General features: G+C 46.3%; 30 protein-coding genes, 3 non-coding genes and 1 pseudogene across 47 annotated transcripts; 17 read left to right on the top strand and 17 right to left on the bottom strand.

The window, feature by feature from the left end:
- Window positions 1-1,355: 1,355 nt before the first annotated feature.
- On the bottom strand, window positions 1,356-4,686 carry LOC100836866 (probable magnesium transporter NIPA6). Of its 2 annotated transcripts, none has more exons than XM_014898171.2 (9): window positions 4,220-4,686; window positions 4,058-4,114; window positions 3,855-3,945; window positions 3,587-3,747; window positions 3,349-3,476; window positions 3,100-3,237; window positions 2,488-2,580; window positions 1,964-2,084; window positions 1,356-1,871 (listed from the first exon to the last, which is right to left on the bottom strand). In XM_014898171.2, the coding sequence occupies exons 1-9, from the start codon at window positions 4,371-4,373 to the stop codon at window positions 1,741-1,743; spliced, it is 1,074 nt and encodes a 357-aa protein (XP_014753657.1). In that variant the 5' UTR covers window positions 4,374-4,686; the 3' UTR covers window positions 1,356-1,740. The 2 variants fall into 2 exon arrangements, with proteins under 2 accessions (XP_014753657.1, XP_003568120.1); XM_003568072.4 differs by having other exon boundaries at window positions 1,356-1,868; window positions 4,220-4,683.
- Window positions 4,687-4,961: 275 nt separating this feature from the next.
- LOC100837175 (cleavage stimulating factor 64) lies at window positions 4,962-9,225 on the bottom strand. The gene is made up of 7 exons (XM_003568073.4): window positions 9,022-9,225; window positions 8,816-8,893; window positions 8,044-8,082; window positions 7,427-7,942; window positions 7,246-7,344; window positions 5,545-5,730; window positions 4,962-5,442 (listed from the first exon to the last, which is right to left on the bottom strand). The coding sequence occupies exons 1-7, from the start codon at window positions 9,115-9,117 to the stop codon at window positions 5,317-5,319; spliced, it is 1,140 nt and encodes a 379-aa protein (XP_003568121.1). The 5' UTR covers window positions 9,118-9,225; the 3' UTR covers window positions 4,962-5,316.
- Window positions 9,226-11,444: 2,219 nt separating this feature from the next.
- LOC100835942 (aspartic proteinase-like protein 2) lies at window positions 11,445-16,921 on the top strand. Of its 2 annotated transcripts, XM_003568069.4 has the most exons (10): window positions 11,455-11,937; window positions 12,037-12,166; window positions 12,314-12,567; window positions 13,255-13,479; window positions 14,425-14,587; window positions 14,674-14,744; window positions 15,046-15,136; window positions 15,811-15,886; window positions 15,984-16,055; window positions 16,520-16,921. In XM_003568069.4, exons 1-10 carry the CDS (start codon window positions 11,684-11,686, stop codon window positions 16,675-16,677), a joined length of 1,494 nt encoding a protein of 497 aa, XP_003568117.1. In that variant the 5' UTR covers window positions 11,455-11,683; the 3' UTR covers window positions 16,678-16,921. The 2 variants fall into 2 exon arrangements, 1 of the variants encoding a protein (XP_003568117.1); XR_002964081.1 differs by lacking the exon at window positions 16,520-16,921 and having other exon boundaries at window positions 11,445-11,937; window positions 15,046-15,173; window positions 15,275-15,886.
- An 872-nt stretch (window positions 16,922-17,793) lies between these two features.
- Window positions 17,794-22,606, bottom strand: LOC100836249 (mitochondrial import inner membrane translocase subunit TIM50). Its single transcript, XM_003568070.4, has 10 exons — window positions 22,132-22,606; window positions 21,912-22,006; window positions 21,616-21,652; window positions 20,892-20,953; window positions 20,694-20,807; window positions 19,895-19,999; window positions 19,718-19,816; window positions 19,163-19,319; window positions 18,936-19,038; window positions 17,794-18,275 (listed from the first exon to the last, which is right to left on the bottom strand). The coding sequence occupies exons 1-10, from the start codon at window positions 22,433-22,435 to the stop codon at window positions 18,230-18,232; spliced, it is 1,122 nt and encodes a 373-aa protein (XP_003568118.2). The 5' UTR covers window positions 22,436-22,606; the 3' UTR covers window positions 17,794-18,229.
- A 4,109-nt stretch (window positions 22,607-26,715) lies between these two features.
- On the bottom strand, window positions 26,716-29,352 carry LOC100833785 (transcription factor PCF6). 2 transcript variants are annotated; one of them, XM_003566003.4, is made up of 2 exons: window positions 28,865-29,352; window positions 26,716-28,029 (listed from the first exon to the last, which is right to left on the bottom strand). In XM_003566003.4, exon 2 carries the CDS (start codon window positions 27,963-27,965, stop codon window positions 27,069-27,071), a length of 897 nt encoding a protein of 298 aa, XP_003566051.1. In that variant the 5' UTR covers window positions 27,966-28,029; window positions 28,865-29,352; the 3' UTR covers window positions 26,716-27,068. The 2 variants fall into 2 exon arrangements, with proteins under 2 accessions (XP_003566051.1, XP_010231175.1); XM_010232873.3 differs by having other exon boundaries at window positions 26,716-28,032.
- A 19,100-nt stretch (window positions 29,353-48,452) lies between these two features.
- On the bottom strand, window positions 48,453-50,601 carry LOC100837785 (PLASMODESMATA CALLOSE-BINDING PROTEIN 4). The gene is made up of 3 exons (XM_003568075.4): window positions 50,405-50,601; window positions 49,906-50,176; window positions 48,453-49,143 (listed from the first exon to the last, which is right to left on the bottom strand). The coding sequence occupies exons 1-3, from the start codon at window positions 50,460-50,462 to the stop codon at window positions 48,819-48,821; spliced, it is 654 nt and encodes a 217-aa protein (XP_003568123.1). The 5' UTR covers window positions 50,463-50,601; the 3' UTR covers window positions 48,453-48,818.
- Window positions 50,602-52,787: 2,186 nt separating this feature from the next.
- LOC100838091 lies at window positions 52,788-55,991 on the top strand. 2 transcript variants are annotated; one of them, XM_010232875.3, is made up of 5 exons: window positions 52,788-52,961; window positions 53,078-53,138; window positions 55,333-55,384; window positions 55,474-55,543; window positions 55,734-55,988. In XM_010232875.3, the coding sequence occupies exons 1-5, from the start codon at window positions 52,884-52,886 to the stop codon at window positions 55,821-55,823; spliced, it is 351 nt and encodes a 116-aa protein (XP_010231177.1). In that variant the 5' UTR covers window positions 52,788-52,883; the 3' UTR covers window positions 55,824-55,988. The 2 variants fall into 2 exon arrangements, with proteins under 2 accessions (XP_010231177.1, XP_003568124.1); XM_003568076.4 differs by having other exon boundaries at window positions 52,798-52,961; window positions 53,066-53,138; window positions 55,734-55,991.
- A 181-nt stretch (window positions 55,992-56,172) lies between these two features.
- LOC104582617 (BAG family molecular chaperone regulator 8, chloroplastic) lies at window positions 56,173-57,800 on the top strand. The gene is made up of 2 exons (XM_010232876.3): window positions 56,173-57,092; window positions 57,184-57,800. Exons 1-2 carry the CDS (start codon window positions 56,319-56,321, stop codon window positions 57,514-57,516), a joined length of 1,107 nt encoding a protein of 368 aa, XP_010231178.1. The 5' UTR covers window positions 56,173-56,318; the 3' UTR covers window positions 57,517-57,800.
- Window positions 57,801-60,109: 2,309 nt separating this feature from the next.
- On the top strand, window positions 60,110-61,110 carry LOC104582618. The gene has a single exon (XM_010232877.3). It carries the CDS (start codon window positions 60,335-60,337, stop codon window positions 60,692-60,694), a length of 360 nt encoding a protein of 119 aa, XP_010231179.1. The 5' UTR covers window positions 60,110-60,334; the 3' UTR covers window positions 60,695-61,110.
- A 900-nt stretch (window positions 61,111-62,010) lies between these two features.
- On the bottom strand, window positions 62,011-64,962 carry LOC100838386. The gene is made up of 6 exons (XM_003568077.4): window positions 64,717-64,962; window positions 64,470-64,619; window positions 64,112-64,370; window positions 63,811-64,029; window positions 62,697-62,839; window positions 62,011-62,611 (listed from the first exon to the last, which is right to left on the bottom strand). Exons 1-6 carry the CDS (start codon window positions 64,960-64,962, stop codon window positions 62,312-62,314), a joined length of 1,317 nt encoding a protein of 438 aa, XP_003568125.1. The 3' UTR covers window positions 62,011-62,311.
- Window positions 64,963-71,934: 6,972 nt separating this feature from the next.
- Window positions 71,935-73,111, bottom strand: LOC100834095. Its single transcript, XM_003566004.4, has one exon. It carries the CDS (start codon window positions 72,765-72,767, stop codon window positions 72,201-72,203), a length of 567 nt encoding a protein of 188 aa, XP_003566052.1. The 5' UTR covers window positions 72,768-73,111; the 3' UTR covers window positions 71,935-72,200.
- A 7,515-nt stretch (window positions 73,112-80,626) lies between these two features.
- Window positions 80,627-83,920, top strand: LOC100839301. Its single transcript, XM_003568080.4, has 3 exons — window positions 80,627-81,310; window positions 82,330-82,517; window positions 83,026-83,920. The coding sequence occupies exons 1-3, from the start codon at window positions 80,698-80,700 to the stop codon at window positions 83,530-83,532; spliced, it is 1,308 nt and encodes a 435-aa protein (XP_003568128.2). The 5' UTR covers window positions 80,627-80,697; the 3' UTR covers window positions 83,533-83,920.
- A 5,647-nt stretch (window positions 83,921-89,567) lies between these two features.
- LOC100838993 (probable xyloglucan glycosyltransferase 7) lies at window positions 89,568-93,574 on the bottom strand. Its single transcript, XM_003568079.4, has 5 exons — window positions 92,476-93,574; window positions 91,605-91,913; window positions 91,207-91,497; window positions 91,000-91,113; window positions 89,568-90,590 (listed from the first exon to the last, which is right to left on the bottom strand). The coding sequence occupies exons 1-5, from the start codon at window positions 93,196-93,198 to the stop codon at window positions 89,964-89,966; spliced, it is 2,064 nt and encodes a 687-aa protein (XP_003568127.1). The 5' UTR covers window positions 93,199-93,574; the 3' UTR covers window positions 89,568-89,963.
- Window positions 93,575-98,768: 5,194 nt separating this feature from the next.
- LOC100839605 (transmembrane protein 56) lies at window positions 98,769-102,747 on the top strand. 3 transcript variants are annotated; one of them, XM_003568081.4, is made up of 9 exons: window positions 98,769-98,998; window positions 99,779-99,894; window positions 100,700-100,788; window positions 100,867-101,002; window positions 101,121-101,195; window positions 101,329-101,450; window positions 101,550-101,625; window positions 102,271-102,330; window positions 102,413-102,747. In XM_003568081.4, exons 2-9 carry the CDS (start codon window positions 99,781-99,783, stop codon window positions 102,539-102,541), a joined length of 801 nt encoding a protein of 266 aa, XP_003568129.1. In that variant the 5' UTR covers window positions 98,769-98,998; window positions 99,779-99,780; the 3' UTR covers window positions 102,542-102,747. The 3 variants fall into 3 exon arrangements, with proteins under 3 accessions (XP_003568129.1, XP_014755325.1, XP_014755324.1); XM_014899839.2 differs by having other exon boundaries at window positions 98,955-99,086; XM_014899838.2 differs by lacking the exon at window positions 98,769-98,998 and adding an exon at window positions 99,177-99,204.
- Window positions 102,748-102,899: 152 nt separating this feature from the next.
- Window positions 102,900-105,439, top strand: LOC100834702 (probable aspartyl protease At4g16563). The gene has a single exon (XM_003566005.4). It carries the CDS (start codon window positions 103,844-103,846, stop codon window positions 105,167-105,169), a length of 1,326 nt encoding a protein of 441 aa, XP_003566053.1. The 5' UTR covers window positions 102,900-103,843; the 3' UTR covers window positions 105,170-105,439.
- Window positions 105,440-105,609: 170 nt separating this feature from the next.
- Window positions 105,610-105,681, top strand: TRNAD-GUC. The gene has a single exon. It is a non-coding gene; the product is annotated as a tRNA-Asp (tRNA).
- A 5,405-nt stretch (window positions 105,682-111,086) lies between these two features.
- Window positions 111,087-113,841, bottom strand: LOC104583126 (annotated as a pseudogene).
- A 1,848-nt stretch (window positions 113,842-115,689) lies between these two features.
- Window positions 115,690-123,033, bottom strand: LOC100835625 (ABC transporter B family member 11). 4 transcript variants are annotated; one of them, XM_024459489.1, is made up of 12 exons: window positions 122,651-123,031; window positions 122,009-122,063; window positions 121,657-121,832; window positions 121,065-121,286; window positions 120,469-120,707; window positions 119,354-119,879; window positions 119,000-119,273; window positions 117,948-118,605; window positions 117,362-117,590; window positions 117,025-117,291; window positions 116,687-116,950; window positions 115,690-116,558 (listed from the first exon to the last, which is right to left on the bottom strand). In XM_024459489.1, exons 1-12 carry the CDS (start codon window positions 122,915-122,917, stop codon window positions 115,914-115,916), a joined length of 3,822 nt encoding a protein of 1,273 aa, XP_024315257.1. In that variant the 5' UTR covers window positions 122,918-123,031; the 3' UTR covers window positions 115,690-115,913. The 4 variants fall into 4 exon arrangements, with proteins under 4 accessions (XP_024315257.1, XP_010231181.1, XP_010231182.1 ...); XM_010232879.3 differs by lacking the exon at window positions 122,651-123,031 and adding an exon at window positions 122,370-122,514; XM_024459490.1 differs by having other exon boundaries at window positions 116,416-116,558; window positions 116,687-116,895; window positions 122,651-123,033.
- A 936-nt stretch (window positions 123,034-123,969) lies between these two features.
- Window positions 123,970-131,443, bottom strand: LOC100835932 (ABC transporter B family member 4). Of its 2 annotated transcripts, none has more exons than XM_003566008.4 (12): window positions 131,083-131,443; window positions 130,463-130,517; window positions 130,090-130,265; window positions 129,484-129,705; window positions 128,892-129,130; window positions 127,796-128,321; window positions 127,431-127,704; window positions 126,292-126,946; window positions 125,783-126,011; window positions 125,428-125,694; window positions 125,090-125,353; window positions 123,970-124,966 (listed from the first exon to the last, which is right to left on the bottom strand). In XM_003566008.4, the coding sequence occupies exons 1-12, from the start codon at window positions 131,350-131,352 to the stop codon at window positions 124,322-124,324; spliced, it is 3,822 nt and encodes a 1,273-aa protein (XP_003566056.1). In that variant the 5' UTR covers window positions 131,353-131,443; the 3' UTR covers window positions 123,970-124,321. The 2 variants fall into 2 exon arrangements, with proteins under 2 accessions (XP_003566056.1, XP_010231184.1); XM_010232882.2 differs by lacking the exon at window positions 131,083-131,443 and adding an exon at window positions 130,794-130,949.
- Window positions 131,444-132,454: 1,011 nt separating this feature from the next.
- TRNAD-GUC lies at window positions 132,455-132,526 on the top strand. The gene has a single exon. It is a non-coding gene; the product is annotated as a tRNA-Asp (tRNA).
- Window positions 132,527-134,176: 1,650 nt separating this feature from the next.
- LOC100840420 (carnosine N-methyltransferase) lies at window positions 134,177-143,747 on the bottom strand. 2 transcript variants are annotated; one of them, XM_010232884.3, is made up of 18 exons: window positions 143,536-143,746; window positions 142,178-142,250; window positions 142,028-142,071; window positions 140,757-140,799; window positions 140,452-140,679; window positions 140,130-140,285; window positions 139,453-139,518; window positions 139,095-139,139; window positions 138,918-138,991; window positions 138,098-138,162; window positions 137,953-138,019; window positions 137,725-137,838; window positions 137,058-137,131; window positions 135,558-135,655; window positions 135,363-135,422; window positions 135,223-135,291; window positions 135,086-135,139; window positions 134,177-134,625 (listed from the first exon to the last, which is right to left on the bottom strand). In XM_010232884.3, exons 1-18 carry the CDS (start codon window positions 143,613-143,615, stop codon window positions 134,554-134,556), a joined length of 1,482 nt encoding a protein of 493 aa, XP_010231186.1. In that variant the 5' UTR covers window positions 143,616-143,746; the 3' UTR covers window positions 134,177-134,553. The 2 variants fall into 2 exon arrangements, with proteins under 2 accessions (XP_010231186.1, XP_010231187.1); XM_010232885.3 differs by lacking the exon at window positions 140,130-140,285 and having other exon boundaries at window positions 143,536-143,747.
- A 1,814-nt stretch (window positions 143,748-145,561) lies between these two features.
- On the bottom strand, window positions 145,562-153,202 carry LOC100840725 (serine/threonine-protein kinase tricorner). Of its 2 annotated transcripts, XM_010232886.3 has the most exons (14): window positions 153,036-153,199; window positions 152,030-152,426; window positions 151,311-151,485; window positions 150,653-150,736; window positions 150,313-150,554; window positions 149,993-150,230; window positions 148,944-149,023; window positions 148,734-148,818; window positions 148,210-148,341; window positions 148,005-148,118; window positions 146,599-146,646; window positions 146,258-146,342; window positions 146,110-146,166; window positions 145,562-146,022 (listed from the first exon to the last, which is right to left on the bottom strand). In XM_010232886.3, the coding sequence occupies exons 2-14, from the start codon at window positions 152,239-152,241 to the stop codon at window positions 145,901-145,903; spliced, it is 1,674 nt and encodes a 557-aa protein (XP_010231188.1). In that variant the 5' UTR covers window positions 152,242-152,426; window positions 153,036-153,199; the 3' UTR covers window positions 145,562-145,900. The 2 variants fall into 2 exon arrangements, 1 of the variants encoding a protein (XP_010231188.1); XR_002963496.1 differs by lacking the exons at window positions 145,562-146,022; window positions 146,110-146,166 and adding an exon at window positions 146,899-147,061 and having other exon boundaries at window positions 146,252-146,342; window positions 153,036-153,202.
- A 3,047-nt stretch (window positions 153,203-156,249) lies between these two features.
- On the top strand, window positions 156,250-163,842 carry LOC100841028 (protein PAT1 homolog 1). Its single transcript, XM_003568086.4, has 6 exons — window positions 156,250-156,266; window positions 157,622-157,849; window positions 158,081-158,244; window positions 160,302-160,358; window positions 160,955-161,024; window positions 161,274-163,842. Exons 1-6 carry the CDS (start codon window positions 156,257-156,259, stop codon window positions 163,334-163,336), a joined length of 2,592 nt encoding a protein of 863 aa, XP_003568134.2. The 5' UTR covers window positions 156,250-156,256; the 3' UTR covers window positions 163,337-163,842.
- A 3,957-nt stretch (window positions 163,843-167,799) lies between these two features.
- On the top strand, window positions 167,800-175,376 carry LOC100841327 (protein PAT1 homolog 1). The gene is made up of 5 exons (XM_003568087.4): window positions 167,800-168,008; window positions 168,244-168,407; window positions 170,255-170,311; window positions 172,519-172,588; window positions 172,832-175,376. Exons 1-5 carry the CDS (start codon window positions 167,945-167,947, stop codon window positions 174,895-174,897), a joined length of 2,421 nt encoding a protein of 806 aa, XP_003568135.1. The 5' UTR covers window positions 167,800-167,944; the 3' UTR covers window positions 174,898-175,376.
- A 1,863-nt stretch (window positions 175,377-177,239) lies between these two features.
- Window positions 177,240-179,725, top strand: LOC100841632 (lipoyl synthase 2, chloroplastic). Its single transcript, XM_003568088.4, has 7 exons — window positions 177,240-177,656; window positions 177,738-177,919; window positions 177,992-178,082; window positions 178,157-178,314; window positions 178,667-178,838; window positions 178,948-179,058; window positions 179,344-179,725. The coding sequence occupies exons 1-7, from the start codon at window positions 177,348-177,350 to the stop codon at window positions 179,425-179,427; spliced, it is 1,107 nt and encodes a 368-aa protein (XP_003568136.1). The 5' UTR covers window positions 177,240-177,347; the 3' UTR covers window positions 179,428-179,725.
- A 1,155-nt stretch (window positions 179,726-180,880) lies between these two features.
- Window positions 180,881-184,714, top strand: LOC100842233 (thioredoxin-like protein YLS8). Its single transcript, XM_003568090.4, has 2 exons — window positions 180,881-181,272; window positions 184,148-184,714. The coding sequence occupies exons 1-2, from the start codon at window positions 181,153-181,155 to the stop codon at window positions 184,454-184,456; spliced, it is 429 nt and encodes a 142-aa protein (XP_003568138.1). The 5' UTR covers window positions 180,881-181,152; the 3' UTR covers window positions 184,457-184,714.
- A 368-nt stretch (window positions 184,715-185,082) lies between these two features.
- TRNAM-CAU lies at window positions 185,083-185,172 on the top strand. Its single transcript is given in 2 exon segments — window positions 185,083-185,120; window positions 185,137-185,172. It is a non-coding gene; the product is annotated as a tRNA-Met (tRNA).
- On the top strand, window positions 185,146-187,484 carry LOC100841937 (putative rRNA methylase YtqB). Its single transcript, XM_003568089.4, has 6 exons — window positions 185,146-185,527; window positions 185,611-185,674; window positions 185,921-186,113; window positions 186,424-186,497; window positions 186,649-186,804; window positions 187,085-187,484. The coding sequence occupies exons 1-6, from the start codon at window positions 185,353-185,355 to the stop codon at window positions 187,206-187,208; spliced, it is 786 nt and encodes a 261-aa protein (XP_003568137.1). The 5' UTR covers window positions 185,146-185,352; the 3' UTR covers window positions 187,209-187,484.
- Window positions 187,485-188,834: 1,350 nt separating this feature from the next.
- LOC100842545 (protein BREAST CANCER SUSCEPTIBILITY 1 homolog) lies at window positions 188,835-194,100 on the bottom strand. Its single transcript, XM_010232887.3, has 14 exons — window positions 193,895-194,100; window positions 193,649-193,702; window positions 193,456-193,526; window positions 193,042-193,155; window positions 192,340-192,806; window positions 192,143-192,241; window positions 190,892-191,980; window positions 190,709-190,809; window positions 190,440-190,626; window positions 190,242-190,342; window positions 190,043-190,148; window positions 189,784-189,949; window positions 189,538-189,656; window positions 188,835-189,327 (listed from the first exon to the last, which is right to left on the bottom strand). Exons 1-14 carry the CDS (start codon window positions 193,948-193,950, stop codon window positions 188,977-188,979), a joined length of 3,081 nt encoding a protein of 1,026 aa, XP_010231189.1. The 5' UTR covers window positions 193,951-194,100; the 3' UTR covers window positions 188,835-188,976.
- A 1,643-nt stretch (window positions 194,101-195,743) lies between these two features.
- LOC100842849 (F-box protein At5g46170) lies at window positions 195,744-199,535 on the bottom strand. Of its 2 annotated transcripts, XR_002963813.1 has the most exons (3): window positions 197,997-199,535; window positions 197,071-197,183; window positions 195,744-196,266 (listed from the first exon to the last, which is right to left on the bottom strand). XR_002963813.1 is itself a non-coding variant. In XM_003568092.4 (2 exons), the coding sequence occupies exon 1, from the start codon at window positions 199,299-199,301 to the stop codon at window positions 198,039-198,041; it is 1,263 nt and encodes a 420-aa protein (XP_003568140.1). In that variant the 5' UTR covers window positions 199,302-199,498; the 3' UTR covers window positions 195,744-196,266; window positions 197,997-198,038. The 2 variants fall into 2 exon arrangements, 1 of the variants encoding a protein (XP_003568140.1); XM_003568092.4 differs by lacking the exon at window positions 197,071-197,183 and having other exon boundaries at window positions 197,997-199,498.
- Window positions 199,536-201,353: 1,818 nt separating this feature from the next.
- LOC100843351 (ubiquitin carboxyl-terminal hydrolase 25) lies at window positions 201,354-209,402 on the bottom strand. Its single transcript, XM_003568094.4, has 9 exons — window positions 208,889-209,402; window positions 208,311-208,803; window positions 207,614-207,689; window positions 207,402-207,494; window positions 204,638-204,724; window positions 203,749-204,512; window positions 202,640-202,768; window positions 201,850-201,996; window positions 201,354-201,681 (listed from the first exon to the last, which is right to left on the bottom strand). Exons 1-8 carry the CDS (start codon window positions 209,061-209,063, stop codon window positions 201,888-201,890), a joined length of 1,926 nt encoding a protein of 641 aa, XP_003568142.1. The 5' UTR covers window positions 209,064-209,402; the 3' UTR covers window positions 201,354-201,681; window positions 201,850-201,887.
- Window positions 209,403-213,104: 3,702 nt separating this feature from the next.
- On the top strand, window positions 213,105-218,387 carry LOC100843654 (outer envelope protein 80, chloroplastic). Of its 2 annotated transcripts, XM_014898181.2 has the most exons (12): window positions 213,105-213,395; window positions 213,516-213,582; window positions 213,678-213,713; window positions 213,991-214,135; window positions 215,551-215,709; window positions 215,791-215,861; window positions 215,990-216,068; window positions 216,152-216,267; window positions 216,339-216,486; window positions 216,954-217,023; window positions 217,661-217,738; window positions 217,919-218,387. In XM_014898181.2, the coding sequence occupies exons 1-12, from the start codon at window positions 213,362-213,364 to the stop codon at window positions 217,924-217,926; spliced, it is 1,011 nt and encodes a 336-aa protein (XP_014753667.1). In that variant the 5' UTR covers window positions 213,105-213,361; the 3' UTR covers window positions 217,927-218,387. The 2 variants fall into 2 exon arrangements, with proteins under 2 accessions (XP_014753667.1, XP_003568143.1); XM_003568095.4 differs by having other exon boundaries at window positions 213,107-213,395; window positions 217,661-218,385.
- A 502-nt stretch (window positions 218,388-218,889) lies between these two features.
- Window positions 218,890-220,376, bottom strand: LOC100836240 (protein LURP-one-related 5). The gene has a single exon (XM_010232890.3). The coding sequence runs from the start codon at window positions 219,868-219,870 to the stop codon at window positions 219,181-219,183; it is 690 nt and encodes a 229-aa protein (XP_010231192.1). The 5' UTR covers window positions 219,871-220,376; the 3' UTR covers window positions 218,890-219,180.
- Window positions 220,377-221,282: 906 nt separating this feature from the next.
- On the top strand, window positions 221,283-224,559 carry LOC100843964 (general transcription factor IIF subunit 2). Its single transcript, XM_003568096.4, has 6 exons — window positions 221,283-221,637; window positions 222,289-222,403; window positions 223,357-223,487; window positions 223,567-223,644; window positions 223,913-224,062; window positions 224,206-224,559. The coding sequence occupies exons 1-6, from the start codon at window positions 221,446-221,448 to the stop codon at window positions 224,323-224,325; spliced, it is 786 nt and encodes a 261-aa protein (XP_003568144.1). The 5' UTR covers window positions 221,283-221,445; the 3' UTR covers window positions 224,326-224,559.
- The last annotated feature ends 39,919 nt before the right edge of the window (window positions 224,560-264,478 follow it).

Below are 264,478 nucleotides of genomic sequence, written 5' to 3' on the forward strand. Positions count from 1 at the left end.
CCCAGTAGTATAAATAAATCAACGAAACCTTAGTGCAAACTGTCTAACCATTATTTCAGCATGACAACAATCAGATATTTGAGATTCAGGGTTTCATGGCCTAGCGCAGGACAAGTTAAGCGAGCTTGACACACCTGAATATGGTTTATGTAATCAAACGAATTATTATCACTACAACCACAAGCTGTAAAGAAGATAATAAGAAAACCATTTAATCCATAATAACAACCCATTTCCCACTATTTCTCTTGCTCCGATTCATGGGTATAAAGGATTTCATCCGTCGAGGCAGCCGGTGACTCGGTGGTGACTGCCACAGGCGGACGCATCGCTCCACACCTCAAGAGAAACAAAGAGAGGGAACACATGTTCTTAGTTTGAATTGGACCCCGCCTCGCAACGAAAGCAGACATGTAGGCTTCTCCGGAGCCGGAGAACAGTGGAGCAGCTGGTGTTAGGGTTCCAAGTGACGATGGAGAGACCGGGAGGCCTGTGAGGGGGAAGATCAGGAGAGGCGGCGGCAGAGGGGAGGGGTGAGCCCTAAGAGCTAAGGCTCAACCAGTCTACAGAATCCTCGAAGAAATATCGAGCAGCCAGCAGATCTAATCAGGATGCATATACAGCCTACCAAGAAACTTACGGTCGAAAGCCGCCGCCGCCGTGGTTGAAGTTCAGCCGCCGACGAACTCTCGAGCGTAGGGGACGGGACGGGACGGGCAGTGGGCACGAAGGGACGAGGATTAGAGGAAGCTTGTGCGGCTGGAAAGTGGGACCCGAGAAGAGAGTAGGGCTTCTCATTTTTTTTGATCCGTTGCCCCCACATGTCATTATCAGCTGCGCCTGGGAGAATTACCATGCCACTGCGATTGCCTCGAGATTCGTGAAACTGGATGCTCGAGAAACGAACGAATTCCAGGGAAGTGGCAACTAGAAAGCATGTTACATGCCCTAATTCCAAGTTTAATTAGGTTTTCACGTAATCAAGTCAATTTCACAATTCCCCACAAGAACAATAATACGGAGTACTATGGTTGCGTTTTTTTCGGCTTTCAGGACTGACTTCTCCTAAAAGTTGTCCTCACCTAGCTTGCTGGAGAAGCCGCATCACAAGTTTAGCTAAACTTTCAAAATAGTTTAGACCAAATTAATTTGATAGCCTAATCAAATTTAGGTGGCGGCTTCTCTAAGAAACCGAGGGAGTGCAGCTTCTTAGAGAAGCCGATCCAGGAAGCCGAAAAGAACTGGCCCTATATCCTTTCATCGTTTTCTGTCAACAGTTTAGTTTCATCAGAATTTCACAAATAAACAGCTCAGTTCGCACAGTAACCAGGAAACAAAATACCATGCCCCAAAGCTTAAAAACAACTGGGACTTTCTGGAATAAATATCCTCAACTTCATACAGGTTGAGAGTGAAACAAAATCAGATAACCACGATTGTACAAGAACGGCATTAACGCAACCGTGTCAGCAGTAATGTACAGCGTTCGCAGTTTTGCATACAATCTCCGGGGATCATTCCAAACAAATTCAAACTCTACGTGTAGAAATGCTGCGGCAAAACTGGAAGAAGAGAAGTGATACAGAAAAAGAGAAGAAAACTTGACAAGAATCTGTGCATAAATTCTATCGGCTGTTTGGTCAAGATGTAGCTGTTGCTACTATATACAAAAACCCTGAAAGGAGATGTAGCGTGAGTTCTTCAGCGCTACTTCGTCGTCGTCGCTGAGATTTCTCATGTCTAGTACATCTCCTGCCGCCTCAAGGCTTTTTCTTCGTCCTCAGGAGACCTTGCATCATCCTCAATGCGCCGAAGCAATTCTCCGTTCAGTCTTGGTGTCGAGGAGGGAGACAATGGTGCGTAAATGCCTGCTTCGGGACGAAACAATGGGGGTGTTATAGGTACATCCTACATCGATTCAAGAGTATCTGATGTAGGTTATGAGTCAGTTAGGGTTCCGTACTTCTCGATTGAGGGATTCTCTCATAATCCTTTGTCACATGGAGCAGAATGGTACCGGACAGTACGATGATGAGGCCACATATTTCAGAGGTGATGCTTCCAAGGCTTTGACCTGACCAATCCTGTAACATCATTGATGTGTAATGAGAAGTACTTGGGTTAGCTCATGTGTCCTTTTATTTCTGTTTGAAACGAAATTTCATATATCGAATATGGATGATTGCTTAGGCTTCGCCGAAGCATGGCCTTCTGCCCAAGGTTGCTCTTGGCATTACTAAGTTGTTGTAGGATACGTATACAGCTAGGAAATAAGTTAACAAATTATTGCAAGTTGTAGTAGCAGTTGGTTACTAGAGTTGGGGCTTGGATGTGATATATATAAAGGCAAAAACAAAAAGTTTCTCAGAGGGGTCCCAACAATATATGACAAACAAATACCGAATGAGCAACGCACAGTTTGTCATAGTAATGGCAGAACAGAAAAAAGAAATGGATAAATGATATGAACAAAAAAAAAACATTTACCTTGAACATTATGATGCTTGCAAGTATTGTCAGTGTTGTAAACATTACATAATAAATTGGTGATACAATTGCAGTGTTAAATGAATCAAGTGCCTGCCAAGAGAAGAGGCAATTACTCTGTTAAACATCTGTCGAGGCTACCAGCACAGTAAAACTGGCAATCATTTTAGAAGCTAATGCATTGAAGTGCATTGTTGATTTTTGTGGTTTACTGAGAACAAAAATACAAAATACAGCTTATATAACATACAGAAAAAAAATGATCTGAGTAGAATTCTATGTTCCTTACTCCTTATCGTATTAAACAACAAAAAAATCAGCATAGTTTGAGGTAAAGATCATATTATAAGAATGTAAAATAGTACTCCCTCCGTTCCTAAATACTTGTCGTGGTTTTAGTGCAAGTACCATTCTTCTATTCTTAGAGTGCTCAAACACTAGCTAGTACTAGGGCTAAAAATGGTGTTCCTAGTTCTTACTAGTCAGTCAGACTTCGTATGTACAGCTCTTACTTTGATAGGATTTAGCCTTTTTAGATGATGGCAAACTTGGTAGTGTCAGTACCCAAGGATACAATTGATTACTGAATATATGTAGAGAGCCCATACAAACCTTGTTCAGGTAATTCATCTGTGTTAGCACACAAATAGCTACGACAAGCATGAAGAACCATGTCTCTGGATATACCAACTGATTTTTCCCCTCAAAGGTCAACTTTAAGGATGTACCAAGAGCTTTAACACTCATAACCTGAATAAGGACACAAGATTAGACCTTTGTTTGTGAAGGCTAAATCTCAGTGATTGCATTTTTTTTGAAAATGTTCAATAAAACAGCAGCTAGTGGCAGAAATGACAATACCGAAAGAGAGCCCATTAAAGAGCAAATGGCAGTATAGACGAGCACGTTCGACTGCCCGCAGAGAGGGGAGAAGTGGAACACTAGCACAGAGACCACCAGTACAACTGAAGCAACATATAGCAAGAAAGCTGCAAAGAAACATGCCAAAATGCATTAAATCACATTTCACTTCCGAACATAAAGAGTGAACAATTGTACATAACAGAATGGTAGCAATGATAAAATTGACAATTCTCACATGGTTGTGTCGCCATGATCCATATCTCCTTAACCGACGTGATCTCTTGCTCCTGCGGCGCGTGGATGACGATCACCATCGATCCGGCTATGCACATGACGCAGCCTAGAATTCCGAGCGCGTGCAACCTCTCATTCAGGATGAAATGGGCCAGCACTGCACTGGATAAGGAGGGCAACATCCAATCCAATGCACACATTTAACACCACATGATTCACATCACAGTTTCACAATTGTTGCAGATTAAAAATCACAGTCAGGTGCATACCTAACAATTATGCTCAGTGCTCCAAGAGGAGTAACCAGCACCGCGGGAGCGAAGGCGTACGCCACGAAATTCGCGACTTCTCCCACGATCACTGAAAAGAGAGGGAAAAAATGTGCTGCTAATTACCCACTGCAAGCTAGGAGTAATTGAGGGTTGGTTTTGGTTTTGCTCTGCTGAGAGAGAATCTCAGAAAGGAACCTTACTGGTGATCATGCCAACCCACCATAGGGGCTCCAGGAGGTAGGAGTACCCACCCACCCCTGAAAACGAGGCAAAATTAAAAAAATAATGCAGGATTAAACTGGAAAGAGGAAGAGATTGCGTGGAGGAAGGAACTGAGGGAGGATTAAGCTGATTCGACGGACCTGCGCGGATGCCGGAGGCGACGGCGGCGCGGCGGAGGCCCTTCTTCTTGATGATGAAGCTGCCGCCGATGAAGCCGCTGGAGAGGAGCGCGAGCACTATCCCCTTCACGTTGTCCGCGGACAACTCCTGCTCCGCTCCTCCTCCCCCTACCATCCCCTCCCTCAACAACACTCCACAACTACAATTCGAGCTTCTCAAATTCCTGCACGACTGGCTGCTGCCTTCTCCCCCTCTCTTCTTGGGTGTGTGTTCCGATGATAATTCACCTAATTCTCGACGGGGATGCGGGTTCTTCGATGGTTCGTTCCGCGTAGGATTTTGTTTTCTTGCAAAGGGGAAATAGCTGATTGGCCAAAGCACAGGTGGACGAAGCAAAAGGGAAGGCTAGGAAGATGATTCAAGCGTCGTTTTCCGAGATCGCAAAGCTGGACAGCTGATTGGGAAGCTGATGCCAGGTGAGAGCGCACGTGACGACTTGTCATTCTTTATTTTCAGACCCAAGCTAAAGCCAAACGTGAAGGCTGTGCAAGTAGCCGTGTTGATATTTCTAGTCAAACTTTTTGTTTTTGGAAAGATACTTTTGAAAGCTCTCTTGTTCTTTTGTACTACTACTAGGAAATAGGAGAGCTACGAAGTGACCCCAAACTTGCAACAGTATTGAGAAACGCTTTGCAAGGTTCGTGGTACATAGAACAGAGAAGAAAATAATGGTAAACGAAAGGCCAGGACAAAAGAAGGGCAGGAAACAAGAAAGTTCAGATAATCGCCATTCGAACGTTTATATCAATCAGTCATCTCAATGGCTCCCCATCATCAGATACAAATCACAACAAAGGCATGAAATTGTCGTAGCAAAAGAGTACTGAAACCTGCCGTTTCATTTGTTAATCGAAATACATGTCCAAACAACTGCCTATAGGTAACAAAATGGACTGGCATTCTACAATCACATTCCCAGGTAAGCTGCAGACTACAGCAGGGATGTCAAATGGCTGCTTAAACATGGAGGTATCTTGCGGCACCTGCTGGGTATGGACCACCGGACTAATCTGAGTGGCTCTATGCTGGTTCTTCTACTCAGGCAGCTGCCCGTCTATCATGACCGTAGCATATCTCGTAGCTGAAGCACTTGCTGCCGTTGTTCTGCAGGCAGCATATTGATCTGCTCTGGCGACATGCTCAGGACTTGCTGTACTAGCATCTTTTCCATGTCAGGCGTCAACTGCTCCAACAACAATCAGGCGAATGGTTCATGTTAAGAAAAAGGAGAAAGCCATGGCACATACGACTATATTGTTCTAGAATGCAATCAACAAACACTTACGGGTGCCTCAGAGCGACCTGTCTGGATACCGCCAATCCCTTGGGTCATCTGTCCGGGTAGGCCAGGGAATTGTCCAGGGAAATGGGAGCCAGCTGATGATGTTTCTTGGTTAACACGTCCCCATGGGGCTGATCTATCGACTTGCATGCTTTGAGAATTGTAGTGTGAGCTAACATGTGAATTAGCCTGTTAAACAGATAAGTTACAGGAGTTATATGCTCTGCCTGTCGGCTGTTTGAGTCCACGGTCAACAAACCACACAGAAGATGGTACTATTAGAATCTAGCATACAACAATAAACTATTCAAGAAGTGGCATGTGACTTGATTAGACAATGTTTTAGCCTGTACAGAATATTGGAAAAGTCAGCAAGAAGCTGGTAACTCATAGTTCTGTCCTGATTTATTATGAGATAAAATGACACTACTTCAAGCCATTGTTGTCAATTTAACTAAATCCTTTTCCTCAAAAACCTAACAAAAAGTTACTACAAAGTTTAGCAAAACTCAAGAGGCCAAGACAATTATTTAGTGATGAACTAAACTAGAAACAGATTAGATACGGCTAATTTCCAACAAAATATGCTCCTCAATCTTCGGAAGAACACATCAAATGAAAAGCTTTTGAAGGAATTCGTCTGCAAAATACTAATGTTGAAGACATGCTTGAAACTGTGCACAGCTCAGATATTATACGAGATACCGGTTCTTGCTAAGAAAATAACAGGTCGTAAACATATTTTATCTGGTGTTTTTGTTCTCTGACTTCTCAACGCAAGAACCGTACAAGAAGTATCAAATATTGAAAAGGAGACCAGTAAGATATACTCCCTCCCGTTCCTAAATATGTAATAGCTTTACAACTCTAAATTAGTTTTACTAAATCCAACACGGTATATATCTTCAAAGCATACTTATTTGATATTATAGATGTTACTACATTTTTCTATAAATTTGGTCAAACTCTAGGAAGTTTGACTTAGGACAAAGGCTAGAACATCTTACATTTAGGAACGGAGGTAGTATTTCCCTAGCATTTCAGATGCCAGGCATTCTTAAAGCAACACTAAGTAAAAAAATCAAAACATGACATCGAATTTTATAGTGGTATTAATTTGCATCAAGAGTTTATTTATTGGTCCCTTAACAGTTAGGAATTCTCAATAAGAATAAACGATAGCCTAACATGCTAAGAAACATTAGAAAATTTTGAACTGCGTGTGGCATAATTTTTCAGAAAAAATGCCAAGTGCTAATAAGAATAGGGGGGAAAGTACAACTTAGCCGAGAAGAACATGTGGATGACAATGCATAGGCCATTTATCATATATGTGGGAACAGTAATAGTTTATTGGATTAAAGGCAATTAAAGATAATAAGAGTCATTCACATGTTACTTCATTCAACTGAAAAGAAATGCTTATAATATGTCAATGGATACATATGTTTCAACAGCAGTCAGCACTACAAGACTAATATAGCAAGAGATTAGTTATCAATTACTCATTCATATAAGGTTCTTCAAGGTCTAAAACTCGTGAGATCATAGCAAATCAAGAATAATTCATCGATGCCATTCCTATATCTGATTTTCAGAGCAAAAGCTGAGCAATACATGCATTTTTGTTATGCAAGGGAAATAAGTCAAATTTAACACAGCATAATCAATTAATCATATATTCTAAAAGAAAAGAAATTACACCTGGTATAGCTGTGGTGGTGGCTGGTTAGGTAACGATGGTGGTTGGCTCGGCAATTGTTGTTGACCTGTAAAGAAAGAATTTTGTTGATTCCCGCCTGGCTGAAAAATTCCAAATACCACTGTCAGTTTGTAGAGCAGTATTTAGTTATCAGGATCATGCAGATTTAGCGTAGAAACTTACATGAAACATTGGTTGTTGCAACATTTGCTGACCAAACGAACTGGGTACTTGCTGATGCATCTGATGTGTAAAGGGCTGCATGGAAGGTGGCCTAGGTAACTGGGGCAATGGTGGTTGTAACTGCTGGTTAAACATTCCAGGATTTTGCAAAGATTGCTGTGGCTGACTATGAACTGTTGGCATATGTGATGGAACATTTGAATAATGTGGAGGGGCATGAGGAGGCATGGTAACACTTGGGTGCTGAGATGACTGGGGTGCTGATGCAGGAAGCATCTGATGCATAGGGTATCCTTTTGCTTGTGCTGATTGTGGTGGGTTGGCTGGCATAGTAGGAAGGTCCAAAGATGATGGCAGATTAGGAACGCCCGATTGGAATGGGCCAGAAGGTTGCAAATTATGTTGCCTGGCAGGTGGCTGAGTTTGGGACAAGTTAACATGGTCTTGCACCGGTGCATTAACTGATGTAGGAGTAATCTGAGCAACTGACGGTTGGGCCAAGTCTGAAGAATGTGCCTGTGGAACAACAAGCAGATGTTGACAACAGATTTCAATTTCATTATTAACAGTCTAGATATTAAATGTGAAGAAAAAGTCAAAGAACTTAAGTTACATACAGGTTTGGGTGTTTTCACCATTCCAAGAACTATTTGAGCCTGCATGAGAAAAAAGAAGATAGTCAGAAATCCACCCCGTGCAAACACATAACAAAATCATTCATCCTGCGCAATTCTCATATGTAGTAAATTCTCAAATGTAGGCAATAGTAAATTCTCAAATGTAGGCAACAAATAATCCTATATCGACTGGAAGACATCAGGCAATTTTGCCAGGGAACAGGTACACAAACATGTGTATTGCAATGCTTCTAGAACAAACAGTTAGGGAATAGGTGTACTAGAAAAAATAGCGGGCTCAATTTAACAGAAGTATGCTATAAATAACACAACGGCAGGACACTTCTTCTTCTTCATACAGTTTTTCGTATGGAAACAACATGTCAACATGTAGAGGCGAACGCTCCATGGTGATACTAATAAGACATTCGCGACAACCAACATTTATACACTAATCAAAATAGCATTATCTAGTATAACTGGGTTTTCCATCTTAACCTCCATGAAAGACAGTCTTTGCTACATAAATGTAGACCAATTCCACTATGTATGCTAACATGAACCAGGCTTAACTGGAAGAGCTAGCAACACAAGAGTTCCTTCCTAACCTGTTTCGCCAGTACCAGCTACATTCACTTGCAATAGTCATGAAGTCTAATCCAAATATCTCGCTGAACAACACTATTTTCAGTTTTGCAGAGCCCTTGTGGCCATGGTAGGACCGTTTCCCTTTCTCCTACAGGCATAGATAGCAGGCTGCGAGAAGACTCACCCGGAAGAGCGCGCGGGTGACGTCAGGGTTTTCAACGAGCATTCGCCGCACCCTCTCCTGGTCGTGGCCGATCATGACCTACGCGTGCGGCGGCGCCACGCCACCATAGCAAGGTAAAAAGGTGAGAAAATTGTGGGGGGGGGGGGGGGCGGGGGGCACAGGAGAGGAATCGACATCGTAGGGTTTGGGGATTAGGGGTGGCTCACCTTCATCTGCGCCATCAAGTCGTGCATCTCCGGGCGGGACATGCTGGAGATGTGGGCCGCGAGGGCTTCGCCCGCCGGCTGATTCGCCGTCGCCATGAGATGGGAGCGGATTCGAGGCCGGTGCGACGGCGAGGGGGGCGTTCGGCTGCGAGCCAAGCAACCGGCTCTGCTGCGTGTGTGTGCGTGTGGCCGGTCGATTCCTTGTTAGTAATTTTTTTTGGAGTAAACCGCTATAAAACTGAGACTTTAATACGGAGTACCAGAAAATCACAATTGTACCTTTTATATTACACATAAACATAGCTCTAGTGTTAATCGTACGAGAAATCCAAATTTTAGCACTGATAATAGCATATCGGACACGTGGGATCCACATGCCAGCTTCTAGGAGGCGGTCCCATATAAATTTAGGCTGAACCCGTTGTAAGGGTCGATAATATCCGGTCGCACAGAAGTAGATCGAGCTCGATCAAGCTTGATCTTCGATAAAGTAATGTTCGCCATATAAAAATATATTTGGTTCAACAAAGCTCGAATATATGCCCGGCAAAATTTTGAGAAAAAAATCGGTTCATAAATAAAAATTAAGCAAAAAGCATTTTTCAAAATCAAGCAAAATAGCCTAAAACCCTAGTCTTGTGATTCTCCTGAAAAAAAAATATGAACCACCACTCTCCGCCGGCAAGGCTATGGACCCCCTCCTCCTCAACTATTGGGGAACGTAGTACAAAAACAAAATTTTCGTCCTAGAACAAAGCCCAATACGCTATGAAGGTGCAAGTGGGTTTTATCAAATCTTATCAACAATCGCAACGGAGAGAAAATGTTGGCGAAAATCGTTGATGTTGAATCACGCAGTTAGGATTTTACCTCCCAATTGCGAGAATTGTCTGGATCGAAAACACAATCCCTCTATCGGTATCCATGCATACGGAGTCATCAATTCAGTAGTGTTTCACCATTCAGAACGAAGAAGTACCGGAGACTAATAGTGGAACAATGAGAATGGGTGGAGGGAAGAGGCAGCCATGAGTACACACGTGTGGGATCTGTACATCCATATTAATCCACACACATACACGAATATTTCGAGCGTACTGTTTGTTCCGTAAACAATTCCTTTTGCCTTACAATACTTAACAAAACCCGAGGCGAGATATTTTGATATCCTTGTGAAGCAACGACTTGATCACAATACCAAGTCATCCTCGTTACCGATTTGTTCTCTTTTCTCATTTCCGTATTTTGATATCCTGGCCAGACGATAATGGATACCGTAATACCAAGAGGGCCCATAGCTTATCTCTCCATCGTCAAGAGGAGTAAATCCCAATCTTGAACTATCGAGTCGTTAGACATACATTTCCGAAGTACCTGAAGATTATCGTTATAGCCACCCAGTTATGGGTAACGTTCGATAACCATCAAAGTAAATCTTACAATATGAAGGGACTCAATATTCTCATGGTCTAAGGACGTTAGTATACAATTACAATCTTATAATACTAACAACAAGTGACGAAACGATCTCGTAGTATATCATGGAATTGGATTGGTTCGGCACTCTTGTTCTTTTAACAATCTGCTCCCATTGCCATCGGCATCCTTGTTACTCTAACTATGTCATGATCAGAAAAACGTGATCATCATACGACACATGAGCTAGTCCTAGAGGCAAAACTAGAAACAACTTGGTGTTTATCTCTTTACACGTGCTTATGAGTTTTTCTTTGAACCTCATGTCAAGAATCATAGCAGTTATAGCATAAAGAAATAAACATTCATAATGAACATGAAAATAAATAATAATTTTATTATTGCCTCTAGGGCAAATTGCCTTCATCAACCACCTGCCGCTCCAACAACGATAGGGGCGGGGGCCCTCGGTCCTTGTTGCCGCGCGATATTTAGGTTTGGTTCCTGAGCAACAATGTTATGGTAGATATAGCGAATCGTGGGGTAGAAAAATAAAAAAAGTTCTGACTCCCGATCCACCTTGTCAATGATGAATTGATGATCTCGTCAGTGTCATAAATGAGGGTGGAGGATAGACACATTGTTGCTCTTCTAAAGTAGCCAATTTGGTTTTGTCTTCGTATATCGTTGTTTTTTCTCCGATCGGCGGGGTTCGGTCAACTTCGCGGAGTTAGTGAGGTTAGTTTCTTCTTGGTCTAGAGTCGTTTTTGTTACTTCCCACGTGCTACGTCGAAAATATTTTCAGGTTCAGAGACAGGCCTCCGTCACGGCGTGCCACCACCGAGTGCGGAGGAAGACGGCGTTGTTTTCTCGCGTCAGGTCAACAGAAGGGAAAGCGGCGGGCGAACGAGCCTGGGAATTCAAGGTCCACATGGCATATTCAAGAGCCATTCGACCCGCCACGAATGTCAGCTAGCGCGCGATCGGAGATTAGGCCGCAGAAAAACCCGCTAGTTCGCACCTTTGGCCGCAGAAACAGCTTTTATATCCTGCCGCCCAAAATTCCTTGTCCGTTCCCTCCCACCATTGCCTTGGCCCTTGCCCGCCCCTCCCCAAATCACAGCCCCCGCCGCGGCCTCGGGGAGGAGGAGGAGGAGGAGCAGGAGGGAGGAGGACACGAAGAATAAAAACCGTGCTGCACGGAACACCGGGAATTTTGCGCGGAGCATCGATCGGGGCACCAATAATGGCTCCGCCACCCAGCAGCAGCAGCACTCGGCACATCGTCCTCCTCCTCACCGCGCTTCTCGCGTTGGCCTCCGCCCTCGGCGGCGTCTCGGCCGCCGGCGTCTTCAAGGTGCGCCGCAGGTTCGCTCGGCCAGGCGGCGAAGGCGGGGGCAACCTGACCGCCCACCTCGCCCACGACGGCGACCGCCACGGCCGCCTCCTCGCCGCCGCCGACGTGCCCCTCGGCGGCCTCGGCCTCCCCACCGGCACCGGGTACGCGTGTCGTTGATTTCGTCTCGGCGAGCTAGCTAGGCTTCCTGCTGGTTGGTTTGCTTAGGTTTTGACAGGGGCGGTGGCGCGCCGTGCCCGCAGGCTGTACTACACGAAGATCGAGATCGGGACGCCGCCCAAGCCGTTCCACGTGCAGGTGGACACCGGCAGCGACATTCTCTGGGTGAACTGCGTCTCCTGCGACAAATGCCCCACCAAGAGCGGCCTCGGGGTATGTATGCCGCCCGAGGATTCACTCATGTTCATGTTCATGTTCATTTAAAGTGAATTGCAGAGTTATATGTGTTGTTCACTTGTTTGTGTTGATGCGATCTTCTCTGAATTGTAATGATATGTGGTGGGAAAATTTCGGGCGCAGATAGACCTGGCGTTGTACGACCCCAAGGGATCATCGAGTGGGAGCGCGGTGTCATGCGACAACAAGTTCTGCGCGGCGACATACGGGAGCGGGGAAAAGCTCCCCGGTTGCACCGCAGGCAAGCCTTGCGAGTACCGCGCCGAGTATGGTGACGGAAGCTCCACGGCGGGGTCCTTCGTCAGCGACTCCCTGCAGTATAACCAACTCTCTGGGAATGCGCAAACACGGCATGCCAAGGCCAATGTCATATTCGGGTGAGTTGTTTCGAATTGTGCAATTGTACACCTTCTGCGTGCTTGGTCTACCGTTGGATGGCATATAGTGGATCGATGAGCCATCATTGGTCCACATGCTATGGCAAGTTTTTCATTTTTACAAATGGCGTTGTTAATGAGAATTTGAGTGTCAAATATAGCTCTTGTCAGTTGCTTAATGTTTATGTTTGAAAATGTTATGGAGTCACACCATATGGCAATATCTCTCGGTAACATTTTTACTTTTCCTGAAATGTTCTAGTCACTCCAGCTGGAATTATTTGTCACTAATTTAGTACTGCTTTGTACTAAAACTGAGACAAGTAATATGGGTCGGAGAGAGTACATTACTGTTGCCCATGTGCCAAGCTTTTTGTACTGCTATGTATCTGAATATGTTTTATTCTTCATGGGGTGTTAAATCCGGATACTTTACCCTCTCTCTTGGTTGTGCATCTGTGACATTAGCATATTGAATATAGGTAGGTGTTAAGGAAATTATCAAATTATATTTTTTTTGCAATACCATCATATTTTCATCTCAGAAATGTTTCAACAATGTAAGCAACAAGGATCAAGTTATTTAACATGGTAGTAACAGACTAACACAATTATTGTGAGATTTGGTTGTAAATACTTTGAGTCAAAGACTTTAATGGGGATAAATGCCTCCTTTGTCCTTTGTAGGTGCGGTGCACAGCAAGGTGGGGATTTAGAAAGTACAAACCAGGCCCTTGATGGAATTATTGGGTTTGGCCAATCAAATACATCAACACTATCACAACTAGCTAGTGCAGGGGAAGTGAAGAAGATATTTTCTCATTGCTTGGATACCATAAAAGGAGGTGGAATCTTTGCAATTGGAGAAGTAGTACAACCAAAAGTAAAATCAACGCCGTTACTACCGAATATGTATGTTCATTATAGCATACTAATACATTATTATTGTTATTATTATTATTATTGTTATTGTTATTATTATTTTATTATGTCTGCTTCGTACTCATAGGGAATTTTTGTACACTTGTCTATCACAGAGATAGTTAGTTATTGCAAATAAATATAAACATGCTTTAAGAGATCATCACAATTTAGTATTAAGGCATACTGAAACGATAGGCCTTAGGATCCATCACATTTATATATTGAATGACATAAAATTTGATGAATTCACTTTTCTATGCATTCCATGTTGTCTTTTTATCTATTAGGTAACTTAATTCAATCTTACAAATGACAAGAAACAAAATGGAGAACCGTTGTGATTGATCCTAATTAAATTTGACCCAGCAAGTGTCATGTTTTATGTAATTAAAATTATGATGAACCATTTTTGGAAATAATTCAATAATGTGATATGTGAATGATGACATGGATGACTTAAATGCCACTCACGTTTCTCATTGATGCTTTTGTTTGTAGTATGGAAAATTTTAAGAATCATCATCCAATACCTTGACGTTGATCATATAGTTCATTTAGTTGAGGAAATTTTCTCACCAGGTAACTCATATATTTTGGTTGATCCTATTACTAGAAAACCAGCAAGACATTTCAAATTTTGATGTCAGTATAAATAAAACTAGAATGACAAGTGAGAACTTGGGAACTTGTGATGAAGACTCACTTGTGAGTTTTTCTCCTTAATGTTCATATTTGATTTCAAACAAAATCAAATAGAATCTTCTCAAATTCCTGTTGCCGGTAATCTCAGTTTGTGCATGTGTGGTTCTTTTTCTATGTCTTTTTTGTTCTTTTTCTTCTTTTGTTTTGCCGAAACTATTTTCTATTGCGATGAATCTGGATTTCTATTCTACCTTGACCGTACTAACACCTTATCATGATTGTACCACTCAGGTCGCACTACAATGTTAATCTTCAGTCAATCGATGTTGCTGGTAATGCACTACAGCTTCCACCACATATTTTTGAAACGAGTGAAAAGAGAGGTACCATCATTGATAGTGGTACAACCTTAACATATCTTCCAGAGCTGGTTTACAAGGATATTCTTGCTGCGGTATGTCAAAGGCCTTCTCTAGTTTCTCTGTTGTAAAGGAGCTTTGCATGCATTCACATTACATTGTATTTCTCAACCAATTGTAGGTTTTTCAGAAGCATCAGGATATAACTTTCCGTACTATTCAAGGTTTTCTATGTTTCGAATATTCTGAAAGGTACATACTCTGTAGTATTTAACACAAATCTAGCTAGCACCAACTGTCACTTGTGGCTACCCTAATATGTAGGGGAGGATCTCATGGAGGCTACCCTGATATATACCCTGATAAGACAATACAACTAATCAGGCTTCAATATAAGTGTATATTTATAATACCCTTGCACACTTATGAATGAACCACCTCCTTACAGCGTGTATGGTCTGATTTCAATTAAACTGGAATGAGGACAAAGAATGAACTCAAGAATAACTCTCTCTCATTAAGATTCTAACTAATATGTTCATTTTTGTTGCAGTGTGGATGATGGGTTTCCAAAAATCACCTTTCATTTTGAGGATGATCTTGGACTGAACGTGTATCCACATGATTATTTTTTTCAAAATGGGGTAATATAAAATTTTACTATTGTTGTTCTAGAAAAAGGTAGAGCTAACATTTATTCACCCATTGGCATTGCTTTGTCATGTTGCGTCTTGCAATAAGCATATAATCTATCCTTTGTTTTGCCATGTTTCTTTTGTCAGAAATTGTGTGCTCCAAAAGTTGCCGAAGCACAAAATAACTCCCAACCAAACCCTAAATGCTCAAATTTAATCGGAGTAACAGTGTGGGTCCCTGCAGCTAGTAAGGGACCCATGGCACAATCATGCAACATTGGATCTGCTTGTGTGTTAGCACGTGTATCATCCACTCGCTGTCTTTGGGCGCGCTAAGTCATTAGGAATCAGATTTACTGGTTTTCCTTTGGAGTTAAGATCAAGTTATTAGGGCAACACCTTTGTAAATTGGGGAGCATTTTATTCTTTGTGTATGGGAAGAAGCGATAAACAAAAGAAACTAGTATTCAGAAGCTCGTATCAACATCAATGGAGAAGGCCCCTGGTTGACCAGCCAAGGCGCAAGGAGTCAAGGACCCTGTTACTCAACCTGTCCAAATATACACATCGCTAGTATTGAGAAACTGGAGATCGATGCAGGGTGGCTAAAATCTACATGACATGGGTCTTCAAAATCCTGGTCATGCATGACATGTTCATCTTTTGTTCTCTATGGTTGACAGGATAACCTGTATTGTCTTGGATTCCAAAATGGTGGATTCCAACCAAAGGATGCAAAAGATATGGTGCTTTTGGGAGGTCAGTATTCCTCTGCACATGGAAATATATATACATATATATATATATATATATTTTTTTTTTAAATTATTCTTCCCATGTCCCTGTTTTGTTTCAGATCTGGTCCTTTCAAATAAGGTGGTTGTCTATGACTTGGAAAAACAAGTCATTGGATGGACCGATTACAACTGTAAGTGCTAGCTCGTTAAAATCACTATGAATTCATGATGTCATGTTTCAACATGTGTGAGTTTGCACATGATATAGATTGAGGTACTTTAAAGTTTTCGAAAGTTGTGGAAAAAAATCTCGGGATGTACTTCAGTCAAAAATATGACCAACCAAGACCTACACCAAAAAAGAAAAGTAATACTGCTTCAACCCTTTTTTTTTGTGCCAACAGTAAATTTTCTTTTATCTAAAAAATTATGACCTCGTTTCTGAAGATTTGACTAACTCTGGAATAATTCGCACAATTTTGGAATGTGTTCACATTGCATCAGGCAGTTAAGACTTTCTGGAGTAAACTAAGGTTGTTCAGTGGACAATCGCTTACATGTTGTACAGCGTACACGTTGCATGTTCTAAATTCTGTAAACTAAGCCGTACTATTTCCCTAGCTTATCTATTAATCAACATGTTCTTCTTTTCCAGGCTCCTCTAGCATTAAAATTAAGGATGACAAGACAGGGGCAACATACACCGTTGATGCGCACGATATCCACTCCTCTTCCTCTGGATGGAGATCTCAGTGGCAAGAGTCCTGGATCCAGTTGTTGGTAACAATGGTGTGCGGTTACTTAATCTTCTAACCCTGATGTACAACACAAGCTAAAATTCATTTTGTATATGCTCTTTTCACAAAGAGAAAGTGTAGGGCTTTAGATTGTGTTTCTGACCAGGGAAAAGAACGAAAAAGAAAAATTAACATTGTACACAATGCACTGGGACTATAGGTGAGTATAGTTCAATGTTGTGAGAAATATATGGCTGCAAGCAATATGGGGATTATTCCCCTGAGAGAACTGGATCCCTATCTTGGGTTGCCTTTCTACATTCTTATTCCACATTCCAGTTAGTTCTTTCAGACAAAAGACTCTTGGCTCCAAGTTTTTACAGAAAGCTTTTTGAACCAGGTAGAGGATTCTGCTGGGATCACCAGCTTACAGATAATGCTCCACAACCACCAGACCGAAACTAATTAGGTGCTCCGTACATGAGCACAAAATAAAAGGCTAGTTTTCATATCGCCGAATCTCAGAACCTCCTAAATAGTATTCAGACTTAGTAGCGCCTCAAGATCGACAAGCCTAAACTTTGGATTATGTATCACTGTTGTACTTAAAAGTGAGTAGTAGTATTTTTAGGATTGAAGGATTTTGCGCGAACGAGCAGTGGAGCGGCCGTTCAGAGCCCAAAGGGAGTTTGTAGGACATATTATCCGAATGATCTCATACATATGCTCAAGCTGAACACTCCCAAAAAGATTGAGTTCATCAATATGGTAAAAAATAAATCTGAGAAACGATCGTCACATCCTGGAGCCGGAGGTATCGTCGTCTGCAAGAGGCGTCGATGGCAGCGTCTGCAGGAGCATCGGGCTCCTTGCACAGCCTCGTGTGCATAGCAGCGAGATAGGGATAGGGCAGCGTTGGTGGTGCGTAGGAGGAGAGTGGGAAGGGCATATTCGCCGCCGCGGACCACCCTTCAATTGTTCGCATCACTTCGAACCGCAAGAGTCATGCTTCTCAAATCTCAATCCAGGGCATGAAGAGATCGAGAAGTGAAAGATGAGAGGCATCTCTGACCCGCCACCAAACTGAATCGGTTGTGACAGACACGGTATCCAATGGCAAGACGGCGCGATGGATTGCCATTGGAAATTATTACCTTCTCCATACCTCACAAAATGCAATAACCACGAAAGATACAAGAAAATGCCTCGTTTCAACCCATGTTTTGACAAGACCAATTAGAATCAAGGCAAACTTAGTGGCAAGGTCTCAACTCTTATCAGTGACCCTATTCAATTGTTGTCCTTGACATGCAGTCAGTCAAGATACCCAAGAAATGGAGATCGTGAACCGGAATCATGATGCTACAGAAAAATAGGAGGCACACTTAAATCAGCTGCAAAGCTTTCGAACCTAAACCGTCAAACCTACAAGATATCCGTCCATAGCAGCTGACAAGTTGACTAGAGATGCAATGCACTGGAGGCTCAATATGCTCTCCTTCCAACAAAACACCCACAGCTAGGATTAAGAAAAGTTGGAGACTTGTCCTTCCAGCAGATTAGATCCATCATGGCCGCCATACGCGAAGTCAGGTTTGGAGGCTTGTCCTTCCAGCAGATTAGATCCATCATCGCCGCCATATGCTCTTATGTTGCTGTCGCTCTTGCTTGAGCCTGCAAGACAGTTAAGTATGATAGTTCAATTTAGAATAAAACAAGTTTTGTTTAGCAAATAACTGATACTAGGTATTACACTGACAACGAGCGAACTTGCATGCACCATGCAGTTTGTTGAAGTTCCAGATAGGCAATTCTAAGCTTGCAATCTCATACTTTCAAGGTCAATGGTTGATGTACTTCTCAAAAAACATGATGCCTCTTTCATAAGGGAGTTAAAAGTTTTTATTTCATCTAGGTATTACCATTGACAAACAATTTTATGTTTTAATGAAAGAGAGTATCCTTGTAAATTGTCAACAACCATGGTACAGTACAGGTTTATTATAATTATGTTTAGACCTGTGGCATGGTCCAGCTTGGCTAGTTGTGACTGATCCACCACTAACAGTGGAAGTACTTTGAATATTCAGCCAAGGATGAGCAACATAATAATTTCCCAAAATAATCTGTACTTCGAGTTCAGATCAAATTTTAAGCATAACACCAATATAGAGTGAACAGCATACACCATGCCAGTTCACAACAAATGCCACATACCACAAAAAAGAGAGATTCACTCATAAAATTACAATGATACCGGCATTACCAATATGTTGTGTTCATATTCAAAATGACGGGCATCCAGCAGTAGAATGAATGTGACCATGTGCTTACCTTTCGATTTCTTTTGAGCGCTTGGCAAACTCTTTAGCAACATCACGACCTTGATAGGAAGCAAGCACTGCCCTGACGTCAGGGGGGCTTGCCATGGCAAGGTCTGTAGTTTAAGTTAGCTTCGGCAAGATTTAAGCACTTTAAATGTCACAGGCTCAGAAGATAATATCGAAGATACCTAGAACGAGATGGTATTACAAATACAGGAGATGGATTGGAGCACCTACACTCAAGAAATGGAATCAGGTCCAGCAATTGGGTGTCATCATTTTCAAGTTTCCAGGGTTTGATTGTGACGCAATTTTCAAGTTGCAGGCAAGATTCAAGGGCATGCGCGCTGACATAAAGAACTTGTGCAGGATTTCTGTTCAACTTTGACAAATCCTGGTAAAACATGACAAGAAGATTAAAACAAGACTTATCACTGAGAGTATGAAAATGTAAGGCTAGGTCATGTGCCATGGTACAGTACTATTGTCCATGCGCTGACATAAACAAGACTTATCAGATGATTAACCAATTTTTTTTTGAAAGAAATAAAACATTTGTACTGATACACTACTATTGTCCATGTTCATTTGCATGCTTGCTTGGGTACATGTTCCATACTTTTTTAGAACCACATACATTGAAAAAGAAGATTGAAGGGAAGCAACTGCCTAAGTGTCTAATATATAAAAACACAAAATAAATTATATTCACTGTTCCTGACAATGTTTGCTCTTTGTGGAGTGCTCATATAGTCATATTGCTCAAATAGTAAAGCCATCCAATCTCCATACCCGATAATGTTTACCATCTTGGTACTTAGTTGCAGGTCTTGATAATCTGGCTGAAATGCAACCCTTTGTGTCCAACCTATCAATTATAGGTTCCAGAGACTACACATCAAAAAACATCTGCAGAAATTAGGGTACTACATAACAGTCTGCATTGAGGAAAAGGTTAAAACAACTTACTGTGGGGATTTGATCAGAATACACAACAACTTCATAAAAATTGGCCATATGTTCCAAGAAGGCATCAACTCCTGGTCTCTTAAATGTCCTCCAACCTCTGCCACGCTTTAGAGAGAGAGAAAACGTTACTTTGACATTCCTGGATTGCACATATAGCAAAGCACAAAGAGGGAAATTACAAAGCAATTTATGTATTATCGCCCAGAACCAATAACCATATAGGAAAGACGAGTTGAGTTAAACACTCATCCTGCTATGTTATCTAAGGCAATGGAATATCCCCTGAGCATGTCAGTTACATGCCTATACACAACCAAGCAGACTAGACATGAATGTGATACAATAAAACATCTTGCAGCACGAAAATTGACGTGTTCAAATAGTTCATATATACCATAACTCATGAGTTCTAGAGAGTAGAGTGGTAGATGGTCCACAAAATACTATGTTTTTTGCGCTCTGTAAGTGTGGTATTAGAGTACAACTGAGTACTATGATACAAATGCTACTTGTAGCAGAACATGTTTCGGTAAACTACCATACTTGACACATAGTACCCTACCAGGGTATATTTAAGTCTAAACATTATGCTGCATGTCTTAGTGATGCTATCTGATTACAAGGAAATCAGGCTGTACTTTGCCTCCATATGGACTCGAAGTCTTCAATTGATAATATAAATCTTGGTCCATAAATTATAATACCACATTTGCATCAAATATTCAAATCTGAAGATTGGTTTATATTGCTGGAAAAATTAACAAATAATTAACAGGACTGACTATCTCCCTGACTGTACCTGCCAATCAGAGTGTATAAGGGTTTCATTCAGATCAAGAACTAGGGTAAAGACATGCTGCTGTTGCGGGTGTAAATCTGGTAACAGTTTGTCTGATGTGGGTTCAGTAAAGCCCTGCCAAACAAATATTTACTGTGATTATGAACAAATATTGTAACACGCTTGCAAGATTATTTTTTTGGAAAGATTGTAACTAACCATAACATGACCTTCAATTGTGCTCCTAATATCCAAGTAGAGCTCTATTGCTGCAACAGGAGCTGCAGTGACAAAATGTAAGACATAGGTACCAACTGAACAGAAAGGTATACGGCCAACAAGGTAAGCTGGAATCAAGAAATAATATCCAATATGCATTCAAGAATTACTCCCTCTGTTGCACAGTATGCCATTCTATGATTTCACTCCTATCAAGGCTGTGAGGCATATATCCATAAGACTGCATTACCCTCTTTAGCTATCTCACATTGTCATTTATTGCTACTGGACGGTGTGTGCTATTCTAGTCATAGTAGCAAATGACCTTGTGAATAATGAGCTTTAAGGATATGCAAAGGAAAAACGGTGAAACATTAACTCGAACTTCTAGAAGGATACCTATTTAGGAACAAAATTTGAAAGCTAGAATAGCACTTATTGTGGAATGGGGGGAGAAACTAATAGCGTAACTCAATTCTTTCATTCCATTCATTGAGGATAATTCTTGATTCTTTTTACTAACTATAATTATCCTCACATCATTGTTCATACAATGTTGGCATGTTTAAAAACATTAGGGGAAGAAATAAGTGAACGGCGGCAGAAACAAATAACAAGGGAGTAAGAACTGTAAAATGGAAATGATGATGTTCAATAGGAAAAGTACTTGAAGGTAATATACAGAAAGGGCAAGAATAATATAAAAGGAAGATGCCATAACTACCTTTCTTAGCTGTCGAGTAGGCCATAGCCCGAAATTTCTGCATAAACATAAAAAACAAATGATCTAATATTAGACATAGTTTTACACACAACAATAGAGTCTATGCTCCTGATCTCCACTTGTAGCTGTACAAAACAATCAATGGAGTAGACAATTTCCTGCATATTTCTGCTGTGTCACACCAAACAGAGCTGCCAATCGGATGATCAGGTTTACATGTGTTACACTATTGACCCCTCACGAAATTTCTCCATCAAGCAACCACAATGGTCGGAAGATGGTGCGACATTATTTACCTCGAATTCCGAGGCACCCTCGGCAACGACTGGCGGCGCCACCATGTTCATCCTGAACTCGGTGGTCTTCTGGTCCACCTCGGCCAGCGTATAAGCTGCACGCAAGCGAAAGAGGAACATACAGCCGCAAGTCAGAACGCGGCGCAAGCCCAGAACACCCAAACCGAACAGCCACACCCCGCAATCAAACGCACGAGAGCGCAGCTTCGCGGAATCGCACCGTAGCTGACGTAGCCGGCGCCGCCGAGGGTTCCGGCGAGCGCCGCGAAGGTGCCGAACTTGAGCAGGCCCCACCGCTTGCGCGCAGCTGGTGCCACCGCCGCCTCCCCGCCAGCGCCGGGTGCCGCGGAGGACGCGGCGGCGGCGGCGTGGGAGGAAGAGGGGGCGGCAGCCACCCGCCGTACGGCCGCGGCTCGGGAGGAGGAAGAAAAGGGGGCGGCGGTGGAGAAGGATGGGGAGGAGAGGGCGGCCGCCCGGGGTAGAAGGGCGCGCGATCTCGCGAGGGCGACGCGAGCCATGGCCATCCCCGGCGGTGTCTGGCTTCAGGCTTGGCTGGCTTGGGAGAGAAGAAATAATAGATTCTGGGGTATTGGTTTGGTTTTTAGCGGAAGGGTTTAAGCGAGGAAATGCCAAAGACGAACTCAACTCAACTCAGCGAAGGAAAGGGAAAGGGGAGAAAGCTGGACTGCTTCCACGCTCGAGGGGAAGAAGCCGGAGAAAGCTGTGCCGCCGCAGCGGCGCTGTCGGCTCCTCCGGTCCTCCGTGGGCTATGGGCTCTGGAGTTTATATGGACCTGGACACTGACGGCCTTTCTGGCCTTGCCCAATATCACCATCGGTCCGTCTGCCTCACTGCAGCCTCCAGAATGGTTGGGTGTGGTTCGTAGAGTGGAACGGGCTGCGCGAGACCTCAGCCCAGGAAGTACAGTCCAGAGCCCGCTCAAAACAAAAAAGGAAGTACAGTCCAGTAGGCTGACAAAGAGGCCGAGGTCCAGCAGAGAAAATAAAAGAAAAGGAGAAAATTTTGGAAACATGAGGGAGGCAAAATCCTAAACCTGGCAGAGATGGATCGGCAGATAGATCTCAGACCGGCCGGTCAGTAACTAAGCCAGAGAGAACTGAACTATCAATAGCCTAGCCGAAAATTCCTTTGATGATATAGCTAAACTAGCAGTTGCTCGGGGTAGAAGTAATCCATTACTACCTCGTCCATCCTCTTTTACAAGACATGCATGTGTTACAATATCATTAATTTAACCAGCAAAGTATTAGCAATATGAATAAAAAACTATTCCCTCCGTTCCTGAATACTTGTCGTTGTTTTAGTACAAACTTGAACTAAAACAGCGACAAGTATTTAGAAACGGAGGGTGTACGAATCTAATGATATACATGTACAATACAATACATATTTCGTTAGTTAAGTTGTTAATCTTTGAACGCACGCATCTTATGAAAACGACCGAATGGTTGGACATGTGACATGTGGGGGGCCGGACGAAGAATCGATCGTGTATATCTCCGACGACGAATTAAAGCACATAGTGAAATCGATATACTGTATGTACATTCTCCTGAATCATCTACTCTTAATCATTGATGGATTTATTTGCAGGGTTTCAGCTGCTTCGATCGAGAACTAGTATCAGCGTCCTTCGGGGACCATTGGATATTTCTGGGCATCTTCAACGGCTGTCATTACTAATTTTTATCTCTCTCATCTTTTTTTTTCTTTTTTTAATGGACCCACATGTCATTTTTTTTCATTCTTGGTACCCGTGCACAAGTTGTTACTTCTGCAAGTAACTAGTACTAACTTTTTCTCTCCATATCTCCGTCACCTGAGACTAGTACCTATGGCCTCATGTGCGACTGTATATATGTTTGAACGTATAGGTCCAATCAAAAAGACACAAGAGTGCAGCTCCTGCCCTCCTGCATCGAACTGTCGCATGCATGCATGCAACCCTAGCTCGCTCGCTACAGGCCTATGCAGACGCGTGGGCACGCCGGCCAGGTATCAGCTATAGCTTTGGATAGGATCCAAGGTCGGCACTCGATCTCATTCAGGCTTCAGCCCGGCCGGTGCGCACAGAGACAGCATTGCAGCACGCAGCGCGCCAGGCCGGCGGCCGGCCATGCCCATATGTACATGCTCTGAGCGGCTTCGTCTCATGCCCTCATCATATCAACGTAGCTTTGCGTTCGGTCCACTGCTACAAAATATGTGACGTCGCTCCGGTGCCCCCGTGCTACATTGCCATGGCCGGCAGTTCATGGGAAAAGCCACACAGCCGCATTTGCCTTTTGTTTTTTTCGCCTCACAGTTCGGACATGGGTTTCTGTAAAAAGACTCTGCACGTGTTATGTGGAATATATTACTGCACATTTAGATATGGTGGATACACATGAGAGAGAGAGAATTTTACAGTGTTTTGGTAGCACTTGTAACACTACGGCAGGAATCTTATGTGCCCGCGGCACTAAGCCTCCGGCAAACGCAAAAAGCTCCTCGGCAAACTTGGCGGCGGTTATTCGTCAGGGCCGTCGGCAAAGGCGTCCGGTACGGAACCTAACCGGAAAATACAACTTGCCGGCGGCTTTTCGTCAGGACGACGGCAAATCATTTGCCGGCGGCCGAAATGGCAGCCTCCGGCAAAGAAAGGCCGCTTGACGGACCCAAGGTTAACGGTGACGACATGCACACGCAGGTAGGTCCCAAGTGTCTGCTCTTTGCCGGCGGCCGCTAGTGGAAAGCCGCCGGCAAACAGAGGACACACGGCGCGAGCCCGACTTGCCGTGCGTCGACCCGTGGGTCCACCTGTAGGTATATTGCCGACGGCCGCTGGTGGAATGCCGCCGGCAAACAGATGACACGCGGCGTGAGCACGACGTTCCGTGCGTCGCTCGGGGGGTCTACATGTCGGTCCTTTTGCCGGTGGCCGCTGTTGGAATGCCCCCGGTAAAAAGAGGACACGCGGCGAGAGCTTGATGTGCCGCGCGCCAACCACAAGGATCCACCTGTCGGTGTATTGCCGCCGGCCGCCGGTGGGAAACCGCCGGCAAACAAGACATGCGGCGCGAGCATGACGTTCCGCGCGTGGCCCGTGGGGTCCAGATGTCTTTACCGTGGGCTTTTTCTTATTTTTGTCGTGGGCTGCCCGTTGCCGGCGTTCTTTTGGGTATTTGCCGGCGGCCGGTCCTTTGCCGTGCGCTTTTGGCTCGGCCCACGGTATAGTGAATCCTTTGCCGGAGGCCCGATGAAAAGCCGCCGGCAAAGAAGCATGCCACCGGCAACGAGCTGTTTTCCCGTAGTGTACGGTATGTACAGTAGCTCTTTATCATTGGAAAACTAGCTTGTCATAGGTAGTGACGTCTCGTTTGCTCAATCATCGATCCAAAATACTCTCTCCGTCCCATATTAAGTGACTTTTTATTACATGTATATAGACACTTTTTAGGCACAGATACATTCATATTTGGGCAAATTTGAGTCACTTAATACGGGACGGAGTGGGTATATCACAACCTTTTTACATTCTAGAAGTGGATGGTTCTTTTCATTGCATTGATAGAACTGAGACTATAAAAACAGGTACTTATCAATTAATGATCGTCAAATATAAATTTGGCTGCCTACTTTTAAAAGGACGGTTACTCTAAAATGAAGAAGTAACTTTTAAATCATGCTAAGTTCATTGCACTATATCGGTGATGCATGCATGGCAATGAAATGTGTACATGGAAAATAAATCTGAGTAATGCAATAGAGTTAAACAGACTCATTTCTTGATGAAACTAATAAATAGTTAAACACACAAAATGAGAAAAAAAATCAAAATCACAGATAAATTCTTTTTTTTTTGGTAATTTCACTATGTAACAAAATATTTAATAGATCCATTTTTTGTCTAAATTCAAAAAAAAATTAAATTTAACACGGCCGGCACAAGTTGTATGTAACAAAGAAAGTATTTTTATATGCGAACAATGCCTACTATCATGTACGTATATATAACCCTAGCAAAAAAGTGAAAGTAAAAGCAAGAAAATTGAAGTGTTATTACAAATTAAAGAAAATGAATTGCTGTCATGTTCAAGAGTTGCAAAAGCACGTAAATTGGATAGCAGCACTACCATTTCAAAATATATGTTGGTGATCCTTTAATCCGATAATGCTGCAGTTGTTGAGGCAATCATGAGGAAGAACCAAGCCATGTCCCGCCTATGGCGGCTTTATGAGGCAATCCTGTAAACTCAAGATAATTATCTTCGTTTACAGGTTGTGAAAATCGGAAGAGAGAGCAATAAAACAGCTCATGAACTTGCTGTTGCAAGATCCAATGGTCGAAACAATTTCTGGTTGGGGCTTGTCCCACCGACAATTACCAATATTATAAGTACTGACAATGTAAATCGCATCTTGCTTGATGAATGAAATGCTCTCGTTTTCAAAATATATGTCCCGCGTGACACCTTAGTTGCATAAAATTGAAGTATTCGAAGGGATCATATCCTATTTGTTCTTACTAGACACTCCCTCCGTCCCGCGCCCATATTAAGTGATTTTCTGTTACATGTATCTAGACACTTTTTAAGCACAGATACATTTATATTTGGATAAATTTGAGTCAATTAATATGAGACGAAGAGAGTAGATTAGCAGTGTGTCAATCTAGTGACAGCAATAAGGACAAAACTCCACCTAACATTACTTAACATTTTATCTCCTAGTTACGTATGTGAGACAGATATATGTGATGAAACCGATAAAACAATACTCGCACAAATTAACCCAAAACATATTTAGCAGGAACCGATCAGAAATAAAATCGATCTAAATTAATCGTTATTACACAAGCCCATAAATACATTAACAATTACTTCTTGTATAAAAAAGAAGCAACAAACTGCATACATAGCACACGAGCAAAACCCGGCCTGCTTATTAACTTCGTCATGCCCGAGTCAAAATGAAGATTCCCCGGATTAAATGTCGACCAAAAAACCAAAGCATAACATAATTACCTGAACCCAAAAAAAGGGGACAAAAAAGCAGTAAACACTACTCCAGTCTCCAGGAGCCGGCCTTATTATTGATCGATCGATCTTTTATACGTACCTTGTTGGAATGTCAAGATATATCGATCATATGCAATCAACCGGAGTGAAGGAAGCTTCTGTCGGAGCTGAGCGATAGCTGCCCTTGTGAAGCGTCGAGGTTATCTACGGGGAACTGATCATCGTCGTCACCGTCGCCGGCCTCTTTCATGGCTGATCCGAAGCCGCCCTCTGCGGCCGAGTAGAACACGAACTGTGACATCGCCGGCGCCAAGGACAGCAGCGAGGGAAAATACGGCGAGTGGCCGTGCCCGTGAGCCGTCGCCACCTGTTGAATCGAATCCGTGCCATTATGGCCGCGGCCACCGCCGCTCAGGTAATCGTGCGCATCATTGCTCCAAGCCTCAGCGCCGGCGCCGTACTGGTGGTGATACGGGCTGGCATGGGCCGCCAACGCGGACGGCGTCATGGCGCCGCTGACAAGGCCGAGCGAGCTCCTCAGGCCCATGAACCCCTTGAGCTCGTCACCGTCGTCACAGCGGCCCAGCTGGCCCGCCGCCTTGTCGCCGTCGACCAGCATGGGCGCCGCCGTCGTGGCGGAGAATGGCGGCGGCGCCATGGCCATGAGGTGCGCGTGGGGATCGGGTGGTGGGAAGTTGAGGGGCGGGAGCTTGTCGATCTCGCGGCGGGCGGCGTCGAGGAGCCAGTCGACGACCTTGCTGGGCTGGGAGAGGCCGAGGCGGTCCTGGAGGTCGTAGAGCTGGATGGCCGTGGGCACGGACAGCCGGACACGCCGGTCCCGGAGCCCCTTCACGGTCCGCACCTTGCTGTGCCGGTCCTTGCCCCCGAACACCCGCGACACGCGCACGATCCGCGACTCCGCCGACCACTGCCGCGACGACGACGACGAGGCTGCAGAGCTCGCCGCCTGATGCAGCTGCAGCAGCGCCTTATTGGCGGCGCCGTCCGGGCCCGGCTCCTCGTTTGTGTGCATGGTGCTTGCGGGCGGCTTATCATGATCTGAAGGTGCTCATCATCGTAGTAGTATCGATCACATTCTGCTGCAAAAAACAATTAACCGATTGATTGATTAGTCGCCGTCATCATCATTCGTCAATCATCATCGGAGAGGCGCCGGCGCGACACCTATAACTAATCGAAGCTGCTAGCTAGCATGACATGAAATGAGATGATGTGGATGCATCGGTCACAGTATATGGTGTGTGCTGGATCGGCTCATGATTTCGGCGCACTGGTGTCCCGGCCCACTGGGGAAAACGGGGCAGCTTTATTCGCACATGACAAACCGATATGGAACAAGAGAACTTTGGTGGGGGGAGGAAGGATACTGCTACTACTATCTAGCGTCTATAGGCTGTGTGTAGCGTCACTGTGTAATACCACTGCACTACAGTAGACAGCAGTACAGTCCCGTACCGTAGCACTGAAATGCACGCATTTGCTCATTCAACAGACGAAAACTGCAGGTAACCGCAGTAATTAAATTCAGTGCTCATTAAAAACCTCTTCTAGGTTCATCGATATCTATGTCCCCCCTGGTCTTGTGCAAATCTGGTATCCAGCAAATTAGGATAGACAATATGATCCAGATTTAGCAAAAAAGAAAGGACAGAGACAGTTGGAAACTCTCAGAAGTGAATGAGGGGGGAAAACTGGAACATCTCATCAGTTCTTCCAAAAAGAGAGCGAGCATCGTCAGATCGACTATGTTGTTATGATGGGGATCTCGCAGGTGCGCATGCCATTCTAATTAATTAACTCCAAGAAAACTACACAAAAACTAGCTCAAATTAAGCACTCGACATATAATAAATCAATTCGCAGAATCTAGACAGATCTACGACGAAATTGAGAAAAAAAAATGGCACTTACAGGCTCGAGCAATTGGTGTTGGGCTATAGCTTCCTCTCGGCCGGCCGCACTATAGATCGCCTGAAATTACAGCCTTAATTAGAGCACCCCAGCTGTGTCTACGTACTGCGAGATCGATCGATGAGCCGATTTAGAAGCTGGCCGGCCGGCTGATCTGCAGGATCGGGAGCGCGAGGAGGCCGGGTTGTTCGCGTCGGCGCACGTACGTACGCCGGAATTCGAAAGGGAGGCCGGGTGTGGGAAGCTAAGCTGGCCGGTGGCCGGCGGAGTCCGGCCGGTCCCGGTGATAGATCAGTGCGCACGTACGTATAAACCCTAGCTAGCTCTTGAGCTTGGGAGAGGAAGGAAAGGGAGAGAGCTAGCTGCTGCTGCGGTTGCTTGCTAGCTAGCGGCAGCTGGTACTAAGTAGTGTTGTCTGCGTTACTACACTGGGAGCTCGCTAGCTCTCGCTGGTAATGTGAGAACTTAATTGTGCTGTGTGTGTGGTTCTTGTTTCTACACCAGTTTACCAAATAAATGAACAATCGACCGGCCTCGCCTTCGCGATGTCGTTTTCCTTTTTTTTACCATGGATAATTCGTACGTGCTACAGTTTTATAGTACCGTCGGATATTCGCATCGATCCAGTGGCCTGAAAACAAAGCTTAATTTATTGAGCGTGTCTATATTTCAGTCGCCTGATTCTGAAGTAAAACGTCTTAAATCTCGGTCAACTCATCACAACTGTTGGATTAATATCTAAATGTCATCCTCACTCTCATTCCGCATATACTGTCGTTGGATTAAGATCTAGATGTCATCCCCACTCTCGATCCCATTTAATTTGCCCCCTCTTGAGCCTATACATTTGCCCCATTCCTCTAATTTTTGGTTTATATTTTATGCTTACCATTCTCAGTTAATATTTTGGGTCCGCCTTTGCGGCCAAGCCCTTCAACTAATCTCTAACTAAAAAACAGACGACTTCTCAAGCAAAACCGTATGTTATTAGCTCCGTTCTAGCTGGCCTGTAGCTAGTTATAGGATGATGTGCTACATTATATACAAATAGAACTTGAAGTGATATATAGTGCTACTAGTTTCACGAGAGGCCAAATATATACAATTTCAAGTTCACTGACTATGTACCCTAGCTAGAATTTGCTGCCAATTGAGAGACCAAAAACATGCTTTGGCAACGATCTAAACATACCCCATAGTAATACCTTGTACTCGTCAGCCGTCACCTTCCTATATATTGGGAGTTTATGAATTTAAGAAAATATATAGAATTTCCCCATGTTCAAATAGGCTGGGGAATAGATAGAATTGTTTTTATCTCCAATCCACATACGTATTGAGAAAGTTAGAGAATTGTTGGCCCATCCCATGTGCAACGTTTCTTTCCCAATAGCACCAGCATACATAGAACCTTTACAAATCCTTCAGCACCAGAACCTAAGAGTCTACTCAATATAGCTCCGGGACCATGCTTCTTTTGAGCATCGGATGGACCACTGTGCCTTTTTATCCTACATTTTTACTACAGGCCGGTTTGGAGGAGAATGTAATAAAGACGTACCACAATCTGCAACCTAGCATCTTCTCAAATTCATAGATACCCTTTCGTTTATTTTATTTGTACATGTAACTCTTGTAGTACAAATAAAAATAAAATACTTGTACATTCAAATTTTCAAACCTTAGTTAATCATTATACTTTTATTTTTCCCAAGCAAATATATTTCATGCTACCATCCTATTGGATGAGGGAAGGTGGAGCTGAGTAGAGGTTGGGGAAAAGATTGAATGAGAGCGATGCAGTTAACTGCATGAGAATTTAAAAAGGAAAACCAAGTAAAAAAGAAACGAAGAGAGTTTTTTTGTTGCAATGTGCCAAGTGCCATATATAGACGAACATATGTCTTGTCAGCAAATTCACAAGTTTCTTACTCTTGGCCTCATACAACACACAAACATTTATTGCGGTGTTTCAGATTTTTTTATTGTGGAGTAGAAACAACAGTCACGATTTTAAACAAAACTCAAACATTACTTACATTATAAATCATGTGTTCGACACCACCCATATCATGGCACATATACACCAGCTCTTTATCTCACGATAAGTCGATAACCATTGCAAAGAAAAGCTATCTCGCAATCCGCTGATACAACACTACAATACTTGCATAAGGATATATATTTTCCTTTTAAAAAAACTCACTCCGATCCATCATAAATGTTTGATATTTAGTACAATTGTATTAACTTTGTAGTAAACCTCGATACTCATTATTTAGCGTAGGGAGTATCATTTTTGTATTAACGCAATGAGAAGGTGTTGGGGCGTACGGCATGTCAAAAACTAGACCAAGATGCGTGCACGGAGTGCAACAACACATGAAATGCTGCATTCTGACGAAGAAGAAAAGGTCAAACTGTACTTTTGCTCACAACAAAAGCTATATCGATTTGGTGCACACAGGGTTTAGTTATATACAACTATGTACATATATCAACATCTAAAAGATTTTCATCGTCATAGCTAGTGGCGTGTCCAGTAGTTTGGCCGGGCTAGGAGTTTTACTGCTAGTAAATGAATAAGTAAAGTTAACCTAACAAGCCATGCATGCATGCATGCATGCATGCCTGCCCACCTCTTCAGTACTGGCGCGTTGATTATTCCGCGGCCGGCCATATCGATCGTCTCTCCCCGGCCGTTGGGGCAGGCGCGCGGCTGCATGCCTGCAACATAACACCCAGAGAGCCGAGCCAGCGCGCGCTGCCGGGCTTTGCAGAAGCGCTTACTCCAGCGATGATGACACGATCAGCCTGCACCGTGCAGGCAGCAGCAGGAGCAGCATGTCGACATGCAAGCAGGCGACGCATGACGCACGCAAACCCAGCCGAGGCGAGAAGTTCCGACACTTGGTTCTCCGTCCAACAAAAAAAGTCTCAAGTTTATTAAAATTTGGATGTATTTAGACATCATTGAGTGTATAGTTGCATTCAAATTTAGTCAAAGTCGAGACATCCGTTGTTGGACGGACGAAGTACATAATTTTGCGAGGGAGACGGACAGACCACCTTATTTGTGGGTCTAGGAGAGACTGACATACATACGTGTCCTGAATTTTTTGCGACAATGGCCTCCCGGCTCACGCTTTTGTCAAAAATGGTCTTCCTTCAAAAACTACTAACAAAATTAGCCTGGCGGAAAGCACAAAAAGCGACACGTGGCTTTTCCTCCAATTAATGATATTGGCGGAACGCACTATAGCACCTTCTGCCCCCCTTCTGCCAATCCCAAAGCCAAAAAAATCTTTCCGCCAATGTCATTGGAGAAAAGGCCACGTGTCTCTTTATGTGCTTTCCACCCAGCTTTTTTGTCATTTTGTTCGGACAGGGACCACGGGCCAGTTTAGCAAAATATTCATGCGTCGAACAGGCCGGACAATCAATCCAGCAGTACTACCGTGCATATATATATATGCAAATACGTACATCGTTGATTAGTTAAAAAGGATGTATGTACAAATATATATCCTTGGACCGATCTATTTGGGAGCGACGGACTGCGAGACCCTGCAACACTACTGAGTGAGCTACTGATCGAGCTCACGTCAGCTCTAGCTAGCGTGCATATATACAACAAAAAAAGGACGCGCGTGGAGGGCAGGAACGCAGGATCAGGGCTAGCTGTGGTTTCAGTGCACCTGCTGCCCGCCACCCGTCCCTACGAGACTTTTCCACCGGCCGGCGAGGCGACGGGGTACGTGGTCCTGTGACTCTCAGAGAGATCGAGCTACTATCGAGGATGCATGCAGATTGCAGAGTGGTGAACGGTGGCCGGATCGGACAGCGAATTAAAGGGGGCCTTTAAGGTGATCCAGTGTCCACCGTCTCACACCGAGGCCTTGAGCAGATTGATCGATCGGTTCAGCGACCGTTCCAACGATTTTGGGTGAAGTTCCTAGGATCACACGCGCGCGCGCGCATACATCGATTTTACGGTGCAATCTTCTAATATCTAATTAAAGCAGCAGAAATTATAAGTGTAGATTGTTTCAAAGTTATCGTACCGTTGAGAATAAATCTAGATTTATCACACAATAGAATATGGAATCTGTGTTGTATTGAAACAACAAATTGTTTCAATACAATTTGATGATCCGCCCGGTTTTAGTACTCCAATTCATATTAATTGTTTCAATTTTGTTCAAATATGGATGTATCTATATCTAAAAAGCGTCTAGATACATGTAACATTTTGACAATTAATATGGATTGGAGGGAGCAGTATTTTTTTTAGTAGTGTACACCACACTAGCCATTGATCACACCTTTGTTAGATTTGAGGTGAAGTAGCAGCCAAATCCGTTGCAGCGTGACGTGTGGTTGCCCTATCGTAGAGATTTTTATACGGACCTGCTCTAAGAATGACATAAATACACGGTCGCGCTAGCAATTACACTTACATATTCAAACGGAATCAGGAGATTTTTTCCCTCTAGAATACGCAAGCGACAAAAGAAAAGAAAGCATCGAATGTTAGTGTAAAGATAATACTATAATTATATTTTTATAGTTAGCATCTGTCACATATTATTTGGGGGATCAACATAAGTACCATCTGGCCAATTGGGGGTCAATCTGTAAAATGAAGGAATTTGGTGGTCTTGGCATTCATGATTTAAGAGATTTTAATCTCTGTCTTCTGGCTTCCTGGATCAAATGTTATCAGCTATCTGATAACAAAATCTGGAAACAAATAGTTGATCATAAGTACAATGTTTGTAACCCTAATATTCTGTGGTGCTCTGGAGTGCAAGTTTCTTCCTTCTGGAAGGGTGTGGCTTGGGCTGCAAGTGCTGCAAAAATGGGGTATAGGTGGCAGGTTGGTAATGGACGTTTAGTGAAGTTCTGGGAGGATATCTGGCTGGGACATTGCTGTCTAGCTACACAATTCTGGGATCTGTACATTATTGCTAATGAACAGAATTGTACAGTTGCAGAGTTGTGGGATGGGACTGATCTTAAAATCTCCTTTAGGAGAACTGTGGACCAAGCTCTTATGGACCGTTGGTATGAGCTTGAATCTCTTATTTCCAATAAGCTATTAAATTCATATTATATTCTTTGGGTTTTAAATAATTACACCACCTGTTCTTTTATGTGTTTAATAATATTGTTTATTCTCAATAAACTTTTGAACCATAAATTCAAATGTTATATACCCTAATTTCTATGATCAAGTGTCATTATGTGAGCCTTTTGTGCTATAAAAATTCTATGAAATTCAATTTTTTTTTAAAATTGTCAAATTTGGTATGGACACTTCCCTATTGCTATAAAACACCCATAAAAAAATTCAAGTTCAAACAGAAAAAACATGTCACATTTTGTTCATGGGGTTAGATGGTTTGTGAGAGATCTACCTAGATGGTTTCAAAATGAAGAACCAATGTGAAAAAAATGAAGAACCAAGGTGCATCCTTTTGAATTTTTGGACCAAAATTTATATGTAAAATTGTTTATTGATAGAAACATTTCATGCAAAATTTCAGATCATTTTGAGCAAAATTCAATTTTATAGCAATTAATAACTTGAATATGAACAACATAATCATATAAATGGTTGATGATATTTCTGTATTTAGGTTTCAAACTTTGCATGGGACATGATATTAGTAGTTTACACTCAAAAGGACAGGTGTTTTAATTTTCCAATGTACACAGAATTTAATATGAATTTAAAACTTGATTCCGAAATTAGTATCAGTGGCGGTTTTGCGGTCAAACCGTCACTAGTGCTAGGTGCAGGAGCACTGGTGCAGCACTAGTGGCTGGTTTTGCAAATAGACCGCCACCCGTGCTCGCTCCAGTGCTATAGGCACTGAAGAGCACTAGTGGCAGTTGGTGGCACAAACCGGCCACTCATGCTAGATCCAGGAGCATTGGTGCAGCACCAGTGGCCGGTTTGTGCTTCGGACCGCCACTAGTGTGGGCGCAAAATTCCCCTTGGCCAGCACTACTGGCCGGTTTGTGTTTCGGACCGCCACGAGTGCTGCCGGGGTATAAATAGATAGCGACGGGACTTGGCAAAATTTCGAACACTCGCCCGCGCGTCTCACAGACCAGCAGCGGCACAGCGAAACCTAACGCGGGCGAAGCCCTGCCCCGCCGCCGACTCGCCGCCGCCGTTCCCCTCCCCCACCCGCTTCGCCGCCGCCGTTCCTCTCCTCCTCCCCCACCCAGCGTTCTCCTCCGGCCCTCCTCTTCCCCTTCTCCTCCCCGACCCGCCACCGTCGTCGCCACCGCCATTATGCGCACTCGCAGAACCGGCCGTCGCCGCGGAGCCACGGCGTCGGCCAGGGCGGACCTTTTGCCCCGCCACATGGCGGATTCAGGCCCGCCGAATTTCGTGGACGAGGTCCGAAATCCGGCGGCCAAGCCCCCCCCCCCCCCCCCCCCCCACGACGACACACCGCTGGGGTCCCCGGCCGCCGGCGACGAGGTAAGTTCTAGGGTTAGGATTTTTTTTAAATTTACTGTTTACTGTTCTAGGATTTACTGTTTGCTGTTCTAGGGTTTACTGTTCTAGGATTTACTGTTTACTGTTCTAGGGTTTGCTGTTCTAGGGTTAGGAATTTTGTGGCATATTAGAATTCGATTGAATATATGTCATATAATGAATTCTAGGGTTTGCTGTTCTAGGGTTATATATTAATAGAGTAATTTGTGGTCAAAGGAAAGCTAATACGCCCCATATTGTTGGTCATATTAATAGAGTAATTTGTGGTCAAAGCATTGGTCAAAAGAAAGCTAATACAACTGAATATGAATTTTGTGGCATATGCATGATGTGGGCCCGGCCATCGTGCCGAGGCCGTTGAAATTTAAGGGGCCGGCCATCGCGCCGAGGGGGTACAGGTGGGTGGGTAATTTTTATGCAGGTGTCATTGTCGGGTAGACCAATTCATTGAAAGATACAAGGGCACATCAACACCACGGTGAGAGCATGTTGGAATATAGGCTCGTAACCCAAACAAGCAGAACGTACATCTTACTCGTCGTCGGAGCTTCCTGCATCATTAAACGATGCAGCCACTAGGGTCAATACATTCAATGTATTGGCAAGATTCACTAGGAATTATATCAGAACCTACCAAGTATATGCATAATGTGGCAAAGTGGGGTTCAAGGCTATTTGCATAAAAGCTTAGTTATTTAATCCTATCTTTTGATCAAAATAGAATTTCATCACTATTGGACATGGGGTAGACACACCCATGGTCCTACTAAACTAAGAACATTGAGTAGCCACATCAATGCTCCTAAACCCAAGTTCAAACCATTCATTTTATTAAGAAATTAGAATGAGTGAGACTTTCCTTACAGCTCCACATCTAGTTGCTCAAATTGTCCATTGCCGGGGACACGGCTAAGTACTTAGTTTTGACGCTCTCGAGAGTTTGTACACATTCCCCACAAGAAACCGATGTGTTAATCCCTTGTTGTCCTCAGGGTAGAGTAGCAACGACATCGATTACGAGATTTTCATAGGTAATTCCCTAAACCACGAGAGAATCACGCTCCCCCTACACAGCTACCTCAGTACAATTCCTCGGGTCTAGGTTCATATAACTTACTCTTGTCTCGCCAGGGCCCATATAGCATTGTGGTTGTACTGAAACCTGCTAAATAGGAAACTAGTACAGTCTCGGTTACCCCAGGTGACATTCCACAGTTGCAACGTAGGCGCTCCCCGAATCCACGGGAGAGACGTCCATGGACGATCCATTCCCGAATCCACGGGAACTCGACTCAGAGGGACCCATAGAAATGGACCTGACGTCGCTAATCCTCAAAATCCTCAAAGCAGCCCACCCAGGACGGTTCATTGAGTTAATTGTTTTGCCTTAATCTAACAAAACATTTCATATCGTTAAAGGCATAGCAATATCATAATGTAGTTATTTCCCCCACGATAGTACCATAGCCTAGCATTCAACAACAATCGATGGCAATTTTTTTGGTAGCAAGGAAATGGCGAGGGTAAACTATACTACCTGGGGTTTATAGCTAGCATATAGGTACGAGTAATATTACTAATGCATCTAATAAAACAACTAGTGCATAGTAAAAATATTTAGGAGAATGAACAAAGTGAACTTGCCTTGTCCAGAGTTGTAGTGGTTATCACACTCTTTGCAACAACAGGGATTACACTCCAAACAATCTAAAATAAAGGAAAGCATACACACAATAAACACAACATTCAATACAAAATCATACTACGATGCACACTTGGTTACTTCTAATGTAACAAATTTTGTTTCTGTTTTGAAAAGTTTTTCAAATGATTTGGACAGATTATACAACATCAAAGGGGTAATTAATATGCATGAAACAAGGATAGGATTTAAATTAAAAGATTCTATTGTTTTTGTAATATAGAGCAAGATTTAAACTTGTATGCCATTATCATTAAAAAATAATTTCTCTTCTGGTCCTAATGGACAGAGAACATGTTCAATTAATTTTCTAACAAGCTAACATGCTCAAAACCATTTTGAAATAATTCATTTGAAATTTAAACCATATTCAACCAATCTGTAATTTGCTTCTGGCAAAGTTGTAATTGAAATTGGACTATGCCAAAATATTCTACAAGTTGTGACGATTTCAGAAAGATGTGGATCATAATTTTTGGACAAGCGGTTTAAAAGTTACGATGCTTTGAAGTTACATGAACTTTTCTGCAAAAGTGCTATTTTAAACGGCCGAAATTAGGAAATAAACTTGCTGTGCCACGTGTCACCATGTGGTTCGTCCGAACAGTTTAGGGTTTACCCAGGGGCCTTACCGGGGCGGGCTGCCGGCGTTGAGGGAGACGGGCGGCGTCTGGAGCAGGGGAAGGCGGACGGCAGGGCGGCTCGGCGGTCGGCGGCTCAGGCTCGGGCGGGAGGCGGGAGGCGGTGTGGTGCGGACGCGCGGGCGGCGCGGTCTGGTGGAGACGGGCGGACGGCGGTGGCTCGAGGCTCGGGGATAGGCGACGGGCGGCTGCCGGCGGACGGGCACGGGTCGGTCTCGGGCGGCTCGGGGCGGATGGCTCGTGGGCGGAGCTGCGCGGGCGACGGTGACGGACGGCGGCCGGGCACGGCGGCGAGGCTGCGTTCAAGCAAACACAAATCCGATCGAGTCAAAGCGTGCGCACGGGAGAGGAGAGAAAGGACTAGGCAGCCGACGGGTGAAATACTCACCAGGGTGGCAGCGGTTTCGCGAGGACGGCGGCGGTCGGGATCTTCCTCCGGCTAGAAATTAACGTGAGGAAAAGGCGAAATCGGGCGAGGCGGTTTGCGGAAAAGATAGAGGAGGCCAAGAGCTTCAAAGTGACGCGCGGGGTTTCGGATAAGGAGTCGTGTGCGCGGAGGAATCGGAGTGGAGGCGTGCGCGTGCACTCGGAGTTGTGCGCGTGAAATCCGGACGGAGGTTGAAGAAAGCGTGGGGCCCGCCTGGCAGTGACCGCGGGCGGCTCGGGCACGGGCTGGGCCGGTTCGGTCCGGTTCGGCCGGTCCAGTCCGAATCGGCTTCGCTTTTCTTTTCTTTTTTTCTATTTTCTGTTTTTGAACCTCAAAATGGATTTAAAGCTCCAAATCACTCCAAATAAATTGCAAAAAAAAATTAAAATCATATTTTCATATGATCTAACTTCTGGAACAAGAATTTCCTCAAAATTAAATATTTAAAAATACATTTGCCTATAAAATGGCTTTTAGGGCCATTAGGCTATCAAAATAAATTATTTTTCAAAACAATTTCAAAAGCAAACTTATGGGATAGCTTTATATGTGCATTAAACCCCTTTTTATACCAAAACCTTCATGGGGTAAAATATAAAATGCTCAAAAGCAAGATCGAAGCCCAGATTCAAATCAAGGCACTATTTGCAAAAGAGTTTCTGGGTAAATTTTAGGGTTTTCAAATGTGATTAAATGCAAGGGTGACATGATGCTCATGATATGCAATGCATATGAAGGGTTTTGAAAATTGGGATGTTACAAAGTAGAAGGCGCCGCCTGGGTCTAACAATCCGACGAAGGAGAAATTCATCGTCACCAGGACTGACGACGTGGGGAAACTCAAATCACCAAAGAGGGCCGCGTCGTGTTTCGCCAACACTTGCAATGCAATCGTTCACGAGTTCACGAACATCAACCAAAGATGGACCAAGGTGCCAGAGAGCGTAAAGCAAGATTGTTACGCCAAGGCATGGGAGAGGTTCGAGGTGTCTGATCCGTACTCCGTGAAGAAGTATTCGGAGCGATGAAGACCACAATGCGTAGGGGTCGGAGCAATTGGCGTACCAAGGCCAGAGCTTTTTTGAACGAAGATTGGGAGACGGTGATTCATAAGAAATGTCCGAGGATCACAGAGGAGGAATGGGAGGAGTTCAAGGAGAAGGAAAAGGATCCAAATTTCAAAGCAACCCAAGAGTGGTACGCGGCGCTACGTGCCAAGAGAAAATTTAACCACCGTCTTGGCAGTCGTGGTATCGAGGGAAAGAAGCCGGTGTGGGAGAAGGAGGACGCCGAGCTTGCGGCAAGAGGGATAGTCCCTCCTGTCCCAACAATGCTCCGTCATGACCGGTCCACCACCTTTATGCGGAGTACCATGACAAAAGAACAGTGGGCGGGCCTGAAGCCTATCCACGATGACCAGAAAGTTTTAATCGTAAGGCCTCAACCGCCACTTCTTTTTCAGTTTAGCTTCTAACACACTCACTTATAAATTGGCACCGACTTTGTCTTATTTCAGGACAAGGTCTCCGAGTTCGAGTCGGAAGGCCCCCACGACGAGCTCCGTGCACAGCGGGATTCACCACTAAGCTATGCTCTAGGAAAAAATGAGCACGGGGGCCATATTCGAGCCTTAGGAATCGGGGCCCTTCGCCGCAAAGTCTTTCCACAAGAGAAAGAAACCCGGAGCCGTAAAAGAAAGGCCGAGAAGCACGAAGAAATAATAGAGGTGGCGAAAAGGGCGGCGAGGGAGGAGTTTTTCGCTTGCTTGAAAAAAGCAAGGGACTCCGGCCAGACTATGGAGGAGTTCGTTGCTACATATGATGGCAACCGGGGCGCGACACCGAGGCATATGACTCCGCATGATCATCAGTCGACTCCGAATCCTTCGCTGCCACCGTATAAGAGCAGTGCTAGCTCCGACACCAAACTCCCGAGTGAACCTGATGGCCCATCTGATGACATCCCGGTAAGCTCCTTACTGGTACCATAGTATATATATACTCAATTATGTCATTCTTCACACCATAACACTAACGTACGTATGTTAATTTGTTTGTCGTGAACAGAAGAGTATTAGGTGACGGATATTGATGCCATCCACTAGGAATCTGTTAGGCGCGTGTGGTCTGCTGATGCCAAGAATGTCGGTCGTGCACAACACGCCCATGGCCCCGGATCATGTCAGGGTGCAGGTGGACTACGTGCTCCCGGAATTTGACAAGACGTCGGTCCCTTATCCTCCAGAGGAGGAATCAGTGACTCTAGGGCAATGCCGGGGCACGTAAATCCAGTGGCCCAGGAGGTTGGTTGCCCTCGCTACCCAACCTTCTCCCTCTCCGTCATGTCCCGGAGTGTCTCCACCGGATTTCGCTCGACGACTTCCCTCTCCATCGCCCCTTGGCCCATCCCCCAATAAGCCGGCACGTCCGGATTCACCAACGTCGGGGCAAGGAGGCTTCGATTTCGAACCAGCTCAAGACTACAATGATGATGACGCTGCACCAGCTCATGTGCCGCCGCCTAATCCGTCGCCGCCCCACCGTAAGGACAGCCAACCCTCGCAACCACCACGACCTGCACCCGTGCCACGGAAATCTGTGGCGAGCGCGTTGGAGTACGCGTCTGGCAAGCAGGTCTCCCAAACCTTCAAGGATCAAGAGGAGGCCGAGTTTTTGAAACGCCGGCGCACCAACAAGAGGGGGTCCAAAATCAGCAAGAGATCCAGTGACTCGAAGAGTAAAGAGTTGGACTCAACGGGCAAGCAACCCAGCAATCCGCCAATAATCGAAGGGAATTGGGAAAACCGGCCAGATATTTTGAATATGAAGCCCCCCTTTAGCTGGTGATTTAGTCAGCGGAGCCTACTTCGTGGCCAGGGAATTCGATAAAGTGCTGATGTTCTACCCAGGACCTAAGGAGCCTGCCGTGAGAGATGCAAGAGCTACATGGCTACTACATGGCATCATCAGCTAATTCTGCACAACATGATCAAGAGATGAATGTGAAGGTGCCAGAGTATTATGGCTTCTACGATGCCAAAACGGGGGACCTGCAGACAAAGGAATTTACCTTCCGCGTGGACTTCCTTGACTTGTTTCACGTCTTCAACCAGAAGTGCTTAGACAACAACATGTTAAGACTTTGGTGTGTATACTTCACAAGGGAGTCCTTCCGCCTGAAAGAACCACACGTTGCCATCGCCGATCCTCTCCTGTTCAGGAAAGCAACCATCGGTCTAGAAGAATGGAAACGGGGTTCGAGAGAGAAGGCAATTTCATACCTAGCTAAGTTCTTCGCAATGCGCAAGCAACGCCGTTATGTTCTTAAACTCTACCATTTAGAGTAAGTTGTTCTCACGACCATTGCTTTCTTTCTCGTTCCACTAAGTTGTTCTCTTTTCGGTTATAAATGTGTGTTCTTTTTGTAAACAGCGAACATTGGGTGGTGGTGGCCTTCTCTTTCGAAGAAGCATCGGTGACGTATCTTGATCCACTCTGACGGAAGAAAGGCTATGAGCCGCGCGACTTCAAAGCCGTCGGAACACTCTTCGAAGAGGCGTGGAAAAAGGCGGTGATTGACTATGAATTGCCAAGCTTTGCATGGCAAGAAGAAAATAACCTATCACAGAAACTTCGCATGCATACAACAACCGCAAGGTACGGTCTTCTGTGGATACTACTGGGCGTACATCATCCGCAATTGGGTCACCAATTTCAAGTCCAAGACGAAGACGACCTACCAGCAGATGGTGGATTACTTCAAGACGGAATCAGAATATGGACACAACCCAGCTATTCTTGTGTTCGATATTCAAAAGGAGATAGCCACCATTCTCAACAAAGAGGTCCTGAAGGAAAACGGTGATTTTTATGAAGGCGGGGTTGTGCCGATGTATTGAAACTTTGATGTACAATGTTAAATATTGAATATCTGTGTTTTTGTAATAAGTTTTGTGAACGGATGCTGTTACCTATCATGGATGCGTGATTTTCTCATATATATTGATGTTATCTATTATGCTGTTATCTATTGATGTGCTGTGATATATTGCTGTTACAGGAATGTTCTAATATAAAAAAATATTTTTTAAAAACCGGAAAAGAACAGTGGCGGCTCCTGCTCACCGCCACCGGTAGAGTCCAGTGGCGGTTGCGTCCCACCGCCACCGGTAGAGTCCAGTGACAGAGAACCGCCACTGGTGCTACGAAAGCATACCAGTGGCGGTGAGGCATCACGGCCACTGGTATACCACCAGTGGCGGTGTGTAAGCACCGTCACTGTAATGTACCAGTGGCGAGGCGTACTCACCGTCACTGGTACACTACCAGTGGCGGTGAGTACGCACCGCCACTGGTATGTAACAGTGGCTGTCCTTTCCACGGCCACCGGTGCACTTTCTGAAGCTCCCTACGGCTTACCAGCGGCGGTTGTGCAAATCGCCCCTGGTGCAGGCTAGCACCGGTGGCGGGTGTCATCACCGCCATCGGTGCTCGTTAGCACCAGTGGCGCAGGCTTAGTGGCGGTCTGGGTTACCGCCACCGGTGTGTAATCCGGACCCCCGCTGCTAACCTTTTCCGGAGCAGTGAAAACAATCAGTCCCTGTGTGATGATTTTGCAAAAGTTAACATCAGTTCCAAATTTGTCATAACTTAATAGGAACAATCCAAACCAAGTGTAAATGAAAACAAATCAATATGATATGTTGGGTATATCCGGCCCTTCGGGCTGTATCCAGGAAACCAAGTGCAGAGTAAACAAATCCATATTTTGAATCGAAGAACCAATTAAAAAATGGTACATGTCAACTACGAAGAAAAGTAGGGGGAAATTGCAAATGAGTCAAACACATCAAATGTTTGAGACCTTAATAAGACTCGAGCAAAAAGGCAAGCCACAACCAGCTACTCCAATGCGGGTCGTTTTGCCAAGGCACAACTACAACTCATATGAAATGTTCAGTAAATGACTTGATGCTGAAAGGGAATAGATTTTGAAAATGGGTAGCAAGCACATTCGGCTTCCATACATCCGCAAATGCACGGTCGCTGAATCCTTGCCTACGTCAACATCTGTCGCCCGGTAGCGGTACACTCGCAACGAAAACATTAACCAAAAACCGATGTATCATGGGCACAGCCAAATCCACGATCACGACCACAAACCAGACATCTAAAGTCGAACATCTCTAGCTACCGGCCACCGGAAGCAGCAATAACAAAATAAGGCAGATTTCGTGTTAAATGTCACAAATGTCGGAAAGTCATATAGGCTGATGGATGATGGTCCTCGTATATACAAATTTGGCTAAAAAATCTAAACATTTATAATCAATGTCTAAAATAAGACTATTCAAAGACATAAATAAAAGGTTCCACACAAATTGAAATGCAGCAAAAAACACATATGTTACCTCTAGATCAAGCTCCACACTTTTACTTTTATATTGCACGCGATGTTAATAAAATAAATCTCTTTTTGCTAAAACATGTGATGACCACGTAATCTATAATATATTGCGTTTTGATTTAAACCCATCTAAGCATTTAGAAATATATATATTTTGGTACTTAAAAAATAAAACAAATCAAAAATTTCAATTGCATACAAAATGAATCTATTACGGAATAGAAAAAAAAAATCCAGCCGCACAACCTGGGCGGGTCACCCGCTAGTTCGTAGATATGTACGTACGTGCTTAATTTCTGTTCTCGCATTCCGGGCGCCGTCTCCCTGCTGCACAATAACGACACCAAATTAAGCTGCCCCCGTGCATGCATGCATCATTGCGTACGTACAGCATCAGGCCGCACGGCAAACGTACGTGCGTATTCTACCTCTCAGTACATCATCAGGCCACACGGCAAACGTACGTGCGTATTCTACCTCTCAAGTAAGTGGCAACAGTTAACAAGCCAACAATGCTATGCTATACTCCCCTTTCGTCACAGATCACTGTCGTAGTACAGTAAATCGTATGGACGATTCAACGTACTCCACGCACGGGAAACAAGCAAACGGCCCGTCCCGTCTTTCCACTAATGGCACTACACCAGATTCACTGTTCCACGACGTACGGTAGGTACCGCCCGTACGTCGTGTGCCCTCGCCCACACAAAAAGGCTGGATCCTGTAGTATACTGGTACGTACTCAGTGCTGGACTGACGGACGTAATATATATTTGCAACTTTTAACCGCGATTTAGAGAATTTTTTTACCACGTGCCAATTGCGCTAGTGAAAGGACGGCTCGATCAGGCTATCCTCGTCTTCTCTGAACAGTACGTGTGTGACCCTGACCGACCGGCCGACTGACTGGATGGCTGGCTGACGTCTCACCATTATTGGCCGCGTAACGTACGTACGTACTGGGGCACGGTGAAATCGGTCGGTCGCGCATGGCAAATTTAGGGCGTCCTTCCCCGGCCCTGCGCTCCGAGGTCTAGCCACGTGCATACTGGCTACACGCCTAGCTAGTTATCTACGCTTCCGATCCCATCCATCACCGTCAGATTTCCCTTGTCGAAATTCCGTTCATGTCCGATTTGACGTTTCCCCTGTTTTAGTACTGCACGAGAACATGTGTAGTCAGCAGCCACTGCTCGGGAACAAGACCAGTGCGGTGTGTATATATCCTCACAGATCACGGCCTCACACAGTGACACGGCACTTGAAAATCAAACACCAAAAAGCGTGTGGTTCATGTCGGTATATACATACCGGCCGGCAAAAGGTTGTGCGCGCCCGGGCGGCCATGGCCGGCCAGGAAGGGGCCAGGGCCAGGCCGGCGCGTGTCTTGCGCTGCTTGTCGCCACGCCCTTTGCCCCGTTATTCCAAAGCAAGCAAACGCACGCATCTTGGTCTTGCATGCGCGCGTTGCGTGCGAAGCAACATATATTCACCGGCGTGTGTTGCGTAGCATTGTGTGGGAGCCGGCCGGCAACCCGGCAGGCCGGGCTTTAACGAGAGCCAGCCGGGGCCTGCTGCGAGATGGTTTCCGGACGGATTTTACCGACGAACGAGATGGCGCCATCTTGGCCGCGTGCTAGCTAGCACATCCATGTGTGCGACAGCCCTTCGGCGTAAGCTGGGGATCAGTGTACGTACGCGTCGCCGACCGGCACCGGCAGCGAGGACGCCGAGAGGCCGGCGACAGGGGCGAGGACTTTTGCAGTGTGTTTTTGCCTCAAAGGACATAGATAAAACAAGAGCAGCATCAGACACAAGGACAAAGGCTAAGGTTATAAAGCACGCCTGCCCACGACGTACGCCTTCTGCACAGGGAGCTAATCCGTGACAATAGAAATAAATTCACATCTGCAGCATTATATTAGGCACAAGCAATACAGTAGGGATAGTAGGTTTGTGTCTCCTCGCCGGATGGTTGGTTTTCCAAAGAAGGTTTTTAAGAGATGCAAAAACATTGACATTTCTGGGCTGAGTCGCACCATTTATGCAAACCGCAAAAAGGAAAACCGTATGTCATGTGCTATAAATTCTTCTGATTGTTACATAAAACATGCTATCAATAAAAAGTACAGAGCACGCATGACTCGGCCAGATTGAACCATCGGTAGAAATGGAGGGCACATTGGACAGGGAAAGACTCAAGAAACAAAAGAACAAATGCAAGCAATTCGAGAACAGATCGCTTAGAACACACCTCATACACTACACAATTAAATTTCCTAATTACATCGAACATGGAGAATCATATTTGTAAACTGTACAAACATCTATAGCATGTTCCTTGAACATCTATAACATGTTCGCGATCTAGAGCTTAGAGATATTTCGTGACTAATCCCTCCGTTTCATAAAGATTAGCGCGGCTTTGAACTAGCTCTAGTACAAAGCTGTGCCAATCTTTATGAAACGGAGAGAGTACTAAAATAGGCAATTATGATAGATCTAGGGGGCACAAATTAATTCCTGGATGGATAAAGTTTTAAATTTTATTTATATGTATATGTGACTCACGGTTTATTAGGAGGCTTTCATTCCAAAGGGCAATGTCTCGTACCTCTTTTTGTTATCGGGTAAATGTCTCAAACCTCTTGTAGTAATTCTAAAGGGCAATATCTCAAACCACTTGTAGTAATGCTTGTACATGGATGAGCTAATTAGTCTAAAACATAACTATGTGTCATGCGTACCTTGATAGATGAGAGCTTGGAAATGGCCTCTGTTTTCGTTTTCTCACTGCCTAGTCTAAACCATAAAGTTGTAACTGTGGGTCATACGTACCTTGAGAGATGAGAGCTTGGATTTGTTTTTCAAGCGATGCAAGCGAGTGAAGTGACCTTTTTTTTAGAGGAGTGAGTGAAGTGACCTATGTAGTATACCCTTACTTTATAGTGAACAGCCCATCTTACTTTGGTGTGAGAGGGTAATCGTTGGTCCAATAACCGGAATGGTTTGCGCTAAAAGATCCGTAATGTCTGTTGGTCCATGATCCATTGTACATGGGCTTGGGCCTCTTACATAATCGTGGAAACCTCAGTATCCGAGAAAAAACATCGGTCGGACAAGAAAATGCTGGAGTTCTTGGACGGCGTCGGCCCGCCAATGAGGTGGAACTCAATTTTTTTAGAAATACAGGGGATTCCTCCGGCCCCATTTTATTAACGAGACCAACAGTCGTCCGAAATCAAATATTCAGTGATATCATCCGGCCACACAGTGCCAAAAAACAGAAAATGAAAACAGATGACAGCAGAATAACTGCCCACAAGGGAGGGAGACAATTCCTGTCAATCTCATACTTGGTATGTGTCGAGGGACCAAGTAGTCGACAGCTAATGGCGCAGTTCCTCCACAGTCCAGCACTCTCCACGCGGTGCTAACGCCAAGCAATCCGAAGCAGCTCGCTCTGCCTGCGCTCCATAGCGCGAATGAACTGTTCCAATTCCAGCGAGCACTTCTCTCTGCAGAGGATCTTCCATTTCCTGCACGGTGCAATCGCCCCGTTCCACAGCTCCTGGGCGTTTCTCCACTGTTTTCCTTGAAAACAAATAGCGTTGCGATAAGGCCAGATAGTCCAGAGGATAGCAGTAGAAACAATATCATGAGCAGCATGACGATTAGTACTAATCCACCACCTCCCAACAGATTCAAAATCAGACCCAATAGTGATACCCAAGATATCAGATATTAAGTTCCAGGTAAGTTTGGAAACAACACAGTCAAAGAATAAGTGGGAGATTGATTCCTGCTCCCCACAGAAGACACAAGTGGGGTCATCCACATGCCGGCGCTTCGCCAAATTATTCCTTGTGAGAAACTTATTATAGGTAAGAAGCCAAAAAAAACATGAATCTTGGGGGGAATAGTAATGTTCCACATCACTGGGGTGGGGTATATGTTCTCTGAATGCCCCTATTATTTACAAATGCATAGAAAGATTTAACAGTATAGACCTCATATGGATGAAACATCCAAATGGGAGCATCATGTTCAGAATTAAGATGAAGACTGTGAACTATATCTTCTAGAGGTAGAACCCAATTGGGCTGTTTTCGTCGTCTGCACGCGCAGCATCCGGGCCGCTGGTTGTACCGGCTGCGACCATCTCATAGCTCTCAAGCCTGGATAATATGTGCCGCAATCTCATAGCTCTCAAAGTCTCAAGCTGGATCCCGACTCCTTCCGCCGTGTGGCCGACTGCCAACACCTAACCGGGCCGCCGCACTTCCGCCAGGCACCCGCGGCACTTATCGTGGCATAGACCTTCACGGCCCACCTTGCCTTATCAGCCCACACTGCCTACTACGTCCGGACGAGCCCGCGACCGACGGCCCGTCCATCTAGCCGGAAATCCCCATTGCCACCGAACACAGCGCCCGAGGCCACCAAAGACTCGGTGCGGTCTACTATGCGGGGTTCGCGCCTGCGCCGCGCCAAAGGCCACCGGCTCCGCGTGCCCAATCGCGTCTGATCCCGTTGCGGCTCCCAAAGATATATCATCAATCAGACACAGTATCGCGGCTCGTGAGGCTTTCCTGCGTCGGTGTCGGCGTGTTTCGCTCCAGATGCCAGACAAAGAGTCCAGATCAAACTTGGGACTCCCTGGGGCAGCTCTTCCCCACGCCACCACCATCAAAAACATCCGTCCAAGATCCATGTGCGCAGGCGCAGCGCCGCACCAAAAAAAGCTCCAAAACAAATCGCAGACCATGAGCACGGCGTGTCATCATGCGGAACGTGACAGGCGCCGAGCGCAAAGACAACAATGCGTCACGCCATAGAATGCTATAGACCGGACGAGCGGCCACCAAGACCGACACGAGGCAACAACAGACAAATGAAGAGCAAAGCAACAAACACATAATTATGTCTTCAGAACACCACCGGTACGAAAAAAGAATCCTCTAGATCTCCAACTCTACCACGAACACTCTAGCGTCGCGCGTCGCGCCAGTACAGACACCACATGGTGGGCATGGCACGGAGAGAGGGCGAAGATAGATGTCAGTTTAATAGTAGCAGTACTCCAGTAGGTAATAGACACTAGCTAATTGCTACGGCTTGCTACCAGTACCCGACCGACGATCAAAACGCCGGAAAAGGCGAGCAGGACGAAGGCCGGAAATACACCGGGGCGCGCCCACCACCCGGCCCGGATCCGGCATCGTCGTCGTCGTCCCAGCGGAGGAAGAGTTGTGACTCGATCAGACGAAGTGGAGGAAGAGCGGCGCGGCAGCTGCCACGAGGAGTCCAGCGGCGGCCACGTGGTGCCCCACGACGGCAGCGTTGTAGTCGGTGTTCATGCCGCCTGACGGGCCATACGCGCCGGCGCCGAACGGGCTTCCTGGCATCCCTGTGGTCGTCGAGCCCGGAGGAGCGAGCACCGTGCCAGCGCCAGTGCCGGTGCCCATGCCGCCGCCGGTGCTGGTTCCAGTGCCAGTGCCGGCGCCCATGCCGCCGCCGGTGCCTGTTCCGACGCCCGTTCCGGTGCCGGTGCCCATGCCGCCGCCTGTCCCGGCGCCTACGCCGCTGCAACAAAAAACCAAAACCATACATTCATTTGCACGGCGAAACACTTAGAAATGTCATGCTTAGACTGGAGAAAGCGGCTTCGAATCTAAGTACATTGTATAATGCAGGTACGTTGATGCTGATGCACTCGCCCAAGTTCAATGTACTTTGAACGGGTGGCACAGCTTCGTTCATTCGCTAAAGACGGCCCTTTAAAGCTCGGACTAAGAAAGATCCGATTCAGACACCTTTTATCTCACATGGGCAAAGCAAACAACTCACTACGCAATGCAACAACATCCAGCTGCTGCTAGAGTGTACCACTAGTACAGCTTTGTGTGTCCGGTAATATTCGTCAATATACCACTCAAACTAGTGGGCATAGCATATCATCATCCCTTCCACGAATATACTTTTAACAGCTTCTGCCAAAGATTTTACGAACTGAAGCGTGACACGAGCCGGTGCGTCTCGGTGCTTACAAGAAGAGCTTTGGAATGGAAAGGCTTCGGTTAATTAAATATCTATGTGGTTGTTCATGTAAAGAATCTAGATTTACCGCACAACAATCCGATTAAACTATGCGAAATGACCGGACTCTGGTCGAGAGCAGTCAGTCAGTCAGAACCCATACTGCTTAAGATAATCTACTTCCAAGATTCAAGTACTCTAAACCAGGAATATAATAAATCCCCATGTACTACTACTGGTAAAACAGACTGATTTACTAGCATGTTCCAAGGATAGATGGGATGTGGAGTGCTAGTATTTTATTAGTACCTGGCGCTGGCGGGGTACTTGCAGGAGCCGCTGCTGGGGTCGGTGGTGGAGAGGGTGGCGACGCCGGTGAAGTCGCAGGTGGCGCCGATGGCGGCGTTCTTCTGGTAGTAGCTGTTGCAGGCGTAGGAGCAGTGGGCCACCACGGAGACCGGGCCGTAGCAGGCCCCGTTGGGCCCGATCTGGGAGCAGTCCACCTTGCTGCACGCGTAGTCGATGGCCTTCTGCATCGCCACCGGGTTCGCGTCCGACCGGCACAGGCAGAACGCCGCATCTGCTCTCAAAGGGAAAAGAAACCGGTCAGCTCAAATCGGCCGTCAAATGTTCCTCTGGAGAGTGAATCTTTGTTGTAAATCCAGGCCGACAGATTTAGATAAATAAGCTGCGAGGAGAACATCCAAGGACTGCCCCATGGCAAGAAGATTTAGGCATTTTTGGTACAGAGCAAGAAGATTGGGGGCGCTGCTATTTTTCGGGCAAAGCCGGGAGATTGGGGGCTCACCTGAGCGCGTGAACATGCCGAGCAAGAGCATGAGGAGCAGAGGAACCGCCATCGCCATGGACGCAAAAGCAGCAAGACTCACTCCGGACTGAGCTCCGAGCACCGGGAAGAGGGTAGCTAGCTCGGCGCTTGTGTTGGGAAGGGGGTAAAGGGGAGAATGGGGGTTCTGTTCAGTGTGGCCGCGTTCCACCGGTGCGGACCCTTTTATCGGCGAGCACCGACCACGCAGACACGCATCGAGCCGTTCGTTCCTTCCCCTTCAGAAGAACAAAAAAAAAATCTCCCTTTTCTCGTTTTCTCTGGACACAGCGGCGTGCCCGTGGCCGTGTGCAGCAGTGTCCGTCCGTCCGTCCCTTGGGCCGAGGAGCCGCAGGCCCGCAGGCAGCAGCAGAGGAGGCCATGCCATTGCCACTGCACCCTGGTGCCAGACCTGCTGCCGTGTCCGCATCCGCATCCGCATGCCAACGGCTCTTTTTATTTTTCCGCTGTGGTAGCCGCAAGGCGCAAGCGGCCGGGGGCAGATGAGTCATCGCCTCTCGTGCAAAGGCGTGCCACTGCCAAGCCCGCTCTGGGCCGCGCTGTCCTGCTTTGGCGCGGCATGGCATGGGAGGGAAAACTGTGGGAGCCAGGCAGCCAGCCGATGCACTGTGTTCTCTCGGGTTGGCAGCTCCACGCCTTTTCCTTTTTTTCGTGCCGCTTTCTGCGCCAAGCTGCTGTTCTGCCGATGGACGTGGTGGATTAACGGTCGGATTGTACTACTTTTATTTTTCTTTTCTTTTGCTCCTCCTAGGTTTTTTCATTGCGTAAAGCAATAGTACATGGCTTGACGTATAAACTTTTTTGTGAGTGCTTTTTATGGCCTTTTGTTTTCTTGTACGACAGGGTGGTGCTCACATGGGATCTAAGTTGATTAGGATGGGTTATGGGCATATTTGTCACTCTAAAATCTAAATAAGACATGGTTTTTGCTTTTTCGTGTACTATCTCAGCGGCGAGATGTGAAAAGCAAAAAAGTGTATACAAACCTAAATACCAGACTTGTATTTATGAGGAATCAATTTTGTGGACACGCATGGCTTGCACAAGGAAGTTGCATGTAGGTAAAATGGTATGGCCAGGAATATATCTTGGGGGGAGAGTTGTTTCTTTTCCGAAAAGGATCACCGATCTATTAATAATCATCCACGGCGGTATAAATAGCTCTAAAAGTAATTAAAAATACAAATAGGTCATTGAACTACCTAGCGACGACACAAAGTACTAGAACGATCTGAAGGCGGGCCACCGTTTTTGCCCCTCCATCACCAGAGCCAGACAGAGCTTGCCAAAAGAGAGCTTCTGATGGTAGACGGTGGTGGTCGTCGTACTAAGACCCCAAAGAGCCATCGCACCAGAGCAGCAAGCTTCGTCAAAGATTATATCGAAAGAGTCAGATCTGAAACCATATGAACAAAACCGAAAGACGATCGAAACCCAAGAGAGAGTTTTTATATTCGATCAAGGAATAAGGGAATTACACTCGGTGTTCAGCATGCCAGAAGCTCACCCAGGCCTGAACCCAACCAAACGGTTGTCCTCCCATCATGCCTAGCAACATCAGTTAAACTGTGACCCGGCCTTCCATCTTGCACTAACCTCTAGACCTCCTCGACAAGAAACATGTATGCTGATCGATTCTTTTCCTTCACAGTCGCCATGGGCAAAGCCTGATCGGAAGCCTTAGAGCCGTTGGATTAAGATCTAAACGACATCTTCACTCAATGCTAACGCGCTGGCTAATCTCTAACTATAAATCAGGTGACTTCTCAATTGCATTCCTGTTTTAATAAACCACACACGGTCGTGAATGATGTGATGTTTTGATCGATGTTTTTATGGATGATATTGTAGGTAAGTGCAACATATAGCATGCTACTATGCTTAAAAAAATAGAACTCATGAGATATATTCTATAGATTCATAGGACATCACATAAACTCAATATTGATCTTGAAGGAGGACTTTGGTTCAAATTAATTGCACGAAAAAAATAGATAGCTTGTTAAACAATGAAATATTATGCTTCATTTGTAAAACTGGTTTAAGGTTAAAATTTTCACTATTACCCGCGACACGAAATGAAAAAAAGATGAAGAGAGAGCAAGAGACACTTTTTTTCTTTTTGTGAGAGACAATTCTTTTTTGACATTCTTTTCAGCGGAATGGATAAGTTTCATCGGATAGTTTTGGTGGACCTATTGCTGAATATGGGCTTTCACACAAAGCTGCAAAGATGGCCTAATTGAACTCGTGGGCTTTCAACCCACACAGAAGGGATAAGTTCAACCACATGCTGTAGCACATTAGCAGGCCATCAACCCACCGAAGCTCTGTCATCTATACTGGGCACACGGCGCACGGTGTTCCACTCGAGCCCAACCCATCGTGTATTCGTGTCCCTCCCCGTTCCGAATTCGCGGACGCGCAAGGTCTCGGGGACATGGAGGCGGCCGCCGACGAGGAGCAGGAGGGGCTGTCCGCGCAGGCACCGCCTTCCTCAGCATCCTCCCTTCCCAAGGTGCCCCCGACTCACCCTACCCCATCCCTTCCCCTCTATAATTTCCACCTTCAGAGATGGCGTGTGGTTCGGTGGGGGCCTGATGTGTTCTCCTGGTATCGCAGGAGCAATCGCAGGTGGAGCTGGAGCTGAGGCTGCTTCAGGCTCTCGAGTTCTACCCTCCGTCCAAACTGAAAGGTGGGTGAGATGTTTCGCCGTCCCCTCTCCTCTCCCCAGTGATAGCTTGTGTGCTAATGTAGTATACGGAACAGTTTAGGTTTTCCTTTCCTTTTTAGATCGACCGGAAATTGTAGACACGCTGTTCTGTTTCAAAATCTCAGTGATGCATATATCTAATTCGGTGACCGTGACTTGATTGTATCATATTACTCCCTCGATTTCACAAAGGTTGGCGTATTTTGTTTCGCTAAGACAAGATTTTGACCAAGAATTACACTATTAATATGTAACATATATGATACAAAATCATGATTATTAGAAAGAACTTTTAAAGACAAATCTATTGATATAAATTTCATGTATGTAAAAACATATATTAATAAAGTTATCATTGGCCAAAGTCTTGTCTTAACGAAACAAAATATGCCAACCTTTGTGAAATGGAGGGAGTACATTGGTAGTTAGCTTTGCAATCATAACTGGAGAAACTGAATTGCTAGTTTTGAGATTACCTATACTGAGGACAATAACACCAACCGAGGAAATCCATGGTCGAGCATCCATAGTACCACGTCCATGCTTATGATGAAATTGGTGTTCAATGCTACAAGCTTTGCAACTATGTATGTAGGCACCTGGTAGAAATATCAAGTCAGCTGATTTCATGTCTATGGTAGGAATTATATGGTCAAGGTTTCAACTAAAGTAGTATGACCGGGGTCTCTTCTTTATATTTTTATGTGAGAAAGATGGACCTGTGTGTGCCTCTACATGCCCCTATGGAGTATGTATTATTATACACAATTTCAGGTGAGCTGTGTGCCTCTGCAGGCTATGTTGTGTCATTTGCTTTTCTTTTGCGAAAAAAATAATCCAAAACAGCATTTAACTGGGTAGATTTTAAGTGTATCATATAGCCCGTGGTTTAAAATTTCAGACCTCACCAAAATATCCGAAATTTCAGAAATTTTGGAAACCATTTCGGTATTGCTTGTAACAGATTTTATTGATTTGATCAAATTGATATTTATTTTTAACATACACTGAATTTTATTTTATTTGGGGGGGGGGGGGGAGTATTTCGGTATGCACTAAAAATTTCAGAAATTTTGAACCCTGAGCCAACCATAAGCCGCCATTTATTTACTTGATAGTTCCACCGTAGATTTTTTTTCCTTGATGTGATGAAGATCCCAGTAATGAACAATCTAATTGTGAAATGGCCTAGCATCAATTGCCAAGTTGAACAAGGACAGAGAATCACAGGGAACATGGCAAACATTGCTGAGTTAGTCGGCGTTTGCATAAATGCTTGTATTTCTGTAGCTAGCTATTGTTGCTCCTAACTAAGTTATCATCTTGTCGTCAATTAGCATGCATACAATGAATTTCATCATATCTTACTTCTTACTGGTTATGATTTATAGTAAATTGATACTCACACGCTGTACTGTCCTTATTTGATGCTATATTTAGGAAATCTTATTTCGCTAACGGAAAGGAGTACATTATTATGAAGGAATAGTACTTTACAACTTTCTGTAGGTAGAGAACCAAAGAAACCACGATGATTCCAACACCACTTTTCTTTTGTGTGGTTGGACTTGATTGCTCTTCAATAGATCCGATGGGGTTTTAATGGTTGGCTTGTAATTTATTTAGCATTTTATTGCAAACTATTATGGGGCCAGCAACCATGGTTGAAGGCAGTCATCATTGGATGACGGGGTAGGGCTGTATGCATAATTGGCATTGCACTTTTGGGAAGGGCATCCAAGTATGGCTGTTAAAGTTGTACGCAGCTAGCTCTAGTTGGCATTGATAATCAATCTATCTGTCTTACTGTGTCATGCTTCGGTGCTTTGAAGTAGAAAATATTGAGTATATTTTCTTGGAGCGCAATCAGATCTTTCACAAAAATAAAATTCATGCATGCTAGGATTTAAATTTCTAGGAGGAGCATTTTCCCTGTGTGATACTGGGAGCTAAATAGCACCCGAGAATAAAAATGAGGTGAGTGTGTGCTGTTCTTATCTTTATGTGTTATAACAGAATAATTAGGCCAAAATCAATCAAAAGCAAAATTGATCCTGTCTCCTGCCTAGGCTCAGGGATTATGGCAAACTGCAAGCACTCCTACATACAGCTTTTGAAATCTTTGCACGGAATGTCTTCTTTAATATGTATGCTAATCCTGGGTGCTCATATGTAGGCATTCATCGTCACTTTGTTCTCTATGGCCTCATGGAATACTTGAGAAAAAGGTGACCATATGAAAACTCTTCAATTTGCACTAATCATGAAATTTGTTGATTCTTGATATCTCGGCTGACAACCTATGAATTCTTCTCAGCCTTGACAGACAATTCTCTGCCGATGAAGTTCTGCAACTACTGGACCGCTTCTTCAACCTAGAAATGCTGGTGATTTGAAAAACACCCATTTACCTTGGACTACTCTGTTACTTCTCCTTTAGCATTGCCATTGTTTTGCATGCAAGCTCTGACCATGAGGTTTGGGACTCGTAGATAGGTTTCCCATTATCTTCTGTTAGTTTCCCCGAGTCAGGATGAGATTTTTCACACACAGTTCGTTCGTTGGCGCAAAATGCAGAAACCAGACGACGATGAGAAGGACAGCTTCAGCCAAGCGGAATTCTCCTTGCCAGACAAGTTTTTCAAGAAGGAAAAGAAGGAAGAATGAGAGCTAGCTCTGTTCTTTTGGGCGATTCCCCCTTGCAGGATGTAGTTCTTGACCCTGAAATCTCGTGCTGGAGTCTTTAGCGTTCAATGACTTGTATATACAGCCTTTTGTTGGTGGCTCGGGATTGCGCATCCAAGTTTCAGTCAACCGTGTATTTCTCTTCGATTCCTTTCAGTACTTTGTAATTTGTATGCAGTCTTCCGAACCGGATCGGGGGCACTGGCCTTGGCACGGGACACGCAATTCGCCGGACTTTGAAGGAACCCCCACCACGGTACCAGACCCGATGGATGGATAAACCCTTGGGCGTCAGAACCGACCCCACCAGTAAGCCACCGAGACCGCGGGCGGCACGACCGGCACCAGTGACGGGCACATGGGCATTCGCGCTTCCGCTCCAAAGCGCATCTCCTTTCCCTTCACGATGCCGATGTGAGGTTTCCGCGCCGCCGCCGCCCTCCCGATCCCATCGCCTCACGCCTCGACGCGGGAAAAATGTCTCATCACCACCACCACCACGATCCGCCCCCGCCTGCCGCCTGCTGCGGCTGCGGATGCGGGTGCTCGGCGCCGGCGCCGCCATGCGGCTACTACCCGGCGCCGCTGCCCCAGCCGGCCTCCGGGTCCGACCACCTCCTCCACGCCATCGCCGCCCACCTGCTCCTCAACTCCGGCGCCCCCCCGCCTTCCCCGCAGCAGCACCTTCAGCCCCAGCCGCAGGCGCCTCCCCCTGCCCCGCACCACGCGAATCTCTACTCCTACGCGGCGTATCAGTCCCAGTACCAACAGGCGCCTGCTCCGCCGCTGCATCATCATCATCAGCAGCAGCAGCAGACGAACCCGCCCGGGCCCGACCACGGCCAGCTGCTGCTCCACTCGCTCCTGCGCCGCGTGGCCGCGCTCGAGACGACCCTGCCGGGCTGCTTCCCGTCCCCTCCTCCTCCGCTCCACCCTAACCACCACCACCCTCGCCCGCAGCACCGGGCCTCAGCCGCGCACCAGGAGGAGGCCCCGCCCTCGCCTCCTCCTCCTCCCCGGCGGCGGCGCGGGCCGTCCGAGGCGGAGCTCGCGGCGCGCACGATCCAGGAGCACTTCCGCCGCTTCCTGGCGCGGCGCTCCCGCACGCTGCGCCAGCTCAAGGAGCTCGCCATGCTCCGATCCAAGGCCGCGTCGCTCCGGGGTTCCCTCTCCGGCCGCCGCCGGTGCGCCGACCCTGCCGTCGTCACCGAGTCAGTCATGCGCCTTCTCCAACATCTAGAGGGGATCCAGGTGACGCAAACCGTACCATTGGTTTCTGTTCGTTTAGATCGTTTATGCCATTGGTCTGAGGTTTTGACTTTTGATGTGGATGTGGGATCAGGGAGGGGACCCAATGATCCGGGAGGGAAAGCACGCGGTGAGCCGGGAGCTCTGCCGGATATTGGAGTTCGTCAACAAGGTGCTGGTCAAGGATCATCACGAGAACAAGGACGAGTATCCTGAAGGTTGCAATGGTCCACCCGGGCTGAATCGCCCAACTGTGAACAAGAAGGTAAGTTTCCATTGTAATGGGGCTGAGAAGGAGGCTAATGAAAGCTCTGATAGCTCCAGTTCCGCGGAAGCTGATGAGAGGAAGGGCAAGGATAGCAAGAAGACTGACAATGGCAAGCCTGGGCTTGCAGCACCAGTGCCTGTGCACATGGAGGATTTCTGAGGAAATGAGAGTTAAAACGTCCTGCATTCTGTAATATGACCTCAGATTTATTAGAATCCCGTGTGGATTGTCTTGCTTTTACATTACCACTGTTCTTTTGCACCAATGTTTCTTGAGAAAAGATTGGTACCTTTTGATTGGTAGAGTTTGTGCTGCAACTGTGATCTTTAGATTGCTGTATGCTCCAGTTACCTATCTGTTAGATCTGTTACTGGATTGTACTATTGTACTGCTGATAGTTTAAACATTGAGAGTTCTAGATTAAAATTTTGCTGCACAAAATATGCCATGGCTATTGTGGGATCTTGGGCAAGTCTGAAGCCCGTGTGCCGGTCTATTGTCAGTCATGCTCATTTTGATCAATGAATTGAAACGCCCCTACAGCTGCTGTACTGAGTTCTAATGCTGTCATTAATAGTTCAAGAAGATGGCATCTGGAGGCCTTGACTGAAGTTGTGCCTTCTTCTTTGGTCCACTCTTATTGATTATCATTTATGTCAGTTTAATTGCACTTATGCTGCTTATATGCATGTATTGTATAACTGTTTCTGCAGAAGTTGGGCTGTCCATGTGATTAAGTTCTCAGTCGTAACTCGTCATGAGTGTCCATCAGTGTTTCACTGTTAGATTGCTACGTCTGACCATTGAATGAAATCAATATTCATGCCTTAGACCTGGAAATAAATTTCTTTTGGGGCCTTAGTGATGTTTCTTGTTTCTTCCGTCCACCTTCCTGGTTTGCTCTACAGGGTTGGTCATTTTAGCAGGAACATGATAAGAAGATGTGAGCCGTAGGGGTTGAATCTCTTCAGTGTTCAGCCTACACTATGTCATGTAAGCATTTCTAGCCTGAAACTTTTCTTTTTAGAAAGACAACGATGAAAGCCGGATGGCAGTATTGTTGTAAAGGGTTGTTGAAAATTAAATAAATGTGAAGGACTTACGATTGGATCACCTGACTACTAGGATAGGCATGATGCTATTTCGGCGTAATTTTTCTATGCTGGAAAGGAAAATGGTGCAAATTAGGTTTGGTTTCATGATGTTTTGCTGGGCCAGCTGTCCATGATTGTATTGGAATGGCACTCTGACATATGTGTTGTTTTGCTTAAATGTTTGTCTAATTTTCTAGTTATATGCAGTAGCCTCCTGATGTTGCACAAGTCTTCATATAGTTGCACTGACGGTGACGTTTTGTGTCTAGAATACATGCGTTTGTTTTGTTAATGCTCAGTTCGCGGTTTCTAAACTATGTTGTGCTAAACTTGTTTTACAATCTACCGTGAAAAATACACATGAAAGCAGTAAAAACAATTGGTTCCATGATTCCAAATGCAGCCTAAGTTGATCAGTAGTGCTGGGTTTTTTAGCCCGAGGTGTTAACGAACTGCTCTATATGACCTTCGATATTCGCCTGGGGTCTTTTCAGTTCCAGATTTTTGGACTAATTACCAGGCTTGCACTAAAAATGCACTCAATTCAAACAGGACCGGTTGTGTTCGATGGTTAGAGAAAACTGCGTTCTCTTGTACCAATGATGCTATCTTTTACTCCGTATATCCTTTGATTTTAGCCTCTCCTCTGCGTGGGTAAGCTTATCTAGCCTCCAAGTCATCGAGAATTCTGTGGGCAGTTTTGCTACCCGACTCTCCATTTTGTAAGAGCGCTGTGCTTGAAAACCAACACGGTATTTTCTTTCAGCATGCAGCTACCTGCCCACATCTTCCTGAGCCAAGTATTTCACCGGAGTTTCATCTCCCGGTAATGCACACGGGCCGCTCCGATTACTTCACCTCACGAAATGTAGCTGGGCATATAAATTTTGGGCCCGTATTGTGCTTGCCGCTGCGGGGGACTTTCAATTTCAGGACTTTTCAGAAGACATGAGTTAAAAAAAGAGCGAAGTACATGAGTAGTTCATGAACTCGAAGCAAATGAACAATTAAGTTCGGAAACTCACAAAGTGCACATTTACCTCCTTGAAGTCATTTTAGTGCGATCAAAAAGCGGTTGCTAAATTATGTTGTACAAATCAGTAGAGCCCTAACTTTAGTTTCGCGCTACACTAGGTATATTGCTTTCTAACCCATCCCTGACGGCTAAAACCACCGGATAGACACCATCAACAAGCTATATCTACTCGTCAATTCGTCATCGTTTCCGTTGCTAGGTGGCAACCATTTATTCTCTCCATCTAATCCCTAGAACATAACCATAAACCGAACCATCGCCTACAGAAGATGTCATCCCCGCCTATCGAAAAGGAAGACGACATCCTCGACACGGATGACGGATTTCAAGAAGATCCAAAGATAATTGACTTGCCATTTTGGCACAACCCTTCAAGAAAACCAAGCACCGCGTCAGCCGGTGCGACGGCTATCGCACCGAGGAACAAAGGGAGGTCGTGGCGGCACGGGAGGCATGGCCGTTCACTCAAGCCAGTGTGGGTGACCTCTAGATAGCCTTTCTAGAATTTGACCTTTGCCTCCAAAAATCAGTTGGGTGGTCGAGATCCCCAAATTGCCTTCTCCCCTTTTGCCCGTTTCTGTTTTCCAGCTCCTCATGCACCTCGTGCCACTGCCTTTAAAGCCAACCGCAGCCTCCTAATTTGCCCCCTCCCTCGCGTCCCTCTCCCCAGGTTTCCTCCCAGCACTCGTCTTCCCCTTCCAGTCCCCTTCCAATCCCCCTGCGAGGCAGCGACTCACGCCGCGTACTTCTCCGAGTTAGCATTCTGCCTCTCCCCAAGAACCACCAGACCAGAGGAAGAAGACGCAGGCGGGCCGATCGGTCGATCAGGCGTGCGCGGGGCGCGGCCATGGGGCGTTCTTGGCCTTGGACCCTCCGCGTCCTCTTCTTGGCGTCCCTGCTCCTCCTCTGCTCCGCCCTTCCTCCGCCATCGCCTCCGCCGCCGCGCCGAGGGACGGAGGTGGCGGCCGCCGACGAGGCGCTGCTCGCCCGGATGTGCGACCCGCGCGGCTCGCCCCCGGCCTGGTGCCACGAGCTCCGCCTCAGGCGCCGCAGGGGCCGCCGCCACCACCACCGGCGCACGCCGCCGGTGCCGCTGCCCCCGCCTGGCCCGGGCCGCGACGACGGCGGGGAGGAGGAGGAGATCGACATGCGCTACGGCGTCGCCAAGCGGCGCGTCCCCACGGGGCCCAACCCGCTGCACAACTGACGAAAGATGGAGAAAGATCGACGATGGCTCGCGGGCCGGGCGTGTGGTCAGTTCTTGCTTTCTTGGCGGCCGGCCGGGTTCTTGCGCGATCGAGCGATTGTAGCGCGGCGCGTGCGTGTAAGGGCGGATCGTCCTCTCTTGTTCTTGCTTTCCGCCGGGGAACAGTCACCCTCTCGATGCTGCTGGGAAAGGACTTACAATGGAGGATCGATGCTTGCTCAGAAAGTCACATCGGCATGCCAGTAACATAGATAGCATATGTGATATGTCCGTATGTATGTATATTTCAGTTCTTCTTCTTCTTCCTCCCAATTCTCCTTTAATTCTCCTCTAGTACAACTACTTCTACCATTTCATGGCGTTCTTGTAGCTTAATTACTTTGGACGCGGAAGTAAAATCACAAGTTTTTGCTGCATCCGTGGCGTCTGTACAATTGTCATTTCCGTCTCTTCCTCCCTGGGCATCAGTGAGGCTTGCCGCGGCTATGGCCGGCCGGCGTCAGCGTCAGCGTCGGGCGGTGTACGCGGGGCGCCGCTGGAGTTTAATGCGCGCTGCCGCTCCCCTGTGACGGCGAGACAAGGTTGGAGTGGAGGAATTAATGGCGCTCCACCGTCGACGGTCTCCGCATTAACTTCCTGCTTTTGACCTGTGTTCTGTAGTTTTACTCTCAATTTTTTTTGCTTCCGGTCGCCGTGTAGTAGTGCTTCAGAGCTCTGACTTGTGACCGTCATAACTAACTTAACTGCCCGGCCTGACAAGGGTGTTGTCAGGTTCTCTGACCTTCTGACTTCCATGGAAGGGTTTCACATCACTGGGAAGCAAGGTTTACTAGTCATCAGCAACAAGTGCTTGTTCAGTGCCCCCGTGGCAAGACAATGTTTGCTCCATACACAACTATACAAGACAATGCACACCTAAATTACCCGTTTAGGATCCCATCTAAATGAGGAACCTATTACCCATTTCCACGTGAAATAAACCGATTCCTGCTAAATTACTGCATTCCAAATCTTATGTTTTCGGGAAACTTGACAGATAGGGCTATGAGTACTTCAAGGAAACGGATAGTTGAGCAGTAGACCAGCACAGTAGAAGAAAGCGTTTGGAGAGGCACGCTTCGATGTGCAATGTGAACTTGTTTAATGATGCAACTGTCTGACGCGTGAAGATACAGCGAGTGTACTTGGGCGTGTGTGCCGGCCGGCTCATGGAGGCTTTCCTTGTGCATTTATACTCAGCAGAAACTGGATCGGGCCAAGGAAATAACTCCACAGCGAACCGTGCATATCATTCCAATCTTGTGCCCTATAAATTCTGAAAATTAAAACATAGTTACGCAGCCATGTCCCACTGCCGCAAGAAAATTTTCTTCCAGTAAGAAGTATCCAAATTTTAGTCCCCGGGAGAAAGGATAAAAAAAAAATCAGCTGTGGAGTAACATTTGTAGCTGTAAACTGCTAAAAGGATATACACATCATATACTGTATAATCTAAGAACTAACTACTGCAGAAATTGCATATTTGAACAGTAGAAAACCATGTACAGCAGCAACCATAGACACCCTTCTACAAACAAAACTATGGGAGATAATGCAGGGGGTTTCTCTGCACATCGGTCATCGCTTCCTTCCAGAGACGGTCTTCTTGACTGCGCCGACAGAGACCAAGAAGTCATCCAGGGAGGAGAGGGTCTTCATGTCGTCCGGGGGGAAGTAGCTGGCCGCCTTGCCCATGAACGAGGCGAAGATGAGGGAGAGGCCTGGAGACACGGTGGGGCGCTCCGGGAGGAAGTCGTCGAGGAAACTGAAGGCAGCCAAGAAGTCGGATCGGCTCGCATTGATTGGGGCCGCAAAGTGCGCAGGGATGATCCGCCTGAAAGGCCAGTCCGCGGCGATCCTGTCTACCCAGTCTCTCACCTGCAGAAGCAGATGAAAGTTAATAGAATGGCGCATTTAGTGTAACCATGTACTCTGTGGTTTTCATTTTACAGCATTGACGTACCTTCTCTGGAACTTTGCTGAAAACGAGTGTCTTGACGATTGGTGAAACAATCAACTTTTGCGACATTTGCGCGAAGCTTGCGTTTGGCTCTAAAAGGTTTGAGGGGCCAAGAAACAATATCTGAAGTACCATCCTCTCCCATCCTGGTATGACATGATAATTTTACTGTGATGCTATCAATTTCGTTTTGAAACCGAATAATTTGTCAACATTATGATTCAATTCAATAGGTATATGACTCTGTCTTATGCAAAAACCATTGTAGTGTTTTCCTATCTGACACATTAAAGCTTTGATGCGAAAAATTTGAATATCTGAGAACACTAAGATCATTAACAATCTTAAAGTGACAGAGAAAATCAGTGTTGGCCATAATTACACCACATAGCAAAGGTACAGCTACCAACATAATAGGCATTTGGTATTCATGAACAAGAGACATATCCATGACATGTGCCACGGTGGAACTTAACAAAGAATGGAACCGCTAAGTAAGGACACATGGTTTGCCATATTATAACAGTCAGATGCAGAAAGAACGAGCAGCATGGACAATACATAGATAGTGGCAAAAACGACCTTCCTGTTAGTTGTAATGCGTGGAGTGATTATGTATTATCTGTTATTTATCTTCTGATAGTGGATCCAGAGCATGTTGTTTTGTATGAAAAAAAAAGGTTAATAGCTGTTGCAATTGGCACTTAACTTAACATGTGATTTTTATTATCCGTTATGTCTTGCCACTTTACTGCTTCCAACATTGATTCCTTGCTAGTTACTGAGCTAATTAAAGGGAACATGACTTAGCAGCAGCTAGTGGAAATAAGTGAGCAGGGACACTGTGATACTTCGGCTCTTAATTGTGGCTGCATGCTTTCATTGACGCAGAGGCCCAGGGGATCACTCCTTTTTGAAAAGAAAAGGTTAACAGGGACAAGTTTCTGGAGACATTTCTCTGAGTCTGAGGATTGAGGAGGATCATACCTAAGTCAGGAGACAATATGGTGTGCTACTACAGTACCTCAATTAAAACATGGACCCCCCGATTTCAGAGATTACAGCTAATTCTTGCTTCACTTTAACGGAGTACCAAGATAGTGAAGATGCACATTACCTTTCTGCCGGCTCAGCTTATTGTCCACAACCGGCTCATCGGAAACCTCTTTCCCTTTGCTCAATATCTTCACTGCCAAGCCGTTCTTGGCAGCTGCCAGCAACGATTCTTTACTGATACAATCAGGCGGCTGCCGAGGAACAAAAATTACAGCATCCGTAACTAGCAACGTCCGCGAAGGCTTATGGTAGAACGCCACCTCCACATAAGGCCCAATCCCTGAAACCACGAAAATCACATACATCAATGCACTCACGACGGTGTTCAGAAATCAGAATGCCCAATGAGAAATTGCGATTACCAACTTCCGGCGAGCTGAGAACCTTCTGCTCGATCTCGGCGGCCCACGGGGTCTCAATGTCCTCGTCTTTGAGGGGCTTGGACCGGAAGACCCCGAAGAACTCGAGCGGCAGGTTAACAGGCCAGCTCCATTGCCGCGGCGCCACCCATACCTGCGCTTTGGGGAACTTCCTGGAGAAGGGCCCGAGGAAGATCTTGTGCTCGTACGCGAAGGTCGGCAGCACAATGTGCTCCACCGGCGCGCCCAGCTCCTTGAGCAGCTGCACGGAAGTACGAAACACCCACACACAAGATCACCACATGGCTCCAGATTAATGGCTGTACCTGTACTGCAGCTGCGAGGATGGGGTATTGTCTACCTGGATGCATTCTTTGGTGGGAGCGATGGGGGCGTGCACCCAGAGCCCGCCGGACCTGAGCTTGACGACGGTCATGCGGGTGTTGACGGAGACGCTGCTGAATCCCAGCGCCTGCTCCTGCTCGAACAGCCATACGCTGCCCTTCACGGCCTGGTCGATCGACACATCCAGACACCAAAAAATGAAGCCGATTTCGCGACAGAAGAACACGAAGCGGATTCTTAAGCGAGAGATTGCTTATTATTACCTCGGTGCGGATTGTGCGGCGGTTGAGGAAGGGGCCTAGAGGGAAGGGGAAGCCGGTGAAGTTGAAGTAGAACCGCCCGGGCCCGCCGCCGCTGGTCTCCTCGGTGGCGGCGGAGGCCGAGACTGCGAGGCGCAGCCTGCGGCCGGGGAAGAGCGGCGGGGCGTGGTGGTGGCAGGGCGACCCGAGCGCCCGGCGCTGCGTCAAGCGGAGCGGCCGCGGGGCGGAGGCGACGGATGTGGCTGCCATTCGTCTGCAGGTCGTGGGGCGGGCGGGCGAGCTCGGAGCTCCTCGCGGCTGGGGAAATTCGAGCGCCAGGGACTGCTGAGAGGTGGTTGGAGGGTTCGGGCTGATGGTTGGATATGCGGACACGTGGAGGTGATGAGTGGCTGGGAACGGCCGGTGGCCGAGGATTTTTTTTCTTATTTATTTTTGAGGGAAAAGGTGGCCGAGGATTAACTCGAGGGATCCTGTGCCTTACGGATGGTCCTAGAACGAGTTTTTTTTACGGCAAAAGATCCCTTTGTTAACTTTTAAATAGTGTTATATCATAGACCAAAAGTGGAATTATGCTATTGGGAGGGATTTCAAATCAGAACGTGTTAAATCCAGTAGCCTTCGTTATACTTGTTTTACTCACTCACGTTAGTAGTTGTGTTTTGCATACTTTTGCTCCTAAAACTGGCGGGTGACCCGCGCGGCTAGACTTGTATAGTGAAACAATATGTTTTTATTTATACTTTTATTTTGTATTTATATTTAGTAAGCGTTGATTTTTATCCATTTCAATTTGTATCTATTGGCCAATTTATTCATTGGGCTGTATGACTTTTTTGTTTTTTTAGTCGACATTCGACACGAAATATCTCTTGTTTCGTCATGTTGTTTTTGAGGTTGTGGCCATGCGTTTGGGTGTGCATTTGGTAGAATTTTCGTTGCAAGCATGTTGCTATTGGGCGACAACTGTTGGTGCAGGCAGGCATAGATTCAGCGTCGGTGTATTTGCATGCATATGTATGGAAGCCGAATGTGCTTGCTAGACATGCCTTTTCATCACATACACTCATACACATGTCATCTATCCTGTAAGCCACACTATTTCCTTTTTTAGCCGAAGGTGCTTGGTAGCCAGGTAACCCGCAATTTACGCATCTATACTCGCTATACAATTTTGTGGTGTTTTTTCTCTGGCTATTTCGGTATGGATAATGTCGTAAGCATTGCTTTTTATCAAGACAAATTTGTATACTTTTAGGCCCATCATCCATTGACGTGGATGACTTTTCTGATTATTTTTTCAAGCCAATGTTCCACACGAAATTTCTTTTATTTTGTCGTTTATCTTAATTGGTTCATAAATTTAAATTATGTCAATTATTCATATGAATGTTTGTTTACTTCGATTGATATAAGATTGCACGAATACATCGCAAAAGCCGTCTATCGTTGTCCGATACAGCAGTAAGTCTGCCTACCAATAGATATTTATATATATGCAACGAGTTTTCCATTTTAAGAAAATAATTCGCCTACATGATTTGATCGATTCTCCTCCTCATCACTCAGCTAGCATTGCACATGCTTTCATCGATGGATTCTTCTTCTGATCACTCACCTATCCATGCCGGCCCAAAGTCCCATTGAGCGACTAGGGAAGACTCAAAGACTGTTCGGGTTCCATGCATGTTCGTGGATCAGGATAATGGCAAGCTCAGGATTGCTAGATCGATTCAGTTGTCTTGTTCGTTCCTTATCCGGCATTGCAGTACTAGCCGCCGGCCTATGTGATTCAGGCGTCACGCATGTGCCCGAATCCTACGCGTATTTGCCATTTTATTTTATTGGCTTTAAACCAATCTCAAATCAATTTCGGGTCTTTACTAATTTGTTACTATCTCTTGTTTTAATAATCGGGAGTTTTTTGTGTGTATCTTTGATTCGTCACTGGCCGAACAACCATTTGTCGTTGGATCAACCCTGTCACCCTGTGCTCACATCATGGTGGCCCTGTGCGACATGGTCAATTGTTGAAGCGTGCCGTTTGCAAAATAAAACACGAACATGTTTTAGCATGGATTAATATTTTTTTTCCAAATTTTCATTGTTTCATCGAAATAGTATTTGATTATACTCCCTTAAACTTCCTTTTGATTCCTCTTACTAAGGTGGCAACCAGACTCATGGTTGACGGTGGAGATTATTTAGCCAGTACGGACAAACATGATGGTTTCATGTCCTTTTGTTTTAATTCATGAATATCTTGTTTATTACCTTTATTTCTTTTTAGGGGAGGCTGGGGGACACCGTTATTTTGTGGCCTTTGACAAAACAAACCGCCGGAATGTCTCTTTGCCCAGTACCATTACAATTTCGTAGACATTTTGCCAGAACACACTGTATGGTCCAAAACAGAAAGTTTGATCTTTTTTTTCACATTGAATTATCATTCTACCCTTTAGCAAATGTGTCTAGAATTTTCAAACTCTTTGTTCGAAGCATTTTCCTCTCCTGCAGGGTGCAGCAACAAAGGGGATGAATGCCCACATCGGCCAACGGCAGACTCTAGTAGATGTCAAAAAATGATCCGTACAAAAGAAAAAGTGTTCAAAATCGGATTTACGATCGTAGTCCCAAGTAAAAATGTCAAATTCTCAATTTAGTCGATGCAATGTGTTCTAGCAAATGTCTGCGAAATTGTAATGGTACTGGGTAAAGACAGATTCCGGCGGTGTGTTTCCGCAAAGGCCACAAAATAACGGTGTCCTCCGGCAAATTTCTGCTTGTTTTTTATCATTAGATTTGAGCTGTTATAATCTGAACCCATAATGATTAATTATGTATATTATTGTATTCTCTTGCTAAGAATTGTCTTCGGTCGTTTGTTTTGAAAGGGTCGTTTTTCTATTTTTAACCAAAGTTGATCTGATCTATGCACGTATGAATTGGTGTGCTTAATTTCCCAGTAGCATGCACCAAGGTGCACCGGTACCAGTCCGGCTAGAAAGATAGGAAAATTGAAAATATATATAGATCGAGGATTAGTATCTCAATCGGCATGTAGCAGGCCAGAGGCCCTGTCGGACTCTTTTTGAGTCCAACGCACTCACGGGCGGCTGTGCACGCGTGTTGGAGTTATAATTTTTTGGTTGATTTATTCTCGTCCGTACGATAATTTTGAAACAATTTACACCGTAGAATTTCTGCTATTTTAATTAGATATTACATAATCAATTTAACGTGCAGACACGGTTCATGAGAAAAGTCCATGTAAGTGGCAAATTAGTGATGCTAATATGGAAAAGATGTGAGTTAACGTGGGATTTGTCACAAGATTAAGAAATAATGAAACAAGCAATCAAATTATATTGATTCATTACATGTAATGTGTCTGCTTATAGATCCTAGGTTTCTAAACTAAAGGACAATTAGGACATTTGAACATTTTTAGTGTTTATCTATTATATACTAAAATCAATGTGAGGGATACCGAGGGAAGCCTCTACGTTGATTCACATCTCTCCAATTATGTTCAGCCGTTGGATCCGAGATCTACGAATCCTAATCGTTTGATGTTCGCCTGACAAACCCACACCCCGCGTGTCCGTTTCGTCCGCCCCGTCTGTCGTTCGTGCCCACCTACGCACGAAAAAATCGCTCACTCGACGCACCACCCCTTCATCCGCCGTCAACTTCTCTCGCCAGGCACGGCGCCGCAGAATCACGGGCCGTTTTTTTATCATCTCTCTCCTACCGGGGCCCCTCCCCTACCACATCTAGCATGTAGCATGGAACATCTGGTCTATATTGATGCTCTAAATGTAGATGCATATGCTGCAATTAATCCTGTAAAAATTGAAGTGTCAGTTCAGTTACTCCTCTGTATTAGTCCACACATTAGAATACTTTTTTAAAATACTGATGTGTTTTCTTTTTGCTTAAGTGATGCGGGAGTTGTGAGTAATTCATATTTAGTCGGCGTTCCTTTGCCAATGCCAATTTATGACCACTTCTATCGTGATATAATCATCATAATTTTTTGATTTACGTCGGTGTTAATTTACCATTTCTATGATATACTATTGGTAGTACTTCGTGGATTTCTGTTGTCGTCAACTCCAATCTGCATTACAACCAACACATTTTCTCATTAAAGCTATTAATGTATTATATACTGACACTGAGAGACATTCCTGGGGACCTACTCTAATATTCCGTCATGTTCTATATTTTGTTTTTCAGAAGACAAAAGAACATACATCGGTTATGTGGATCAAGCGTGCAACTAAATAATTTGCTGAGGTCACATCACCCATGGTGTCTGCACATCTCTGTGTAATTTGACATTCTGTTGTATCATTAGAATTCAGCTGAGGTCCAGGTCCTCATCGTATTAAGGAACTGTATGCATCCTTTTCTCCAACCATACATTTAGTTCCTTGCTCTCTTATAGGTTTCATAGTGAGTATATCTTGCATGATCACACACTCATGCATAGTTTCTTCTCAAACCGACTGAATCTTTAGGCTAATCAGACTGCTAGAAAACTTGAGCTATTATATTTACTTTCGTTTGGATCTTGTATGTTAACATGAGCAACCAGCTCATTTGCTAGACACAAGAGCATTACCAGGTGATCCAGGTAAATTAGCGCTAGTTGCTCAAACTATTATATTACACACAAAAATTGTTTTCTGAGATTTCACTATGCATGCATTCTCACAGTTCCTGTTCTTCATCTATTTTTGCTTGCAGTGTGAGAGCTGCACATGCAGTACTCCCTCTCAGATTTATTCATCGAAGATTCGCATAGGTTGGTGTTGTGTGGTGGGAGTTGGCTCCTACTGGCTGCAGTCGTTGAAATGTTTTTCGTGATTTGTCAAGTGTCCTAAAACATAATTTTGTCAAATTTTGTAAGGACAATGGATCAATGTCTTTGCCAAGATAGTAATATGTATTTTAGATCTTTTCAAAAAATAATATGTATTTTAGATGACAAAACAAAGTCTTTTTTTGAAATTCTTGGAGTAAAGCATGTAGCTTGTCTATATATTTCAAAATGTTCTTCTAACATGAATGGTACCATTCCCTGTGAATTAACATATTACAGTATTCAACTATTAAAGTTAGAGGTTCCTCTTTATCATTTGTTGATGATTCCTTTACATTGCCATTGAGAAATCTATGTTGATCTTTTCACAAAAAAAGCATGTAAATTGTCTTCTACTTTGATGTATATATGCAAATAGCTAGGAAAAAAGAGACAGAAGAAACAGAGTGCAGTTTTCAATGCTATTACTTCTATTGAAATAACAAAACACATGAACTAATCTTTGTTGATGTTCTTTGTCAGTAATTATCATTGCCTAAGCATGTACTCCCTCGATCCATAATAAGTGTCGGAGTATATGGTATTGTGCGATGTAGAATATAGTTAAGACGTTGGATATAACTTGGCTTTTAGAGTTGCTACCTTTGCCTACTTAGGAATCTCCCATGCCTAATTTTATGGCATGTACCATGGTGCAGAGCAACTCAGTAGACTCAAAAAATCTGTTTACCGAGTTGGGGTCAGTAGTAATTTGTTTATGTCAATAGAAGTTATACGTCTTATATTCTAAAATGGAGGAAGTATCAGGTAGTATTTGTTTATGCAAATTTCGATTATTTAGGTTTTTGAGCTCCTTTACGATACCCTGGATTTAGGCTTTACAGAAAATATAAACGTCGCGTACATGTGACGAAAAAAAAAACTACTCCGTGGCCAAATGGCTTCACATGACCCCAATTGGTAGCTATAGATCGAACCTTCAACATAGTTTCATTATGCTCAACCGGCACGATGGCGGACCGCGAGGGAGAGTTGTTGGATTTGGATGGGCGAGAGCTGAAGACGGAATGTTTAACGGAACCACGAGCTAGTCGATGATGGATCGAGACGGCCGGCGGTGTGGTCTGGCCTGGTCGCCGTCGTCCACTAGCAGCGACGGATGTGGGTTTGGTTGGAAACAGAGGCCGATAGGAGATCAGGAGACGGGCACGCGGAGAAAAGCGGCGGCGGGCCGGGGAAGCGGACCCGATGTCACGCTCACGTACACTACCCCCCCCCCCCCGCCCCTGGTTTCAGATATCAACAGTTCAACACGGAAAATGACGGGGGCCCGGCTAGGAACTAACTGGTCGCCCAACAAGGCACCACGCAACGACCCAGCACAGCAGGATATGGCACGATCGAAGACTGCGTAGTCCGGGCGAAGGCACTATCAACCACGCGGTTGAGGGTTCCTAAACACGGGGTCACACAGCTTTGCGCCTTCTATTACCGAACCTCACCCCCGTGCCCAGGCAGCTAGGCCCTCGCCGATCGAGCGCACGCTTTTCTCAGGCCGTGACGTCCTCGTACGCCATGGAGCAGTTGTTTTCACCTTTGCGTCTAATTTGTACCATCATTTCGACGGCGATTTGACGTTAGATTACTTAGGTTAATCAAAGCAAGAAGCCTCCATCTGTCACACGTACGTGCAAGCTAAGTAAGCCGCCACGCAGTGTCATTTTTCTTCTTCTCTCTGGAGCTGTTAGCCAGGGTGGTAGGCGCACAGCAATACAGCATACACACACGCACAATTTATACATAAATTAACGAGGGCACGGGTTCTTCTCATGCCATCTCCTGCGTCACACGGCTGCAACACTTCTTTTCTTTCTGAGAACGAAACTCAAGCGCATGATGTTGACAAATGACAATCATATGCTTCTACTAGAAGTCAGACAAGTTTCATCGTGGATTTAAATGAACTGAGGTCGATTGCTCACCCTGCAAACAGAACCGCCCGAGAATCCGAGATGCCCATTCGTCCTCCGGTATGTATATGTGCCGCCCAAGAGCGAGCGAGCGACATGTACACGTATAGCACGCGCCCAACGTCAACGCGCGGTGTGAAATTAGGCCACAGGCCAACGTAACGTACGGATTGCATGGATTAGATTAGATTATCTCCCGATCGATCCACGTCCACTTGCCGGAGACCGACAAATGCATTGCACCGATTCGTTCATCTTGCTCCCAAGTCAGCAGTCTGCAGTGCAACTTCACGAGCGCCTGTCTGCACTGCAGGATTTATGTATGTATATATGCATTGCATCTTGCACATGTACATGTACACACACCAAACTCGTTTGGTTTGGAGTTTTGGATATACGTGCATACTATACAAGTAAGTCACATGCTTGTAAGACGCAACATGATCAATTATATATATGGCCGCTTGGTTCCAAGCCGAGACAAAATCTAATCACTAGGGACAGCATGTACACATGTAAACACGTCACACCGAGAAAAGAACTACACGGAAACTCTAGTACTCTACCAAATCAAAAGATAAACAAAACAACAACAAACCGAGCTTAGGTAGCGCACCGCGTACGTGTGCACACGCAAAAACGCATCCAGCCGCGCGCCATTGCACGCGCCGGCCGTCGATCAGCTACAGCTAGCCTCCGTGCACGACGACGGCCGCGGCGGCTCCTCCTCCTCCGCCTGGAGCTTTCTTGGTCGCGGCGGCGGCCCCGAACCCGCCGGAGCGCGGAGGGAAGCCCCCCACGGCGACGCTGCGGCTCCTCCGCACGGCGGGCGGAGGCAGGCCGACGCGCCCGGCGTCGGCGCCGAACTCGACGGGCGCGTCCTCGTCGATCCGCCCCACGGCCACGCTCCTGCTCCTCACGGGCAACGCCGCGGCCGCCGTGTCCGGGGACGCGCGCGCCGCAGACCGCTGGGACATGGCGCGGACGAGCTCGGCCACCTCCGCGTCGTCGCCCCGGCGCGTGGAGCGGGAGCTGAAGGCTGCCGCGTTCATGGAGCCCGGCCCGCCGAACCCGCCGCGGCCCACGGCGCCGGCGTACTGGGCCGGCATGTGGCCCGCGCACGCCGACATCTTCCGCACGTACGAGTCGCACGCCCGCGACAGCGCCCGCACCGGCGCCCCCAGCCACCGCCCCAGCTTCTTCCCCCCTCCCCCGCCGCCGCCGCCGCCGCCGTCTCCCTTCTGATCCTGCTTCATCCTTTTCGTAGCCGCGCGCGCTGGGGGTCAATGGGCGCGAGATGGGCGAGGGGAATTCTGCCGAGGGATGCGATGATTGATTGCTGGATTTCTTTCTTTGGACGGGGTCGTTTATATAAAGGCAGCGGGGAGAGCGAGAGCGAGAGCAGCTAAGCTAGCTTAGCGCGATGGATCGCTTCGTGGAAGGTCTAGTCACCCAGCTGGTTTGAAGCTTTGAACTGGCAAGTAGTAGTAGCACCCACCGCGATCATTTTGTTAAGCAAGTGAGAAAATTCTGGCGCGCCACAGACCCCCGTAGTCAAATCAAATGAAACGGGGAAGGAAAGGTTCAGCGACTGTACGTGTGTGTAACTGTGTATACGCAATTAATATAGCTATGCGAGTATTATTAATGATCTCCTATTAATTCCTAGCAGCTACTAGAATTCGTCAAAGTCAGCACGCAATTTGCTCAGATGAACACGGGATTGGAGAAGGCGTGGCCGTATTAATTGATGATGGGTGGTGGTTAATTAGCAGCATCAGGAGTAGTAGTAGTGTTGGATCGTGCTTGTTTGCTTGAACTTTGGAAGTTACCAAACGGGTAGTATAAAAATGACTTAATGAGAGCTAATTTAACACTCAAACGTTTAACATGCGGTTCAAATCATTTTTGTAGCAGAGTGGTCGTCGTCTTGTAGTAAGATTTCGTTTGCGGTGAATAACCTGGAAACTGAGGTTGATCCCTGAATTCAACCGAGAATCAAACCGTGGCTGACCGGTTTTCGATCCTGTCCCGTCCCGACAAGGAAAAACATGAAAGCGTCGGGCCTTTGCCGTTTTTCCAACACCTTTTTGATCACTTTAAGCAATAGCCGGATTGAGTAATGCTGTTTGTATACTCCTGATCGAGCCAATTAGCTTTTGCTGTTTCACCTGCTCGTATTAAAAAACGTGGACATCTTGTACAAAACTAAAAATGTGGTAGCACGTGCAGAGACGAGCAGAATTCATGGATATCTGAGATTTCCTTGGATGTTGAGAAGACTTTTTTTTTAGAATAACCCGTAATTTTATTCAAACTTGAAAATCGTTACAGGTACAATGTTTTGGATTATGAATCCAAGAAATTACAAAGCAACTCTTATAACTAAGATTTACAATGAAATCTCTTACATATCTTCTCCATGATATCAACTTTTGCAATATGAAATACCGTCGATGCTTCGGTAAAAAGACTGTAATTGGACTTGAGCGGCAACAGTGCCCCTCGTATCCCTGCACGTAGTTGACTATCTTTAAAGGTTTCAAAAAAACAACTTGAGTCGTCCATCCAAAAAGATGGGAAGCCATAAGCGTTGAACGTACTCGGACCGAAGATAATTCCCTAAAAGTACAGGTCGTCGAATCACAAGATCTTCAGAACACGAAAGGACTCCATAGCCACAAAAACTCATATCAACGAAAGCACCATGACACGCTGACAAAGCTCATCAAATCCATATGAACGGATCTGCGAGGAAAGAAATTCAAAATCTGCAAGATTGAACCTGCGGTGAGTAGATCCTTTCTGGCTCCGTGGCACCGCCTGGTAAGGTGACGCCACAGCAGAATAAGAACCGAAATACCTTTATTGTTGACGGCATCGCACCTCATTCCGCCATAGCGCTGCCAATGAAGACCACACAACTCATAATATCTAGATGCGTATAACAGAATCCAAGGTTCCCCCACCTCACAACGCGAAGATGACGCGGGAGATGAGGGGTACCTGCGAATTTCTTGATATCTATGTCAAAACTCTTCTCTCTCTTTTTTCCTGAGCTGGAAAAACACTCAACCTGACCAAGTCACAGGTTTGGCCCAGAAGGCCGGTAGCACCGCGGGCCTCAGATATCCAAAACCGGACCAAAGCTCAAGAATTTTCCCTTTTCTGCACATACGAAGTCACCGGCACAGGGCCTGATCAAGCGGATTGGAAATGGGCCATCTACAAATTGGATAGCCCGAGTCCCGAGACAAGGCACTCCCACCGCTTGTGGCAAAGCTACCAGATCCACCGCAGCTTGAATTAGTTTCCGATTTGATTGATCCGGTTGCCGGTACCACGCCATGCTCGGCAGATCGTCCTTCGAGTTCACTATTGAAGGTCTCCCGACGGCGGCGGCGCCCTTCATGCTGCATCGTGTACGCGCAACGTTCCATAGCTACGCCTGCCCGCACAGACCTCAAACTCTCCTTCAAACACTACGAGCATTCACCGCAAAGGTTGCCGGTTAGCGTGCAAGATGGCCAAACCTCCTGGTGCCGCTGACGCGATATACACCCATGTTCTTTGCCAACCACGTGGCACTCCCTTTTTTCTTAATCACGATTAGCAAATGGACGGATCCCCATGTTCCTCTCTCTCCTCGTACGTCAGAACCCGTAGCTCGTCCATCTTCTTCTCTCTCACAGTCTTCTCCTCTCTCTCTCTTTCTCTCTCACGGCCATCCCCACCTCGTCTGCATCTGGAGCTCATGCGCTGGGCACTCTCCCGATCCTACCGCGGCCGCCGGCTTCTTCCGTTCCGGATCCTCCGACGCCGGCCTGCTCCGCCCAGGATCCGCCGTCACCTGTGCCCCACTGTCCTCGACTTCCTTCGCGGTTCCGCCCCGGAACCGGCAAGGCCGGTCTGCCTCGCACCGGGACACTGGAAAGCCAAGCCCGCTCTAGCTCCCACGACGGCAAGCTGGTGGTGACTGGTGAGCACGCGGGGCTGATTCAGTTCCTTTTTTTTCTTAGATCCATCGAGTGCTGATATGAGGTACTATGCAAAAAGTTTCTTTTTTTTTATCTTAGATTCATGAGAGGTATTGTGATTGACGATTGATGAGGTACTTATGAATGAGTTTTTGTCTTCTCCGATGATGCCTTGTACTTATGAATGAGGTGTATTTTTTTTTTCTGTGATGTACCACTGTGTTTTGATGTACCAATGGGTTAGCGTCTTGATGATTGAGGAGGTACTTGTCATGTGTTGTAATTGATTTGATGTGCTAATGTACATAATAAGATTAGCACGTACCATGGGTACATTACATGACGAGATACTAAGTTTTTACGATGCTTGTAATATGATTTTTCTTGGGTACATGTACTGCCCTTCCGATTCTAAATTGTGTCGAAATATTACATGTACATAATTTTGAACTTTTTGATGAGGTACTTAAAAACTGATAAGGTGCATTTCATGTACCACGATGTACTTAGAATGATGGATGCTTAAAATTAATGTTATTTGCACCAATGTATCATGTACTATCGTGTACTCTCATTAGTATTAAAAGTAAATGGTAAGCGAGCAATGTACCATCTTTTTGTCGTGCATGTACCTTGATGTACTAAACTATATACCGATGAGTACATTATGTGGACCGATAAGGTGCAGTTAATGTACCACGATGTAATTAGAATGATGGATGTTTAAAATTAATGTCATTTGCACTAATGTATCGTGTACCATCGTGTACTCTCATTAGTATTGAAAGTACATGGTAAACGAGCAATCCATCCTTTTGTTGTACATGTACTTTGATTACTAAACTATAAACCGACGAGTACATTACGCGAACTTTCAAAATTTCAGCGAGAAACAAAAGAAAAGGAGCGAAGAAAAAATATGTACTAAACTATATAAGTACATTATGTGTGAACTTTCAAAATTTCAGCGAGAAAAGAAAAAAGAGCAAAGAAAAAAAGATGTACTAAACCATATACCGATGAATACATTTGTGAACTTTCAAAATTTCAGCGAGAAAAGAAAAAAATATGTACGTTAGCTCTCCCGTAAATTTTCATTGACAATAGAAAAAGAAACTGGGAAAAAAAGTGTGTCAGACGTTGCATGAACTAGAGAGAGAATGAGAGAGGATAAAAAAGTGTCAGGTAGTACACTGCTAATCAATGCTTTGCTGCAAAACACAATCAACTAATCAATTGAGACACACCCTGATGTTGAATTGTGTGGCCAGGAAGATGGGTGTAGGTCGCGTTAGGGTTACAGCCTCCGCTCTCGTGCAAGATGCCATTGCCACAGTCGAGCGAGATCCGCTCGGTAATTCACGTCTCGCAGTCGCAGCTCAAATTAGGCAAACGCAATTAGCCGCCTACCACCCGCAATTTCCGGAGCACGACGATGAGTCTACGGCGGCTCCCGTTCCGCAAGCCATCCTCGATAAGCATCACATTCGCAAGGGCAACAAAGCTGATACGCCAAGTCAAGGTCCAGCAGACGAACTTGACTTGATTTTGGGCCAGAGTGGACCGTGTGACCCGGCCTTGAGCTATGGAAGGTCCGTGGTGGCTATAGACTAGTGAGCTAATCATCTCCTGAATCCCGATCCCCGAAGTTCTGTCTGCGGTCCGCAACGGCTCAACCTTTTTTCCAACCTCTCCTGTCTCTTCTATCTTACACCCCTTTCTCTGCTCAGAATAGGACGTGACACAGCTGACAGCCTTAGTCCAACCAACGCAACATGCATTCTTTCGGCAATATTGCATGGGTTAGTTGCCGATCGGGTCAGACCAGTACAGGTGCAAGGACCTTGAGCTCGGAAGTTTTGGTTAATTTCCATGGATACTTTGAGAATTGAGAGGCACATTTTTTTTTGGATTTTTTTTTGAGAAACAGTTTTTTTTTACAGCAAAAACTCTCTTTATTTAATAGTGGTTACGAGAGTTACATCATTTAGCAGAAGAGGGATTAAGCGGGGGGAGAGTAAGACCAGGACCCAACCGGCGAGAATTTGGCCTGGCGGGCAAGCTCATGAGCAACAGAGTTGATGCACGAAGAGAATCCGCAAGAGGTAGAGCCCACAATCCAAATTGATATGCATGAATGTTGGGAATTAGCACAAGCAGAGGGGTAAAATTAAGTTAATGCATGGCTCTGTGGGTTATTCTCCACAGCAATCACGCATGATACAAAGAGTTGAGGAGAACGAACAGCAAAAATATTTGCCACCGTCTTCTTTTTGCTTTTACCACGTATAAGCTGAAAGAAATTCGCAAAAAAGAGAGTAAAAGTTGAAAGAAGCGAGGATGTGTTCGTTACATCAGTTGTCTTGCTCGTGCAAAGGACCCTGCAGACTGCAGGTACAAATCTAGCTAACAAACAAAACAGAACGACTCATATTCTCGGTCGTCGTCGCCTCTTGAAAAGTTTCCCTGCCCTCTTGATGATCGGACACATTGTGTAAAGAAAAAGCTACTCCCGTTTTGCTACGTAACTGTCCGCGACATTAGAATACTCCCTCTGTAACGAAGGACTTAAGCTAACAGCCCTCGAGGACAACGGGTCCAGTTGGTGAAGCCCATGGGAGATTGTGGATGGACGGTCAGGAACCGGGATGACTACAAATCGAATGGTGAAAACGTAGGTGGCCTGAGAATGCATGAAGAGGCTCATTTTTACTGTCCTAAGTATTCATTATGTTTCTTAATTTCTATGCTTTCGGGTTTTTTTAAGTCAAACTTTGTCAATTTTGTAGAAATTCTTTTAACATGTGTAACACCAAACAATTGCAATATACTAAAAATAGTCATAATAATACTAGTTTGGTGTTGCATACGATGTTACTTTTGTATAGAAACTCAGTCAAGGTTGATAATGTTTAACTGAAGACAACCTCAAAGGTATAGACATAACAAACAGAGCATGTAAGTTTTTTTTGTTAAATTAAGAAGAGTAAAATGCATCACTAGTTTATGAACTCGGCAAAAATGAACACTTTAGTTCACGAACTCAAAAAATGCATACTTAAACCCCTAAACTGGGACTACCGTGTCACTTTAGTAAAAAAAAACAGTTCGGCGAGGCTTAAACACGCTACGTGACTGCCACGTCGACTTCGGCGACCCCTTCACCGGCGTCATCTCGTCAAAATTGAGCGTTGTGGACTTGATAGCAACCTTAGGCGAGGCGGCTGCGGCAACGACGTGGTTCTCAGGGCCCCAGAATCCCTGTCTAGGCGCGGCCGCCTTGCCCCTCGCGGGCGGCTTGGGCATGGTGATTTTGCAGAAAAAATCCTAAGAAAATCGAGTAGCAGCCCGCGGTCTTGGCCGAAGCCAACGTGGTGGGCACATGGCATGTTTAAGCCTCCCGAACTGTTTTTGGACTAAAGTGACACAATAGTCACAGTTTAGGGGTTTAAGTGTGCGTTTTCCGAGTTTGTGAACTAAAGTGTTCATTTTTACCGAGTTCATGGACTAGTGGTGTATTTTACTCAATTAAGAATTACTCTATCAATATATAATTATAGATACAAAATCCGATTATAAATAAGAATTTTTAAAAATAAATCTAGTGATTCCAATTTTCCATAGTACTAATATGATACGGTTAGAGTATATACAAACAGCTGAAGTCAGCCACCTACCGATCTTCCCCATTCCACCAGGAACTTTGACCAAGAAGTTCTCGCCAGATACGCAAACGGCACAGGTCGCCACTCACCAGCAACATTGACGGACCAAGAAAGAATTGCTCGGGAGCAGGTACGTGGAAACTATCCAGGCCAGTCATGGTAAACCATAAATAGGGCCATAGAGGGGCAGGGCAGTGCAGACACACCCACACACCCATTCCTGCAGGCAGCAACAGACAGCGCACAGAGAAACGAAGGCTCTGCTAGACTGCTATGGCGGCCAAAGCTCAAATTTCCCTCTGCGTGCTCGTTGTTTTCCTCTTCCTCCTCGTCGCCACGGAATTTGCTGCTGCTAGGGAACTAGCTGGGAGCGGTATTGTTTACTGGAACCTCTCATTCTCTAATTCCTTCCTTTGTACTCAGTCAAATTCTCTCATCCCTCCCTGTCCCTCTCTCTGAATTCATGCTTGATTATTTGCTTGATTCAGATGGCAGCGGTAACTACGGGGGCGGCCTGGCTCCACCGGGCGCGAGTTATCCAACCACTCCATTTCCACCGTACTAGGTCGGAGAACCAGTATACGATATGAACACGGCCATGTATTTCTTAATAAACGACCTGTACGCACACTTATGTACCTCTCCACCTACATGTAAGCAGAGCTTGTGATCTCCCTGCGAAGTGGACTATGGATACCAGATTACCGGATCCGTCGTGGATATCACGGCGGTCGAACTATTAATTAATTGAGATTTTTGCCAGAAATCATTACCTTGTGGAGTATAATACATTTCTCTGATTAAATGTGTCATATCCGTTGCCTAGTTTAGGCCAGAATTGGCGTGTGATATACTCCATCCATCCGAAAATATGTGAATTGAATTTATGTAAGAGATACACAGCGATCTGACACGAGCAGAAGTGTTTTATAACAAGAGATTTCACATCCACGTAGACACATAGCTTAGAGAAGATGATTCATGGTGAAAAGGCTTACGGGCCGTGAAACCCATCCCCATATTGTTTAAATTTACTAAAACCTACTCCTAAGTGATATTTAGTGACACCGGAGTGAAATATTAATAAAAAAATAACTACGATTGATAATTCATTGTGATTTTATGTTTTACAAAGATTTCACTATATTTTTTTAAATCATTAACATTTTATTTTAGCTGTCAAACATAAGTGAAACTGGAGTAAGATTTTAGTAAAACCGGAACAAAGCACCAACGAAATTGAAATTTAATTTGTCCGGCAATATTTTTTTTAAAGAAATGCCATCCGACTAGCTTTATTGATCATCAAACATAAGTACACGGTAGAATTTCTTTCGTCCAGAGCATAGAATCTAGAGTACTCCACTGAACGCTCCGTCGTCCTCCAAACTTGATCTGGCCGTAGCTTTCCCATCGGACCGCTCCAGACGCACTAGAGCACAGCCGCAGCCCGCAGCTAATCCCCGCCGGAGGCCGGACTCCCAGAGCTTCCGCATCGATCGATCCTTCTTCCTTCTCACGCACGCACCGCACCACACCGCACCATGTCGTGGCTCACGCGCACCATCGCGGCCACGCTCTCCTCGCCGCGCGGCGAGCCGGACCCCGGCGCCGACGGCCACGAATCCGAGACCTCCTCCTCCGTCGACAGGGCGGCCGCGGACGAGGGCTCCTCCTCGCCGCGCGGCCCCGTGGAAGAGGAGCCCGAGCAGCCCAACTCCCCGACCCGCGGCGTCAAGGACGACATCTCCGAGCTCACCGAGACCCTCTCCCGCCGTCTCTGGGGCGTGGCGTCCTTCCTCGCCCCACCCCCGCCCCCGCCGCCGGAGTCCTCGTCCCCGCGCGCCGCTGCAGAGGTGGAGAGTGGCGATGGGGATGAGGAAGAAGACCCGCAGTTCGCGGGGATCCGGAGCGATCTGGCGGAGATCGGGGGGAAGGTGAGGAGCGGCATCTCGATGCTGCAGAACAACATGGCCGTGGCGGAGATCTCCAAGATCGCGTCCTCGCTCCTGCCGTTCGGGGAGGAGGAGGCGGACGAAGGGGATGATGCCGTCCCCGGTCTTACCGAGGAGGTGCTGGTGTTCGTCAGGCACATCTCCACCCGGCCTGAGACGTGGCTCGATTTCCCCCTCTTCATCAGCGAGCGCTATGCAGATGGTAAGATTTGGTGCCTTATTACTTATTACTGTCTTTGATTTGAGCGCGTTTGGTTGGAGGATAGAAGTAACTGAGGCGGGAGAACCTTTGTTCTGATTTATTAAGCTGTGTCTCCAAATTTACTTCAAGAGTTCAAGTGGTATATTTTTACTTGTTTTTTACTGGTGAATACGAGGCTAGTGATTAACGAAGAAAATGGATTTCCGAGAAAATAGATGCTAATTGTGTAAAGAACTCAGAGCATGGACAGCTTCAATTCGTGACACTTACCATCTTTGAATCAACAAATTCTTTTCTCTACTAGTTTAGGTCCGCATAATTAGTAACATAGACTATAGCCGTGACACTGCATCTGAAATGCCATTGCACTTCCTTTCAAAGCTATCTGCATTTCATTAGTTATCCGTTCATAATTTTGCTAGTTTAGCTTGTATACTAGCTTCAACTCAAATTTTATTTCTGGAAGTTGGATGTTGTGGTTCTTTCTGGCCCATTAACAACGCACATTTTCTCATATCATGATTTTCCTTGTGGTGTTAAGTTGATTAATCAAATCTAGCTAATGTCTTAAGCATCATAAGTTGTTTGAAATGAATGGAATACCATGCTCTCTGGGTCATATAGCTTTAAATAACACTAATGAATGTTTTGTATCTCCATGGAGGCTGCGAATTGTATCGTTATGCATAGGTAATAATGAAAATATAACATAATTTATGATAAGCAATCCCTACCTGCTGCACAATGTATAACTCCAGGGTTCATACTTCATATTTAGTAGGGCTCTCTTTTTCCTCTTGGCATGATATTTAACAAGCATTTAGTTCTGGAACAAATAGTCAACCTGTTTATGCATATCCTCTCTTCGTCTTTTAATCCTTAAATGGTTTCCTGATGCTTTGTTGGCATCTAGTTACATCACATCATCCGTGCTTGCCTCTTTCAAACACAATCATGATGTGTGTAACTGACCTCACTGATTTTCTTTAATCTCTTACATAGTTTCTCTTAATCTTTAGATTTTGAACTGTCGGATGCTCAATACCCGCATGCATTAGCTATGGAGCACCTTGTGCCAAGCTTATCAAATCTAAAGGCTCAGATTTGCTCAACTGATATGAGTGAAGCGTGTTTCTGGAAGATCTATTTTGTGCTTCTGCACTCAAAACTCAACAAACAAGATGCTGAACATCTTTCAACTTCACAGGTAGCTTCCTGGATCACTCGCAGTATTTTACCATCTTTTTGGCACCATGTATTTTGTCATTATAGTTTGTGGCTATGTGTGTTGTATGAATGGGATGCTTATTAAGCAAATAATTGGAAAGTTAGACACTCAAGGCTATACCTATAGCACCACAAGCTGGTTCCTAGGCATGTGGTCTATTATCTTAAGAACTGCTTGGTCCTTCACATGTGACATTATTTTATATGCCACATTTAGTACATGTAGAATTCCTGACATGAGTGATCTGTCGTAAGAATGTGACCTTAAAACACAGTTATATTTACCACTAGCAGTTTCAGTTTGCAACTTAGAGCGAGCATAGTTACTTCAATTTATTCTTTTTTATAATATATTATCAAGACAAATAAATCCGGAGTGCTAAGATGCTCTTTTAGTTGACTAGTTTAGACTGGATATGACTCCCTTAAGTCGCATTATTTGGGTTATATTTTAAAACTTCCAACTTAAATTTTCCTTTTCCATGCAGATCCTAGAAGCAAGGGAGGAGTTGCTGCAAAGTTTACAGGCTAAGAATAAGCGAGGATCTATGGTAACTGGGGAATCATCAGAGAATATGAATGTGTCCTCTGCCCCTGTTGAAGAGAAGGTGATACAGCCTTCAAGTATTCAAGATAAAGTTGCCTTATCGGAGGTTCCATCCTTCGAAGAACCCACTTCTGACATCACGCCAGAAATTGAGGCTGAGAAGTTCCAGATCTCAACAACCACTGAGGTGGAAATCATCGACAAGTCAGTGATCGAAGAAGAGTTGTCGGTGAAAGATGAAAGCAAGACTTCACTTGTGGAGTCCAAAATCCATGTCGAGACTGATGAAGATGAGGTCGATGAATGGCCTGATGATGATGACACAACCGAGGAGCCTGAGGCGGTTGGGACAGCAGGCAACCGAGCTTCACTGGGGCAGGAGGAAGATGTATCGTTCAGTGATCTGGAAGATGACGACGACGATGACAATAAAGGGCTTGGCAAGTAGCCAAGCTACCTCAAGGTCTGGTCCCAGGATAATCATCTCAGCCTCTGACAGTCCCACAAGCACAAGCTGGCTTCATTCGAGTGACGCCAGATACACAGTGATGAGAGGATCATTACTCGGTCACTTCTTGAAGTATCCACGAACTGGCTGGGCCTCAGATGCCCCTGAATTAGAACCTTAATGATAGGCGTAAGTGCGTCCGCAGCTGGTGTTAGTGTTGATGGCAAGTACATCTGTATTATTGGTGGCTTTCTGTACATAGAGCCCTATGGGCGAGGCTGCTGCTGTATAAACCAACTTGGCAACATACCAGTGTCCATCTGTCGCTGTTCATTTCGAGCAAGAGGCACACAAGACTGCAAAATGCTCTCGCCCTTTTGTTTGGGTTCCTCGTACTTCCTCCCAATTTCAGTTGCGTGAAAGTGGTTATTCTGGACATACAGTCATACACAAATTCAACCTTTCAAAACCCTGATTGCCACTTTCAAAATAGTTAGATTTGATTCCTAATTATTAAAAATTATGTGTAAATTTTGCATCAAAACATGCTTAACTACGGTCAAACTTTTGTTCTGGAGACCGTGCAGATGTCCTATGAAACTGGAGAGAACAACTTTGCTTGGAATAAAATACCTTTGCCTGGAATAAAATATCCTCGCTCCGGTTATCCTGATAGAGTAATTCTATACTTGCAAGTTTTACGAAATTATACTCACCTGCTGACGTGGAGTGAGCAATTAGAGAGAACAAGGCGGCATTTTGGCTAAATACTTTTTTTTTGGTCATGTACAAGTTTCTTTCTGATGACGAGAGGGTCTGGCCCTGTTTCCTCGTAAGGATCGGAGCCACACATCGAAATACTACTACTGATCGATGTGCTGAATCATCAGCTTTGGCCGAAGAACCAGCACTCTGCTTGTCTCAGGCTTCCGACACTCCAACAAGCACACTCTGGCTTAGTTCGAGTGAGGCCAGGTACACTACACTACACAGTAATGGATGGGTCATTTATTGTTCGGTCATCATTATCCTCTCCAAGTAATGAATTCCCATCAGGACTGGCTGGGCCTTGGATGACCTGAATTAGAACCCTAATTAAGTAATTATAAGCGTGCGTCCGCAGCTGGTGTTAGTGTTGATGACAAGTACACTTGCATAGGTTGTATTATTATCGACGGCCATTATCGACCTCATTCTGTACATGGAGAGATAGCCAAACTTCCTGTTCTGGGGTCTGCGCTAGCCTGCCTGCTGTATCAACCTACCTGGCAACCTACCGCTCTGTCCTTTCGGTTTGGCTAGAAAATCCTAACAAAAATTTGGCTGTTAATTTGATATATCAGAAAATCTTAACCAAATGACAAATCTGGAGAAAAAAGAACTTCATGATACAACTTTGTATAACTTTCTAAAATACTAAAATATAAGTAAACAAAACCATAGTAAAAAATTGCACCGGAAGACCGTGTTCACATACGAATGTGGTGTCTATTTTATGAAGGTGCATACATGGAGTATTTCTTAGTCTAATTGTTCAAAACTCAATACTGAACTATTAGGTACCAACACAAATATTTCACATAAAAACATAGGCATGAACTGTGCAATATTTTTTTATGAGTATGCTTTCCTTGGATATGTTATAAAATAAGAAAATGTATTATAATTTTCAAAGAAATTAAGAGTCATATATAAAGTATAACCTTGTGTGAGAATATGTTGATCACAAAATGTCGATTTTCAAATAGCATAATATTAGATTACCAGTTCGAAAAACTGTGTACAGCACGATCAAATACAAACAGAAAACAAATGATATACTCATCTATCATCATATTTGGCCGAACAATTAAACACTGCATTAGAAACTCACCTCCAGTGACGAGATAAGGACATCGATCATTGTTCGTGCATCGGTCAGGGACACGCCCCGAATTTGGCAGGCCGCAGACACCGCTGTGACGGGGGCAAAACCGGGCCGGGAAGACTTAAGGCACCGCTGCTTAAACACCAAAATCTAACAAAAGACGCAAAGATTTATAACAACACTAGGTAAGTGCCCGTGCGTTGCAATGGAATAAAAAAAATGATACATGTGAGACTTAAGTACACGTCCATTTAATGTCGAAGATATGTTTCTCAACATTGTTTTCTCGACAGATTGTCAAGTCCTACAAAAGGCGCTATCTACGCCGGATTATGATGCGGTGCCGCTGGGAGCGATGTTCAATTGTTCAGATAAGCCAAGTATATTCTCCATATGTCCTTCGTGTATTTTTCGGTCGTGTTTTGTCCTCGGCCGGCTCATGCTTTAGCCGCTTTGGGGTCTTGTTTAGTGTTCTTAGTTCATGAACAGTGGTTGTTTAATTTTTTTTTGGATTGCATTCAAATAACAGACCTCAGCCTCAACTGTCCAAATTCTATTCATGCAATATACGAAGAGGGAAAATCAGAACAAAGCCACACAAAAATGTAGCCAATGGCCTAATGCAGTAGCAGAACTAAAAAAGGAGGGACATTGGTGAACAATAGATGGGTCAGAGAAAAGCTAAAGATACATAAAAAACATTCTCTCTTTGCAACGGCACAACAAATAAAATGATAAATTCTAAAACATGTATCAAAATATTCTATCTTTGGTCTTCTTTGACAACCACTAAACATCCCTTAAATAATTTTTTTCCTAAGATTTTGTTTCTATACTATACTTTCTCAAAAGACAATGATACCTTTACTTCTTAAAATTATATAGCATCACCCGATCAAAAATAGTATTGGGACTAAATAGCTTCACTCCTTTTAGTTCTCTCCACTACCTCACTTCACACATGAAAAAAAGTTAGAAGCAGCACATATTAAAAAAGAACTATGAGAAAATAAGACATGAATGAATGAGAGGGCATCCTGTTCCAAAATAAATTTTACATACAATATTTTAAGTCTATGCATACGTCCATGTCTTGCCTGAAGAGTATGTCTTCTAATTCTATTTTACCTCGACGTCAGATTATTCCAAAACACGTGAGGCGGGACAAAAAGACCAGGAGAAAATGCATGCATTACAAAAAAGTGGACGGTATTACGAAGGAAAAAGAAGCCTACAGAGACATTTTTGGCGAATAATACATTTTCCTTATATTTTATTTCCATGGGCAAATATCTTACCAAAGCAATGTCATCATCTGTAGTTGTTGGAAATTCACCTCCACTTTTGATCAATCAGTATTAGCACGTACACTATGGGCAAATATCTTACTAAAGCAATGTTGTCATCTGTAGTATTTTGTACCTACATGCTTTCTTCTATTTGAATAGTTCTTCATTCTTCAGCTGTAAAGGCCTGCACCAAGTGATTGTTTGCACTTGATGAAACAAGGAGTAAACAAGAGCTGACAGTGTGGTCTGTGTTGCATGATCAACAACACACCAGGTCCGCACTTCTCCTCCATTGGGACTTTGGGATCTTCATTCACATGATTGCCCTGAATCTACTATTTTCGTAAGGCATCTTGGCCAGATGCTTTTAGTGCCCTGCAAGTAGAAGCTCAAGCTTTACTTCTTTCTGATCTCATGTTTCAAAATTTGATCTTGCAACCTTGCAGGATGTCAGTTTCATCAGAGAGAAACAAATTTTGGCTCATGTGTCAAATATAGATGTTATGAAAAGTCCATCAGGCTGCAACTTAATTATTCTTTTCTTCAGACTACTTAGCAGCTGGTATATGACATAGCCTGACCTGTGGTATCCACTACTCACTGTACAAAATGACATCAAATGATAAATATAATTATGACCAAGAATTTTGTATGCGAAGAGCAAGTGACACTCTCAATAGAACATTACCGAACAGTGCAAACTTTGACGGTATTGGTACAACAAGAAAAAATGTCTTTAAAAGTTACATTGTGCAAAGTTTCAGGTGGAGTAGCAAAAAGGAATGAACATACCAGTGGCTCATAAATATCGGCAATGGTTACTGGGTCAAAAGTATCCATTCATCCTCTTACAGATATTTGACACTGTACATAAAGGGAAAACGAGAAAATAACTTTGTGCAGACCAAACCTTTGGTTATAGGCCACATCGTCAAGAGCAGGAAAAAAATTCTGTGAGAAAACTGGAGGTGTAAGCCTACAACCAACCTTGCGCAGATCAATGGTTCTTCCAGATTTTGTAGTATTGCTTGACATATCGGATCATCTGGGATTAAAACACCCACCTGCCTCCTTTTCACATACCTAGTAGATGAACCGTGTTTGATACATTGCTTTGGCAATTTCTTGGTTGTAGGTAAAATAAGACACATATCAAATACTCCCTCCGTCCAACAAAAAATGTCTCAAGTTTGTCAAAATTTGGATGTATTTAGACATGACTTAGTGTATAGATGCATTCAAATTTAGTCAAAGTTGAGACATCCTTTGTTGGACGGAGAGAGTATAAGATTTATTATACAAACTGACTAATCAGACAAATAATTTGTACCTGCGAAATTCCTATTTACTGTCTAAAAAAAGGGATGCCATCACACTGGAAGCGGCCTGGCTGGTGGAGGTGGACTTGCTCGAAGTCCCTCCATTAGCGGTGACCGGTGGGGGCAGGGGCAGCAGGCGGAGGCCGCCGCCGCCGCCGGCTCGATAAGGAGGGCAGGGATGGGGGCAGCGGGCGGAGGCCAGCGGTGCTCTCCTCAGGCGTCCGTCCTCAGCGGCAGGAACTGGCGCAGGATGCGCTGCGTCCCATGACGGCGTCCGTGGGGACCGGCAACATCGCACCCCATGGCGGCGGCAATGCGCATGGCGGGGAGGAGCAGGTGGCACACGGGCATCGGGTTGGGTGAGACGCGAGAAAAAAAGAAGAAGAGAAAAACGAAGGGAATCGGCAGTACGGGCGGTGGCACGAACCTGTAATTTCTCTGAAGTTGACGTACGACGAACGAATGTAACTGTGATCAAAGAGTAGTAAAGATACGAGGAGAAAATACACGTCTGCACGGACGGGGCAAGTGTAAGTGCTCTAACCATCAAACCGTGTCGTGTTGGGCTGTTGGGTGAATCGATTGATGCTGGTGCCGCGTCCTTGTCTCGTGGAGAAACATAACATGCATGCGCCGGGAACACGACCAGACCTACGAAAAAGAAGCACAGGCTTTTATCCGGGAGAAACTGTGTTATGTTGTGTTGTGTCATCGCGTCCTGGACTACGTAAATAAACTACTTCGTCCGATTATAAATTTTTGTATCAAATTTGTTTAAATATGGACGTATCTATTCTTAAAAAGTGTCTAAATGCATGTAATATTTTGACAACAATTTAGGATCGAAGAGATAGATCTCGAGAGCAATGGAGGGAGAGGGGTCTGTTTCCTCGCAAGGATGTATTGGAGAGCCACATGGCTTGTCTGCACGGACCCGGCGGGCACACAAACAAAATGTTCGTTCCAAAAGGCCGTCCCGAGCCAAATACCACCACCGCTGCATTCTCAATCCACGTGACGAACCGCGTGTGCAAAATAATAATACTAGTAGGACGTACTTGTGACAGTTGGATGTTATCGTTTCTTTGCTTTCCTGTCTGCACCGGAAGAAGCTGGAGAGAAGGGGGCCAATTCGGCAGGTGTTTATTTTTGTTGTTACTTGAGGAGTACAGGTGGGTTTAGTTTGTGATGATGCCAGATCGCCAATTGGAAGGAAGATGCAGCACAGGCCAAGGAAGCTTTTTTGCTTGCTAGTGACCCGTACTGTGGGTTTCTGCTATTTGCCTCCACATGGAATGCTCCAACGGAAGGAGCAAACTTGGGGGTAGACGTCCTTTTCGGCGATAGGGACACGGATCAAGGAAACGAACAACCTGGCCCTGCCAAATTGCCCAAGGCACATGGCAGAGCCAAACACAGGATTGGGCATTGGATGGTCCCTTCAAGTTCAACAGGCAGAGGCTCCATTTGTGAAGCTAGCAATGGAAGTTTCTCTTCCTAGCTGCAGCATTCAGAAATTACAAGGCTCCTCATACGAAGAGGGAAAGAAAACAACAGGGGTGAACCATTGAACAGGTATCTCGATAATTAATTATCGTGATAATACACGGTGAAAACAAGCAGTATTATCTTCATTTGAAGGTAAAGTCTGTCAAGAAGGAAGAAGGACCCCCATCTAGGCGCCAAAGATTTTTCTTACAAAAAGAATTTGAGTGACCTGAAAGAATAAAAGCATCTCACAGGTTTTTTCGATCCAAAAGCTATATCTATCTACATCATCCACACTTCAGTTGTATCTCGTGAATAATCTCTGCCCCTTGGGGTAGGGATCAGAAGTTGCTCATGTAAGCATCAAAACAATGCCGCGCTCTTCTCCTTTTACAAAGGGCCATTTGATGCTTGCAAAGTATCTTCAATGAAAAAAGGGAACCCAGTTATACTCTTCTTCATTTGCTATCACTCCACTTGCTCACCGATTAGGTCGAGGCCGACTACCAAGAATGAGACCCCTTGGAACAGGAGGAAGTAGAAATGGATGCCCTGGGCAGACAGCACGCTGCGAGCCGCTGCTGTTAACAGGAGGAATGACAGTGCCAGTTCCTTCCTGTAGATCCTATTGTGCTTCTTCTTCTTGGAATCCTTTTTGGGAAGTGATTCCTCCTTTGCTAGCGCGTCAAGGTTGGGCGCGGACCCTACTCTTTGCTGCTGCATGGAGTGTTTCTCGACGAGGGCGACAAGATCGCCCTCGGAAGAACGACCTGATTTCTTGGTGACGACCCACTCATAGGCACTCCCGAGCTGGAACAAGCCAGAAATCATGGCATTGAACTTGGTTACTGACATCGTGTTCTCGAAGAGAAGGTATGGAACAATGAATGGGAAGGATTTTGGGGATGGGAGGACGCTAAGGATGGACATTGTTACTGGAATGTAGCACACAACCCATGCAGGAAGTTCAGCTTCAGGAACAAACATTGTCATGGGAAGGATGACACAGAAAAGGGTGAAAGAATAGAAGGGTAAGATGAGCTTGCGGAGGAGGAAGAATAGAAATATGAGGTTGCACTTCTTCCAGAATCCAATCTACAGTAGAAAGTAAGCAACACCATTAGGCCAATAATCCAAACATGAATAGACTACACAATGCTAAATAGCAAAATAAAAACTAAAGATGTGTTGGCACACATTGTGGTTAGTTATTCCAATGATTCTATTCAAGTGAACAGAAATTTTATTTTATCATGAAATTTGAGGACAGCTTGATATAAGCGAACGAATTTAAATTAAGTACACTTTGCCAAACAGTTCTAGAAAGGGGGAACTTTGACAATTACCCTTATCATGTATATTATCCTATCGAAACGAAATTTGTTGCCAAGGGCTCCTGTCCTCTTACAAATAAACTAGATTTAACTGAATATGCTACATACATCTCTGGACATTTTAATTTTCATCATCTGCCAATCTAGGAAAAATAGGAAGAGGCCCGTACCTCAGATTTTATAATGTCCACGAAGCAGAGTCTAAACAGTTGCATGGGACCTGAGTGCCACCGGTGCTGCTGCTTTCTGTATGCTTCATATGATTCTGGCAACTCACATTGACACTGAAAAGGAAGTTACACAAACTAAATGGTTACTCTTTAATCTCTATGCAAGGCAGATTATGCAATGGGTCACAAGGAAATTTATGCCAGTACCTCAACGTCATTCAGGTAGAGAAACTTCCATCCCTTGAGATGTGCTCGGACAGCAATGTCCATGTCCTCCACTGTTGTCCTCTCCATCCACCCACCGGAATCCTCAAGCGCCTTGATTCTCCACACTCCCGCAGTTCCATTGAACCCAAAGAAGTTGAGGAATGCGCCATTCACTTGCTGCTCCACCTCAAAGTGGAAGCACAGATTTATGTTTTGTAATCTAGTCAACAAGTTCTCATCGTTGTTTACAAAAGACCATCTTGCCTGAACCAACCCAACATCATCCTTTCCCTGGAAGTTGCACACTAAACTTGTAAGAAAAACATAATAAACAGGTAAAGCAATTTATGCAGTAGCAATATAATTAGAGCTGTGGGCATTGCTCAGTTGAGTCAAACCTTGAAATGGGGCATGGCTCGCTTCAGGAAATCCGCTTGTGGTTGGAAATCAGCATCAAAGATGACAACATATTCGTAGTCTTTCACATAACTGCAGTTCATTGCTGATTTGAGGTTTCCAGCCTTGTAGCCATCCCGGATCACCCGGTGCCGGTATACAATGTGCACGCCCTCTCGCTGCCATTTCTCTACCTCCTCCTTGATAAGCGCCGAAGTGGTAGGATCATCAGAATCATCCAATACCTGCACCAAGAAGTTTGACCTTGGCCACTCCAGGTTGCAAATTGCACCTATGGATTGCTGGTAAACCTGCAGACATCCAAATGAAAAGAGTTTAATTAACTAGGTCAATCTTTGACAACAAAGAAAATTACATGTGAGATTCCGCAAATTAAGCGCAGCAGTAGTTGAATTTTATCTTTTCTTAGCTTATTCCAAAATTAAATATGCCATAGTTTTGACACTTTGACCTTCAGTCACATGCCTTCTCAATTATTATCTGATGGGTGACGACGACAACATCCAGACCGAGATTTGGATATTAAGTGTGCTTTTAAGAAGTATGGATCCCAACAGCAAACAAAAATCGACCTTTTCCTAATGCAAAACACAAAATCGGTTGTTGCTTTAGGATGCCCATCAAGTCAGGAGTACTTTAGAAAGCATCAGCTTGTGATCGCAGAACATTAGGTCAAAGAATCAGACAAATGCAGTTTATGACCCACTGAATCTAGAATTCATACCACCCAACCCGCATGGTGAAGCTCCAATAACAGCAGCTTAAGAGTAGATCTTCCGATACTTGCAGAGAGAATAATCTAGTACAGCAGTAAAGCAAATGGTGGGGAGTTTAAGCCTGGGATTAGTTTACCTCCCGCTCGTTGCACATGGGCATCTGGACTAGAACCATGGGGAAGTCCTCGGCGCCGGCCTCGACATCCTCCTTGTCGCTGGCCTGGGGCACGGGCCTGATGCCCTTGAGCTTGATCCAGAAGCAGCCGAGGCAGAGGACGAGGCGGTCGACGCTCTGGATGAGGAAAAGGACGACGCAGGAGTTGGTGAGGAACTGCAGCGGCGGCGCGAGGTACCGGAGGCGAACGCGCATCCAGCCGGCGTAGGCGGCGGCGAAGAGCCCGTCCATGGCGTCGAGCCCGGGCATCTCGAGGTGCCAGCCCTGGAGGTAGGCGGCGACCTCGACGGCCAGCAGCAGCAGGGAGAGCGCGAGGAAGACGCGGATGCAGCCGTAGAAGCGGGCCCTGAGGGCCGTGTTCTCCCCGGGGGCCGCGTCGGAGTCCGTCCGGCCCGCCGCCACCCGCCGGCGCGCGGCGGCGGCCACCGCCAGCGCCGCCGTGGCGGCCCCCGTGAGCCGCCCCGCCGCGCGGTGCGCCTTGAGGAGCAGCACCCAGGTGATCTGGCGCGCGTTCTTCCCCCGCCCGGCCTTGCCGCCGGCCAGCCCCGCGGGGGACCCGGGCCCAAGCTCCGGCTCCACCTCCGAGATCGACCAGTTGGGGTTCTCCATCTTCACCACCACGGGAGTCCCGCCGCCATTGGCCCTCGCCGGCTGCTGCTCCCTCCCCCACCACGACGGCGCCATTGACACCCCTTTGTTTGCCGCCGCCTCGGACTGACAAACAAACCACGGAATCCCACAGATATACGACCAAACGAGGCAACAAATCACTCCTCCTCCTCCTCCTCTTCGTGGCCAAACTTCCTTCCTCAGAGACTCATCAAGAACGGGGCACCGCCCTTAATAAACCTCCCGAGTCCTGACCAAACACCACACCCGCCGCAGGCCACGAAGAAGGGGGGGTGGGGGAAGAAGAAGAGCAGCTCACCACGTCGTCGCTCTAGGATGGGAGGGAGAGCTCCAGCTTTCTTTATTTGTAGCCTCGCCACCGTCTCTCGCCGAGATTAAAAAATGGAAGGGGCTTCTTTTGGAGCTCCGGCCCTTGACGAGACACCGCGGAGACACGCACACGACCGAGCCGTGTGGGGTGAAAGCGGAAAGAAAAGCTGGCAAGCTCGGTGAAACCAGCTACGAGGAGCAGCAGTATCGGATTGGATTCTTCCACGCTGCTGCTTGGTAAATCAAATCAATCAAATTAATTAAACCGCGTGTGTGCTTTCCTTTTTTCTAAACGAGCGGTGATTAGCGGCGAGGCGGAGCCGCGGTTTGCGTCGTGCCGCCGGACCGGCGCGCACGTCTTGGGTCTGTCTGTCTGTCTAATTCGTTGCGTGCGGTTGGCTTTGCATTGCAGCCTGGCGCTGTCGGTGCCGGGGCTCGCTCGGACAAGAAGAATTTACTACTTGTACAGTACATGCGCGCTTGACTTCAAGTTTGGCTGAGACTGAGATAGATTGATGATCCGCAGAGTTGAAGTTTGTGAGAGGATGAAAAGGGGGGAACACCAAAGATAGGCGAGATGAGATCGATGATATGCTCGGGCGATCCACTGGGAGTCCAGATGGGGACAAAGTCACAAAGACACGCCGTTTGGCCGCTTCCGAGTTAAACAATGTGAAATCCACGATAAAGAACAAAACAGAACTGCTCGATGGATCGAATCTGAACACTAGCGGGGCAGGAATACAGGATTAATTAGCACCTACACGAAACAAACAAACAAAGTTAACTAGCTTGACAGCTCGTGCTTCGTGAAGATCTCTTATTTTTTCTTACATTCGTTCATTCATCCAGTGAGTCACGCAACTGTTTTCTGGTGAGTCAGTCAGGGACACCATCATAGCTGCCACGCCTAGAGGGGCTTTTGACGATTGGGAAGGGAAGTTATTATCGGAGGAGGGAGGAGACAGGCGATGTGGGCAGGCAAAAGATCCCAATCGTGCAGGAGCACATCTCCATCGCCACAGTGGCATCGCTCATCGGGCAGCTATATGCAGTGGATATGATGATATGCTTCACGTTTATTGTTGGTTCCTTGCTTCCGCCCCAGGCAGGGCCGGCCATTTACTCCTACACACACACGTACTGTCTGTTTGATTACTTACCACGGAGTACTGGCTGCTGCTAGTCCTGTAGTGGTAGCTGCACACCTTAAATTCGATTTGGCTTTTGCTCTAGTCTACTACGCGCTAGCTGCTGCTCCAGTTTTGTAGGAGTATATTCGTGCTTGATGTATGGAACTAAGGTCGATTCCATCATCTTGGGTTCCTTTGCTTGACTAGTTGCCGCTTCAGTTTCAGCAGGAAATGGAGGCTCCTAAAAGCAAGACAATTCCGGGCGTTAATGTGGGTCTTGAACTCTTGATTAGTGGGGGTGTTTTTTTAAAGGGAAAGAAGATGGTCTCGCATTGTGATCTAGCTTTATAGAAAGCGACAAGAGCATGGGTCTGGATTGCAAAATGTGTGTTCTTCGTGGTAAACTTGGTCTTGTGATCTCAGTCACTGGTCCCGAATCTCCTAGTCTTTTGTTAGGTGAAATACTATTTAGACCATCAAGAAAGTTACATTATTCATAAAAGAATTCGTGGGATTCGGAAAAAGGCTAAAGGAAATTTGCATTATGCACAGAGAAAACGTAGAATTTCACTATCTCACGGTAGACATTTGCGCACTATGTTTGCCGCACTTTGTTCAAATGTACTCCCTCCATCTCAAAATAAGTGTCGTGAATTTGTATAAAATCTTGTACAAGTCCACGACAGTTATTTTGGGACGGAGGGAGTAGTTAATTTTGATTTTTAACCTCACTTTTAGCACTTCAACTGCAGATTTTGTCAATAAAAATGCGTCAAATATTTTTGCCGACACGAGTAATTTAACACTTTAAAATGCCACGAATATAAATTTAACACACTTTGAAATGTGTCAAGAAATCTACCGTGGCGGAGCCGACGGTGAGAAAAGATTTGAGAGAAATCTCCGGCTGAATCTTGAACGCCGGGGGGCCATCCAGATCTCGATGATTATAGTAGCCGCGGTGGCCTGAAAATTTTCTCGAAGTGAGAAGCCTTGCAGCAGTGTCAAACAAGAGATTTCCCCATCAGAGACGTACAGTGGAAACTTCCGTCAGTCCAAGGCGTTGGGTAAATTATTGGATCCGAGAACAGGAAATGCTACTCTAGTTAACTTGTCATCAAGCCCGATAACATTCCCGTGTTAACTCTTCATTCCTCAGTGCGTACTCTAATTACTCCTCTCGATCTAGCTAGCTAGTGCTTAAATCAACAGCTATAGCTGGGGTACTCCAAGCAGCTAGCAACACACGCTCCCTCAAGTTGAGGCTGCCATTATATATTGGGTTAGTACTGCAATGTTTTTTTTCTCGAGAATATTTTTCCCTCACACAATATTATTACTCATCTAATTAATGGCAGCAATAATTAATTTGAAATATATATAATCCGTACATGCACAGTAATAACATTAATTATAAATTAATCCCTCTAACTAAAGTGGCAGCAAATTAAGAATGAGATGGGAGGGGGGTTGAAGAGTGTCGTACATGGTGGACGGCATGTCGATCGATCAGCTCCTACTAACATGGAAGAAGCACCTAATCCCAATCCCGGCCGGGCACGTACTAATCCGATCCCCCACTATTGTACTTACTCGCACGTCCATCCACAGATTCTCCGGATCATGCTCTCCCCGGCCGTCCGGTGCCCCAATCAGATATATGATAATACGAACGCATATATCGACGCGAACGGGATTAACGGAGACTTATAGACCTAAACAACTCGCAAATGGTGGACTTTGCCGACCGTCCAGGAGTAGAAAAATCAAAACCTTCGCTAATGACTACCTGAAGGAGAACTAGTACTCCTTTTAAAACTCTGTGTACAAAAACGTTCCTAATTAATCTCGTGGACTGCACTGAACAATTCGAAGAAATCAGAAGAGCTGGTTTGGGTGCACTGTGTGGGGAGGCTCACATCTGGCGTGTCGGCGCTGCGTCTCCCGAGTTCTGAGAGTTTATTCCTGACCGGCCGGCCGCGCCTGCATGCAGGGGACGACGAGAAGAGGTCCAAGCAAATAACTGAATGATAATAATAACACATCATGCGTCGCACAATGGCCAGGCGGTTGAATGAATTCCTAGCGACGTACGTAGCATACTGCTGCAGCACGAACTCAGAGGGTTTTATTATTACAGGGAAGAAGTCGTCGTCGTGTGGGAGAAAAAAGGAAGGAGGAGGAGGAAGCCGGAGGAAGCACTTGTCAGAATTGAGAAACCTGAGGTAGAGTACTCGTGGAATTAAAGAAAATTTCGACCGGAAACCTTCCGTGGCCGCAAAGCATGCATACGCAGTCATGCAGACTCGCCTCTGACTTTATATCACACACGTACTGGCAGCCAACACGGGCAGGCAACAGGATGGATGCATGGAGCAGCGTTCGAGTAAAATATGTACAGGTTGCAAGCAGTCCATGGGTACATTAATCTTTTGACGAGTATTTTTCCGTTTTGTCCGTGTTGATACAGATGTAAGGTACACCGTGCAGTGTGAAAGGAGAGGTCGAGAGACATTCTCCATAGGTGAGAGCTACGTTTCACCGGCAGCTGCTACTTAGCATGCAGGGACGACAAGGTACATGGATCAACAGTAGCCTACGAGATGAGGAGATTTTGAGTGCTAAGCTAAGCTAGCATCGTTCTAAAAGAAGGGAAGGGCCATTCTGGGTGCCAGACCGGAGACCACCGGCACCTGCATCACAGCATCAGTGGCATTAACGCGGGTCACGCACCTCACCGGCCGATGGGCCGGCCACCGTACGCAGCGAAAAAAGCCTTGACGAAGACCGCCTGTATAATCACATCCGCCTCTGCATCCATACCGTACAAAATTATGTGCAACGGGCCTGTCCATCCGTCTCCTCCGAGGCTTCTCCTTGGAAAGGTTCGCTGACATATTAATAATCATCGACATGGGTAAAAAGAGTTTTTAAAATGATAAAAAAATACAAAAGAATTTTTGGAAACGGCAACAATCACTGGAACTGGCCAAAGACGGGCCATCGTTCTCGTCCTTCAATCACCGGAGCCAAAGATCACCAGAATACAAGAGCAGCAATCATCGTACACCTAGAAAATTGACCGGATCCCAAGAAATTTGTTTTTTTTGAGTGGCGGAGGGTTTTTTTTTTTAGGGGACCAAGAGATTTGCCGTACACCCAGCTTCACATGCAATGAGATCAACTAATACTGGGCTTTCTTTGTAAGATACGCATCTTTAGCTTTTTTTAGGGGAACATCAGTAGCTTTGTTGGAACGGATCATGTGATGGAGCCTGGGCCGGCCCATTTTTCCCAGAAGGTCCAGGGGAAAAATCAGGAAAAGGGCCAGAAACTTCACATCTAGACTATAACTCACATAAAACATACGAGCTCTGGGCCTCAATTTACGCTGGACGCTGGACTATTGTACGTAACGCCATGGTGATTGAGTTCCAATAATCGCAGCACCCAGAGCGTGGACCTTACCTTTCTTTTTTTGTTACTCCGTTGGTCTCAAAATATAGAACATTCGTTGACCGTCAAACTTTCTATTGGATGTTACAAAGATTTCAAGTCAGTCTCAATTCTTTAAAACTGCACGTGTGAGTTTTCATTGCTTAATAAGTGGTTCAGCTCAGGTCTTAAGGTGGTTCGGGCACGTGTCCCCTGCAAACGTGGCTATTTGGGCCCACATGTCAGGTGCGAAGAATTGTGAGTGGGTGACTTCAACAACAAGGGCTTTGAGCCTGGTGTTCAGAATTATGATAATTATGATGTACCGATCTCCTTACAATTTTTTTATAAAAAACATGTGTTTTTTTTCCAAGTATCATTATAGTGCTGTGGTTTTTGTTTAACAACAAAGGTGTCTCAAAAATCAACGAGCCAGGTTCTCTCGAAAGTGAAAAATTTATTATTTATCCTCCCTTTTTTGACCACTCTTTCTTTTTACCACTCTTTATCCTCGCCTTATTTCTTTCCATTGCACTGAAGTAAACTGTGGGAGATACCAAGCTTCAAAAATAAAGGAAGAAACAGTTGGAGCTACCATAAAAGACGTGGGCAGGAGGATAATAAACGCAACGTGTCGTGCTAGGCATGACGATAGTGACTTTAAAATAGTGTTTTCCTGCATTATTTCTCCGGCTGTTTTGCATTAATTCTCTTAAAATAATATCAAAATATATTCCCTTCTCCAATTTCTTCTTGCTGAACTTTCTCTCCGCTTTCCTTTGCTTCTGGCACTTTCTCCTCCTACGCTTCCCATTCTCCAATCCCAGCAAAGCAAGGGCTCGGACAAAAGCAAGAGGAGGAGCGAGAGATTCTGATTCACCAGCCTCCAATCCAGTCCAGTTGCTTCTGCCCCAGTCCAACCCGAGGTTCGGAGCGACCTCAAGAACACCCTCTTCCTGCGACCTCGCCGCGCGCAGGTAAAGAACCTTGTTGTCCCTTCCCGCCCCCAGCTTGTTCGTGCTCCGTTCGCCCGGTGAATTGGAAGCTGCGATTTCGTCTGATCTGGTATTTGTTGTGTCGTTTTGGGGGAGAATAGACCCGACCTTAACGTCCTGTGGTGATTTTCCGCGGCTGATTGAGGGGTTCGGTTAACCCTGTATCGGAAGTGGGATGGATGGGAGAGGTGTTGTTACCATTTCATCGTAGTTGTATTACCTGTATGCGTTTAGCTCCCAATCCATTACCCTTGTGCAAATGCATCGGATGTTTGCTTGCTGTTATTTTGTTGAATGGAGTCCTCTGATTGCCATGGCCTAGACCCTAGCCTTCTTACTTTTAGCATGTCTAGAAGGAAGGAAACGAACAGTGATGTTTTAGCAGGGGACCAGTTTGGACTTGGGAGCAGTGCATTTACGTTTCTACTGTGAAGTTTATTTTTGTTGGAAACATGTTTTATCTTCTGTCTAGGTGAACTCCTGCAATTGTACTTATGTTATAGTTTAGTTTTCCAGCAAAAACAGGATAGTCATTTTTCTTGTGAATCATTGATCCATTGTACACATGTGATGGACCGTTGTTTACTGTGCCTTGTGTAAGATAATTGGGAGCACTCGAAGTCTAGATACCGCGAGTTGCTCACTAATGCTCTGAGTGTCTATGCTTGTACATCCTCTATTATATGAATAATCTTTGTTTGGTTTCTTCACTGTTGAGTTGCCACCTTGCCATATTGATTGTGGATGTCCCTGTTTCTTCAGTTATGGCAGCTGAAGCCTATAAGTACAAAGCAGAGCTACTTGTCAAGGACTACCTGCTACCAGATTCCTATGTTCCATATGCTGCTGTGCTCGGAGGAATCCTGATGTGCAAGTTGGTACTGTCATTCACCATTACCCATTTCCTCTACTAGTCTGCATGTGCAATAACATGCTTATTTTTTGTACAAAATATTGATAGGGGCAAAATATGTGCTAAATTTGTTAGATATGTTCATGCGGTCTGACTTATTGAGTTTTAATGTGGGGCCTTAATTTCCAGTGGAGTTTTAGCCTCCTTTTTCTTTCTTCGTTAGTTCAACTTGAACTGATCTTATTTTGCCCTTTAAAACACGATTACAATAATGACGCTGATGCCTGTAGATCAGGTACCAGTAGTTAACTTTCATATTGTGGAACAAAGCATTAAAAGAAGAAATGCTTGGCAGTACATATTTTCTTATTAAGGTTTGTATTTAATCTTATACTCCCTCCGTCCAACAAAGGATGTCTCAACTTTGACTAAATTTGAATGCATCTATACACTAAGTCATGTCTAGATACATCCAAATTTTAACAAATTTGAGACATCCTTTGTTGGACGGAGGGAGTATCATTTTTAATTTGATCTCAATTCATTATAAGGCGAGGTCAGTTTGATACAGCCTAAAGCCCCAACATGTAATGGTTGAGCTATTCAAATTGAATTTTGGTGGACCAAACTCAATATGAAGGTATCTTTAAATAGCAACACTGCAAATCTGCAATAGAACAGTGTGATGCTAGTAATAAACATAATTTCTAGCATTGCATTTGCTGTTTGAACGTTAATTTCTTCAATGGAACATCTTGAATGCATTTATCATACTGGAACTCCAATTGTTTTAATGGTATATTGATAATAATTTACTTTTGCTAGCCCAGGCCTATGATTTCACACGCTTTATCAGTTCGTTTCACTACAAAGGTTATGCCTCTCTTTCGAAGATGCAAAAGATTGAATGGAACAACAGGTGGGATTAATGTTAGAACTTAATTTCCAATTCTCTCCCCTGTTATACATAAGATTTTATGACCCTTATCTTTTCTAGGGGCATGTCCACTGTGCATGCAATATTCATTACGGTAATGTCCGTATACCTAGTCTTCTTCTCGGGTTTATTCTCTGATCAGCTGGATGGACCAGTAACATTTAGAAGTTCAAGCCTCTCCAATTTTACGTTAGGGGTATGTGTACACTATTGCTCCATTTATTGTCTTGTGCTAATGCACAAAAGCTTCTTGTTTGGCATCTGTATCTTTTGTTCCCTTTGCCTTCTTGTGAGCTGAATCTCATGTTTGCCAGGTCTCTATTGGGTATTTCATTACAGACATTGCCATGATATATTGGCTTTACCCTTCCCTCGGTGGAATGGAGTATGTGAGTAAATATGTTTTTGTCTTACCTTGCCTTTCCATCCTTCCCATTTCCCATTCTAACTGACTAGCATTGGCCTGCTACTCTTATTCAACTCTTCTAAACTGCATTTTCTGTCTCTGTCTTGTAATTGTAGGTTATCCACCACATGCTGTCACTTACTTCTGCAGTGTACGCTATGCTTTTTGGGGAAGCACAGGTATACATATACATGGCTCTCATCTCGGAGACTACCACACCGGGAATCAACCTAAGATGGTAACTGGATATTTGAACAAGTTACACAACTATTGGTTATATATATTACCATTTTTTTAATGCATCTAAACCACGATTCTCTGCCTTGGTCTCATCAAGGTTCCTTGATATTGCTGGAATGAAGAACTCGAAAGCTTACCTTGTTAACGGAGTCGCAATGGTTGTTACTTGGCTGGTAAGCACTAAGCACAAGACACTGATCGCTTATAAAGTGACACTAATCCTTGATAACACTGAGCTGGAAATTCTTTGACGTAACACATACATATATTAAAAGTGAATAACAACATCCAAGATTGTTGACTGTAGTACTCCCTTAAAGTTTCTCTGATTCACAGTTTCTTCCAGCCTGGAACTGGTGTATTCCTGTTGACTACTTTGAATCTGATCACTGGTTTACTTCCATTGAGGCTATAGTATTGGTACATATGTGTATTTTGTAATCTGGTAACCGTTGTGTTCCATCTGTATATTTCCTATACTAGAAACTGGACTTTGCTGTTACACATCACATAATCCACTAGATCTTATGCATTTCACCTTTTGATTTAGTAGCAGCCGTCCATCACATAAGTTTTGACAGATCATTTAAGTATTTGGATTGCTGCAAGGAGAAATGTGTCCTTTCTAACGCAGGGAGACTTGAGATAAAGTTATCAAATTTACAGCTGTAAATGTGACTAACTAATGCAAATATTCACCTTTACTCACATATGTTTGCTTAATCTGTGAATGATGGATATGGTCTATAAAAAATCAACATGATGTATTTTTACGACTATTTAACTTTCCTTATCTTGAAACAAATGCCTTCATGCAGGTTGCAAGGATAATTCTGTTCATGTACTTGTTTTATCACATGTTTGTACATTATGATCAGGTACATGATGATTTGTTTGAATTCAATGTCCATCACAGCTATTACACAAACAAATCTGATGGTGATACTTGTTTCTTGACAGATTAAGCAGATGGATACCTTTGGTTATGTTCTGGTATTTACTGCACCCACCGTACTATTCGTGATGAATATGGCTTGGTTTTCTAAGATCTTAAGAGGTCTCAAGAAAACAATGGCCAAGAGGCATTGAGTAGTGGAATGTGTATTCACGGCTTTAATGTATAGCCACCATCTGTATATTCACTTACATCTCTGTATAGCTTCTGTGTAGTCACCACTGCAACTCATCCTGGTAATTTCAGCTTGGCTGTTAAGTTCTAGATTTATGTTTGACTACCCAGCTTTTTTATGGATGCTATATTGATCTGTATATATGTTTGATTAGGGTTGCGTCTACTTATTGTTTTTTTTTTAGTTTTTTGTATATATGGTTGTATTTTTGTCACTTTTTTTTTGTCATTTTCTATCTGCTATTAGGTTCCATGTTTCAGTCACATTTTTGTCATTTTCTATATGTTTTGGAAATCCCTAAGAGTTTAAATAGTCCCCCTTAAAAACAAGAATAGCACTTATGGTCCTACAAAATCTTGGTAAGATCCCCAGGAGGTATCAAACCTTAATAATGAGGTATGTTTACCTTTTCAGCCTTCCTGTTATTTAGAATCGGTCAAAACTCACCGCAAACTGCTATTAGGTTCGGCAGTGCAATTAGGCTTAAAATTTGAAACCGAGAAAGCTTTTCTGAAGTTTTCTAGCTAAGCCATTTCTCATGTACTTTACTCTTTTGAATTCAAGAGATCATTTGTGGTTTCCAGTATAGAAAGGACGAGGAAAAGAAAGAGAGTGGGATGCCAAAATATAAGCAATTTCTAGCACACTCAACAAGGAGGATTAGCATTCCTTCTCTTAACTAAGGCAAATTGATGAACTAATGGGTGCAGGTGTCATAAGTGAATCAAAATACTATGATCCTCGAAAATACCAGCTAATCAGATGCCTAGAAAGTGCTCCCTGCCTTTAAAAGCTTCCATTATGTGAGCTATCTAGGACATACAAAGAGAACTCTGCTAAGAACACTGAAATAGTTAATCTATCTCCATTTTTAATATCATAATAATATTGGTACATTAGCTACTATCAACAATGTTAATATTTCTATCAGCAGCATGATCAGGTGTCTTACATCAGATAGCATATAGCTGAAGCTAGTTCCAACTAAGAAGGCCATTTGAATATCTCTTGCATTATTAATTCTGAACTAGTTTTTTTTTTTGGGTACTGAACTAGTTTTAGTTGTACACAGCTTTCTAAAGCTTATAAGTCGTCATAATTCCCCTCTCCTGCCCTGTCACACAATATCCATCATTTCATTCTCCTATCTATTCTTCTTTGCCTACTATCCAACTTCTCTAATTCACTTGCAGAAAATAGCAAACCCCAGAGCAGTGTGATCCTTGGTCTTAGCCATGTTAGATCTCTCGCTGCTCCATCCATGGGGCTAGCATACTCCACAAAATTTGACTTCTTGGACATCATAGAGCCAATAGCAACATACACAGATGGCTACCTTCTGTCCCTTAACCTTGGCACACCCCCACAGGTTTTCCAAGTGTACTTGGACACAGGGAGTGACCTGACCTGGGTTCCCTGTGGCACCAACACCAGCTACCAGTGCCTGGAGTGTGGCAATGAGCATAGCATCTCAAAGCCAACTCCAGCCTTCTCCCTTTCACAATCTTATTCAAGTACCAGGGACCTGTGTGGCAGTCGCTTCTGCGTCGATGTCCACAGCTCCGACAACTCCCATGATGCATGCGCTGCGGCGGGGTGCTCCATCCCTGTCTTCATGAGTGGTTTATGCACTAGACTTTGCCCGCCCTTCGCCTACACTTACGGCGGCCGAGCACTGGTCCTTGGCTCCCTTGCCAGGGACACTATAGCACTCCATGGCAGCATATATGGCATTAGTGTTCCCATAGAGTTCCCTGGGTTCTGCTTTGGGTGTGTTGGTAGCTCCATCAGGGAACCTATTGGCATTGCAGGGTTTGGCAAGGGCAAGCTCTCCCTGCCATCCCAGTTAGGATTTCTTGACAAAGGCTTCTCCCATTGCTTCCTAGGTTTCTGGTTTGCGAGGAACCCTAACATCACCAGCCCTATGGTCATAGGAGATCTCGCGCTGTCAGTGAAGGATGGCTTCCTCTTCACCCCGATGCTGAAGAGCCTCACTTACCCAAATTTCTACTACATTGGCCTAGAGGGCGTTACTATAGGAGACAACGCCGCTATACCTGCTCCTCCAAGCCTGAGCGGCATCGACTCTGAAGGCAATGGAGGGGTCATCGTCGACACTGGGACGACGTACACGCACCTCTCGGACCCGTTCTACGCGTCGGTCCTATCGTCCCTCAGCTCGACTGTCCCGTACAACAGATCGTACGAGCTCGAGATCAGGACGGGGTTCGATCTCTGCTTGAAGGTCCCCTGCATGCACGCTCCGTGCAACGACGACGAGCTGCCCCCGATAACAGTCCACCTCGGCGGTGATGTGACGCTAGCGCTGCCCAAGGAGAGCTGCTACTACGCGGTGACAGCGCCCAGGAACTCGGTGGTCATCAAGTGCCTGCTGTTCCAGAGGAAGGACGACGATGGCGTTTTTTCCGCTGACAACGACGATGGTGAAGATGCCTCCTTCAGCGCCGGTGGCCCCGCGGCGGTGCTGGGGAGCTTCCAGATGCAGAACGTGGAGGTCGTCTACGATCTGGAGTCGGGCAGGGTCGGGTTCCAGCCCAGGGACTGCGCCCTTGGCGTTGGCGCCTAGCTGAGCTGCAGCTGATGGAGCAGCAATTCGTGGTACGTACGCGCGTGCACATGTATGATGTATGCTATCAGGTGTTGTTTGTCTTAAATTATCAGATTGGAGCCACTGTGTGACCACTATATGTATTTGTGAGCGTGTTATAGTACAAAGTGGCCGTACAAGGTCGCTAGCAGAAAAGATGGGTCTCCAGTGGAGAGTTCATGACGAGAAAGCAGCATGCAGTTCAAATTGTACCGGGGGGATGAGTGCTTCTGTTTCAGATTGAAAATAAAGGTGTGCTTTATGTAACGGACGGAATTTCCAGGTTCGGTCCTGGGTATCATGACGAACAGCGCGCGTTTTCGACGTCGGAACACCTTGGCGTGACGAGCTTGGCACCATTTGCTTTGCAAATTTGTGTTCTCAATAAGTAAAGTGTGCTCTGTACATGCAACACACAAGTCGTTGTAGTATAGTGGTAAGTATTCCCGCCTGTCACGCGGGTGACCCGGGTTCGATCCCCGGCAACGGCGTTCTACTCTTTTTGCTCGTTGCTCTGATCGTTCTGAACTTCGGACGGTGGCTGCCGCCTGGTAGCAATTCCATTCTTTTAGGTTGCTACTGCTGGTGCGTGCGTCTGCGCTCTGGGTACCTCTCAGGCCTCGAGCCTTCGACTCGGCCGGCGAGGACTCGCGCTGTTAGAATCACCCGCCCGCATTTTCCTAGCAGAAACATGATGATGGTTTGGTTTCCATCTTCTTCAAGCAAGCAAGCAGAGTGAAAGAGAGAATAGAACTGATTATATGCAATATCTCGAGCACTAAATATGGAAGAGGATAACAGAATATGGTAACCGAATATATGATTCGGTTTGCCTAACACCCCCCGCAGTCGCAACGGGAGATTTTCGGACGCTGAGACTGGATCGGAAGTCCAAGAATAATGGTGATGGTAGGCCTTTGGTGAAGATGTCCGCGAATTCTCGAGACGAAGGCACATGCAGAACGCAGATATGCCCCAGCGCAACACGATCTCGAACGAAATGAAGTTCAATCTCGATGTGTTTGGTGCGCTGATGCTGGACTGGATTCGTGGACATGTAGACAGCACTGACATTGTCGCAGAAGATGATGGTAGCACTGGGCAGAGGTCGGTGAAGCTCCTGGAGAAGTTGGCGGAGCCAACTGGTTTCAGCGACGGCGTTAGCGACAGCTCGATACTCCGCTTCGGCGCTGGAGCGGGAGACTGTATGTTGTCGCTTGGACGACCACGAGATGAGGTTATCGCCAAGAAACACACAATAGCCGGAGGTGGAGCGACGAGTGTCCGGACAGCCCGCCCAGTCCGCATCCGTATAGGCGACGAGGCGATCCGTGGACGAAGGAGTGAGCTGCAGTCCATGGTAAAGCGTGCCCTTGACGTACCGAAGAACTCGCTTAACCAACAACAAGTGCTGATCACGTGGGTCGTGCATGTGGAGGCATATCTTCTGCACGGCATAAGCGATGTCTGGTCGAGTGAACGTCAAATACTGGAGGGCACCAGCAAGACTCCGGTACTCTGAAGGATCGGCGACAGGAGGGCCGGCCTCGGCGGCGAGCTTGGGCGATGTGTCCACAGGAGTCGACGCAGAGTGGCAGGAGCTCATGCCAGCACGCTCGAGTATCTCGAGAGCATACTGAGTCTGAGAGAGGAACAGCCCCTGAGAGTCACGTCGAACGACAAGGCCGAGGAAGTGATGAAGCTCGCCCAAGTCAGTCATGGCAAACTCGGCGCTGAGGGCGGTGATGAGTCGCTCGAGTAAGAGCGATGTAGACCCCGTGAGGATGATGTCGTCGACGTAGAGGAGCAAGTAAGCAGTGCCGAGTGTACCGTGGAGGATGAAGAGCGAGGTGTCAGACTTCGAGCAGGTGAAGCCGAGAGTGGTGATGAAGGTAGCAAAGCACAAAGCGGTGGTACCACGCACGAGGGGCTTGCTTCAAACCATAGAGAGCCCGGTTGAGGAGGCACACATGGTCAGGGCGAGCGGAGTCGACGAAGCCAGTGGGTTGGTGGCAAAAGACCACCTCGTCGAGATGCCCATGGAGGAAAGCGTTCTTGACATCGAGCTGGCGAATCTTCCAGTTGGAGGAGAGAGCGATGGAGAGGATAACCCGGATGGTAGCTGGTTTAACCACCGGGCTAAAGGTCTCGTCGAAGTCAATGCCGTGCTCCCGGGAGAAACCGCGCAGCACCCAGTGTGCTTTATAGCGATCGAGGCTACTGTCTCGTTTGAACTTGTGACGGAAGACCCACTTGCCAGAGACGACGTTGGCGGTGGCGGGAGGACGCACAAGATCCCACGTGTCGTTGGCGAGTAAGGTGCCGTACTCAGCAGTCATAGTAGCCAGCCAGTTCGGGTCTTTGAGAGCACCACGAATAGACTTAGGGATTGGTGAGGGAGCGACAACCAGAGCAGCGTGGAGGTTGAGGCGCGGGCGTGGACCGATGACCTTGCCAGCCTGACGACGGGTGAGCATCTGGCGGGCAGGTGGCGGGGACGGCGGCCAACGCGGTGTCGAAGGCGAGCTCGACTGAGGAGACGCGGAGCCAGAGGGCGTCAGCCCTGGCGTCGTTGGAGGACGCAGGCTCGTGGGCCGGCGTATGCTGGGCCGTGGAGGAGGTCGAGCGGCCCAAGGAGGCCGGCGCGTGGTCCGGCGAGGAGTGGCCCGAGAAGGTCGGCGCGTGGGCCGGCGTCCGGAGCGTCGAAGCATTAGGCGCAGGGGAGGCTGGGGGCGGTCCCACGGACCAGCGCGCCCCAGCAGACCGACGCACTCCAGCGTGGATGGGTGGCATGGGGATCGAGGCAGGTACGTCGATCGTGTCGTCATCCGAAGGCGATGAAGACTGCTGCAGGGTAGACACAGAAAAATTTGGGGAAAAAGGAAAACAAGTTTCGTCAAAGACCACATGGCGAGAAATAATGATGCGATGAGAGTCGAGATCCATGCAGCGGTAACCGCGATGATTAGAGGGGTAACCAAGAAACACACAGGCTGCCGAGCGAGGCGACAATTTGTGAGGCATGGTGGAGGAGAGGTTGGGATAGCATAGACATCCGAAGGTGCGAAGAAGAGTGTAATTAGGTGATTTAGAAAAAAAAGGGCGAAATAGGGACATGGCGCAGTGGATGCTTTGGTAGGTAATCTATTTAGGAGATACGTGGCTGCATGAAGAGCTCAACTGAAAATTTAGGAGGCATGCCCGTTGGATGGAAAGTGTGCGGACTATGTCGTTAATAGTGCGAATGATGCGTTCGGCTTTACCGTTTTGTGGGGAAGTGTAAGGACACGAGAAGCGCAGAAGAACCCCATATGTGGTGGAGAGGTCCTGAAGGGCGGGGTTGTCGAATTCACGTCCGTTATCGCACTGAATGGCTTGAAGGGAGAGAGAAAACTGTGTGGCGACATAAGCACGAAAGTTAGATAGAAGGGAAAAAACTTCAGATTTTTTACGAAGGGGATACGTCCACAAGTAATGAGTGAAATCAACTAAAATGACAAGATAGTATTTATAACCGGAAACACTCTCAATAGGTGAACTCCACAAATCACAATGGATTAATTCAAAAGGCCTAAGAGTACGAGTGGTAGAAGGTGAGAAAGCTAAACGGACATGACGACCAAGTTGACAAGCATGGCATAAACTAGAGCCCTGGTGCACTTTATTAATGGGGAGCGACGAGGACGACACGAGGCGCCGGAACGCGTCGGGTACAGGGCGGTGCCAAAGAGTGGAGTCGGCGGTGAGGGTGTGCGGCAAGGTGGTGACTGGATAGAGGTCCTCCGAGCTACTGCACCTGAGAATCACGGCCCCTGTCCTGAGGTCCTTCACAGAAAAACCCCAAGGGTCAAATTCAACAGAACACAAATTGTCAAGAGTAAACTGACGAACAGAAATTAGATTTTTGACTATGCGAGGAGTGACAAGAACATCATGAAGAGTGAGATGACGAGACGAGGTAAAAATAGAAGCATGGCCGGAGTGAGAGACAGGAATAGAGGAACAATCTCCGACCATGATATGTTTATGTGGAGGATTAGAAGATAGAGAGTTGAGACTACCGGCGTCCGAAGACATGTGAGCGGATGCTCCAGTGTCCATGACCCACTCCTGGGGAGCCTGCAAGCTCATGGTGTTGAAGTGGCTCACGAGGGCGGAGGGGTCCCATGTCGGTGTCGAGGGAGTGCCGTAGGCCTAGTAGCCGTCGTAGGTGAATGTCGCGGGCGCGTACGACGGAGCAGGCAACGCCATGTAGCCTTGGGCCGGGCGTGGTGGTAGGGCATGGGGGGCACGGACCAAGGAGACCGGCGCCGTGGCTAGGGCCGGCCATCGGGTGCATGTAGATGGCGCCGGTCCAGGGGTGCTGCAGGCTCGGGAAGGCAGGGGCGTGGCCTCCCTCGTGGTGCTTCTTCTTGCCCTTGTTGCGGCTGGAGCCGTTGCCAGGGACGCCGTAAGGGGCGCCCGGCATGAGGCTGCTGCGGTGGAGGAGCAGGGCCGCCGCGCGAGCCCCCAACGGGAGGGGCTGCGTAGAAGACCAATGGCGAGGATGAACTCGTGGTGGAGGGCTTGAGTTCCTGGAGAAGAAGCATGTTGCGGAATTGAAGAAAGGTGGGGATAGGCGTGAGGAGGGGCGTGAGGTTGCCGATGTCCTTGTAGTGGTCGTTGAGGCCCTTGATGGTGTTCCACACCAGGGCGTTGTCGGAGACCGGGGCGTTGACGTCGACGAGGGCGCCGGCGACCGTTTTCTGCTCGAGGCAGTAGGCGGTGACGCTCTTGTTCCCTTGCTCTATGTTGCGGAACTTCTAGCCGAGGTAGCCCGCGCGCACCTGGTGGTTGTCGCGGAAGAGGGCGGTGATGCCGCCAAGGACGGTGAAGGACGTGCTTCCCGCGGCCATGACCATGTCGGCGATGTCGGGCATGATGGAGCCGTACAGCCAGCGTAGGACGGTGGAGTCCATCCGCCGCCACTCCTCGTCGTCAGGAGGAGTAGTGGTAGAGAGGTGATCGGCGAGGGCGTATTGGGTGACGGCGATTTGGAGGAAGTTGCTCCACTTGGTGAAGTTCGAAGCCTTGAGGTCGAGAGTGACCGGGATGAGGCTCTTGACGTTCTGGACAGCGCTGGCTTGAGCCCATAGGGTGGCGTGAGGATGAGACTGGGCACCGTCGTCGGACATGGCTGCGGTGGAAGGGGAGGGAGAGGAGGCGCGGCGCACAACCTTAGGGCGGCGGCGGTAGTAGAGATAGACAGGCGGGGAAGATCGTTTGGCTGATACCATGAAAGAGAGAATAGAAAGAGAATGATTGCCCACAATCGTGGCTTTCCTGCTATCTCATATATATAGCCAGATGTACAAGATATACATGAAAAGAATCAACGCTAATCCTCTACCAAAATGACCCGATTATATGCAATATCTCGAACACTAAATATGGAAGAGGATAACAGAATATGGTAACCGAATATATCATTCGGTTTGGCTAACACAGAGCAACGGTTCTCACAGAAACAGAGGGGGTTCAAATTGAATCCTCAGCTCCAGCTGTGTGTGGGTGTGGCATCAATATTTCCCAGAAAAGAGAAAATGATAGCAGTACAGAAAGTGCAACCACGTCTTCCTCAGAATTCCCGTTTACAGATTCAGGGCAAAGAGGTTATCATACCACTAGATAGATATAATATATCCTCAAGCTATGCCAAACTTTTTCCCCTGTGCGACTCAGATGAGCAGTTTCAGACTACAATCTCAGCAACTTCGCTTCAGTAAAAGCATGCCATCATTCAGAAAAGCTTGGTGGAGTTATAAGCATTGCACAATCCGCACTGGAAGTGGAAGCGAAATACGCTAGGTGGTGTTCCATTGGAAAAATCAAAATGAGCACACCGAGACTATCTGCGTATGCATGCCTCCGTAAACAGCTTATTTAAATATCACATAGTTTTGGGATAATACAAGCTTAGAAACAGTACAAAGATGAGAACTAATAAAGTTTGGGCATGAAGAGATCGTCTGTGACCTAACCCAGCGTTCAACATCCACATGAGAAGGGATCGGCTAAATCCAAATCACTAACATGCACGGTATCTGAAACATTGTGGCTACAGGTACAGAAGAGAAACCTATGGCATTTTATCAAATTTCTTGTATGCATTCCTCGGTTATGTAACTATGTTCAACAATTTCAATTCCAACTGCTTCTGCACGGATGGCGACGGCGTCAAGAGGCGACAACTCCTGCCTCCTCTGCTCCTGAACCCCGGACAAGCCGTCGAGCCAAAGACGCACTCTCAAGCAGGCAGAGCAACGGTTCTCACAAAAAAGTAAACATTAGTAAACGCATATGCTTAAACTAGGTCAACATCTATACCACCCAGACGAACAGTTTAGGAATACAATCTCGGTAACTTTATAAAAGCATGCCATTATTCAGAAAAGCTTGGTCCTTCCCTGCATAATAGTATAAGCATTGTGTACAATCCGCACTGGAAATGAAATACATCGAGTGATATTCCATTGGAAAATCAAAATGAGCACATCAAGAAGATATCTTCTTGCGAACTCGCGCCTCCACAAACACCTTGTTTAAATATCATATTGTTATGGGATAATACAAGCTTACAAAAAGTACAAACATGATAACTAATATAATTTTGGCACATAAGGGGATCATCTGTTACCAAACCCAGTTTTATGTATCCACATGCCAAGGGGTCTGTTAAATCCAAATCACTAACACACAATACCTGAAACATTGTGCCAACACTCTTTTGTAAAAGTAAGCCGAGCACCTCTAGAAGTTCTCTTCTCCATCTGAAACTTTCTATGTTGTCCTGCAAAAAAGACTTCGTTGTAATCAGCACCTTGAACCTCAAGTCTGATCGACTCTAGCACCCTTGAGTTCAATACAAAGAATGTGGCGAAGTTAACTTGTGCCCGAACACCACGATAATATCCCAGTACTATCGTCTTCAAGCGGATATCAAGAGATCTGAAAAGATTGCGGTGTTTTCGACGCCAACAATTTGTTCCCCCTGATGTAGTATCCTGAAAAGGGACACAAACAAGAAAAATCAACCACCCAGAAGTCCAAGTAAAGACCCAATTAACAGTGAATATTAATACATTATGAACTACTCACTCTGTCCGGAAATAATTGACTCGGATTTGTCTAGATTCATATGTATCTAGACGCGTTTACATGCGAATCTAGACAAATTCAAGTCACTATTTCCGGACGGAGGGAATATTCATTAAAGAAGAATGATCACCTTCATATACAAATTCTCCAAGCATGGAAAGCATTCCATCAAGTCAATAACATTATCAAGATTAAAATGTGACATATGGATAGCTAAGATCTTGACAGCATGCACCACAGTTGTCAGATTACGAATGCCCAATACCTTCATAAGCATGGAACACGACATTAGGACAATAGGACATAAATAAGTTTAGATTATATGTAACTTCTCTGTACACAAAGATGCAGGTTAGACGAGGTAACAAGTACAAAGAACATAGCTACCTTCATAATTATGGATCCAAACATGGATATGGGGATCAAGTACGATTCAGAAATTCAGCTCAATGTCTCCAGTTTAGGCGCGGAGACGACTGATATCTGCATATCAATACGGAATTTAAGATGGAGCAAACTTTCAGGTGAACGGGCACCCTCAATGATGAGTTCTCCTGAGATAAAACAAGTGCCAATGCTTCGAAGAGCAGGGGAGCAGATCTGGAGACAACTGCCACCAAAACTGATAGTACCGAGCAGCAAGCACTCAAGGACAGGGCAGCAGGAGGTGATAATGCTTTGCAGTGAACCCTCCGAGACATCGACATCCACAACTGCAAGCTTCCTTAGCTGTGGAAAACGAAGCGTTTCGACCATCTCGTCCGGGAGAGAGCAGTTGGCGATGGTGGCCACGCGGAGAGTGGACGAGAACCGGAAGATGGACACCGGTGGCGATGGCAGTTGTCATGGGATTCGATAGCCATCTGGTCTGTAGATCTCGAGCTCCTGGAGATTGTCGAGGACGGGGGATCGGATCCAGTCGTCCAGGTCAGTGGCTAGGTACAAGCAGAGGCAGAGCCGGCGGACGTGGCCCTGGTGATCGGAGAGGATGGCGCCGGGGTAGACATCATCGGGGAGGAGACGGAGGTCGAGATTGAGAGGGGCGGTGTGCCAGAGGTGGCGCCACCGGGAGGCGAGGGCTTGGGTGCGGGCGCCCTCGTTTGTGGGGAGGAGGGAGATGATTTCTTCGAGCACAGCGTCGGGCAGGTGGCTGATGCGGTCCACCAATTCTTCCTCAGCTCCGGGCGGTGGCTCATGGCGGCCCTCCGTGGCCACGGGTGGTTTTGGCCTTTTGGGTCGGTGGACTCCGCGGCCACCGGCGACGGTGCTGCTTCGTGGAGCTCCGATGCCGCTAGTTTCAACTTGTTGGCACTAGGACCGGCTGGCTCCATTTCCGTGCCCAGCGGAGCGCCCCCGTCTAGGGTTTATGGTGGCGCAGGGAGGCAGGAGCTCCGACAGCCCGACTCCTCGCAAAGGAAAAAGTTAAAAAAGGATTAAAGGAAAAAAACACGAGAGAATCGACGAGATAACAATATGCAAAACCAAAGGTTCCAAAATACCATTGAAATAACCATTCATTTCAAAACACCACTCTAAACCAGTTTTTCATGTCAAACTATCTCTCAGTGAGTTGACTGGTAGTTAAACCGGTAAAATGATGCAAGTATTCTTGTTATTCCAATATTGCCTTTCTTCTTCTCTAAAAAGAAGAACAAAATACTCACTATCCCTCTCCTCAACTCCAGCCGTTCCCATCCAAGCTCCCAGCCATGGCGGCGGTGGCGTCCCCTTCCAATAATGCGCCCGTGAAGCTCCTACGCCGCCGCCCGTGAGGGACCCCAGCCGTCTCTCTCTGTCGTGGCTCCCATCCAATGCTGCCCCGGCCGTGCTGCTCTTGCCCCACCGCCCATGAGATCACAGTCGTGCCGCTCCGCCACGCTGACCGTCAACCCCCGCAGCTCTCGCACCGTGCTGCCCCGCCCCGCCTCGTCGTGGCTTCGCTCTGCTCCACCATGTAGTCAGGATCCCCTCTACCTCACTGGACGTCGGCTCCGGCGCCGTGAAGATTAAGGGTATATATGTCCATTTTAGTAGTTGCTAGGGGATATTAGTCTCAAGTGGTATTTTGGCATGAAAAGTTGAATTATAGTGGTATTTTGGAATGAGTAGTTATTTGAGTGGTATTTTGGAACCTTTAGTTTTGCATAGTGGTATCATGTCAATTCTCTCAAAAAACACTGCTCGTTGCTAGTTCCGTGTTTGCGAGCCCAAGTATAGGTCTGAACTAGGAGTATTTTCTTTTCTCTTTTCCGCCACTGGAGTACTGGACCGGCCTGCAGACTCCGATGCACTTTTTTGGGGGTCCTTTTATACGTTATTCGATTTCTTATTTTTTTCACTTTCCATTTTCGTTCTATTTTTTTGGTTATATTTATTTTCTATTTTAACTTTTTGTTTGTCATCTTTTGTAGAAAATACATCAACCCTTTTCTGACATGAAATGGATGGACATCATTCAAAAATTCATGAACATTTGTTTTGAAATACATGAATATTTGTTTTCAAATTCATGAACCTTTACGTATATAAAATAATGAATATTTCTTTTGTAATACATCAACATTTATTTTGAAATGAGTGAAAATTTACTCATTTGAAAATCATGATTTTTTTCTTCTAGAATTTCATGAACATCGTTTGGAAATACATAAAATTAGCTTCTGATACATGAAAAATAATTTTAGAATATATTCATGTAAAATAAAAAGGACATTTTGTAATACATGTACATTTTATTCAATATACATGGCAACGTAACAAAGAAAACCAAAAACAAAATAATGTAATTAAACAGTAAATTAAAGAAAACTGAAAATAAATTTGAGTCTGCATTTTACACATAAAATAGTTGTATGATGATGTGTTGTTGGTTGATGAAATGAACAAATTAACATAAAAACAACATGGAAGCTATTAGAGATGCCCTTAGAAGAGCATAGTATAATTCAACAATAGGTGCGGAGGATAGTATAATTCTGTCCGATAAAGGAGAGCTGAACTTTGTGTGTGTGTGCACACGCGCGCACCATTTTACTTGTTAGGATGTGTGATTGTTTGATCTCACAAACACCTATGTTTCTCAAAATACTCGAGGCATCTCAGTTCCACTTGGCAATGCAGCGGATTATCAGAGTCCCATTTGCCAAACCAGCTTCTACCCATTGTAATGCTTGGCTATTCTCTTAAAACATAAAATGCTCAAATGTAAATAATGTTTTGGCAATAGTAATGATAATAGAATTAAGTTTACAAATTCACCTCTTTCTATATTTACCAGATTATAATATAATTTGTCAAAATAACTACTAGCTTTTCTACAATAACTTTTTGGCATCATATTTATAAAATAAATAACGCTGTACAATTCAGTAACCAACAATTGATTGAGAGAATATATACAACCATGCACACCCACATAAACTGTATAATGATATATACATTCCATGGAATATTGGTAGAGAAGAACGAGGCGTGCATACTGATACATATAAACTTAACACATTGTTTTCTAGTTTCCACAACAAATTTACTACAAACTTAACACATTTTGCAGAGCAAACCAGTTCTTGCTTTCATTCTATCAGGACTATCTTGAAGTCGAACTAAGCTCAACAAGTGAGGCGTAGGCTCCATCCTTTATCCGCATGAGTTCCTCATGCCTTCCTTTCTCCACAATGGTCCCGTTCTTGAGGACGCTGATGATGTCAGCGCCTTTCACCGTCGAGAGGCGATGCGCCACCACGACGGTGGTCCGGCCAACCATCACCCGGTCCAATGCCTCCTGCACCACGCTCTCCGACTCAGCGTCCAGCGCGCTCGTTGCCTCGTCTAGCATCAGCACCCGGGGTCCCTTCACCACGGCCCTCGCGATCGCCACACGCTGTTTCTGCCCACCAGAAAGCTGGATCCCTCTCTCACCCACCACTGTGTCGTAGCCGTCAGGCAGCCCAGAGATGAACCGGTGTGCGTTTGCCGCTTCTGCGGCCGCGATTATCTCTTCTTCCAATGCTGACCCCTGCTTGCCATAGGCGATGTTGGTGCGGATGGTGTCGTTGAACAGCACCGGCTCCTGTGCCACGAGCCCGACCTGCAGCCGGAGCCAGCTGACCTTGAGGGTCTGAAGCTCCACGCCGTCAAGAAGGATCCTTCCTGAGTCCGGGTCGTAGAACCTCTCCAGCAGCCCGATCACTGTCGACTTCCCGCTTCCACTCTCTCCAACAAGCGCGGCAGTCTGCAAAGATATTAGATACATATTGCCAACCAGGTTAAAGTTCTGCACCGGCTGCCACCAATTTCTAAAGAACACTAATATAATGTAGTAGAAACTTTTTAGTTCAGATTTCAGATATAGAAATCAACCTTTCCAGAAGGAATGCTCAAGGACAGATCATTGAAGATCTGAACATTTGGACGTAGTGGGAACTTGAAGCACACATTCTGGAACTCAATGTCACCCCTAACAGCTGCAATGACCGCACCCTCCTCGCTGCTCGAATCAATCTTGGACTTACGGTCCAGAATTTCAAAGATAGAGATGGCCGATTCATTTGCCTTGGTGCTGTCTGCACCTAAAGCGCTTGTTCGTGAGATTCCACTCGCGGCCAAAAGTAACACGAAAAAGACCTGACAATCGATCAATGGACCAGCTTACCAAAACGATCAACATTATGAAAATATGAATGAGAATGTGTTCTCACCCTAAACACTTCAGGAAATGACGTTGTTCCTTGTTGAACAAACTTGGCACCAACGTAGAAGCAAAGAGCAAACGTGAAGTAGAACACCATGAACGAGAAGCCAAAGCCCAAGCCACCAACAACACCTTCCCTCATCCCTTGCCTTCTGGGAGCTTCACATTTCTTTTCGAAGGTATCGATCACCTTCTGCTCTGCACAAAATGAAGCTACAGTTCTGATACCTCCAACCGCGTCAGTTGCTACTTGGCTTGCTTCTTCGTATTTAAGCTGCATCACCAAAGAGTTGGATAACAAATGGTAGTATGGACTATCCTCGTGACTAGCTTATGACATATACCTTTGCATCTTTGTTGAGACCCTGCAGGAACTTCATTTGAGCATAGGTTTGGAAACCCACCAAAGGAATCACCACTGTGATGATCAATGCTAGCTTCCAGTTTGCAACCATAGCTATCGTGAAGCCTGTTATGATGGTTGATACAGTCTGGATATTAAGTGCTAAATTATCTCCAACTAGGCGCTTCACATTCAGGGCATCAGTCAATAGTCTCGCACCAATTGCTCCACTACAACAAAGTTGAAATTCGTACTATAAGTAAGCTCAGAAATACAGCGCTGCTGACAAGTATAACGAGCATAGCAGGCTAACTTTTCCAATAAATAAAAATAAATATAGTTAATTTTACTAATGGTAGAAATCGTAATCATGGTACTACCTAGCATAAATAAATGGTAATTACACATTTGAACTTTTCGCAAGACACCATTGCTTATAGGGGAAACTTGTTTAGTACTCTTAAATTTTCACGTTCTGCATTTTGTCAGAGTGCTTGGGAGCATCACCAGAATAAGAAAGTCATACTCATAAACTTGAAACTGAAAATTTCTGAGAAACATCATGGTGAGAGAAACTAAACACACACCTAGAGTGTTGAGGTATGTCAAACCAGTTGATCTCCTGGTGCATGACGCTTTGGAATGTCAGCGAGCGTATGCGCTCCACAAGCTTCCCACCTGCTGCTCCAAACAGGAAGAACTCTATTGGAATCACAACAAGTATGAAAGCTCCCAACACGACAAACATGCTTGCCCAGAACCTGGACTCCTTCAGTAGCTCTGCTGGTGGCTCATAGAACATCTTTATTGCACTTGAAATCAAGAGGCCATATACAGGAAAAATGACACCGTGCATTGCAGCAGTTATACAACCAAGAGCAAGAGTAAAAGCCTCTGGTTTGTTGAGATAGAAGAGTCGGCCAATTGGAGCTTTCTTCCAACCACTATACATTTTTTCCGTAGTCTCCTCTATGTCCTGATCATTACTGAATTCCATGGGATCAGATAGGTCAAGCGGGGAAGTGAAAGGACGCCTACCACTCCCAAAAGAAGAGGAACCTTTAGTCACAGGTGACATACTTTTGCTACCTACTTTTCTTTTCATGGACCTAGTAGAGCCCAAATCATCCGTTATTGTCATATCAGAGTCAATATTAGGGTCATCTGATCCCTGCTGAGTCCCTTGCAGATGAATCAGCTGAGAGTAAGCACCGGCAGATTTCTTCATAAGTTCTACGTGTGCACCTGCACGAAATTTAGACAAAGAAGCAAGTCATCTACCTAAGCTTGATGAAGTAGCTTCTCGGTCGAAAATGAGTAGTATCTGCCTAAGCTTGATGAAGTAAATAGCTATGACCCAACTAGTAAATAAAGTATCGCCTATTTGTTGGTTAGTGGTAAGGAAGAGCTCTTTTATAGCCTAATCAGACTAAAAGCATGTGTAAGTAACTTATGTACTCCTTGTAACATAACCACTACACCATGGGGCCTACACTAGTACTGTGTATCCGAACAAAATTAATGGTGGCATGCTATAAAAACCTATATTTTTTTATGGAGTATATGCAAACATATCCAGCACTAAAATTTCAGTTGATCTCTTCAGAGGCTTTCACATGGTATTGGTGTCTCACCATACCTTGTTCCACCAACTTCCCATGCTGTAGGACGGATATCACATCGGCATTCTTTACTGTGCTAAGTCGATGTGCAACAATGATTGTAGTCCTCTCTAACATTACTCTATTCAAAGCTTCTTGAACTACCCTCTCAGATCCCATATCCAATGCACTGGTTGCTTCATCAAGTAGTAAGATTCTAGGGTCTTTTACAATTGCTCTGGCAATTGCTATTCTTTGCTTCTGCCCTCCAGACAGTTGAATTCCGCGTTCCCCAACCATCGTTTCAAGGCCCTGCAATGTTTCAAGAGATATAGAAATCATGTTGTGATATATCAACCAAATTAACATATAGGCATCTCGTTGCATTGTACATTTGGCAATTTATCAATGAACTTTGCTGCATTCGCAAGCTCGACTGCACTCTTGGTCTCTTCAAGAGTTAGATCATCCTTCCCATACGCGATATTTTCCCGGATTGTACTTGAGAACAACACTGGTTCTTGGCTGACAAGACCAATTTTTCCTCTTATCCATCCAAGCTTCATCGTTCTAATGTTGATTCCATCAATCAAGACTTCCCCGGATCCCGGATCATAGAATCTCTCAACTAAACCAATCAAAGTCGACTTCCCACTGCCGCTCTCTCCAACTACTGCCATTGTTGTGCCACTTGGTATTTGCAACGAGAATCCATCAAATACCAAATGTTCAGGCCTTGTAGGATAGCTGAAGAACACATCCTTCACTTCAACATCACCCTTGATGTCTTCCAATATGATACCTGTGGTATCACATACATCAATTATTGGCTGTCTTTCAATTGTCCTGAACATTCTATATGCAGCTCCTTGACCTTCTGCAAAAGCTGTTATAGCTGGTGTTGCCTGCCCTAAAGACCTGCAGAACAGATGTAACTCAAATCAGAATCCACAAGATTAGGGGAATAGAGATGTAAAGAACATATTTGACTTATTATTGAATTTATATTTGTCTGAAAACTTTAGCTGCTACAGCAAATGTTGACGTGGAAGACTGGAAGTGCTAACTGAACATTGCATTTTAACAAATGAGAGGCACCGAGAGGCACATAACAACATAGAGAAATAGCTCATTAATAATCACTTTTATCATGCACATGAATTGATCGATTTAAAGCCCGGCCTAATTGCCAATTTTTTCTTTTAAAAAACATCAATTTTGTCTAAATTATGATTTATTATATTCTCTGTTCTTCCAGTTACAAAAATAAATAAATATAGACGACCTTCAGAGCCTCAAATCAAATATAACTCCTGTCAACTATCCAAAGAAAAAAGGATTCAAACTTCATCTTACAATGCTCCCAACATCCTGATAAGCACCCACCCACCTATAATGTACACCTTCCACTTACATTTTTGTAGCAATTTTAAATTGCATATAGGCATAGATAAATTATTACTAATTCAAGAATATTGCAGTGACAAGAATTAATGTGGGAACTTACATTGCACCGATCATGACAGACATTAGAACATTAATAACTAAGCCACCATTGTATCCTCGCTCGACTATCAATCTTGATCCATACCAAACTGCCAACCCAAAGCTACAAAACAAGATTGCCATTATGGAACCCAATCCAAGCCCATGAACAACACCTTCATGTAGAGCAGATTCACGTGCTTTCCTTAGGAACTTATTATACATTGTTATAGCTTGCTTCTCTCCATTGAATGAAACGACCTTCAAAGCATATGAAGATTAAGAAGAACCTGATTAACTTACTAGGTCATAGTAATAGGAAATAGCCACTTACAAAAAATTAAAGGGGCTATTGGTTTGGGCACATGGAATCCAAGCCAAGCATGGGCTTTCATATTCACATGAAAAACAATCCAAACCAAGCCAAATTGATTGACTGACCAGGTTTTGGCCAACTTTAGCTCCAAAATTGAACTAGAGAGCCAAACTTTGCCAAACTTTTAGCAACAAACCTATGTGGGACAAAATTTGGTCAAAGTTGCAAAAGTTTTGTAAGGAAAACGTTGGCTCTCATGGGCATAAAACCAAAGTAGCCCCTAAGTATTTAATAGAACTCACCGTTCTAATGGTCCCAATAGTTTGTTCAACAATATTTCCAGCATCGCCATATTTTGCTTGTGTGCGGGTGGAGAGTCTTGTCAACAACCTAGACACAATAGCGCCAGCCACAGCTATTGGAGGAATGCTTGAGAGCAAAACAAGGGCCAAGAGCCATCCTCTCACAAATGCAATAACAAAGCCTCCAAAGAAACTGGAAAAGAGTTCTATGCACTTGCCAACCTAAGAGAGAATATGTGCAGAGCAAATTGTTAATGGAATATAGTGTAGTAGCTTTTTTATGCGATGCTTATACATTTACACAGAAAAGAGTACATATTTCTTTATTTTTAGCAAGGTTAATGTGCTAAACTTTGCAACCTCTGATAGCCAGTTTTGAAGTACATGTTCCGTAATGACTAATGTAATCTTCATCAATGTCAGGAAAACATACAATATTTGATATATTGGTTGAGATCTGCAATATCTAAGACTGTTGAGATCTGCCATTTTGCATGTTATAATCTTAGCCATAATGGTTGAAGTGATTATAGCATCTGGAACGTTGTTTTGTCTATTCAATGTTTACTTATTTTACTCCCGAACAGGCTACCTTTTCTCCAATAGAATCTTGAATGAGAAATGTATCTCCTGACATCCTCTCAACCACTTGTCCCGTGCTCATTTCCTTGTCAAAAAACTCAATGTCCTGTCTCAGAATAGCCTTGAGATACAGAGCCCTGATTCGTGCTGCCTGCCTTTCTCCAGTAATTGTCCAACATGATACCTCTATCAGGACATTGAACAAGTAAATAAAGGAAGGATTATTTGTGGTATCTAGGCAACAGCACTGCAACATTAGTACAGATTTTTTTTTCTACATTTTGCGAAATTTGTAAAAAAAAATGATAGAGCATGTCCAAAAACAGATATGAAGGTATCCATTGCATAAGAAAACCACTTACGAAGTGCTGAGGCTAGTCCAGCTCCGATGCCAAGATAGATAAAGTTCATGATCACCTGAAATTATAAAATGCTAGATGAGAAACAATAAAAAAAAGAGTGAGAGAAGAACACTTCCGCTGCTAAAAAGTGACAAAATGCTTGATTCGTGTCAAAGAATTGGAGGAAAAGGCTGAGTCCGTAGGCATCGGCCAAGCAAGTCCGCAAACTGTCAACTTGTTTGCAGTGCACGAATAATGCATGGTTTCATCTTGGCATCGCATATGCCATGGAAACCCTCCGGCACGGAAGATCGCAAAATTACACTAACAAAAGAGCATCCAGTGCTAGGAGATCTGATTAGGGAGTACTAGTAGGCGATACCATATGGACTGCTCGAATCATTCCGCAGGGGCAGGCTGCCGGAGCATAGTTGCCGGCTCGCCGTCGCTAGCCGCCGGCCAGCCATGGGCAGGCCGCAGGCGGTGGCCAGGCCAGGAGACCGGGGAAGACATACTACCTGGTTAGGATTCACCCTGGCCCAAACCCAAACCAACGTGATGGGCCCAATTCCATTTGCTGAGCCCAGAAACGCGACGTTTGGGCCCGCATCGCGTTTTGCCACCCAAAAACAAACAAGAAGAAAGAAGAACACACAGACGCACCTTGGTGACGTTCTTCTGCAACACTTCCGGCGAGGAGGCGGCGGAACCGAATGCATGGATGACGTCGCCGAAGATGAAGGTCATCAACGGCTGCGCCATGCCGTTGCCCACCGCCGCCGCCGCACCCACCGCCATCAGCGCCGCGTCCGTCCTGTCCGCGAACGCGAACATCCGATGCATAGGTACGCGCGCCGCCGCCGTGGCCGCGGGCCTCTCGTTGTCATGGATTCCTTCTCCTCCATTGACGCTCCTTTCCCTCCCTCCCATAACCAAGTACTGTACTGCGTATGTTCTGGCCTTCTAGGGTTCTTGATTAGAGCTAGCTGAGGTGAATTATTTGAGTAAATTTCCTCATTTGCTTGCCAGTTTACCAGGGCTTGGGAGGTCACAAGCTTTGGGCACCAAGTGAAAAATAAGTCAGGCTACCGTTAGTATATATTATCATGCGGGCGAGGCGATGTTGTCCAGCGTATAGAAAAAAGAAGGGCTTGCGAGGTCACAAGCTTGGGCATGAAGGTAAAAATGAAGTCAAGACTCTACCGTTATAGTCAGAGGCAATCAATTAAGATAATCACTTGTTCTCTAAACTAATTTAAGATGATCACCGGTCGGGTTCATTGGCGGGCAACAACCCCACAATGCTATTCCAAAGCCGACGGCCTAAAAGAAAAGAAAAAGGAAACAAAAGCCCGATAGTGATTCATATGCACGAAAGCCCGATCTAGATTCATCAATCGATCGACCACACGTAGGCACGAACTGACAATCAACCTATTCTGCTGATCGGCGCATGTTTCCTCCGGACACGAAATTCTCAAATCCCCAGTAGTAGCAACGTGAGCGTTATGGGAAAAAAAGTTGGTAATGTTTTTTTATTGCATTTTTAATTGCTAACCACATTTGCCACGCGGTAAAAAGTTGTCAATGTTAGTGCTGAGTACGTAGTACTACGCACGGTGTTTACCGAGTTCACCAATTGGCATCATTTTTTTTTTGACTCGATTACTAATTGGCATCATCCTACTCTGACTGGACTTTTTGTATCGTGGTGTATTCAAATCGGCTGTATTATTTTGGGTCGTACTTATGCTAGATTAGATCTCCACCTTTTATGACTTGTATGTTAGATGAAATCTTGGCCCTATGTTAACTCTTGCATAATCCCCACCGCAGAATGTCTATCGTATGTTAGATATATGCTCAAGTGTGGCTTAAAATCATTTTTGGCAATAGTAATCATGCAAAAATCAAGATAACAATTGTAGCCAAGTTGCCAATTCACTCTCCAAAACATACAAATAATTAACTGATCCAATTCACCTCCTTCCAGATTTATTAGATTACAATCTTTTTTTTTGTCAAAATGACTATTAGCTTTTCAACAGTAACTTTTTGACAGCAAATTCACAAAATAAATACCTCAGTCATCTGAGAGAAATTGAGTATACAACCATGCACAGCCATATAAACTGAATAATGGTATATACCACATCCGTCCCATGCAAATCCACGTCACTTGTTTTGGGACCGAGGGAGCAGTACATGCAATGTTGGCAGAGAAGAACGAATCGTGCACTATAAACTTAACACTTTCTCTCCTAATTTTCATTTCAAACTTGCATATACCACCATTCTCGCATATACAAAGTCCTTGCTTTCATTTCATCAGGACTACCTTGAAGCGGAGCTAAGCTCAACAAGTGAGGCGTAGGCTCCATCCTTTATCCGCATGAGTTCTTCGTGCCTTCCTTTCTCCACAATGGTCCCGTTCTTTAGGACGCTGATGATGTGGGCGCCTCTCACCGTCGACAGTCGATGCGCCACCACGACGGTGGTCCGGCCGACCATCGCTTGGTCCAACGCCTCCTGCACCACGCGCTCGGACTCGGCATCCAGCGCGCTTGTAGCCTCGTCCAGCAGCAGCAGCCGGGGTCCCTTCACAATGGCCCTCGCGATTGCCACACGCTGCTTCTGCCCGCCGGAAAGCTGGATCCCTCTCTCACCCACCACTGTGTCATACCCGTTGGGCAGCCCGGAGATGAACCGGTGTGCATTCGCCACTTCTGCGGCGGCGACGATCTCTTCCTCCGACGCGGACCCCTGCTTGCCGTAGGCGATGTTGGCGCGGATGGTGTCGTTAAACAGCACAGGCTCCTGCGCCACGAGTCCGACCTGCAGCCGAAACCAGCCGACCTTGAGGGTCTGAAGCTCCATGCCGTCGAGAAGGATCCTTCCTGAGTCCGGGTCGTAGAACCTCTCCAGCAACCCGATCACCGTCGACTTCCCGCTTCCACTCTCCCCGACAAGCGCGGCAGTCTGCAAAGATGTATATTGTCAACCAGGTTAAAGTTCTGCGCTAGATACCACCAATTTCTAAAGAACACTAATACTGTATAATGTAGTAGGAAATTTTTAATTCAGATTGGAGTAGAAATCAACCTTTCCAGAAGGAATGCTCAAGGATAGATCATTGAAAATCTGAACATTTGGACGTAGTGGGTACTTGAAGCACACATTCTGGAACTCAATATCACCCCTAACAGCTGCAATGACTGCACCCTCCTCGCTGCTCGAATCAATCTTCGACTTACGGTCCAGAATTTCAAAGATAGAGACAGCTGATTCATTAGCCTTGGTGCTGTCTGCACCTAAAGCACTCGTTCGCGAGATTCCACTCGTGGCCAAAACTAACACGAAGAAGACCTGACAATAAATCGTTGGATCAGTTAACCAAGATGATCAACATTACAAAAAGATGAATGAGAATGTGTTCGCACCCTAAAAACTTCAGGAAATGATGCTGTTCCTTGGTGAACAAACTTGGCGCCAACATAGAAGCAAAGAGCATACGTGAAGTAGAACACCATAAACGAGAAGCCAAAGCCCAAGCCACCAACAACACCTTCCCTCATTCCTTGCCTACTGGGAGCTTCACATTTCTTCTCGAAGATATCAATTACCTTCTGCTCTGCACAAAACGAAGCCACAGTTCTGATGCCTCCAACCGCGTCAGTTGCAACTTGGCTTGCTTCTTCGTATTTAAGCTGCATCTCACCAAACAGTTGGATAAAACTACTTTCAGAGTCATGAATGCACGTATGGACTATCCTCATGACTAGTTATGAAATATACCTTTGCATCTTTGTTGAGACCTTTCAGGAACTTCATTTGAGCATAGCCTTGGAAACCCACCAAAGGAACCACCACTGTGATGATCAATGCTAGCTTCCAGTTTGCAACCATAGCTATGGTGAAGCCTGTTATGATGGTTGATACTGTCTGGATATTAAGTGCTAAATTGTCTCCAACTAGGCGCTTCACATTCAGGGCATCAGTCGATAGCCTCGCACCAATTGCTCCACTACAACACACAAGTTGAAATTCGTAGTATAAGTAATCTAAAATTATAGCGCTATTCAACTAGTATAACTAGCATAGCAGGCTAACTTATCCATTAAAAAAATCAAGATTAGTTAATTTTAGTAATGGTAAAAATTGTAACAATGGTAATTACTAGCACAAATAAACGGTAACACATTTGAACTTTTTGAGAGCATCAACCAGGATACCAAAGTCATACTCATAAACTTGAAATCGAAGATTTCTGAGAAACATTATGCTGAGAGAAACTAAACACACACCTAGAGTGTTGAGGTATGTCAAACCAGTTTATCTCCTGGCGCATGACACTTTGGAATGTCCGTGATCGTATGCGCTCCACAAGCTTCCCACCTGCTACTCCAAACAGGAAGTACTCTATTGGAACAAGAACAAGTATGGAAGCTCCCAGTACGACAAACATGCTTGCCCAGAACTTGGAGTCCTTAAGTAGCTCTGCTGGTGGCTCATAGAACGTCTTTATTGCATTTGAAATCAATACGCCATATACAGGAAAAACAACTCCGTGCATTGCAGCAGTTATAGAACCAAGAGCAAGAATAAAAGCCTCTGGTTTGTTGAGACAGAAGAGTCGGCCAATTGGAGCTTTCTTCCGACCACCAGACATTTTGTCCATAGTCTCTATGTCCTGATCATTACTGAATTCCACGGGATCAGATAGGCCAAGCGGGGAAGTGAAAGGGCGCCTACCACTCCCAAAAGAAGAGGAATCTTTACTCATACGTGACATACTTTTACTTCTTGGTTTGCTTTTCATGGACCTAGTAGAGCTAAGACCATCTGTTATTATCATATCAGAGTCAATATTCGGGTCATCTGATCCCTGCTGAGTCCCTTGCAGATGAATCAGCTGAGAGTAAGCACCATCAGATTTCTTCATCAGTTCTACATGTGAACCTGCACGAAATTCACACGAACAACTAGCAAATCATCTACCTAAGCTTGATGAACTAGCTTGTTGGTAAAAAATGAGTATATGCCCTAAAGGTTATATTATGGCTATCTCCCAGCTAGTAAATAAAGTATCAACTATTTCTTGGTTAGTGATCGGAACAGCAATTCTAGTCTAATCAGTCCCATTCGAATTTATCTCATAAGCTGTATTCATAAGACTAAAAGCATGTGCAGTAACTTATGCCCTCTCTGTAACATAACCACTATACAATGGGGCCTATACTAGTACTGTGTATCTCAACAAAATTAATGGTGGCATGCAATAAAACCTACTCCCTCCGATCCATAAAAGCGTCAGGGATACTAACTTTGTACTAAATCCCTGACAATTATTATGGATTGGAGGGAGTATAACAAGCATATCCAGAATGAAAATTTCAGTTGATCTCTTCATAAGTTTTCACATGGTATTGGTGTGTTGCTATACCTTGTTCCACCATCTTCCCATGCTGTAGGACGGATATCACATCAGCATTCTTTACTGTGCTTAGTCGATGTGCAACAATGATTGTAGTCCTCTCTAACATAACTCTATTCAAAGCTTCTTGAACTACCCTCTCAGATCCCATATCCAGTGCGCTGGTTGCTTCATCAAGTAGTAAGATTCTAGGGTCTTTTAAAATTGCTCTGGCAATTGCTATTCTTTGTTTCTGCCCTCCCGACAGTTGAATTCCACGTTCCCCAACCATTGTCTCAAGACCCTGCAATGTTTCAAGAGATACAGAAATGAATCATGTTGTGATATACGGAGTATCAACCAAATTAAAATATAGGCATATCGTTGCGTTGTACATTTGGCAATTTATCAATGAATATTGCTGCATTAGCAAGCTCGATTGCTCTCTTGATCTCTTCAAGAGTTGGATCATCCTTCCCATACGTGATATTTTCCCGGATTGTACTTGAGAACAACACTGGTTCTTGGCTGACAAGACCAATTTTTCCTCTTATCCATCCAAGCTTCATTGTTCTAATGTCGACTCCATCGATCAAGACTTCCCCAGATCCCGGATCATAGAATCTCTCAACCAAACTGATCACGGTTGACTTCCCACTGCCGCTCTCTCCAACTAGTGCCATTGTTGTGCCACTTGGTACTTGCAATGAGAACCCATCAAATACCAAATGTTCAGGCCTTGTAGGATAGCTGAAGTACACATCCTTTAGTTGAACATCACCCTTGATGTGTTCCAATATGATACCTGTGGTATCCCATATATCAATATTTGGCTGTCTTTCAATTGCCTTGAACATTCTATGTGCTGCTCCTTGACCTTCTGCAAAAGCTGTTATTGATGGTGTTGCCTGCCCTAAAGACCTGCAGAAGAGATGTAACTCAAATCGAAATCCATATGTTTAGGGGAACAGAGATGTAAAGAACCTATTTGACTTATTAGTGATTTCATATTTGTCTGAAAGTTTAGCCTGCCCTAAAGACCTGCGTGGAAGTGCTAACAGAACATTGTATTTTAACAAATGAGAGGCACCAAAAGGAACATTCAAAGATAAATGGAACCATCACTTTTGTCATGCACATGGCTTAATCAATATAAAGCCCTGCATGAAGTGCCTATTTTCTGAAAATATCAATTTATCTAAATTATTATCTATAATATTCTCTGTCCTCCAGTTGCCCAAAAAATATATTCTATGTCCTTCCAAGCCTCAAACCAAATATAACTCAAGAAAAAATGGTCAACTACCCAAATAAAAAAGTATTAAAACTTTAACTTACAATGCTCGTAACATCCTGATATGCACCCACCCACCTATTATCCCAACCCTCCACTTAAAGTTTTTGTCACAATTTTAAATTATATATAGGCATAGATAAATTATTACTAATTCAAGAATATTGAGGTGACAAGAATTAATGTAGGGAACTTACATTGCACCGATCATGACAGACATTAGAACATTAATAACTAAGCCACCATTGTATCCTCGCTCAACTATCAATCTTGATCCATACCAAACTGCCAACCCATAGCTACAAAACAAGATTGCCATTACAGAGCCTAATCCAAGCCCATTAACAGCACCTTCGTGTAGAGCAGATTCACGTGCTTTTCTTATGAACTTATTATACATTGTTATAGCTTGCTTCTCACCATTGAATGAAACAACCTTCAAAGAATATGAAGATTAACATGAACCTGATTAACTTACTAGGTCATAGTAATAGGCAATAATCAGTAACTTGAAATTGCAGAGGCTATTGGTTTGGGCACATGAAAACGCAGCCAAGCATGGGCTTTAATCATCACATGAAAACCAAACCAAGCATGACATTGTCAGCCAAATTAATTGACGGCCCAGGTTTTGGGAAACTCTGGCTCCAAAACTGAACTAGAGAGACAAACTTTTAGCATCAAACCTGCGGACCAAATTTGGTCAAAGTTGCCAAAGTTTGGTAAGGAAAACTTTGGCTCTCATGGGCATAAAACAGAAGTAGACTTAAAGTACTTAATAGAACTCACCGTTCTAATGGTCCCAATAGTTTGTTCAACAATATTTCCAGCATCTCCATATTTTGCTTGTATGCGGGTGGAGAGTCTTGTCGTCAACCTTGACACAATAGCGCCAGCCACAGCTATTGGAGGAATGCATGAGAGTAAAACAAGGGCCAAGAGCCATCCTCTCACAAATGCAATAACAAAACCTCCAAAGAAAGTAGAAAGGAGTTGTATGCACTTGCCAACCTAAGAGAGAATATGTGCAAAGCAAACTGTTAATGGAAAATAGTGTGGTAGTTATTTTTTTATGAGATGCTTATGCATTTAGACAGAAAAGAGTAATATTTATTTCTTTCCAAGAAGGTTAATGTGCTAAACTTTGCAACGTCCAATAGCCACTTTTGAAGTACATGTTATATCCATAATGATTAATGTAATTTTCATCAATGTTAAGAAAATGCATGATATTTGTTATATCGACTGAGACCTGCAATATCGAAGACTCCGTCCAACAATAGAGCCATTTTGTAGTATATTATAAGCTTGTCCATAATGTTTGAAGTGCTTATAGCATCTAAAACAGTGTTTTGTCTATTCAATGTTTACTTATTATACTCCCAAACAAGGTACCTTTTCTCCAATAGAATCTTGAATTAGAAATGTATCTCCTGACATTCTCTCAACCACTTGTCCTGTGCTCATTTCCTTATCGAAAAACGCAATGTCCTGTCTCAGAATCGCCTTGAGATAGAGAGTCCTGATTCGGGCTGCCTGCCTTTCTCCAGTAATTGTCCAACAAGATACCTCTATGGAAACATTGAACAAGTAAATCAAGCAAGAAATATTTGTGGTGGTAATATCTATTGATAATAATCTAGGAAACAGTACTGCAACATTAGTGCAGATTTTTATTTTAAATTTGTTTTTCCAATACCTAATGTTTTTTATAAAGCATGTCCAGAAACAGATGTGAAGGTATCCGTTGCATAAGAAAGCCACTTACGAAGTGTTGAGGCCAGTCCAGCTCCGATGCCGAGATAGATAAAGTTCATGATCACCTGACAATAATAAAAATGCTTGATTAGAAACAATAAAAGAGAGCGACAAAAGAACACTTCCGCTGCTAATAAGAGACAAAATGCTTGAATAATGCCAAAGAAACGGTGGAAAAGGCCGACTCGCAAGTTGTTTGCAGGTCGAGTGCACGAATAATGCCTGATTTCAACTTGGCATCGTATATGCCAAGTAAACCCTCCGCCGCTGAAGATCGCAAAATTAAACTACGGAGTACCAAAAGAACAGGAAATCTAATTAGGGGTACCAGTAGGCGATACCATATGGACTGCTGGAATCATTCCGCGGGGGAAGGGGCAGGCGGCCGGGGCATAGTTGCCGGCTCGCCGTCGTGGCTGCGGCTAGAGGCCGGCAAGCCATGGGCGGTGGGCAGAGAGGTCAGGCGAGTGGGAGACCATGCCATGGACCATCGGACCTTGTCATTCATTCTGGCCCAAAACAACGTGATGGGCCCAATTTCGTTTTCTCAACCCAGAAACCGTGTGACATTGGGCCTCATTTTTCCAACAAGAAATAAAAAAAAAAGCACGCCGGCCGGTGCTCACACACCTTGGTGACGTTGTGCAGCACGTCCGGCGAGGAGGCGGAGGAGCCGAAGGCGTCGATGACGTCGCCGAAGATGAAGGTCATCAACGGCTGCGCCATGCCGTTGCACACCGCCGCCGCCGCGCCCGCCGCCATCAGCGCCGCGTCCGTCCTGTCCGCGAACGCGAACATCCGATGCATTGGCACGCGCGCCGCCGCCGGCTCCGTGGCCGCGGGCCTCTCATCGCCATGGATTCCTCCTCCTCCATTGACGCTCCTCTCCCTCCCTGCCATAACTAAGCGTTAGTCAACTCTCGCCTTCGGCCCGCTTCTATGTTCTGGCCGGGTTCTTGATCATGGGAGCTAGTTAGCTGAGCTCAATTATTTGGGTTAATTTACGCATTGTTTGCGAGTTTTGCCAGGGCTTGCGTTGGATATATGCGAGGTCACAAGCTTCGGCATTAACTTAAAAGAAGTCAGACTACCATTATATTACTCCCTGGAGTATCATACATTCGCGCGATGCTGTCCAGCATATTTTTCGAAACGGATGGTTGTCCGGCACTCCGACATATAAAAAAGCAAGGGCTTGCGAGGTCAGTGGTCACTGATCACAAGCTTGATGAGCTTGGGCAGTTAATTAAGATAATCGCCAGTCTGATTAATTGGCGGGCAACCCAATGCAGACGCATGACAGCGATGATCCAACGAAGAACGTTCGTACTCTCTCCGTTCACAAATAAATGTACTTTTAGGTTTTGTCATAAGTTAAAATGAAAGATATATAAAGAATTGATCGACTTTATTTCAAAACGTAGCAACATTTATGACACTAAATTAGTATCATTAGAACCGTTTTGAAATGTAATTTCATAATATCCGATTTGATATCATGTTTGTTACTATTTTCAACAAAATTGGTCAAAATCTAAAAGTACACTTATTTGTGTATGGAGAGATCAGTATGTACACACACGCGTACCCGAGCTCGCGGATATCAATCCTGCTTCGCTCTCATCTGAGTGGAGCCGTGTCAATGCAAATAGAACTGGACGGCCAATCAAGTTTAAAACCGTATATAGGATTGAACTTCTTCCGTCCTAAAATAAGAGTCGCATTTTTTTTCAAAATAGGCAAATCATGTATAGATAGCATATAAAATAAGTTTTGCGTTTTAGAACGGACACATCACACAAGTGGGGAACACAGGTTAGGAATGGACCTTGTGAGTACACGGGTCTAAGCCTCTAAGGATCGTTATACTATGAAAGCAGATGGTACATGAACCTACGCACAGTGCTATTGCTTGTCGAAGAATTTGCACTCTGGGGTTTGAAAGTTTCAGCGAAAGTTACCACTGAATTAACTAGCTTATGCTCCAATTAAGAGCACGCAAGTCGTTGTAGTATAGTGGTAAGTATTCCCGCCTGTCACGCGGGTGACCCGGGTTCGATCCCCGGCAACGGCGTCCGTTTTTTCTTTGCCCTCATAGCAACCGGTTTCCGGCTGAGGTCCGCCCTGCCGCACTGGCCTCATAGCGACTTGTGACAGCAACAACCACAGAGGCGGTAGCTCGGAGCGATCACGCCCCACCGTCTGAGCCACACGATCTAGCATCCACCTTCTTGTCCACTAGTTTGCCCTTCTTTCTTTTTTTTTTCCTCTTTTAGTTAATTAGAGAAAGTTGTTAACAAGCAAAATTACTATTTGTGTCAGGTATTTTTTTGAATCCTTTTGTGTCAGTCCTCTCTCTCTTTTGTATGTGACCACCGGCAACTTTTTGAATTTTTCTTTGCTTCTCTCTTCTCTCTTGTTTCCTTGCTGAAATTTCGAAAGTGTTCGCTTATGTATGTACCTATCGGTACTAACAAGAATACATGATGGTACTCAAATCACAATATGAACATTTACCCAAAATAAAAACGAGTACCTCTTCAATACTTAGTTGTGCGTGATGGTACTCAAATAACAGAACATACACAAACTCATAATTGTACGTCATGTATGAAGAACAAAACCGCAAACATCTATGAAAATTATTACACCGTCATGTACCCATGGTACAACACAGATGCACCAAGTACCATGAAGAAAAAATAAACAGAAACATTCATCAAAACTTAATTCCTTCTCATGTAACCATTCATCAAAATTATTACATCGCCATGTATCAATGGTACATGATGGTACATCACATGTACCTTAATAAATTTTAGATACCTCGTCATGTCTCGACAAAATGACAGCACAAAAATTTATAAAAAAACAGTACCTCGTCATGTACCCATGGTACATCACCTGTACCTTTTCGTATACACATTCATCAAAATTAGTATCTCGTCATGTACCCAAGGTACATGAGGGTACATCACCTGTACCTTCTCGTGTACATATTCATCAAAATTTCAAATAGTCTGTATTTTCGATTCACGGAAAAAATACAAGATCCAAAATCAAAAGAAACAGCTTCCCTTTGTCCACATTGCGACGGGGATAACGAAATCAATACAATGCCTTACCTCTCAATAGGTACCAAATCAATGAGATAACAAAATCAAAACAACAACGTCAGATCCGAACGAGGATGGGAGCGGAGGCCACACGCGGTTGATGGAATCCTAGAGGACAGCAGCGATCGAATCCATGGCCAGCTGCAATGGCGGCGAAGGCCGAGCCCACGGCCCGGGCGCGGCGGCACGGACGCGAAGACCACGGCCCGTGGCAGTAGCAGCCTTGCGCCTTGCAGCGCCCCTGAACCTTCCTCTCGTGAGTGAGAGAGAGAAAGATTTAGTGGGGATGGCAGGTAGTGAATAGGACAGATAGAGGATCGAAGGAGATGGAGCGTGGGAGAGAGAACGATGGGATGGAGACAGGAAAAGGCTGCCACCCATCCACTGCTAATCACACCAGAGGGAGATTAAGAAAAAGAAAAATCGCCGCGTGGTTGGTGGACACGATGGGGCGAGATCGCTCCGGAGCTACCGAGAGGTTTTGCAACACCCACAAGTGACAAGTCCGCGACAAAAGCGTCTCGAATTCCGCTGTTGAAAGAAAAAGCATCTCGAGTTCCCTTCGGCTGCTAACATCTAAGACATCCCAACGGATGACGGAGTATTTCTTTTGGACTCGAAGCCCATAATCAAAATCATGATATTTCTTTTGGACTCGACGCCCACAGATTATGGGCTACCGTTAACAAACAATGTATAATACATCTCCTTGTACAGTTCTACTCCCCAGAACCAAACTAATATCACCCGGTTAACCTTTCTACTATGGCACCGGTACAGACATCAGTACATCACAGTTTTCTATGCACTGTGAAACAACTTCTATCACAAGATTGACAGCACAGGTCGCTGCAAGTTTTCAATATCAACCTATCAGGGTGAGAAACGGGGCGTGGACCAATCATCCTTATTTGTTTGTCCCAGGCTCCTAGCCTGGGTAACCATCACCATGGGCTGACCGAAATTCGGCCTTCTAAACAAAGGATCACTGACGCTTTTGAGCTTTCGATCGAGATGCATCCTTCCTCATTGTCCAAAATGCGGCACGGTATCGATTCTGCAACTCAACCAAGTATAAAAATAAGATTGTTTGTTGTACTCTGATCGAATTCAAATAGGAGAAAGATGCGTAACATATTGACCAGCAGTGAAAATGTATGCGCTAACAGAATCCAGCATAGTTGTTATTCTGAGTAATCCGTGTTGAATGCCTTCAAAACTTACTCTTAGACACCCAGCCACCGAGCAGGCAAGCATTAATCAAAATAATAGCAATATCTGGCCTACACAAATATTTGTTTTCTAGACAGATGTATTCTAAGAGTGTACGAGCCCACAAGGGAAAGGGGACAGAGACCCAAGATTCCAAATGAGTGGCCGGGATCGTATTTAATCACATGTTACATTCAATGTAATATATACATCAGAATTCAATCACCTAATAGGTATTTGGAGATACTGCACTGGAATCTGCAAGAATGAATTAATTTAAGTGCCCAAAGGAATCAATAAGTTACCTGCATCATTGATGCCATATTTGCTGTGTAAGTGGTATCTATCATTTTCTCCACCTGTAAATTGCATTCAATGAAACCCATTCAAATAACAGTAGTCCATTTCTAGTCCAAAACAAATTAAGTGCATAAACCCTCACCTCCATCACAAATCCATAATGATAAGCTACCCTCTTCACGTCATCCAAACTTAGTTCGATGGACATATCCTGAGTTCAAGGGAATAAATTAGGTCTCTTCAAAGATAAGGTATTCAATTAGTATAAATATGAGTAATTACATCATCTGGCCCATAGGAATCAGCGAAGTGATACAGAAGCGGACCCATGTTTACCCAGACCTGTTGATTCAAATGGACACAATTACTCGGCGCTTAATATAAATAGAGAAAGAGCAGTATAATGGCAGTGCAGAAATATTGGTCCTCATGAAGAATAGCTGATCATAATTCAAATCTTGGAACAAGAGAACCCACCCCACCATCCTTGAGAACTTTTGATATGATCTCAATATATTCAACAATATTGTGTGCCGTATCCAGGAAGAAGCAAGTTACAACAGCATCCCATGCAGCTGAAAGAGCAAATAAGTATTGTCAGAATTTCAAAATAAGCATTTTCCCATTACAAGTCTGAGACTCTGAACTAAAAATGGGGAGAGGTGGACAAGAAATGCAATAATACCAATCTCCAAAAATATTTCAACTTATTTTCACCCACGAGCTAACTAATAAATAGCATGCCTCGACAGCCTACACAATTACCTAAGGAAATTCTTCAGTGCTCTCCAATTTATTAGCATCAACTTAAAGCAGATTAAGTCATTAAGGGTCTGCCTAGCAACCACCAAAGCACCGACTACCCCACTACTACAAAATTCTTAAGTTTTTGGAATATAAGCACTACTCCTGATGCAACTTATTTATAATGCAGCCCAGAAATAAAACCAAACAAGGTAACAGAACATACTGAATATGCTTCCTGTAAAAACATAATGTACTTCATATGTACAAGGAACAAAAACACCACGAATTATGGCTTTGTTTTTACACCCAGTATGGAATAAAACCATATTTTCCCTTGTTGGACATGATTTAAAATTCAGACAACCTGACAAACAAAACCTGCACAGCTTTCCTCTCTTTTGGGGATCCCACAAGAACATTTTTTTCTGGCAATGCTGCTGTGCAATTATTAATACATTTATATGCTTAGACATGATGAGTGATGGATTGATCCCAATGGGCCATAATTTAGAATTATTTAACCACGCTGCTTCTAACAATCTAACCACCTTATTTCACCTTCTTGCAGTTGCATGCCCTCTTTCGTAAACTATTCAATGGGCAAATGGATAGCATTAGAATTGTAGCAGGCAGAAGCACAATTAAGCTGATACTGAATACAATACCTCTATAGTTGAGAAAGCCATGTAACTATGCAAAGATTAGTGCACACCTAGAACTAGAAGATTACATGCTTTCATGATCCATGAGAAGAAAGTTGACTATTCCTTGAGCATAACAAACCAATAGTGGACATGACAAATATGTGCATTATAAGTCAAAAGGCCCAGAACACACTTCTAATATTAAGTCGTTTTGGCTCATGCTTTGTTTTACCATATATTGTTGGTTTGCCCAAAGATCAATCACATGAAGACAGACACGACCGGAAATTATTTGGCCAGACCGCCAGAGGCACCTATCGTGCCTCTCTTTTCTTTATTTGTTTCTCACAAAACTTGATACAAGCTAGGCTGCCTACCCGTGTATATACACACACGCACATATCCTAGCTATACTAAAGGCTCGGACTCCACATGCACACGGACTTGTGTCTAACACAAGGAAACACACATACAACTAAACTAGTTTGTATCCTACTCGGATTCCATACCATGAAGCTAACATGGACAAAACTACAATATTAAGTCTAACATATATCCCTATTGTATGAGGAGCGAGTGATCTTACATTCTTGGCTTTCCTCATTATAGACCTCTACAAAATCTCCAGCACACATGGAAAATCCGTCGGTGATCCCAGCACTGTTAATAGAAGGAGGAACTGGTCAGAAGTGAGCTAAATATGCCAACATGAAACACACAAACATATATCAACCAGGCATCTCTTTTTCCAAGAAACTGAAGTCCACGCTCGGTGGAAATGAATTTCCAGGTTTTACCTACAGTATAAATAATGCCAGCTGAACGGAACAAGCTCGAGCAGTAAACTCAAATGCTAAAATAAAATGAAGTTTAGATTAGAGATTCAGATGCCAGTATGCAGCAACACATTTATGAATACCAATTGCAAAATTTCAACATATGAAGGTGAAATCTTTGTAGGTTCTGTAAATTGGGTACCGAACATTCTCACTATTGCATACATAAATATTTCAACATACAAAGGTGAAATCTTTGTAGGTTCTGTAAATTGGGTACCGAACATTCTCACTATCGCATGCATTTATGTAAATTGTGCTATGGCTGCAAACGTAATCAGCATAACTGTACTCTATCTAAAGAAAATATTACAATCCTAATAGTATAAAAATTATACAGCTTGCACCAAATGTACACAGAATGATGCATATAAACACATTATTTTGTGGTGCTGGCAAGTATTGTGTACTAAGTACCTTGAGGGATGAATATCAGGAAATGAAACAGGCCGAAGTTGATCATTGTCTGAAAGCGAATTGCAGTTGCTGTGTATCCAAGGATATATGGTCCATTCATAGGCCTCTTGGGTGCTGATAGGAATAGGTGATGTTATTAGCATTATGAACAGTTGAAGACACCTAAATAAAGTAAAGGTGCTGGTTGCTTATAAATATTTGTAGCACGGCGTTAATAGATTGACTCACTGGTTTAGAATGAAACTTGAACAAACCATCATGTAATATGAGAACTCATTTCCCTGGCTTACAAAACCTGTTCATCGGCAAAAAGAAATTAGAGAAATTCAAGAAATACATTGAACTAACTGGTTTTCAACATTTTCTGCAGTACCCAGAGAAGAGATCTCCAGAGCCAATCTTCCAAGGCCAGCACCAGGAACTAAGCATGAAGGAGGCCTGTGAATTTTGAAACATACACAGGTCGATGAGAGAAGACTGTAATGAATCTGGAAGAAATTTCTGTTTATTTCTGATGTCAACGGAAATGCTTGAGTCAATTATTCATAACATCTATAAGAGGACGTGATAGATTAATATGGCTACAGCCTGAAGGAAATGCGCCCATAAGTAGTACCAGTATGCAAATAATCAAACAGACAAGGACATGGAGACAAAACACGAATCAGCAGGAACTTTGCTGATTTGTTCCTGACACCCAATTCACCTATTGAAGATGACTAGATGGAAAATTAGGAAAAAAAAGTAAGGTCCAGCTAGGGTTGCAAGTGGGCTCCCACTTAAGTCCCACTTCTATTTCATTTGGTATTTTCTAGTTCAAAATCTTGGCTCAAAATTTGAACTAAAATTGAAAAATTGAACTAGAAGTGGGACTTAAGTGGGAGCCCACTTGCAACCCTAGGTCCAGCTCACAGGGTTCTGGGAGGAGCCCTGAGCAGCGTCAAAAACACTTTTTCTGATATTACAGAGAAAACAAACACCATCTCAAAGGTCTTGCAAGTTTCCATCATAAGCCTCAGGCTAACCCGGCATGCAAACACAATAAGTAGATGCACATTCACAAAAAAAGTCCTTGTCAGTATTCACTGTCAAAATCAAGATCATTCAGAATCTTACATGTTACAGCACACGATACAAAAAGTAAGATAGCTAGCTCTAACTTACAGAAACAACCAGGGACAACGCAAGTCTACCTGCTTCGATTCGGAAAAAGACGATCAAGTTCCTCAAGAATGGGTTTATAGCACTCATCACGTTCATTTTGACCCTGGAACAAATTATTATTATTTAAATCAAGATCAGATCAGTACAGTGAAACAGGAGTCTACTTCAATTACATTGCGAAACAATCTAGTTACAAAGAGGATTACCTCCTGGGCCCAGTCCCTCACTATATTTCTTATGATGCATCTTACCTGCATCAATCGGAATAAAAATAATGGTAGAAGATATAAAGCAGAAAGAAGTCTGAGATAAACTATACAAACTCAAGAAAGAAATACAAATGCACGCAAGCCAGCACCTGCACACATGCATGCAGACGACTTCAGCAAAATTATAGCATGACTCAGGAATTGAAATTCAACGCCAGGAAAAAAACAAAAGCAGTAACATCACATCTTAACAAGATACCAGCTTCGGAGCAATTTCTTCGGTTGTCAACCAGCATATCATTATATTATCACTACCAGGGGAATGTAACAAGTGGTAACTGGTAACAATCATTACCTTGTCAACATCGACTGGAGGAACGTCCAACTGCAAAGGCGAATCCATGCAGTGCCCTGTTATTACCTAAAATAAAGGAAGAAACATTGTTTTTATAATCCCCAGTTATTTAAATACATTATCTTGATAAACTGAAAGTGTGGTGTGTGTTGACCATTCGCTAAGTAGATATTTTGAACTTTTTAAATCCCTTAAAGGTATATACATAACAAAGCACCGTTATAGCCCATTTTCTGTACAAATCCAAAAGCACAGGTGAATGGCCTATTTTTATTTTCTAACAGTCACCCCACTTTTTAGCAGTGAAACAGAATAGATTCCTAGGGGTTTGGTACATGGAAGAAAGAGTACCAGTTACAATACCTGGTTTACTCTTTGCCAATGACACATTTTTGCAATATCGCCTCATGAGATATCATGAGGATAAATTTATTCATCACACGCCCTATGTTGCTAGTCCCAAATCAGGCACATATCGTAATCAGAAGAACCTGGATTTTTCCAGAAATGTAGTGGTAAATTAACTGACGTCTACTCAAGCGTGACATGTTTGTGCACTACTCCCTTAGAGATGTGAAAATAAAATTCATGTGCGATAGCAAAGCTATGTTCTGTATCATGCATTTGTGAATTATTTGGAACATATCAACAGGTCACATCTTGCAGGTGGAGCTTACATTTTCATCGGCAGAAGATGCAAAGCAATCTGTATCTTGACAGTTAGAAGCTGCACTCGCATGTTTATCACCATTACATGATTTATCTACACCTTGGGATGTTCCCAAGTTGTAACCAACAGGTTGGAAGCAACCTGCCATGTGAACTTCCTTATCCTGTTTGGTGTTAAATCAGTCAATTTATACATGCAACATAAAGGACAGTTCAAGGACATATAAGTATAACCAAAATTGTAATTAAAAATTTAATTCAAGACTTCATGTGGAAATACCTAGTATCACCTTTTTTAAAAGAAATAGAAGATTCAGAGATAGAACATACCTTCTTATTCTCAAATTCTCTTGCAGATTCATTAGTCTTCGGATCTTCCTTGGGGCAACCATGCTGTGCATGCAATGAGTTAGTATTTATGGTGATAGAACTTCTTGAGCAATCGACCATCTCGCTAGAATGAGCACAATTCACATGATTTTGCCCATGCATGTGCTCTGGACAATCATGACAACCACCGTCTGTGTACTGAGTCATGTTGAAAGGAGGTTCAAATGCCTGCAATTCTCCCTTTTTTAAGAACACCATCATGTGCATTGCGGTTCTCAACAAACATAGTCTCAAAAACACCATACCTCAAGCATATTCATGATAAAAGATGCATTCATGGATATACACCTGTCAAGTAGTAATGCATCAAATAACATTAGTCAAATCAATAAGCACTGAACAGTGTGGATTCTGTACAAATATTACTGCATGTCATTACTCATTAGCATATCTGGTACTGAATACTGATCTATAGCATATATGTTTTAAACATACCTAAAATGCAAAAGTGTTGAAACAAAGGCTTAGATGTTCAACAAGAGAACTAATTTGAAAAATGCATAGGTTATTTCTTTTGTAATAAGACAATGAAGAGTTCTGACGCATGAAGATAGAGCATCAACAACAAACCTTAGATACCTCATACCTGGATTAGGCCAAGCAACATGGGTTGATATATCTCAAATATTTGGAGAACTGAGGTTTGCTAATGCCTTATGGACTAAATGAATCAAGAGTAAAATGCACCGCAAGTCCTAAAACTACTAGAGGTGTGTCAAGTGAGTCCTAATTCTGCGAAAGTGCATATTTGGACCCTATCTCTTTGTAAGTTGTTCACGTGTGGTCCTATTCGAGCCCGAGCCGCTGCTGACCGGCCAGGTGGCAAGTTGACTGCCACGCTGGCTAACAGCCGGGTCGCTGGAAATTGTAAATAGGCCTAACCTTTCCATTTTACTCATTCTGCGGTCCTTTCCCTGATTCTCCCCACCCCACTCGGAACAGAGGCAACACAGAGGGCGATTCTAGGGTTTCCCTTCTGGCGAGCTTTGAAGGGGGCCGGCAGTGAGGCGGCGGCTTATCGTCATGTCGTTGGGGATGCTCCAACGTGATGGTGGCCTCGCGACGTCTCCTTGGTGATCCTCTGCCACAATATGATAAGTACTATGTGCCGATTCTTTCGACTTAGCTGAGCCCGTCAGGAGAAGTTGGGGGTGGCGGCGTGAGCGGATCAAGCAATGGGAGGAAGAAAGAGAAGAATGAGAGAGAATTTACCAACTGCAGTCTCCATTCTTTATAAGGAGGTTTCTGCAAAATTCCAGACCACAGGAACGACGGGAAAACCCCCGCCCAATGACCTTGGGCGACGTGGCAGCAGTCAACTTGCCACCCGGCCGGTCAGCAGCGGCTCGGGCTCGAATAGGACCACGCGTGAACAACTTACAAAGAATTAGGGTCCAAATATGCACTTTGATAAAATTAGGACTCACTTGACACACCTCGAATAGTTTTAGGACCTGCGGTGCAGTTTACTCATGAATCAATTATAGTTAGCAATCCACTATTCCAGATTACTTACCATCTCAATCTTTGGTACTTTAGACCAAGGTGAAAGAGAAGTTCCTACACAGAAAAGGGCATAAGAGATCATACAGCAAACTCTAAAAGGAATAAGCAAAGAGGTAGAACTGGATGAAAAAAAGGGTAAATGTGTGGTGACTATATAAACCTTGTGGGCAGGAGGAAGCCTTTTGAATGACCGTTCATATCTCTTGACATCCTTCTCTGCTGCATCTTGATAGCTATGAAAAAAGCAAAACAACAATACTTTTATATCTTAAGAATCAAGAAAGAAAAAGACTAGACTGTTTCCATGTAATCCGCTTACAAAGTCACCAATCATTAAAGAAACTGAAAAAATTGCATTTGTGTAACATCAATGATGAAATGACAAAAGAAGCCAAGACCTGGCAAAAATATACATGTCCATAATCTTTTAAGTACAACCAACAGACCAAGCACATCTCCTGATATTCCAATCAGTTTGGCAATTTTCCACGTGGATGCTAAGATTAATATAGTCACATTTGAGAATTGAAAAATATGCCGTTCATGGGCGCTGTTTTCCCTTCTTGGAGGCATTGTCGAAGCGTTATCCACACCCTACCCTAGGTGGAGGACGAGTTTGGTGGCGGAGGCTGGCTGTGTGGTTTGGCTGTTGCGGCTTCGGAGGGGCATGGATGATGCCAACAAGTGAGTGGCGCTGAGTTGCAGGCATAGATTCTTTATTGGGTAGTGCTCCAAACCTATTTTAGTAGGTGGTTTTCAGGGTTTTGCACGGTTGTCCTCTAATCAACCATGCTCTTGCATGGTTTTTGGCCTAGTTTTCCTGATAAACCGGATCAGCCTTCTATATGAATCAGTAGGAACACCCTGCCCTCTCGACAAGGTTCCATAAATAAATTCACACCACCACCTTACACGCTCCATCAGCAACAATCAAATGCAAAGGGTACTAGGAGCATTACATTATTCACAGCTATTTATTGATTACTTTCTATCCACAACATAATCATAAGAGTTGGAAAACCAACAAAAATTATCACCCCTATCCATAACCTTCAGAACGAACCCGTTTTGTTTTTTGACACGAAACTAACAAGGTTTAATCGCAGCTCCTATCAGCTCGAATACACCACTACTCAACACACTGGATCTCCCCAACCAACCTGACCCGTGCAGAATCACACAAGCAGCGTGACAGCCAAAAAATCCAAAGCCTAGCCCCACAACCTAGCCTCCCAATCACGAAATCAACTCCGGTTAGCACCCAGTATTCTCGAACCACCAGCCGCTCCTAAACCCTGCAGCTCAGAAGGACCATGAACTCCGACTGAACTCCACCGCGACAAAAACGAGAAATAGCTCGGAGCAGGAACACGGAACTTCCCCTAGAACGGAGCACCGCTTCTACGCGACCAATCAGTCTCGCGGCGAGGGCCTGAAGAGCCCCCATACAGTGAGGGCAGAACGGGAGGGTTCGTTCCGGGCAGAGAGATTAGAGGATGGGGATTTGGGTTTGCGTACTTGGCGTAGGCGGCGATGATGCGGCGGAGGGATTTGATCTCGAGCTCCTCCTCGTGCGCGGTGTACCGCCGCTCGGCCATCTTCCCCGGCAGCGGCGGCGGCGGCAGCGAGATGAAGCTATTTCCTTTCAGATGGAATTAGTGGGGTTTCAAATGATGATGAGTCTCGTCTCGTGGCGTGGAAGTGGAACGATGGAATGAGGTTTTTGCAAGGCCAGCTGGCTTCAGTTCTCTTTTTGCTGGTTAGGACCTTAGGGGTTAAGAAATAAGAATACTCCAAAAGTTTTTGGCTATGATTTTCAATCAGCAAAGTATGCTGGTACTAAAAATCAAAACATATTTCTTAACACCGGTTGGATGTTGTTTTTTCTATAGTCAAACACATTTTTTACAGCTCTGGCAAGCAATATTTTGCTCGATGGCTCCCCGACCTTCCATATGTGAAAAAATCTAAACCCAAATACCCTGTATATGGAGGAATAGATTCCTGCGGTCAGGGATGCGTCAGAATTCAGCTGTAAATAGGCAAAACGAAGAACATTGGAAATTGGAGGGGGCAATTGGACATAGATCCTAACAATTTAATAACTTCACTCAAATACCCTACTCGTTGTCTCCTCTTTGTCCCATTCTTCCACTACATGGACATTGTCATTAATCATAAGACATTTGCCCGTTCCTTTCTTAAATGATGATATGAATCATCATGTAATTTTATATTCATGGGATATTAATCATATACGATACGGTATATTGTATGACATGTTTTTTTTGTCTTTCCTAAATTACGTGAAGCACATAAAAATGACGGTCTTAGGGCTTTCACATAGATCAGATTTGGCACAGATGCTAAATCCCGATTTTCTTGCAACGTAGATGATGCCAAATTTGCATGCAGACAGGACCCACCAAATAATAATGTGCAGCTAAAAAATCCACCGCAACCTCATTTTTTTCTCTTCCTCAACGGCCCAACTTCCTATCTCCGTTTCCATCCAAAGAAACTGATGGGCATCTTCCATCCGAAGAAACCGACAGGGGAAAAAAATCCCTCGCTGAAGCGTTGCTTTTCCTCCCTCCACCACTGCATGCGCCGCTGTTCTCCCTCTGCGGCCTCCCCCCGTCGCTGCTCTCCCTCCGTCGCCTCCCTCCGCCGCTGCTCTCCCTCTGCTGCTGCTGCGCCGCTGCTATCCCTCCGCTGTCCCTCGCCGATTGGCGTCCGTGGGCCGCGCCAGAGAACCCTGCTGCCACCCCGTCCGTCGGCATCGGGCCATCGCCGAGAGCATGCTCATCGCCATGGAAAGTCAATCTCGTCTTTCTCTGTTCTCGGGCTTCCATGCCATGGCGTGGGAGATGGGGGTAAGAAACTGACATTTTTTATTCACTCGTGGAGTTTTGGCAACGGAGCAGCTACTTGCTCCGGTTCCAGATATTTTGGTTTTGGCACTAGGTTCACAGTGTTGCTGAATGCCAAATGCCAAATTTACAATTTGACACCTCTACACATTGTGGAGGCCCTTATCTGCCACTATAGATGTCTTATGCCAATCAATCCAGAATTCCAGATGGCTGAATTTGCTAACAAGGCTTTGCTAATGGCCACGTTCTTCGGTCTTGCTCCCATGTTCTTCGGTCTTACTCCCATCAATCGAGATGGCTCAATTTCCTAACTAGGCTTTGGCCCAGCTTAGGTCTTGTTAAATCTTAAAATTACTCGCTGTTCCCTTTTGGCAGGCAAATGCTTCATGGTCACGTTCTTCGAGTGAGTAAATATTGGCTTACTCATTTCATGTTTCGCTTCCAAAGAGGCAGTGTTACTAGCGCAACGTACTCACCTTACTGCTAACGAGACACGGTTCAGGGTCTATATATGCCAGTAATTTTTCACATGAACTTTAATTTTTTAATGTACATGAGCCAGCGTCAGCAAATTACGTAAGTTTCGGAACTTCCAATGCACATAGAAGCTCGAAGCAAACCGGCAACATGAACGAAATTACATAAGTTTCGTAACTATTTCAGGCAGATTGGTTGAAAGCTATTAAATCTCTTTAAAAGGCCCAGAAAAGCAGAGGTGAATTTAATTGTAATACACATGCTCGTCAGAGCTGGTAACAAGTATACACTTATGCTGAGACCCATCACCGAGACTGCACCAACATACAGCGAACTAAACAAGCATTACTGCCAAAATCAAGCACCATACTATTTGGACAGAGGATGGATATTTTGTTTCAAGCATTTCACTAAAGAAAGCATCGGTTAGAATTTACAGAAGTTGGGGCAGGGTAACAAAGATGAAAACGCAGCAGTTTTTTTTTCTCTTGTTTTAATTTTCTGTGGTTGTTTTTTAAAACCTCCATATCCTATTTACGTCGAGGTTGGTATTGTTCTGGTGGAACGCTGGAATGAGATGAAGGTTGTCCCTCCTTATGGGGCAACATATTTAAGAAACTTCCATGCACAGGTTCATCTTCATCCATGCTCTCTGTTTCAATATGAACAAAGGTGAATTGAGTCATGGATATCAATAAATGCTGAGGGGGAACCAATGATACTGGCTGCTGATAGTTACCGAACAGAGTCTTGATAGTTGGCCGCTTTGATTTGGAAGTCTTCTTCTTCAACTCGGCTGTTGCATAAAGCGCCAGACAACTTTCTCAAACTAAAGAGACTATTTATATTCAATAAACAATACGGATAGCGCAAAAAAGAGAGCTAACCAATCCCTGCAACTTCATCATCATTCACAATTTCAAAGTTCTTGTATGTATATCCAACGAAGTTTGCATCCTTGGATGGAAGCATCTGTACAAGAAAAGATTTCGTTGATGCAAGGACTAAATGACCAGCAGAAGTAAACTTAGTTAATGGCATACATTATATTCTTAGGTTAAAGAGGCATGCGGCAAGCACGTATACTTTCTAACGTCCACATTCAACCACTGGTCAAGGTACAGATTTGATTACCTTTTGATGTGAAGAAAATTGAGAAACATAAATAATTGGGTACGCAAGTCCTAACTAGCAAGAAATTAGCACTTCATCGTGAATTCAATCATACCTTTCTCCATGGACCTGACTTAGATGAACTTTGGACTTGTGCTCCAGTCTGCAAAATAGTAAAAAAAATGAGAGAAAATGTTAGTGGAAAAGTGGAAGCATGACAATTTTTACTTTCTATGCAATTATGTAAAATAAAATATCCATGATTTAACTCTCAACATCGTTTATCATGGAAAATATTAAAACTAAAAGTGGCACTGCGAAGAGCACAATTAATTAGAAAAGTAACCAGTTATATCAGAACAAGGAACTAGTTTAACTGTCTGATTAGATCACTAAGCATATGTTTGGTTCATACCAATTTGTACCCTGCCAACACTTGGCTAGCGGAATAAATAAAAAAATTCCTTACGATCATATGATCACATTCCCCTATCAGAAGGTAACAGAGCAGCAATTCACCCACACACATAGTTCTGCACGTACTTGCCGCCCTCGGCTAACAAGAACACACCCAAATCCTACAACATGGAGTTCGCAACACACAAAGTAAGAGCTCTTAGCAAATTACAAACGACAGAACATTTCATGTTGCCTAGTTACTGACTCACAGAGCCAACCATAAAAAAGGTATGCAAGAACAAAACGCTTCACAAAAACTTGCCGTCACGGAACCTTCCAGTTTCAACTTACCTCCTCATCGTCAGGCTAGAGGAATAAATGGCTAGGATTCCTTGGACCCTTGTTGGCCACAATTTTGGCAAAAGTTATGAAGTAAATGCAGGGTAGGTGAGCAAGATTTGATAGGTAGCTAAGAATTTGGCAACCCACCAAGTGAAGGCCAAATCTCATAGGCAACCCAAATTTTGGTAGAGCAAATTTTGGCACCAGCCAAACAAACCCTAAATTTATATAATCACACTGCCCTAGAGACACTGACTAGCAAAGCAGCAAGTTTAGGTACATCATGTGCAGTTTAATCAATTAGAAAGCACAGCAGGAACAAACGCGGTGCCAGCCCCTTCAGCTGAAGAAAACAAAACTAGAAAAGGTGAGGAAATGCAGGCATGCATACAACAGCAGTGCGCCAGTAGGGACTGGGGACAACTACGAAGGTCCCAAAAATCTTGAAAAATTAATGGATGTCAAACATGCCAGATTATATACACAAGTGAACATAGTAAAGGGTAGTGAAGATCGCTTAGCATAACTAAAAATAAAAATACATCCTCTTAAACACAAGTGAAGATCGCTTAGCAGTTTCTATGCGAACTGCAACTGTCAAAAGGTGCGTATTTTACTACTCAGAAATAAACACACAATATTCTGGAAGATCCCTTGTGTTTCCACTGAAGTTCAGGTCGCTTTGATTATTACGAAAACTATCCAAGTGTATGGAGTAGGAAAATATTATTGATGCATATTAGCTAGGGAGTAGACATAGTAGTAGGGGCAGAACATCACCTCCTCAAATTTCTCAAAGTTCTGAGTATCCAACTCGCCATTAACTTCTGGTATGAAAGCAGCTTTCATCTGATACAATTTTTCCCATTGGACACCTCTAAACCATGAATGTGCCTAGAGTGGATGATATGATGGTATCAGTTAAGCAAGTAACTTAGACAAACAAGGGTGTACTTCAGCATAAAACAAGGGGAAGAGACCACACTTTTATTTCATGGGCTCCTTTTGTTCCAAGTCTCTGCTCAACATTACACAGAAGTTTACTGATGAGATCCTTAGTTTCAGGAGAAAGCTTTGCCTCTTCAGGAAACTTCAGGTGACTTCTCCAGTTAACAATCTGCATGAACAAAAGAAAGGTATAAAATGGATTAGATCACATGTTTGTAAAGCTATATGAATACTTTGCATAGCAAAACTTCCTACTGCAGGACACTAGACAAGACACATGCAAATACAGCTTACATAAAACTTCCTACTGCAGGCACTAGACAGCGTAAACTCAAGGTTGTTGCTTGCAATATAACAATATAAATGTTAGCCGTACAGTAGGGAACTGGCAATGAGCTCAAGTGGCCTGCTACAACCATCAGGATCTAGCCACATAATAGTTTACTTACAGGCTCTGTCTCATTTGAATCTAGTAAGAAACTACGCATTGGGTAGGACGAATGCAGCTAATTTCATACATGTGTCCCAAATAGAAAAGAAGAGCCTATGGGAGTAACATACCTTTCTGCAGGTTGACATTGGATCCTCTGAATAAAATGGAGGATAACCAACTAGCATTTCATACATGATGGCACCAAGGGACCACCTGTGAGAAGAAGAAAAAAAACATAATACCAAGAATCCATTAATTAAGTACATAACGCACAAGAAATGAGAAAATAGGACGTTTACTGGCTAAAGAAAAAAGAATTACAAGATAAGAAACCTAACCAGTCACATTCCATTCCATATCCTTTCTTCAATAGAACCTCTGGAGCAATGTAATCAGGGGTACCAACTGTTGAATACGCCTGAGTGGGTATAACGAACATGTTAGTCATGCTCATGTGCATATTCACTGGTACATGGCAAAACGGAGACCAAAGGGAAGGAACAGGCAGACAAAAATCCCACATAAGAAAAACAATAGTTTATCAATACAAGAACTACCATAATGCATCATGTACACAATCCACTAGATGTTCAAAACTTAGGAAGAAAACAAGGTAGGGACATGGGTCTACTTGGTTTATGAGGACATATCTAGTGCTACGACCTTGGGTGCTATCATTCTCCCAAGCTACAGCAGCGCAATAAAAAAAAGTCATGGAATCTTGCCCCAAAAATTAAGTAGATTGACACAGGTAACATGAACAATGTTGCAACATTTTTGGCTCTAAATTTTATTACACGAGAAGCGAACAAAAAAAACATTTGTGAATCATGAATAGTAGCATAATTGAATACGGTGCTATTAAGTATTAACTTCTGGATTCTTGTTAGTTTTTATGTGTGTGAACTGGACTTGTGAGTTGAAATTTTCGAGTCGATATATTTTGTGACAAGTCCACACAATTTTCTTGGGAAAATTTGTGTGGCCTTTTGGTTTTGCAGTCATGGTCTGGAAGCAAAGTAGAACCCGAGCCATGAGAGCACTAGATACGTTTCTCTTGGTTTGATGCCCTAAGTTGGCAGGCTAACATTGACAAATTTCGGCAAGGCACTTTAGGATAGCGATTGCTTCTCTACCAACAAGTGAGACAAGATATTGGCTTTCCAATTCTTGTCAACATCTCCTGGAGCCAAAACAATTTGAGGCCAAGTTTCTTGGGCTTGCTAACGCTTTGACAAGACAAAAGGGGCATCAAACCAACCATGCAGACTAGTGTGCTATGAACATGTACATATCAACGTAAATACATGGCATCATAACATGCGAATACTGTTTCCCAACCATCAATAAGTCGACTCAACTTGAGATGTGTTATTGTGTTACTTACCAACATCCGCCGGTTCTTTTGCCAATGTGACAATTGCTCCTGCTGTGTACGCTTCGGAGCAGAAGAGTTAGTTAACCGACTCGTGTTATCAGGTAAAGGCTTGGCACCTTTTCCAGATGTATAATCTGGCTCATTCAAATTTGGAAAATTACTACTATCCAAAGGTTTACATAAGCCGAAGTCAGAAAGCTTCAAGTGACCACTGAGATCTAACAATAGATTATCTGGCTTGATATCTCTGACAAAACAAACACAAAGATACATATTAGTATCGAATCAACAAAATTATTAAAAGAACCAAGAGAACAGTTACACAATACCGATGAATGTAGTTGTGCTTATGAATGGATTCTATTGCCAGTACAGTTTCTGCGATGTAAAATTTGGCTTCTTCTTCTGTTAGTGTGTCCTTGCGCATGAGTAAAGTCATCATGTCACCACCAGGAAGGTACTCCATGATGAGATATAAGTACTCATCATCTTGAAAAGAATAGTAAAGCTTGACTATGTAAGCACTATCAACTTCTGCAAGAAGGTTTCTTTCAGCTTTGACATGTTCAACCTGAAATATGTTTAAACGTGTCACGATGTCAGAGGACAGGACATAAACTAGAAATGATAAAAACAAAACAAAAAAAACTGATGGACCGTACATGGTACCTGGCCCCTACGAAGCATTTCAGACTTCTTGAGCTTTTTCATTGCATATACACTTTTAGAGGTTTTCTCTCTACAAAGACGCACCTGCATACAATTTAAAGCAAATTAAACATGATGTGCATGACAATGACCTCAAAAGTACAAATAATTGGTGATGGTCACTTTCTACATGTGTACTTCATAACAGGTTAACACTGCATACAATTTTTAAGGTCAATCTAGCAGCCGAAAACAAAGTCGCCAATAACTGAGATAAAAGAAAAACAAGATAGTAGCAAATAATGGAAGTGGTCTGTAATAGACAGGTGAACTATACTAAGCAGGGATATAATTCTCATGTTCTCTTGTTAAAAAAATAAGAAAGCAAGAGCCATGTATAAGAGATCTGTTATGGTACTCACCAAATATAGATATAGAATGTTCAAGAAATTCTATGTCAAGTGACAGATATAGAAGATGGGAGCATGGAGTAGCTCTATTTCAAATCACATAAGAGATCATATTTATAGTTTAAAGGCTACTATGAGCAATAATATCAAGCCCAACAATGATATGTCTGAACCTACCATTGACCGGCAAGATTTAGAAGGCCAATAAATCATGTCATGTAATGAGGTTAGGCAAACAAATAAACAATGGAGACCAAGATGACAGGTACCTCTCCAAATGCACCTCTTCCAATAATTGTCAAAAGTTCAAAATCTTCAACCCCCATCTTGTGTCTCTGCAAACGCATGTACTCCGTCTCCTTTTTCTCCAAATGTTTCAGAATGTTATTCTGCTCTTCTACAGGAACTTCAGCATCTTGCAATTTCCTCTCCAGCATCCAGCGCCTGAAAGTAGACCAGAAAACAGAAACGTATAAAGACAAAGTTGTAGCCAGTGAATACTGAATAGTCCTCAAACAGAAGTGTTGCAAAAAAAAAATATGCCTAGCGAGTAATGCGGATAAAGGTTCAACATGAGAATGGAAGAAGCTACTCGACGCAGGAATCAGAAACGAACAGTGAATTTAGTACATAAAACCTGAAAACCAATTCACGAATCATATCAGGTATTGAGTTAAATATTGCCTAAGCCGCTTGCGCCGCTCACCTTAATGGATGGACTTCCTATTTTGGGCAATGACAAGGCCCTGACATCTTGTACTAAGGACTTCCTCTTAATTACCTGAATCGGTGTTTAGAAAAACTGACATGGCATGCATCGTGTGTTATTGAGCATCCTGCTTGATAACAGCAACAAAGAGGGTTCTTGTCGTTTTCCTATTTTATTGCGTGCTAATAATTTAAGTCATATTTACTTGATGGAGTCAAGTACATAAATTCGCAGGTAAAGCAGGCAAAGGTACTTGAGAATTTAAGTCTAGTAGATCACCTCTCTTTCCTATCTTGCAGGGACTTCATCTGGGTCTTGTAGTGGTTCTCAATGTACTGTTTTGCCGCTGCAACCTTCTGTTTCGTCGCGCTAGAAGGCGCATCATCCATCGGGGGTTTCCCAGGATCCTTCCCATGGCTGGCAGGCACCGCTGGACTCTTTGATTTGTCCCGTGGCTGGAACTTCTGGAACCAACTTCTGGCGGAATCCATTTCCCCTCACAATGGTGCCATCTCTGGAAGCAGAGAGCCTCTTATATTGACCAACCCAGTAGCCGCCCACAGGCCAAAGGACACAGCCCACAGGACCTCTGAAACGGTCAAGCCGCTGCAAATGGATCAGATATCCAAATCGGCACCTTCTCCGTGGAACCCGATGCTGGGGACGGTGCCTCTATCTGAAAATTATAGAAAATTATTTACAGTCAGAATCGCTCGTGTCATGTTGCCATCCATAGCACGATTACAACAGGAAGGGAACGGTCAATAAAATCCTTCCAAGTCTCTGCTATTTTCGGACACGCCATAAAAATCCACGCCAGCTGGTTGAATTCCATCGAGGAGTAGCTAAAGCAAACGTTACGAACCACGAAGGGCGCTTAAGATCTCAATTTCCAGCCGAAAAACACCCCCCAAAAAGCCCTCAAAATACCGCATTCCGGCACAGAGACTCATGATTTTTAAAGGAAACGGATTCTCACAATTTGACCCAGAAATCGCATTGCCGCCGCGCGAGATCCCCAGAAATCACAGAACGAAGAGCGGCACCAAAAACCTATCAACTCCCCCAAAAAAACGCCCAGCCAACTCCCAAACTCACAACGCTCAAAACCACGAACCATGTCGGAGAGAAACCACCAATTCGCCACCGGAAATCCCACCCAAAAAAACCCCACTCCCGACAACTCCCGACAGACTAGTCCAAGGCAGAAGACAGCGCGTGTGGAGGGGCCGAAACCACCGGCCAGGTCGGGCGCCCATGACGGATCAGCGGAAACGGCGCTCACCTCGGGCCCGGTCGGCGGCGGGGGGGCGGACCCGGAGCGGATCTCGGCGGCGATTGGAGCAAAAGGTAGAGAGGGGGGAGAACTCTTGCAGTCGCCTTTTTTTTTCCTCCCCTCCGGGTAGGTTGTCTTTTTCGTGGGCAAAGGCAAAGCGCGTGTGAAGGAAGAGGGATAGATAGAAGGGAAAAAAAAAAGATGACGGTGAGAGAGAGAGAGAGGTGTGTAGGAGGGAGCTCTTTGGCTTTTGACTCGCCGAAACGAAACTTCCTCGTGCCTTCTCTTCCTTCGAGTTTCAACTGGGAGAAGGAGCTGCGCCGGAAGGAAAGAGTAAAGGACCCCACCTGTCGGACGAGCACAACGCGGGACTACTCTACCCCCAGGCTATAAAAACCACTCCATCAATCCGTTCGTTCCGCCCGCGATGCCGCTTTTATTTATTCAATTCAATTTGGAATGGGGAATTTTTTTTTGGAAGGGGGAATTGATGGAGTTCCATTTGTTGGATTGCTGGGATACGCTGCCTGCCGCGTCCGTCCGTACGGGCGGGCGGCTTCCACGGTTTTATTACGACAGTGACAAAATGCATCCGATAGTTTTAGCACATCTTGACTTTTAGGGTACCTTTGATTTGTAGGATTGGAAAAAGCAAAGTAATAGGAAAAATGTAAAATTCCAATGTCATGTTCATTTGATCCCTATAGAATTTTGTTTTTTCATCAAAGTTTGTTTGATTGGACCAAGGTTGGAGTGAATTTTTCCTATGGAATGTAATACAAATGACTTCTTAGGAAAAATTCTTATAGGGTTTAATGCTACGAATCAAACGACCAACCTAGAAATATTCCTAAGGATTTCAAGACTTCAAAATTCCTATGGAAATCCTTTGAATCAAAGGAGACCTTAGTCGGCGAAAAAACATCAAACTCGGCGATTCTATCGAAATTTTATTAAAACTAACTTAATCGTGGCACTTTAGAATTTGTGTGTACCTTCGTCAGCTTAAAAATAGCATTTAAAGAGATATCCGACGGAAAATGATATATATTTTTTCTTGTTGCAACGTAAGACCTATCTCGTAAGAAAGATGCGACGCAAAATATGTAAAATTGCAACTTTTCTGGGCTGTTTCTGGTTCTCACGGTACGTCATTTCGTATTTTTGGTCTTTTTCCTTGTTGATTCATCGACGGAGAAACAGTTATACAGCTTGTCTTGTAAGGGGTATGACCCCGGCCATGGTACATTCAATGATTTTAGGTTCTCACCGTTTGAAATGGGTGGCTCATGCGGCTTTTCAAAACACCATAATCGCCTGACCAGGCGACCAGTTGTCAACAGAGAGACGCGATTAGCGTTGCAAATGATGATCACTCAAGTGGCAAAGTAAGGGCCAGTTCTTTCAGGCTTTCTGAACCGGCTTCTCCGAGAAGCTGTCCTACACGTGCTTGTTGAGGCAAGGCTGCCTTGACGTCTTTTGCTTCGGCTCTAATTTGTCCTTATCTTATATCTCCATTCGGTAGCATTCCCACGTTACCACCACAAGAGATTAACATTATCTCCTTGTCCAAGGTTGACATCATTTGCCGACACTGTCATAATATGTGCCCCATCCAACATCCTGGTTGAAGTCTGGTTCGTATAGGAAAGCGCAACACCAATGGTCTTAGTATGCGAACCTTTTACAAGCAATGTGTGTCAATCTACAACCACAGTACACTGACTACGAATGTGTATTCATCGTCTGGACATCCATTGGAGAGATTAGCAGTAAATCATCATTGATAGAACCATAGATTCACCATCGGGGTTTGACCCTCGACTCCACCTCCACTTGTTTGTTTGTGTCCATCCAAGCCTGATTCCAAAGTTGGAATTGATATCTATACGTAGTGTTATTGCTCACAAACAAGTCCAAAATCGAAGGTCAGACGAGAGTTGAGCTCAAATCAATGGCATAACTGTGTAGTGACTGGACAATGGCCCACGCATTGCTGCAGAACCGTATTAATACAAATGCATAAATAGATATTTAAAGATAATGAAAACTAATGGGAAATGTAGAAGTATTCTTGATTTACATTTAAAAAAATAGTAGAACTTAAGAAGTATACGTGACCAAATGATGTATAAAAAGAAAAACTTTCCACCAAAAAGGAGTACATGATTGAATTGATGAATTATCATGGTTTGAATTGATAAATTAATGCAAAAATGAAAATAAATACATGCATGGCTTGCATGATTTGATGAGATGGCATGACAATATGCATGTTCGAGCTGCCGAGGTGACATGTTTGAATGCCTACTCCAGTGCAGTGCTCTGTTTAGATATACTAGTAGAAGATTCCATGTGTCATGGTAACGAACACGCGTTTAACTAGTTATACGGTACAGTATGCGATAACCGTAGATTGAAAACTAAGAGTACGATGTGGTGTAGCGGCCCATATTTAAAGCGAGCCAGTCCGCGGGACAATAGACAAGGAAATCAATACCAACCTTCCACTCCCAATTGATGTACTACCAGTCTACCACCAACCTACGTATAGGGCCGCCATACCTATACCACATACTCAACTCACTTGCTGCAAAGAGAGAGCTACGCCGGAGAACGAATCCTAAAAGCCATTTATTTTTGTTCTCATCAGACACTGTTGGGCTTTGGTCAAGAAAAACAAGAAGACCCACACGACAGTGACACGCATGTTCCGAGTCCTAACAACGTGCCACCGGATGCGTGAAACAGAACGCAGCAGAGCAGTTACTTCTGACGCAACATTGCTAGATCCATCAATCCATCACCTGTTCGCTTTCACGGAGCCCCTGCCTCTATCAGCTAGCACCGCCAGTGTGCCACCCCGTACCAGCCAAAGCCATGTTTCACTGCCTCCAGCCGTCCAGCGCGCGGGTGTGCAGAGTGTAGTCGGTACCAATTCCCGTCCCTGTCGTCCCGATGACTTTCGCTTCACCCCATCGTCTCGTCGAGGGCAGGTGCACCCACTGCTGCACACCGCACCGGGCTGCCGGCTGCGGGTACCTCGTGTGCCCGAGACGGGGGTTTTAGGCTTGTTGCTGAAGAGCGGTGCAGAAACAGTCAAGTTGGAGCTTTTGCCGTTTGGCTGATCGCTTCCGTGCACGTCGGGACGGACGTCACGGGCCTGGCCTAAAGTCAAAGCCTGACCCCCAGCTCAAGCGAGATCTCAGCTAACCAAGAAAAAGAAAAACATGGCTCCAGGTACTAGCGCAGTACGTCCGTTCGAGCGGACACGTACACGTTGCATGTTCGTTGTTTTTTCTCGTCGCCCGCGGACGGCACGGTGTATTATCTCTCTGGCTTCCTTATCCACTCCACAAGCCATCTTGAGCCATCCTTTCTTTTTCTTTTTTTCTTCTTTCGCGGACACTCCGTAAGCCATCTTTGATAGGTGCAATCTGCTAGTGTTGGTACATGCCGTAATGCTTTGTTTTTTTTAGGAAAGTAATGTTTAGTTTATAACATACTCCATAGACATACACACGATTCATCGTTCATCTGCCATCCATCGATAAGACAAATTCGGTTGTCAATACTATTCCAACTTCTGTCATCTTAGAAAAAAAATCCCTAGTCATCGTCATTTTTTAAAGAAGTTTCAATCTCAGCGGGTTTCCTCGTCTCTCACGACTGATTTGGCCTTAAGAGACGAGGGTAACCATGGATCAACGTCTGGCATCAAGTTTTGTCACCTTCTTTTGTTAGGTTTTGGTGTGCTTCTCGGTGGCGATAGAGACGCCGTTGTCTAGAAGATTGGTGTTCTGGTTCCTTCATCGTCCTGGTGTAGACGTTGCAATCTATGCCATGAAATCAATGGTTCTCACGGCACGTCGTTTCGTATTTTTGGTCTTTTTCCTTGTTGATTCATCGACGGAGAAACAGTTATACAGCTTGTCTTGTAAGGGGTATGACCCCGGCCATGGTGCATTCAATGATTTTAGGTTCTCACCGTTTGAAGTGGGCGGCTCATGCGGCTTTTCAAAACATCATAATCGCCTGACCAGGCAACCAGATGTCAACAGAGAGACGCGATTAGCGTTGCAAATGATGATCACTCAAGTGGCAAAGTAAGGGCCAGTTCTTTTAGGCTCTCTTAACCGGCTTCTCCGAGAAGCTGTCCTCCCCCAGCTTCCTGGAGAAGTCGTCTAAATTTTAATAGGCTACCAAATTAGATTGGTCTAAACTATTTTAAAAATCTAGCTAAATTTATGATGCGACTTATCCAGAAAGCTAGGTGAGGACAGCTTTTAGAAGAAGCCGGTTCTAGAAGCCGAAAAGAACACGGCCTAAAACCATCAACACACAAATGAACGATATAAAAGTAGATATGTGATAGCACACAAGCCAGCCAAAAAAGTCCGTGTACTTTTATCTTAACACTATATAATCTTTTTTTGTCATTGGGCAATTTATTCACACCAGCACGTCATCTCAATGCAGTACTATATTTCAATTTTCAAATTATTAACTCGAACTATCGTTTTCAGCTAATTTTATTTATTTCTTTATTTTGGTGTCATATTCCGGTCGCTGTTTAATTTCATTTTTGTTTTAAGTCCAAAACTCCAAATACAGAAAGAAGGAAAGGGAAGTAAGCAAGACGGATGGGGGAGCTTCCCATCTCTGTCTCTCTTTCCTTGCTCCCTCAGATCCAAAACCCAAGCGCATCCCCCGAAATCCAAACCCTAGCACACTGCTCGCGCTCGCGCCGCCCGTCGAGATGAGGGGCCTCAGGGCGGACGGCGGCGGCGGTGGCGGCACCTCGTCTTCGTCTTCCACCGCAGGTGATTCCCGTCGCTGGTTCGTGGATTTGCGTTCTGGTGGGCTGTTGTGGAGTTTGATCTGGTTGGTTCTACTTGGGTTCGGCGGTTGAATTTGTGCGGCGAGCGACACACTTTCGCTCTCTGTGACGCGTACTTTTGCTTGTTCCTGCTAAATTTCTTGTTCCTCGCTCGCGGTTTTGGTGGATGGTTTTCACGCGGTATCAATGGAAATCTGTGTTTTTTCTTCTGCAGAGAACTCGCGTTTCGATGCGGCACAGTATTCGTTCTTCGGCAAGGCGCCGCTGGATGGCTTGGAGCTGGGCGGTTTGGTGGACGATGGAGGTGTGGAGTGCTATGGCGGCGGATTTGGTGGGCATGATGATGGGGCTTACCAGTTGTCTCCTGTGGGAGAAGAGGTGCGGCTCTCAGCGATTTTGCATCCGCAAAGCTGGCTTCCTTTCTTCTACGAATTATGTGCACTGATGCTTCATAATGTTTTGATCTTGCTGGTGCTTGCTACATTTGAGTGTGATGAATCATGTGCATTGCATGTTTCGTGTTATTGGTGTGTTCTACTGTTGGGATGTAAAAAAAAAAGAGAGTAATATCTTGTGATTTTGAGTTTGACACACTGATAGGTACAATGCATCGAAGCATCCGGGGCTGTTTGGGAGAGCACTATTGCTTGGTAAAGTTTCAGTATTTACTTCAAAACTAAATATCAAAACTTTACCAACCAATACTAAATAGGCCCTCAAGCATAAGATTGTCGTGAAATCTAACCTAGCGCACAGCCTTTTGTCCCAGAAGGAGAAAGAAGGGGAGAGGGTGGCTGACCAGCATCGACAGCGACCACCGGGGGCTTGCTCTTCTCCCTAATGTTGCTGCTGCCGTAATGAGGAGGAGGCAGGGAGGCTGTGTGTGTGTGTGTGTGTGCGTGGGGTTTTTGGGAGGCTAGGGCTGCTACCCCTTTGTACTTTATATACGCCCTTAATTTGGGGAGTTTTCACTGCAAGAGATCTGCTCCTCTTGTTTTAATTGGGAGTGCATCTGAATTATTATGATGATAAATTATATGCTGAATTGCATCCCTAAAGGTGCAACTGTGGAGTTAGAATTATGTATGTATGTTGGTTAAGAAGATCTAGAAATTTTGATGTTTCTAACTCGTTAGGATCGAACAAGATTGAAATATCTGATTAATGTCAACTATGAATGTTCTTTTCAGAATGATGAAGTAGTGAGAATGGTAACTACTTTATAAATTTGTTTTCCTGTTAGCCTTCTGATGGCCCCATGTTTGGGATCTGAGTTAGGCCACTCCAATTTTGATTCTTTTGGTTATCCTATTAGGCCATTGTCAGCTGGAAAAGGCATGATGGATTGTGTTTCGTCTTTGGTTAAATAATTTTCCTTTTTTACATAGTCTGATGCTATAACATGTTAACATCCTCTTTCCTGTTGTATAGTTTTTAGCTTTCATTGCTATGTAAGTCTGTAGCCCAATGTTCTTCACCTTGCTTTACCATGGATTAGGAATCACTAACCAAATGTTACAACCGTAAGTTCTTGTCCTCTGAAAAATGTAAAATCACACACCTTGACCTTTGAGGGATGTTAGTACTAAATCATTCTCTTTTGCACTATGCTCCACCCTGTACACAAACAGGGGCAAAGCTAGAGGAAAAATTGACCAGGTGCACAACATGAAGCTTGTTGCATACAAATGGATCAAGAGCATGCTTATTGTGCTAGTTTATGGTACCATGATGTACTTTACTTCAATAAACCTGGTGCACATAGTAAAATTTTAACACAATTGCTAGTTAAAAAAATTGCAACCTGGTGCATTGCACCAGGGTAAAGCTACGTAGCTACGCCCCTGTACACAAACATGAAACACCCCACTCGCTGTTGCCATCAAGACCAGGATTAGAGTACCCACATCCATCTATTGACCAGATCTGATCAGCAGGTGCAATGTAATGTGAATGTATTATGTGACTATCAGTGACACCTCACAGTATTTGAAGTTGCAAGTGTGAGCTTATTTTGCTCCACTATATTTACTTTTAGTTAGTGTGTAATTGTGTTAGCCTGGCTATATCTAATATACCTGATTGGATAATCTGCAGCTTCTATCCTTGTCTCGAGAACTTGTCGTGTAGCTACTATACTTGTCTGGAGAACTTGTCGAGCTTCTATCTTTTCTCTCATTGCAGTTTCATCACCCCAATATAGCTTTTGTAACTATCAAACCTTCATAATTACTTTCTTGAATGTTTTTCCGCCACTTTCATATTCAATGTTGCCAAATCATTTGAGAATTACTTACTCTGCAAGTCACTTCCTGCCTACTTTGCAACTCTGGTCAATTTTCTTTCAGCATTGCCATCTTGTTGTTGTTGATCCTGTCGTCATGTTCGTTTTATATTTCATGATGGACAGTTGCCTTACTCTTATATTTCTGCAGATCGATTGTATGAGTAACTTGTCTGAAATTGATGATCTTGCAAGCACTTTTGCAAAGGTTAGCAACTTCTTTCACTAACTTGACTACTTGAATTGGTGTCTTATATTTCAAATATTTCATAACTTGGTTTAATACTATCTAATTATCTACCAGTCTTAAAAAATGATTTAGTATGTCCAAGGTGGCCAAAATTATATTCCTAGCAGAGTTCTTTTCCTCAAGTGTTTCATGATTCTTGTTAACATAAGATATAGTCAACTAATATGTCTCGAGCATGAATACCTATCACTGTGTCTAATTTTGAACCCCCAAAACAGTTTTTTTAAGGTTGTTGGAGTACTCTGTTCCAATATATTAAGGGGCGCCCCCCTCCAATACAGTTTTAGCAATTCACATAAAAGTGGATAAGTCACTATAATCTCAGATTTATTTGGTCACATAGGTTCAATATATGGCATGAAGCCTGGAATTACATTTTTAACATAAGAAGCACTTAAGTTTAAATATGCTAATATTTTGATCATAAATTCAATCATATAGTACTCTAGAGATCTCTAGACCCTGGCATCACTAACTGTCCGCTGTTCTTTTTATTTTCCTTTTCATTTACTATTATGGAATGCATACTGAGAAAAAAAAATCCTTTTCTTCAGTTGAACCGAAGTATTAGCGGAACAAGAAATCGTGGTGTTATTGGTGATAGACGATCAATTTCCAGGGAAAGTAAGTAACATTTCTTCCCCCAGTTACTACTGAAGCAGAAGCTTAACACTAGAAGAGCTTATCTATGTCACATGGAGTCTAAAACATAAGTAAAGTTAACATTGTACCCTAATAACCATATTGAGACATGTTTAATAGGAAAGAATAACAATCAAGTCTAAAATGTTATCCATATAAGTACATGAGAATTATCAATTATTTGTTCTTAAACGTGCCTGTGTTCCTGAGCAAAATACCATGTTTCTTCAGGTTCATTGACTAATGACTGGGTTCCGGAAGCAGACTTCCCCAATTGGGTAGATCCGGATATGCTCAACAACGATGAATTTCAGGACAGCAAACAACTGTGTGCTCAGCCACAGTATTTACCTCAGTTCGGAGAGTCGAAACCATTGAGCAGAACATCTTCCTATCCCCTGGAACCACTACAGCACCGCTCCAGTGAACCTATCCTTGGGCATATATCTCCTTCGTTTACATCCTATCCCCCGCCAGGTGGTGGTGGACTATCCTATCCTGCACAAGGTCTTACACGCCACTCAAGCATTCCTTCACCTGGCGCTGGTCACCAAATGGGTTCTCCAAGTTCATCACTTTCTGGTTCTCCATATAATATGACTAGTGTACCTCATGGACTGCGATATGGACGAAGCATGTCTTACACTGCTGCAGATCTATCAGCAAACAACTTCCTGCAAAATGAATGGCCAAATCAAGCTGGTCCCCATACTTTTGAGCATTTTAATCAACGGCCCGGTTTATTGCAGCAACAGTTATCATTTCCGGGGAGTTCGATGTCTTCATTGCTATTTTCTCAGCAGCAGCAGAGATCGCCACTAGTCCCGCCATCCCATCACAATTACCTAAACATGCAGCCTCAGTTCTATCACCATCATTCTCCAGAAATGATAGGCAAGTTTGATCATGTTCCTAATTTGCCTTCACCAAGAGACAAGAGATCAAGGTCAGGAAGAGGAAAACACAGCATACGCTTTTCTCAACAACCTTCTGATGCAGCTGGTCAGAATGTTGATAATGGAGGAATAAAGTTCAGATCGAAATATATGTCTTCCGAAGAGATAGAGAGTATTTTAAGAATGCAGCACTCCACAAGTCGCAGTGATCCGTACATCGATGACTATTACCACCAAGCTTGTATAGCCAAAAGATCTGCCAGTTCTCAGCAGAAGATCAACTTCTCCCCCATGTCAATAAAAGACTTCCCATCAAAGTCCCGGTCTGGTGGTGATCAACATTCATATCTACAGGTTGATGCTGTTGGAAGAGTATCGTTCTCTTCCATACGTAGGCCTCGCCCTCTTCTCGAAGTAGATATTCCTGCATCTGGTGATCACAAGTCATCTGCGAGGCCACTGGAGAAAGAGCCAATGCTGGCAGCCAGAATTACTGTTGAAGATGGTATATGTCTTCTTCTAAATGTAAATGATATTGACCGCTTCTTGCAGTCTAGCCAGGCGCAGGACAGCAGCTTCCAACTGAGGCGAAGGCTTAAGGTCCTCCTTGAAGGCTTAGCTACATCACTCGAGCTTGTGGACCCTTTTGGCCCAAACAAACCTGGCGATTCATCTGGATTGGCCCCTACGGATGACCTTATTTTTCTCCGCATTGTTTCTCTTCCGAAAGGACGTAAGCTTTTGGCACGTTATCTTCGACTTCTTGTCCCTGGAAGTGAGCTGACCCGGATAGTGTGCATGGCTATCTTTCGACATCTTAGGAGCTTGTTTGGGGGTTTAGCGTCAGATTCTGGTGCTGCAGAAACAACAGTTGGTCTTGCCAAGACTGTTTCCTCGTGCGTGCAACATATGGAACTAAGCGCCCTCAGCGCGTGCCTCACTGCTGTTGTCTGCTCATCGCAACAGCCACCTCTCCGCCCTTTTGGCAGCTCTGCTGGTGATGGGGCTTCTCTAATCATCAAATCAGTACTGGATAGAGCAACTGAACTGTTAGCTGATCCTCATTCTGCAGCCGACTACAGCAGATCAACTCGTTCTCTTTGGCAGGCATCATTTGATGCTTTCTTTGGACTTCTGACAAAATACTGTGACAGCAAGTATGGAAGTATTCTGCAGATGTTCAGCATGCAGGGATCCAATTCTACGGCTAGATCTGAAGCCTCAAAGGCAGTTAGCAGGGAGATGCCTGTTGAACTGCTCCGTGCAAGCCTTCCACATACCAATGAACAGCAACGCCAGATGCTTCTTGGCTTTGCTCGGAAATCCATGCCTGTAACTGGTTTTAACCATTCCGGGACGAGCAGTGGGCATTTTACTTCTGAATCTGTTGCCGGTTAACGCTACTGAAGAGCCTCAAGTGGTCGTTCATTGCGTAAACCATATGTGCAGCTTGTCTTCAGCTGGAGATTATATTTGGAGGCACAAGATGCGAGCTTGGGGAAGTCCCATTGGCTCGATGAAGCGAGCATTCGCCAGACTTTGACCGTGTCTAGGATCAAAATTAATTTATAGAATCGACTTTCCCCTTCATGTGGGCTATGAATCTTTAATAGATTATGCATGTATGTATCCTGTTGTAACTCTGTGCAGTGATGAACCAGTCACCTCTTTGGAGGAAACCTAGTTTAACCTGTATCTCCCCCAGTGAAGAAGCTAGCGGGTAGCAATGGCTGTACAAGTACAACTTCTATAGCCATTTTGTGTTTGTTCCTTGGTGGGGTTTGATGCCATCTGGTGAGTTGTGACAGTGTTAGATCTCAGTTTACTTTATTCCGAGACTTTGGTGAGATGTTTATGTTTCATGGCTAAATATAATCTTGCGTGCTCCAGGATTTGTGAGTTTATGTTTCTCTTTTCTTGGCCTAATTTACGAGCTTGGTATGGTTCATGCCTTCTTTCGTTGTGTGGTAGAACGGACCTTTTGTCAGAACCCTACCAGGTATCTGCAGACAGCCTGAAAAAAGTGACCGTGGCGGCTTCAGTTAACAAACTGCTCAGATGCAAAGCGGCAACTTTTGTCACCAGGGACGGTCCAGATAGATCAACGTCACCCTACTGTCACGGTTTCTTACTGGCCTTATACGCCGCCCGATCTAATCATCAGTACGTCCGTTTCATGTTGAAATATTACATGTATCTAGACACTTTTTAAAAATAGATGTATCAAATTTTTATCAAATTTGATCCAAGAATTATGAAACGGAGGGAATAGCATAGAACTTTAGGGTCTTCTTGTTTCAAAGGACATCTATAGAATTTCTTTAGGAAATTGAAATCATTAGAATTTTTCCTGTGTGACTCAACTGATTTGGAGGATCAAATTTTATTGGAATTTTCCTCAAGTATTCATTTGCGCTACCTTTTGTAGAATTTTTTTATCCCCTCCAACCTATTGAAAAATAGATCTTATTTTACATCTGATTTAATTAAATAAACTTCGGTGCAAATAAATCCTGCACAAATAAGATGGATATATGATATCGCAATTCTGTTTTTTCAGACCTTGTGAAAAGAGAGGCCCTCTCTAGAGTTCTTTCTCTCTTGTTATCCTCCAAACCCTACGATTAATCGTGAGGATCGATGCGCTATATCCGTTGCAACTCGGGCCGGCCTTACACCTTTCGACCTTTGTTCATGGAAATTTGCATGTGCAAGTGTACGATTATGTTTGGTTAGACTTAACTTGTAGCTTTTTTTAACGAGAAAATAATGTATAGCTAGCTTAGCCAAAGCTAAACACTTTTAGTTAACTTGTATTCCCTCTGATACATAATAAGTGTCATTGATTTAGTACAGCTTTTATACTAAATCAGCGACACTTATTATGAATCGGAGTAGTTTTTATATTTGGTTTAGCCAAAGCCGGTCACCTTTGGCTTACTTTTAATAAGTGTCGTTGATTGTGGTTTTTTTTGTGGCAACTTCAAATTGCAAATTCCAATTTCTTGAAAGTGCGGCGATTGCTGATGTTATGACTCTTTGAGATTGTTTGGTTTTGGCAGAGTCAATTGGTTGCAACCGTGTAATGATTTACTCCCTCCGTCCTATACTAAGTGACGAAATATTACATGTACCTAGACATTTTTTGTGTATAGATACATCCATATTTTAGCAAATTTAAGACATTTAATATGAAACGGAGGGAGTATTCTAGTTGTGTGGAAATCATCAATGTGATGAAAGATGACGGTTATACTTATGGACCTGCGGCAGTGATTTATGAAGATTGTCTTTTTCTTAGAGTTTCCAGTATGTAATTTTTGAACATTTTCCTAGGGAGGCTATTTTGCTAGTAGAGCAGAGGGAGGGGCCCAGAATTGTATCCGGCAGGATGAGCCTCCTGATTTTCACCTACTCCCTCCTCCGATTCTAAATTGTTGTCGAAATCTAGACGTTTTTTAAAAACAGATACATCCATATTTGGGTAAATTTGATTCTAAAATTTAGGATAAGAGGAAGTAACATTTATAAAACGGAGTGAGTAACTACTCCCTCCGATTCTAAATTCTTGTCTCAAATTTGCCCAAATATGGATGCATCTATTCATAAAAAGTGTCTAGATACATGTAATATTCCGACAACAATTTAAAATCAGAGGTAGTATTTTTGAAACGCGATAAAATCCTCCAGATGGCTTTCCTAAAAAAACAGTGAGGGCTTGTTTGGCACTAGTGTTTTTTTTGGTGTTTTCTAAGATATTATCCATTTCAAATTAAAAAACACTAAAAACCCAAATGATTGATTGGTAGAAAGGGACAAAGAAAGAGCTACACGCCCGAGAACGTAGTATCCTAAAAGCCATTTATTTTTGTTCTCAGGCACCGTTGGCCGTTGGCCAAGAACAAAAAGAAGACCCACATGACAGTGACACGCATGTTCCGAGTCCCAACAACCTGCCACCGGATGCGTGAAACGGAACGCAGCAGCGCAGTTACATGCATGCTTCCGACCCAACATTGCAATTTTGCAAACCATCACCGGTTCGCTTTCACGGAGTCCCTGCCTCTCTCAGGGCTCAGCTACCAATTGTCCAATTCACATCCGTTTCCATCGTCGAGTCTTTCGCTTCACCCCATCGTCTCGTCGGGGCAGGTGCACCCACCGCTGTACAACGAGGGGCAGCTTGTTGAAGAGCCATGGAGCAGCAGAGTCAGGTGATCGCTTTCCTGCAGCGTCATGACGAACCTGGCCTAAAGTCAAAACCTGACCCCTATCAGCCCAAGGTAAACCAGTTATTTATTTTTCCGTTGAGAACGGCACGGTGCATCCGTCTCTCCCTTTCGTGTTCACTCTACAAGCCAAGGAGGCAGCCAGCCATCCTTCTTGTTGGGAGTTGGGACACTCCGTAAGCCATCTTGACAGCTGCAATCAGTCAGAGTGAGTCACTGAAACGACGTTTTCTTTACCAGCAAAACACTCATGCGCTTCTACGGAAATTAGACTGTTTGCTGTATAGACAAAATAGACTAAAATTATATATTACCGACACTTGCTCCTAATTTTATGTTAGCTTTTGGTTGTAAACATCGTTACCATCTTTGTCTATTACAATAAATTTATAGACTTATTGTTTAAATTAATGAGATGAGGTTTTTTTAATAGTATAAAGAGATGATGAGATGATGGACCGCCGTTGACAATTAGCTCTTTTATAAGAGTAAAGACAACGTACTACTACTCCATACACACGATTCATGTTTCATCATTCATCTACCATGCACCGTCAAGACAAAGTTCGTCTGCGAAATATAGCAACCAAATAGTCTGATGATCTCAGTCATATGATCTCAGTCATATATTACTACAACTGATTCTGTCACTTCTATTTCTCTACGGGCAGACCAAATTTGATCCTGAAATTATTCACATGATAAATGAATAATATGTCTATGTTGTCATTTTTTTTTCTCTTCAGATTTTCCATGACTTGTCAAATTCATCTAATTCCAGCCAGATCGCATGGATCTTCAACTGAAGGTGGAGATTGCATGCTAGCTAATTCCATGTGCTTTCCGTCGTTTACCATGTGTAGCTCTGATATAAGGGTGAAGCTGCACCTAGCGGGAGTGCATGAGCATCGGGTTCAAACTCAACCAAAGGTAGTCAAAATCACAAAACTCTGTTGTAATTTATCAGTTTCAGTAATATAAAAATTGGAGCTGGGCCCTCATGCCTTCAAAGAAACAATTGGTTTAATATACAACAGTCAGAAAAGCTCCATTCTAACGAAACAATGATCGGTTAAAAAAAAACGAAACAATGTTGGCCGGTGCGTGTGACCACGTCCTAAGACACGCGCATTTTTTTCTCATATGCTTAGCAAGTTAGCAAGACCCTTTCTACCACCGAATTAGCCTTTCCTTCCTTTGGATTCTTCAAAAACTTACAAGTCCATGTTAGGCTCGTGAGGGCGTGAGGCTAGAAAATATCATAATCGCCTGTCCAGACAGCCAGTTGTTAACAGAGAGACGAGATTAGCGTGACAAATGATCACACGAGACGCAAAGTAAAGGCTCATCAACACACAAATGAACGATATACAGATGGTAGAGTAGCACACAAGCCAAACCAGGCCAAAAAGCCTTCTCCATCTGCTTATCTTAACACTATATTATTTATTTTTTCTTTTTTTGTCACTGAGCAATTTATTCACACCAGCACGCCATCTCAATGGAGTACTATATTTTCGATTTTCAAATTAAAAGCTCGAACTATCATTTTCAGCTTATCCTTTTTTATTTATGTTTCGGCGTCATATTCCGGTCGCTGTTTAATTCTTTTTTGTTTTAAGTCCAAATACAGAAGGAAGGAAAGGGAAGTAAGCAAGACTGAGGGGGAGCTTCCCTTCTCTGTCTCTCTTTCCCAGCTCCCTCAGATCCAAAACCCAAGCGCATCCCCCGAAATCCAAACCCTAGCACACTGCTTGTGCTCGCGCCGCCTGTCGAGATGAGGGGCATCAGGGCGGACGGCGACGTCGGTGGAGGCACCTCGTCCTCGTCCTCCACCGCAGGTGATTCCCGTCGCTGGCTTGTACGGGTGTGTGTGTTCTGCTGGGCTGTTGTTGAGTTTGATCTGATTGGTTCTACTTGGGTTCGGCGGTTGAATTTGTGCAGCGAGCGACGCACTTTCGCCGTCTGTGACGCGCACCTTTGCGTGTTCCTGCTAAATTTCTTGTTCCTCGCTCGCGGTTTTGGTGGATGGTTTTCACGCGGTATCAATGGAAATCTGTGTTTTTTCTTCTGCAGAGAACTCGCGCTTCGATGCGGCACAGTATTCGTTCTTCGGCAAGGCGCCGCTGGATGGATTGGAGCTGGGCGGTTTGGTGGACGATGGAGGTGTGGAGGGCTATGGCGGCGGATTTGGTGGGCATGATGATGGGGCTTACCAGTTGTCTCCTGTGGGAGAAGAGGTGCGGCTCTTAGCGATTTCGCATCCACAAAGCCGCTTCCTTTTTGCTACGAATTATGTGCATTCATAAAGTTTTGATCTTGTTGGTGCTTGCTACATTTGAGTGTGATGAATCAAGTGCATTGCATGTTTCGTACAGTCTTGATTTTATCGGTGTGTTCTACTGTTGGCATGAGTGCTCATTTAGTGATCTGTTCTGTAGTAGGAGTAATATCTTGGGATTTTGAGTTTTGACACACCGATAGGTACAACGCATCGAAGCATCAGGGGCTGTTTGGGATAGCACTATTGCTTGGTAAAGTTTCGTATTTGCTTCAAAACTAGATATCAAAACTTTACCAACCAATACTTGTCTCCCAAATAGGCCCTCAAGCATAAGATTGTCGGGAAATCTAACCTAGGGCACAACCTTTTGTCCCGGAAGGAGAAAGAAGGGAGGGTGTCTGGCCAGCATCGACAACGACCGCCGTCGGCTCGTTCTTCTCCCAAATGTTGCCGCTACCGCAACGAGGAGGCGGCAGGGAGGTTTTGTGTGTGTTCGGGGGGGGGGGGGGGGTGCAAGGAGGCTAGGGTAGCTATGACGTCCTAGTCCCTTTATGTACGCCCTCAATTTGTGGAGTTTTCGGTGCAACAGATCTGCTCCTCTTGTTTTAATGGGGGGTGGGGGGGGGGGGTGCATCTGATTTATTATATCCTGAATTGCATCCATAAAGGTGCAACTGTGGAGTTAGGATTATGTACTTATGTTGGTTAAGAAGATCTTGAAATTTTGATGTTCCTAACTGGTTAGGATCGAACAAGATTGAAATATCCAATTAGTGTCAACTATGAATGTTCTTGTCAGAACGATGCAGTAGTGAGAATGGTAACTACTTTATAATTTTGTTTTCTTGTTAGCCTTCTGATGGCTCCATGTTTGGGATCTGAGTTAGGCCACTCCAATTTTGATTATTTTGGTTATCCTATTAGGCCTTTGTCAGCTGGAGAAGAGGTGATGGATTGTGTTGTGTCTTTGGTTAAATAATTTTCCTTTTTTACGTAGTCTGATGCTATAACATCTGCTTTCCTGTTGTTTAGTTTTTAGCTTTCATTGCTCTGTAGCCCAACGTTCTTCACCATGGAATTAGGAATTACTAACCAAATGTTACAACCGTAAGTTCTTGTTCTCCGAAAAATGTAAAATCACGAACCTAGACCTTTGAGGGATGTTAGTACTAAATCGTTCTCTTCTGCGCTATGCCCCACCCTATACACAAGCACCCTACTCGCTGTTGTGGTGTTGCCATCAAGACTAGGATTAGAGTACCCACATCCATCTATTGACCAGATCTGACCAGCAGGTGCAATGTAATGTGAATGTATTATGTGACTATCAGTGACACCTCACAGTATTTGAAGTTGCAAGTGCGAGCTTATTTTACTTCACTATATTTATTTTAGTTAGTGTGTATAATTGTGTTAGCCTACCTATATCTACTATACCTGAATGGATAATCTGTAGCTTCTATCCTTGTCTCGAGAACTTGTCGTGTAGCTGCTATATTTGTCTGGAGAACTTGACGAGCTTCTATCTTTTCTCTCATTGCAGTTTCATCACCCCAATATAGCTTTTGTAACCATCAAACCTTCATAATTACTTTCTTGAATGCTTTTCCACCACTTTCATATTCAATGTTGCCAAATTATTTGAGAATTACTTACTCTGCAAGTCTCTCTTCCTGCCTAGTTTGCAACTCTGACCAATTTTCTTTCAGTGTTGCCTTGTTATTGTTGATCCTGTAGTCATGTTTGTTTTATATTTCAGGATGAACATAAGAACATTTGACTTATACTCTTATATTTCTGCAGATTGATTGTATGAGTAACTTGTCTGAAATTGATGATCTTGCAAGCACTTTTGCAAAGGTTAGCAACTTCTTTCACTAACTTGACTACTTCCTCCGTCCAACAAAAGATGTCTCAAGTTTGTCAAAATTTGGATGTATCTAGACATGACTTAGTGATGCATTTAAATTTAGTCAAAGTTGAGACATCCTTTGTTGGACGGAGGAAGTACTTGAATTGGTGTCTTATATTTCAAATGTTTCATCACTTGGTTTCATGCTATCTAATTATCTACCGTAGTCTTAAAAATGATTTAGTATGTCCAAGGTGGCCAAAATGATATTCCGAGTTATTTTACTGAACTGTTTCCTGATTCTTGTTAACATATGATATAGTCAACTAATATGTCTTGAACATGATGACCTATCACTGTGTCTAATTTTGAACCCCCAAAATAGTTTTTTTGAAGATTGTTGGAGTACTCTGTTCCAATATATTAAGGGGCGCTCCTCTCCTTTACAGTTTTGGCCATTCACATAAAAGTGCATAATGTTAGAGTTGTAGTTGTATAGCCATGTTATATCCCCATTGTATAAGGGGTTTTCTGCATATTTGCCACACCTGTACCTGTATATATACTGGTCTTTGGCCTCCTGGAAACACAAGTTGCATATTTCCTAACATGGTATCAGAGCCTAGGATTTGCTTTTCCACCGCACGCGCAACTCGTGCAAATTGAATCGATTTCTGTAATCTGAGATCGATTCCTCTCTCTCCCAGTTAATCCCGTTGATTCAGATCGATTCTCCATCGATCTGATCGATTCCGCTGCAGCTCTGCTCTCTCCCCTGCCCGCGCGAGGCCGCTGCAGCTCTCCCTCCCCTGCCCGTCCCCGCGTGGCCGCGATCTGATCGATTCTCTCGTTTCCGCCGGCTGCCGCTGGTTGCAGCCCGTCTCCGCCGGGCGCCGCCTGCTGCTGCACGGGTCTTCGTCAGCCGCTGCTGCCTCGCGGGATCTCCGCCGGCCGCCGCCGCCTCACGGCTTCTCCCCGGCCGCTGGCCCTTTGATCGGGTGAGTCCTCTGTTCCGCTGCTCTGTTTCTTCGAACAGCAGCGTAGCAGTTTAAAAGAAGAAGAAGAAGAAGAAGAAGAAGAAGAAGAAGAAGAAGAAGAGAGAAACAGGCACAATGGCTACGTTGCTATACCTCGATGTCCGGTGATTTTTGATTTTTGATGGGATCAGCTACACGGACTTCGTTGCCCACATGCGCATCCACACGCGCGGTCTTGGACTTTGGGGTGCTCTTTCCGGCGAGGTGCCGCATCCACCATCTCCCGTTCAACCAGTCGAGCCTTCTCCGCTGGTCCCTCCGACTGTTGATCCGACGGCTTCCCAGGATATTGTTGCTGCTGCCAAGAAGGCCGACGATGCTGCTGTTGTTGCCTATGAGCAACGGCTCTCCAACTACAAGCTTGCACTTGATGATTTTCGTGTTGCGCTTGCTGCCTACACACACTGGATGGATGCAGATGCTCGTGCCTCGGCTTTTCTTGTTTCCAGTGTTCTGCCCCAGTTCTCCTCCGAGATTGTCGGCTTCTCCTCGGCATTTCAAATGTGGACTCACCTGAGCCAGCGTTATCAGCCCTCTGGTGACGCTCTGTACCTCTCCGTGGTCCGTCAGGAGCACGAACTTCGACAGGGTGATGCTACCATCGATGAATTCTATTCTCGGAGCTCAACTATTTGGAGACTGCTTGATTCTCTTCGCTCCACTGGTTGTGGCACTTGTGCGTGCTGTCAGGCTCCGTAAGGAGTTCGAGCCGCGGCGTGCTCAGCTCTTTGCACGGGTCCCTCGTGTCACTCTACTGGAGGCACTCACCGAGCTTCGTGCCGAGGACTCGTCTGCGTGGTGCTGGTTTATTGGAGATCCCCACCGTCCTCGCTGCTTGACCACCTGCTACACCTTCTGCATATTTGCCACACCTGTACCTGTATATATACTGGCCTTTGGCCTCCTGGAAATACAAGTTGCATATTTCCTAACACATAAATCACTATGTTCTCAGTTTTATTTGGTCACATGGGTTCAATATATGGCATGACGCCTGGAATTACATTTTTAACATACTAAGCACTTGAGTTTAAATATGCTAATATTTTGAACATAAATTCAGTCGTATAGTACTCTAGGGATCTCTAGCCCTGCGTCACTAACTGTCCGGTGTCCTTTTTATTTTCTTTTTTATTTACTACCATGGAATGCATACTGACAAAATTCCTTTTCTTCAGTTGAACCGAACTATTAGCGGAACAAGGAATCCTGGTGTTATTGGTGATAGACGATCAATTTCCAGGGAAAGTAAGTAACATTTCTTCTGCCAGTTACTACTGAAGCTAAACACTAGAAGAGCTTATCTATGTCACATGGAGTCTAAAACATAAGTAAACATAACATTGTACCCCAATAACCATATTTAGACATGTTTAATAGGAAAGAATAACAATCAAGTCTAAAATGTTGTCCATATAAGTACATGAGAATTATCAATTTTTTGTCCTTAAACGTGCCTGTGTTCCTGAGCAAAATACCATGTTTCTTCAGGTTCATTGACTAATGACTGGGTTCCAGAAGCAGACTTCCCCAATTGGGTAGATCTGGATATACTCAACAACGATGAATTTCAGGACAGGAAACAACTATGTGCTCAGCCACAGTATTTACCTCAGTTTGGAGAGTCGAAACCATTGAGCAGAACATCTTCCTATCCCCTGGAACCACTACAGCACCGCTCCAGTGAACCTATCCTTGGACATATATCTCCTTCATTTACATCCTATCCCCCGCCAGGTGGTGGTGAACTATCCTATCCCGCACAAGGTCTTACACTCCACTCAAGCATTCCTTCACCTGGCGCTGGTCACCAAATGGGTTCTAAAAGTTCATCACTTTCTGGTTCTCCATATAATATGACTAGTGTACCTCATGGACTGCGATATGGACGAAGCATGTCTTACACTGCTGCAGATCTGTCAGCGAACAACTTCCTGCAAAACGAATGGCCAAATCAAGCTGGTCCCCATACTTTTGAGCATTTTAATCAACGGCCCAGTTTATTGCAGCCACAGTTATCATATCCGGGGAGTTCGATGTCTTCATTGCTATTTTCTCAGCAGCAGCAGAGATCGCCACTAGTCCCGCCATCTCATCACAATTACCTAAACTTGCAGCCTCAGTTCTATCACCATCATTCTCCAGAAATGATAGGCAAGTTTGACCATGTTCCTAATTTACCATCACCACGAGACAAGAGATCAAGGTCAGGAAGAGGAAAACACAGCATACGCTTTTCTCAACAACCTTCTGATACAGCTGGTCAGAATGTTGATAATGGAGGAATAAAGTTCAGATCGAAATATATGTCTTCCGAAGAGATAGAGAGTATTTTAAGAATGCAGCACTCCACAAGTCACAGCAGTGATCCGTACATTGATGACTATTACCACCAAGCTTGTATAGCCAAAAGATCTGCCAGTTCTCAGCAGAAGATCAACTTCTCCCCCATGTCAATAAAAGACTTCCCATCAAAGTCCCGGTCTGGTGGTGATCAACATTCATATCTACAGGTTGATGCTGTTGGAAGAGTATCGTTCTCTTCCATACGTAGGCCTCGTCCTCTTCTCGAAGTAGATATTCCTGCATCTGGTGATCACAAGTCATCTGCAAGGCCACTGGAGAAAGAGCCAATGCTGGCAGCCAGAATTACTGTTGAAGATGGTATATCTCTTCTTCTAAATGTAAATGATATTGACCGCTTCTTACAGTCTAGCCAGGCACAGGACAGCAGCTTACAACTGAGGCGAAGGCGGCAGGTCCTCCTTGAAGGCTTAGCTACATCACTCGAGCTTGTGGACCCTTTTGGCCCAAACAAACCTGGCAATTCATCTGGATTGGCCCCTACGGATGACCTTATTTTTCTCCGCATTGTTTCTCTTCCGAAAGGACGTAAGCTTTTGGCACGTTATCTTCGACTTCTTGTCCCTGGAAGTGAGCTGACCCGGATAGTGTGCATGGCTATCTTTCGACATCTTAGGAGCTTGTTTGGGGGTTTAGCGTCAGATTCTGGTGCTGCAGAAACAACAGTTGGTCTTGCCAAGACTGTTTCCTCGTGCGTGCAACATATGGAACTAAGTGCGCTCAGCGCATGCCTCGCTGCTGTTGTCTGCTCATCTCAACAGCCACCTCTCCGCCCTCTTGGCAGCTCTGCTGGTGATGGGGCATCTCTAATCATCAAATCAGTACTGGATAGAGCAACTGAACTGTTAGCTGATCCTCATTCTGCAGCCGACTACAGCAGATCAACTCGTTCTCTTTGGCAGGCATCATTTGATGCTTTCTTTGGACTTCTGACAAAATACTGTGACAGCAAGTATGGAAGTATTCTGCAGATGTTCAGCATGCAGGGATCCAATTCTATAGCTAGATCTGAAGCCTCAAAGGCAGTTAGCAGGGAGATGCCTGTTGAGCTGCTGCGTGCAAGCCTTCCACATACCAATGAACAGCAACGCCAGATGCTTCTTGACTTTGCTCGGAAATCCATGCCTGTAACTGGTTTTAATCATTCCGGGGCTAGCAGTGGGCATTTTACTTCTGAGTCTGTTGCTGGTTAACGCTACTGAAGAGACTCTAGTGGTCGTCTACATGTGCAGTTGGTCTCCAGATGAAGATTATATTTGGAGGCACAAGATGCGAGCTTGGAGAAGTTCCATTGGCTTGTTGAAGTGAGTGTTCCCCAGACTTATGACGGTGTCTAGGATCGAAATTAATTTTTAGAATCGACAATACCCTTCATGTGGGCTATGAATCTTTAATAGATTATGCATGTATGTATCCTGTTGTAACTCTGTGCAGTGATGAACCAGACACCTCTTTGGAGGAAACCTAGTTTAACCTTTATCTCCCCCAGTGAAGAAGCTAGTGGATACTGGATAGCAAATGGTTGTACAACAACAACTTCTATAGCCATTTTGTGTTTGTTCCTTGGTGGGGTTTGATGCCATCTGGTGAGTTGTGACAGTGTTAGATCTCACTTTACTCTACTTTATTCCGAGACATTGGTGCGATGTTTATGCTTCATGGCTTCATATAATCTTGCTTGCTCCAGGATTTGTGAGTTTATGTTTCTCTTTTCTTGGCCTAATTTACAAGCTTCGTATGGTTCATGCCTTGCGCCGTTGTGTGATAGAGCTAGAGCGGACCTTTTGTTAGAACCCTACCAGGGCTATCTAGCATAGAACTTTTTGGGTCTTTTTGATTCAAACGATTTTTATACTGTACAAATCATTAGAATTGTTTCCCGTGTGACTCAATTGATTTGTTTGAGCTGCATTTTGATATTGCAATTCTGTTTTTTCGGACCCTGTGAATCAAAGAGGGCCTCCCTACAGTTCTTCCATGTTATCCCCGAACCCCTATGATTAATCGTGAGGATCCATGCGCTATATCAGTTACGGCTCGGGTCTTGCACCTTTGGAACTTTTTTCATGTAGTTCTACTTAGCCAAAGCTAAACCCTTTTAGTTAACTTGTAAGGTGTAAGTTTTGATTCTTGGCTTAGCCAAAGCTGGCACCTTAGGCTAGCCAAAACAGGGCCTTAGGGCATCTGTTCATTTAGTGAGTGTTTGGATAAATGAGAGTGGAAAATATGTTGTTATTCAAATGGAACCAGCGTTTAATCTCTTTATAAGTTATTGACATGTCGGTCAAGAGGACAAGTTGACAAAATTTGGATAATTTCTACACAAATAGAGACTTCCTGTTCTCCCACCAAATTTGGGAAAAAAATGGAGGATGAGAACAACTTTTGAACAAATAGGGGTTTTCATTGAGTTGGGTTTTTGTCCAAAAACCCCAAATGATAATAGGGAAGAATTCGAGGGTTTTCCTTTGAGATGCCCTTATATGCCCGCCATTGGTTTACCGGTGTCTCCACTCTTTATTTTAAATCCCTCCGACCCATATTACCTATTCCAGCGTGACTTTGGTGTGATTGCGTTTAGCACGCACAAAATCCCCATCGCACCCTTCCAGCTGGACGCCACTCGCTGACTCGCTCTAATCTGCGGGAGAAAATTGACACAATACCACTAGAGGAAACCTATGATTCCAAATTCCACTCAAAAAGCCAAGCTTTCCAAAATACCATTACTATTCACTTTTTTGCTTCCAGAATACCACCACCGTTAGTCGCTGTTAGTCAAACCGTCAAAAATGTTGTCAGTTTTTATCCTATACCCAAATTACCCTCCGGCTAAAAGAAACCGAGCCCCTAGCCTTCGCTCCTCTGCCCTCTCTCGTCTCTTCCCCACCTCCGATCAATGGCGGCGGTGCCCCCAGCCTTCGCTCCCATGCCAGCTCCGCCCAAATGACGCGGCTGCTCCTGCGCTGCACCGCTGCCGGCCGCGCCGCTCGCCCCCACCGCTGCACTGCACGCCGTCCCTGCCGCCGTTGACCTCGCCGACGGGCCAACCCGCGCTGCGCCCTCCCTGCCACCTCCACCGCCTTCGCCGCCCTCCTCCCCGCCGCCGCGTTACGTCAACCACCCTGACCTCGCGCGTCTCATCGCCTCCTCCCTCGCACACCGCGGCCACCTTCTCCCCGCTCCTCATCCGCATCGCGCGTGCCCCACCCCCTGTCCGCCACCGCGCCGCCTCCACGACCTGCCGGTTCGTCGAGACGCACTTGCTGCCGCTCCTCCATCTCTTCCCCGCGGACCAAGCCCTCGCCCTCCTCCGCCTCCTTCGCTCCTCCGCTGGCGACGCGTCTCGGTTTGTGGTTGTTAAGGTCTGTTGGGGCTGTTAGTCCATGGTGATATTTTGAAATGAAAAACTGAGTTACAATGGTATTTTGGAAAGCTTGGCTTTTTGAGTAGTATTTTGGAATCATAGGTTTCGCATAATGGTACTGTGTCAATTTTCTCAGTCCGAGGACCATATCACCGGGGGTAAAACCGTAACATCCAAACTCCGTCCTCCGCTTCGGAACCATCGCCTCCGCGCTACACATCAGCGACAGCAATGGCGTCCTAGGGTTCAACCGCCTCGATTCTTCCGGGCGCCACAATGCAGAGCTCGCTCGCGAGGCCTCCGCCTCCGCCTCCCTTGATCCGGGCGGGCCCCGCGAGCGTGACCTACCGCGCTCGCCCGAGGTCGGCGCCAGTGGTGCGATGCCACGGGGAGGCGTCGCCGGCGGCGGCGGCGGGTTGGGCACCACCGGGGCCGTACACGGGGAGGGACCCGGAAGCGAAGAAGCCCGCGTGGCTTCGGCAGCGGGCGGCGCAGGGGGAGAAGTACGCGAAGCTCAGGGAGTCGCTCGGCGAGCTGAAACTCAACACCGTCTGCGTCGAGGCCCAGTGCCCCAACATTGGAGAGGTAGAATTAAGCTTACGAAACGCTATATGAGATTTGTGAAAAATGTTGCTCGGTTTTGTGATGATGGTCTGGCACTGGCAGTGCTGGAATGGAGGTGGCGGGGCAGGTGGAGAAGGGGACGGCATTGCCACAGCGACTATCATGCTTCTCGGTGATACATGTACCCGGGGTTGTCGATTTTGTGCGGTGAAAACTAGTAACAAGCCTCCACCACCGGACGCACTGGAACCTCTGAAAACAGCCGTGGCGGTTGCAAGTTGGGGGTACGATCACTGACAATTCTCGACATGTTAAGACGATGCGACATATTATCTGATAAATGTTATTCTTTGCAGAGTAGACTATGTTGTGTTGACAAGTGTTGATAGAGACGACATCCCTGATGGTGGAAGTGGCCATTTTGCCGAAACAGTAAGAGCTCTAAAGGTTTGTCCTCGTGCCTTAGTGTGGTAATTAAATTAGTGAAACTACCATGTGATAATTTTGGGGTTTCTGTTCAGGAGTTGAAGCCTGAGATATTGGTGGAGTGTCTAACTTCAGATTTTCGAGGTGACCTGGAGGCGGTTGCATCTTTGGCGAACTCCGGTCTAGATGTGTATGCCCACAATATTGAAACTGTGAGGAGTCTGCAGAGAGTAGTTAGAGATCCTCGAGCAGGGTAATGTGCTTCTGTGTTTTTTCATGTTGCTATGTCTATTCTGGAATGTGAAATTCTACTATACGGTCCCAAAAAATCTGTTGCTGTTGAAGGGACAAGAGTTTTTCCACCCTCGCTTTGTGCTAAAGTAGAAATGACTAAATGAGACTGAACATGGGCGGTTGGGTCACAAACTTGTGTGCCCACCTAAAGTACTGTGTTATCAACATGCTCCTCTAAGTTCATGACACCCAAATACAGTACTTCTTACTGATAATTCTAGGAACAATTACAGAAGGGAAGTCACTAATGTCATCATAGTGGTGTCTGCCAATGTATCTACTATCTTATTTCCAGTGTATCATCTCTACAGATATGATCAGAGCCTAGCAGTTCTGAAACATGCAAAAGCTTTGAAAGAGGGCATGGTAACAAAGTCTTCGATCATGCTTGGTCTAGGTGAGACAGACAAGGAGGTGAAGCAAACAATGGCTGACTTGAGGGCCATCGATGTTGATATTCTTACCTTGGGACAGTATTTACAGGTTTTTGTTTAACCCAGTCCTTTCAGGAGAATGTTTAACCACTTTACAATGTTTATACACTACTGGCCTTTGTAAATGCTGTAACACCCAAATCTTCTTGATTCTACAGCCCACAGAAAGACATTTGAGAGTCAGAGAATATGTGACTCCTGAGAAGTTTGATTTCTGGAAGGAGTATGGAGAATCTTTAGGATTTGTTTTTGTTGCTAGTGGACCTCTGGTAAGCATTACACGCAGCTTGTTTATTCTTTTAAATGATATCTGAGACAATGAATAGATGTTTATTTGATCAAAGACATAACTTAACCAATGCTTATTTGTCCAGAAGGGGAAAATGCTACTCCATATTGTTTTGCACTATCAAGAAAACAACATGTCTCTCTTGGCTATCTAGCTTCTAGAATCACACTAAGAGAAAAAGCTTGCACTCCATGTCTTGTTAGCTGCTGGTGGTATAACTGTATGCGCTGCTATTAGCAAATTTACAGGAATTCACTTTTTTCAGGTTCGGTCCTCATATCGCGCGGGGGAGCTATTTGTCCAAAATTTCGTCAGACGTAAGAAGGCCGAGCTTGTATCTGCTGCATAGTAATCTGATACCATTCAGCCGATTATATTCCGTGCCAGTGTTTTGCACAGGAAGAATTAGTTTTGAGGTCAGCTGAAATGAAAGAAATGTTCACCCTTCAACTTCAAAGTCACTATATTCCATTGGCACTTCAGTTTTATCATTGCTTGCACTTTCTAGTTCAATCATGAGTAATTTCTGTTGCCACTCTGGAGTATGCCATTTTGTTCGTTTGTATCACTTGCTTAGATAGATAAGTTTGTTGCCTGTATGGGAATCCAATAGATATCTATACCAAGTTTTATTGTATGTGATGCTTTGTGTATGATTTAGGATGCAATATAGCGGTGTCGTATTTGTTTCTGAAAATTGCGATGTGCTTTTGCTGATGCTGGGTTTCCTTATACGTGGCCATTGCTGACCTTAACTGGAACCTGTTTTCCATCTATCCTAAAAATTGGGTGCAATTTAGAACATGGGAGCCCAATGAAAGAACATTTTTTTCCTCGACGACGGATCTCAGCAAGGACGACCATCTAAGGTGTTCGCAACAATTAGCTGGAATGTGAAAAGCTTCAAAGAGGACTAAACGTATGCGATTCAGCAATGAGGCTCAAAAGTGAAACAAAGGATCAAATTAAGGCCCGAGGCCATGGAATGAAAAGTTCCACGAAGTAAAAGAAGTTCATAATTACGAAGCTGTTTGGGTGAGTGGTATTTACCGATTACCAAGCAATACCACTTTTCCAAGCAGGCCCAAGAGTTCTATGACCGTGAAACGACAAGTGGATGGCTTCAAGCGGGGAACTTTGGTTTCAAAACATCCTGAGTTGCATAATTTCATCTAATGAACAACTGGCTTGCAGACGACCACAGTTTATTGTGGAGTAGCATCTCATTGTAATTTGTAAGTACAAAAAGAAGCTATTTAAACTTGGAGGCTGAAAAATTCCCATACGGCCATTATTCTATGCAAGTTCAACTCACTTATTTCCGGATGGAAGCCGAGGGCGTATAAATTTTGCTTTTAAATGAACTGAATGTTACTCCAACGTGAGCTTTGTTCCACTAAAACACTCAATGTGTTGTAAGACATATCAAATTCATGGACAAGTACTAACACTTATTAAGCCGTGTTTCTGAATTACCTTGCTTTGTGGAGTAGGTCGTGATGATTACATCGGAACGAGGCCAGAGTTAGTAAACCATTCACCGTCAACATGATTGCCATGAACATAAAAATCTAACCAAATGGGAGACGTCGATCCGTGGTTCTCCTGTCTCTTAATGTCAGCTATCGGAGGAGATGAAATCGTCGACGATCGAGATATTTCTCCAATTACTTCATGCTTGTGTACGCTTTGTGGGATAGAAAAAATTAAGGCACATGTTTCTTTGCACCTTGTCACGAACTTGTCATCGTGAGTAAACACCTTTATTTTTCCGCTTCGGGCTCACGTGTCATCTTCAGGTCGAAATTATCACAGCCGATTCGTGTCTCTGTATCGATAATTCGATATCCATCTCTTCGTCTGGTCGTTGCGAAGACGAAACAGAGACAGAGAGGAGACGAGACCAGAGGCACGAGAGAGAGAGAGCGCGCGGAGAGAAGACCGTCGCCGCCGCTTTACGTTCAGGCCCAGGCCCAGCCCTTACCAACCCCCACCTTTGCTGTTCAACCCCCACAGATTTTCTCGCGAATCAGCCGCCGAGGGAGAGAAGCGAGCCGCCGGCGACGAGGCGAAGATGTCGTACCTGCTGCCGCACCTGCACTCCGGGTGGGCGGTGGACCAGGCCATCCTCGCCGAGGAGGAGCGCCTAGTCATGATCCGCTTCGGCCACGACTGGGACGAGACCTGCATGCAGGTATCGCCCGCCTACGAAACCCTAGCTCTTTGTAATTATTGATATTCGCGTCAGAAATTGGGTGAGGGTTTGTTGAAATTGGGCGAGGATATGCTGCAGATATGGTACAGATAGACTTCGGGAGGTGTAGGGATCATGATTCATGAGGCACATACTGATCCGTATTAGGAACATAGCAAAGCTCCTGTGATTGGTTCATCCGCAGCTTAACTAGTAAGCTCCTGAAAAGGTTTAGTTACGACATAATGTCATATACAAACATCTGAGCTGGTGTTTAGGTATCTCGGTGCTGCATCTTAGCTGATTATTAAGAAATAATATGAGAACACATGCTCTTAGTGTCGTGCAGTTGTCCTACTCCCTTGGTACTGTCCACGCATCCTGCAGGGGATTTTCCTTCAGCTTTCCATTCGTCATAGGCTCATAGCCTGAGAGTATAGTTAGTTAGTTTGCAGTTATCGCAGAAGTGGGAGAGCTTAGGATGCCACCTTTTTCTTGAAGCAAAACTTCTAATTTATACTGAGATTAAAATGATTCTATGTTATGTGCCCTGTCACATATTCACATATTTGAAGCAGTTCACAGTTGGTTGTTTGATTTATTTGAAGAACTGGCCATTATATACTGACGTCATATTATCACATGATTCTGAGGAAAATGAGCATTGGATGCTTCTCTTCTCTTAACAAAATTCCATCTCTGAAGCTTTTTATGTTAAGCCGTTTTATACTTTTATGTTATTGATTGCACTTTGACCTTTTAACTTCATTGGACATTGGTTCTAAATCAATCTAGTACATCTTGATACATGGGCGGAGCCACCGCCCGGCCACCCCGGGCGGTTGCCCAGGCTCCCGGTTGAATTCTCTCTTGAAACAAAGTAGATCAAGATAGATGTGATTCTTAAATTAGTAAAACTTTATGGGCAAATGCTAAATTAGAAGCGAGTGTTCAGACTTTGCCCAGGCTTCACAAATTGGCTGGCTCCGCCACTGTCTTGATATCTTCAGTTCTGTTGTGTGTGGTTGCTATCTATGCTCATGGATGTTTACATTGTGCTATCCTTTTTTTTTTCAAACCATGCATGCAGGTATCGCCCGCCTACGGAACCCTAGCTCTTTGTAATTCTTGATACTTGCGTCAGAAATTGGGCGAGGATATGCTGTACATGTCGTAAAGCCAGACTTAGGCGAGGTTTAGGGATCACGGGGCACATACTGATCCATCTGAGGAACATAGCAATTTTGCTAATTAGCTCCTGTGATTGGTTCATCCGCAGCTTAACTAGTAAGCTCTTGATAAGGTTTAGTTACGACATAATGTCATATACAAATATCTGAGCTGGTGTTTAGGTATCTCGGTGCTGCTTCTTAGCTGATTATTAATGAATAATATGAGCTCAAATGCTCTTAGTGTCGTGCAGTTGTGCTACTCCCTTGGTACTGTCCATGCATCCTGCAGGGGATTGTCCTTCAGCTTTCCATTTGTCATAGGCTCATAGCCTGAGAGTATAGTTAGTTTGGAGTTATAGCAGAACTGGGAGAGCTTAGGATGCCACCTTTTTCTTGAAGTAAAGCTTCTAATTTATTCTGAGATTAAAATGATCTATGTTATGTGTCCTGTCACATATTCACATATCTGAAGCAGATCTCAGCTGGTTGTTTGATTTAGTTGAAGAACTAGCCATTATATACTGACATCATATTATCACATGATTCTGAGGAAATTGAGCATTGGATGCTTCTATTCTCTTATTCATCAGCAACTTCTTCCATTATGTTCTGCACAAAATTCCATCTCTGAAGCTTTTTATGTTAAGCCGTTTTATACTTTTATGTTATTGATTGCAGTTTGACCTTTTAATTTTTTCATGAGACGTTGGTTCTAAATCAATCTAGTAAATCTTGATATCTTCAGTTCTGTTGTGTGTGGTTGCTATTCCTGCTCATGGATGTTTGCATTGCGCTATCCTTTTTACGGAGAATTATTTGGAGTCAATGAGCTGTGTGGACCCTGGATCTGTGGTAGTACTGGCCATGAATTCAAGAATTTGGGCAAAGGTTTGCTCAGGCGAGGTTTAGGATCAGGTCGAAATATTCATCTTTGTGTGACCCTGGATCAGAGTAGCAGTTATGATCATATCATAATTCAAATAGCTGAACTGGTGTCCCCTAAGACTTGGAATTTCTACTTAATCCCCTGCATAGCCTTTGCAATTTCATCATATAAGCTTCACATTTTTATGCTTTGGTCCCCCTAATAAATCGTCCCTTCTATTCTGGCTCTCCCTATATTTTTTCCGTGCCTCTGCCCCTGAGTGCAAGGCTGCTACTTAGCTGGTTAATCTGAGAAAAGTTTTAGGTATTATCCAGAGTAAATTTCACAAAACCACACTTCTTGCAGCTAGGGTTTCACAAAACCACGCATCCTATAAGTGATTTGCATTCAGCCTTTCTTTGTCGCTCTTAGACTCAGAATATATTCTGTTAGTTTGGACTTGGTGCAGAAGCATGAGGGATTTCGGATGTTCTGATTTATAGTGAGAGCTATATTAGCAAATCACATTTTTTATATTTTGCTGCCTGCTGCATATTTGTATTAGCTCGTAGCTAGTTACTTGTTTAAGTTGAACTTTTGAGGTAGAACCAACCATGATATTATGACATCATGTACCTTGCCACCACAATTCTGTTTAAGTGAGCGACGTGTGCTTTTCTTTTTTGATTCATGGGCATTTATTACTCATGCAAAGAATTCCATGTCTTAAGCTGTTTTATGTTATTAACTGTAATTGTAATTTTTAACAAGCTTTTGTCCTACATCAATCTAGCAAGGTTGTATGCTTCATTCTGACTATCTACTTGTTTATTTGTAGATGGATGAGGTGCTGGCAGGGGTAGCTGAGACCATAAAGAACTTTGCAGTGATCTATCTCGTTGACATCACCGAGGTTCCCGACTTCAACACTATGTACGAGCTGTATGACCCGTCAACAGTGATGTTCTTCTTTCGCAACAAGCACATCATGATTGATCTCGGGACAGGAAATAATAACAAGATCAACTGGGCAATGAAAGACAAGCAAGAGTTTGTTGACATTGTGGAGACTGTTTACAGAGGAGCTCGGAAAGGTCGTGGTCTGGTGATTGCTCCAAAGGATTACTCCACCAAATACCGTTACTAAGGTGTTTGTGTCTAGCTGCTCTTGGCCTAATCTATTTGCTAAAATGCCAGTACTCAGGCATGTGAGCCATGACATGAAGTCTGTCGACTATCAAGTGTTGTGTAACTGTATGTCTTTATCTTGAATCTTGGTATCTCATAAACGAAACCTGCAATCCATAGAAACAGGCTGTGTTGTTGTCTATCGGCATGGCCGATAAAACTGATTGTTGGTTTGAATCATATATGAATTGCTAAATCCAGAGTCATCTCCTGTGTATGGAATCCCTGCTGAAATTTTCCATTTTTGTTAGAGCGTCAGTGCTCCTGTGTTGTTCATGTATGTCAATTCAACGCTGGAATTTCAAAAGCTTGATGCATATTAGACTCGCCAGCTCCACGGTTTTCTCAAGCTGAAATTTTCCATTTATTTTAGAGCGTCACTGCTCTTGTGTTGTTCATGTATGTCAATTCAATGCTGGAATTTCAAAAGCTTGCTGCATATTTGACTCGCCCGCTCCACGGTTTTCTAAAAAAAAAAAAGGTAAATGCTGCCACGGGATTCCCTTAAAAGAAAGTTGTGGCGGGAAGATATCCGACGGTGGAAATCACTAAACTAGTATATTTCTTTCGCTGCCATAGCACAGCGGGGTGGTGGCGCAGTTGGCTAGCGCGTAGGTCTCATAGCTATAAACGTGAGTGATCCTGAGGTCGAGAGTTCGAGCCTCTCTCACCCCACCAAAAAATGACCTTGTGATGATGAAACGCTCCTGCGACAACTTGGGTCGTCGCATCTCCAGCTGAATCATCAGCTGACACGAGCAAATCTGAACCCGGTCTACTTTTTCTTTTTTTTCTTAATCCGCGCTCCTTGTTCTGGGTCCCCCAATAATCCTGACGAGTTCATCCGCCGCCCCCATGCCTCCGGCGCTACTGCTGCGCTCTCCTCGCCTCCTCCTCGGCCGCTCCCGAGCCCTGCCTCCTCTTCTCCGTCTCCGACGAGCCCCCGGCTTCAGCCCGTCGCCTCTGCTCGTCCTGCCCAGTCACCGGCGCCTCTCCGCCGCGCAGCTCGCTGACCCGCTCGCCGCCGCAGGTTCGTATAATCGTATCCCCTCCCGACTTATTAAAGCCTGTGGCTGCGAGTCTGTTGTCAGCGGGGCGAGTGTCTCATTGCAGGGGTAGAGGAGGCGGTGGTGGGCTTCGTCACCGGCAAGCGGAAGGCCACCGAGGTAGCCCACTCGTAGGTACCAACACACCACGCAACGATGATGGGATTCATTTTGAGTATTTTTGTTTTCAATCTAAACCACCTTCGAGTATGGTCTGATTCTCACTGTTTTGTTAGTGCTATAAAGTAGTGAGTGTTTCCTTGTTTCACAGTGTTGGGAGTAAATAATTTTCTTGTGGATTTCTCTGTAGAGTTCCTTCAGATTAGATGTGATATTACAAGCTGTTCTTCACTCGGTGTCTCGTTTTGTATGGTTAGGGTGTGGAGGAGTATTGTTCGGAAAGGAGATACAGTGGTTGATGCCACCTGCGGGAATGGCAATGACACGTTTGCTTTGCTTAAGATGGTGGCCGACGAAAGAGGGCAAGGGCGTGTCTATGGGATGGACATCCAGGATTCCGCGATAGATAGCACGTCCTCTTTTCTGGAAATGGCCGTTGATAGCCATGAGGTATGCATTTGAAGCAACTTCAGAAACGCAAACAAAAGAGAGCTTATTTTGTAGTACTAAATATTGCTTGTCTTATATATTCCCTTGGAGGAAGGAGAGACGGATATAAAACAGTTGACACACATAATTATGTACTAGTAGCAATTATCAGATAAATTCTCCAAAATACTTGGTCCAAATGTCTACCTTGCAATAATCCACTCGGACCTTGGCCTTTAGAAGAAGAAAAGAAAGGGTCATTGCAATATTCTCATGAGATCTCATTCTGTGTTCTGTGCTTGTTGCGACTGTATTTCATTTTTTGCTGCAGATGGAACTAGTCAAGTTGTTTTCAGTATGTCATAGTAGGATGGAAGACATTGTTCCAAAAGATTCTCCTGTCAGGTAATCAAGCCCTTTTACTACATTGGCTTTCCAAGTTCTGCAGCCTGTCTAATGCTTAATTCAGACAAACAGTATCCTGATTCCTGAAATCAGCAGTTCAAGTAATTATGATCCTCAGCATGTTGCTTAATTAGTGGCGCTCTATTTGTAGGCTTGTAGCATTCAACTTGGGCTACCTTCCAGGAGGAGATAAAACAATAATTACTATACCTAGGACAACTGAGCTGGCATTGCAAGCTGCCAGCAGAATTGTTAGCTCGGGGGGACTCATAAGTGTCCTTGTCTACATTGGGCATCTGGGTGGAAGGTAAATGTCAATTGGCAACTGCTAATATTGCAACATACATGCACTTTAAGCCTTTTGAGTGATTGCTGGTCTCCAGAGCGTCTATCTATTTTAGATTTGTGTGTGACATGTCATCAGAATCTTCTTGTTTGACATTTACTCCAATCAAATACTCCCTCCGATCCATAATAAGTGTCTCAGGTCCAGTACAACTTTGTACTAAATCTGAGACACTTATTATGGATCGGAAGGAGTATCATTTAGGACTGAATTTGTGTTACTTCTTTTCTCTCATTTGTAGGGATGAACTTGATATCGTGGAATCATTTGCGTCAAGCTTGCCTGTTGATACATGGGTGAGCTGTAAGTTTGAAATGATCAACAGGCCGGTTGCTCCAGTACTTGTTCTCCTGCACAAGAAATGACAACAGTTCCAGTCAAGCTCCACAATTTTGGGATTCCCTGTTCTCGTTCCCGGTTGAACTAAATGCCGCAATGCATGCTGTGATCCTAAATTGCTGCTTGTGGTTATGAGTTATGAGAAAGGAATTCTCTCCAGGCTACCTAGCTGTAACAGAGTGAAAATATTGTAAATTTATAGTTTGGTTTTGTCAATTTCTTACCAAGCTGTTAGAAACTTGAGTCTAATTGACAGTGAAATGAACGCATTGGCCATTCGTAACGCCAGCCATCACCCACAATTTTAAGGGTAATAAAGGTAATTATGATACCTGACTGTCAGGGACACACGATGAGGTGTGAAAGTGTTAAATTGGAACAGATATCAAGTCATCCAAGAAAGCACAATACATTAATTATCACTAACAATTACTATTAGAGGCAATATGATCAAAAGTGCGCCAGTTCTAAGCTCCAATAAACCTAGCGGGGAAATAAGGAGAAAAGAGTAACTCACTGCATATAATGATTATCTCTCTTGGTAACTCATGAGAAAAACTCTTGAAGGAAAACCCACAAGAGTTTTCGAGAACAACAAATATGCTTTGTATATCTTCTAAAGTATGGTAGGGAAAAAAAATCCAAGATATGACATACAAACTTATGTTGATATTACCTCGTTGAAAACCTTTCTATGAGATACTCGAGAGAAAACTCAGAAGGTGGAAACAGTACAATATGATGATGTGAACATGTCAAAGTTTAGGTGGATACTCTACCTGATCCTTGCAAATCAAGATGCCATCACATACCAACCCCATGAATAAATTTCTGAAATGATGAGTTGGATAAGAACTTAGTGAACAAGTTAGCAGAGTTATCATATGATTTCTCCCCACTTTGCTGTAACTAATGAGGATAACACACTTTAGGGGGACAATATGCTGAGTCATATTGCTTTTTTATATAACATTTTGCATCTGTGCAACACAAACAATATCTTCATAAATAATGGTAGGTGATTCAATGGAATCAATAGCACATTATGTGTATCTTCAAAGATAATGGTAGTTGATCATTCTATGAAGCCATACACATTTAGATGATGCTTCATACAATGCAATTATTTCATAATGGTTGGTGGATGCCATTAGAGTTTTTTTAGAAGACTTTCACGAAATGGTAGTTGGTCATGTGACAATCTTAGTTTCCTTGAAATTGGAAATACAGGCCAATACATAATTTACTCATGCCCAGTAGCATTTAGGTGGGGTGATGTTGTGTCTTGCTAGTAAATTTTGTTGCAGATGTGATATCTGTCCGGATGCAATTTGCAAGATGCATTAATGTCCCAATAATACTAAGACATGGAAACTTGAGGTCCCAATATATCTTCATCTTCCCTTGGTTCGAATAGATCTTTCTCCACACCCAAAGATCGAACCACCCGTGGGAATTTTAGATGGATAAGGTTTGTCAATGTCAAAGTTCTTGATTTTCTTTATATATGCAACTTGGTGCACCAATTTCCATATGGGAGATGCTCAACATGCAAATCTAAGCAAAGTTTGGTTTGTCTAAATCCTTCGTCTCGGATACCGTCTTTTAACTGCTTGCTTATAAACTGAACTGATTTAGTGAATCATAAAATCTCCCTCCAAAAATATATTTATGGAACTATAAAAAACCCTTTAAATTTAGAAAATAACATGAATAATTTAGATTACACCATATAAGTTATGCACTTCTTGTTTAAATCATCTAGAGCGACATGGAAAGCTTGGGCAGTAGAAGCTAGGAAAGGGCCTTCAAGCTCAGAGGCTGCAGGCTGCAAGCTGCTATTGAATCGATCATCCAAGCACTGCTCGCAACTTTGCCACCAGAAGCGCAGGCTAGGGCCCAAGCATCATCAGCCTGCCTCCTGTGATCATCAGCAGCAAGTTTCGCCTTCTCTTGATTCTCGACACTGTAGACGATGACGACCGGGCACCTGTTGTCCAGCAACATCTGATGGTCTCTTGAGACGGGCTTCCGGTGCAGAATGGTGCCACCGGCTGCAACCACAAGGTCTTGCAGGTAACCTCTGTAGGATTTTGTGTAGTTTCCATGGAGGTAAAACTGCATGCCGTTGAACAGCTTTGGTTGCTGCAGAGTGAAGAAAACAGTTTGGTCATCGATGTAGCATAACCACATGAGCAGATGAGCAATCATGCTCAACAGCTCAAGCTGAGAAACACTTTTAATCTGGTAATCTGGTCTTTGATGTTATGATGCTAACTACTAAAGAGTTATCAGCTACAGGTCTAGCACATACATAACAATGGAGTATATGACAGTGTGAAAGAATGTTACTACCTTGTTTGTTACTCTTTGTCTTCCTAATCTGGGACCCTCACTAATCCCATGAACATCTGTAGTGACTTCAAATTTCTGCTCATCAACAGGTTCCATGCGGTCCATGCAAGCCTTAACCCCTACAGTGCAAAACAGCAGTTAACAAGGCATCAGTATCAGTTCTGCAACAATATGACGGTGAGTCCACTATCTGCTTTGGTACTACAACAGCCTTCCCCTACAAAAAAAATACTACAATAGCCTTACAGTCCATGGAGACAATCCATTTGCCATACAAGATTGCCATCAGAAACTTCAGTGTGCGCTTGCAAGCACCAGAGAGGTCGGTTGATGCAATAACATGGGTAACACTGGGACTCCAGCTTGTGGAAATAGGCACACCGGTTAATTTTGCAAACTCTGATACAATTCCCTGAGTAATTTTTTCATTATGTTTCAGTTAAAGTTCATTTGGAGCGAATATCACTGATTTTATCAGGAATATAAGATGAATATCATAAAGCACCTTCTCAGCAGTAGAAAGAGCCGAACAGCAGAGAACCCACTTCTGTGGTCCAGATGCCCATTTCCAGTTATTACTACAATCTTGACTAGATCTTACTTGAGATGGACTGAAAGCAGTTGTTTTTCAGTAAGTAATCACATATTTGTCAATCTTAGACCATTATACGACTATATTTTCAAACAGCAGGTTTTAGAAATACCCTTTTGGTGTCACTATCCTTTTAGATTGCTTTTGTCCCCCGGAGGATTCATTAGGCAACTTTGAAGACTGATGCAAAGGGCATAGCATCACAAAGTTTTCCTGTCAGTGAAAACATGAATTAGGGCAATAACACAACAATTTAGAACTTTCTAAAATGACAAGTATTCTGGTAAAGTTGAATTTGCTAGTAACTTACAGTGTCCCATCTACATTCTGGGATCAATTTAGCACATGTGAAGTGGAAGCTTTTTCGACAACTCTTGTCAAAGCATCCAAGTGCGGCACCTTTAATTCCACAGCAAGCACATTTGATCCTTTTGCTTCTAGTCAACTCAGCCGTAAGATTAAACACCGAGTCATCTTCAAAGTAGACATTTGGAGCCCTATGGCGAAATAAAAAAAATGCTTAATATATTAAAAAATAGAGTGTTTTCCAATATAATCATGTTAGAAAGGATGACAGACCACTCCAAGCAGTTCTTGTGAGCATGTGTGACATTAGCCCCTGCACTGAACTCTTCAGGGACTCGTTTTCCGTTATGGTAGTGAACCATCTCCCCAGACTCCTTTAAGAAAATAGACATAATTGTCATTCAACAAGAGAAAGGATTTGGTGAGAAAAGGCATTTGCAATTTATCTGAACATACCTCTGTAGTGTCATCAGACTGGCAGAAAGCACATGAAACCTTAGAAACAGTATCACATTTCAACAGGAAAGTACTACGCCCATTGCAGGCCTGAAGCTTTCTGAAGTTTTTCATTCCTGAACAATCTGATTGTTCAGTACCTTTTGCACTAGTGTTTTCAACTGATGCACTTATCGCTGAAGAAGCTGCTTGTGTTGTCTCACTACCTTGGCATTTGCCAGGTAAGATGTTTAATCCATTTCCACCAATGTTCTGTTTCAAGCTCTCTAATCCAATCTTACTTTTCATTTCTCCACTAAGTTTTCTCTTTTCACGTCTAGCATCTGAGGGTTTGTTTCGGGTGCAGCCTTTTATGATGCTGTGGAGTTGTGGAATTTCTGTTTCGCTCCCAGAGCCTGCAATAACTCTTATGTTTTCGGCATTGCCACCATCAGTCATTCTTCTAACTCGCTTACTTCTTGGCTCCGGGTTACTCTCTGTAGCCTCAACTGTACTATTACCTATTATTCCCAACTTCCTTGCACATTTATGTTGACCTTTTTTCCCCTTTTTCTGGGTTCTTTTTGTGGAAATCCCGTCATCATGCGCTTCGGTCTCCTTATCTTCCTCAGGAAGAAATGTCTTCAAAGAGTTGTCATAAGAGCAAGGAAGTGGATTGATGTTGCTAAAAGCCTTGTATCTTCTATTTGAAGTGTTCTTCTTGGTTGCAATACTGTTTTTCTCACACAACTTTGCTGCAAGAATTCTAGTGCTATTTGAATCTTGTTGATTGACATCAGTTTCTTTTATGCTGATCATTGGGCGATTTGGTAACTTTGTGTTCTTGCTGTTGCCAGCAAGACTTCTAGTGCAATTTGAATCTTGTTGATTGGCATCAGCTTCTTTCATACTGGCCTTTGGACGACTGGGCTGCTTTGCTGACTTGCTGTTCCTAACTCTTGCCTTCTTTCCCTTCTGCTTCATTTCTTTTGCATCGACACGAGGAACTGCATTACTTGCATGACCTAACTTATCAAATGAACCACCCAGATGCAAATCTTCCCAGTCATCATTCTCTGCTATTTGATCTTGTATATTCTTAACACTACCCTGTACAAGCAAAATAATTGAGTAAAATACATGTTAATTTTTCCTTTTCCAAAAAATAAATACATGCTAAATAAATATAACATGAATACACATCATCAGATTATAAAGAAGAAACAAGGGAAGAAAGGTATTAGTGCATCTGGTCTCACGTGGTGAAAATACCTGCTTTTTCAGTGGAGTTGAATAAAGCTCTGGAGAGCAAGGTCTCTGGGTCCATTCAAAGATTTCACTATCAAAGACTTCTGGGACCGCAGCTTTGCTCTGCAATCCAAGTGGCAATGATAAGCATGATATTTTTATGTCCAACAAACACCAAATTTCATACAGAAAAAGAAACATAAATATTCAGAAAAACATACATTAGGAGTCCTAATAGGAGGGGTTTTATCATCAGAATCTTGAATATCACTATAACAAGGTGCATTGTGACGCAAGGGTGTATCCAACGATAGTGGATCACTTAATGTTTCAGCAGTGCCACCTTCATCTTCTCCTTCCCTTAACCAAAAAAACGGTGACAATGAAAAACATCCTGGTTTATCAGAAGCCATTGCATCTTTGCCGTGTTCAGCATCATCATTCAATTTATTTTTTGGCTCTTCAGGCTTCATAATCTTCTGAGGTCTCATTGGAGTCTCAGATTCAGGGAATGGTGTCACATGTATTCTCTTGTTCGTAGAGAAAGAAGGCTTTTTAGTAGGGCAGGATGCAGAAGCTGCAGTAGGCTTCATTGTGTTTGCTTCCTTCTTGGATGGTATCTTCTTTTGCCCCTTCGATTTTTGCAACCTTTTAGACCTTCTCCCGCTGTTAGCATGTTCAGTTCCATCTTCAAGTAAGAAAAAGACTGTAAGCTCTTTGTAAAAGTTCTTTTCAGTTTTATAGAGCCAAGCAACCAACTATCCACCAGGCAGCATGCTCAAATGGATTCAAGAAATGTGGTAAAGTCCCAAATGATACAGAACAACCGCGACTAAATCAATATGTAAAACTAATGTCACCATTACAACCCCTCACACAAGCCAATCGACAAAAGAAGAGATGATGATATGCCGTAAAGTTACCTGCAACTTCCACCACAGAGGTCACCTGTGTTGAGACAGCATTGGTTCCTGTTTCAACCTCCATGCTTTTCAAAATGCTGACTAAATTGTCCATGTGTGGTGCTGGCCGTATTTCTACAGGAAAAATTAAGCTTTATAATGCAAGCTTTGTACCATATGAAAATCAGGCCATTGCATCAGAACTACAATAGTTACAGTAAACACCATTGCATCAAAATAAGATCATCATTGAAGGAAAAATACTGCCTCGCATTCTTTATCAAAGTTAAATACTAATCGTCTGCTAAAGCAGGCATGGCACTCATGTTAACATTACACAGTTCCCAGAAAGCGAAGCGTGGCGAAACAATTCCGTCAAGTAAAACAAATCTAAACTAATTTCTACGCAAAACATAAATAATACTCCGCACTAACCTCTTCGGCGGAACGGGACCTTGCACACAGGGCAGCTGGAAGCGGATTTCATCGACTCCGTGAGGCAATCGCTGCAAAGAAAAGGCGATGAGGTGACGTACGACTCATACCGGACAAAATCACCCGTACCATCTGTAACATGTAAATTCGCGGCAAGATTGCGACGGGAGGCTACAGGAAGAAGGGGACTCACTTGCAGAAGATGTGGTTGCAGGTGACGGATACCGCCGATCTAAGCAGGCTCAGGCTGCCAAGATAAATATTAAAAGAAAAATCAGTTGATGCGCAACAAATTGACAAACAAAATTCGAACAAGATAGACATAAAAGGATGAATCGAAAAACTGATGTCAGCAGATCCGAGTATCGGCCACGAGAGCGCGGGATGAAGCGAGGGAAAAGGGAGGCGGCGGGGCGGCGAGTGGTAGTGGGCGGCGTACCAGATGGGGCACTTGAGCTCCCGTCCCATCTTCTCGAGGCTGCCCATGTCCGCCATTCCGATCGCTCGATCTCCTCGATCCGGACTGCGGATGGGGTTCGGGGATTTCAGATTTGTGAGGAGTGGGGAGGAGCCGAAGAGGGATTTGATTTCCTATTGGGGGGAGATTTGTGTTGGCGGGAGTTTTCCCTCCAAAGCTTTTAATTTGGTTTGGCGCTCCTTTGATCCTTTCGTTCTCTGGGAAGGAGCCGAGGAGACTTCGCGCCGCGGCCGAGCCTTCCTGACAGTGGGCCTCCCGTGCGACTCGCCCCAAGCAGTTCAAAATTCAGAAAAATGACCATAATAAATGTCTTGGAAAATGGTTTATAAATCGGAGAGTGCTAATTTATACTGTGTACTCTTTCCGTTCCTAAATACTTGTCACTGATTCGCGCCATCCATATGCAGAAGGAGTACCACGACAAGTATTTAGGAATGGCAGGAGTAGTTTATATAGAAAATTATACCGTCCAACAAAAGATGTCTCAAGTTTATCAAAATTTGGATGTATTTAAACATGAATTTGTGTATAGATGCATTCAAATTTAGTCAAAGTTGAGACATACTTTGTTGAACGGAGGGGGAAAAGGCGAGGTCGAGGTTGATGCCACTAAATTCGCTAACTGCTGCTTGCACGCTGCCAACTCCAAAAAAAGATATAACCAGAGAGTAAAATACACCAGCGGTCCTAATATTATTGACGAGGTGTCAAGTTAGTCCTAAAATTACTAGACTGCATATTTAGGTCCCAATATTTTGCTAAGTGTGTCTCGACAAATCCTACGCTCGTCCAGGAGCGTTTTGACCGGCCTATGTGGCGCATTGACTGAGTACACGTCAACCAAAGAGCCCGCTGGACATAACTGACGTGAGGAAAAATGCATCCACGAACCTAATATTATTGACGAGGTGTAAAGTTAGTCCTAAAATTATTAAACTGCATATTTAGGTCCTAATTTTTTGTTAAGTGGGTTACGAGAGGTTCTAAGCTCGTTTAGGAGCGTTTGACTGTCCTATGTGACCGAATACACGTGAGCCAAGGGGCCTGTTGTCATAATTGGCACTATGAAATAGTGCGCTGTCTCACTCATCGCCGCGGTTCTTGCCGACGTGTCACTGGAGTTGCGGCTAGGGAGAGTAGAGAATTGGGGTGGCTTGCTAGGTTTTAGGGGCTGCTACTGAGTTGTTGAGGGTGCTGGCGGCGAACCGGAGGAGGGCTGGCAATGAGCTCGTGTAGCGATGGAGGTCGGTGCTAGGGGGTGTACAACGACTACGCGTAGTGTGCCCGGGACCGCACGCAACGGTCCAAATGTCGTTCACGTTCCCGACGATACAAGGCACTAGCACAAGACTGACTTGTGGCTCTAGCTTCGGTGAAAAAAGACGATCAAGGCAATGTAGCTTAGAGATCATTGGGGCCACGAGGTTGGTCGTAGGTGTCATAGAGAACGAGGTTAGGACCTGTCGTGACCCACTTATCAAAAAAATAGGACTTAAATATGCAGTTTTAGTAATTTTAGTACTAACTTGACACATTATCAATAATATTAGGACCGATGGTGCATTTAATCTAATTTTATAATTTCAGTCATATATAGCGGCCCCTTTAGCTGACGTGCATTCGGTCAGCATGCCACTTAGGCTGGTCAAACGTTCTTGGACAAGCCTACAACCTGTCACAACATAGTTCCAAAAAAAATAGGACATAAATATGCAGTTTAATAATTTTAGGACTACGACACCTCGTCAATAATATTAGGACCGCAGGTGTATTTTACTCTATAACCAAACCTACACTCGCACCACATAGAACAGCAGAAGAAAGTCAGTCCAGGCAAATACAATCGGACCCGACCGCAAGGAACGCACGCAGCAGCGTTCTCAGCGGCGTCCACATAAAATTGGTTCAGCATTTAGATTCACAGCGTTATACTACACTAGCACTCGTTCTTGAATTACAACATTCGTGCAGCTTCTGCGAACTCAGGCAAGAAGCAACCAAAAAGAGGCACAATCCAAAAGCGGAAATTAACATAGCGTTAGCAGCTTGGTGTGAATAAGGAAATTGTACAAGCAAGTTATCCATGCTGCCACATGTAATTCAGATAGGGGGCCTTGAGGGACTGCCAGCAAGCTCAACAATGACTTGTGCAGCAGTTCCAACATCAGCAACGAGTCCACGGCATCATCACTTCACGTTCATACATTAATCACTAATTGCGTTTTGTCTGAGGTAGGCGCAGGCTGGAACAAAAATAGGCAGCCAGAGAACTTCTACTCCTTTCTTAAGTTACATAGTGCGCCGAGTGTAACTCATGAGAATACAATAACATCCTGAAAATACAGATGTGAACGGAAAAGATTTCAGCGAAATGCTAAAATTCCTACTTCTGCAAAGGGAGAGGTACGATGTTGATTGCCAATTTTATACTCCCTCCGATCCTAAATTGTTGTCAAAATATTACATGTATCTAGACGCATTTTAAGAATAGATACATCCATATTTGGGCAAATTTGAGTCAAGAATTTAGGATCAGAGGGAGTACTAAATATACTGGTTAGTCAGCCATTGCATACTTGAAACATCTGATAAATTTCTCAAAATCCTTAGCCTTGTAGCTATATCACAGTATCAGGTGCATATGGATGGCGCGAATCAGAGGTGGCTGGAAGATTCCTTATATCTGCTCAGGCTAAGTATAGTAAGTAGTTAATTCAAGAACTATGTGGGGCCATAATGGTAGAATCAATAAAATCGTCTACGGAATTGGACAAGATCTTTCCTCCCAAAAACCGCACTGGCTGTCTACTAGCATAGCATCAAATTCAAGCTTTCCTAATGTTCCCCCCTTTTACCCTATTCCGTAGTGTACAATTTCCAAAGCCGTAATGGAACATATGGTTCCTGATGGAGAGTGCACTACAGCTCTTACCACAATGGGTACATACATGTATAACAATTAACAACCGAAAAGTACAGGGTGGGGCACAACATCTTTCTCCCCTCGAACCAACTTGCCTTCCACAAGCCTAGACTAGAGCCTTTCTGATACCTCCCCCACTCCCCACTCCTATCCATTAATTGTGCAAAGTCCAAAGTAATAATGGAAAAGATGATCCTTAATGGAGTTGACATACATCTCTTATCAGGATGCGTAAAACAGCTGAAAAGGACGGGTTGGGGCAGATATTGGTGTGTGAGACTCTGAGTATGCAACTGAAAGGAGCAATCCCGACAAAAACATATACCTCTGCAGCAAGAGATTAGGCAGGGTCTATTAGTTGACTTATAGTGTCAATGGAAGGTAGGATTCCGGTTTGAGTTCCGTTGTCCGGTCAGCCAAGCAATTTACTCATTTAAAGTGAGTTAGGAAGCTAGGTATAAGCTAGCAAACGTAACAGCCAAAACTAAGAAAAGATTAGCAGACAGCCCAAAAAAATGCTCCGCAATAGCTCCATACAAATTAGGGCATGTACAATGGTTGATAAGACTGTCTTATCTTAGGCATTCCATGTCAATTAGAAAAGACAACAAAACATGTTGTACAATGGGTTATCTCTTAGTGTTCTATCTTAGAATTAATGTTTACATGAATAAAATTAACTAAATAAATGCTAAGAAAAGGTGAAATCTAGTACAATGGTAAATTTGCCTTATCTTTGCCTTATCATTCTTGTGAAGAGATCATCTCTTAATTAAGAGAAGGCTTGTGCCTTTTCTTCGTTTCTCTCTCTTTCACATCAGATTTTATCCTATGTGGCATCGCTAAGAGAAGGCTGACGTCACCCCATTGTACATGCCCTTAACAGGCTAATTCAATGATTGGTTTGCAATACTTTGCTTCGTACTAATGATAAATAACCAAAATCTAACTAGAGACTCCCACTCTCAAAAGTTTTAACCATGTTGTTTACTCCAAATCTACAATGCATCATAATATTGGTGAGGTGGTGATGATAGTGTCAAAATTGTGAAAAATTAAGGTTGAATCAGCCCCAAGAAACAAAAACAGTCGCAGAAAATAACCAGACAAACGCTGGACTGAATGTAATGCAAAATGTACCTCTCACAGATGAAACTTCCGAAATGGCACTCTCTCCATAGCTTAGAATGAGTTCATCTCAAGGCTATACATCCTCCTTTTGAGAAGCATCCTCACGGCTGTCCGATATGGCTCCTCAAATGCATCTGAAACCCAGGATCCACCTGCTGACCCAGCAGCTCCACTCCCAACTGAGTCCCGCATTGCATCCTCACTCGGCTTGATGGCCACCAGTGTTGCTCCATTCAGGACCGTCCCCCCAGGCAGCTCAATGTGTGGTGCGTACCACAGCCGCATGCTAAGCGCCGGCATGAGCGTGCGGTGTGAGCCATCAGATGCAGATACCGGCCTGACCCGCAGCTCCTGCAGTTGCCACTTGTCCATGGTGAGCACACCCTGCCCATCGGCGTCTGTCAGGTCCAGGCTCTCCAACGTCTTGTGGTCTGAAATGATGGGTTGCAGCAGGTAATGCCGGGCAGACGCCGCAATCAGCGAGCTGATCGTCCACACGACCCGCAGCTTCAGCCCCCCATTTGTGTAGAACGACTCCGGGATACTCCCTGACTCGTCAGATTCGCCACAGTCAGCAGCAGCGGCAGCAGCAGCTGCTGTGCCTGCACCGTCCTTGCCAGCAGAGGACGGTGAGGCGGATGCCGCGCCTAGGATGACACAGCTGCCGAGCGTGGACCCGAAGTCAGCCTTCCACTTGAGCAGCACGCCGTCGTCCATGCCGTGCTCGCAGGCCGGGAGCTCGATGCGCAGGCGGCGGAGCTCTTTGAAGGAACGCAGCACCTCCGAGGGCGAGTGGTGCGACACATCGCCAGACGGCGGCGACGAGGGCGACAGTGAGGCGAAGCGGCGGGAGGCAGAGGAGGAGGATGCCGGGAAGTCGGAGTCGGAGTTGCCGTGGGAGAGGATCTGGCCGAGCGCCTGGATGGGCTTGACGATGCCGCCGATGACCATGCGCGCGATCTGGGAGACGACGTTGCGCGCGCGGGCGGAGGCCGTGGGGGAGGAAGGCGCGGAGAGGGAGAAGTCGCCGGCGGCGGCGGCGGCGCCGGCGGAGGAGGCGTCGTCGGGGATGACGCAGTCGACGCGGACGAGCACGGAGTCGACGAGCGGCACGAGCGCGTGGAAGCGGCGGGAGACGAGGGAGCAGCGGCCGAGCGCCTTGACGTCGCCGATGCGGTTGAAGATGACGAGCAGGAGCGGGTCCGGGAGGCCGTCGAAGCGGTCCTCCCCCGCGGCGGCCGAGAGCCGGTGCTCCTCGCCGCCGGGGTCGCAGCTGCGCCATCGGCGGGACCCCGCGGCGGCTTCCTCGGCCATCGGCCGGCGGCGTCGCAGACCGGATCTGGAGCGGGAGAGGGAGGGGCGTGGGAGGCCACGAAGAGCGCTTAGAGAGAGAGAGAGAGAGAGAGAGAGAGAGAGAGGAGGTGGACGGCTTGCAGTCTCTTGTTGTTTTCTGTCCGGGAAGGGAAAAAAATGCAGTGGAGCCCCCACTCATTCCTGAAATCATGGGGATGTATAAATTTTTCCCTTCCTGGACAATTCGAGAGAGAAATTATCATGCTTTTTGTCGGTGCGAGGCCTCTGAGTGCCATCGGCCCGTCAGGATGATGATAAACTAAGCTAAGCAACCTCTAGATTAGAAGGAAAGAAAAGCTCTCCCCAGAAAGCTCGCTCGGCACGGACATATAATCTGCCATGACAATGCACGGTTCTTCCGTAATAAAGACAAAAAGAAGTAAAGCAAACAGTTATTAACTTCCACACTGCTTAAAGGCAAATTCGTTTTCCTCTGTTTGCTGTCCCCTGCTCTGGACAACAATACCGTGAGTATTCCATTCTTCGCGACGAAATCTACCGTGTTGATCCACACGGTAAATTTAGTCCACGTGAATTTAAATTACAGCGTTCTGTAATAAAATTCTTGATCCAGTGAAATGGCTGATGGGTGGCGGTCGGGCTGCAGTGCAGGGCACGGTCGGTGTCCATGGCCTGGCGTTTTCCCTTGGATCCTCTGGTTCTTTACTTCACTGTAGGACCGCCCGGGCGCTACGCAGACGTGGGGCTGTGGGCTGTGGCGTCTCTGGGGATGAGCACGCACTGGAGCATGCAGGGGGCACTGCTGCTGCACAGAACAGGTGGGGTGAGCTGCGGGACAGCGGGCTGGCACGGGAAAATGTGTCCGGGCGTTTCAGGTCTTTTTGACTCTTTTCCTGGGATTCTGCTGGAAAGGGTAGCGGTCACTCGATCTCAGACTCGCCTGCTGCCTCCACGCACAATGCAGGTGCTCTCTTCTCTTCGCAGGGAAAAAGACGGATGGACGATGGGACGGCAACCGCGCAAGGGCTATACTTGCTCGGATCCGTCCGTGCTGGATCTCTGGGTACAATCTTCATTGGGGAAGTCCAATAGCAACAGCCAGTTCCGTGTAATTGCAGCCATTTTTATGTATCTTATCTTGACCATAAATCAAACCGTGTTCCCATCAGGCCATGCATCAGCACGCTTGGTCTGTGGTTCGCGCGCGTGGAGGGTAGTCCAATCGAGAAAGAGAAGGAAAAGGAGGAAGAAGGCTTTTGCCGCGTGTGCAGCGGCTCGTGAGTGCTGCTGACCACACGCAACCGTGACACAAAACTCGGCAGCGGCACGCAGCGAAGTGAAAGCGATCATGCGGGACACGGTGGCTGGCTGCGCGTTCCGGGTCGGTGGGACGCGTCCCTCGGTACAGCTTGCCCTGACTGAGTGCTTCGTCCCAGCTCTCGATAATGCTTCAGGTGGTTGGGCGTTGTGGACGGGCTGGCTGGTCTCAGCCGTCGGGCTCCAGATCGGGCGGCCCGCCTGCCCCAACTTCCCTTCCAGACTGGTTCGAAACCTGGAATCATCGGCAATGCTGGACATGCGGCTGCAGCTGACATCAATCACGATTTGGAGGTGGGCGATTGTTGTTGCCACTTATTCTGTGCAGGATCAGAGCACAAAAAAATGGAAGATAATTTGATAGGATTCTTATTGCGAAGCGAATTCCAATATGTAGTACGGTTTGATCTAGTACGGAGAAGTAATCTTCCGAAAACACGCTATTAAGAAGAGCACACACATGATGGTGCACCTAGGTTCCATTGCACCGTTTCCCATCGTGCCTGCAACAAGTTCTGTGCTTTACCAACAAGACGGTACATGTTTAACTAATTATAGCAAACGGTGGGTGTGCCCTATATCGTTGAATGTTCAGGCTCCTCTCTGTTCCAACAAAATTAGTATGTGCTATTAAGAGTACATACACACAAATCCATTTGCCATCCAAATCTGTTCCTAGGCAGGTTTGATATCCGAATTTGTTCCCAGGCAGCCGTTCTAAGAAATGTCCCCTACTAGCTGAAAATATCCAAGTATAATTAGAGATATGAAAAGAGTATCCCAAGAACAGGTCAAAACCCAATAAACTCATGAGCTAATCTACAAAATATTATTGTACAGAAGAAGGGAGAAAATAATCTTCTACAGTCTAAACATAGAAGGGGTGGAACGAAGGTCCAGGTTCTGGAGTTTCAAGCCTATAGAGTAGGGAAACAAAAAGAAGGCAATGTTTTACATTGTCACTTGGCCACTCTACTTCTCAACCTCATCTCTGGAAACAAAAATGCCTCGGAACTAAGCCGCGCAAGGAGCTCATAGTAGACCAACAGGATTCCACTGGCACCTAAATTGTTTAGCACAAGTCACGTTAAAAATGAAGAGCATGCTAAATTAATTAAGAAGATCAACAGTGTAAATTGCCAGAGCATACATGTATTTCCATATGAGACATAATGCCCCATAAGATTATCTTTGCAACGGTGGGAAAGATGTAGGTAAATTGTTAAATTACCTTTCAAAGAACTTCCGCACAAAAGCTTAAGCATCGAATCAAAATTTGTCCTCATAGTATGATTTCAGAGTTTTAATCAGACGTTCCCTTAGTGCCTCTGGAACTTTTGACTTAAACACCCTTCCAGAATCAGTTATTAGCTGCTTTCTGCATTACAGGAGAAAGTATAAACATTAAACACATTGAACGATGCAGGCAAGCCAACCAGAAGTGCAATGAAGATCACACAAGCAGTCACACCCAAGGGAAATGCAATTTCCTATTTGGTACTGTATATGTTATGTGCTGGAGATTCTGAACAATAACTCCGCCAGGGAACATGCAAATAATCTTACCCTATTGGGAGGTCGGGCATCAACACAGACTAGTCTAAAAACATCTAAATTATGCTTATTAATGCGTACCTAACAAATATAAGATGCTCAAAAGAGGAAGACCATATTAATGAGAAATGGGATAAAGGCCACTGGAGAACATGAGTAAGAAGCAAATGGCATGCTATCAAGTCTATATATATGCTGCATACAGCAACCTTAAGGTCTAGTGATAGAGTTAACTTTTTAATAGTTGAAAAGTGATAATATTGATGCTGCAACCACACAGCGCAACAATGGCATAAAAAAAAGGATAATACGAAATGCTAATGATGCCGTAATAGCTGTGGATGGAACGTTAGGAAAACATTTGCCTATCAATCTCATGAGCAGAAGAACTATTACCATATTATCTAAACATACAAATAAAAATAAAGCATGAACACAAAAACTGGGAACAAAGCAAAATAGCTCACCTGATCTCATCATTATCTTGAGCTATGCCTGTGTTTTCTATACACCGCCTCTTTGTAGAACGCATGAACTGATAGACATCATCCACCCAACCACAGGACCGAAGCTCAGAAGATGCTGACTCAGCAAGCCTGATTTTTTAATTAAAAAGCAAACAGTAAGCATTGTGAAATTACTACAGCTTACAACACAAGTTGTCGCCCACTCATGGAATACAATATTCCCAAAACTCGCATATGGGTTACTGAAGTGGTTCAGAACTTCAGATGGATATATTTACAGATATATGGTAGGGGAGACAGGCGTCATGCATGATTTCTCAATCTTGAGGGATTATTCCCAAAGTACCAATCCATGACACCGTGAAATATGAATCTAGGCTGTCCAAGCTTCATGGAACGGATGGTGTACCGGGACTTGTGGTGTACCATAACCAAGTTATCCCCTTTATTTGTACAAAGAAACATGTTCTGTGGCACAAAATTTGAAACACTTGAGAAACAAGAAAGACAAATCCCTCTATCCATAGTAGCTAATCCAAAATGGGTTGTGAATTTCTCAAGATTTGAAACTTCAGAGCAGTTGTGTATATACCCTTCACTTTCTAGAATATTTATGAACTTCCAGACCAACTGGGTTCGGGTGCGCTTGGTGCAGCACAAGCCCCAGTGCGGGGGATTTGACACAATGCCCGTCTTTGAAAAAATGCAACACCCCTGTGGCAATGACATTTGTGTCTGGGGCCACTTTCAGTGAAAGAAAGCACGGCGTTTATAAAAGTGCAAACTTAAGTCATGGCAGTGTGCCAATTGTTTTTGGCTTAGTTATGCAACATACACCAGTTACGCAGTTCCAATTGGCTATTGTCAAAGCTACTTGATGAAAGTCATCATAGATAATACTAGTACCCAATGCAATTTTAGTGATGCGCAAACCGATGAAATTTGTTGTTTAGCGTTTCTGCATATGAACTGGGCTCAATTCAAAATAATCAAGTCAAAACGAGTAAAAGACTGTACATGGAAAGCATGCTATGTCTGGAACTAGGGAGGAAAAGAAAACAGTTGAATGGGCAAGTCAATAACAATACTATCAATTATTAAAGACTTACATTTCCTTGAACTTCCCTTCTCCCAGATGGTGCTTCAATGCACTGTCTTTGGCTGAAGCCACCACTTCCTTGACCGAGTTAACAGGCACCTCATCATGGTGTAAAACCGAGCCTTTAGAATTCTCTTTACTTCGAATGTTCTTGTCCAGTGTTGAGGCAGCATCATTAGAGGGCTGTTCAGGGTATTTTTCAGCACATGTGGCCTTATCAATGGTGGTCTCTTGTAGGTCAGCAGAATGAATTGGGTGTCCATTTCCATCTGCGTCTTGCAACATTCTTTGTGAATCAACGTCCATCTTATCGCAAGAAATAATACCATTAGATTTTCCAGGCTCACAGCCATTTGATTCAGGTAGTGTTACATTCCCATTAACTTCTGGCTTATTTCTTAAATTGAGGTCCTGTTTGCCATTTGATGAAACCTTTTCTGTTCCTGTATTCTTCAAGTGGATCGGCTTGACATGTGCACCCGGTGCAATCTTACCATTTTTCAGGGGTAGAGGGGCAATACCTTTAATAGAGCATGGCCCGTTCTGCTTCACTAATTGTATCTTCAAGGGCTCACTACATGTGGCACTTGATATGCCATTTCCATTGGTGTTGGAAGATTTAACTGCACTAGAAGAGTAACCATTTGTACAATGCTTTTGAGTTTTGGAACTCAGTATATAGAATAGGATATAGACCTTCTCAGACAAAACATCCTGAGAGCTTGAGAGAGAGACATGAGAATCATTACAACAATACCAGCGACCAATAGAATCCTGCACGTAAAGCAAGTTCGCAGAACATTTAGTGAGGTACCTTTTTACAAAAATGTTTAGCAAGACAAGATGTTAGGGCACTAAACCTGAGGAAGTTTAGATACTGTTTGAATGCAGCATATTACCTTAACATATGCATAGTAGTGACCAGACTCTGGGGAGAACCCTGAATGGACGATACTGGCAAAAAGATTATACACTGGCTGTGAATCCTGCAGATCCATATGAAGCAAATTAATACAATCAAAACAAAAGGGTTGCATACTTGATATGAATCAATACTAGCAAATGTTAAAACAAAACAGTGCATCAGTAAATAAAAAATATTATGTAGGAGAAAAATCCTGTGTTGCTCAAAGAACCAATTTTGCATGGAAGAATGGATTATTTGCCCCAAAGTTCACTAGCCTCATCACATATGCCCTAAAGTTCAGTGTAGAATATCTTTCACCCTTTTCATCACATGGCAATAGTTAAAATACCTCATCTTTTAATTAAATTGGCTTTTATTCCTAACACTAAATCATCCCATGTGAAAAGACAAAAACACACTTAATCTTACTTGGACCCCTTATCAACCCATCCATCGCTCTCTATTAACTGTCTCTGCTGCCTAGAGGAAGCACAGCCACTCAGACCGTTGTCCTATCAGGTACTGCTTCCGCCGCAGCCAGACCCTCCTCCCCGACATGCCGTCACCACAGCTGCTGTCCTCCCCCCATCTTGATGCTCCATTGACCAGACTCTTCTGGATACCGACCCTCGGTCCAGTACCCCAAAGAGGCCTGGAGAGAGCAGTGCCCTCTGCTGCCTAGGAGGCGCCCTAGTGCGCTGGAGAGAGCGATGCCCTCTGCCCACCTGGGAGACGAAGCTCTCTGCTCTGCCTGGTAGCTATTACGGAGTGGATTTCAAACAACAGGGGCATCTTGGTGCTTTCGCAGGGGGATATTTAGTGTTAGGAATAGCAAACAGTCTAATACTCCCTCCAATCCATAATAAGTGCCGGGGATTTAGTACAAAGTTAGTACAAGTTTGTACTAAATCCCAGACACTTATTATGGATCGGACGGAGTAACAAAGATGGAGTATTTTAATAAGTGTAATGTGAAGAAAAGGGTCAGAAATCCATTACACTGAACTTTAGGGCATATGTACCGAGGCTACTCAACTGTGGGGCAAATAATATATTCTCCCATTTTTGTTGTTGTTTCAAAACAACTGCCTTGTATGATGACTAAACTTGAGACAGAGTAACAAAGGGAAATTCTATCCAGTGGAGTTTGAGTGATCTATGATTAAAAATAGAGACAGTGAGATCCAAGAAAAGAAAAATCCTGAAAAGGGATGTCATAGACTTGTATTCCAGTTTTAGCCTGAATCTGGATGGCCTTTGAAAATTTTGCGACACACCCAAAGATGACCATAGGAACCTACAGAATACACAATTTCTGGGAAGTAATAACATCCAAAGGTCAAAATCAGGTCCAGCTACTGGCACCTATATTTTGGTGCATTTGTAATTTCATGCAGTTAAAATAGGCCATGTATTGGTTCCACAAGAGTGGCAAGCAAGCTATTACAACATAAGAGGGGAGGCATTCCTTTCAGGTATTATTAACAATATATAAGAAGCATGCTAAGCACTAGTTAAGAAGTCCCAACTTATTAGGCACTAGACATCACTGATAATCAGAAAGCTTCATTGAAGATTAACAGAAAAATACAAATATTCATTAGATAACTTTACGCTTTAGTATCACTGCACTAAAACTTTAAATGTATTGAAATACAAATGGTCTTAAACTGACATCTGCGCTTTCTGACAATCGATCAGAAAAATAACTTCCAATGTTGGATTGTATTTGTCACCAAAGGATTAAAAAAGGTCCACATTACTGGGGTGCACTTTTACGGCTTGGTTTGTATATAACTAAACAAAAACTCTTCAATTCTTCATCTACATAGTAGTTTTCCTTTCTGAGCCATGAAGTATAACTTGTATCCAAATCTGATTGTTCTTCATAACTCCAACTACTTGTCTACACCAACAAAGTCAGGAAACAAGAACGTTATCTTATTACCGCAAAGAAACAAGCAGAAAAATATCTAATGGATACTAAGACAACATTAAACTACCATTTAGACATATTTATAGACTATCATGCAAACAGACAGGTATGCTTTAGTTAAGATACATACAGTTTGCAACCTTAAAGAGAGTTACTTATTAATCAGTATTTTCCTTTTTTGTCTGGCACAGAGTCAGCAGCCTGGTTTCAACGGAGCAGACAAGAAGCTCATAAGTAAAAGGTAAGATAATAGTTGGGTTATCAAAACAAGACATAAAGCTAATTCCCTGCTATTTACTTGGCTCTATTGAACTTTATGACAAACATACAGATTGCTAAAATAGGTATCAGAACTCAAGTTTGCAAATTGCTACGAGTAGTGATATACATCTGCCATCTTATATACCAATACAAGTAAGGGTCTGGATCTGAGCAATTGTTGCTTCAACAATTACACTTGCTCAGACAGACCCTTTAGAACTAAGGAAGATTTTTTTTAAATGGACTTGATTGTCAATTGTATTGCTTTCATCCTTCTTTCCGTTAATTGGTTCGAAATCATTCATGTTGAACTATAGTGCAGTGAACCACAGATGATCGATCCAGTACATGATTGCAAAAGGTGTCCCTGTACTAAGTACTAACTACAGATTGATGGTACTACGTAATAGCAAAACCACAAAAAGTAGTATAGCAAGCGTATATCAATCAATAAGCTAACATGTGATCAAAAGTAACCTTACACACAGAGTAAATATCTTTCGTAACAAGTTTTATGTTCAACAATACCCCGAACAGTGTGGTGATCAAAAGGTCATACCTGGTTTTTGTTATACATGAAGTCTGAAAGAATAAGAGATTCCTTGAACCCTATGTTCCTGTTGATCTTCCCGCCATTTATTCCTTCAAACCTCTAATGATAGTCCCCCAGCAAATGAGAACAAAAAAAGACCATGAGCAATACCTCTTAACCAAGCTAAATAAAAAAAATATTTTTTGCGGAATAAAATAACAGGAATAAAAATTGAGAACCTTCAGTTGTATGACAAGCACCTTAGGTGCCCTGAGTATGAACATTTGCTTCCGCGCTGAGGTGAGCTTCTTACATCTGCAGTACCAAAATTCACATTTCACAGTTTAGGAAACAAAGGAAAAATTAAGGAATTGGGGATGCGGGGTGGAGGATGCGAGAAGGTAAACAGCGTGCGATAGAACAAATACAGAAAATTTGTAGTCGCTTCATGAGAAAGTTTTTGAGTAAACTACAATTAAATTAACCATACATATTCCATTCACACGTTCCCCAGAAATGATATGACTACAGTACACCTTATGCATCACTATGAACTCTTTTGGGAATTTTTTAGAGCCCGCATGTGTGAAAAACCCTGAAGGGGTGCAGATGAGTATGGGCGCACCAGATTCGCTTTAATACTTTGCCCCTCTACAATCGAGAAAAATCAAACTCGCTGTCCTCCCACATTGTCTACTCCTATTAGTCCCCAACCCCCAAGTCTGTGGTGAACTTAGTGATGCTTGTGCATGGAAACAAAAGTGACCATACGTTTTCCCAGCAGATATTCTTGTAATCAAATTCCTGCTTAACTTGCAATCCTAAGTATTTCATCTGGAAATCTAGTAACTAGATGTAACGCTCCCATCATTGCAAGTAATAAATTCCCACTAGATTCGGAATATATTGTCAGTAAGCTAGCCACCAAAAGTATACCTTTCGCAACTGTACTTGTTTGCACCCTCCAATAATTCAGGCCGAAAAAAGCAGGCAAGAGCATCACCAACAGAACTGCTCCCGAGCAGATCAAGGCTGATGTCCATGATCTCGTCGGTCTTGTTTGACTCTCCCTTGCACACAAGGCACTTCACCTGGCTGAGCAGCGCCCCGCCAAATGTCTCCCTCATCAACATACAGTTCCCCTGACCCCGGCCCTCCTCCTGGCCACAGTCTCCATTGGCACTTGCCGCAGGGAGGCGCTTGCGTACCCTGAGGCAAGCAGTATGACAGGCGTCTATGACGTAGCGTAGGAACTCATGTGCATCCTCCTGGCGCCCCCAGCGGAAGTGCTCGGCAAAGAGCGGCAGGCAGCGGATGATCTTCCCCGGTGAGTCCAGCGCCCCTGCTTCTGCCCGAAGCATGCGCACGATCTGCCGTTCAAGCACGCAGAATGCACACTCCTTGTCCCTGTTCGGAAACACCTTTTGGCCTACAAGCAGACAAAAACATCAGCTTCCCCATGAATTGCACGAACACAAGCAGACTAATTAAAAGTGCGCGCTAGGGTTTCATACATAGATTGGAGTGGCGGGAGTTCAGGCAGAAGTTGGCGAGGGGAGGGGTGGAGGCGAGGCACTGGAGCACGCTGTTGAGGTAGCAGGTGTTGCCGAGGTTCTTCAGCCCGAGGGGCGGGCCCAAGCGGGGGCGCCGCGGCGGCGGCGGGGACGGCGGCTGCGCGGTCGGTGCCATCACCGGCTCCGAGTGGTGGGGGCAGCGCCTCCGCGGGGAAGCTCGACGTCCTCCTCCTCCTCCTCTGAACGTAGCACCGCCGCCGCCGCCGCCCACACCTCATCCGATCGCATCGCCCACCAGAGCGCGCCGCGGAGAACTGGCCACCGTGGTGGTTGTCGGCGCTCCTGTGGCGAGCTCTAGGGGTGGTTAGCGCGGCTGGCGAGCTCAGGCTGGAGCGCGAGCAAGGGCAGGGCCCTCGATTGACGATTCGAGGAGGAGGACGACGACGAACGGGGGGAGGGAGACGAGGGGACTTGGGGGTGGATTTTGTTTCCCCGTCGGGCTCGAAGGAAGCGAGTAGATACTTTGATGGGCTCGCGCGGCCGAGTTTGGCGAGCGGTAGACCAGTTTGGTCAAGAGTTCTTCTGGCTCTCTCGCCTGGTCTCCCAACGCTTCTTCTTTTTTGAGAAATTGGTTTCCCAATGCTGCTATGTTTTGATTAAATTCAAGAAAATACTCCGGATGCTTCTCCAGAACAATGATTTCCCAATGTACTGCGTTCCTTTTTTGTTGTCGCTAGATTTGCTTTATGACATAAAAAGAGCTATGTTTCCTTTTTGAGGTAAACGTATTCATACCATAGACAGATTATAGATGAAAAAAAAGATACAAAAACTTCATCGAACATTGCCGTCGCGGTTGCCGTCGGAGAAGAAGAAGACCTGCAGCATTTCCCGAGACACCATCATAAGAAGCTTTGAGAGCCGCCCCATAGTAGCCCGCCGCGAGAGGCGGGATCTTGATGACGAATAAGGCTCGATGAAGGCCGGGGAAACACACTGTGTCTCACCGGTCGCAATTCAACCAACCTCGTCGGAGCTAGGCGAGCATGAAGAATGAGGACACCACCTCCAGAATGCCACCGCGACGCAAAAAACGACAAAGAACATAGCACACCATCCGCACGCGCTTCGCGGTAGCACCAGAGAAGAAGCGGGAAATGCATTATTCCAATAGAAACCGTCGCCTCCGTCACGCCAGACGCCAACGGACACCTGAACCTAGAAAATAGGACTAAACGCTCTACCGCGCCGCATATCCGGGTCCACGCACGCCCGACTGGACAAAAGGCCGCCACAAACGAGAGGAACCACCGGTCTCGCCGTGGAGATGCGGAATCACCCGCTTCTGCGCTCGCGGTTGTAACGAGAAAAGAGGTATGGTTCAATAAACATGAATTTTGTAAATTGTAGTAATTTGTTATAATAGTTTATGTTGTTGTTTGTGTGTTGTTTTTAATGCACTAGGTTCCGTGTAAAAAACATGGGTACATTCTTCTTGTGTTGGTTAGATTGTTTAGTAAAAGTGGTCACCTCATCAACCAACAATGATTCATCTGACCCCTCCAAATGGATATTTGATTAGTTTCTTCTCTAGGAAGGGAGAAAAAATTGTCTTGGAGGGAGGGGGAAAGAGAGAGCAACACGCACAGTCGCACACTAGATCATTTTTGCGAAAAAAGTCGTTCCACAAGTGATAGTGGTTCCCGATAAAAAAAACAAGTGGTCGTGGTTGCAATCTTTACATGGCTTGTGATAAAAAAAACAATAAATTATGATCAAGAGCAGGAGTTATCTAGAATCCAGTGGATCAGGAATCTCTTGAAATATCAAATTCCTCCATAAGATGTCTATTATAACTAAATACTCGGGTCGTTTGGTTTTTTGTTTTTGACATCCTCGTGGCAACTTTATTCCTGTGAAATGAATACATTTTTAAGAAAAAATCTTATACTTTAAAAATCGTGTAAACGAAATGAGCCCTCGTCAAAAAGTCACAAAGTAATAGTTTTGCTACGGAACCAAAAAAAATTCAACAGACATTAAAATATGGTCCTATGTAAAAACAAAATCATTTGATCCCTCTCGTCTGATCAAGATTACCATCTTCTTAATAAGCTTCAAATTCTTTTTAAATTTTCTACATATATGTAGCACTGTTTCAATAGCTGTGTAATGACTGATAAAATGGATAAAATCCAAATTATCACTTGACGCATATATTTTGGGAATGATTTACATTATATGCTGGCACCTACATAAATTAACAGAAATGGACTAATCCATAACGGAGTGAAGAACCATGGTTATCATGTTAAAAGGGAATTGTTTACAGTTTTGAACTCTAAACTTCTGCAACATAAATCATCATGAATGACCAGCGTACATTAGAATAAGAACATTAACAACAATACCAATGTCGTTAGCCTACCATGAACAACCCCACAAATAAGCCAAGATAAATTGCAGCAAAACCAATTAACCGAACATCTGCCGAATAACTTGTATCCAGAAGGATTTCACATCTATATAAAGGAAAAATCTGAGAATGAAATACCTTCACAGGATTGATGGATGCGCAGACCTAGAGGGGGTCGACGGTGGCCGGATCTGGAGGTGGACATGGAAGAGAGGGGGGCTGACCTGATAAAGACGCAGTTCAGCTGGCAGCGAGATGGGTGGGCGACCATGTGCAAGGGTTGTTTCTGATCGGGTGGGCGAGGGCTGTGGAGTAGCCGGGGAAAAAGAGGCGACGACGGAGGTGCGGGGCTGTGTCAGGCTCCAACCCTTCTTCAGTTAAGGTGTCACTTATTCACTTAGCACGTGTCACTTCTTCAGTTAGTAGGTGTTGTTTCTTCAATTACTAGTCTTCAATTAGTAGCGCAAGCCTCAAGTGAAGCGGTATCTCACTTTCTCAGCCGTTCGATGCCCATCGCATGCTCGGAGTTCAATTACTGAAGAGGAAATTACTGTTGCCGCCCTTTACTTTACAGCTGTTAAACTACTTTCATCTTTGCTTTTACCATCTTCCCGGCTATAAGACATGTAATCGCTGAGCTGAGATTCATCTTTCCCCTATGGTGTAAACCCTAGCCGCCATATGAGCAGTCAGAGAAAATCCAAAATATCAAAAACATCAGAAAATCCCCAAATACCAAAAAAGGTTCCCCAATTTCGTTGTGTTCTTCTGTATCTACTTGTTTAGTCCTTGAATTCCTTCATGTCCAAACAAGATGGTTGCAGAGGGACTCCACAAAGTGCGCGTTTGGCGACAAAGAATGGGGGTGCGGAGGCGGCGGAGGGGAGGTTCAGCGGCGAAGGATCGGGAGGGAAGAGATTGAAGACCACGACGGTGCTATAGGGGCAGAGGGATCGCATGTTATTTTTAGATGAGTGACTGGAAGCGATCATGCCTTCGTGAGGAGGCACGATGGCATCACATCGCTTGTAATTTCGCATTGTTGAGACGACATACGATTAGGGATGGCAATGGGGACCGTTTACCCGTCTCCGATGGGGTTTTCCTGTATTAGGAGACAGGTACAATACATAATTAGTCCCCATGGGATCACCACGTCGCGAATGACCTTCTCAACGTGTATAACAGGGCGGGGGACGTTCTCGTAGATGACCTTCCCAACGGATAATTGGTCCCCGAGACGGGGAAATATTGATGGGAACGGGGTTGGTTTTATTGTGTGGGGACGGAGAATAAATAGCAATCCCGGGACTGACCCACTGCCATCCGAACGTACTCGATGGACAATGGACGCAGACTAAATAAAAGAAGGTAAGGACATCTCCAAGGGTGACTAGCTAAATGGACATGCCCCCGTCCGTTTGTCCACCGTCCGGACCATTTGACAAGTAACTATTTACCACATCTCCCAATGGACACAAGTTAAATTTCCGCCTTCCAAATTGTCCACACCTATTTCTCAATGATAACAAACAACTGTGTGTTCAACAATATCAATGCAAGAATAAATAGTAGAGTGCAAATTAATTAAAATGATACTGTCCAAATATCTCAAATGATAAAGTTCAAATATCTCAATGAAATAGTACCAAAATAGAAGACGGACGGATGGCAAGTGTTTGGCTAGTGCTATTAAATTGCAATTTTCTGTCCGCATGTAAAAACGGACGGACGGCAAGTGTGGTTAGTGCCCTGAAACGAAGATAAAATCAATCTGCTACACAGGCCTCGGCGAACTTCTCTGGCACGACTCACGAGAGACTGAGAGAGTGAATCGCATCCGTCCGGGTCCAAGAACCAAGAAGCCATCCACCCCAAACGACCAGAAAAGCCCGAAAGCGCAAAGCAGCCCGACCGAAGCAATCCCATCGCGACCTCTCCCTCTTCCCCACGCAAGGCACCCGATCGGCCTCCCGCTCAAAAATCCCCCCCCGCTCCGAAGGCCCCAACGCCACTCCAACCTCCCGAGCTCGCATGAGCCGGGGCACCTCCCAGCCATGGGAGCTCAGCAGAGCGTCAATGCGGGGAAAGGTCCGTGCCCCCCCCCCCCCCCCATCACTCTCTCGGTCTGTTGTCGGGGCTGTTCCGCGTACGACGTGGTGCGTTCTTCTTACCCCCGGCGTGGCTAACGTGTTTGTGGAAATGCCGCAGCCAAGGTGGATGTGCACGTCGACCTCACAAACATGCTGTGCGAGGCGCTCCTGCTGCCGCCCGTGAGGTGCTCGGCCTTTTGCCTCTGAGCGATCGTCAAGCACGCCCGTGGTTTTCTGGACATTGGATTGCTGACGTGCAGTTTTTTTTGTATTTTTTCAGGAGCTCCAGCGCCTCCATCTCGCAAATCGTCGGAAGGTACATGGTTCATTCTTCATCTGTCTGTGTGCAATTGGGAATGCCTCGCGTGTCACCCATTTGGGCATACATGCTCTTGCACATGTGTATTTATTTGGCTATTCAACTCATGAATGAATGCCCTGATTCAGGTGCTCATCAGTCCCAGTATGTGCACACACTTTTTTTATTAAGTGTGTGCACACACTTGGTAAGCCTGTGTTTCCGGGTTTAGGGATGATTACTGTCTGCACTTTGTAGTACCATTTTGTTGTGAGTTTTGAAGTTTGGTCTGCAGGATCTCCCTCAAACATCCAAGCCTATTCGGGAGGAGTGAGAAGTTGGACGTGATATTGGATAAGGGTATTAACGACTCCAATGTTGTTGTTGCCTTTAGACGCCCAAGGCCTGAATGGTTATCACAACAATCGTTTGTCATTCAGGTTGGCATTCTTTTAAATTTATTTTCATATCTTTTTTGGGTTGTCTGAAATTGAGTAAAAATGCTGCAACGTTATAGCTGAAGCATGTTATATTATTATTGATCTTGGAACAGTACTCATTTCTTGTTTTCATTTCGACCAGAAAATGATTAAAATATAAATTAATGGTAGTCAATCCTTCAAACCTGGTTCCCAAATATCGGATGGCACATTCAATGTTGGAACTAGTTAATCTTAGAAATTAAATTAAGGTCTCATATATTCATACTCCCTCCGTCCGGAAATAAGTGACTTGGATTTGTACAAGATCCAAGTCACTTATTTCCGGACGGAGGGAGTACTATTTTGTTTTATTAGCAAGGAGGGGTTCCCTGGCTTCTTCGAAAACCAAAACACGGTCTCAAGTTACTAAAAACATAATAGTCTAAGTACCAGTCTTACATTATACACTAATACAGTTGGGGACATTGAGATTGAGAAAAACTGTAGTAGAAGAGACTGCAACCATTCTCCCTATGCTTCCTGGGCCACGCCAATCTCAGCACACATGCTCACTGTCATTGTTGCGTGATGGGGTTGCAACTCAAATACTAAATGCGATTTCTTGATCTCGACTGGGAATTGGGAATCAGTTGTTAAGGATCTCTTAAGCCACATGTATGGTGGTGGGGCTATGGACTTATGGTACTTGTTGCCACTTGCCATCCCATTCACTTGTTTACAACCCTCCAGAACGGAAGTGAGGCAGCTGTGCCCTTTTCCTTGCTGGAGTGCCAATGTTTTGACATGTTGAGCAATGGACCAAAATAAGGTCTCAAGTTACTAAAAACACCTTGGTGGCTTCGGCTGGCCTGAGGTAGCCGCCCTTGGATATGCCTGGGTGCTGACTGGCAAGGTGCTGGCTCTGCCAGTGTTTGAACCTGCAAAAGTACTACACAAAAAGCATTATTTGCGATAGTAACTGGAGTGATTAGCCAATTACTGAATCTATCATTTGTTTATCTGTGAGATATTTGGTTTGAGCACTACCTCATCCTAGGATGGGCCGGCCTATCATGGGATCTTCCCATGATTATTGGTGCGATTACACCATCTCATTTTGTTTTAACCTTGTGCTTGTGAGGGATGAGGTGGTGATGGACCATTCCATTCCATTCCATTCTTCAAACCAAAAAAAAGTGTGTTATGTTTAGATGGCACATTCACCAATTGGTCCCTCAAACCAAAACCACTCAACCTTGATGTTTGTTACGTTACTTCTGTTTATATATGTTTAGGAGCTGATTAGGTTCTGGTTCAACTTTCATATAACATGAAAGTATGTATTGTTGATATACTTGTGAAAAGTGGATAGGAGTTGTAAGTTGACTTTTCTGTTCACACCTTTCCCTCTGCCTGCTGGTTTGAGCTATCAGCACTCAATGACACCAGAAATTGCGGTGCATGGTTTTCCGGCGGACAACTTCACACGGTCAGGCAGCAGAGGGGTAAATCTAAGCCGGTTGTCACTTGGCGTGGAGCTGAATGAACCAACAACATCAAACTGGACTTCTGGAACCAGTGTTAAGTTTGAGGTGAGCATCTAGTCAAATCCAGTTGTTTGCATTGTTTTCATTTTGTACAACTTTTCTCTATCAGTTGTCCTTTCTTGGCAGCATATTCGTCCTGTTAATAATGACGGACGCTCCATAGCCAGGGACCACGATGGTTTTCCTCTAACGTGCAGGTGATAACATTACTTTTTTGGATGAGCACTTTGATGCTGTATAAGATGTTTTATTGATTAAATATTCTCTGTGAGCGTTTGCGTCTGTACTGTGTTTCCTCAAAAAAAAAAAATCTCTCACCATGCAGTGGTAATCTCCATGACAACATGATTATCTTGAAGCAAGAGTCTGGTTACGCAGATGTTAATGATAATAGTTTCTTAAAAGTAAGTTTGTGTTAGTTTCATTTCCATCTTTACTTGAATGTAGTATCCATCTTAAATTCGTATCTTATAATTCCCATTGATAGGTTAACTTCCAAATGGAACAAGGATTGCCACTTGTACCAAAATCGCTGACCTTCAACAGAGTTAAATGTGCTGTTTCGAAAGGCATTAAATTGGGGCCAACCTTTTTGGTTACTAGGTATTGCATCCCCGTGCTATTCTGCAGCAAGCTCTTTGGTGAAATTTATTTGATCTCTTACCTCGATGCAGCTTGACAGGCGGTTCCATTGTTGGCGACATGGCACCATACCAAGCATTTGCAATAGGTGGACTTGGTAGCGTCCGGGGTTATGGTGAGGGTGCTGTTGGTTCAGGAAGATTGTGCCTCATTGCTAACTGCGAGTATACAGTTCCTCTGGTATGTAAAATAATAAATCATGTATAATCCTCAAAACGATATATGCAATTGCCTCTTACGGGGTTACTATATATCATTGTAATTATATAGTTGAAAGTGGTGAAATAGAGAGATGAAAAATTAGAAAATGGTAGGTTTGTGCGGATGCCCCTTGTTCAATAAGGATTGTGCGCTTCTGGCTCAATAGGTAATTGTGACAATTAGTATTTGAGTTATTGCAGTATTCTTATTTGAGTAATAATTTGCACCTGTAGCTCATGTTTATGATTGGAACTACTGCACAAAGTGTTTGAACTGGGGAATGCTGTAACATTTAGCACAAAAATTTCCCTGGAGGTGTATTGACTATTGAAGTGTTCATCACCAATGGAAATTCATACTGTTTTATTTCTTTTGTTGTCTTCTTGTGGTGCTAATATTCGACATTTGAATTATCCATAAATACTGAAACGTCTTTTTCTGTGAAGGCAAAGCATCTCGAAGGTTCTATTTTCATGGATTGTGGCAGTGACTTAGGGTCTGCTCGTCATGTTCCTGGTATGGGATCCACTTCCTCTGTGTATACCTGTGCTTATAAAACTATGTTTGCTTTTAGAAGAAGTGAGATTGATACACGGACTACTTTAAGATTTCTTTACAGTCATTTCTTTAATACTTTATCCAAAAAAAGAAGTATACTTCATAAGTAAAATGAGGGGCTTGATTTGCAGTAAACCACTATTCCGCTACATTGAAATTCGTGCACTTTTTTGTGTGAAAAGCGTGTGTGCAGTGCACATTGCTCAATTTTTCTAAATTTGGTTAGGGATTACAATTCAGTTACAGGTTACAATTTCAATAATTTTACTGGAAGCTTAAATAATTATTTCTGACATGATGTATGTGTATTACCCTATGAAGATTGAACTAGGAAAATCAATCCACCACCTGTTTAAGCAGTTAAGATTATGAACAGAAGAACAACCCGATTGACATGAGCGTACTAAGTGTACAGCACATGCTGAAAAAGTTATAACATCCTTGGGAACTCAATAGTGCTTTTTTTAGATCTCAATGCTGAGTCGCACTTAATGCTTCTTTTTTTACATCAGACGCGATGTTTCTGCGATCATACTCAACTCCTTTGTTCCTGACTTGTTATTTTGTTCAATGGTTGTTCAATAAATGTTGGCAGGCAACCCAGCTCTAAGGCAAGGGAAACCGGGATTTGGTGCTGGGTTTGGATACGGAGTCCACTTTAACACAGACCTAGGTCAGATTCGAGTCGACTATGCGATGAACGCCTTCAGTCGCAAGACCATCTACTTTGGCATCAACAGTAGCGCTAGATCGTAGATTGAAAAAGGAACATATCTGACATAGCATAGAGCCATAGAGTTGCCATCCGAATTGATCCACACCTGAAATTATTCTCCACAATTTACCATTTCAGCATGTTGAGTCTTGACACAACAACCTGGTGTTATCAACATCTTCTGCCTTGTGCGAGGCTCCAGGTGTGGTGAACTCTCATCCCGAGCACCGTCTAAATAATTTTGCACACACACGCCGTCATCCAAGAACTGTACAGTCGAGATGTATCCCTTTGTTATCTTCTGTTGGATGTTGAACGTACAGGCCATGAGATGTCATGTGCTAATGGCAGGCTGTGCCTGGGGAGCGTTGAAGGTGCCATACCGTCTTGTTATTTTATTTTTTGCTACAAAAAAAAAGCATCATCTAAGATGCGACACACTCAAGTTGACTGAGAATTTGTGCTTTTCTACTCATTTTTGTAATGTACCTCTCTTTCCTCTGTTCATGAATTGTACATAGTAAGGAGCGATTTGCTGCCACAATTTTTTTTTTCAAATGATGTCACAATCGTCACCGATATGAGATATCTACGTTTTGTTGGGATATGTTTTTTCTTTTCCTTTGGAAGGTTTGTTGGGAATCGGGATATGTTGAAGTTGCTCCGCATTGCAGACCCCCGGCCTTGTCAAGTCTGCCCTCTTCACCGGTGCACATCGCAAGGGAAAGAGATACTGTAACGCCACTAGATCCGACGAAGTTGATTGCTATCCACTAGAAAAACGAAGATCACCCATTTTCTCAGCCTGAAAGCAGCAGCATCACTTCATTGCCACACAAATTTTGATGGCCCAGTTTCCAACTTGTTAACTCCGAAAATACGGCTTGTGCTGGAGGCAGCTGAGGTAGATTACGTACTTCCTGCCTTGTGCCCTCGCTAGAATATTCATAATCATGATACACATAAAAGTAGGTGGATTTGTCTTTGGCGTGTGCAATGCAGTTTTTACAAAGGACAAATATCCACTGAAGCACACCCGTCTCTATCGATCGCTGGCGTGGAACGCATGGCAAGAGGAAAAATCATTTTAGGTCTAACCTATAGTTGTAGAGATAGAAAAACTACTTCAATGACTCTATATAAGAAATGATTTTGGAATGTACTGTACAATACTACTAATAACGAACAGAAGTATAATATCCAAACAGTGCATCAGAGATCTCGCCAATGTTCACTCATAGCCACTGCAAGCTCAATCCACAAGGGCAGATCAGAACTCTGCGACGCAAATAAGTGAATAACGCCAGGAGTTTGCAAGATGCACCCAGGGTAACCTTCACGAACCAAAAGCAGCAAGTATGCCCAACAATCCTGCATGCGCAAACCAAAGGAGAGCCTCCCTACAGTACGGGCGATGTGGATTCGAGGAGGCCATCGCCGTCGACCTCGTCGCCGGTGATCCGGTCGAGCACGAGCACGATCCCCATGGCGAAGGCGGCGTCGAACCCCGCCCGCACCCACAGCACGAACACGTCCCGCCCGAGCACCACGTGCGCGCCCTCGTCCACCACCTTCCTCCGGACCTCCGCCACCACCACCTCCTCCTCCTCCTCCCCGCCTGCCGCGGCAGAGGGCACGGACACCACGCGGCAGCAGCGCCTCGGGAATGACCCCTCGACGCGGAACTCCATGGCGGGGGTGGGGGAGAGGAGGTCGACGAGGACGCCGGCCCCGGCCCCGCCGAGGATCGATGAGCGGCGGGCCGAGAAGAGCGGCTTCTGGCCGGCCGCGGCGCCGTCCCCGAGGAAGCCGTCCCAGCGGTGGTGCAGGCTGGGGCGGCGGCGGCGCACGGTGAGCACGGGCTCCTCGCCGCCGCCCAGCAGCGCGAGGTCCCCCGCCGCCGCGCCGCCGCCGCAGGCGCCCCCGCGGCCGTACGTCTCGGCCCGGAACGCCAGCGCCCCCGTGCGGTGGTCGTACGCCTCCAGCCGCCCGTCCCCCGGCGAGAAGAGCGTCGTCTTCCGCACCGTCAGCTCCCTGTCCTCCCCCTCGCAGTACTTCTCCTCCTCCCCCACCACCACCACCCGCTTCATCTCTCCCTCGGATAGATTCAGATTCCCTCCGCTCTCGGCTCAACTCCTCGTCCGGTCGCGCGTGTGTTGGCTTTGGGGGTTCGAGAGAGCGAGGGGAACAAATAGACTGGGCTTTTGTGGGTGGGATCGGGACGCGCGCGCACATGTTGGCCTAGGCTTCGTCGGCCATGGCGCGGGGTGTGGGCTGTGTGGGGTCAACTGGACCACAGCCCGCGAGCAGTGGGATGGGCGGCAGGAGGATGCGCATGCAGCGCAGGTGGTGGTGGGATTCGCCGTGCGCCTGCGGGCGGTGGGCAAGTTCGCTATGGAGACTTGTTCACTTGTTGGATGGATCAGGGTGAGGGGAAAGGGATGGAGCTGAACCGCGCGGGAAAGCGAGGAATGATACATGTCGGGGTTTGGACGCGGTCGGTGGCTGTGTGGGACGAGGTGATAACGTAATTAAGAGGAGATGTTGATTGTAAACGAGTTCGCGTATAGCTTAATCGTACACAAGTTTGAGTGTTTTCCTCATCGTACAGTACCGTACACAGGTAGCACAAGGAAGGTTCAGATAGGATTGTTTAGTGCGGTAAACCCATGAGATTGTGTACGAGATATTCTAGCTAGCCAATCAGGTCTAGAGTGTTTAAGTATGGTATCCATGGCCATGGCCCATGGGAGATTGCGTGCGACACATCCAGTCAGGCTTGGTCAGCTTAAGCAGCTATACGCAGGTTTTACCTGGGATTCCACTGTTGACATCTGATCGCGTATGTACGTAGCACTACAGTCTACAGTCCTGTAGAATGGAGCTAACGCTCAGAACAACACCGCGGCACCGCCCGACGACGACTCCGGAGAGACGACGGGCCGAGCCGAGGAAGTGAGAGAGATTCTTGACGCACGCACGCACGCACGGCCTGAGCCCAGACCCGTCGGATCAGCGCCTGAGCGCAGGGGTGCCTAGGCCCCGGCCGGCGGCCGGTGCCGGCCTTCCGAAAGTCCGAAGCGCGTCTGGCTCTCTTTGCACAACGGGTGTGCCCAGGGTGACCCGTCGGTCGGTCAGAGGCAGATCGAATCTTGGCGAGCTGCTTTCACTCACCGGGCGAGGCGAACATGAATGTTCAGATCGGATCATCGGATCTGCAGAGTACAGATGCACTTCGTGGCAATGTGGAGTACAACGATGCTTCGTGAATCGTGAACCCGACTTTCCCTGAAGCTACGGACCCTCAACTCCTCAAGAGTGGCAAAGCAGCAGCGCCAGCATCCGCGGACTGCCGACAGCGGTTTCCATTCCAGGCTCCTTGAGGCAGCGAGACAGTGACTGACAGGCGGGGCCCAACTCACGGTGCTTGCATTTGCCCTTTCCAATCCTGGCGTCACGGAGGCCTATGCCTTTTCACACCGTTCTGAGTTCGACTCTTTGTTTTGCTTGCGACTTGAGTTGAGCAGTAGTTCACGCCATCCGCGCGTCACGTGCCTGCCCCCGTCGCCAGATCGCTCCCCGTCGCTCAGCCCTAGCGCCGCCTCGCCACCGAACCGAACGATCCCCGAAATCGCGAAATCGCCGCCGCCGCCGGCCGTGTCGGGATGGGCGAGGAGGCCAAGTACCTGGAGACGGCGCGGGCGGACCGCTCCGTGTGGCTCATGAAGTGCCCCCCCGTCGTCTCCCAAGCCTGGCAGGGCGCCTCCGCGTCCTCCGGGGATGGGAACCCTAACCCGGTCGTCGCCAAGGTCGTGCTCTCCCTCGACCCCCTCAGCTCCGCGGAGCCCTCCATCAAGGCAAGGACCCCGCCCCGCCGCCCCCGATGTTCCCCTCCTCCCACGTGCTTGCTTCAGTTTGGTGTGCGGATTTGGTCGGTACAGTCGCCGGCCTCGAATGAACTGAACACAGACAACGAGTTAGTACAGGAGCTGTGTAGTTAGCTGGTGATCCAATTAAAGGCTAACTGGACTTGCTCCGATAAATTTGGTGCCTGTTTGCTTAAGCATTAGGTGCTTGATGGGGATACACTATGTTTGAGATAAATGTGCACATGAACAACGTCCCTCTCTGTTTAATTTGGGGATTAGTTTGAGTCCACATGCTACAAACAAGCTTGGAAAAAGACTGGGCTAACCGCAGCATGGTAGATGAAGAGGATGGGTATACTTAGCAAGAACTGATTGAATAGATGGGTGGTTTTCAGTCAAGAGAAAATACCTTCCCTTTTGAGCTAATTCGAAATCGTTATACTCTGCATATACTATGAATAGCATATGAGTTCTATGCTGCCTGAATCGCGTACGCTGAAAATACCCGATTGGAGAACTGGATGTCATACTGCTGCTATATTCTATAAGTGTTAATTGTGGCCCATTTATGCTTGCATCACACTAATTATTTCTTGCTTGTGGTGCCTATCATTCTTACATGATGTTATTGAATGACAGTTCAAGATGGAGATGGCACAAACTAGGGATATCACTTGCAATTTACCGAAGAGTTACTCCTTGAATATGTTCAAGGATTTTGTACCGATGTGTGTTTTCTCTGAGGCTAATCAAGGTAGGAAACAAATTCCATGCTCGTTTGCTTTGTAGTGCTTGGATAGTTGGATGCACTTGCTGCCCTGACCATTCTACTCTACTGTCCTGACTGATGCACACAGTTTGGTTTGTCGTTGTCAGAACTTCATTCATGTTTGGTTCCTTTATGTATTTCTTGGTTTAACATAGTGATTTGATTTGAGCAATAGTAAGCTTGTGGAAACAATCAAGTATGCAGAACTATAATTCTATTCTGTAGCATGTCTCTAATATTCCGAACATTCTGCTCATTCTCTACAAGAGTGCCAGATATACATGCTTCAAATGTTCATCTATAAATGATTTCATTCTCAAACCTTTTGCACCGTACTCATGAGAAAGGAATCCATGCAGTTACTTATGCTACTATCAATTGTCTGACTTAAATGTCATCGATGTCATCGTGCGGGTGTACACCATGTTGTGCTTTTCATGATATGTTTGTCTGTCTATTGCAACTGGCCTCAATATCCTAAACCTCCTGCTTTTGAGGCTTCCCCACAAATTGCCAGTGCTGCAGTGCATAATTCTACTTAGAGGCGGGATTTAAGATCTATTATGTGGCAGGGTGGTTGTTTAATAGTATATGGCCAATATTAGTATTTCCTAGATCGTTTACTACTTTAGTTAATGTCTGGCATTTATTTTGGGTCGTAGGGGATCCATGCTGCGTCCTAAGGAACTTTGCATGATTTATGCACATAGACACATCCTCTAGCAGTTTTTTTCAAAGAAATAGGGATTAGGGAGACTACTGTCATATGTTCCGCTGCCTAAAGCACATTGATTTCGAAATTTATATAGTTTTTAAAAGATTGAAAAGTTCCCACATATCAGTAGTTCTGCAGATTTTGGTTCCCAAGGATTTGTAGGTTCTTCCAGGGCTCCTATTATTTTTAAGTATCACTGAATTAGAATCTCTCTTTATTGCAGGAAAACTCTCATGTGAAGGAAAAGTCGAGCATAAATTTGACATGGAGCCTCACAAAGATAATTTAATAAACTATGCAAAATTATGCCGTGAAAGAACACAGAAGTCCATGGTTAAAACTAGAAAAGTGCAGGTGGGGTGCTTCAATGGCCTTTTCTCCTTATTGTGACTTTTAAGGTATTACAATTTACCCTTGTGTTCACTGCTTGCAGGTACTTGATAATGACCACGGAATGAGCATGAGACCCTTGCCTGGCATGGTTGGTCTGATACCTTCTGGTTCTTCAAAGGTATACTTCTTCCAACAATTCAGGATTATTCATTTTGCTTTTATCCTTACAGATGTAACCAATGTTTGTTAATAAATTGAGGTGGTTTAATTCTCAGAACCTATCCATCTTTGTGTTACTTGTATGCTTATAGCTTCCAAAACAATTTGCAAGCTTGAGTTTTAAAAAAATATTATTTTAGATCATCATGTTGTGCCAATCTCTTCATCTTGGCTGCCTAAGTGCCAATTGTAACCTGTCATGACATATTCAATTTTGTGCTGGTCAGGAGAAGAGAAAGCCAACACCAACAAAACCATCTGATGTCAAAAGGACACGTAGGGATCGTCGCGAACTGGAAAATATTATCTTCAAGCTTTTTGAAAAGCAGCCTAATTGGGCTCTAAAGGCACTAGTGCAAGAAACTGACCAGCCAGAGGTACTTTCTAAACTTATTCCCGATGTTGTTTGTAGGAAACAGTTCCTCCTACTAATAAGATAAATAAATTTCAATTCTAGATCTTCAAATTATTCTTGTATAAGTGGTCACTTAAGAATTTGTTTGTGCTTGGATTTATGCAGCAATTCCTGAAGGAGATATTGAACGATCTTTGTATGTACAACAAACGAGGACCGAACCAGGGAACACACGAGCTCAAGCCTGAGTACAAGAAATCGTCAGAGGACGCTGAGGCTTCCTGAAGAAGCTTGTCTATTTGGCTGTTGTTGTATAATAACTGAGATACTGTGAGCCTCTTGGCCTGATGTGCCCCAACTATATGAGTTGTCCGGTGACTACTCCTGCCAAAACCTCAGATGCTTGTGTTGCATTTGTTTGCTTTTCAGGAGGCGTTGTTGTTGTAATTGTAAGGGTAAGAGCTGATACATATAACATACTGATTACAGAAGAAAAACATTTCATGAAACCGCCTGAAAGATTGTTTGACGTCCATGGTAGATTTACAACGGGAATCAAGACGAGCTTTACGTTTTTTTTAGAGCAGAAATCCGTTTGAGAATTTCTAATTTCTTATATTATCACGCGGTATTGGGCTTCGTAATACAGATTATAGGAGAATTAATTGACTCGTGAGTTAGCTAGCGGATGTTATGGGCTTTATGGCCGGTGCCTACATGGCTACATCACGCGGGCAAGAATTCGTCTGTTTATTTTCAGAACGTAGCGATGTCATCGGTGATTTTAGTTTGGACGCCACAACGAGCAAGCGGCCTGAGCCAAATTGTTTTGAACAGTGGATGAGAAATAGTTTTGCCCCCAGGCCCTAGCCCCGTCTCTCTCCTTCCGTAGGGTACTATCCTGCCTCGGTATTGTTATATGCTCCAGCGCCAGCAAAGGACATGCTCGGACAGAACAAATACGTTCGAAGGTTTCAGCTACCGCCTTCGTATTTTGATGTGCTTCTTACATGAGATACAAGACTTTCAAACGGAAGAAAACCATTGCTGATAACCATCAGAGTGATGGCAACTTGGCACCATTCTAGTCGACAATGCAGTCGACAATGCAGAGGGACAAGAGAATTTTGGCATCCTTGAGTACTGAAGGACCTACCACTGCGAGTGTTGGTGAAAAGCATTTACATCGGGGACAAATATTGTGTGATGCGAGCCTTCAAAACACATCTGTACTTTTTCTACCATGATATCGTGCCCTATTTAATATCTTCGTTTGGTTGCGGTTGCAAATTAATTGTTGCAATTCTTGCTTGATTGATCAATTTTTTTTCAGTGCTTCTTAGAAGGCACCGAAGCAACCGCAAGACAAGAACAACAGTGGTTGCGGGCATCTTGCCAAGAACGAGAACCACAGATCATCGCGGCACAAATCGAGCATCGGCCGGTCAAAAACCTTTAGGGCCTACCCGTGCGAGTAATATTGAAAAAGTTTCATGTGCTGATTCAGATTCTTAAATTAACCCCTTAGTGCTGAGCCTACCGGTGCGATATATGCTAGACAAGAGAAGCGCTAGACCTACGGAGGCAGTTTCAGAAATTGATAACTTCATTCAAAAGGAAAGGGTTCCGACCTCAGCGGCTAGCTCCCAAGCCGTGGTGCTACTTCCTCCGTACCGTCGCTCCTTATTTTATATATGCTCTTTGATTCCGCACACGAACGAATTGTTGTCATGCTTGCTTGCTTGGCTTGTCCATATTGTGTTCTTATCAGGAGTAGAAGAAGAGGCCTAACCCGACACGTCCACATATCCATCTGGGCACGAGAGGATGACCTGTGCCAGACGACAGAAGTGAACCTACTCAGTCCATAGTTCAAGAGCAAGTGGTTCAGACTCCTGCGGTTGTGGTTCTACTTCCTCCATGTTGTTCTGTCTTATTATATAGCTCAATTGTTGTCATCCTCGGCTGGTTGGTCCATTTTGTGCGCTTACTAGGCGTCGATCGAGAAAAGACGATCGACGCACGAGAAGAGAACTGCCATACCTAGCAGCTCCCATCGATCTGACGAAAGTGAGTGCCCTATCATTGCTTACCGCATTTAGCCATGTGTACGCTGAAGAGCTCACTTGCATATATGTTAGCTGTTGGTACAATAATGGCCGCGCACTGCCTGTCTGCCTTGTGTTCTAGGTAATGATGTTTCGGAAGATTTATCTATGGACAATGAACGCCCTGTGCACTTGATGGACAAGGATTTGGGTTAGGAATAGAGGCAACTCGGTCTGGCAATGGAGTCGATGGAATCTTTCTTGAGCTAAACTTTTTCTTTCAGAATCTTTTCACCTTTGACCATAATCTTCTCGACATGTTTTTTATATGTAGATTTCCAATTTGAAAATGTTCCCGTGCGAATGGGAAAAAACGTGGAATAGCACTCCACAAGTTGTACAAATCTCGTACGGCTGACTCAAACGCACAAATTCAAGATTAAGCCGTTCATCCTAATATTATTATTACAAAACAAACATAGCATGATGTCCGCAGCAAACAACACGGTCACAAGGTTCGCATGATACCAGTATCTTCTTGCTATCTTCTCCGGGTTGCATCATTTTTGCTAACACAACGACCAAGTATCATTTCAGTTTCAATCACTGTCACAAAAACTAGTAGAGAGCTATTGTTGTTATTAATTTCAATTCCCTAGAAAAACGAAGTTGCAAACAATATTCCTAGTAATGTAAATTTTTATGCCAGCAACTTTAAGAAATAGATAGATAAACAAATTACATTCCTTCGAAGCCATCTTCCCAATAGCACCCACACACATTAAGTACTGAGAGCCTCACCAATGGTAGTAGTCACTGATGTAAATACACCAATAACAAGCCGAGTGTCATAACGTATAATACAACCTCCCGATGCACCCCTGATACCATAGCAACTATGATGAATGACAATAACATATGTAGTTGTATGGTCTTCGCGACCCCTTCAGAAAAAAGGAAAGAAAAGATTAGTATAAACATGTTGGAAGTTTGCACAAGTAATTAAAACAAAGTTTAAAGAAAGCAATGCTTACACAATGTATCCACCATAGTCTGAAGGTTTAGTAGAGAACAAAGGTCCAGCTATCTGCAGGTATAATGGAAGGTTGATAGAATTATAATATCCCATCTTAGCAACAAGGGCTCCAACCGGAATCAGCGGTGCTGGTGCAGAAAATTGCACACAAGGAAACTGATCGACCGGTATTTGTGGTTGAGGTGGCACACGCACACTTACAAACATCATCGGACTCATGTGAATTCTCAGTTGTACCAGGTAGCCTCACCATTAGATGCTCACTCTCATAACGCGCTGCACAGAAACCAACAACCGGCACTGACCGTGAAAAAACAACACCACCTCACCCACTTTATATAGACGCGAAGAACACCCGACACGGCATTCGTGCCAACGTCAGCAAGCTAAACGGAAAAAGGTAGGAACTTTTCGAATTGAGAGTTATGTATTTGATTTTTACTTTTTAATAATGTTTATAACATTGTATTTTCAACATATAATATTTGAATATGTGAATTTGTATTAATTTTGAGATTCAAATTAATATTTAGGAGTGCTCGTAAGCAGACGGTTACAATATGTCTGTCGTACCAGTGGCCCACGGGGTCTCACTGATACGGGACGCGTGGGTCGCCAGTGACGAAGCCCCGTCAGGAAGGACTCCCAGGAAGCAATGAGTCCGGAAAGCTTGCCTCGAGGAGACGGTCTTTGGCGAAGTTAAAGGCTAAGGGCCGAGTACAAGATGCCCACGGGAACCTCGGTCCCGGGAAGCTGAAGGAACGCCTCCCAGCAACTAGCAGGTGCGCTAGCCGGGAAGGTGCACCCCAGCTACCCGCGCTTGGGCATGTAGGCGGGACCCGCAGAACAGTGAAGACAGGACAAGACGGCGGGCGCAGTGTATTTAATGCACCGACAGGAATCTTATCGGCAGGTCAGCAAGGCTAAGGCGACTACCCTGCGAACCGTTTTTTCCACCGTGTACAGTAGACAGGACGCTGCATGGCGTCCAGCGCGGATCAACCAAAGTGTATCTCGTGTGGCCGTGACACGCGTCTGGGAAACGTTTCATGTGGTATCCCCTTGGCTATAAAAGGAGGACCAATGCTATCGGTCAAAAGGTTCCAACCCCAGTTATTAGAACATAACATCGCATTCACCCAAGTAGCCAACGCGGAAACTCCCCGGGTGATCTGTACGCACTTAAACTTGTGAATACAACTCAAAGCAGGACGTAGGGTATTACACCTCCGGGTGGCCCGAACCTGGGTAAACTCTCGTGTCTACACTTCGTGTCTATCGCCACGCCGACGATTGCCGGAGCGATCTCCTCGCCCTCCACCGAACCAAAAAGGAGGTGCTCGGCATCCCCGGTGCCGGAGACCGTGCTCCGACATCTGACCGCCGGCGTCATCGTCATCAACATCGGCTCCGTCGTCTATGACGTCTCCGACAACTAGCTCGCCATGCCGCCCAAGAAGGCAGACGAACCCCGGGTTGACTTGCGCGACACTCTCGCCATGCGCACTCGGTCCCATGACGCTGCGCGCGCGTCACGAGCACAAGGGGATCAGGGGTCCCCTCCACGGCAGCAACAGTCGCAGCTGCCACCTCCGCCTCCTTGGCCGTCGGCAGACAACCAGCTGAGGGGGCCTGCGGCGCCCCGCGCCGGAGCCAGCCGCGCGTGCCGGCCAGCGAGTCCACTCGCAGGCCGAAGACGCGCAGCGGCAGCTGCGCCACGAGCACAACGCGTAGCATGCGACCCCGACGGAGTCTCGCCCCACTCACCCAAGGGCACTGGGTGACAGGGTTGAGGGCAGCCGGTCGGAGAATTGGCAGCCTCCCGCCCAGACCCCGGCGGAAGCCATTATAGCCGCGCGTGTCATGGTGCGCTACGAGCCACTGCAAGGCACGCGGGTGCATGAAGCGTGGAGTGCGGAGCTGGACGCGCTCCTCGCACTCGCCGCCCAGCAGCTGCAAGGCGAGGGTGCCCCGGCTGGTTCAGGCCGGGGGCAGAACCCGGGACGCGGAGATGCGCCCCGCGTCTCAGGACACGGAGAACACCCTCCCCCGCCGAGAGGGCAAGGAGGGGAGGATCCCGTGGGGTCCTCGGATTCGTCACCGACTGTTACACGGGGTGACGCGCTAGGCGTCCTAAACGCCCGCCAGCAGGAAGACCTCCGCCCGCGCTTGGAGCGTCGGCGTCGGCGTGAAGCAGAACGCCATCGCCCAGAGGAGCAGGAAGATGCTCCCATGGGCGCTGAGGACGGCTGCGCCGCATTCACTCGCGAGTTGCGCCGGGTGACGTGGCCCCGCAAGTTCCGCGCGCCAACGCTCGGGACATCAGACGGGACTGTGAACCCCATGGATTTTCTCCTGACCTACACTTTGGGCATGCACGCCATTGGCGCCGACGACAAGGTCAGGGCCAACTGGTTCCCGATGGTCCTCAAAGGACTTGGTTGCTCCACCTGTCCGCCGGGTCCATAGCCTCCTGGGCTGACCTGCTCGAGCAGTTTGTGAACGCGTTCCAGGGCGGCTACAAGCACCCGGGAACCTTGGCGGAACTGCACACGGTCGTGCAGAAACCGGGGGAGACGTTGCGGGACTTCACCAACTGGTTCTCCAACCTCTCCTACTCCATCCCTGAGGCGGAAGCGGCCGTCATCATCAACACGTACGCCATCAACGTCCGGGACCCGAAGATGCGTGAGAAGCTCAACACGCACCAGATCCGGACCACAAGGGATCTCTACGCTCTCACACACAAGTGCGCGATGGCCGAGGAAGGGTGCTTGGCGCCCGAGCTTGCTGCCAAAGTAGCGGCAAACCCCCCGGAGGGCTCCGGGAAGAAAAGCTCCCGGAAACGCGGCGGGAAGAAAGTGCTTGCCGCGGAGCCGGGGGCTCCGAGAGGTCCGCCAAGAAGGCGGCATTGGCGGGAGCATCGGGTAGCAAGCCGGCAGCGGCCGCACGCTGCCCCATCCACACCAACACCACCCACGACGCGCAGGACTGCCGCACTCTCCAGACCATCAAAGAGAAGCGCGAGCAGCGCCACGAGGAACGCCGCGCTGCCGGGGCTTGCTTCAACTGCGGGGACATTGGGCACCTCTCCCGGGACTGCCCGAACAACCCCCGCGGTGGAGCGGGCCGGGGTGCAGCCGACGGAGACAAAAGAGAACCCGCGGGGTGTCACGGTCAGGCCTGCGGCGGCAAGGACTGGCCTCCCCGGGGACATGACAAGCCTCGCGCCGAGCAGCGCGAGGATGTCTACAGCGACGACGACGAGCCCGGCTTCCGGGATCCTCGCGACGTCGCCTGCATCCACGGGGGAGTGTATGCTCTCACGTCTCACACCGCCGTGAAGCGGCTCACGCGTGAGGTCTGCGCCCTCCTCCCCAGCATGGAGGCGCAGCAGCTGTTGCGGTGGTCGCATGTGCCGATCACCTTCAAGTCGGATGATCACCCGATCCGTCCCTTGGGTTCAAGGGTGCTCCCCCTCGTAGTGTCGCCGATCATAAACAATGTGACGGTGACCAAGGTACTGGTGGACAGCGGGGAAAGCCTCAACCTGCTGTCCGCCAAGCTGGTGGAAAAGCTTCAGCTGCCCCTGGAGCAGATGAAGTCCGGGGGATCAACCCCGGAGTGGTGCAGCCCATGGGGCGAATCACGCTCCCGGTGACCTTCGGTTCCCGGGAAGCGTACCGGACTGAGCACATCATTTTCGATGTGGCTCACACCCCGTTGCCGTACAACGGGATCATTGGTCATCCAGCGCTGATCAAGTTCATGGCGGCAACCCATTGCGCCTACGGCGTGATGAAGATGCCGTCAACATACGGCGTACTCTCCATCAAGTGCGACCTGAAGGACGCTGCTTGGTGCGTGGGCGAGGTCGTGAAGACCTCCACAGTGGCGGATCCAGGTGACTAAGATGTTGCCGGGACCGAAGATCCACTTGCGGGTGAGCAACCCGCACGGAAGAAGGCACGAGCCACTCCCGGACAGGATGCTGGGGGCAGCTCCAGCTCCAGCCCGCGCGTAAGCAAGGGCACAAAGCTGAAGGAGGAGGGCACCAAGGTCAAGAAGGTGGAGGTGATCGAGCATCGGCTGGCGGTGCGGCCGGACGCGCGGCCTGTCAAGCAGAAGGTTTGCCGGCAAACACAAGAAACTTCATCCAGCAGGAAGTGGAGAAGCTCAAGAACACCGGGGCGATCAGGGAAGTGTTGTACCCTACTTGGTTAGCAAACCCTGTTGTAGTCCCTAAAGCTGGAAATAAATTGCGCATGTGTGTAGATTTTACTGATCTTAACCGTGCATGTCCAAAGGACCCCTTTCTTGTACCCCGTATCGATCAAATAGTAGATTCTACAGCAGGTTATGATTCTTTGTGCTTTCTAGATGCCTTCTCCGGCAACCATCAGATCAAGATGGCAGCCGAAGCCGAGGAGAAAACAACGTTTATCACCTTGGTTGGCTGCTACTGTTACACGTGCATGCCTTTCGGGTTGAAGAACGCGGGCTCGACATTTCAATGCATCCTGCGCGAGTGTCTTGGGCCCCAGCTAGGCCGGAACATTGAGGCCTACATGGACGATATCGTCATCAAGTCGCGGCATAGGGACCCGCTCGTCGGTGACCTGCAGGAGACGTTTGACAACCTCCGCAGGATCAAGCTCAAGCTTAACCCCGAGAAGTGCACGTTTGGTGTGGACTCGGGACACTTGCTGGACTTCTTGGTCTCTCACAGGGGAATCGAAGCCAACCCACAGAAGATCGAAGCGATCGAGAAGATGGAGGCACCCCGCAAGGTTAGAGACGTCCAGCGCCTCAACGGGTGCATTGCGGCGCTTGGGCGTTGCATCTCAAGGCTGGTCGAGTGACCCCTGCCTTTCTTCAAGGTGATGAAGAAGAAGGGTCCAATCAATTGGACCCCCGAGGCGGAAGCGGCGTTCCAGGACTTGAAGAGGTACCTGAAGTCACCGCCGGTCCTCGTTGCCCCCAAACCGGGCGAGCCGTTGCTGCTGTACCTAGCAGCGACGGACCAGGTAGTGAGCTCCGTGCTCGTTGCCGAGAGAGAAGAGCAAGTCCCGGGGGCTGAGACGGAAGGGCCGGGGGCTCCCGGCGAGCCGAAGGAACCCCCGGCTACCGCCTCTGCCCTCGGATCCGAGGGACAGCCCCCGCAGGATGCCCCCGCAAGGGGCTAGTGCAGCATCCCGTGTACTTCGTTAGCACGGTGTTGCGCGATGCCCGGGGTACGGTACCCGCAGGTCCAGAAGCTTCTGCTTGGGATCCTGCTCGCTTCAAGGATGCTACACCATTGTTTTCAAACGCACAACATCACGGTGGTGTCGGGGTTCTGCTTGGAGAGGCCCCTCACCAACCGTGAAGCCACCGGAAGGTTGGCCGAGTGGAGAATGGAGCTAGCAGAGTTCGGGCTGCGTTTCGCAAACACCAAGAGCATCAAGAGCACCGCTCTCGCTGATTTCGTCGCGGAGTGGACATTGACAGGCATAGAGGAAGAAGAGGATTGGACGAATGGTACTGGCTCATGTACTTCGACAACGCCTTCTGCTTGCAGGGCGCCGGTGCCGGAGTGGTGATCGAGTCGCCCACCGGGGACCAGCTCAAGTTCGTGATACAGCTCGACTTCGGCAACTCCACCAACAACACGGCAGAATACGAGGGACTACTTGCCGGGCTGCGCGCGGCAATCGCCCTTGACATCAAGCGTTTGGTTGTTCGCGGAGAGTCCCATCTCGTGATCAACCAGGTAAACAAGGACTACAACTGCCCTCAGATGGCGGCGTACGTGGAGGAAGTGCAAAAATTGGAGTCCAAGTTTAAAAGACTTCGATTTGAGCACATAAAGCGCAAGGACAACTTTGTTGCGGATGAACTGTCCAAATGGGCAGCGGAACGCAGCAAGGTGCCTCCTGGGGTGTTCGTGCAGAGGCAGTCAAAGCCCTCTGTCGACCCTAAGACAGTTGCCGGGGAAGCCCCTTCGGCAACTCAAGGTGGCCCTGTAGCTGCAAAGGACTATGCCGCCAAGTTGGTGGCATATACTAGCCGGGAGCCACCACCCTGGGGGCGGATATTATTCGCTACCTCAGGGACGGGACCCTCCTGGAGGAAGACGTCGTCGCGGAGCGAGTGGCCCGACAAGTTAAGATGTACGCCCTGGTGGACGGAGAACTCTACCGGAGGCGTCCTAACAGAGTCATGCTCCTCTGCTTGCCCCTGGAGGAAGGGCGCGTGTTGCTGGAAGATATACATCGAGGCACATGCTCGCACCATGTGGCCTCCAGGGCACTAGCTGGGAAAGCGTTTCGGCACGGCTTTTACTGGCCGACAGCACTAGCCGATGCTGAACAGTTAGTCAAGACCTGTGAAGCATGCAAGTTTCATGCCAAGAAGAGCAACCAACCAGCGCAAGCCCTGCGTCATCCCGTCCTCGTGGCCGTTCGCGGTCTGGGGGCTGGACATCGTCGGCAAGCTGCCGAGAGCAGTTGGTGGCTGCGAGTACCTGCTTGTGGACATCGACAAGTCCTTGAAGTGGATCGAGGTGGAGCCTGTCCGAGCCATCACGGCGCAGGCAGCCATCAAGTTCTTCAAGGGCATTGTGTGCCGGTTTGGTGTGCCTAACGGCATCATCATCGACAACGGCACGCAATTCACTAGTGCGGTGTTCCAAGCTTACTGTGAGGACATGGGCACTAAGATTCACTTTGCCTATGTTGCTCACCCTAGTAGCAATGGGCAAGTTGAGCAAGCCAACGCAGAGGTTCTGCCGGGGCTCAAGACGAGAACCTTTGACAAGCTCAAAGGCCACGGGAAACACTGGGTTGAAGAACTCCAGCCCGTGCTGTGGTCACTGCGGACCACACCGAGTCGGGCGACGGGTCAAACTCCGTTTACCCTCGTCTACGGGGCAGAAGCTATGCTGCCCCTCGATCTCAAGTATGGGTCACCTCGGGTACGCGCGAATGGCGACAAGAGCCAACACACACAGAGGATTGATGACCTTACCTTCATCGAGGAGATTCGATGCCGGGCTGTTGTACGAGCTGCAAGCTACCAACAGAGGCTCCGTTGTTATCACGACAGGAGAGTCCGTCCCCGCGGGCTCGAGGTTGGAGACCTCGTCCTGCGCCGGATACAAGGAATGAAGGCCGGCAAGAAGTTGACTCCAATCTGGGAAGGCCCTTTCCGGGGAGTGCTGGTGACCAGACCGGGGGCTGTTCGGCTGGAAACCGAAGAAGGCTTGTTGGTGCCCAATAGTTGGAACACTGAGCACTTACGCAAGTTCTACCCGTGAAACGGTGGCGCTTACCCACGGGTGACACTGCGGCAGCGTGCCTCTTTAAGCTAGTGTAGCCGGGCAAGGCCCGGTTGTCCGCTAGCACAAAGTTGAATAAAGATAAGTGTTTTTTGGTGGATATTGTGCTTTGCTATTTACGAATGCTTCTATCTCCTGCTCTAGGTGCACAGAATTGTCTCCTCATCCTTGGCTATGAGCAGGGGGCTGCCGGAACCCCGAAAACCAAACTCGTTACCGGGACGCCCCGGAACGAGGCCTAGCAGTTGCCGGACCCGTCCGCAACGTGCTACGTGCCAGCGAGGCACCATGGAAATGTAAAGATGCTCACAATCTGGTTTGAGGTCGACTCTTCTGTGCCCGAGGGCTGGGAGGCAAGAGGTTATCCAGTTTATACTGTTTTTCGTGCATTTCGAATTTTTTTTGCTATGTACCTTGGGCACTGCAGGAATCTGACATGCAGCATAGAGATAAGGCGAAGGCACACTGTGACGCTCGTGGGGTGGTCACGGGTGTCTTCGTATTGCGGGTAAGTTGTACATATATCGCAATTACTTCGAGGCTTGATGCAGGAAACTGAGACAGGGCCTGTGCCTCCACGCGGCGACTGGTGGTCCCGGGCGTGTGGAGGCAAGAGCAGCGCTTTGGCTATTTAAGGAGACCTGGAAAAGTGCAACACCAGCAACGAGCAAGAAGGCAAGAGATGTCGCAGATAGGCGATGGTGGTGCATCCCTCTGCGCTTGTCGCTGAGGGTGTTCCCACCATCGCGGCCTTGCCACATCTCTTAAGAAACGACACCAGAAATAGCGATGAGACAAGCGAGAGGCGTCATAAAGACGCGGTGGTGGTGCATGCCTCCGCAGCTCCGAGGGTGCCGCTGGAGGGTGCACTGCCACCGCGTCCTTGCCACGGCTCTCAACAAGGTGCAACAAGTCCAAAAAGAACGGGAAGCTAAGTATCTCATTTTTGGTCCTTGGTTTTTCCCTTTAGTAACACTGGTTTGCTGAGGTAAGCTCGGTCCCCGTGTTGCCGGAGCGTATGAAGAACGCTTGCGGGGTGACGACGCCCCCCACACGTGGCTCGCGAGTCCGTCCTAGTGGCGTGCACACTAGGGTAGTTAACCCGCAGGCGGAGTGACTAGCCGCTGCTGTTTGGTCCTAGGTCGGCACCGCGGTTCCGTCCCGGGTCCCTAGTCTGGCCAAGCACGTGGTTGGCGAGTCCCCGGGTACGCAAGGCTAAAGCACGAGGAGGACAGAGCCCCTCCCCGGCAAGCTAGTCTTAGGCAAAGAAGCAAGTAAAAGTAGCATTGGATATATATTGAAGCTTGAGCAAAACAAGTTGACAAAGAACACCGGTGATGATAAGGGAAAGCTAACATAAAAAGTTCTAAGGCGCCACACGCCACTTGCAGGAAAATAAAAAAGAAAAAATGGAGGAAACTACGCGGGAGGTGCTCCCGGGGCAGCTGCGTCGGTGTCAGGTGCATCCTCGGCATCGGGGGCTTCTCCGGCAACCTTCTTAGCAGCGGCTTCGTCTTTGTCGACCTTGCCCTGCATCCGCGCCACCATCTCGACCACGACGCCCTATACCAGTTCCTAGTGGGTCTTGGCTTCTTCTTCGTCCGACCAGGCGTCGAAGACCGACTCGAACGGGAAGTCAGGGTGGGCGGAGTGGACCTGGGTGAGAATCTGCCCAGCGACCAGCTCGGCCACAAGGCCGACTTGCCGGTCCCCGAAGGCCGTCAGATAGCTCTGCAAGCCTCAGCCGGCCGACGAAGTCTGCGAAGAATGAAGTGAAGCTCGCCATGTCTGCCCCATCGAAGGAAGCCACAGGGATGTCGAACCCCTGCAGCGCCTCCGCCGCCGAGTCGGCCAGCTTTTTCAGCCTGGCCACCTCCCCTGTCCTACTGGCACGCAGCTCGGTGCACGCACCGCGAGCCTCCTGAGCCTGCAGCTTGTGTTCGCGGCACTCGGACTTCAGCCTATCGATCTCCGACACCTTTTTGGTGTTGTCGTTGTCGATCAGCCGGAGTTCCTGCTGCACCATGTCGAGCTCGCCCTGAAGAGACGAGCTGGCATCTTGGGTAGCCTTGAGCTGCCCCGCCAGCTCGCGCTCCCGGTAGCGGGCCTGGTCCTGCAGCTCCTGCTCCCGGGGTGCTGAGGCTTCGGCTGCTGTTGCAGCCGCCGTCTCCAGGGAGTAGCCGGACAGTAAGTCCGTCTTCTCCCGGAGACGCCCTTGGAATGAGTCCAGAGCCGCCTGGTGCTCCTCCTCGCTCTTGGCGTGTGTGGCCTTCACCGGCTCGAGCTCCTGCTGGTGCTCTTGCCGGAGATCCCACAGCTGCTGGAGGACCTGAGCCTCTGGCACCCCTTGCACAGCAGGCGTTGCCCTGGCTTGCCACGCCTGCTGGAGCTCCTCCCGGAGCCGCTGCAGCTCGGTGCGCTGCTCCTCCGCCTCCCGTCACGCTGCGCCCAGTTCCGCCACTACGCGGGCGTGGTGCTGCTGCGCGTCGTTGAAGAAATCGATGAACATCCGCTGCAGCTGCTGGATGTTGTCGATCACTTGGTGTCCCTGCTGGAAAACGCTGGGGTCGAAGGTGATCCGACCCCATGTCCACCCGGCGAGCTCCCCTGCTCCCAGGCTGAAGGCGGCTCCGGCGGAGGAGGAGGACCCCGTCGCGACCGTCTGTGACCCCGAGGGTGCGTCGGGATTTGACGGCGTGCCCCCGGCCTGGCCGAGCTAGGATGCTCCTCGCCGGAGGGCCGCTTCGCATGGGGGGAGCTATTAGCGTCGCCGGGGTGGTCGGGGCGGCTGCTGCAGCCGCGTCGCTGCCGCCGGAGGCCCTAGCCCCCGCTTCGCCGTGAGGCTCCTGGAGCTGCGAGCTGCCCTCCCGCCTGCCCGCCCGGTCCACCGCGGACTGCCTCACCATTGGGATGTCATCTTCCTCATCGTCCTCTTCTGGCACGACCCCGCCGGCTGCCGGGGGAGCGTCGTCGTCGCCGTCGTCGTCATTGAGGTCTCCTCCGACGCGCAACGAGGAGTCATCGAAGTCCGAGCCCTCTGCCTTGGCGGAGGCCTGGCCTGGGCCCCCTTTCCCCGAGCCGGCAGCCGGCTCCTTGCCTTTCTAGGGCCTGGGCTGCGGGGGGGGGGGGGGGGGGGGTAGGCTTGCGCCGAGGGTCCTCCACGATCCCCCACTCGTCGCATAGTAGGAGATCTCGGGCTCCCGGGTTCAGGATCCCAAAGTGGAGCGGGTGCGCTCCAAGCGGGGGAAGCCGGTAAGGTTCGTCCTCGCCGGTGATACCTTTCACCCAGAATTGCACTTCCTCCGGGAGGAGGTCCGTGCGCTGCAGCCGGGTCCGGTCACCGGCCCTGGTGTACATCCATGCCGGATGCGAGCGCCGCTATCGGGGGGCCACACGCCTCCCGATGAAGTGGCACGCCACATCCGTGTCCGTGAGCCCAGGCTCACGGAGCGCCTTGATTTTCGCGCAGATTGGGGCCAGCTCCTCGTCCTTCTGATCGCGGAGCGGCCAGTCGTCAGAGCCCTTCGGAGACCTGAGGGGCTCCTCGTGGAACTCCTGGAGCCCGTCGGTGCGCACCCAGCACCAGTCGCAGCGCCATTCATGCTCGATCTTTTCCTTCCCCAGCTCGATGAATTCCGACTTGATCCTGTCGCAGAATCGGAACACTACCCCCAAGGACAGGGGAGCCTTCTTCTCCACCCTCGGGTAGTAGTAGTGGCGGAATAGTGCCATCGACGGCATCACCCCCACGAACGCTTCATAGAGGTGCTGGAAAACAGCCAGTGTGAAGAACGACGTAGGGTGAAGCTGCGCCATGATGAGCCCGTAGGTGTGATGGCCGAAAGGAAGTAGGAGTGCGGCGGCGCGAACCCGGCAAGGATGAACCTCCCAAAGATCCGGAAGTAGTGCCCGTCGTGCTCCGCACCGATGGGGAGGACCCGCGTAGGCCCGTGCTCATTGTGCTTGCTGGCCAGCGCCAAGTCCAGCTTGTCGACCCTCTCGCTGTTGTACCCGGGGGGGGGGGGGGGAAGAAGGCCAACTTAGCCCGCATTTCCTCCTCCGTCCAGGCCCTGTCCGACAGCTCCTTCTTGCTGGCCTTATCCCCTTTGCTGGTGCTCCCCTTGGGACGGTTCTGACCCTTGGAAGACATCGGCGGAGGTGGAGAGATGGTTTTGTTGGAGTTGGGGAGCGGGGAGCTTGAGAGGAGGCAATGACAAGAGCGAGAGACAACGGGGAGTGCCCGCCGCCGGCCTTGGGTATCTATCGGGGCTGGCGGACTGGAACGGACACTCCCACGATCGGCAATAGGAGATTAAGAGGAGGGTGCGCGACGTGGCCTTAACTCTCTGGTGATTAAGAAGTTTAAGGCACGAAATCGTGCGTCCGACCATTCCGCTCGGAGGAGTGGGACTATAAATGCGGCCCCCGAGGCCGGGTGCCAGGGGGTTTCTCCCCTTGGGACCCACACGTCAAAGAGGGTGTAGCCCAGCAATCGACCGAGGATAGCACTTGTTGGAAGCTTCAAGGTTGCTGTCCCACGCCGGGGGCTACTGTCGTACCAGTCGCCCACAGAGTCCCACTGATACGGGACGCGTGGGTCGCCAGTGACGAAACGCCGTCAGGAAGGCCTCCCGGGAAGCGACGAGTCCTGGAAGCCTGCCTCGAGGAGACGGCCTTTGGCGAAGTTAAAGGCTAAGGGCCGAGTACAAGATGCCCCCGGGAACCCCGGTTCCGGGAAGCTGAAGGAACGCCTCCCGACAACTAGCAGGTGCGCTAGCCGAGAAGGTGCACCCCAGCAACCCGCGCTCGGGCATGCAGGCGGGACTCGCAGAACAGTGAAGAGGGTGCTCGGCATCCGCGGTGCCGAAGAACGTGCTCCGACAATGTCTCGTCGGAGTACAAAGCACGGGCAAATTTATAGTTATATTATTTGGAAATGTCTCACCAAGTTAGGCATACATGTTTTTGACGATCTTTGTGCTAATGTTTTATACAAGACTGTAACAAATACATACGGATTGTCAACTCAGGTTTTATAATAGTTAATATATAGTTATATTTTTTATTCTAGAAACATCTCCATACTTACACACCAAAAAAGATCAAGTAGATATGTGACATATCAAAAAGAAGCCAATCCGCTGCTAAACTTTATGAAATGATTTCACAAAGGACAGAAGAATGATACTCCCTCCGACCCATATTACTTGTCTCAAATTTGCCCAAATATGAATGTATTTATGTTTAAAAAGCGTCTAGGTACATGTAATATTTCGAGAAGTAATTCCGGCCGGAGGAAGTAACAAATCATGCAAAGGGGATATATATTATAGATCAAACATTAACCACTAAAAAAATGGAAAAATATATTTTCATCCATAGTTCACTATAGCAAAATCTGAACTCACGGTCCAGAACTACGTAAGCTGGAACATGATTAATTAAAAATCTCAACTCATTACAACATAGGCGATATCTAATATCGTTAAGTAAGATGACAAAAGATACAGGTAAAAAATCATAGAGAAAAATCCTACATGAACATCAATACTAAATGTACAAAATAAATAAGAGGGCATCCTATGACGTAGCGAGAAGTTGTATATCCTGGAGAGCTGGTCTTTTGAAGATCGTGTTGTCGTTGCCGCGTAAAGAGCATGTCGAAATGCCACGCACATTGACTCCCACGAGACGCGTCATCGTCGTCGGAGGCGATGCTTAACCTACTATACCATCGTCGTTGATGTCTCCTACAACAGCTTTGTGGACCCCGTCCAAATTTGCAACTTGATCCTTCATCGTGGCTCGAAGAAATCGACATCTAACAATGATGTATTGATTTATCTTATAATTAACACGTAAACAAACAATTTGTTGTAATATAATAAAATCCTTACATGGGCCGGGCCGTAATCCTACGTGGCGACGACCAAGTCAACAAATCCCAAAGATCGGTCAAATTTCCAACAAGGCGTAGCCATGCCAACTAGGCGCCGGTCAAAGGAGTCAACAAGTCAAAATGTCTATTTCTTCGGAAGTAGACCTCACGACCGGCAAAACCTCGTGAAGGAACCCACCTGGGCTTGGTTTCTCATCAAGAAACTCACCTAGCCGGTGGTTCTCCGCACCGAAGATTCTAAGGCCCTAATTTTCCACAGGATCCCCAGGAGCCCTTGGGATGCGCCAAAACTCACAAAACGACAAATTTTGTGTAACAAGCCCACCTAGGTCTATCTTCCTCCTAGAGAAAGATTACCTAGCCGGTGGCTCCCTCAACGCAACGTCTCGAAGGTCACTCCCGAAACTACAAGTATCTCACAAGGCAGCCCACCTAGGCCCGGTTTCCTCGTAAAACCTACCTAGCCGGTGTCTCGTCCCAAGGAGAGCTACGCTCTAGGTATCGGAAAAAGAATCTCGGCATGCCATCAACGTTGAAGTTGACCCGAAGGCATTCCCAATGCCTCCGGCTCAAGGGGGCTACTGTTGTAATATAATAAAATCCTTACATGAGCCGGGCCCTAATCCTACGTGGCGACGACCAAGTCAAGAAATCCCAAAAGATCGATCAAATTGCCAACAAGGCGTAGCCATGCCAATTAGGCGTCGGTCAAAGGAGTCAACAAGTCAACCCTCATGCCGTGGTCAAAGGAGAAGAGGAGCTTGAGTAGGGCCAAGAAAGGTGTAGGGATGAGTTTACCATTTTGCCCTCACTTTCCCTCTCCCTCAAGAGTAGCCATGGTCTTTTGTCATGGACCCCTAGGCTATAAATACCCCCCATGGGGACATGTATCATTCACTCTCCATTGCAATAAGATCAAAGGGGAGACGGCTAGAGCAACCTCGGGAGCCCGCTCTCGAGTGCTTGGGTCGAGCCTAGTCTCGACTCGACCTTGGGGACGCGACATGGGAAGCCTAGTTTCGAGGTTCCGGGCCGTCTAGTACGACTTCGACTCGAAGTAGAGGGATCATGTTAGAGTATCGAGGGTGTCCCAACCTTGCCACTTGGGAAGACAAGTTCGGCCCAAGTCCGAGGCGGCCCCTAGAGATCTCTCGCCATAGGTGATTTGGGAAGACGAGTTCGGCCCAAACACCCGGCTAATGACCCCTCGAAGCCTCTCCTAACATAGGACTAAGTCGTACCCACAGGGTCGACCGAACCTATTCAAATATATCAACGTGTCAACTTGTCCAAGTGTACGACGACCTTCGCTATAAGGCCGGCATACACCCCCTATATACTATTCTCGCACTTGTGCCATCGAGCATTGGCACCCTTTACTCCTGTTGTTTTCTAGAACAACAATAGTGGCGCCGACCGTGGGGAACCCTCACCGCAAGTGAAGATTCGATGGCACCGACAAAGCCTACTTCATCGGGTGCCCAACTTGCCGCAAAATCTACACGGGTACAAACGAAGAAAGCAAACGCCTCGGGGGCTTCCGAGGAAGGAGAAATTCTCACCAATCCGGACGTCGCCGCAAGCATGGGCGCTACGACGGAAGTCGTGGCCGCACCCCCACTCCCAGCCGTCGCCGAAGGAGCCAAAGCACTCAGAATCGTCGTAGGCGTTCCTTCGGTCCTCACCGACGTGGTGGCAAGGATCGGCGAGCTACCTGCGGTTACCACCCCCGCAAAAGACGCGGAACTCGGTATGCCTCGTTCGATGGGCTTCGCGCCACCTCCCCTGCAACCGGTAGTAACCTTGCCCTCGGAGCCTACAAGGGGAAACAATGTGGCGTCAGGAGGATCCGCGCCGGAAAACCAAGGAGTCCTGGCATATGACCCCTCCAACCCGGGACTACCTCCATTAGCGCTCGCCACGATCGCCCATGGAGCTCCTTGGTACCACCCATATTGGGGACTTCCGCCGCATGGTGCCCTCCAAGTCGCACACGCTCCAAACCAACCTCGCTTTGCGAGCGCCCCGCAAGCGCCCCTTGCTCCCCCTGCCGGGGCCGAACAAGGTGGCAACCAAGCTCCGCCTCAAGATGTGCCCCCCGGAGAACGAGTTCCCAGCGTGCACGGAAACGAGCAAGTGGCGGAGTCCGGAGACCTCGTCGGCGGTGAAAGAAATCCTCGCCGATGCTCCGACCATCCAAGAAGACGCCGAGATCCCTCTCCGAGTGATCCTTCTAGCGATGAGAGCGACCCCGACGAAGGAGGATCACGTCGCCGAAGAAACCGGAAGGGCCGATCATCTTGTAACCCGCTCACGCAGGAGATCCAAGACGCGGCTTTCCCACCAAGGTTCAAGCCGCCGATGATACGACCATACGACGGAGAGTCCAACCCTCTTCAATTCCTGAAAGTTTACTCCACCGCCATACGAGCGGCGGGTGGAGGCCCCACCGAGATGTGCAACCTTTTCCCGCTCACGCTCACCAGGATGGCACAAACTTGGTTTTATAACCCACGGAAAAATTCCCTTCATTCGTGGGAGCGCCTCGAAGAGGTCTTCATCGCCAACTTCCAGGAAAATTTCAATGAGCCTTGCAATCTCACGAGCTTTACGCCGTGAAACAAAGGCCGGGAGAGTCTCTCCGAAGCTTCTTCCATCGCTTTGCGAAGGTCCAAAGCCAAATCGCCGACCCGCCGTCAACGACCGTGATCGACGCTTGCATGCAAGGCCTTCTCCAAGGAGAAGTGAATCGCGCTGTAAGTCGCAACCCTCCAAAGATGACCGAAGAGCTGTACCGAATCTTGCAAGAATACGCTCGGGGCGAAGATGGAGACATCGCCAAGAAGGACATGCCACGTGGCGCGCCCGAAGGGACTCCCTCATCGGATCAGCCCCAGGCATCCGCACCGTCTTCCAAGAGGAAGAGGAGGCGGGGGAAGAAGGCGCCCGGCGATCAAGCCCGAAAGATCTTCGCCGTCGAAGGGCAAACCTTGTCCCAAAAGACTTGGCAGCCCAAGAAGCCACCTCGCACCGCCGAGGGAGACGCTGGAACATGCCTTATCCACAACTCAGCGAGCCACAACACGGAAGAGTGTAATACCCTCATCACAGCTCGTGAAGAGTTCCAAGCACGAATGCAAGCTCAACGCAGGGACGAGAAGGCGCCCGAGGCTTCGGCGCCCCGCCAACGTCCTCCTTGCCGACCCTGCGCCCAAGGAAGAGAATCTCCCGTTTCAAGAACCCGCTCACCATTTCGGGGTGATACTCGGGGGCTCCGCCACAGGCCGAGGGTCAAAGACGCAATGCAAGGAGTACGCGCGCGAAGTCAACTTCGTTGGAACCTTCACCACAGCACCACCACCCAAGTGGGCGAGTGTACCCATCTCCTTCACCGAAGAAGAAGCTAAGGGGATACACTTCCCACACGACGACGCCCTCTTCGTGACGGCCATCGTCTCAAATTGCGAGCTCAAGAAAATACTTGTGGATGGCAGAAGCTCCGCCGACATCTTGTACCTGAGCATGCTAAAGAAGGTAATGGAGCCATAAGGAGAATACAAGAACGGTTCCTTGCAACCGTCACTCTACCCCCTAACCGGCTTCGTCCCAGGCAAGTCCATCCAGCCGCTCGGCCAAATGGAGCTCCTCATGACCTTCGGAGATGCCACTAATCACTGGACTGAGCTCGTGCGCTTCGACGTGGTGGACATGGAGGCCTCCTTCAACGCCATCCTTGGCAGAACAACCTTGAACCGCCTCTGCGCTGCCGTCCACCACAACTTCCTGTGCATGAAGATCCTGGGCCTGAAAGGCGTGATCACGGTCCGTGGTGAGCAATCCTCTGATAGGAAGACGCTATATCGCCACGAGACTAAGTGCGCCGAGAAGGGAGAAGCATCCAAAAGTGTCCATGTGCTTTCGGGCACAGGGGAGTCCAAGACCGATCACCTGGAGCGCTACATCCTTAAGCCCCTTCCTGAGGGAGAGCTTAAGGAGATACGCAACTCTGGCAATGACGCCACGCGCGTCGTGAAGATCGGGGCCGACCTCTCGATCGAACTCGAGAAGAAGCTCATCGACCTAGTCCGGGAGAACTCTGACCTTTTCTCTTGGTCTCCCTCTGACATGGGAGGAGTCTCACGCGACGTCATGGAACATCGACTCGCCGTAAGGCCCGATAAGGCGCCCGTGAAGAAAAAACTCCGGAAATTCTCCACGGAGCGATTCAAGGTCATCAAGCAAGAAATTGCGAAGCTCTCCGAGGCCGGACTCATCCGAGAAGTTTGGCACTCCGAGTGGTTGGCCAATCCGGTCTTGGTGAAGAAAGCCAACGGCAGGTGGTGGATGTGTGTCGACTTCACCGACTTGAACAAGGCGTGTCCCAAGGACGACTACCCTCTCCCGCGGATCGACCAGCTAGTCGACTCCACGGCGGGATGCGAAAGGTTGAGCTTCTTGGACGCCTATTTGGGGTATCACCTAGTCCACATGGCCAAGGAAGACGAGGAGAAGACCAACTTCATCACTCCCATTGGCACCTTCTGCTATTGCAGAATGCCTTTTGGTTTGAGAAAACGCCGGTGCGACATTCCAACGCCTCGTCAGCCTCATCCTCAGAGAGCAATTGGGGAGAAACGCCGAAGTGTACGTTGATGATGCCGTCATCAAAAGTCAAGTGGCGAATACCCGTCCCGAAGACTTGCAAGAAACCTTCAACAACCTCCGCAAATATGGCGTGAAGCTCAATCCCGAGAAGTACGCGTTCGGAGTTCGAGGGGTAAAACTCTTGGGTTGCCTCGTCTCCCAATGGGGGATTGAGGCCAACCAGGAAAAAATCCTGGCCATCCTAGAGATGGAGCCTCCTCGCTCCGTCAAAAATGTGCAACGCCTAGCAGGGAGTATGGCGGCATTAGGACGATTCGTCGCCCGATCAGCCGAGAAGGGTCTTCCTTTTTTCAAGGTCCTGAAGGGCCTCAACAACTTTGAGTGGACTGACAAAGCTCAAAGGGCCTTCGAGGGACTCAAAACCTATTTGTCGACTCCTCCACTCCTCACGAGGTCGAAGCAGGGAGAACCTTTGCTCCTGTACCTCGCCGTGACTCCGCTCGCCGTGAGTGCAGCCCTCGTGAAGGAAGAAGAAGGGTCAGAATGCCTAGTGTATTACGTGAGCGCAGCTTTGGAAGGAGCAAAGGGTCGATACACCCATATCGAAAAGATCGCGTACGCCCTCCTCATGGCCTCTCGAAAGCCCCGTCGTTGCTTCATGGGCCACACCATCATGGTGCCGACGGCGTTCCCACTCAAAGAAGTCTTCGGCAACAAGGAGGCCACCGGGAGAATCGCCAAATGGGCAACGGAACTGGCTCCCTTCTCGTTGGAGCTCACCGCGAGAACAGCTATAAAATCTCAGGTCCTCGCTGACTTCGTGGCCGAGTGGCATGCGCCGCTAGCCTCGCCCAAAGAGACATCGCCCAAAGCCGGGGCCCCGAATCGCATTGGATAATGAGGTTCGATGGCTCCAAGCGCCTCAACGGTTCTGGGGCTGGAGTCGTACTCGTCAGCCTTGAAGGGAAGGTCTTGGAGTACGCCGTGTTGGGTTCGTTGCATAGGAAACAAAAATTTTCCTACAAGAAGTGCGGAAGAAACCCAAGAATATATATACTAGATGTATGTAACGAGAGGGATCATGAACACCATACCCTCGTAAACCGCTAAGCGTTATGATCACGAGATCGTTGTTGGTGTAGTGGAACTTTCAATGAGATCAATCTCAGTGCCGAACGGACAGCACCTCCTTGGTATCCACACGTTCAGCTTCACGTTGTCTCCTCCTTCCTCGATCCAGCAAGCGAGAGGGAGAGGTAGACGAGATCCCGGCAGCACGACGGCGTGGTGACTATGGTGAATATTCTCACGGGCAGGGCTACGCCGTGCGCGTGAGAAGAGGAGGAGAGGAGGGCTCAGGGGAGAGAGATCCAACTGAAAGCTTGGGGTGTCTCTCTCCCTTGCCCCCCCTTCTATTTATATAGGGGTAGAGGAGGCGTGGCCGGCCAGGACTATCCCGTGGCCAGGACTCTCCGGCGGCCAGGACTCTCATGCGGCCAGGACTCTCCCGCGGCCAGGACTCTCCTCCTGGCCGCATGGGCCCTGTGGGCTAGCCCCTCGGCCCATTAAGGCCAGGGTGCTCCCTCACAGGCCCATTTAGCCCAGGGATAGGTGGGCCTCAAGGTGGAACCCTCCGGATCCCTCCGGAACCTTCTAGAAGCTTCCCGGTCAAAACAGGGAAATATTCCAAACTTTCCAGAACCCTGAAAACAACTTTCCATATATAAATCTTTATCTCCGGAACATTCCGGAGCTCCTCGTTGCGTCTAGGATCCCATCCAAGACTCCGAATCATAATTCGATATCATCATCATTTATCTCATCTAACCCAAGCAACATGAAACGTTAAGTGTGTGACCCTACGGGTTCGAGAACATGTGAACATGATCAAATATCAATAACCAATAGCGGGACCTGGATGTCCATAATAGTTCCCACATATTCCACGAAGATCTCATCGGTTGAACCACTATGTCGAGGATTCAATTAATCCAGTATCCAATTCTCTTTGTCTCGCGATATATTACTTGCCCGAGATTTGATCGTCGGTATCGCCATACCTAGTTTAATCTCGTTACCGGCAAGTTCTCTTTACTCGTTCCGTAATATAATACCCCCGCAACTAAACACATTAGTCGCATGCTTGCAAGCTCATTAGGATGTTATATTACCGAGAGGGCCCAGAGATATCTCTCCGTCACAAGGAGTGACAAATCCCAGTCTTGATCCATACAATCCAACAAGCACCTTCTGGATACCTGAAAAACACCTTTATGATCACCCAGTTACGAGATGACGGTTGATGTCCACAAAGTATTCTTCCGGTACTAGGGAGTGGCATGATCTCATGGTCTAAAGAAATAATACTTGACATAATAAAACATAAGCAACTTAAACTTAAGTGACACGATCAAAAGTTATGGTTAGGTTTGGGTCTATCCATCACATCATTCTCCTAATGATATGATCTCGTTATTAAATGACAACACATGTCTATGGTTAGGAAATCTTAACCATCTTTAATCAACGAGCTAATCTAGTAGAGGCGTATTAGGGACACGGTATTTGTTTATTTATCCACACATGTATTTGAGTTTCCAATCAATACAATTATAGCATGGGCAATAAACATTTATCAAGAACAATGAAATATGATAATAACAAATTTATTATTGCCTCTAGGGCATATTTCCAACACGCCGCCCACCTCGACTTCAACGCAACCAACAACATGGCGAAGCACGAAGCACTCCTTCTTGGACTCCGGTTGGCTAAGGCCATGGGTGTTCGACGCATTCTCATCCAAGATGACTCCCAGCTGGTGATAAACCAAATGGACAAGTCATATAAATGCCTTGATGAAAGGATGAAGAAGTACATTGAAGAAGTCCGCAAGATGGAATGGTACTTCCTAGGCTTGGAGGCGCGACGCATCCTATGAGAGGAAAATCACCTCACCGACAGATTGGCCCGAACGGCCGGTTCCAAGGAACCGCTGCCACCCGGCACATTCTTCGAGGTGATCCATGCCCAATCCATAGAAGAAGAAGCCGATGACTCTGGCGAAACTTCGAAGACCAGCATGATCATCGACAACCCACCCTCTTGGATGACGCCGATTATCCGCGCCTTGAAAGGAGAGGTGGATGAGGAGGCGGAAAGCCCAAGCGCCAAAATATACGTCCTCCTCGACGGCATCCTTTACAAGAAGGGTGCGGCCGCGCTACTCAAGTGCATAACCCCCGACAAGGGGGCTGAGCTCCTCCAAGAGATCCACTCCGGAGTGTGCGGCCATCATCTTGCGCCAAGAGTCACCGCGGCGAAGGCTTTACGGCAGGGATTTTATTGGCCCACCATGGTGCAAGATGCAATCACAATATTGCGAAGATGCGAAGCTTGCCAAAAAATGGCTAAGTCAATCCACCTGCCGGTGACAACCCTAAAGAATATCCCAATAACTTGGCCATTTGCACGCTGGGGAATGGACCTTCTCGGGCCTTTCCCTGCATGCATTGGGGGCTGCAAATACCTCGTGGCGATGATTGATTACTTCTTCAAATGGATAGAAGCTGCGCCACTCGGCAAGATCAAGTCACAGGTCATCCAGAATTTTTTCTGGGAAAACATCATATGTCGATATGGTGTCCCACGAGAGCTAACCGTGGACAACGGCAAACAGTTCGACTGTGCGGAATTCATCAAATTCTGTGAATGCCTCGAGATCAAGCTGCACTTCGCATCCGTGGCCTACCCCAAGAGCAACGACGCATGTGAAGGACTCCGCCAAAAGGTAGAACCCACGGCCAGCAACGCAAGAGGATCGTTGTCGTCGCACGGTGCTCCGACACCGGGGGTGTGCGGTCACGGCCCCCTTTTAGGTTCGGTAGGGGCGTCGGGGTACGCCCCGGCAATCGCCGGCTCGGCCGATGAGGCCCTGCAGGGCCGGCGAAATGATGTACTAAAAGTGCGCGCTAATCAAAGAACAGATACACACACGTTTTTACCCAGGTTCGGGCCATCCGGAGGTGTAAAACCCTACGTCCTGCTTGTCTGAGCTGGTATTGGTATTGAATCAAGTGTGTACAGGTTGCCGGGTAAGTTCCCGGGTACCCTCTCCCTTTGGCTAGGTACTTCTTACTATCTCTGCTAATGCTAGAGGCTAATTGTCGGCTGATCGAACTCAACCGAACCCTACCGTCTACTGGAACCAACTGAGATTCCAACCGAACGAACCAAATCCTTTTACCGTTGGCAGGGGTCCTCCTTTTATACTCAAGGGGATGCCACAGGTGCCACGGTGCATGGGCTACAAGTGTCGAGCGGGGAGGCATACAACTCCCCCCCGTTGAGGTGGTGGCGCGCATGGACTCCACCTCCGCCGCTAGGGGTCTAAAACCCTAGAGTAGGATTGGACAGCCACTGTTCACTTGATCGGACGGGTAACGCCCCGTCGGTCGGCTCATTTAATGAGCCGTGCGCCTTACTGCTTGCCCCGGTGGGGCCGCGCACCCCACGCCCGCCACGCGCCCGCGTGGCGCTGTTGATCTGCCTACTGGGCCCCACGCTTGAGGCGGGTGCCCGCGCCCGGGAACCCCCCGTCCCGGCAAGTCGCTCCCCGGGCAGCGCCCGGGCCCAACGCACCCGGGATCCTCCCCCCGGGAAGTGGCTTCCCGGGAGGTGCCCAGGCGGGAATATTCCCCGAAGCCCCGCTAGCCCTTCCGGGCTGGTAGCTTGCCGGACTGCTCGTAGACTCTGCCCGGGATGAAACCTTCCCGGGAACTCGGGGACGGGGCTCACGCGTCGTGCAGCGGTGGTACCCCGGGTGCCACCGGTGCGACAGTAGCCCCCGGGCGTGGGCCGGCATCACCTGTTCCCGGATGAGTCTCCCCCAGGTCGGTTGCCGGGCTACGCCGTTAACCGACGTGTGGGCCCCGATCTGCCGTGGGCCCGCGTCCCTTCCCTGCCCCTTGTACGGCGCCCTTACAGACGGGGTAGTGGGCGCGTGATTTCCGCCCTAACTCCCCCCGTAAATAGGGAAGTTAAGGCCACTCCACGCATTACTCCTAATGATTAGGAGTTATGCCCGCGCACCCGTAGGGTACGGAACCGGCCGTTACCAAACGGCCGGGCGTTATAAATCTATTATTGCTGCCAAAAGGGGAAAAACACTCTGCCCCCATAGCCTTCGTCTTCATCCCCTTTTGCATCTCGCATCCCTGCGCTCCTGCTAGCTTTCGCCCTCGCTTTCCATGGCGCCCCCCACCACCAGAAAGGGGAAGGAGGTCCAGGTCTCAAATAAAGCCGCGGCCAGCAAGAGTGAGGCGGCAACCAAGGCGGCCGCCGCCAAGAACTAGAAGAGGCGGGAAATGCGGGCCGCGGCTACAACGGCGAGGCGCTGGGGAAACTCTGGCACGCCGTCGCCTCTAAGTTCAATGAGCACGGGGAGACGCTGATCTTCCCGGCGGGCATCGAGCACCAGGACAACGACTTCCGGGTGTTCGCGCGCTTCCTCCTCTGCGGCCTGTTGCCGCCCTTCTCACTATTCCTCCACGCACTGATGGAGTCTTACTAGCTGCGGGTGGCGCAGCTCCACCCCACGTCGCTATTCCTCCTCGCCACCTTCCAGTTCCTCTACAAGGCGTTCGTGGGGGTGATGCCGTCGGTGGGGCTCTTCCGCCGCTACTTCTACCCCAGCATTGACAACGCGAAGGCGATGTCGTCGGGGGTGGTATTCTGCGCCCGCGACCAGATGAAGTCCGAATTCATCGTCCGGTCGGGGAAGAAAATCGAAAAGGAGTGGCGGAGCGATTGGTGTTGGGTCCGAGTGGAGGACCCCTAGGAGTTCATCCAGCCGCCGACGGAGCTGCCGCAACCCCAGAACGGCTGGCAGGATATGTACCACCACGACGCCGACCTCCTCCCCATCGTGGAGAAGATCAAGGCGCTGCGGCTAGCGGGGCTCACCGACGTGGACGTGGCACGCACCTTCGTGCATCGGCGCATAGCCCCGCTGCAGCTACGCTCCCAGCACGCGTGGATGTACACGGGTCCCGGGGACAGGACACGCCTCCAGCAGGACGGCGTGGACTTGGAGAACCTCAGGACGTGGGTGAGGGGGATCTCCGGCGAGATCTTCCAATCAACGGAGTTCCCGCCGGGGGTTTCCTCTCTTCACGCCGGCGTCAAGGCGCTTAGCGACATCGTCGGCGCCTTCTCGCCCTGCAACGAGTGGGGGTTGATGGACGACACCCCCAGCCGGGTCCCGCATGCTCCCCCGCAAGCACCCCGCGAGAAGCAGGCGCTTGAGGAGAGCGGGGGAGGATCTGAGCCCAGCTGGCCCTCCCTCCAGTCGCTGGATGACGAGGCGGGCCAGGCGGTTGCGTCCCCGGAGGTCGTCTCCGCGGACGGCGACGACGAAAGCAGCGACAGCGCGCCCCTGATCGTGAAGAGGTCGAGGGCGTTTGCAGCAGCCGCAGCCATCTCCTCGACGGCACCGTCCGCCCTGGCAGCAGCCACCAACCTTTCGGCGGCGGATGCTTTAGGGACGACCGTCGGCACCTCGCCGGCATCCGCGGCCACAGGGGCCGCGGGTGCCTCGGCGGCGGCCTACGCTTCAGCGGCAGCTGCCAGCACCACGATGACTTCTATCTTGCTCGGGTTGGCCGGTATCCCCCTGTGTGAAACTAAGAAACCCAGAAGCTACCTGGAGTTGACACCGAAGGTGCACTTATAAGGGTTCAGCTTGAGGTTGATCCTGCGGAGGTTGTCAAACGTCTCCCGCAGGTCATCAATCAGCGAGTCCCCACGCTTCGATTTGATGACGATGTCGTCCATGTAGGCCTCCGCGTTGCGGCCTAGCTGAGGCCCCAAACATTCGCGCAGGGCGCGTTGAAATGTGGAGCCCACGTTCTTCAACCCGAAAGGCATGCATGTATAACAATAACAGCCAACCGGGGTGATGAACGCTGTCTTTTCCTCATCTTTGACCGCCATCTTGATTTGATGGTAGCCAGAGAAAGCATCCAGAAAACTCAGCAAGTCACAACCAGCGGTAGAATCAACTATTTGATCGATACGGGGTACAGGGAAGGGATCCTTGGGGCATGCGCGATTAAGATCAGTAAAATCTACACACATGCGAAGCTTATTCCCTGCTTTAGGCACTACTATAGGGTTAGCCAGCCAAGTAGGGTACTGAACTTCCCTGATCGCCCCGACAGCCTTGAGCTTGTCCACCTCTTGCTTGATGAAATCCTTACGCTCTTGTGCTTGCCGCCGAATCTTCTGCTTGACGGGGCGCGCGTCCGGGCGCACCGCGAGCCGATGCTCAATCACCTCCTGGGAACTCCGGGAAGATCCGACGGTTCCCAAGCGAACACGTCGGCATTATCCCGGAGGAAGGTGATGAGGGCGCTTTCCTATTCGGCAGTAAGGTTCGCACCGACAGTAACGGTGCGCTCCTCATCGCTGGCTTGGAGGGGCAGCTTCTTCACCTTGGCGGCCTCCTCCCGGAGCTTCTGCCCCTTGCAGGGGTGCAAGCTCGAGCCCGCGCCTCCCCCGGCGAGCTCTTGCGGGGTAGCACGGGCCTTCTTCGTTGCCGGGGCATCGCCCGGCAAGCTGTCGTCTCCGACAGCATCCTCGTCGCCGGCTTCAGCTGCGGCAGCGGCCCGGACGACTTCGCCGACGCACCAGGCCGCGTCCTTGAGGTCACACCTGATGGAGAGCACTCCATAGACGGACGGCATCTTCATCATGCCATAGGCGCAATGCATGGCTGCCATGAACTTATCAGCCCTGGCCGACCAAGGATCCCGTTGTAGGGCAACGGGGTATGCGCCACATCGAACACTATGTTTTCAGTCCTGAACGCTTCCCGGGACCCGAAGGTGACCGGCAGCGTGATGCGTCCCAGCGGGCGCACGATCCCGGGGTTCACCCCCCGGAACGGGTCGGTGGGCTTCAGCTGCTCCACGGGCAACTGGAGTTTTTCCACCAGCCTGGCGGACAGGAGGTTAAGCCCCGCTCCGTTGTCCACCGGCACCTTGGTCACCGTCGTATTGCTAATGGTTGGCAAGACGACGAAGGGTATTACCCCTGAACCCAACTGCCGTGCTGGGTGATCGTCGGCGCTGAAGGGGATCGGCACGTCCGACCACCTCAGCGGCTGTTGCAGCTCCGCATCCAGCAACAGCGCGCACACGTCGCGGGTGAGGCGCTTTACCGCGGCGTGTGATGGGAGAGCGTAGGGTCTTCGATGGATGCAGCCCGCGAGGCTCCTGGAAGCCCGGCTCGTCGCCGCCAGTACAGTCGGACTCGCGCTGCTCCTCAGCGCGTGCCCTGTCGCGTCCCCGGGGCGGGCGTTCCCGCCTAGCGCGGGGTTGACCGCGCCCCCCTTGGGGTTCATCCCTGCCGGCTCTGCCGCCGGCAGGCCTTGGCCCCGCCCTGGGGTCATTCGGGCAGTCTCGGGAGAGCTGCCTGATGTCGCCACAGTTGAAGTAGGCGCCGGCGGCGCGGCGCTCCTCATGGCGCTGCTCCCGCCGCTGCTTGATCCCCTGCAGAATGCGTCACTTCTGCGCGTCGTGGGTGGAGTTGCTGTGGATGGGGAAGCGGGGCGCGTCGCCCGGCTTCCCGCCAGATCCGCCACCCGGCGAGGCCTTCTTCGCAGGCCTCGCGGCAGGAGCCCCCGAGTCCGCAGCGCGAACTTGCTTCCCGCTGCGCTTACGGGAACCCTTCTTCTGCGAACCCTCGCCAGGGTTCGCGGCAGCTTTAGTTGCTAGCTCGGTCGCTAGGCGCCCTTCCTCGGCCATGGCGCATTTGTGCGCCAGGGCGTACAGGTCCTGCGTTGTCCGGATCCGATGCGTGCTCAGCTTCTCGCGCATCTTGGGATCGCTGACGTTGATGGCGAAGGTGTTGATGATGGCAGCCGCCTCCGCCTCTGGGATGGAATAGGAAAGGTTGGAGAAGCGGTTGACGAAGGCCCGCAACGTCCCTCCCGGCTTCTGCACAATAGTGTGCAGCTCCACCATGGTTCCCGGGCGCTTATAGCCGCCCTGGAACGCGCTCACGAACTGCTCGCGCAGGTCCGCCCAAGTGGCGATGGACCCGGCGGGCAGGTTGAGTAGCCAGGTTCGCGCTGATCCTTTCAGGACCATCGGGAACCAGTTGGCCTTGACCTTGTAGTCGGCGCCGATGGCATGCATACCCAACGTGTAGGTCAAGAGGAAATCCTTGGGGTTGGCGGTCCTGTCGTACGTACCGAGCGCGAGCGCTCGGAACTTACGGGCCACGTCACCCGCCGCAACTCCCATGGATGCGGTGGAACCGTCCTCGGGGCCCATGGGAGCGTCTTCCAGCTCCTGTGGGCGCTGGCGCTCTACCTCGCGCCTGCGCCGGCGCTCCAAAGCACGGGCGCAAATCCTCTTGCTGGCGGGCATTCAAGATGCCGCACGCATCGCTCCTTGGAACGGTGGGCAACGAGTTCGAGGACCCCTCCGGGCCCCCGTCTCCTTGGCCTCCCCGCGGAGGGGGAGGATTCTCGCCCTGTCGCAAGGTGGGTGGTGTGTCCCCGCGCTCTGGGTTCTGCCCGTGGCTGGAGCCTACCGGGGCGCCCTCGCCTTGCGGCTGCTGGGCGGCTAGGGCGAGGAGCGCCTCTAACTCCTCGTCCCACATCTCGTGCGCCGGCGTGCCTTGCTACGGTTCGTACCGCACCATGACGCGCGCGGCGATGATGGCTTCCGCCGGGGTTCGTGCGGGGGGCAGCCGGTTTCCCGAGCGGCTGCTTCCCGCTCTGGCCCCGGACGCCTCCGGGTGCGCAGGATGCGAACCCCCAGAGTTCGCCCGCGACGCGGTATGCTCCTGGTGGCGCTGTCGCGGAGCATCCTCGGCCCGCGACTTAACCCGCTGCCCGGCGCGGGCGACACCGTGCGTGCTCGCGCGACTAGCGCCAGCACTGGGGCAGCCGGTCCCCTCGGCCGATTGTCGGCAGACGGTCGAGGAGGCGGGGGAGGCAGCTGTGTTTGCTGCACCCTAGAGGGCTCGGGGTTCTTCTAAGCCCCCGACTTGGGTCGCATGTCATGCAACCGCATGTGCGCCGCTGGGGCTTCACGTGGGTCTATACGGGGATCACCAGCCCGCTTGGGGGGCATGGCGACTAGTCTCGTCGGCGAAGAAGGCGAGGCCGACGTCGATGCAAACGATGCAACCGAACGAACCGAACCCTTTTACCGTTGGCGGGGGTCCTCCTTTTATACTCAAGGGGATGCCACAGGTGCCACGGTGCATGGGTTACAAGTGTCGAGCGGGGAGGCATACAACTCCCCCCCGTTGAGCTGGTGGCGTGCATGGACGCCACCTCCGCCGCTAGGGGTCTAAAACCCTAGAGTAGAATTGGACAACCACTGTTCACTTGATCGGATGGGTAACGCCCCGTCGGTCGGCTCATTTAATGAGCCATGCGCCTTACTCCTTGCCCCGATGGGGCCGCGCATCCCACGCCCGCCACGCGCCCGCGTGGCGCTGTTGATCTGCCTACTGGGCCCCACGCTTGAGGCAGGGGCCCGCGCCCGGGAACCCCCCGTCCCGGCAAGTCGCTCCCCGGGAAGCGCCTAGGCCCAACGCACCCGGGAACCTCCCCCCGGGAAGCGGCTTCCCGGGAGGTGCCCAGGCGGGAATATTCCCCGAAGCCTCGCTAGCCCTTCCGGGCTGGTAGTTTGCCGGACTGCTCGTAGACGCTGCCCAGGATGAAACCTTCCTGGGAACTCGGGGACGGGGCACACGCGTCGCGCAGCGGTGGTACCCCGGGTGCCACTAGTGCGACAAGCATGGGGGGACGAACTCGCCAGCGTGGTTTGGGGCATACGCACCTCCATAAGCCGTTCCACGGGCCGAACACCATTCTCTTTGGTGTATGGCGCCGAAGCAGTTCTTCCCCCGAGGTAGAGTTCCGCTCACCTGAGGTCGAAAGACTCTAAGAAGCTACTCCACTTGCCTTCATCGAAAATGAAGAGCATCACAGGACGGCCGTCGATCTTGTGGAAGAAGCTCGTGACAAAGCCCTCGTGAGGCACGCCATCTACGAGAAGAGCGCCGCACGCTTCTACAACACGAGGGTGCGGGAACGAGCTTTCTCCCAAGGAGACCTCGTGCTAAAAAAGAACGTCGACCCAAAATGGGAAGGACCATACCGCATCGCCGCGGTATTGGGCAATGGTGCATACCACCTCGAGAACATGGAAGGCAAAAACCTCGTCCATGCCTGGAACGGTGACAAACTCCAGCGTTTCTACGCCTAAGGAGGAACCTCAAGGACGACCCTCGCTGCTCCCGAAAGAAGACTATCAACGCCCAACCGGCCACTTCCCTACGAAACTTCGGGGGATCAGAAGCGCCAACGAGGCAACATCTACATAAGGCTTGTAAGTGCCCATCGGGCCATACCTTAAGACATGCAAGCGAGGAATCAATAAAAACGAGTCCTTGATAAGAGTGACACGAGACACTCATACAACCCACCGTTGTAAAGGGAACCCCGTCGAGCGAGAATGTCATGAAGGGACAATCCCCAAAACCAAGTCGCTGCCCTAGTGCCGCTCACCAAGTGAAGCGACCGCCCCCTTACAAGGGTTCGATCTCTGTGCTTATTTGTGCTAGTCCCTGGATCGACTCACTAGCACACACAGTCTCAAGATGTAATACCAAGATACAAAAGTCAAAATGTACTTTATTACACCGTATCATCCAGAACTTAATTGTACTTACAAATTTGCATGACCCCTTGGGCCAGCATAAATGAATAGTGTTTCAAGACCATAAAACATTGTATCATAAAACTGCAGCGGAAAGGTAGAGCAAATGGGCCTCAACTACTCCCAGAGGAGAGAGCATGTTGGAATGTAAGCACATGACCCAAAAGAAATCGACGAACCTCAGTCTTCGTCAGATTCACCTGCATTATTAATTGCAGCCACTACGTGGTCAATACATTGAATGTATTGGCAAGTTCACCTGGAAGTTATAACAAATCCTACCAAGTATATGCAATTGAGGTATAGTGGGGTTCAGGCTTTATGGCGTGGTAGCAAAACATAGTTTATCCTACTACAATTGAATGTTACGATATTGTTAACTAATGGACACAGGGTAGAAACACCCATGCTCGTATTAACCTAGAGCACATTGAGTAGATACATCAAGTGCTCCTACCCAAGTTCAAACCATTCATTTTATTTAAGAAATTGGAATGAGTGAGACTTTCCTTACAGCCCCATATCTAGTTGCTCATAATTGTCCGTAACCAGGGACACGGCTAAATACTTAGTTTGACACTCTCGAGAGGTGGTACACTTTACCCACAAGAAACCGACGGGTTAATCCCTTGCTGTCCTCAGGGTAGAGTAGCAACGGCATCGATTACAAGAATTTTCAGACCATAATCACCCAGACCACCTGAGGGACCTACGTTCCCACCTACACGGCTACATCTGCACAATCCCTCGGATCCAGGATCATATGTCTTACATCCATCCTGGCAGAGCCCATATTACCATGTGGTTGTACTAGAAGCTACTAAACAGGAAACTAGTCTAGTCTGTGATACCCCAGGTGGCATTCCACATTTGCGACGCAAGCGCTCCCCGAATCTACGGAAGAGACGTCCATGGACAATCCATCTTCGAATCCACAAAGACTCGAGTCAGAGGGACCCATAGAAATGGACATGACGTCGCATAACATCTTGAATACTCAGAGCAGTCCACCCAGGATGGTTCATTAGGGTTGTTTTTGCCAAGTTTCCAAAATACTACCTAATAAATATTTCAAGGTAATTGAGATTCCCTCCCACGTATATTAACATAGCATAGCATTCAACTACTTACGATGGCAATTGGTGGAAGGTATTGGCAAAGGTAATCCTATCACTAATAGGTCAAATCATAGCTAGCATAAGTACGAGTAATAGTCCTATCAATGCATTCTACAAGCAACACTAATGCATAAGTATTTTAAAACAAACAGTAATAGGATATGATCAAAGTGAACTTGCCTTGATAGCAGTTGGTGCTCAAACACTCGTCACAATTACAAGGTTCGCTCTCCGAGAAGACTATACGAACCAAACAATACACACACACATAAACACACAATTCAAATCACGGCAAAAGAATGTATGCTATGATGCAATGCAAACATGTGACATGATTGGGTTTATTTTATTCGGGTGATCAACTGATCCTAAGCATTGGTAATTAAAATAATGCATAGGGTTTTAAACAAATAGCAAAGGTTAGGGTTTAAACCCTAAAATAAGGTTTTATTGGCATCAGCCAAATAATTTAATTCAAAATATTTACTTCTCTGTCCCAATGGACAGAGGATAATAAAACAAATTTTTGGGCACTGGTTTCATTTAAAAAGGATCTCTAAATAATTAGTTATGAATTAAATGGTATTAAACCCTATTCTGTAAATTGACTGTGATTCAAAAATTCAAATTTAAATTTAAAGAGTGCAAAAATATTCTACAGGTTGAGAGCTTTCCAAAAAGGTAAAGTTTGTCAAAATTGGCCAAAGGGTTTAAAAGTTATTAGCATTTGAAGTTACAGGGGCTTTTCTGCAAAAGTGCCATTTAATTAAACCAGGATTAAAATTTTATTCTCATTTTCTATTTAAGCAGTGCCACGTGTCAGCTCCTGATTGGACGATACCGGTTCACTTAAAATTATAAAACGATCTAATCTCAGCCGTCGAATGAGATCAGATAGTTGAGGGCTCTCGGGCTCAGCTCCGGCCGGCTAGGGTTCCGGCGAACGGTGTCCGGCGGCGGCGCGGCGCGGGCGAAGCGGCGGCGGGGTGTTCCGGTGGTCGCCGGGGCTCGGGAAAGCGACGGAGAGGGGCGGCGCGGCGCGGTGAAGACCGTGACGCGGTTCGCGCGGCGAAAAGAAGTCGAGGGTGACGCCTAGGACGGCGGGGACTCTCAACGGCGTGGGCGCGGCTCCGACGAGGTCGGGCAGCGCGGTTCCGGCGGCTAGGGGGCACCATAAACAAAACCACGCGTGTCAAAAGATGCGCACGGCCGAGGCGCTCTAGAAATTTGTGGTCTCGGGCGAGGAGGCTCACTGTCGTGTCGACCCGAAGCGAAGAACGGCGGCGGCGGCGAGGTTCGTCGGCGGTGAAATCCGGCAGCGTGGGCGCGTGGAGATGGTGAAGCAAGTGGGGGAAAGAAGAGAGTGGGTTCCGGGCTTTATAGGGGCGCGCTCGGGTTGCTTCGGGAAGGCCGAAATCTCTGAGAACGGCGATGGCGCGCGGCGAACGGCACCGTGACGCAGGCGGCTTTCCTGACGAGGAAAAACCCTGACAGGTGGGCCCCACTTGTCAGCGTCTGTGGGCGCGCGCGCGCGGACCGGGCTGGCTCGTTCCGGTTCCGTGCAGGCGAGGCGGGGCTGGTTCGGCCCAAAACGGCCGGGCCGGTCCGGTTTTCTCTCTTTTTTTCTTTTTCCCTTTTCTCATTTCTTTGATATCTTTTGATTTTGAACTCCAAATTTCCGATAATGTTGGCTAGATGGTGAAAACATAAGAAAATACATGCCGAGCTAAGTTGAAATTTCCGACAATGTTGACTACATAGTAAAGCATGAAACACATCAAAAAAGCTGCGTTACAACCTCTATGTCTAAGCCTAGAACATGCAAGTCATGAGGCTATGTCATAAGTGGATATGCAACATCGCATAAGTAAGCAGCTGGGGTACCTTGTCGCCTCAAAAGGCAACAAGACTCATGCCCCACAGTCGCTCTCCTGAAGAGCGGGCTCAAGGCAACGCACGAAGCGTCGAGCTAGAGCGTGAAGAGGAGCTCCCTGGTCCGCCAGAAACTTCTTCGCCCCGTGAGTCATCTCACCCTCAAGTCCACTCGTCCCGGCACCGCCGTCCAGGATAGCGGCGACTGCCGACGAAACAAGTCGAGCACCCGTACTCAGAAGGCACCTCTTCACGGCGGGCTCAAGGGGCTCCACCTGTGAAGTGAGCACCCTACTCGCCTCATCTGTCATACGACACGAGGGAAGATCCGGCTGAGGGGAGCCCTTCAAACAGAGTATCATCTCCCGAATCTCCGAAGCCTGGGCGAGCAGGAGCGAGACCACCTCCGGACGGCTGTCCGAGGGGGCGCGAGCACGAGGGGTAAACACCGGTCCGAACCCGGCGTCCTCCGACTCCGCCTTGAGGGAGGCGACCTCCGCTTGAGCGTGCTCCACGTTGAGGCTAGCCACCACCAAGTCCTCCTCGGCACGATGGGTCTTCGCGATCGCATCCTTCTGGCCCTCGTCAGCAAGGTGAGCCCTCGCCTCCATGGCCGCAAGCTCCGCCGACACCCGAGAAAGCTCAGTCTCGATGCCTCCCGCTGCGCCCTCTCCGAAGCCAACTCACTCAGGGCAAGGGTAGCCATCAAGGTCTTGGCGTCCAAGGCCGCCGAAAGCACCCCAACCTGAGCCTTGAGAGCGGGAAGAGTGCCCACGGCCTCGACCAAGCCTCTCACCTGGAAAAGGAAGAGAAATCATGAGCGCTGACCGACAAAATGGACCTAGCAAGAAGGGAGACGAGGAAAGCGGACTCACAAGCTCCAACGCCTCGAGCGGGTCTCTCACTCCTCCCTCGGTCCTCGGAAGCACCTCTCCCTCCTCCGGAATCGAGGGCTCGGCCTCGGGAGCATCAGGCACCGCAGGCCCCGTACCTGAAACAAGACAAAGAAGACCCCGTGAGAACATTCCCGAAAGGGAATTAAAACACTCAAGACGCGCGCACTCACCGGTGGCAGGTAGGTCCTCCTCGACAGACCCACGAGTTAAAGAGAACACCGGAACACCCGCGCCGTTGGCTTCCGAGAAGGTATCCACCACAAGCTGAAGCCCGGTCCTCTTGGCGAAAACCGCTCGCTCGTGAGGCGACGGAGGCAGGATCTTCTCAATGTTGATCTTCCCGGCTAGGTGCATGTCCATGGACTCTCTCAAGGGAGACCTCGACTCAGCCACGTCGGCAAAGTCAGGAGAAGGAGCCTTCCTCTTGCGTGAACTCGGAGGACGAGGGATCTTGGGCATTGAGGCCGCTGGCACAACCTGAGGCTTCACCTTCCCACAAGTATCTCTGAGGTGAGAACCAACGGCGATCATCGATGGAGTCGCAAGACGAGAATACCGCTCGCCGGCCTTGATGAGCTTCCCGAACTTGGGATCCGGGCGCATCGGTACCGAGTCGTCGAAGCACGCCGCCATGACATTGTGGCATCCTCCCTCGCTGATGGTATCGACGTAGGCCCGATGCTCCACCGAGTTGTACGGCCCAACCATTTGGGAATCCCACTCGGTCGCCTTCTCTTGAGAGAAAGCCGCTGAAAAACAAGCACAAGCACTAGCCAGGGTTAGTGTCAAGCAAGCAAAAATACTCGAAGCAACGACTCAAGTGTCACGAAACTCAAGCTTAGCCGCGCGGCGTGGGTGACGAAAAGCCAAGGGGATCACCAGCTCCGCCTGTGGTCGCGCCCTCATCATGAAGCGGCCCGCCATCACCATCTCCTCCAGAAGGTCGTGAAAGCTATGCTCCGAACGAGCCAACTTGATCCTGACAAGCTCCCACTCCTCGACCAAGGACGTGCCCCTGGGACGGACGACGTCCCGAAGCCCCCCAGGCCCAGAGTGATGAGGGAGCCTACCGGAGTGACGCAAGCTCATCTCCGAAACGTCGAGGAAGAACCACTGCGAGTCCCACCCGTCGAACAGACGCACCGCGCTCTTCACCGGCATCAGGGGGAACTCGTCGTGGAAGCCAGGACAAAGCCTCACGCCGACCGACCCAAAAGCACTCCAAGTACTCTCGTCGGGGGTGCGACGCTCCTCCATGTGGACGGTGAACAGCAACAAGAACAACCTCATGGTCGGGGGCTCCCGCAAGGCAGTCTCACAAAGCCATCTGAACACGTTCAGACGCAGCATCACCGAAGGAAGGAACTGCGCCAACTATCGCGGAACTCCAGCACGAACGGGTGGATAGGCAGGCACAGTCCGGCGTGAAACCAGCTGGTGAACACGATGATGTGCCCTCGACGCCTCTGCGGCTCCAGTCGAAGCTCACCCTCGTCAGGAAGCGAGGAAAGGCCCTTGCGGAAGTAGCCCGCCTCCACAAGGTCCGACAAGTCCTTCTCGGTCGTCACCAACGCCGGAAGGATGTCGGGAACCCGTCCCGGCATGACCGGATACTGCTCAGGCCGAGGTCCTCTCTCCGGGCGTGTGACCTTCTTCGACTTCCGTGGCTTGCCCCCCGACACCCGCACCACGGCCCCGCTCCCGTGGGAAGCCTCCCTCTCGACACTCCCGCTGGTGCCATCGCGACGCTCCACGTCGGACCCCACCATCTCGCCTACAAGAAGATGCAAAAAGATTAGTACAACTTGCAAGAAAATTCCTAAGGAAGCAACTAGGGAAAATCTACGCCGCAAGGTCATGTACAACCGTCGGTAAAAAAAAGGGGGGGAGGAAAAGAATCCCCCTCGGAAACGGCCCCAGGCCCGAGTACGATACCCTCGGCCCAAGCCCAGTGAAACGACGAAGCAAAAAAAAGGAGAAGGGAGGAGCCCAGCCCCCCCCCCCCCCCCCCGATCGCGTCTCCGCCCCCGCCTGCCTCCGCGGCCCGCGGCCTACACACCTCCGGCCCACCTTGACCGACAGAAGGATGGGCCCGAGGCCCCGCGCTCGTCCACGACCCAAGTCCCCAAGGCGGTTCAGAAGGTCAGTAAAAAAAAGAAAAGAAAGGAAAAGACAGAAGGGAGTTGCACGCCTGTAGGGTGTTCGGCCGAATGACCGACACCCCGGAACACGCTACGCGCGTTCTGGCAACGCCGTGACCGGCGCCCCTGACGCGCTGCGACTGGCACCCCCGACGTGCCCAGCTCCGTGTCCCGCCACGTGCACTCCTCACGCCGGGCGCGCTCCCGCTACGTCACGCCTCGACGCCGTGCCCTGCGTAGCGCCGGCTCCACGGCCATGTCTCCCCGGTTCTGATGCCAAGACGTGCCCAGCTTCGCGCCTACACCACAAGCACCCCCCGGTGCGCGCCTAGGCTGCGATGTGCGCGCCCTCGCATCGCTCCGGCCGCGCACCAAAGCTGCTCGACGAAATGCCCTGAGCCTCCGACAACTGTCAGCCACAATGTAGCGCGCCCTACACACCACCATTGGACAGGGGGAAGACCTCCGGACGTGACTCACCTCGACAGGGACACGAGTACACCCGGGCACCCGCTTTTCTCGGCTCAAATTGCAGGCCATGCCGAGATCGTTCAAAACCCGAAGCTCGGCGAAATCGCGTCTCCCACGAGGACTTGACGATCTTCAACACCGGCGCCAAGGAGCCACCGGTCTCGTCTCCATCCTCGGATGCCGCCGAAACGTGTCTTCGGCACCGGGAGGGAGGAAAACGAGAGTGGGCTATGCCCCTCTCATGCTCCATGGCTCCATTTTTATAGGCAGAAGCTCCCCTCGACGTCCGGGCCCAGCCCTTCGCCGGTCGGGTCGGTCACAGCAGGAAGACAAGGTCAAGCCGACCAAGGAACAGGAGACACAGAGCAAAAGAGAAAAAAGGGGAAAGGAAAGGGGAAAAGGAGGCGGCCCGGCTGAAGGGACCAGCATCCGAGCCGTTCTGGCCGCACTACATGGCCGCCGGCGTCACCCCGGTGACGAGCTCACCTGCAAAAGAGGAAAGAAGGACGAGCTCCTTTTCCTCCCCGTACGAAGGAAGAAGAAGAGCGTCGCCCGTCCGATCTAGGGCTCCCATGCATCTTCAGCCGTCGGATCTGGCAACTTAACCCAGCACACCGGTATGCGGGCTGGTCGGGTCGACTGGGCCTTGGCCCAGTTAACTGCCGATAAAAAAGCGGGGAAGCCGCGGCAGAGTACCTCGGCCCGGTCGGGCGCAACCCGCACGCCGCAGAAGCCCACGACGGCCCACGAGCGCACCTCCGCGCACGAAGAGAGCCCAAGACGCAAACCTTTTGGGAAGAAACCCCTTCAGGGCATGGGAATTTTGGGCCAGGCCCCTGCGGCTCTGAAAATTAACATCGAGGCCCTCCAAACCTCCCGAAAACCCGCGGGAAAACCTCCAAGTTCGGAATTTCGCAAGGAAGACCTCGAAAGTGTCTATTTCTTCGGAAGTAGACCTCACGACCGGCGAAACCTCGCGAAGGAACCCACCTGGGCTTGGTTTCTCATCGAGAAACTTAACCTAGCCGGTGGTTCTCCGCACCGAAGATTCTAAGGCCCTAAATTTCCACAGGAAAAATCCCCAGGAGCCCTTGGGATGCGCCAAAACTCACAAAACCACAAATTTTGTGTAACAAGCCCACCTAGGTCTATCTTCCTCCTAAAGAAAGATTACCTAGCCGGTGGCTCCCTCAACGCAACGTCTCAAAGGTCACTCCCGAAACTACAAGTATCTCACAAGGCAGCCCACCTAGGCCCGGTTTCCTCGTAAAACCTACCTAGCCGGTGGCT

This window comes from Brachypodium distachyon, chromosome 2 (genome assembly GCF_000005505.3).
Source record: "Brachypodium distachyon strain Bd21 chromosome 2, Brachypodium_distachyon_v3.0, whole genome shotgun sequence".
NCBI lineage: Eukaryota > Viridiplantae > Streptophyta > Magnoliopsida > Poales > Poaceae > Brachypodium > Brachypodium distachyon.

What these genes read in the sequence shown, in the direction of transcription:
- LOC100835932 (XM_003566008.4), bottom strand. Translation starts at nt 131,352, where the DNA reads ATGGCAGGGAGGGAGAGGAGCGTCAATGGAGGAGGAGGAATCCATGGC. An exon ending in TGGGAAGATGGTGGAACAAG is followed by an intron (nt 126,947 to 127,430) that starts GTATAGCAACAC and finishes AATTTCGTGCAG; the next exon opens with GTTCACATGTAGAACTGATG. An exon ending in CATTTCCTGAAGTTTTTAGG is followed by an intron (nt 125,354 to 125,427) that starts GTGCGAACACAT and finishes ATTTATTGTCAG; the next exon opens with GTCTTCTTCGTGTTAGTTTT.
- LOC100840725 (XM_010232886.3), bottom strand. Translation starts at nt 152,241, where the DNA reads ATGGATTCCGCCAGAAGTTGGTTCCAGAAGTTCCAGCCACGGGACAAA. An exon ending in AAAAGAACCGGCGGATGTTG is followed by an intron (nt 149,024 to 149,992) that starts GTAAGTAACACA and finishes ATACCCACTCAG; the next exon opens with GCGTATTCAACAGTTGGTAC. An exon ending in AAGGAGCCCATGAAATAAAA is followed by an intron (nt 148,119 to 148,209) that starts GTGTGGTCTCTT and finishes CATCCACTCTAG; the next exon opens with GCACATTCATGGTTTAGAGG.
- LOC100842849 (XM_003568092.4), bottom strand. Translation starts at nt 199,301, where the DNA reads ATGGCCGAGGAAGCCGCCGCGGGGTCCCGCCGATGGCGCAGCTGCGAC.
- LOC100834095 (XM_003566004.4), bottom strand. Translation starts at nt 72,767, where the DNA reads ATGAAGCAGGATCAGAAGGGAGACGGCGGCGGCGGCGGCGGCGGGGGA.
- LOC100835625 (XM_024459489.1), bottom strand. Translation starts at nt 122,917, where the DNA reads ATGGGAGGGAGGGAAAGGAGCGTCAATGGAGGAGAAGGAATCCATGAC. An exon ending in TGGACTAGCCTCAGCACTTC is followed by an intron (nt 121,833 to 122,008) that starts GTAAGTGGTTTT and finishes ATGTCCTGATAG; the next exon opens with AGGTATCATGTTGGACAATT. An exon ending in AAGATTCTATTGGAGAAAAG is followed by an intron (nt 121,287 to 121,656) that starts GTAGCCTGTTCG and finishes ATTCTCTCTTAG; the next exon opens with GTTGGCAAGTGCATAGAACT.
- LOC100838993 (XM_003568079.4), bottom strand. Translation starts at nt 93,198, where the DNA reads ATGGCGCCGTCGTGGTGGGGGAGGGAGCAGCAGCCGGCGAGGGCCAAT. An exon ending in GAGCCATGCCCCATTTCAAG is followed by an intron (nt 91,498 to 91,604) that starts GTTTGACTCAAC and finishes TGCAACTTCCAG; the next exon opens with GGAAAGGATGATGTTGGGTT. An exon ending in TCTACCTGAATGACGTTGAG is followed by an intron (nt 91,114 to 91,206) that starts GTACTGGCATAA and finishes CTTCCTTTTCAG; the next exon opens with TGTCAATGTGAGTTGCCAGA.
- LOC100843351 (XM_003568094.4), bottom strand. Translation starts at nt 209,063, where the DNA reads ATGGCACCGACCGCGCAGCCGCCGTCCCCGCCGCCGCCGCGGCGCCCC. An exon ending in TGCTTGTCATACAACTGAAG is followed by an intron (nt 207,495 to 207,613) that starts GTTCTCAATTTT and finishes GACTATCATTAG; the next exon opens with AGGTTTGAAGGAATAAATGG. An exon ending in CAAGATAATGATGAGATCAG is followed by an intron (nt 201,997 to 202,639) that starts GTGAGCTATTTT and finishes CCTGTAATGCAG; the next exon opens with AAAGCAGCTAATAACTGATT.
- LOC100841028 (XM_003568086.4), top strand. An exon ending in GTCTTCGTCTTCCACCGCAG is followed by an intron (nt 157,850 to 158,080) that starts GTGATTCCCGTC and finishes TTTCTTCTGCAG; the next exon opens with AGAACTCGCGTTTCGATGCG. An exon ending in ACGATCAATTTCCAGGGAAA is followed by an intron (nt 161,025 to 161,273) that starts GTAAGTAACATT and finishes ATGTTTCTTCAG; the next exon opens with GTTCATTGACTAATGACTGG.
- LOC100837175 (XM_003568073.4), bottom strand. Translation starts at nt 9,117, where the DNA reads ATGGCGACGGCGAATCAGCCGGCGGGCGAAGCCCTCGCGGCCCACATC. An exon ending in TGCAACAACCAATGTTTCAT is followed by an intron (nt 7,345 to 7,426) that starts GTAAGTTTCTAC and finishes GGAATTTTTCAG; the next exon opens with CCAGGCGGGAATCAACAAAA. An exon ending in CAGGTCGCTCTGAGGCACCC is followed by an intron (nt 5,443 to 5,544) that starts GTAAGTGTTTGT and finishes TTGTTGGAGCAG; the next exon opens with TTGACGCCTGACATGGAAAA.
- LOC100841632 (XM_003568088.4), top strand. Translation starts at nt 177,348, where the DNA reads ATGCAGAGCTCGCTCGCGAGGCCTCCGCCTCCGCCTCCCTTGATCCGG. An exon ending in GTTAGAGATCCTCGAGCAGG is followed by an intron (nt 178,315 to 178,666) that starts GTAATGTGCTTC and finishes TCATCTCTACAG; the next exon opens with ATATGATCAGAGCCTAGCAG. An exon ending in TTGTTGCTAGTGGACCTCTG is followed by an intron (nt 179,059 to 179,343) that starts GTAAGCATTACA and finishes CACTTTTTTCAG; the next exon opens with GTTCGGTCCTCATATCGCGC.
- LOC100839605 (XM_014899838.2), top strand. An exon ending in GAATCCTGATGTGCAAGTTG is followed by an intron (nt 99,895 to 100,699) that starts GTACTGTCATTC and finishes TTGCTAGCCCAG; the next exon opens with GCCTATGATTTCACACGCTT. An exon ending in CCCTCGGTGGAATGGAGTAT is followed by an intron (nt 101,196 to 101,328) that starts GTGAGTAAATAT and finishes TTGTAATTGTAG; the next exon opens with GTTATCCACCACATGCTGTC.
- LOC100838091 (XM_003568076.4), top strand. Translation starts at nt 52,884, where the DNA reads ATGGAGGCGGCCGCCGACGAGGAGCAGGAGGGGCTGTCCGCGCAGGCA. An exon ending in CAGCATCCTCCCTTCCCAAG is followed by an intron (nt 52,962 to 53,065) that starts GTGCCCCCGACT and finishes CTGGTATCGCAG; the next exon opens with GAGCAATCGCAGGTGGAGCT. An exon ending in CCCTCCGTCCAAACTGAAAG is followed by an intron (nt 53,139 to 55,332) that starts GTGGGTGAGATG and finishes GCTCATATGTAG; the next exon opens with GCATTCATCGTCACTTTGTT.
- LOC100838386 (XM_003568077.4), bottom strand. Translation starts at nt 64,962, where the DNA reads ATGGCAGCCACATCCGTCGCCTCCGCCCCGCGGCCGCTCCGCTTGACG. An exon ending in CCACCAAAGAATGCATCCAG is followed by an intron (nt 64,371 to 64,469) that starts GTAGACAATACC and finishes ACTTCCGTGCAG; the next exon opens with CTGCTCAAGGAGCTGGGCGC. An exon ending in TCTCAGCTCGCCGGAAGTTG is followed by an intron (nt 64,030 to 64,111) that starts GTAATCGCAATT and finishes TCGTGGTTTCAG; the next exon opens with GGATTGGGCCTTATGTGGAG.
- LOC100843964 (XM_003568096.4), top strand. Translation starts at nt 221,446, where the DNA reads ATGGGCGAGGAGGCCAAGTACCTGGAGACGGCGCGGGCGGACCGCTCC. An exon ending in TTAAAACTAGAAAAGTGCAG is followed by an intron (nt 223,488 to 223,566) that starts GTGGGGTGCTTC and finishes CACTGCTTGCAG; the next exon opens with GTACTTGATAATGACCACGG. An exon ending in TACCTTCTGGTTCTTCAAAG is followed by an intron (nt 223,645 to 223,912) that starts GTATACTTCTTC and finishes TGTGCTGGTCAG; the next exon opens with GAGAAGAGAAAGCCAACACC.
- LOC100833785 (XM_003566003.4), bottom strand. Translation starts at nt 27,965, where the DNA reads ATGCACACAAACGAGGAGCCGGGCCCGGACGGCGCCGCCAATAAGGCG.
- LOC100842233 (XM_003568090.4), top strand. Translation starts at nt 181,153, where the DNA reads ATGTCGTACCTGCTGCCGCACCTGCACTCCGGGTGGGCGGTGGACCAG. An exon ending in GGGACGAGACCTGCATGCAG is followed by an intron (nt 181,273 to 184,147) that starts GTATCGCCCGCC and finishes GTTTATTTGTAG; the next exon opens with ATGGATGAGGTGCTGGCAGG.
- LOC100841937 (XM_003568089.4), top strand. Translation starts at nt 185,353, where the DNA reads ATGCCTCCGGCGCTACTGCTGCGCTCTCCTCGCCTCCTCCTCGGCCGC. An exon ending in GCCACCGAGGTAGCCCACTC is followed by an intron (nt 185,675 to 185,920) that starts GTAGGTACCAAC and finishes TTGTATGGTTAG; the next exon opens with GGTGTGGAGGAGTATTGTTC. An exon ending in TGGCCGTTGATAGCCATGAG is followed by an intron (nt 186,114 to 186,423) that starts GTATGCATTTGA and finishes TTTTTGCTGCAG; the next exon opens with ATGGAACTAGTCAAGTTGTT.
- LOC100836240 (XM_010232890.3), bottom strand. Translation starts at nt 219,870, where the DNA reads ATGAAGCGGGTGGTGGTGGTGGGGGAGGAGGAGAAGTACTGCGAGGGG.
- LOC104582617 (XM_010232876.3), top strand. Translation starts at nt 56,319, where the DNA reads ATGTCTCATCACCACCACCACCACGATCCGCCCCCGCCTGCCGCCTGC. An exon ending in AACATCTAGAGGGGATCCAG is followed by an intron (nt 57,093 to 57,183) that starts GTGACGCAAACC and finishes ATGTGGGATCAG; the next exon opens with GGAGGGGACCCAATGATCCG.
- LOC100842545 (XM_010232887.3), bottom strand. Translation starts at nt 193,950, where the DNA reads ATGGCGGACATGGGCAGCCTCGAGAAGATGGGACGGGAGCTCAAGTGC. An exon ending in GAGCTCAAGTGCCCCATCTG is followed by an intron (nt 193,703 to 193,894) that starts GTACGCCGCCCA and finishes TTATCTTGGCAG; the next exon opens with CCTGAGCCTGCTTAGATCGG. An exon ending in CACAAGAACTGCTTGGAGTG is followed by an intron (nt 190,627 to 190,708) that starts GTCTGTCATCCT and finishes ATTTCGCCATAG; the next exon opens with GGCTCCAAATGTCTACTTTG.
- LOC100835942 (XM_003568069.4), top strand. Translation starts at nt 11,684, where the DNA reads ATGGCTCCGCCACCCAGCAGCAGCAGCACTCGGCACATCGTCCTCCTC. An exon ending in ACAAGGATATTCTTGCTGCG is followed by an intron (nt 14,588 to 14,673) that starts GTATGTCAAAGG and finishes AACCAATTGTAG; the next exon opens with GTTTTTCAGAAGCATCAGGA. An exon ending in AGATATGGTGCTTTTGGGAG is followed by an intron (nt 15,887 to 15,983) that starts GTCAGTATTCCT and finishes GTTTTGTTTCAG; the next exon opens with ATCTGGTCCTTTCAAATAAG.
- LOC100840420 (XM_010232884.3), bottom strand. Translation starts at nt 143,615, where the DNA reads ATGGCCGAGCGGCGGTACACCGCGCACGAGGAGGAGCTCGAGATCAAA. An exon ending in AAGTTCTCAAGGATGGTGGG is followed by an intron (nt 135,423 to 135,557) that starts GTGGGTTCTCTT and finishes TTGAATCAACAG; the next exon opens with GTCTGGGTAAACATGGGTCC. An exon ending in ATTATGGATTTGTGATGGAG is followed by an intron (nt 135,140 to 135,222) that starts GTGAGGGTTTAT and finishes TGCAATTTACAG; the next exon opens with GTGGAGAAAATGATAGATAC.
- LOC100843654 (XM_003568095.4), top strand. Translation starts at nt 213,362, where the DNA reads ATGGGAGCTCAGCAGAGCGTCAATGCGGGGAAAG. An exon ending in ATCTCGCAAATCGTCGGAAG is followed by an intron (nt 213,714 to 213,990) that starts GTACATGGTTCA and finishes TTTGGTCTGCAG; the next exon opens with GATCTCCCTCAAACATCCAA. An exon ending in AACAATCGTTTGTCATTCAG is followed by an intron (nt 214,136 to 215,550) that starts GTTGGCATTCTT and finishes TTGAGCTATCAG; the next exon opens with CACTCAATGACACCAGAAAT.
- LOC100834702 (XM_003566005.4), top strand. Translation starts at nt 103,844, where the DNA reads ATGGGGCTAGCATACTCCACAAAATTTGACTTCTTGGACATCATAGAG.
- LOC100839301 (XM_003568080.4), top strand. Translation starts at nt 80,698, where the DNA reads ATGTCGTGGCTCACGCGCACCATCGCGGCCACGCTCTCCTCGCCGCGC. An exon ending in CAGCGAGCGCTATGCAGATG is followed by an intron (nt 81,311 to 82,329) that starts GTAAGATTTGGT and finishes CTTAATCTTTAG; the next exon opens with ATTTTGAACTGTCGGATGCT. An exon ending in AACATCTTTCAACTTCACAG is followed by an intron (nt 82,518 to 83,025) that starts GTAGCTTCCTGG and finishes TTTTCCATGCAG; the next exon opens with ATCCTAGAAGCAAGGGAGGA.
- LOC100837785 (XM_003568075.4), bottom strand. Translation starts at nt 50,462, where the DNA reads ATGGCGATGGCGGTTCCTCTGCTCCTCATGCTCTTGCTCGGCATGTTC. An exon ending in CGGCATGTTCACGCGCTCAG is followed by an intron (nt 50,177 to 50,404) that starts GTGAGCCCCCAA and finishes CTTTGAGAGCAG; the next exon opens with ATGCGGCGTTCTGCCTGTGC. An exon ending in AAGTACCCCGCCAGCGCCAG is followed by an intron (nt 49,144 to 49,905) that starts GTACTAATAAAA and finishes TTTTTGTTGCAG; the next exon opens with CGGCGTAGGCGCCGGGACAG.
- LOC104582618 (XM_010232877.3), top strand. Translation starts at nt 60,335, where the DNA reads ATGGGGCGTTCTTGGCCTTGGACCCTCCGCGTCCTCTTCTTGGCGTCC.
- LOC100836249 (XM_003568070.4), bottom strand. Translation starts at nt 22,435, where the DNA reads ATGGCCATGGCTCGCGTCGCCCTCGCGAGATCGCGCGCCCTTCTACCC. An exon ending in TTATACACTCTGATTGGCAG is followed by an intron (nt 20,000 to 20,693) that starts GTACAGTCAGGG and finishes CTCTCTCTAAAG; the next exon opens with CGTGGCAGAGGTTGGAGGAC. An exon ending in AAGATGGTAAACATTATCGG is followed by an intron (nt 19,320 to 19,717) that starts GTATGGAGATTG and finishes ATGTTTTACCAG; the next exon opens with GATTTGTCAAAGTTGAACAG.
- LOC100841327 (XM_003568087.4), top strand. Translation starts at nt 167,945, where the DNA reads ATGAGGGGCATCAGGGCGGACGGCGACGTCGGTGGAGGCACCTCGTCC. An exon ending in TGTCTCCTGTGGGAGAAGAG is followed by an intron (nt 168,408 to 170,254) that starts GTGCGGCTCTTA and finishes ATATTTCTGCAG; the next exon opens with ATTGATTGTATGAGTAACTT. An exon ending in ACGATCAATTTCCAGGGAAA is followed by an intron (nt 172,589 to 172,831) that starts GTAAGTAACATT and finishes ATGTTTCTTCAG; the next exon opens with GTTCATTGACTAATGACTGG.
- LOC100836866 (XM_014898171.2), bottom strand. Translation starts at nt 4,373, where the DNA reads ATGGTAGGGGGAGGAGGAGCGGAGCAGGAGTTGTCCGCGGACAACGTG. An exon ending in GCACTGAGCATAATTGTTAG is followed by an intron (nt 3,748 to 3,854) that starts GTATGCACCTGA and finishes CTCCTTATCCAG; the next exon opens with TGCAGTGCTGGCCCATTTCA. An exon ending in GAGAATCCCTCAATCGAGAA is followed by an intron (nt 1,872 to 1,963) that starts GTACGGAACCCT and finishes TTCGTCCCGAAG; the next exon opens with CAGGCATTTACGCACCATTG.